The 288,358-nt window shown below is 36.8% G+C and overlaps 3 protein-coding genes and 1 long non-coding RNA gene across 17 annotated transcripts; 1 reads left to right on the forward strand and 3 right to left on the reverse strand.

Annotated features, from left to right (window-relative positions):
* The first annotated feature begins 49,096 nt into the window (after positions 1–49,096).
* Positions 49,097–186,511, forward strand: LOC149797379 (uncharacterized). 5 transcript variants are annotated; one of them, XM_089962153.1, is made up of 3 exons: positions 49,097–50,736; positions 181,277–181,686; positions 182,995–186,511. In XM_089962153.1, the coding sequence occupies exons 1-3, from the start codon at positions 50,711–50,713 to the stop codon at positions 183,531–183,533; spliced, it is 975 nt and encodes a 324-aa protein (XP_089818279.1). In that variant the 5' UTR covers positions 49,097–50,710; the 3' UTR covers positions 183,534–186,511. The 5 variants fall into 5 exon arrangements, with proteins under 5 accessions (XP_089818279.1, XP_089818282.1, XP_089818281.1 ...); XM_089962155.1 differs by lacking the exon at positions 49,097–50,736 and having other exon boundaries at positions 179,661–181,686; positions 182,995–183,091; positions 184,326–186,511; XM_089962154.1 differs by lacking the exon at positions 49,097–50,736 and adding an exon at positions 179,697–180,040.
* On the reverse strand, positions 62,229–89,765 carry LOC149797380 (uncharacterized). Its single transcript, XM_089960166.1, has 4 exons — positions 87,659–89,765; positions 82,479–82,595; positions 72,655–72,712; positions 62,229–62,398 (listed from the first exon to the last, which is right to left on the reverse strand). Exons 1-4 carry the CDS (start codon positions 88,232–88,234, stop codon positions 62,229–62,231), a joined length of 921 nt encoding a protein of 306 aa, XP_089816292.1. The 5' UTR covers positions 88,235–89,765.
* Positions 107,529–175,022, reverse strand: LOC149797381 (uncharacterized). 5 transcript variants are annotated; one of them, XR_016421807.1, is made up of 7 exons: positions 174,802–175,022; positions 135,345–136,440; positions 130,027–130,104; positions 126,687–126,833; positions 123,136–123,282; positions 119,585–119,731; positions 107,529–112,095 (listed from the first exon to the last, which is right to left on the reverse strand). It is a non-coding gene; the product is annotated as an uncharacterized LOC149797381 (long non-coding RNA). The 5 variants fall into 5 exon arrangements; XR_016421804.1 differs by lacking the exon at positions 174,802–175,022 and adding an exon at positions 157,340–157,530; XR_016421805.1 differs by lacking the exon at positions 174,802–175,022 and adding an exon at positions 152,332–152,452.
* An 11,855-nt stretch (positions 186,512–198,366) lies between the features above and the next one.
* On the reverse strand, positions 198,367–225,259 carry LOC149797382 (GTPase IMAP family member 5-like). 6 transcript variants are annotated; one of them, XM_089962159.1, is made up of 4 exons: positions 225,107–225,231; positions 219,608–219,651; positions 218,676–218,742; positions 198,367–199,835 (listed from the first exon to the last, which is right to left on the reverse strand). In XM_089962159.1, exons 2-4 carry the CDS (start codon positions 219,626–219,628, stop codon positions 199,183–199,185), a joined length of 741 nt encoding a protein of 246 aa, XP_089818285.1. In that variant the 5' UTR covers positions 219,629–219,651; positions 225,107–225,231; the 3' UTR covers positions 198,367–199,182. The 6 variants fall into 6 exon arrangements, 4 of the variants coding, with proteins under 4 accessions (XP_089818285.1, XP_089818283.1, XP_089818286.1 ...); XM_089962157.1 differs by having other exon boundaries at positions 219,497–219,651; XR_016421810.1 differs by lacking the exon at positions 219,608–219,651 and having other exon boundaries at positions 225,109–225,259.
* Positions 225,260–288,358: the final 63,099 nt, after the last annotated feature.

A 288,358-nucleotide genomic window follows, 5' to 3' on the forward strand; every position in this document is an offset into this window, starting at 1 on the left:
TAAAAAAAAAAGTATTATATAAACTTGTAAATGACCACGCTTTTATGTGATAGCGTCAATCACTGCTTGACTTCATGACCTCTGTGTCTTTGTATATTAATTTCATTTTAAAGGTCAAATTATTTTCTGACAAAGTGTCATCTCTAGTGAATACATTTATATAACAATAGCAAGTAATACAATATTCAAAACTGACAAACAATTAAGTTGAAATAATTATATATTAAATCAAATATAATTAAATCAGATATACATAGCAGATTATAATATGCGCATACAACTTAATCGTGCACACAAAATGTGATTTGAAGAACAATCACCTTTCTTAAGGTAAGGAAATAGCTCCAAATCGATGCAGCATACCCAAACACTTACAAATCTGGCTGAAAGTTTATGGACACCTCATGCGGTCTAGTTAGGAAACACTTATTATGCGACAGTTGTTGTAACATTTTCGAATCTTTTACATACATATTTGGATATCACGTACGAAAATAACAACTAAACATCAAACAACACCAAAATATCTCAACCCGTCAGGCCACTAGAAGGTAGTAAAAGTATATAGTAAATGTATAAACGATGCTTGATGGTTGTATACAAAAGGTTAATTTTATTTTCAAAATCACATCATGCATGCAAGGTTTTGCATAAGAATATTAGAAAGATGTATTTTGCATTTAATTGTTACCATTTTGGAAGTCCATATCGCTGTTAATGTATTTCAAATTATCGTTCTGATTCCTTTTACAAAGCTTAATTCTTTCTTGAGAAGAAAAGGAAACGCGCCCCCCCCCCCAAAAATAAATAAATAAATAAATAAATTAAAAAATTGACCATTTTAGTATTTCAAGGGTTGATTTTGATCCATCATATTCAATTTTCGAAATTCCATTTGTTATGTCCTAAAACGTTTTTGTGCTTTTCCTTTAAATATTCTATTAGTAGAAGTGCATCCAAGTTTTCAATGTTAACATACTTATCTTTTTTGGCATGCCCAAGGGTATTTAAGATACCAAAGAGATGAAGTCCTTGGGCTTGGGAGTGGGGTCGACCAAAGGCTACCTAGTCCACGAGTTATTAACCCTTGTCAGGAGAATAGCGAAGCCATTGCGCCCAGCAAAAATAGAAAATCACGAGTCCTAATTATGCTTAAACAAGAATTGCAATGAATACATTGTACCAATAAAAATCACATACACTATACTTATAGGTGTAAAGTGTTTGGTTCCATTGATAAACCGCTGTCAGAATGCCTTCAGAGTATAATATTCGACACTACCGTTATTGATGCAGTATACTAGCATTTCTCTGAAGATGGGTATGTCGTTATTACAGGTGACAGAAACGCAAATTTGATAGACTGCGATCGAACTGACACACGTAAGTCTAAAGAATTAAAATATTTATTGGTGAAATCAAGCGATAAATAGTGCACCAGAATGTATCAGTACAAATATTCATATGAACTTCTTCAAACAATGCTCCATTTCATAATATAACATTGTTAGTCCCAAATGTCAATGTTGTAATATAATCCAGGAAAACAATATTTTCACATTAGATCAATAACCTGTATCTTGTTCAGTTTAGATTAAAAACACTATAATTCTAAATTTACCAAAACTGCCAGCTTTAACGGCATGGCACACGGTCGACTACAATGTGATCATGGCCCTGGGTAGCCGAGTTGTCTCCTCTATCCACGTGGGTTCGAGTGTCGGGCACGGATATTGTGAGAATGAGAAAAAGCTGCTAGTAACTTCCCGTGGGTAGGCCGATCCTGCCGTGGTTTTCCCGGTTTCTTCCTCACCAATTAAACTGGCCGCCAAGTGTTACCTATATTGCGCTGCGAAATGATGTTAAACACTAGCAGTCTTTCAGTGTTCATTTCTTCATTGCTGGATTCCATGGGATTCAGCTGACATATAATAGACTTTAGCATACATAATACAGCATATTTGGATGTAATAACTGTATTGCGAGATCCGAATAATGGATGTATCATAACAGCAGGAAATGCTGACGGAACATCGAAGTTTGAACAGGGGGATATTGATACCATGTTTGTGGATAAGTTAAAACCCGTCAGAAGCCGCCATGTTAACACTCCAACCCCTCAACATACAGTGTTATATACAGACGAAAGGGACGTCCGTCCCGGCTTCACACCACTGTGAGTGGGCCATCACGCTGATATGGATGGCATTATGAAGCCATCCCTCGTTTTGCTGGTGAGAGCACATTCAGGACTAAGCTTCTACTTTTCAAGTTATGTATTTAATGAGATTGGGCAGATATATATTAGGTAGTTAACTCCATACTCTATGCAACTGCAGCAAATATAAGAACCATCACAGCTGGAGCTATGCAAGGATATGCAGATGGATGTTGTAGCTGCATTTACCCACCCAGACTGTCCCGTTTAAGCGTCACAGTGGTTAGACAAATGTCGGTCACATGGATGGCCGCCCAAATCAATATTGACAGCTATTGAACACTGTGGATATCATGTCTTACCCAAGGAGTTCACTTGTAGTCACTCATATAACATGGAATGGTGTTTATCATTTGCTATACACAAAAGGTCAATTTTACAATTATTCAACCTGACACAGAAACACGTATATATTTTACTTCAAATCATTACAAAAGACCTGAACGAAACATTCCCTGATTTGATAAATGTAATGACATCTTACACAATTAAACATGTGACCCTATTGCAGGTAGAACTTCACCACGACAGGGGGTGGAACCTAGCTCACATGCTGGATCGGCTGATGGACACTCTACACTTTCTGAAATCGTGTGTAGAGAGTCAGAATCTGCCAGCTTACTTCATTACGGGAAACAATCTGTTTGACGGGAAAATAAATGGTTGTACATCACCGCGTTTATCCCATTACTGACTGATTTGCTGTCTCAGGGAGATGGTTGTGTTCTTACTTTTTCCTCCATACATGAGCAACTACAGCCCCCGGATATATATTGTACAACCATTGTTGTCATGATTATCTCTTCATGGATGTATCTGAGAGACACATACTCCTTTCTCTAACACCAAAAGGTGTCCCAAAGATAACGAATATTACACTTGCATATATTAGCATAGCCAAGCTTAAGAAGTAGGGAATTTCAAACATAAGGAAATAAGAACTGTATTGACGTTTGCTGCATATGTCTTATACATGCACTGATAGAGTTAAGATTTCGGGGAGAGTTAAATTTGCAGGTGTACAATATGTACTTGTAAAACAACTATAGCAATTAAAACGTTTTGTTCTATAAAAACGACAGCCTATGTTTGATGTACGTAGGACATGTCATTATCGAAATATTATTCGTAATGATCACTGTGCGGAAAAGACAAATTTGGATTATATGGAGGCTGTTATCGCAAGATTTGGCAGAGAAAATCTATGTGCAAAAATGTTTATCGCTAGATGTGACGTACACCATGGAGTAAATAGATATTGTTCCTGATCCTATCAAATACGAACTCTTCCATGTACCAGAAACTGTCTTGAGCAGTGTTTGGGCTTTCGTCAACCCTGATATTCTGACGTACTACATGCTGTAAAATGCCACACAGAACTGGGGAATGAAACAAACCCTAAAGCTGGGTGCATTAGTCTAAAGGATCACTACCCAAGAATGGTTTGACCCTTATGTGGAATACCGCGAGGTATCTCTAACTGTTCTTGGACTATGCTGCATGGAGAGGGAGAAATACCTCAAAGCCTACTAATGCTTCAGCCGAGCCATGAGTGTACGTCCTTGGCTGTTGGAGGAGACTTGGTCCACATGTACGCCTTGGTACCTAACAGTACTAGTGTTCCAATTAATCACCAGATGAGCATTGTTAGAAGAAACCTACACTGCTGTCAATATATATATATATATATATATATATATGTGTGTGTGTGTGTGTGTGTGTGTGCATCAGATGATAAAATACAATACCAGATTGCATGCGCTTGAACCATTTAATAAGTGCCCATCATACAGCATACTTATCAGTTTCTTTAACGTGTAATAATTTTCATTCCTTGCTTATGCTATCATCCTTTCTTAACATGGTCCATGTAGCTGCTGTAGGTGGAGATCACCATTCCAGGTTGACTCCTCCTTATCTATCTTGAACAGTGTAACTTTCAATTATTAAAAGAACATATGTAGAAAAACTAGTTAGCTATAGAGAAATTCACACCAGGGTGAAGAATCTGTACTTTATTTTTAAGCTAGTTGCTGCCCCCAACCCCCAAACACACACTCCCTCTTTCTTTGCTTTCCACAATCTTTGAAGTTCAAAATAGGACTGACCTCTAACACGATAAAGATACTTTTTAATGTGGGAACGTGGGTTAAGAAAAGATCATATCCTTGCATAGCTCCAGCTGTGATGGTCCTTATATTTGGGAAGTTACTAGCAGCTTTTTCTCATTCTCACAATATCCGTGCCCGACACTCGAACCCACGTGGATAGAGGAGACAACTCGGCTACCCAGGGCCATGATCGCATTGTAGTCGACCGTGTGCCATGCCGTTAAAGCTGGCAGTTTTGGTAAATTTAGAATTAGTGTTTTTAATCTAAACTGAACAAGATACAGGTTATTGATCTAATGTGAAAATATTGTTTTCCTGGATTATATTACAACATTGACATTTGGGACTAACAATGTTATAATATGAAATGGAGCATTGTTTGAAGAAGCTCATATGAATATTTGTACTGATACATTCTGGTGCACTATTTATCGCTCGATTTCACCAATAAATATTTTAATTCTTTAGACTTACGTGTGTCAGTTCGACTGCAGTCTATCAAATTTGCGTTTCTGTCACCTGTAATAACGACATACCCATCTTCAGAGAAATGCTAATATACTGCATCAATAACGGTAGTGTCGAATATTATACTCTGAAGGCATTCTGACACAGCGGTTTATCAATGGAACCAAACACTTTACACCTATAAGTATAGTGTATGTGATTTTTATTGGTACAATGTATTTATTGCAATTCTTGTTTAAGCATAATTAGGACTCATGATTTTCTATATTTGCTGGGCGCAATGGCATCGCTAATCTCCTGACAAGGGGTTAATAACTTGTGGGCTAGGTAGCCTTTGGTCGACCCCACTCCCAACCCCAAGGACTTCATCTCTTTGGTATCTTAAATACCCTAGGGCATGCCAAAGAAGATAAGTATGTTACCATTGAAAACTTGGATGCACTTCTACTAGTAGAATATTTAAAGGAAAAGCACAAAAACGTTTTAGGACATAACAAATGGAATTTCGAAAATTGAATATGATGGATCGAAATCAACCCTTGAAATACTAAAATGGTCATTTTTTATTTTTATTTTATTTTATTTATTTATTTTTTATTTTTTTTTTGGAGGTGGGTGCCCGTTTCCTTTTTTTTTTCTCAAGAAAGAATTAAGCTTTGTAAAAGGAATCAGAACGATGATTTGAAATACATTAACAGCGATATGGACTTCCAAAATGGTGACAATTAAATGCAAAATACATCTTTCTAATATTCTTATGCAAAACCTTGCATGCATGATGTGATTTTGAAAATAAAATTAATCTTTTGTATACAACCATCAAGCATCGTATATACATTTACTAGGTACTTTTACTACCTTCTAGTGGCCTGACGGGTTGAGATATTTTGGTGTTGTTTGATGTTTAGTTGTTATTTTTGTACGTGATATCCAAATATGTATGTAAAAGATTCATAAATGTTACAACAACTGTCGCATAATAAGTGTTTCCTAACTAGACCGCTTGAGGTGTCCATAAACTTTCAGCCAGATTTGTAAGTGTTTGGGGAAGCTGCATCGATTTGGAGCCGTTTCCTTACCTTAAGAAAGGTATTGTTCTTCAAATCACATTTTGTGTGCACGATTAAATTGTATGCGCATATTATAATCTGCTATGTATATCTGATTTAATTATATTTGATTTAATATATAATTATTTCAACTTAATTGTTTGTCAGTTATTACTTGCTGTTGTTATGTAAAATGTATTCACTAGAGATGACACTTTTTTCAGATAATAATTTGACCTTGACAGTTCGTTTTATAAATACCAGGTGTTGATCTAAATCCTGACCTTGTTTCAATATTAGTAGCAAACACGTAAACAAGTTATATTTTTATTTTAAAATATTTGGTTGTTGTCGAGGTCATGATGGAACTATACGTATAAGATGCAAACAATTTTTTCTTCTTTTTTGTTTCTTAGATTAAAATATTTTGTTTTCGTCAGGGTCACACTGGGTGTACGTGACCTTTAACAAGTACCTAATTTCTACGAGCTTCCAGAACATGACCACGTGACCCCCTGTTTACGTTTTAGTAGACGATATAACCTCTGTTTTGGAGAGTTATTCTCAGTTGCAGCTGAGCTTTTTCTTACACTGAAAGTTGTATGTTGTGCTGTTTGGAGGCATTTCAAATTACTTGGATTTGAGTTATTTGAAATTATTTGGATTCAAAATGATTAAGTCTTTTTTCTGGAAAATACATGTGCTCATGTGAGATTCCTAATCAAAGACAGATCTTATAAGAAATTTATTTTGATTTCCAAAACCTGAGTGATCATTCGTGTTTCTCCAAGGAACTATAGATTTCAAAAGTACAGGTTACATCATACGTCACCGTCTTCCATCTTGGATTCTTCGTCGGGATAAGAACTTGAAATCAGTAGAACATTTTGTTATTAGAACTACTGAAGTCTTTACCGCTCATGTGGCCGAGTGGTTAGAGCGTCCGCCTCGGATGCGGGAGGTCGTGGGTTCGATCCCCGGCCGAGTCATACCAGATACTTAAAAAATGGTACTAACAGCTGCCTCGCTTGGCGTTCAGCATTAAGAGGTTAGTGTTAGGACTGGTCGGCCTGGTGTCAGGATAATGTGACTGGGTGGGACATCATGCTACATGTCTGCGGCATGATGCCCCAGTGCTAGACATCACTATAAACTGCCACATTGCAGACATCGTAGCGATATGACTGAAAAATTGTTAAAACTACGTTAAAAATCAAAATCACATCACATTACTGAAATCTTATTCTTGGATTATTCTTGGATTATTTTGGATTTGATTCTATAAAACCGCAAGTTCATATATTTTTCATTTTTACACAATTTTTCCAGGGAAATAAATTATTGTATTTTTTTAAGGCTTTTAGTTTTCACTCTTTCTTGTGTTATTGTTTATTAGATCCTAAACACGTGACAATATATATCGTAGCCTTAGGATCATTTGAGATTGTCAGTCAGTTTCAAGAGACTGATTCGTTGGATGGTGTGCTTTTGTTTGTTGCAAACACTAATAGTTGAGTTTATAGATGACAAGCATTACGAAATGAAGATTTTAATTTGGAATATTTAACCATGCATGTAGCGATTTCTTGAAAACTAACTGCATGCTCCTTAATATCACGTCATTAACGTCATTTGGTAAGTTGTTTTTTTTACACGCAATGCTTACGCAGATTGTAAAATAATTGTTGAAAGTTTATATTATGACGTATTCTAAGGCTAGAGTTTATTTACATCTTTAATGAGCATGATATTTTAAAATTTGAATAATACAAATTTCATAAATTTAAAGAGTAGTTCAGTATATAACAATAAAAAACGCTTTTTAAGCAACCGCCTGTTGATAGTTAAAAGAGCGTTATCTTTGTTTAGGTGGCTACAGCTAACGATTAATGGCAACAAAGACTGTTGGAAGAGTTGGAAGAGATTATATAATCTTGGCCTCCTAGGACAAGTGATTTCTTATAAAATATTGATACAACTGTTTATATTCTTGACGAGGTCTGGAAATAATATCCTCTTACATGTTCTTTTTAATAGAGGTGACATTTGTAGATGTACCTAAATTAGACAGATAAAAGCATTAAACATGATCAAACCTGGCCTACAGTTTGTTGATTTTGTTTTTTGGATTCAAATATTTTACAGAGGTATTTCAGGTCCTGTTTAGCACTTTTCAGTATCCATATTCTTGGCTGTACTGTCTAAATCATCGATTTCCTGAAACATTCGCCCCACCTCTTCATGCTAGAAATTATATAAAATGTCTTGCTGAAGATAAAATGTTGCGCTGACCCTGTTCCAGACAATCAAATGAGGAGAGAAGCCATACGTGGCAATGAACAATACATTCTGAGATCAAAAGCTATGATATGTACAAAAGTAAAGTCCTGGTCAATATTTCGTGGAAAAGGTAGAACAGTATTAAAGCAGGATACTGAAAAGGAAATTAATAATAATAATAATAATAATAATAATAATTTTCCTACAAATAAATTTGTACAGTATGGTCTTGAATTTGTCTTTATCTAATAGTATACTCATTGGCACTTAATAGTTCTTTAGATTTACGAAGAATTGTGAAATATAATCATAGAAAGAATGAATGAAGGCAAAATAAATACAGATAATCTGATATAAAATAGGTCTCTCAATAGTCGCGATGGTAACTGCTGTAAAAGATCATGTTTTGCCCAAATTTATTATATAAAATGCAGAACGTCCAAACTCCAACTGCAAAAGTAGAACTTAATCGAGATTTGTGTACGGGTAGGTAAATAAGAGATAATAAAGCGTTGCATCCTAGTAGCTCTTGAGAATGTATGAAAACTAAATTGGTATCAAATTTTATTCACTAGGTTCATTATTGCAAGATGTTTTAAAATATTGCTGGCAAACGAAACCCTATGATGGCAACATTTAGTCTATACGATTTTGCATTATATATTTTCTGTAACTAAATACATTGCTTTAGGAATTGTCGTAACTTTACAGAACTGTCACCTGGACCTCTTACACGATGCAACAAATGTCAATAAGAACTGAATAGTTAGGTAAACATATTGCCTTTTTCTAGACTAGTAACCAATGATATTTTAATAGCAAATCACAATGCAATGAAAAATAAGTCTTAATTCTTTCTGTGGAGATTACTACTTGAGGTTCACTCTTCCGACAAACACTTTGCAATCACACATACAAGAGCACACATCTACACAGAAATATACTCGTACATACAAGTATTATATATATATTCAAACAGAAAATCTTTCTCATTGGGCAAAAAATCACAGAAGATGGAAACTTAAAGGATGCAACGTTTTGCTTTGAACCATACACCTGACAATGGATAAATATGACAGTTTTTATAGGTTTTATTACAGCAATGAATGGGGGTGGGGCGCATTCGTTTTCTCGCCAAACTGAACAATCTGATAAGCAGCTATGTTCTCTTAGATGGTTTGCCCAGATAAAACCATGTATTTTAAAAATCTGTCTGCCTCTACAGTGATAGGCATACTGTTAGAAATAAGACCAAAACGGAAAGTATATATGAATGAGGAGATTAGTATTAGTAATAGCAGTAGCATTTTGTTTAATCATTTTGCTGGAATATGGACACAATTGAAATCGATCCATAACATGTGGATGGAATTTTAGACTTGTGAATAAAAAAGTAACAATCAACAACAACTCAAAACTGGATCGTGGAATGTTTAATTAAGTAATAAGTTCACACAATTGATAATATATTGAACTTTAACTTCTCTTTCTCCTGTTTAGACTGTTGTAGATGCAGGATGAAATCCGTCAAGCCTCACCCAATGATCGAAACAGGGGTAATATATATATCTTTACAAAGAGTATCATCGATCCATTTGTTGCTGATACTGCTGTCGTTTCCACTTTGGATTTTTGGTTTCATTTTGATTGTTCCTTAATGTAAAAGCACCAATATCTCGCCATTTCGTATGCCAATTACAAGTATTATCTTAAAGAATTTCAACCAGATATGGTATCACAAATATCTGCACTTGTATTACTTTGTGATCCCCAACCCACTCTTTTTCCGGGTGTTACATTCGTTCTCATCATCTGCTTATCCAGCAACATCATGCCATTTGTGAACATTTTCCATCAATCTTTAGAGATCCAGTTTAGGTTACATATCAAACAGGAATGGACTAAAGGAAGGACATAGCGTATCACAAAATACCCGTCAAAACTTGTATAAGAAGCGAAGATAAAACAGATTGTCATCTTCAGTTACTCCGTCGAAAACCCGAGGACTGTGGGTTAGTGAATTGCTATTCATATATAATTTACGTTGTTTGTTCGTTAGTTTTGTTTTACTTTATTTTTTATTAAATTCTTTTTAAATTTCATTACATGCTATTGTAATGTAACATTGTATGATGTACTTGACCTAGTCCAAAACTGAGTTACCTTCCGCATGACCGGAACAGACTAGTTTATAAAAATTATCTGTAAACCACTGATACATAGCTGAACAATTCTCTATGTTTATGGATTTAATACCGGGATTAATAGAAGTAAATATGTTTAGCTGGGTCTAGGTCAAGAGTATTGGATATTGCCTGATTTATGTGACATAGCACAGGTTCAATATTTTAATTTTAGTAAAAGGATTCCTATAATAACTAACATTTTCATTTTGTAAACTGATCATTCTAGAAGGTTATTTTCAATTAGGTAATAGTTATATTTTGTTATGTAGAAAATGCTAATTTTGACGTGAGGCCAAGTAGAGAACTATATAATTTCATTGCAGAAGGGAAAGTTCATTCGTGCTTTAAAGATCTAGCACAATCAAGTTGTATTATATGTTGTGACCAGTAATTGTTGGGCTTGACTGTTTTCTTCGAATTATTGAATTCAATTGATTTGTTTCTCTGAAAATGCACAAGTGCTTTAATGTAATTCTTGGACAGAGGCATTCACTCGAATTTATAGGGAATTCAAACTTGTAATTATATAACTGTGATTCAGCAAAAGACTTGGCACATCAACACCTTCAGGAGACCCGACTGACCAACAGCGGCACCATCAGGAAAGTCGACTACAGTTTCTTTTGGAAAAGAAAGCCCTCAGATGAACCTAGGAAGCAAAGTGGAGGCTTTGCTGTAAAGAACACGCTAGTCAGTTTCATTAAGCTTCCGTCATTAGGCACTGAGAGTATTCTTGCCCTTCGGCTGTCAGCATCCTAAGGCCGAGCCAACATCTTCAGTGTGTACGTCCCAAGCCTACTCTCCACCCACGAGGAGAAAGACAAGTTACACTAGGCTCTGGATCAAACAATATCCAGTATCCCCAACAATGAAGACCTCTGCCTACTAGGAGACTTCAATGCTAGGGTCCGAGCTGACCACGAGACCTGGTCCACCCATCTCGGCCCTCATGGAAGTGGCACGATCAACGAGAATGGTTAGCGACTGCTGAAGATGTGCTGCTCCTACAGCCTATATTTGAGCAACACCTTCTTCAAATGCAAGGAGATCCACCAGGTGTCATGGAGACACCTACGTTCCCACCACTGACACCAGCTAGACCTCGTCATTAACAGGTGTGCGGAACTAGAAAATGTCCTCCTCATCCGCAGCTTCCACAATTCTGACTGAGACACGGACCACTCACTCGTGGCCATCAAGATGCGAATAATACCCAAGAAGCTGAAACACGCCAATAAGAAGAGTCGCCTACGCATCACCACCTGCTGTGCAAGCAAGCCAGAGAAGACACTGCATTTTGTCAGCAAACAGCAGGAGGCGCTCGCCAAAGAGAAACCTGATAATATCCTTGACTCCAAGTGGTCCCACCTAAGTGACGCTGTGTACAATTCAGCCATCACTGCCTACTGGAAGAAGGAGCGCAAAATATGCAGACTGGTATAAAGTCAAATTGGAAGAGATGGAGTTTGTGACTGTGGCAAAGACGAAATTTCTCCAATTTCTCCTGGCGTATAAGGTTACACATAGCCCTAGTAAGCTACAAGCTCTCAGGACTGCTAGGAACAATGCCCAGCAGACCGCCCGCATCTTCGCCATCACCTACTGGCTGACCATCTGCACCAGTATACAGTCAGCTGCCGACATTGGGGATGCACGAAGCATGTACGACAGCCCCTTCATTCCCCCCAACGAAGTATTCACAGACCGGGGGAAACAGCTGAAGTGATGGGTTGAGCACTATCTCAAGCTGTGTGCAACCCAAAACGTCGTCACCGACACCGACGTTGAATCCATCCCAGAACTGGCAGTCAGGGAGGTACTAGACACACCGCCCACCCTGGAAAAGCTAGGAAAAACCTTCGATCGCCTCGCTTATGGGAAGGCTGCTTGGACCAACAGCATCCCGCCTGAAGTCCTCAAGAGTGGGAAATCAGCACTGCTCCACCCTCTGCACATAATCCTCTGCCTCTGCTGGGAACATGGACACATCCCCCAGGGACGCCAACATCGTCACCTTGTACAAGAACAAATGAGACCGTAGCGACTGCAACAACTGACGGGGCATCTTCCTCTTCAGCATCGTTGGAAAGGTTTTCGCCCGTGTCTCCCTGGCGCGCTTGCAGATCCTAGCCCTCCGCGTCTACCCAGAGTCATAGTGTAGCATACGAGACGGCCGGTCGACTGTAGACATGATCTTCACACAACCCCAGCTGCAGGAAAAGTGTCTGCATCGCCTTCATAGACCTGACGAATGTGTTTGACCTGGTCAGTCGGAGTGGACTCTTCATGCTCCTGAAGCAGATCGGCTGCCCCCACGACTGTTCACTGTCGTTATGTCGTTAAACGAAAACATGCACATCACAGTGTGCTTTAATGGCGCAACATTGGAAGTCTTCCCAATCAGCAGTGGAGTGAAACAAGAATGCGTCCTTTCGCCGCCTCTCTTTGCCATCTTTTCCTCCATGCTCCTGCAGTACGTCTTCAAGGACTGCAGCGAGGGATTGTACATCCATAATAGGGCTGACGGGAAGCTGTTCAACATCGCCCGTCTCCGTGCTAAGACTATAGACAGAGAGGTTCTCAGCCGTGAATTGCACTTTGCTGATATTGTAGTCTTGACATCACACACGGAAGATGGACTTCAGCAGCTGATACATCGCCTCTTCCACGCCTGTAAGGACTTTGGACTGACCATCAGTCTGAAGAAAACGAACGTCATGGCACAGAACGGAGACTCCCCTCCAAGCATCGCCATTGATGGGAACACCTGGAAGTTGTTGAAACTTTACATACCTCGGGTCACCATCTCTATCTCGCGCTCCGTCGGTGCTGAGGTGAACGGCATGATTGCCAGTGCAACAGCACTTATGGTTTTACTGAACCAGAGGGTCTGGAACAACCCCAACCTCACTGAGAAGACCAAACTGCGTGTCTACAATGCCTGCGTACTCATCACACTCATCTACAGGAGCAAGGTATAGATCACCCATGCGAGCCACGAGGGAAAACTCAACAGCTTCCACTTGAGATGCCCGTGGAGCATTCTGCACATCCAATGGCAGGAAAAAATAGTCAAAACAGAGGTTATCCAACGCGCCAACAAGAACAGTATGTTCTCCATTCGCAGATGGATGCGCCTTCGCTGGCTAGGCCATGTCAAGAGAATGGACCCAGACCGCATTTCTAATGACATGCTATACGGTGAGCTAGCAAAAGGCGCAATGCTGACAGTGGGGCCACGTCCACGTTACAAAAAGGTCTACAAGAAGGACATAATGACGGCTAACATCAACGGCAACGACTGGGAGAGCTGTACTGGCGACAGTTCCACCTGGCACTTATATGTCAGACAGGGAGTTCAGAAAGCCAAGGAAGCGAGAAATACAAACGAATTAATTATAATATGTATATACACTACAAATACAGTGTGATTCTTTCAAGCTTTAAATACACGACTCATTCAATTTCTTTACACAAACATTTACATATAGGAAAACAAAAAAGTGATTATTATATTCTCATGTAATGATTGTAAGATTCATACAGTCTCATGTAATATCATGTAATGAAAGTAACAGTCACATAATCTCATGAAATGACAGTGCGATTCAAATAATCTCATGTAATGAAAGTATGAGTGAAATAATCTCATGTAATGATTGTAAGATTCATACAACCTCATGTAATCTCATGTAATGAAAGTATGAGTCAAATAATCTCATGCAATGAAAATGAGAGTCATATAATCTCATGTATTGAAAATAAGATTCAAATAATCTCATGCAACGAAAGTAAGACAATTGTACATATGTACTCAATTGAAAAAAAACATAATCAATTGAAACAAACATTTGACTCGTGACTCACTCATTTATAAACCCCGTATGATTCACAACCACGTATGACTCATAAATACTTGTAAAAACTTGCAAATTAAACATTTCGACCTGGTTTACCTGTCAATTGTCAAACCAAACAGTTCTCCAGTATTATTGGGTTGGCACATACTTGTATAGGCCACAGACACACTTCATGGATCCACCACGCGCACAAATTTACAAATCAGCGGTTCCGTCCTTGTATGGCCTTGATGGTCACATCAGCTTCCATTCCTATGATATACAGACGGCCAGATCAACAGCCTGATATACCCGCACATATATACGGACAGACAGCTACAATGGAACTAAACTGGTTATAATAACAGGTACGGAAATAAAATTTATATACACATACTACTAAATTAAACTCTTAATAGCAACTTGTAACAATTCAAATGTTCACAACGTTTCAAATCCGCGTAGTGGTGAAGGCAACGTGTCATGCTACGAAATTAAAAACTGAATATGCTTCACATTTCAAATAAAATAAAAATGTAACACTTACCTCTATGGCTGTATAACAAAAATGGAGAACGTACACTCCTTGACAGGATCCAAGAGATGAGGATGTCAGTTAGAAAAAAAACAGCCTTAAATCTAAGGGATAATGAGTTTTAGTAATGGTAAAATACCCGTGCATACCATGCCTTTTGTGACTCTCCGCAAGCGATCTATGAAAAGATACATGATAGTTCAGCCGCTTACCTAGAAAAACAATTATCCATCCTAGGTAACGTTGTATGATGCATGACTGGTGCTTACTTGCGTGTTGCAGGAAAGTCAATCAGGTTTATATTGTACAAATATAGGAGTATCGAAAATCACGAGTTTTGATTGTGTTCGATGCAAAACGTTCAAGGATACGACTGTGCTGAGAGCAACAGCGACGAGGAATAACTGGGGGGAGGGGCACTTACAGGAAAGTGTGTGAAATGCGGCATGAAAATATTAGTTTGTGACCAGCAATGCGAGCACAGCCGGCGACAAAATCACTGTTGGTGATATTTCTGCGACACTCGGAAAATTACCAGTCACGCAATGGGCTAAGTACCCAGGGGGAAAATATCGTCCAGGATATAATTATTGTGGTTCTGAAACGTGATTTGACATTATATTCGACGAAAAATCAACCTAAACAAGGCGAATTTTCTCTAAATGCGATTGATCAAGCGTGTCATAGTTAGGATGTCGCATACAAAAACAAAGAGCTGCAACGACATATCGCGCACGTCAAGCTGATTCACATGCTAAACTCGAAACAAACGAGAATCACTAGCGAACTGGTTGATAAGACCGGTGATGAAATGTAAAATAGTGTGAGGAGCTGGTAATTAAACTCCGACAATTACATAATGGAGATATTTTGTATAGTCCAATCGGATACTGGAGAGGTACAGCAGCGACTTGCAAACTCGCCCTTGCAGCAGGTGTCAAGCGTGCTGTTTCCGCAGATTAGTTGTCACGACAGTCCATATGGCAAATTTATCTGCCACGGCCCAAAACGATTCAGCAATCATATATTGGTACTTCTGGAATCACGGTATGCATTATTTCACACTTAATCTTGTCCAGCTGTACTCTGATTAGCTATTTCAACTGTCATACTGTTTTATCGCGCAATCAATGGTCTTGCAACATTTCTTTGCAGTGGCCATTGTAAGTGTTTAGCCAGACATGCAGAGATTCTTCTGTAAACGGCGGGTGCTGTCCCTGATCTCCGCACATGATAATTTCAGTGTTTTCCGTCGAATAACCAGTCGAGAATCGTTTTAAAATATATCTAGACATACTGAACACGGTGCATATTTCGTCCCAAATAATTATTCTCGTTATATATTTTTGTCCCATTCGCTTCGGGGTCCACGCATCGGTCGCGAAGCCATCGATAAAAATTGTGATACGTGCATGACATAACTCCACGTGCTGTCATCTCTCTAGCAAGACAGTGAGTTGGAGTCAACACAATCATATCCGAGTTTTTAAAACATTATATCGCACGTGTTGTTTTACCAGAACCACTAGGACCATTAAGATAGACTGTACTATATCTCGTGATAGGATGATTCACAGACGGAGACGATGACGGTTCTGGTAAAACACCGCTGGATTTTAAACATCAGCCGAAGTGTAGCTGAGAACACGAATGATTCAATCTCGACAAATTCGGTAAGATTGTAGTCCACGGGAAGATTACCATTTATTGCTACTAAGGTCATTTCGTATATTGGATGACCGAATAGTTCAAAATACGGTTGACATTCGCCAGGTCCAAGAAATCTATCCGGGTTAAAAGCCATGCTGTCAACCGAACTCATATCGGCGGTAATATATTTTGTGTTCCTGAGACCACTATGTCTAAACTCGACAAAAGATCGTGGTATATAGTCGAGAAATGCTTTGTGTGTTGGACGCTATGAATTATGTTGTTGTGGTACATGGGCTACAACAGACATCGCAGCAAAACGGTTATTGATAAATTGTTCACTGTCGTCGTCATATTTTACCGCAATCCGTTTCATCGCACGTTGGAGAAATTCCTTCCAATAAAGTAAGCCAGACTGTAGCACAAATTGATCTAATGTTGATTCGTCTGTGGCCTATAAATCCGCTAAAGATAGATCTTTGTCATCACCGTGAAATAGCCAGACCGATATCGGGTCACGCGAGCTAATATTAAAAATCTTCTCGAAAATAACGTAGTCATAAAATCGTATTGTTCTTTGTAGCGGAAACTTCGTCACTACCTCAGTCCAGGTGTGTGAATTATGGTCTATAATTGCTCTTGGGGCGACGTGGCTAAGATAGTTGCCGGAAGTATACAAAATCTCGTTTGTACTTGTTTCTACCATAATTGGAAACTTCAATGTTGTTTCCAACACTGCTACGTCATTTATTTTACCTCCACTGATAAGAGAGTTTTCCCATTCTGCTATTTTTTATTCTCGATTCTGTTAGTCCGTTTCCACGTTTTGAGTTAATAAAATGTTTTCTGATACACTGCTGCACACCATTTAACGTGCCTGTTTTCATCGGCACGAGAACAATAATATCGGGATCATTTAAACGGTATAGTGCATAACTACTGTGGACACAGAATACGCGTCATTGTATCATGGTTCGACTTTTGCGGTAAATGTGCCTGCTTTGGAGTTTGTGTCCACTCTAACGAAGCTGTTATGTCGCCGTGTTTTCTTAACAGGGTCGAGTTTGTCACAAATAATCCAGGTTGGTCCATCTTCTCTGATATGTTCTGCAATAAACTGTATTCTGATGAGATATCGCTTGTCGTCTGAAAGATTATTAATACTCGTAGCTGCTCGTTTGTCGTTCATTGTAGAGTCTACAAAAATACCGTCGCCGTCTAATGTTGAAAAAACATGACACGCACCATCTTGCGCAAATTCACTTTTGACCATTTTGATAAGCTCGTTTAATTGCAGCTCAAATGGTGGACGTTAATTTGTCTTTGGCAAATCTGGCAAAGTCAATCCTGGTGGTGTACTGTGGATCAATAGCCGATAATCTTTTATTTCTCGTTCAAAAAACTTGTCTTTGCTCTTCTTTAATTCGACCGCCGATAATCTCTCTATTTCCCTGGCGGGTAATAATTCCCTCATTTCTTTTTGTAATTGTTTTGTGCAATTTTCGATCGTGGGAAATACGGTTTTATCCCGGTTAGACTAAAATAGTCGGGTATATACAGAACAAAATATACATTTTTGAAAGATCCGCAATTGCGACAAATGTCATTAAAGTATTGCGGGTCTGTTTTTATCATTAAACTATTATTTGGTCGGTAAAGGGATTGAAAGTTTGTCAACTAAGCCTTGGATATATTTGCTGTTTTGATCTTTTCAACTTCTCTGATGTCTTCTTTGAGTTCCGCGATCGCCCCTCAAAAGTATTCAAAAGTCGCCGCGTATGCCTACGTGGTTTCCTAAGTTCTTTGGTGCGTTTAGCTATCCTATAAACAACATCCGTTAGCGCTGCTACCTATTCCACGTTTGTTCTGATGAACTTTTAATACCCTCAGTACGTTCATTTGTTTATTTAATTAGCGGTGCAAATGTTTGTTCAAAGCCCACTGTGTGATTGCCTCGTGCAGTTTGTCTTGACTGTAATATATGTGACACATGTACGACCACCCATTACATTATGAATCAGTTCCTCGTATTGACGTGCAGTCGTTTTCCAAACTCTTCTATGGCATCACTGACAGAAAGCGGAACTTTCTCATTTTACATTTGATATGTTTATCATGATTGTTAAATTATTGTGTCCAAACCCTAACGATATCTTTCTCGTGGTTCACCAGTCAAGTCAATAGTGAGAAAACTATATGGGTCCTTAATGACCTTACCAAACCTATCACGAAATTGATCACACATGTGGTCAGCGACACACCGAGTCCAATGAATATGATATAATGCCACGAACTATCATCAATATTCTATATACTGGTCACTGATCACTTCAGGTTTTCCTTGTACCAGTCGGACCAATGACTAATGCACGAACTGAATTTGGAAACTTATCGCCGTGTTGAGTGGTTCTGACACTTTTCTGTTTGAAAACATCAGAGAATTTCCCTTTTTCGTGATACCATGTTAAATGTCAACAAAACTGTTTTATACATCACAATAATTTCTTCATATTGTGTGAAATATCGCACGAACCCACGAACTAGAGTTCAAACACATAATAACGATATAATTGGATTTTTTGTTCGAGCAAAAATGTTCACATTCATCTGACCTTTCAGTGTTACGAGTCTATGCTCTTAAAATAAGTAACAGAAAAAAGTGAAGACAACAAGCTTTATAAAATTTAACAAATAATTTATTTCCCTAGAATACAAAACAGAAAAATGAGAAAAATGAACTTACGGTATTGCGAATTAATCAAAAAATAATCAAAGAATTATAAACACAAGTCCTGTCAATGAAAAATTCTAGATGAATGACGTCTATGTTGTGGTCAGTAAAGTACTGATGTGTCAACAATCTCTTGTTGAATCAGAGAAAATATTATTTCAGTTTTGAATTCAGTATAAATTCCAGTAAATGTCTTTATCCAAGGATTTTGTCAGAGCACTTTTATATTTCCAAATAAAAGTATCACTTGAATTCAAAAATTTGAAGCAAAAAAACAATTCAGCCATAAGTGGACATAACATAATCCCATTTAACGTCTCAAGTGTTCAAAGCCCCACTGACAAACCCTTTTCATAACATCAGTTATACGAGTGACTAAGACGCAAAACAGATTCCTGGATGGGGGTCAAAATTTCATTCTTCTTGAAAAAAAAATGTAAGTTTGTTGCTTGTTGGCACATGATCAGAATCACCTAGTCCAGGTATGACCTTCACCCAACCTTATAATTCTTACTCTGAGACAGATAAAATAAATAAATAAAAGTTTCTTACTTGAATAAAAATTCGGTCAATCAGCTAATAAACATATAATCTATCGAAGCATTTTTTAATTGTTTACCTATTTGAAATAAACAAAAATTTTAAACGTCAAGCAGGTCAAGCAGAAATAAGCTCGGTTTTAGACAAGGTCAAGTCCATTAAACATTGAGCAGCAGGGAAGTTCTACAGACCAGACGTTTCAGACCAAATAAGCCTTCCTACGAGAACTTTCTCCGTAGAAGCCTCAGATTTCAAAAATAAGCCTTCCTACGAGAATTAATTTGCGTAAATTCACTCCCGACTGCAATTTTTTGTGTGCAAATTCAATGATTCTAGACAAGGAAAAAAAGGGGGGGGGGAATTTATTCCGTCGACGAAGTTTGCGAAGATTTGGCTGCGAGTTTCATGAATAAATTTGATCGAGACCGATTCGATATCTACTACGCGGATCATGAAGATTAATCGTGATAAAACCGTGCGGTATTGCCTGGGCGCGGCTGAAGAAATTTTTGAATTTGTTTATGTCCATATCGCCGTTGCACCAAGTCTGATGAATATTTCTTAGCGTGTGAGTATCGACGCCATTGAACACCGACAAAATATTACAATTGTCCCTAATTACCTTTGGAATTTGCGTATATCGCTGCGTCACATAAATCACATCGGTGTTCTTGTGTCGGCCACGCGAAAATATCCTAGCCGGATTAGTTTGCTTATCCAGTATAACATCATCGAATACAACAAGATTATTAACATCGCCATCTAAATTTTCCACTGATGGAGTTTCATTGATGTCTGTGATAAATTCAATTGTGCCTTCGTCGGTATTGTCGCTAAATTCCTTTAGTACTTGATAACATCGCTGATCATCAACGGACGGCGCAACCAAATACAATTTGTCCCATTTTAGCCATCGCATTATCAAATTTAGCAACAATTGAGTCTTTCCAGAACCAGACGGGCCAATAATTATCATCCTTATCGAATTTGGTAACACCGCGTTGTGTTTCACCTGCTCGCGTTTCTTCGTGGCTGAAAAATCAATTACATTCATGTTACTAGAATATATGGATCTATATTGTGTTAAATGTCGCACGCGCACAGCTACGATAAATCCAACCGAAATCGTCACACGCAATAACAGGAACGCAATTGCAGGAGAATGCGAAGTTTGTAAGACACGCAAGTTCAGATTTGTAAAAAAAAAAATAGAAGAACCGGAGGAGACATTGCCGCCTCCATGAAAAATCTACCTGGGCTGCCTTGGGCGAAATATCCCGGAGAAAAGCATTTGCCAGGATACAATTACTGCGGACCCGGCACAAGGCTCGATATAAGACTCAACGATAATAATCAACCAAATCTCGGCGAAGATCCAGTAAACGCCATCGATAACGCGTGTTACTATCATGATCTTGCGTATCGCAGCGGGGATTTACAACAAAGACATCTCGCTGATATTAGGCTAATTCATGCAATAGACGCGATTCCTGACAAAAGTTTCAAAGAGAAATTGGCAACCTGGTTGATAAAAGGCGCGATGAAAGGTAAATTAGTATTCGGCGCTGGTAAATAATAATGGAGCAAATATATTATTCTCCGCGAGGTTTTTGGCGAGGAAAATCAGCAATAGCCAAACTCGCTAAAGCCGCTAAAGTAAAACAATCCACCGCTGAATCGTGGTTATCGAAACAGGCAGTCTGGCAAATATATCTTCCTCCGCCTAAAAAAATACCGTACGCGAGTTTCACCGTCAGTGTCCCTAATGAAGTCCATCAGGCTGATTTAATGTTTCTTCCTTACGATACCGTCGACGGAGTCGCATATAAATATGTCTTGACAGTCGTTGATATCGCCAGCAGGTATAAAGAAGCCGAGCCGTTATCGAATAAAACAGCAACGGAGATCGCTAAGGCGTTTAGCGAAATTTATTCACGATCTCCATTAACATGGCCGAAGCTTCTCCAGGTTGATCCAGGTCGAGAATTTCTTGGCGCGGTTACTTCACTGATGAAAAAGAATAATGTTAAAATCCGTCGCGGTATTGTAGGTGTTCATCACAATCAGGCTATCGTCGAAAGATTCAATAAAACACTAGCGGAAAGATTATTCGGATACCAGTACGCGCGTGAATTTATTCAAGATAATCGATCTCATGATTGGGTATCAAGATTGCTTCATGTGATTAACGCGTTAAATAACGAAGTAACTCGAACAATAGCAATGAAGCCTGTAATTGCAATTACAAAATCGAATATACCCCTAAAGCGAGATTCCACAATTCCGCCTGTGCTAGGTAGCGTCACGGTCAGGTATTTATATAAAGAAGGCGAGGCCGAAGGAGGAAGAAAAAGAGCAACTGATCCAAACTGGAGCGTTACAACACATAAAATATCCGCCGTAACAAGATCATCGGGAAGACCGGCAATTTATTTCCTAGATTTGCTAGCGCCACAACGCGGATTTACCAAGGAAGAATTACAAATAATACCGAAAGATACTCAACTACCGCCAGCGTCATTAATATGAAACCGAATTCTACCTAACTGAGATAATTTTCTTACTCTTGACACGGCTAAATACACTAAATTTGACCAGGAAATTCTATCATCGATAATCCAAACTTGGCCATCCACGGTTAATCCCTGCGATGAATGTATCGTTGTTGCGTAGCCTAATTTCCATGGTGATCTTTCTGCGTTTATCGCGTCATTGACAAGATTAATATCAACAAGAATAATATCATTCAAGACTAAGATTTTTTCCTCTCCGCATGGTAAAGTAACACTGATATTTTGTTTCCTGGTATCAGCGGGCCTGTAACACAACGGCACCTGCAATGTTGGAAATTTCTCGCAATGCAGCTTGAATAACATCTCCTGAATAATATCACGAATAATTTTCCTACTAGCAACGATCAAATGATCGGGACGCCACAAATTTAGAAAAATATCCATCGGAGTCTCGTCGATTATTCTTCTCATCACATCGCATTGAATTTTATTCGGTTGTAATCGAATTATTTTCTTAAATTCAGTCAGTAAAATATCATCGGATCTATAATCAGCGTCGATTTCCTCATAATAGTCAACGAAATTCCTGAGCCATTCGTGAGGAGATTCACCATCAATCGGATCAGGCTGGCCATGATCTCCGCACATTACCACGGCGGTATTTTTCCCCTCCAGCCAGATCAGGAACAATTTTAATACAACTAAATTTACTGTGCAAATTTCATCAAATATTATAATTTTGTTGATATATTTGTTTCCCATGCGAGCCGAATCCCATAATCCACCGCTGTATTTGAAATAACTATGATACGTGCAAGAATCAACGTTGCGTTTCCTTATTTCTCGCGCTAATCTGTGAGTTGGAGTCAACACAATCATATCAGATTTCGCAAATAAATTTATCGCTCGCGTTGTTTTACCGCTACCACCAGGACCATTCATGTAAACGAATTTACTACGTGAAATCGGGTCAAATGCGGATGCAGCCGTCGATATTTCCTCGCATTTATCTCGATGAAATTTATCGCAATCTTCGACATCGGCGTCCTCACATTAATCTAGGATATCTTCGTTTTTTATCCTCCAAGTGCCCCAAGAACCATCAGCGATTAAATTTTCTAGCCTATACTGATATTTCTTATCGATATAAAACGAGTCCGTTGCGACCCTTACCGCGATATCAGAAAATTTATTTATCATCGACAGTAAATTTATACTCACATAAGCGAGCATCGAAGACCTCAAATGCGTATACTGCGCTGATTCTCCATCGAGATAGCTAATTACGGTACCCAACTTTACTCCGTCAATGATAATATTCTCTCTGTTGCAGAATATTCCTCGCGATACCGTATCGGCTATAATAAAATCCATCTCGGCGTCGTTGATAAATAACCTAGCGTGTCGGTGTTTATGATCAACGGATCCTCCTTGAGTAAATTTGCCAATTATTTTTCTTCCGATATCTTTCGCGTTTTCACAATCCGTTGGTAGCCAAACTTCGGTTTGTTTTCTATACGATATAATCGCCTCGCTCACCGTCAACGATACTAACATTGATGAATCCAGCATATACATCAACAACACTATAGGGACCCATCTGCGTTGAGATAAATGCCGACCGAACCAAATATAACAAATTTTATGTAAATTTTCAGCAAACTCGAATGAAGTTACATAAGCGAATCCGGTCATGACAAAATCAGGTAACGGTCCGTTAATTGCTACCCTTGTCATCTCGCTGGTGGGATGGCCGAATTTAGCAAAATAATTCGCACAATCGCCATATCCGAGGAAACTTCCAGGATAGCACGCGCTCATATCAACGGATATCATGTCTTCGAAATAATATTTGGTATTCCACAATCCGCCATGGCCGTATTCGATACAGCTAAGTTGAATATCAGCGAGGTATTCGTTCCTTGTAGGTTTCCACGAATTTCTCTCTCTGGCAGCGTGAGCAGCAACAGACGGAACAGTAAAGCAGTTCGTTAATAACTGATCGGGATTTGACGAATATTTCTCCGCGATATTTTTCATAGATTCATGTAATTTTTCATCACGGTAAATATCTCCTCGCGGCAATATAAACTGATCATACTTTTCTTCGCTCGAGAATAACCAAACTGATATCGGATCAGATGCGGCTAATATTTTGATATATCGGAACATGGCATCAGCGCCTTCCACGGGATAAAATTTAACAACCCGATCTCGCGGGAATATCATTACCGACTGCGACCACGCATGTGAATTATGATCAATAATTTCGATTGGAACTCCTCGAGATCTATACGGCGACGAATATAATATTTCTCCCGATAAAGTTTTCACGGTAATAGGAAATTTAAGTTTCTTGCTCAACACAGCAACATCGTCAATCGATGCGCCATCAACAACTGTCTTCGCCCACGCGTTAATTTTATCCAACCTCAACTGAGTCAGACCAGATCCACGACGAGCGTTTTTCATATGCTCGATAACACGCTCAGCCACGCAATTTATCATCGGTGATTCTTTCATCGCAGGTAGATTTTTCATGTCGGGATTATTATTTAGCCAATAAATTCCATAAACAACAGCACTAGAAGGATACGCCCTAGCATAATAAGGACCATCGATTCCCAATAATAATCCTGGCTTCGAATTTTTATCAAGAACGACGTTTTTCTTACCGCCACGCACGGGATCTCGTTTATCGCGAATAATCCAAGTGTCGTCAGGCATTTGTGCGATGAATTTTATTCCAAAGATAAATCGCTCCTCGGAATGCGAGTTTTTTATATGCTCGATTATCTTCTTGGCCCGTTCCAGATTCATCGTAGCATCAACAGAGTTAGTTTTCCATGTCGACCAAACATGAATCCCCCCATCATCGAGGAATTCTCTCTTGGCACGATCAACCTCAGGAATGATGTATTCTGCCTCATCAAGATCAAATGTATCCATTATTATATTTTAGACAAATATTTAAATTATAATATGCAGTGCAAATGGATACCAATCGGATCAACAAAATCATGCGACAAATCCTGCAGAGGCGATTATTGTGGCGCTCATATATATGCAATTCGACGAGGCAGTAAAGGACCACAGCGGTGCTTAGTTTGTCAAGTTGGCACTCGAGGAAAAACTCGATTGTGTTTGTCCTGTGGAGGGAAAAATTATCGGGAATTGCTCAGATATTACAAAAAGAAATCCTCGTCGGTGATAACATGCGAAGAAGATTATATTAATCGATTCAAGGCAAATTATGATTTAGACAGATAATTATTATATAATGGAAATGAAATCAACGATTCCTGCAATGAAAATCACACACGAGTATAAATCTCATCCTACGATCGAGGGTTACGAGGCATCATCGGATGGTGTTGTCAGAAATGTAAAAACAAAGAATCAAGTCGGTAGTGTTAATAATTCGGGCTATCTCGGGTTTACTGTCGGTGAGAATAAAAAACAAAGAAAATCAAGTTATTTATGCCACAGATTTATATTCGAGTGTTTCCATGGACTCATCAAGGATAATTTGGTCATTGACCATATCGACGGAAATAAACTTAATAATAAAATATCCAATCTTCGCGCGGTAACTCCGAGTGAAAATTCAAGATCCGGTAATACCGGTGGCGGACGGCGACCGGCTAAGGCGGTCAAATCGATAAATAAAGAGACAAATGAGGAAATTATATTCACGTCGATGAACGCCGCTGTAAAATATTATAGTATTAATCCAGCATCGGTGCGTCGTGCGGCAGAAAAAATAACTAGCGCAGCATTTTCCTACAAATTTGGCGAGTGGATCGAATTTTACTATATTCCGATAATATCCGAAGAAAATTAATTAAATATTACAAAATTAATATAACATGGATGAACAAACCATAAGCAATATTATCGAAGCCATCGATGATCTGAGAAAGAAAAAAATAAATTTTCCCTCGGAGTTGGACGCGAATAAAATCCGATCCGAATTCGAGACGATTGTTCAGGGGAAACTTGAATATAAATACACGCTGCCGTCAGAGTACAAATTAATAAAAAAGATCCAAATTGCCATGTATCAATCACTTGCGACAGTCAGCGATGATCGCGTCGAGGATTTTGTTAAATTATCGACGCTGGTAGAAAAAGCTAGGTTGATTTTATCTGACGAATATGAATCAAGAAAAATTACAAGCTCGCGCATCAGACAGCTGAAAAAACTTGTCGATGAGAGCAAGGCCAAGGAAATATCCTCCTGAATATTTCCACAAACAAAATAAAAACAAAAATTACTAATTTTGAAAATTTTCCTGGATTTTATTTATTTTTTTTTACTGAAATTATGCAATTTTGACGGGTATTTACCCAAACGGATTTACGAAATTATATAAATTGCATAATTTTGATGGGTATTTACCCCAGCAGATTCATGAAATTATATAAATTACTCGATTTGACGGGTATTTACCCCATAAAAAACATAAAATTACGCAAATTTCCTAATTTTTCTGATTTTTATTAATTTTTTTTTATTATTTACCAAAATAATTTATTTACTGAAATTATCCAATTTTCTTTATTTTTACGGGTATTTACCCCATCAAAAACATAAAATTATGTAAATTGCATAATTTGACGGGTATTTACCCCCAGCAGATTCACGAAATTATATAAATTACTCGATTTGACGGGTATTTACCCCATCAAAAATTTAAAAAAATTACTAATTTTGAAAATTTCCCTGGATTTTATTTATTTTTTTGGCCTGTTTTTCCATGGCGGATGGATTTACGATTTCACCAGCAAATTGATACTAACAGTTTCCCCGCGGATATCAAGCAAATTTCCTTTCTGATCCGTCAGTTTGAAATTTATCCTTGACAATAATCGATTATGACATCGCAGATAAAACGGATTCACTGGCTCTTTTATTATCAAATAACCCGGAGAGGCGCTAGGTGAAAACGAATACAAGATGAATCCCTGCTGCGCTTGATTTGACTCTGACGAATCAACATTGTAGCTGCCTTCGACAACATCCGCGTGAAGATAAATCGCGATAACTTCCGTTATATTAACGATACCTGGCGAGATATGCCGACCTTGCCCGGCGGGATCATTATCGTGTCTGAGAATCGATTCTGATTGTATTTTTTTAGTCCACGCGGCATGTAACTTCGGAAATAAATCATCGATGGTATCAGTGACGGATTTTCTCAATTTATCAACATCATAATCGGGAAATTTGAAATTTGGTAGCGTTTCCTCGGTTAATCCAAATACTCTCATGAATTTTTGTTTTTCTCCTGAATTTCTGATCAACTCGAATTTGCTAATAGGAAGAACATAATCGGCAATTGATATATCGTCGACTATCGCCTGAATAAACATTCCATGATAATATTCAACATCATTCGCGAGTTGATTTAAAATTTTCACGCGTTTGATAATTTCGCTACATGAGCCTGATTTATTTAAGATGCATTCATGAAAGGATTCCCGCAATAAATTTAATTGTAATTTATGTTCTTGATTAAATTCGTCGAGGGTTCTTCTTACCAAGATACCGTCTATGGGGGCTATTATCCTGTTAATGTGGGTAGCGTCGAAGATTTTCACACCGGGGGAAATTTTGGGAAGAGGCAACCACGAGAGAATTCTTTCGTTAATAAAAGTAAAAGCGAATATTACCAGGTTAAATTTGTGGTTATTCATGAGGTTGATGGCAGTGTGGATTAGAGACTTGTGTTTGATATCTCCATACCATCCTTCGTCGGTGGTAAAATCTTCTTTTTTTGGCTCCGGTTGCTCTGGAGGAGCTTCCTCGTGCCAACCTGGAATAATAATATCTGGTTTTTCTGGTTTTGCCAGAGGTGCGATTTCAGGCCAACCTAATATGGTCCTAATCGATGATTGGTAAATATCTACCATGTAAGGTGATTTCACTTCTATCATCGATGACAGCGTGGGATCGTGCGCAGATATCTTTATTCCCGGAGTAGCATCGCCGGTTATATTTGATATTCTACTGGTAAATTCCTTACCTAGTTGCTCAATTTCATAACTGCCTGTTGGTATGCCAACGACGATCCAATCAGGTGTTCCATCGGGTTTGTTTTTGTTGGCAAAAACAAGCGAATTGTTTGATAATAATCTGCCAAATGATTTCGATCTAACATTAGGCCAGCTGTTGTAGACACGCAATTGTGTTAACGCAATTTCTTTGACGCTAATTGGCGTTGGAAAATTGATGCTAAATTCTGGCTTGGTTGAGCTTAACGATATTAGTGTTGTTGTCGGCGGTGTCGTGTTTGTCACGATCTGGGCTAGTTCGGACATTATTAATATTCATTTGTTCAATCTCCGAGTAAATACTGATCATTGCCGAAAATTCTAGATCGGAGATAACGCCATCATTGAGACTCTCCGAAAGCAGCGATGATAATTTCGAATACGCGTCATTGACCTTGGATAGTTTGTTTTTGTACAATGATAATTTTTCATTCGCGCATGACGAGATTTTTTTCGCTACGATATTGAGAACACCAGCGATTGTCGTTGTTGACGAGATTATTATCGTTGCTACGATCGGCGCGATTGTTGTTACCGCGGATAAAATTATCCCCGCGCCGGCGACTATCGCGGATACCGTGTACACAGCAACGTCAATGATAACTAACCTACGCTGGTATTTCTTTATTTTTGTTTGATATTCGTCTAGTAGTTTTTTTATCGAATCCTGCCATGATCGCGCCTGATTATAACGGTAATCCGATGCAATCATTTATTAGTTATTTATCTAGCCAATTGATTGGGGATTCTCTATCTCGGCAACTTTAAACGGCTCGGGATCCTCTATCTCGGCAACGTTGACAGTCTTGGAGGGACTGGTTGTGCCCCAACCAGCTAAATATTCGAAAATTACAAAATAATGCACTGGTCCCATGTTGGTTCTATCCAGTGGTGTTAATTTAAAAGTTTCAGTTTTATTCTCGCTTATAGAAATAACGAAAAATCCAGGATGGTATTCATAAATTTCACGAAGAAGAGCCGTCACGTTAAATTTTATTAATGACTTCGAAATAATATACACTCGATATACAGCATGAAATGGCGCGGTAAAGTTAAAAGAATCATTATCAGGTGTCCATGTAAAATATTCTGCCCTCAGCATAAATGGTATATAGAGAATAAGATTTTTTGTATATACCTCCTCTGGTCCCTCAATAAACCCCAACATAGGAATATCCAACGGTAATATTTCTTCTTTGATTTCGTCTACGCTTGTTGTTACGGCGAGAAGTTTCGCGTTGATTTCTTGAATTTTTCCATCGTTCGCTGATGTATCAACCTTTTGACGCGCTAATTCACGTACCGCGTTAATATCTTCGTTGATTTTTTTTATTTTCTCATCTGTCGATTCACGCACCGCGTTAAACCCCTTGGTAAATTCGGGAGCAACAACATCGCTGAGTTTATTAATTTCCTCGCTGATTTTTTTGTTGAGATCGTCGATTGTTGTTTTCTGACTCATCGCGATATTTACTTCGTTAATTTCGCCATGAATACTAGTAATTTCATCGTTGATGGATTTTACTCTCTCGATGAGATCGCTGTGTGTAGTTGAGGAGGTATCGATGAACTTTTTTATATCCTCGTCGAGTTTTTTACTGAGATTTTTTGATACCTCCTCGAGTTTTTTAAGATCATTATTTAGCTTGCTAAATCTTTTTGTCACTCTGTCCTGGAAATCATCGGTTGTTGCCTTATCGGACTTTAGAAGCATCGCCGCTGATAACTCACTATTTTTTTGTTTTATATCCACGAGATCGGCCTTTGGTGGGAACTCCGCGATAATATCGGTAATATCAGCGATAGATTTTAATACCATCTCCGATTGACGAGTAAATTGACTAATATGATCGCGGTATTCGTCTCGCTTGATTATATCAGTTATTTTGACGTTGCTGGTTTGTAATCTTCCTTCGGTATTTTGAAAAACAGCAACTTCGCCAGGATCTACTTCTGACAGCGATAGGAGATTGTTAATATCACTCTTGGTTGCAAATTTTGATGTATCGATGTCGCCTGTTTCTGTTTTTTCCTTCCTAAAGAGCGATCTACCGTAAATGTCAACCATGATATTTATCTACGGTATATTCAAATACAATTTTGTTATAAGGGCCGGATGATTTTGAAATTGCGTCAAGAACATTAATTGACTCCGGGCCGCATATCGGTGGATCCGCTAATGTCTGCGTTGGAAGTGTCGAATACCAAACCGGAAGTCTCAGCGAAGACACGTATTTGATAAATTCGTTTGGTGGTGCTAATCCATATGAGTCAAAGTAAACGACTTCGCGAGGATTAATCGCGTAGGCAACCCAATGCGTGCCAGGGCCGGTATTTAAGTCTAGATTTATTATTCCTGTCTCGGTAGGGTTTGGTTTTTCTGGTAGTGGATCCCGCATAAATACGCCTCTGAAAAATTTTATTTTTTTATTCTTTGCTTCGTTGATTAGATCTAAATTTGAAAAGGCCGTGCTAATCTTAGGCCGGATCCGTACGGGGGGCGTCTTAGATAAAGGCCGTTCCCCTTTTTTTTACCGTATCTTCCTCCCATCACTTTTTGTGCTAATTTGGAACCTATACCTCCGAGCGCACCTAATCCTACTGCTTTTGCGGCTGCCGGAAGAATCCCAGCTAGCAGTCCCGGAAGAGCGGCAAATAGAGGAAAAATACCGCCTGTTTTGACCATATCTCTGATGGCGCCTATGGAAAGGCTCACATGAACGCCAGAATTTGCTGATTTGGCCTTGGAAAAACGTTCACGCTGGCCTTTAGTTAGCGATAGTTTGTTAGGTCCACCATGAATTTGATCGTTTTTCAGTGTTAATTTCATACCGCATCGCTTTGATATCGCTGATTGGAGTTTTTTTATCTGACCCGGGGTCAGAGTTACACTGACGTGTTCGTATGGCATATTAATAATCGCTTAATTTAAATTTGGAATTTGTCACATATTCTCGACAGGAGCGTCGATGATTCTCATTCTACCACTGATGCCTTCCAAGATCATTGTTCTATCGCTGAGAATCACCGCAATTGCTTTGTGATTAATTCCACCTGTGTTAATTCTAGCCTTGAAATGGATATCAACGACAGATTGCTTTACCAGATCAAGATGCTCCAGGGAAAAGTAATAGATAGGATAAAATTTATTAAAATCTAGCTGCGATATTTGCAATCCTGTATCGATATTTTGATCGCGACCCATGAAACTTAATAAGCGATGATATGCGCGAGCCGTCGAATGATTTTCAAAATCAATTGATATTTCCTCGGATGGTTCTTGTTGGCCGTTTATTCTCAACGACACATTTGTCGCTCCAATGTGATCAAATATCATATGACTGTATAATTGATGATATCTATCGGTACGCAAAAACGCGATAAAGATATGCCTAGGTGCAGAGGTACCTTGCTGCGATGCAATACGCCAGGTAAAATTACCATTAATATTGGTAGTTGTGGAATCTGTTGTTGTTGTCAGCCATGACATGACAGATTTACCGCCTTGATTCATGAATGATAATAATTTTTCTTCCTCAATTATCGATGGGGTTATCGCTGGCATCCACAAGGTAAATTTTAGTAATCTTACTATGCCGTTATTATTCGCGGCATCATTGGGACCTATCACGCCAGTAGCGTAATCGACAGCACCTTCTCGCCAGATAGCATCGTTGCTATTTTCCTTTCTAATAAACGTAACAGTGTGTTTTGCTCCGTAGATAATTTTCCTGAAATGCCTGCAAAATCCGAATATATGAGATAACGGGATAGCACAAGCGAATCTTCTGTTACCTGGTGATAGCATGGACTTTCGCGTGGTAAATCCGAGATTATAATCAGGATAAGGTTTAATGATCATATCTTCGACATCATTATTGGCAACAGCAGGATTGGCGCGATCGTTGGGTTGTCTGATGTCAAACGGCCTACTTTCGGGACGATTAGTATTATCCTTGGCAAACATCATACTAGGGCCAGCTGATCTAGTAAAATCATCCGAGTATCTAGCTAGGCCTATTATCGTTGTTGCTAAGTCAATATCATTGGTAATTGACTCAATCTCTCTTCCGTCGATCATGTAAGTGGCGCTCTTGAATAATGCCATAATACCGTTATTGACGAATCCGACTCTAAAATCTGCCCCATAATTGGTACCATCAGTTTTAACAACTTCCCCAATAACTTCGATATATGCCTCAGATGGAAGAAAATATCTTGTTGTATCGTGAACTTGAATTTCCAAGCGATTAGGTGTATTTGGTTCAACTGCATCGTACGAGAAATACTGGAAATCTCGCACGGATGTGTCTCTACCTACGGGCTCGTCCATGTCGAACACTTCATTTGACACTTGTGCGAACATTTATTATTAAGAATATCATCTAAAACGAAGACCGCTGCCTGAAATGAAGCTTGTATTTGCAACTTCATTTGCGAGATTTGTCTTAGCAACTTCCTGCGCTATATTTGTCTTAGCAACTTCCTTTGCGAGATCATTTATTTTTTTATTTGCTGCGTCGTTTATGGCTTTACTGACTTCGGGTGGCATTTCTCTGGTGCTAGGTAATTTGACGGGTTGTTTTTTGCGCATTAAATTTAATATTTTACTTTTGACAACATTGAAGCCCTTGCTGGCCAAATTACCGATACCAGAAATGGCAGTCTCGCCGATCTTTCCTATTGCTTTTAACCCGAACTGTTTGATCACGGGTCCGATTTTAGGTATTACTCGCGTAACGAGACTTCCAATGATATCGCCGAATCCATTGCCGTGGATATATTTGTACACGGGCAATCTAGAGTTTACTATGCGGACCTGTTTGGGTCTGCGCTGATGTTTGTGAACAATCATGTTATTTCAATTGTGTTGTTTTAATCGATGAGCTCATCGACAAGTTCTTTGTAAATGTGAGAATTGATGATGCCACCGCGGAATAATCGCTGACAAATATCTGAGGCTTCGTTGATTACTTCGCGAGAGTTATTTCCGGCTCGTTTTCCTCCGATTAATACCTCGAGGCGAGATACATCGTTGACAACGCTGTCAGGGCAAACGGTATATCCGCTTCCTGTTTTTGGTTCTGATTCATCTGACGATAGAACTGGCGAATCAGACGACCTTGGTGAATATATTTCTGGTGGAGTATCGCGTCTACCAAGTGGCCAAGCCTCATCTTTCGGAATACTCCGTTTTCCTGGGGGTGAAAGTTCCTGTGGTTTCCAGTTTGTCGATGTTGGTTCTGGAGGTGGGGAGCGCCAGAAGGGGCGTTCTGCAGGACTCCCCCTTGGATATATTGTAGGAGAAAGGGAGGGATGGTGAAGATCAAAAGGGGAGAAAGAAGGACTATCACTCTTAGGTGATTGTTCTGAAGGGAGGTAAAAGGAAGGGGGGGAGATCATGGGGATTAACATGTCACTCGCCACTGTAGGTGACGAAAATGTTATTAATGATTTTTTATACATACCAACATCCGATATAAATTTTATAAAATTTTCATCAGAATATTTTATTGGTTTTCCTAAACTACCAAAATAAATTATAGCCAGCCAATCAACTTCTTTGACTTTATCAGCAATATCTTTTTTCAAAAAAAATCGTTTATTTACCAGAGAATCATCCGCAGCCATCTGAATTCTTGAACCATCGTTACTGAGTAAATGCAACAAGTTCTTGTTCAAATAATTATCAGCGGATATTTTAGGATCAATTATTAATGAGCCATTGTACACAGATGGTTTATATTCGCTTGGTTGAGTTACTGGTTCCTGATCACTCTGATCTTTTTTCTTTTTTGATTTTCTCTCTTTTTTCTGAGGCGGAATTTTTTCTTTTAGTCTAGCTCCTAATTCCTGTGGTTGAATATCTTCTTCCTGTAGTTGAATTATTGGTTCCTGTGGTATTACTTTACTTTTCTCCTTCGTGTTTTAGCTTTTTCTTCCTTCTCCTGTTGTTTTCTTTCCTTCGCTTGCTGTTTTATATCTTCCGCTAATTGCTTATTATAATTATATCTATCGTCTGCTGCTTCTAAAAATCTTCTAAAAAATGGATCCCTTTCACTCGCCTGTGTTTTTTCCGCATAAACTTTATATAACATACCATACCAACTATTACGGGTTTTATATTTTCCCTTTCCTATTTCAGTCAAATATTCATTTCGAGTACTAAACATATCTTCCGCAAATTGACCAATTCGATCTATGGAATACAGTGTCGAGAGCGGTCGTGATATTATTTCCCATCCCTCATCGGTGAAATTTTCTCTTAAATTCTCGATATTAAACTTCCCTTTTTTTACTCCCGGTTTTCCTACTACGGTTTTTCCCTTACTACCTGTTTTATAAGCAATTGCAGGTTGTCGCCCTTGTGCTGCTGCTGCTATTGCTAATCGATCGGGTAATGTTCGTGATTGTTCCTCAATACCTTTCAACATGGGAAAAATTCCCTTTTTCTTAGTATCTGGATCTTTTTCGTCGCCAAATACAACTTGCTCGATTGTTCCGGTAACTGGCTTCAACCATTTCGATGATACCTCGGCAATTCCATGTTGTACATCTTCGTAACCACGAACATTTCTCTTAAATAATTGTTTTGTCGGGATAAGCTTCTTTAATGCCGCTAATTGCTCTCGCGCTAATCTGGCAGAATGAGGCTCTCCAACTGTACTAGCTTTCGGACTCATATTATTTTCCAATATATTGTTTTAATGCGAGGTAAAATTAGGATTAGCAGCCAATCTTTGCAAACTTCAATTTCCTACCCCCCCCCCCTAAAATCGTTGTCTGAAATCATTGAATTTGCACACAAAAAATTGCAGTCGGGAGTGAATTTACGCAAATTAATTTTCGTAGGAAGGCTTATTTTTGAAATCTGAGGCTTCTACGGAGAAAGTTTGCGTAGGAAGGTTTATTTTGTCTGTACAGTCTGGTCTGTAGAACTTCCCTGCTGCTAACATTGTTACATTACACAAGCATATAATGAAATATAAAAAAAATAAAATGCAAACAGTTAAATTAAATATACATAACGCCAGCTCCGTTGGTAGACGCGAATGTGTCTCACGTGCAGGGTCTAACAAAAAAGTCGCCGCCAGTGATGCTACTTCTGCATTAACAAAACTACCAGTAACACCGGGGATTGAATAGCCTGACGAAAATCATACACCTGCTTAAGATAACTTTCTGTCCGGTACACGACTTAATAAACTTGATTCTAACAACCAGCCAAAGCCTGGCGAAGCAACTATAAATTGCTTAGATTCTACATGATCTTGCCTATAACATATCAAACGATACCTGTCCACGTAAATGTGCTGATACAGATCTCATTCATGTTAGGAATCCATGTGCGGGACCAGGGATCGGAGAACGAACTTCCTGATGGATAGTCAAGGGCGGCATGAAGTATAAAAAAGTCCACTAATGGAAAATAAAATATATTAATTAAATGGTTTCTGAGCGAACATTATCCAAAAATATATATTATATTTCTTGCGGTTATTGAAAAGATGAAGCCCCTATTAACAATTAGTAAACGGGACAAAGGTTACTACTAGGGCTGCTTGAATATGGTTGTCCAAACAATCGTTCTGGCAAATTTGCCTACCTGCACCAAGAAAGATTTCCTGTGGTTGGTTTGAAGTCCGAAGCAAAGCTTATCAAGCTCATCTTTAATTAGTTCTCCATGAATGAGTAATACTACTTCAATCTGTAAAGCATGTGCTGTATAATGAAGTCACATGCAAAATTGGATTAAAAGCGGCTGATGAGATTTATCAAAAACATGTGATCGTTACTTTTAAAATGATTTGACAACAACAACAATACAGCAATTTTCGCACGTGCAATATACAGTTGTTTTTGTTCATGAGATTTGGGGACGAGCTTGGTGCATTCAGTAAATTTACCTCCGGACTGGTTCACTAGATAAGGCACAACCATTAGCGGGGTACTAACCGAGCTTACGGTGCTAGCTGATAATTATTATGAGTGTGGTAAAGTTCTTCAGCGTATTCTAGATCAAACTCAAAGGATTCTTCTCCACCAACAGAAAAAAGACGGCATACAAAGGGGGAATTCCCCTTCAACTCCGCAGATTAAGCTGTCATCAGAAGGAAAAAAATTCTGGTGCAATTGTCCTCAAAATGACGATTTTGGTTCATAGAACCAGACATTTAGACGCGATAAAAAACTGAGCGCCACCAATTTTGAACGGGTAGGTATGATCGACTCTTGGAACGCACTTAGGTTACAAAATAAACCAGAAATAGATTAAAAGAAATCAGATTTATACTTATTCTGAGGGTTGGAGAAGAATCCCCCTTTCTTATTACTACTGTTGAATGGAATAGTTGGTGTGGTGGATGCTATTTTTGTGGTGTGATGAATATTATGTTTGTCTATGTTCGTCTCCTCTTACACTCGAAGGGATTTTGAATAAAGTGTAAAACGGTATGTTGAATGGCACATAAGGTATATGAGAGTATTTTTGTGGGATTTCATCTCCTTCTCTTAGACTCTAAGCTAACACATGGGGGTTGGGGGTTGGATAGTGAGTGTGTGTAAGAAGTGTTGGATGGCATTGCGGTATTGGATGGTATAGTGGTTTGATCGATGTTATTTTTTGTGGTGTAACGGGTAGTATTGTGCAATTTCATCTTTGTTTACATTTTAAGTTGGCACGTAACGCTTGGATTGGTAAAAGAGATAAATCCTTTCAATACCTTCTTAAACTATAAATATCCGTCACTTGCCTCATTCCATTGGCATGTTCTAGTCACAAGATGTGGACTAACGTAGAGTTGTCTACCCTCATAGTATCGATGATGTTCAACCCGGACAATCACATGTATATGGAATCATCATGGGCTATCACAACGATCACAGATACAGCGATTTGGAAAGGAAGGCTCTACGTGGAGAGGCAGTGCTGTCTGAATCGAGTCTTGATCTACGGTTCGGATGCCATACGAAGTTGCAGGAAGAGAATATCTGTGCGATGTTCCCTATGTGAACCTAGTAGTGTTAACAACATCCCAAACGGCCCTTTTCAGGGCCACTCCATTGCTTCGAAAAGATTTCTACTCTATTTGCCCTGTTTTGTTTATGTCTTTATTTGTCTATGTGTATATGTATGTGTATGTATATGTATATGTCTATGTTTATTCGTCTCTACCTACAGGAGCGCGTAATTAGGTCAGCCCTTGCAACAATGTTACTAATGCAACTATTACCGTAACGTTACACCTGTCCAATGTCCCTTGCCGCTGTACAAAGCACAGGCACTTGATTCTGTGGAAAATAATGTGCACACTCACCATATAACACAAGGTACCTAACTTTCACCGGTCAAAATCTAACCCCTCGATGACTCCGATCTAATTTTCCGATACTATCTACGCATTCAGTCGCGCATAACGTACACCACTGTAAAGAAGACAATCCACACCTTTCATCCATTACTATTTAAGCAACCTTAAGCAACCTTACTGATTCTGAAGGGCCAATTTTGCGAAAGGTTTATCCGTTGCTTCGTGTATTCCACACACCGATACTACTTCCGTGGCTCAACTTCCGGTGTACTTCGGAGTGAATGCGATTTGATCGCGATTGCTTCAGTGATTGGTTCATTCAATGAATGAGCCTTTTCAAATATCGATTTCAATCGCTACATCTCGGCTTAACCAGGCAAATATGTAATCGGAATATCCACAGTATTTTCTGTTAAATCGTTTCACCGTTCCGATCGTTACATGTGCTCAAGACTATGTGACATTTTCCGGGAAAATATTTAACAACATTTCTTGACATATTGAATTTTTTCTAAGCGCTTTCTGAATAGCTATATAGGTGATCTCTGGTTGTGCGTGAAGAAAGATTATATATATATATATATATATATATATATATATATATATATATATATATATATATATATATATATATATATAATTGTATAATTATTTGATTAATAGTTAAGTAATTACCCGAATTTCAACTGACATCGATTAACGTGGTTAGTTCTTGTGTAGTTATTTGTCACTAATTTGCATACCCAAACACAACATTGAATCTTATATAGAATTTACATTGTCAAAAAAACAAAATGATTAACTCACAGGCACTTGATTCTGGGGAAACTAATGTGTACACTCACCATGTTATATGGTGAGTGTACACATTAGTTTCCCCAGAATCAAGTGCCTGTGGATTAACTTGGTTAATTCTTGTGTAATTATTATATGTCGCTAGTTTACATATCCGTACACGATATTGTATTCAAAATGTATACATGATACGACATGTAGAGCTAACATCACTTAACCAACCATGTGAGGTAGTCGATTGAATTTGGTTATGCATGCATGTACTAAATCATTTCTCGTACAATTCAGTATTTTATTGTTGTACATTAAATGATAATTTATTAAAGTTTAGTTTATGCAAACTTGATGATCTTGAGTTATTATTGTAGGTGCACATTGCCAGTGCTCCAATGTGGTCTGTCTGTTAATGACCATTGAGGGAGGAATTGGTGGTGTGGTAAAATGATGTAATGCCAAATTATAAGGCTTAGTCAGTGGCTAACACTTGGATACACTTACATGTACCCTGAAATTGAGAGGCAGACAGGGAATTATGCAAGAGACTGTTATTAGCCTCTTACTTGCTGTCTTCATGTGGCTTGTTGGAGGATTGGGAGGATGGGCAAGAGCGGAACTATTCTTGTTGGTTGGCATTGGCAACAGATTGCAAAGAGCCAACCATATTAAATCATCTTATGTAACATTATATGATCATATTCACAGACAATGAATGTTGAGTTTTACTTCTCTGGATTTTCAAAGGTACATAACACGGATTTTGAGTGTCCTCATCAAACTTTTATTGTGGTTCTGTGCTGTAACAATTTACTCGTTGTAAATGAAAGCTAGTCTATTTTGGTAAACTTCACATGTTTAAGCACTATATGTAAGATGAATAAAGCACAATTATTTGCTGTTGAAAAGGCTGTTGAGGGCCGAATTATCATTTTGGTAGGCCAAGGTGGGACATGCAAAAGTTTTGTGGTTAAGGAAATACAAAAAGAAATTGTCAGCAGCAGATAAAAATGTCAGTGTAACAGACACAACAGGCATTGCATCATTGACTGTGAAAGGATGCACAGTACATTCTGGTCAGGTATTGGTGATATGTAGATTTGACAGTGATGAACTATGTAGAAAACCTCTCACTGATGAACATTTTGATTCCTATAAACAAATATTTTGAAAGCAGCCTGTCCGATAATTGATGAAATTTCTATGCTTTCACTGAAACCTTTTGAACAAATTGAATATGTATGTAGAATGACTAAACATACAGATTTATATTTTGGAGGTATACAGGGTATTGCAAGTGGGGACTTTTTCAGCTTCCTTCTGTACCTGACCAATTGACGTCTGATTCGGGTGAATATTGTTTCAAATCCACCATTTTCACAATGATATTTGGGCATAAAATTGTCATTGATGAGGTCATAAGACAAGATGAACTAGATTTCGTAGAGGCTATCAATGATGTTTCAAAGGGAGAAATCCCTGAAGATACCAAAAACTTGATCTTGAGGCTGCAGAGAGTCATCAAGGGGTCAGATTTTGACCGGCGAGAGTTAGGTACATAGTGTTATATGGTGAGTGTACACATTAGTTCCCACAGAATCAAGTGCCTGTGGTCATCTCTCAATTTGCTTAACTTGTTTACTGTGGAAAACCGGCTTAGTGTATAATTTTAAAAGGTCTACTGAGTGCGGCCACCACCATCACAAATTAAAATAGAATAAAGGAACAGGAAAACAAGAGCAAAGAAATAATACCAAGAAGAGGAAATGATTAGCAAACCGCCAAGCCGTGAACAAAGGAAATGCACAGAACAAATAAACTCTCAAACAAAAGGAACGATAGGAACACGTAACAGAAAACATAGGAGAGACTTCTAGCGGAGGAGCAGACTGGGTTAGGACAAAAACAAAAGATAAGTCATCATTCAATGCTATACGCAGTTTAAATAGAAGAATGCAGACTAGGTCCAAACAAATGGCTCTATTCAATCCAAACACGCAAACACACAAACCACCAAACAACCCTATCAATAAATCAGTAAAAATATTGGATGTATCACAACTACAAACAGCACCAATAAAGCATGTAAAACAAGCAAGATTAACGCAAGTCGTACCAACCACAGCAAACTCGAATTCAACCAACATCACACTGGGACCCCAAATTCTGGTCTCAAACACAGACCAAACAAACCACAAACCAGCAGACATAATTAACACACACCCACCTACCAACAGAAAATACTATAAATACAAAACTACACTTCAGGGAACAATATAAATACAATGCCAATACTATCACCAATCCTCTTCAAGGAAGAGGAAAAACCAAACACAAATGAAGATACAGACACCACTATTCCAAACCTAACAAATGAATTTGACAGTAACCTACATACCTTAAACTCCACACAATTAGACCACATAACCATAACCAGCACCCCAAAATTCACCAAAAATGAAATAACCAATTCTAGAAACATGCAAACAAACCAGCAACATAAAAAATCAAGCAAAAAACAATAAATCAAAACATTAGGAAACAAACTATACACTCAAACCAAACTCCTGGACCATCTGGGATAATAACAGCAAGGGAACCAGCAACCTATGGGAACAAATCCAATGAATTAGACACTACAAAACTACCCAGCAGCATCACTAATATGGCAACCCCAAAACAACCAAAAAAACCCACAAGTAAGGTTAACTCAAAACAGGAAATAAAAGAACAACATAACCCCCAAAACAAAATTTACAGTTATCATTCCATCGAACACACCATATACATAAGCAGCAGGTGCAACATAATTACTAGTCTCAGTTCCAACAGTATTATGATAGCACTGGCCAAAATTCACACTGGACAATTCAAACTGATAAGACCAAGGCGAAACTATCTGATTGTCCAATGCAGCACAATTCAACAGGTGGAAAAATTCATCCAAATTGAAACTATAGGCCCAATAAATATCAAAGTAGAGAGACACCATAGCACTCAGAGGAAAACACGAGTCACTTCGAACTCCAAACACAGTGAAACCACAACTAATCTGGCTGAACCCACTAAAACCACTATCTTTAAAAAAAAAGTAATAGCACTAAACGGATATAACAAGGACATAAGCAATGAACTCCTACTTCATAAACTCACAGCAAATGGAACATAGACCACCAAAGTATATCGTCTTAAAAATTACAAGGGACAAGGAACAAACAAAGCAGTTATGGAGGCTACCGAGCCAATACCCTCAATAATAAAACTAGGACAGTCAGGAGTGTGCCATAAGCTGGAAAACTACATAAATCGGCCAAGATTTTGCACGAAATGCCTGTACTGGGGACACTTTGCCCTCAGATGTATATTCAAACCAAGATGTAAGTACTGCGGAGGTTAACACAAAGGAGAATGCCACACAATTAAACAAAAATGTGCTAACTGTAAAGAAAACCATTATCCTAGATCGGCAAAATGCAGATTTGCAATAAAAGAGAAACAAATAGTGGACTTAATGAACGAACAACACCTCACCTACCATTCTGCCAAAAGAATTATTTTTAAAAACAACCCCAACACACCAAAATCTACCTCTGAAACAATCAATGAGTACCAAAACTCTCCACGCAGAATCAGAAGGAAAACATTGCACCACAAAACATACCCTCGAATCAGGAAACAAAAGAACCAAAAACTACAACCCACATTGTAACAAACCATGACCACCATGATAACACTCCAGATACAAACAAAACTGTCACCCCAAACATCTCCAAACCTAACACACACCCCAACACAGAATTAATACAGGAAGCAATGAACCTAACAACAGGAACCCTAATGCAAGATCTCAGTAGCATAATGAGAACCCTCAAAACCATTTTCACCATACTAGCTGACTGGACCACAAGACTAACAGATAAAGACAACGTCAAAAATGAATAGTACAAAAAATAATAAAATCACCATCTGGCAATGGAACTGCAGATGAATCTTTAAAAACCTACCAGAACTGCAGAACAAACTGAATAATACGGCCGTAAAACCAGACGTAATCGGCCTACAGGAAACCCTCATAACACAAGAACACAAACGCCTGCCCAAACTACAAGGCTATACCCAGGGAATCTTTACAAACAGACACATGGGGCAGAAAGGGGGTGGACTAGCAATTTTTTTAATAGATACACTAATCTACTATGAAGTAATAGAAGTACCCCCTAACCTAAACGTCAATAATAGCATCGAAATAATGTCAGTAATGATAAATATAGGAACCACAAACATTCAAATAATAAATGCATACGACCCAGGGGGTACCTTCTGCCCTACCAACCTAATCTCACTAAAGGCAATCACTAATAACAAGAACAACAATCTAATGATCTGTGGCGACTTCAACGCACACAGTGAATTATGGGGAGGTAAAAAGAAAGATCAAAGAGGAAAAATGGTTGAAAAATGGATAACTGAGAACAATCTGGTCATCTTAAATGACGGGTCGAACACTAGATTAAACCCTGAGGATGGCACTCTCTCAGCCATAGACCTAACCATCACTACCCCAAAATTGGCAAATATCACAAATTGGTGGGTGGATCAGGAAGATACGTTAGGAAGAGACCATTTTCCCATCACAATCAATATTCAAACAAAAACTCAACACATTCCAAACGAAACCCCACCTAAATGGAGGTACCAACAGGCAGACTGGGACCAATTCCAATTATTACTAGCTAGAGTAAATCCAGATAACTTAGAAAGCCCAAGTATTGACATGTATTATGATAACATAACAGACACAACTATAGAAGCAGCTAACCGATGCATACCAAAGACAACTAATATCCAAAATAAAAACCCTGTACCATGGTGGACTAAACAGTGCACTATAGCACATAAAGACCAAAAAAGGGCCTTAAATAAACATAAACGCACCAAAAATTATATTACTTCCAGCAATATAAAGATAAAGAAAAAGCACTAAAACAAACTATAAAAACTGCTAAAATTAATCTATGGCAAACCTTTTGCTCTAAACTGAGTCTAAAATCAAACTCAGAACAAATATGGGACAAGATAAAAGCCATAAAAGGGAAAGCAACTACCTCAGCCCCAAAAATTAAAAATGCCATAACAAATAAAGATAAGGCAGACCTCCTAGCGAAGCATTTTTCGAACATGAGTAGCAACAATAATCACACCAAAAACGTTCAAGAACACAAAAACCTAATGGAGGGAACCCAAGCTCAAATGTTTCAAAACCAAGGAACAAAAGAATCTCACCTAAATAGCGACATCACAGTACATGAATGGAAGATAGCCCTACGATCCAAAAACGAAACATTCCCTGGTAAGGATCAGTTTGGTTACATTATCTACAAAAAACTACATATCAATATAACAATAGCCATAATCAAACTCTTTAATAGGATATGGGATAAAGGCCAACTACCCACCAAATGGAAACAGGCCATAGTAATACCAATCCCCAAGCTAGGCAAAGATCCCAACAACATAAATTCGTACCGACCCATCTCCCTTACAAACAATATTTGCAAAATAATGGAGACAATAATCGCAAATAGGTTAAAACACCACCTAGAAACCAATAACCTACTCTCCATAAATCAATGTGGCTTTCGGAACAAACAGTCCACCACTGACCAACTTTTCAGATTGGAAACAGACATCAAACTCGCTTTTAACGCACATAGGAAAACCGATCGCAACCTCATAGCGTTTTTTTTAGACCTAGAAAAAGCGTTCGACCTAGTATGGACCAATGGACTAATGGCCAAATTAAACCAATTTGGAATAACTGGACGCTTGTTCAACTGGATTGGCGATTTCCTCACAGGCCGGAAAATTACCACAAGAATAGGCAACACCCATTCGGAAGAATTTTCACTTGAAAATGGAACACCGCAAGGCAGTGTAATAAGTCCGTTACTATTTAACCTAATGGTAAACGACCTTGACCTCAATGCAGCCTCCGCAAAAATAAACTTGTCACAATTTGCAGACGATAGTGGCATATGGAGGAATGGTAATCCTGCCAATAACACAGAAGTTAAAGAAATCCAGCAGAGCCTAGACAACATAGGGAGATGGGCGGACAAATGGGGTTTTAAAATATCTCGTGAAAAAACTGTGGCAATCATATTCACCCCCAAACGAAATAACAACCTAGTCTATCCAAACTTCTATATACAAAATCAATTAATCAAATACCTAACAGTAGTAAAATTCATAGGAATGTTCTTTGACAACCACCTCACATGGAAACAGCACCTTGAACAACTCACCCAGAATTGTAACAAGGATCTCAATTTACTCAGGAACATCACAGGGATTGACTGGGGATCCAACCAGGAAACCCTCCTCACGATATATAAATGCCTAATTAGATCAAAACTGGATTACGGTTGCCAAGCATATAACTCGGCTAAGCAGCCTGTACTACAAAAATGTGACACTATCCAGAGAAAAGCCTTACTATTATGCACAGGAACACCCCCTCAACATCATTAGAAGAACTACAAACACTAACAGGAGAACTACCCTTAAAATTACGTAGGCAAGAACTGCTCCTCCGATACTCCATTCGATTAGATACCCACCCAGACAACTATCCCACCAAAATAGCTATAAATAAGTGTAAAGTTGTCTTCAAACCCAAAATCATACCCATCACACCAAGTAGCAAAGTAATCCTTGAACTAAGAGAAAAGATACCTCTACTAAAAAAGCAGGTAAGAAACAATACAGACCAGAACAAATCACCATGGTTACAAAAACCACCAAGGATTAACATTGAAGTTACCAAATTAGGCAATAAAGAAGGGCAAGAAAACTTACTAAAACCTGTACTGGTAAACGAAATCAACCAAAAATACCCGGACTATGTTAAAATATATACCGATGGATCAAAAACAAACAACCCACCAAGAACAGCAGCAGCAATAGTCATCCCTGAATTCAATATACAAACGGGATCCAGATTACCTGACTATTGCTCCATTTACACCACTGAATTCTGGGCTATATTTGAATCACTACAATGGATCAAAGACAACCAAATACCTAAAGCAGTCATTATAAGCGATTCCCTAAGCGTTATCAAATCGATCTAAAATCGCAATACACACTCTAGGGAACAATTCCTCGACAGAGCATGCCAATTAATCGACGATATCACCACAGCACATCAATTAGTCGAGCTCATGTGGATACAGTCGCACATTGGAATCTCTGGCAACGAAACAGCAGACAAAGTTGCAAAAACCAAACTAGGAGATCAAAACTCTATCAAGCTTAACTATAGCTCTACAGAAGCAATAAGCTTCGCACAAACATATATAGACCAAATATGGCAAGATTTTTGGAACTCCTCCACAAAAAGTAAAAAGCACCATGAAACCCAAAAAAACGTAGATATGAACATACAGCTACCTAAGGGCACCTATTCAGAACAGAAAACCATAAACAGGATAATAACTGGAAAAACTAAACTAGCAAGCAGTTTTGGAAGGTTTATAGGACCCAAACCAGCAACCATTAACTGCTTTAACTGTCACACCACCGAAGATCTACACCACGTATTCAATATATGCCCAAAATATCAACCCACTCGGAAAATATTTATCAAAAACCAAAAAGAGATTGGATCACCACACACATACCCAGAGTTACTTATGGACTCCAATAAAAATAAACAATCAGCATATAAAAATATAAATCAATTCATAGACTCAGTAGGACTTAGGAACAAAATATAATTACTATCCCCACAAAACCAAAAGACCCAGTAACTAGCTAAATAAATTTAGAAGCCACCACATAAAAACCCATAACATATCATTCAATTTTATAAAAGTATTAATAAATAATTCACTTACGAAGCACCTATAAAAAAAACTAAGGAAACCGCAAAATCGGATGTCCTAGATGTCCTTAACGAACCGAGTAATCAGCTAGGATTCCGGTCCTAGATGTCCTTAACGAACCGTGTAATCGGCTAGGACTCCGGTCTCTTGCTAAATAAAGTATAAATAACATTCAATCTCTAAAAACATTAATTAATAAATAACTTAAAGAGGTAATATCTAAAAACTTATAAATAACATAACGTAGGAAACACACCTAAACACCTCGACTAGTAATACCATAATAACCTTGAAAATCTCTCTTCATACATGATATCTACTAAGAACCTCCATAAACAGCATAGAACATCCCCCCTCCTTTCAAAACATTTTGAAGAAGAAAAAATATTTAAAAAATCGAAGAAAAAAAAAGAAAGAAAAAATTTATTTAAAAAAAATCGCAAGAAACACCAGGCAAATGCAACAAGAAACCAGCTATGTAAAGCAAGCAGGACCGTTCCCGAGCTCTCCTTCCCACCAATGACAGCCAACCATTCAACTGCAGGGACCTTTATGGACCCACAGATTGAGGCCAAACTATCAGGGTTCCTTGAATCCATAAAAGCCACGGGGAGGTGTTACCATCCCCTTCCCCAGGAACAACAAGCAGGCTGCGGTGCAGTCAGAAAAAAAGTGGCACATGCACAATTGTGCGCACGCCACTACAATTAAACTCAACAACAAAATCAAGTGCCTGTGGTATACATATCAACCATGTTCAATTCCCCTTGTCGCTTTACAGGCCTTATGTTAAATTCCCCCTTGTATGTTAAATTCCCCCTTTTCGCTATATCACCCCCAGCATGTTTTATTTAATGGCAATTCCCATTGACGCTATAGTGTCCTACTTAACTACTCCCGACACAAGTCTTTCAAAACCTTGTTTAGAAATAAGTATTACAGCGGACACAGTAACTTCTAAAAAATTCACAGACGTTTGACACACGTTGACAGAAAGAAAAAAAAAAGGTTTGAGCAATATCAGTTAATTTGAAAGTTGCCCAGCATCTTTATTCCTCTTCTTATTGCATTCATAATAGTGGGAAAAACTTTCGGCCTCAAGAACAGCTCATTCTAGTTTAACCCTACACCACTTTTAGCCGATTGTTCCGGTTTCACCTGAACATATTATTGGATCTATTTGGAGCAGTCCTTACTAATGTGACCCAATCCATCGCAAGTATAGGCCTGTTATATAAGGGTTGTTACCGACCCTGACAATAGGCTCCCTTCAAGAGCTCTTTGGTACACTGAACTCAGAAACCGTGTGCGTGAATTTACAATCCTTATTTTGGGCGAGCAATACTCCCGTTTCGGATATCTCAACTAGCTAGTCGCTAACCCTAAGCGATACTGAATAAAAAAATACCAACTTTTTTATTTTGCAGTTTTGCACAGTTCTATTGGCATAGATCGAGCTAGAGTGATGATGAACGTATAAATTAATATCAAAGTTGTCAGAATGGGTGGTTGAATAAGATTGGTTTGACTGATTTGTCTACTGTGTGCGGAAGACGTTTGTACAGGAAGGCGCATTAGGCGCACGGACGGACAAATGAAGACGTATTTAATAAGATACATACAGACATTATTAACTGTTGGATAGCTTGAATTCTATGCTTGAAATCTATAGTATTAGCATCGAAATGTGTGGCACCATGGCCACAAGGCAAGGGTAGAGGCACATAGCATGGATATGTAGATCGGTAAAGTTGTTAACCGTAAGCGATAGAGTCAAAAACACCAACTATTTTATTTTGCATTTTTGCACATTTTTATATCGATTTTCAGTAATGAGATCCATATAAAAAATTTTCAAAATCCGTGGTTATATACTATTGGTATGACTTATTTGCCTATACGGAAAACGTTTGAATAGGTAGGCATTAGGCGCACGAACAGACAAATGAAGACGTAGGGGGCCTACTTAAAAAGATACATACACATAGTATATACTGATGTATAGTTTGGATTTTATGCTTCACATTCATAGTATTATCATCGAGATATGTGGCACCATCCTAAAACGGCATGGGTAGACGCATGTATCAAGGATATGAAGTTCGGTAACGTTTGTATGGGAAGTCGTTAGGCGCACAGATAGAAAAATGAAGACGTCCATAATAAGATACCTACACATATTATAGACTGTTGTATAGCTTGAATTCTATGCTTCACATCTTTTGTTTTAGCATCCAAATATGTGGTACCATCAGAAAACGGCATGAGTAGATACACGTAATCTGGATATGAAAATCGGTAGATTCGCAAGCGATACTGAATAAAAAATATAAACGTTTTTATTTTGCGTTTGTAAAAAATTATATTGGCACAGATGGCTTTAGAGTGATGAAAAACTTACCAATGATATCAGATTTGTACAAATCGATGATTGTTTACGATTGGTATGACTTTTCTGCCTATACAAATAACGTTCGTGTATGACTGCATTAGGCGCACGGACAGACAAATGATGTCGTCATTACAAATATTATATACTGTTGTATAGCTTGGACTATATGCTTCACATATACGGTATTAGCATCGAAATATGCGGCACCATCGCAAAACAGCATGGGTGGAGGAATATAGCAAGGATATGAAGCTCGATATGTTTCGTATAGGAAAGCATTAGATTAACGGACAGACAAATGAAGAAGTAATAATAAATTAATAACATATCTACACATATTATATACTGCTGTATAGCTTGTATTATATACCTCACATCTATTGTATTTGCATCGAAATATATGGTACCATCGCAAAACGGCATGCGTAGAGGCACGTTGCGAGGATATGAAAATCGTTAAATTCGCATGCAATAGTTATTAAAAAATATAAAATAAAATAGTCTGCATTTTAACACACTTTTATTGGCATAGATTGATTTAGACTGATGAGAACCGTATAAATTGATATCAAATGAAGACGTGATTAATAAGATACATACACATTATATAATGTTGGATAGCTTTAATTATATGCTTTGTTGGCCTCCATCACAGCATATAGATTTGCTCGGCGGAGTTGCATCATGGGTAAATTAGGGGAATTATTAAGTCAAGGTACGTAACAACCGTTATTGAATAGGACTATAACCCTCTGATTTACTCTGGCAGTCTGATGATTTGCCCGATAGGTTGTATTCCTACCCGTCCTATGCATATTCTCAATTACCATATTTGTCTATCTTTTATTATTGGTCGAAAATTTCTCTTCTGTTTCCACAGATTCTCGGAGAACTTTGCTCTTGCAAGGTTATCAATACTCGAACGCGTGTTACTCACTGTCTTTGCTCTTTTTATTTACAGGTTTTTGTAAATTTGACTAAGTCACTTCAAATGCCTCATAGTCCATGGCGTTGGTCATTGCATCATCTAAGAGTATTAGGATGCCCAGATTGAACATACTTTCTAATTTCCTGACTCCCTACCCCACATATATATTGAGCTATCAAAACGTCTTCCCTAGCGGAAACGGGAATCGTCGGAAATGCGCAACAGGCTAGTCATCTCAAAGCATAATCACAGTCTGCAGCGTACTCCGAATTTCGTCTTAGCCTATTTCTAAACTCGCATCTATAAGCAGTTTCCTTTTCTATTGGACTGAATCTTTGTTCTAAAGCAGCTTTAAGAAAGTCATAGTTCCCTATTTTAGTTCGGTCTAAGTCACCTAGTAACCGCTGTGCTACCCCTCTTAAACACATTGCAAGTTGTTGAGCCCTTTCACTTTTATTCCAATTATTCCTATAAGCAACTTGCTCAAAATATATAATATGATCCTGCCATTTCACATTTTTGCCATAGCATTTGTCAGACTCCTTTTCTTTCCTAAATTGTTCAATACCTTCCAAATATTTATTTTGCCCAAATTCATTCATTTTTTAAAAAAATCTTTGTGACTGGAGTCACCGCCAGATAAACGATCGTACACAGAATTGTATATTGCCGAGTTTACGCCACGCCTGCTTGACCTTGAATTGAACACACGGTTTGACGCAACTCGGGATTCCTCGGCTGCTGACATCACGTGACCGCTATCGGCCGCCCAAGAGCAATTCGAAGTTGAACGCGCGGGCTTGTTTGTGCAACAACCATTTAAACAACGGGAAATGTTGCACAATAAAGTGTCGTCGCAGGCAGCATCTCGAATTATAGAGTGATTCAAGGCGTTATAATTGTTTATGTTAGCACGAAGGAAATTGGACTCCCAACTTTTCTGTTTTTGCGAAAGGAAGCGACGTTTCAATAGTGGGCCAAGAAGCAGTGTTACGGCATGGCGGATTGTGTACATTCTGTCTTTTAGCGAATTTGTCCACAAAATAACCGTGTTTATTCTCATTGAGTGTTTCCTGATGATACAGTTAGTCACTTTTAATAGTGATTCCATGTATGCATTTGTGTGCCACTGAATTTTGGATCGAAGATTAACCGGTCTGTGTGCCTACGCATGCATCAGGGTTAGTGTGTGTACATGATGTAACGTATTCAAGTGGATTTACTGACATGTATTCCATTATTATCCTGAGTCGGTGAGTACATTTCATATTTCCTAAATCTTAAATTCACTATCTGAAACAAGCAAAGCTATTTCATCATGAAGAATTGTTTTGCGCCTGTGGGGGCACTCGAACTTGACATTGTGTAGTACTAATATCAGTACCCTTACTCGTACCTCGTGGACAGGGTACTAACATGAGCATATATGTGTTAATGGAGCAAGCCGGGTGTGAATCACACCCGGCGCTCTTTTAGCCTAATAATAACACTTTAAACACATTCCTTGCATATAATCCAATAAATAGAGTAGTCCTCTTATTTAATACCGGAAGTATCGAAAATCATTGTAGAAATAGTTGTAAAATCTCGTTTACTTTTTTCAGCCGATATTTTCGTTTAGATCGTCTGCCATGTTATTTCAAATAATGATTACTTCCGTTCTCAGCCCCGTTTGTTTGTGTGCCATATTAGGACATTGACGCCTTATTTGGAAATGTAAACAAATTGTAGTAAAAATTTGGCGCCGTTTGGGTCAGAAAATCTGCGCATTAAAAGTAAATACGGTTTATCGGCAACTTTGAAATTCAACCAAGAAGCGATTATTCGCACTTGATTGATGATAATATAGCGTAGAATATCCCAAATATGTTCTGGCAAGCCTTACGTAGAAAAGGGGTCACGGCGAGAGTCTCGCGTTGGCTGTCATGGTGGACAGGATAAGGTTAGAGTAACCATGCCAATTTATTTTATCGTGTAAGGGCTTAATGAAGTCAAAATAAGCTAAACTTCTTTCACAACATGTTTATACTTATGTAGTTGATTTCTACACTGTTTGTTTTTCTGACTTCAGTGATGATTTTTTTTTGCTCCATTACATGATATGGGATCAGTTCGTAGCCTCAACCACAACAAATCAAGTTGAGGCTACGACATCGTAGCTAGACATTGTGCAGCTGAGAATCTAACTGCAGCCTTGATCTCATATCGATTTGTTTGACAGTAGATCACAGACACTTGATTCTGGGGTAAACTAATGTGTACACTCACTATATAACCCAAGGTAACTAACTCTCGCCGGTCACAATTTGACCCCTTGATGACTCCGATCTAATTTGCCAATACTATCTACGCATTCGGTCACTCATAACGTACACCACTGTGAAGAAGACATTCCACACCTTTCATCCATTATCGTATAAGCAATCGTACTGATTCTGAAAGGCCAATTTTGCAAAATGTTTATCCATTGCTTCGTGTCTTCCACACATGGGCGACCGTTCTAAAGATCTACTTCCGTTCTACTTCGGAGTGAATATGACTATTGGAATTACATCACAATTAATACTTCCAGTTCAGTACGCACTAATGTAGTTCTAGTCTATTTTTAGAACATTTTTTCCTCTCTCATTTTGGTGGTGATAGAAGAGTTTTATTTATGCATTTTTGGTAGGGATTTAAAGGTAACTGTTTATTCTTGATAATATGAGCTCAGGGTGTTGTTGTCTGTATGTATTTTGGCGACAGTGCACAGTGAGTAATAAAGCCTTGGTGATGATCCGGAAGTGAAATATGTGTTCTGTTTACATGCTGTTATGTTGACAGTCAATCATCTAAAAAAAGAGCAGGTCAACCTTTGACAAGAACTTCACCGTGAAGTCATCTGTGTAGGTATTTTAGATTAACATATGATTTGCACTGATTGTCACACAGTGAAAAGGTCAGTACTGAGAAACAAATGTATAGAACATATAGTAAAATTAATTATGTACTATGTCCTATTGGGCATTATGTCTACAAAAAAATGAATACCGAAAATAAGAAACATCGATATTAATATTAAAATGTAATTATTTTTTTCTTTCGCGCTTATTTGTAAAATAGAATTATGTACATTATCTCAACAAATCTGCTCATTTACTATATTGTATGTGTATCGTAACGGTCATGACCCTTCTACATTTGCATAAAATAAGAAACATTACAAATGCGATATTTCATGACAGGAGGGAAATTCGAAAAAAGAATCCTTGAGACATACGTCATGAAAATCTATTTAGCAACAATAAAGCATAAGACGAAAAAGTGTAATACTGTCGAATATGGAAGAAATTACAATTACTACGTGGTATGTTCTGGCTAGACATTTTTATTTAGGTTCGTACCCCCCCCCCCCCCGGCCAATGTCCAGATACTTATTTCAGGAGGAAACTGATGATAACACACCACTTAATTGGCTTATCATACCCCACCCCCAATCTAATGCCAGTATACAAATGGTATTAATTTTTGTGTTTAAAATATAGACTGGGGAATAGGTCCTCATATTTTTTGAATGAAATTTCAAGTTTTCGAACAGATTCAAAAATATTTCTTGTCCTGATATGTTAACAATTATATCTTCATTTACTTACTTTTGAACTGGGCCCTATTTTATATAAAGTATAAATATCATGATTGAAATAAAATAATATATTTGATATGGCTATTTCTATGCATGTGAATATGACTTTAATATGTTTTCAAGCCAAATCGCCTAAATTTAAATACGACACAAGTGTACATGTTTGGACCTGTATTATTCTTCATCATCATCATCATCATCTTTATTTCCTTCCATGGAAGATTACATGATATAAGAATAAATCATCTGAATACAATCAATAAATATTTAAAAAAAAAAAAAAAAAAAAAAAAAAATGTTCTATATTGGAATACAAATTCTTACGCAATATCAATCAACAAAGTGTTCGTCAACTCATAAGTTGCAAGTTTCAGTACCTTATTTACAGAAGATAGCTGCACACTGCATGACAAAGTATGCTGCATACAGGACGAATAGCTTGGAGTTTTCTTTGTCGATTACTCCTGATGGTAACCTTTTACCTAAAAGATATTGTAGTTGCAGCTCATCTTCTGCATTAAATAACGTAATGTGCAGGCTCAGGGGAAATTTATCAGTAAGGAAATCCCAGAAAGAATTTCGAAAGTTCGACATATAAGGACAACTAACACAACAATGAAGTATCAAGTCTGTATAAACATTCCCACATCTAATACACATATCAAGCTGTGTTTGTGGAACAGCAGCCCATAGTTTAGCTACATATGTAAATACCTTAGTGTGTTGTCTAGTTTTAGCCGACTGCCACACTGAGGCAGGTCATAAGTATTCGTGTATCGAAGAGAATCTATCAAAATCTGCTTGATTAGACATACGAACTCTCCAGAGGCTATTTTCAAGACCAACAATTTTTGACCTTACAATTTCTTTCCAATTATGTTTATCTGGAATTTCAGAATGATGTAAATAATCAGTTAGATACCCGAGCAAGTCAAACTTCTTTGAGGTATAATATAAATTTGAAATTAACCCGCAGCTTGACATGCATCCGCTCAGAATGAAGTGAAATAACGCAACGTTAAACACACGTTTAGTATGTACATTGTTAGGCATCAAACACAATCTGTGTAAAAACATCAATTTTCTTCTATCAATTTCGGACTGCGCTGATGTCCATCCTAGCATTCCCAGGGCAATGTCTGATCTTGTATGTATTGGAAAACCTTGTAAATGTTTGGCAAAATACCTCAGAGTTTTATCCAATAAAGCGAGGTCACTTTTTGAAATGTTACACCATAATTCACTTCCATAAAACATTGAAGGGAAAATTACCTTTTTAATTACATTTGCAGCAACCAAAGGATTTAAACCATTCGGTTTAATGCCAATACCAAACAGACCGTGAAAAGATTTTTTCCCTTTTTTGCATGCATCGAGTATTGCGTCATGCGACGTCAGCTTTGAGTTAATCCGGTGACCCAGGTGTGTTGCCGAATCGGTAACCGGCAAACATGACGGGCCAAGATACCATTTCATATTGATAAAATTCTTGTATTGGGGTCCGAAAATGATAATGTATGACTTTGTAACACTAAGCTCAAATCGCCACTTATTACTGTAGTCGTATGCTATATCTAACAGCTTTTGTAGATTGCTAGGATATATAGCCAAAAGTGAAATATCATCAGCTAGGGTTGGATTTCCCACAGCTAAGGATCCAATCTTTGCTCCAAATCCACTATTTTCTAACTGTAGCAGCAAGTCATTTATAAATATTGTGTACATCAAGGTTGACAAAACACCCCCTTGTCTCACTCCTTGGCCAATTGAGAACCAATCTGAAAATTGCCCATTTACAAGAACTTTACTCTGTAAATTTGTATACATGTTAGAAAATATCAAAAGGGATTTACCCGTAATTCCCAACGTGAATAATTTAAAAAGCAGTCCTTCGTGCCACACGGTATCAAATGCCTTTTTTGTATCAAGAAAAGCAGCAAAAACCCGTGAACCCATGTTTACATTATATTGTACTGATTGCAACAGCACAAAACTCGCTGTTGTGCAGCCTAAACCTTTTTGGTAACCATGTTGTTGTGAACTGGGTATACTAGAATTAGTATCTTTGAGCCAAGTTACCAAACGTTCATGAATAATTTTCTCAAAGGTTTTGTAGATAACAGGCAGTAAAGTAACAGGCCTGTAACTTTCGAGGGAGTTCTTTGATTTTCTGTTACCTTTGTACAGTGGTATTACTAACCCTTTTTTGCAATCTACAGGTATGTAAGATTGATCAATCATCCGAGTAAATAAAATTGTCTTACACTCGATGAGGTAGTCGCTGCCATAGATCAAATGTTCATTGCAAATTTGATCATGGCCCGATGCTTTTGATTTCTTTAGACCTTTAATGATTTCTCTTACTTCATTTAATCTGATACTGGTCTGTAAGGCCTCGATATGGCTTACTTCGTCCTGTAGACCCCGATTTAATTCTCTCTCTATAAATTCATAAAAGTTTCCGTCAAAACTATGGTTTAAATTTGGCGTGTGAATGTCCTCATAGTATCTAGCAAAGCCATTTGCGATGGAATCATCATCACGGACACAAACTCCATCAGTTGATAGTTCCTGACAAAAATTTGTATTGTTCCCTCTCTTAATGTTGATCATTTTCTAAAAGTGTCTTACATCGCATTCATGTGCTTTTTCAATTTCTTCATACACCTCCCCCATATATTTTTCCACAGCCAGTTTTTGAACGTTTCTAAAGTCTCTCTTCTTATCTTTATATTCTCTGTAAGAATTAAATTGACTACCCCTCGGTCTTCCCTCATTTATCCAAGTATACCTAGCATGTCTTTGAAGTTTATGTGCTTCTTTGAGTTCATTTGACCAATATGGTTTGGCATGATAATTGAATTTAGACTTTGGAAGCGCGATGTCGCTTGACTGCTGTATTGCATTAACAATATGCTGGTAAAAGCTATCAACATTGTCCGAAATAGTATCTATATCTAAAGTTTTCAGGCGAAGGTCCAGCTCAGATTGATAGTTTTTCAAGATATCAGCGTTTAGTTTATTCCAGGCTATGTTGTTTCTCTTCATAGACTGTCTGAAGTCTCTCCCACAGGTCACTGTACGAAGGGAAGTAAGGATAGGGAGGTGGTCAGATATCGCGTGCTCTTCGTGATCTGAAACAATGTGCACACTTCGTAATCTACCTATGCATTGATCCGACAGTACAAAATGATCAATCATCGTTCTTGCTGGGGTGAACGTATAGCGGGAACCAGTGCATATTATTAAATGTCCAGCACTCACTAGATTATTATATCGCAAGAACTCATGAAATACTCTATCTTTGTAATCTCTGAAAGTGGCTGGTTCAGCTACTGCATTGAAATCACCAGTAAAATACACGTCCCCCAGCTGTGAGTACTGATCATAGAGATTTTGAATCAACTCAATTTGCGCTTTGTAACAATCTATGCCATATAATAGGGTCGGCATATATACACAAAAAATATATACATTTTGCATATCGGGAAATTTGAATTCTATGCCAACAACTCTGTCACTATTAACTTCATCTATAAAGTTAGCATATCTCATGAGAGAAGTTTTGCAGAAGATTGCAACTCCTCCTTTACCACATTTTATTAACATACAATTAGAGGAAATATCCTCTGCCTTAGCAGTGCATTTATAATCAGAACGAATAGTATCGCAAAATGGAAGTATGTGCTGTAATAGTTTATGTTCAGTTACGCAAGCTACGTCAACATTATATCTATCCAGCATTGCACTAAAGCTAAGAGCAGAGGACATAATTCCTCTAACATTCCAGGTCAGTATATTAAGATTCATATTAACTTGCAATATAGGCATATTAATACTTATGCATCGTGAAAGCAGGACTAAAATGACAAAGATGACAAAACACATTAACTTACGACAGAACATAATGGCAAATTTATTAACAATTAACTGTCACCCTAGTCACAGAATATCGCATCCTGCACCTTCATTTGCCTCCTGATCGCGATTGCTAAACCTGTCTCGCCAAGATTGATTCCCATACCACCTTCTTACATAAACACCTTTTGGCCATGTTACATCATTTTCAACAGTGTCGCAGTCTGAATTATATACAGTCAGCTTGGCCGATAGACAATTACGTCTACTGTGGATAAACTTTATGGATAACGGATCTATATCGTATTCTTTCAAGAATTTACCAAGGCCTTCAGCAGTAGATTTGACGCCAATGCCACCCACATAAAAGCGCCTTGTTCTACGTCTAACTACACCTTCAAATACAACATTCTCATTTTTGTCATCAACATCCTCATGTCCAACAATACTCTCTGAACCTATTTCTAAACCTGATTTACCAAATGATCTAGGTCTTTCTACCTGACCCCCAATAACGGTAGGTATCTTGCTAGGAGGGGTTTTCAAGTCTATACCTTTCACATTACTGTTGCTAGTAATCGGATGCCTAGCGTTCTCTATCCTGGTCGAAGTCGAAGTTAACAGTTTATTTTGATTCTGAATGGGTGTGCGTACAACATTTGTCACATCAGGATGAACACTGGCTTTATAAATCTGTGGGATATTTCCATCGAAGGGGGCGATATGTCTTCTAACGAAAGTCTGTGAAATTATATCCGAACTTTTTGAAACCAGAGTTTGCAGAGCACTGACCCCACTCTTTTCCATAGTTGGTTGGGCCGTTACACCGGTTCGTGACTCCACTGCCGTTGTACCTGATGCAGAGTCGTCAGCCTCAACCAACACGGAAGACAAACAGTTGGACACTGCAGTTCTGTTCTGAGATTCACTTGATAGGCGGCAGTGTGTATCGCAACCAGTTTTGTTAGAGTCGATCAAGACGGAAGATGAACAGTTAGACACATGAATCTTGTTCTGAGCAGCAGCTGATGGAGAGCTATCACCACATCCATTGGGACTACATGATAGGTTACTTACAGCTGGACTGTTCGTGCGAACGACATCCGCATAAGACATGGGTTTACTCAAAGATTTCATCAGCTTAACTCTAAGTTGCTCGGTGATGGTGTGGAGAGTTTCATTTTCTTTCATCAACACGCTTTGAGTAGTTTTCAGTGACGTAATCTCATTACGGAGCAGTTCTATTGTTTGAGATTGTGCCTGTACCTTATTGTTTACATCAGCACGGAATGCATTAAGGTCATTCATATTCACCAATGTGATTTGGGTTGCCTTCAGAGATATAATCTCTTCTCTGAGCGAAACAACAGTTTGTTGTAGATGACCGCAATCACTCTTGATTTCCGCTAGCGAGAGTCTTGCTGAATTAATCACTTGTTCTGCTTGCCCTGAGCTATGTTCATCGTCATGTTCACAATGTTCAGCTTGTACATTAGGGTTTGATTTCTTCTTGCTAAAAATAGAATCGATCTCGCAAGGATCCCCTTTTATAAATATAGCTAAAGAATAACAATCCCTTGCATATTTTATTAAACTACTTACACCATTTCTGTTTTTTCTGACAACCAAATATCCAGATGGACAGCCAGGAAAACCTCGTGCTCTACTAAATAAAACTGACCTGTACCAGGTTACAATATCTTCACTGTCGTGTGAAACCTCTAGCAATTTCTCAATATACATGTCTCTGGGTAGATTATCTAGTTCCTGATCAAGTCTTCTAATATAGTCCTGATTGGGAACCTGAGATATGACATCTTGATATGTTGGGCTGTTACAACGGTGACTCGAATCTTGGGCATCTCTGTCAAAACATGTATTATCAACATTCTGTGTACTCGTGTACTGAGGTTGCGAGCATAGATCTGCCTTGTTTGCATTGTCAGGCTCATCACTCACCAAATCTGCGTCATAAAAAGCATTTAAACCACAATTCCCATGTACAGTACAATCACCTTCATTTTCTGTTTCCAGTTCAGTATATTTCTTCCTGGAGCGAGTCTCATAAACAGAATTATCCATGATTTGCACATAAGCACTGCAACGTCCATCTGAACAGTCCGCCATCTTGGTATGTGGGCATTATGTCTACAAAAAAATGAATATCGAAAATAAGAAACATCGATATTAATATTAAAATGTAATTATTTTTTTCTTTCGCGCTTATTTGTAAAATAGAATTATGTACATTATCTCAACAAATCTGCTCATTTACTATATTGTATGTGTATCGTAACGGTCATGACCCTTCTACATTTGCATAAAATAAGAAACATTACAAATGCGATATTTCATGACAGGAGGGAAATTCGAAAAAAGAATCCTTGAGACATACATCATGAAAATCTATTTAGCAACAATAAAGCATAAGACGAAAAAGTGTAATACTGTCGAATATGGAAGAAATTACAATTACTACGTGGTATGTTCTGGCTAGACATTTTTATTTAGGTTCGTACCCCCCCCCCCCCCCCCCCCCCCGGCCAATGTCCAGATACTTATTTCAGGAGGAAACTGATGATAACACACCACTTAATTGGCTTATCATACCCCACCCCCAATCTAATGCCAGTATACAAATGGTATTAATTTTTGTGTTTAAAATATAGACTGGGGAATAGGTCCTCATCTTTTTTGAATGAAATTTCAAGTTTTCGAACAGATTCAAAAATATTTCTTGCCCTGATATGTTAACAATTATATCTTCATTTACTTACTTTTGAACTGGGCCCTATTTTATATAAAGTATAAATATCATGATTGAAATAAAATAATATATTTGATATGGCTATTTCTATGCATGTGAATATGACTTTAATATGTTTTCAAGCCAAATCGCCTAAATTTAAATACGGCACAAGTGTACATGTTTGGACCTGTATTATTCTTGAATAAATACATTGTTTCCTTAATTTGGTAAAATATATAGGAGTAGACCAATGATCATTGGTATGCATATTTCTAGGGATACTGTGTCATTATATTTTTATGCCATAATAATGTATTTATTTTTTCAATGATTAATTACTAAAACAAATCACTATGTAGACAAAGACAACCTACCTGATATATTTTCATCCCATAAAGAGAGAGTTTATGAAATCCTGTAAAATAATTACAACTTTACATCACCACTCCTCCAGAAAGAAAACCTAAATTGATAGTTTTGAGTAAAATATTTAATTTTAAACTGAAAACTGCAAGAAACACACACACACACACACACACATATATATATATATATATATATATATATATATATATATATAGTGTTTTTTGTGTGTGTGTGTGTGTATGTGTGTACATAGATAACCAGTCCTTCAGTTCTGTCATAGTATATTCACATAAATACACATATCGTACATTTTAAGACGTCTCATTCTGAGTAACAGACCACACTTTTTAAAGGATTTGTCCATTATATTTAAGGCTGTCTGAGAATCTCATGATTGACAGTAACAGAAACACAAACCTTGATGACATTATTTCTCGGTTGACAAAGGATATTCCAGCTTTTAAGGATGTGTGCAATCCAGCAGTGTTGATTTTCATAATAATGAAAATATCCAAATGTGAAGAAGTCTTGTGTGAGAGTTATTGGCATACAAATAAGGAGCATACATGGTATAACTATGGATTCATCAAGTGGTAAACGTCAGTCTGTTCCATTTGAAGTGATGCATACCATGAAGCCATCAGAATGGTTTCTGCTTGACAAATCTGGAAGTGTTTGCAAGCTTGGTTGTAGGTCCAAGGAGACTTTTAATGGTAACACAATGATGATAGAAATCAGCATCAGTAAGGATGGTATTGTACAATTGTGTATAGCTGGAAAATTCATAGATCTTTCTCAGTTCTACATCAGTTCAAAACTGGTATTCAAGGCCAACTCAATAAATGCCTTGTTTTGTTGTCTCAGAATTATTTCTGTATGTCATGTGTCATGGATACCATGACAAGAATAAGGAACAGCCATTTACATTTTTCAATGATAAATATGTGAAAGAGGTATGCATAGTGCAGAAGATTACTGAACCAAAATGTGTAATCAGACATATCAATTGCTGTAAAGTAGTTCCTATAGGCAGTGTTTCTCATACATGTCAGAGATGCAGCAGAGTAATGTGTAAAAGCCGAAGTAATGAAAGAATGAGACATAAGTAATCAGAACATCCACAACATTTGTATCAGGATAAAGAAAATGAAAATCCTTTGCCTGGATTGAAACATTTTGAAGATATAAGATCAGTTTTCAGAAACATTGCACCAAATATGACTGAAAATCAGCTTACAGTCTTGTGTTCCCAAATCATGGCCTATAATGTACAAAATAGTAAAGGTATGAGATGGCCAAGGGAAGTGATCAGTATGGCAATAACTTTGTATAACAGAAATCCCTCAGCTTACAGAGATGCTACTAAAAATGGTTGGTTACATCTCCCATCTGAGCAGTTTCTATCACTATATAAAAATGCAGTATGTCAGAATCCTGGAATAATAATACCACAGATGATGGAATGGATGTTGAATGAGGCACAAAGACAAAATTTGACACAAGAGGGCTATTTTGGAGGTTTAATCTTGGATGAAATGTCAATTCAAGAAGACATACAAATTGTTCATTATAAATCTGGTAGCACATTGGTTGGTCTAACTGATTCTGGTCCAGAGATAAAGATGATGCATGCGGCCAGCATGGGTAACGTAGAAAGTAAAATGGCCAATCATGTGCTGCAATACATCTTTCATGGTATAACAGGTTTCAGATGGCCATTTGCCAGTTATCCAAATACACAGACATCACCATGTGATCTTTTTATTACAACCTGGAAATGTATTGATGCCCTTTATGAATATGGTTTTAAGGCAATATACTGCTGCATGGATGGGTCAAGCAATAACCGTGCATTTTTAAAAATGCACTTTCTGCACGAAAATCCCATACAGACAAAGATGGTTGCCAAACACTACAGAAATCCAATGAGAGAAATGATCTTCATGATGGACCCATGCCATTTACTCAAGAAGATTAGGAACAGTATTCTAAGCAGTGGTTTTGAGGATTTATATATAGAGACTTCTCACTGTAGATGGCTTCTTTATCATCTGAAAGATGTGGATAGATGCCTTTAAGTGGGACCACAGTACAAAACCTTTCCTAGTTCATCAGAAGCTTTCTGATGAGCATATTTTTCCAAATGATGCTCATAAGATGAGAAACAAACTTGCTTTTGAAGCTCTAAACCAGGACATGTTGAATTTGATGACTATGTACCAAGAAAGTCTGCCTGAGCCAGCATAGAAGGAACTAACAGCAGCACTTACTCTTCTGCAGCATACAAGTTTTTTAGTTTCATTCTTCAGTGACAGTCGACCTGTAAAAGATATAACAGATGAAAGGTTAAGAAGACTTACTTTAGCATATGACTGGTTCAAGTCCTGGGAGAAACAAGTTGCCAATTCAGACAGTGTCAATAAAAGATATAAGACTTTAATGACAATGGAAACAACAGAGGATCTTGATTTCATGTATCATGGTTTCATGTCATTAACAAAGTTGTGTGTGTCAAAAATAGGTGCAAGCATCATTGTTTCTTCCAGAATCAACAGTGACATTGTTGAAAATTTGTTCTGCCAACAGAGGTCTTTGTATCATAGTGTTGCTACTAACCCAACATATAATTCCTATCGTACAGGAATAAATTCCATAGTGCTAGGACAAGCAACAATTTCATGCAAATCAAATTCTGGTGGAATGCATGCTGAACCTTATGCAGCTGCAAGGTCAACTAAACTTTCCAAAAACTGTTGACTCTTTGCTATCATTTCTGTAACTGGATCACTGGATGAATAGACAAATGATTTACTGATGGAAGACAATGCAGTTTTCTTCAAATGATGTACATACAGACATGAAATACCATCAAGTCAGAGATCCCAGGGAATGCTAAAATTTATAAAAAATAAGAACAACAAACAAAATGCACAGGAAAAATTTAAATCCATCATGAAAATTATTAAAAGGAAAATATGTCCAACCAAAATGCTATTTTAGAGGTCATGCAAATAAACAAAAATTGGCATTTTACTTGAAAGGAGGATAGTACTCTGATTGGATTCAAGGGAAACACATGGCAGCTACTCTTAAGTTTAAAAGCCAAACACGTATGTGATACCTGGGGAACATGGAAAAACAGCTTTTCTACTACATTAGGCAAAAAATATCAATAAAGACCGAATACTTTCATTGTTATTATATTTTTGCTAATGCAAACTTAGTAAAGGAGAGCTAAGTTACAGAAGTTATTACTTAGTATAGGAAAAAAGTTACTACAGAAACATTGTAATCCTCAGAAGTCACTGTTTACAATAAGAATATTCAGGTTTTATATATAAATAGTTTTGGTGATCTACTAACTGTTGGCTTGGAAACATGTAATATGTTCCCTACTGAATTCAGTTTTGATGCTGAATATGTACAAGTGTTTGAAAATAGTGAGGATTGATTTTGGATTGTTTCAGTCATTAATTATAACATTTTGTTTATGTTAAAATAATACATAAGCCTTCAGAATTGATCATTACCTTTAAAACAACCTGAATTTAGTGCATATTTATCTCTGACTTTTGTGTGCTGCTTTAATATGCAATGTCATTTCTTTCAAGTTTTCAATGTAAATGGGTTTTTTTCCTTTTATTTTGTTTTTCATAAAGTAAGTAAATGTTTCAATATTCAGCCCACTCCATATTAATTTGTGTTTTTCAATAGTTGTTCTTTAGAATATTTGATACTAATTTAAATATTGTATAAATAATCTGGATTATACGTTAACAGTAACATTTGATACCGGACAAATATAAACATTAATACCAAAATTCACTTTATAACTTTTACTTGATAATGAATAGGTGTATTTAGTGGGTTCTGTATCACTACACTCACCCCAATATATTAAAAATAAAATATATCAACTTACCATAAGCAGTTGGATTCCATTTCAATGTCCTATCATCCTATCTGCAGTATATATCAGTGTATCCCCTAAGGGTGCAAGACTGAGAGTCAAAAATCACCTTGGTGTCAAAACTGGGGGTCAGACTGAGTTAAAAACAAACTTTGGTATCAAAACTGGGGGTCCAGTTAAAAATTTGGGGGTCTCTGAAGTGCAAATGAGGGTAAAGGGAAACACTGATATATACTGTATCCAGATTCTCGTCATAGTGTTGATCCATCGTCATACTACTGGCTAACTCAATATAGGTAGAGAGTCCTATTGAACTCCATGTTCACGATATGTAGTTTTTCATCATATTAATGGTTTAGTGAATACAGGTAGATTGTCATCTTAAATTTTTATGTTCACAATTTTTAGTCATTCATCATACTTCTGGTTAACTCAATACAGGTAGATTATCATTGTAAACTTCATGTTCTCAATGCACCAACATTTACAATACCATTGGTTTAATGAATACAGTTAGACTGTCATCATAAACTTTGATTATACACAACATGTATTCTTTTATCATAATACTTACTCGCTGAATACATGCAGATTGTCATTTTAAACCTCATATTCACAATAAGAAGTTTTACGTCATAATACTGGTTTAATCAATAGTGATAGATTGTCATCTTAATCTTCATGTTAAAACACTAATTTGGGAGGTTAATGTTGAAGCAACATTAATATTACCAAACTCTATGGTTTCGGTAAATTGACAGAATAAGACAAGTTATAGCTAATGTGGATTCAACCTGTATCAATTTAAAATTTTGCTATGAGGTGTGGTATTCAAATAAATTAGTGCGCTGGGAAAGGCTTAATTGTGCACTTGGAACAAAACAAATCCATATTTGCTTTGGTCATTATAGGGCTTACTTCAAACTTGGTAACAGTATATGTAACATTTAGATTTAAAAACTTCACACAGATACATCTATGTTGTATCACTGTACCATCTTTACTTGCTTATAAGTTAAGTCAAACTGTAAATAACAGATCCTGATCTGTTGTAGCATAATATTCCTGCAGATCATGGTTGATGTGGTTCTACTTACTATTCCTAATAAATTGCAAAGACCCATATCAGCCAGCATATCATGCAAAGGCATATCTGGGTCAGTGAAGTTAGCATTTGGACTCATAAGCAAGTATATGCAGTAATTTTCATAAATATTCCAAAACATAACAGTTACAAACAGTTGTATAATCATCTTAACTGATGTTATCGTTGTTATTGGAAGCAAATCAAGAGACGTGAGACAAGGCAATCCTTACCATTACTGATCTAGATGCTCTTACTGAAATCCAAAATCCAAATAATTAGAATATATGATGTAATAATTTAAACGTAAATTTACCTATATGGAAAACCATATTCATTGCAGCTAATGTCGTTATGTATATTGGAAACATAAATATAGAAGTATAAATTGTCATTAGTTTTCCCTTTTACAAACAAGTCCATATAAGTTCAGTGTATGTAACCGAAGTCCAAAAGCACAATGACAAAATATGACAATATGGCTATATTTATATATGTGAAGTCTGATATAGCATTGACTCTTTTTCTAATAGCTTTTGGTACAGAACTAGTGACATATAATTACACAAGAATTAACCCAATCCTTTAGTTTTCTTGACAGGGTAAATCCTATGTAAGATTGATAGCATTTAACATACAGAGAAATGTTTACAAAGCAATCTATAACATTATGTAGATAAGATCTCAGTTGAAATAATTACTTAGCTATTAATTAAATAAGTCTACAATATTTTTTTAAAAAATCTTTTTTCAAGCACAACCAGAGATCACCGATATAGCTATTCAGAAAGCGCTAAAATAAAATCAAATGTAATAAACATGTCAAGAAATGTTAACTATTTTCCCGGAAAATGTCACATAGCCTTGAGCTCTAATGTAACGATCAAACAGCGAAACGACTTGACAGAAAATACAGTGGATATTCTGATTGCATATTTGCCGGGTTAAGCCGAGATGGAACGATTGAAAGCAATGTTTGAAAAGACTCATTGAATGAAAAAACCAATCACTGAAGCAATCATGATCAAATCGCATTCACTCTGAAATAGACTGGTTGTTGTTGTTGTTGTGGGGTTTAACGCCATTTTTCAGCACACGATAGGCTATACATGGCGGCCAGTATTAATGGTGGAGGAAGAAATAGACTGGAGGTAGATCTTTAGAATGGTTGCCCATGTGTGGAAGACACGAAGCAACGGATAAACATTTTTCAAAATTGGCCTTTCAGAATCAGTATGATTGCTTAAATGGTAATGGATGAAAGGTGTGGAGTGTCTTTTTACATTGGTGTACGTTATGAGTGACTGAATGCATAGATAGTATCAGAAAATTAGATCAGAGTCATCGAGGGGTCAGATTGTGACCGGCGAGAGTTACTTACCTTGTGTTATACAGTGAGTGTACGCATTAGTTTTTTACCCCAGAATCAAGTGCCTGTGCAGTAGATGTGTATAAACACTTGGTATGTACGGGTGTCTGCACTCATTCGTTCACAATTTCCTTACTCGTGTCATAAAATTCCTCATCAGGAGAATAAATCCCCGCTCTTTCAGACTGGTCTGCTTTTAGTCAGAGTTTCCTCTGACCCTTGCCATCCCATTTTTTGATATTTGGACATTTATGTTGGGGTGTAGGGTCAGAGCGCATTCCATATCGAAATGTTGGAATTCGCCGACACCATTTGGTGTTGGCATGCGGTAGCCGCTTACTAGCCAGCCCAGCAAACTTGAACTACCTTTCATCGAGATATACCTGTATGAAATCGATAGGAATATGATTTATTTTCTCAGAAATTGCGATCATAGCTAGCAAAATGAAATTTAAAAACAATACCTACTGTAGCCAGCACCAAAATCCAAAGACATAATATTGCAATGAAAACTAACTTTTGATACAATGTATCAGTCAGCAGGTACATAAGTTTTCTGTTTCACATAAACGATCCACTTTTAGTCATTTAGAATAACGTTGTTCAATCCTGTACTTGGAATCTTGCCACTTCCTAAGGAATATTAATCCTTATTTTACCTGGCATTCTTGATATCCACCTGGTATGCTTGATATACACCTGGTAGTCTTGATATTACACATATTCTTGTTATGCATGATACTCTTGATATACACATAATATTGTTACAAGAATGTGACACCTACTTTTTGTATTAAAAAATATCTTCATACATTATACAATTTTTTTTTCCCCCTCAAACTATGCGCTACTCGTGTTACTTTACTAATGTAAAAGTATTTATTTTAGAAGATAGATTGTACAAATGCGCCAACAACTGTTTTCGAGTCCTGAACTACTGGTGTTTTGCAAAGTATATCATTCTCTTCAAGGGCTTTGAATAAATAGTAGCTGCAGGGTAGGTTTCACTTTCCTCATTATTTAATACATATGTTCGTAAATTTGATCATTCAAATTAAATGTAACTTTAGTAAAATCACTCTACAATTTAATACTCAGAGTAATTACAAGTTATTTGGCTCATATTCTCTTTCTACAAATAATTGGAAGCTTGTTTTTACCTCGCTTGAATGTGAGACCAGTCCTTTCTTACAGTTGGTAGTAGTCTTTACATGTATTTCTTCTGGTCTGCTTTCCAAACTTGCATCCAGTTATGAGAACAACGCTTGGCTGTCATTTATAAGTGTGGTACAATTCAAATGAAATGGATAATGAACAATGTTATTAATGAGTAACGTCATAAAGGCAACATAAACCTTTTTGTGGAAGCAGTGAAAGCGACCTCTCTGGTCTTTACATACAGCTGTTGAAAAAACGTGATTTTAAGCCCGAGCTATTCGATATATTAACCCTTTACCTCATACAAGTGTCTTTGAACGCCTCTACTCCATTTGGATGGAAGCGCCTTTTTATGCCTCTACAAGATTCGCATAGAAGCGCCTTTTGACACCTGCTGTAAACATCAGCCATTTTGAGCTAGTTTTCGTAGCGCCACCTTCGGGGAAAACCCCCCTATTACATACTACATTCATTTCTGCGAATGACAATTACGTCAGATCACGTGGTTGCTATTCATGCACTGGTCGATATCTGCTATTTAAAGTAACTGGGTCGTAATCTCCAGTCTCCAAAATTGCAGCCGCGGACTTCATTCAGTACGTACGAAGTTTTCACGATTAGAATAACAACCACGAAAGATTCAATAAATTTGGTAAAGCCTCTGATATTGATGTAGGCAGCAATTAGTTTTTATAAATTATCAAATTCAGATGACTTAGTGATATAGACGCACATGAAAACCTTGTAAATTTCGAGTATAGGAAATGGCAGGTACGGTTGGTCACGCGGCCTCACGGACATGACGTGAACGAGTTCTTTCAAGATTTTGAAGCACATAAAAAATTCTTCTGTGAAAAATAATTACACAGCTATAACAATTGAATTTTACTCTTAAATTTTTCCACATATAATATATGTGTACCAAAAATGTAAAATGGTTAAAATTGTTGTTAAACGTAACATACACTAAATTGCTTAACAGTTCACAGGCAGGATTTCATTCAGTACTTACGAAGTTTTCACGATTAGAATCACAACCACGAAAGATTCAATAACTTTGGTAAAGGCTCTGATATTTATGTAAGCAGCAATTAGTTTTTGTTGATTATCGAATTCAGATGACTCAGTGATGTAGACGCAGACGAAAAACGTGTAAATTTCGAGTATGGGAAGTGGCAGCTACAGTCGGTCATGCGGCCTCACTGACATGAGGATGAAAGAGTTCTATCTTGATTTTTAAGCACATAAAATATTCTTCTGTGAAAAATAATTACACAGCTATAACAATCGGACTTTACTCTTCAATTTTTCCACATATAATAGATGTCTACCTAAAACGTAAAATGGTTAAAACTGCTATTAAACGTAACACCACTACATTGCTTAACAATTCACAGGCATGCCTATGCGGATGCGGTCGGCTAGGTAACAAGGTGTTCTCTTTATAGCATACTGCACTTTGTCAGTATGCTCTGTGAGGTAATGGGTTAATAAAGGCATGTACTTTAAAGTTCAATTACAATTCAATTACCATGGGATTGTTTTCGTTTTATAATCATCCTTTGTTAGATCAAGGCCACAACCACCCATACGGAAACATAGATGCCTTTTTTAATAGAGCAGCAGAGAGGGTGAACAGACCACTTGCTGGAAGGTCCATTTATGTAAAATAAAACTTACTATGAAAAATGAAAATATAAGGTTAATAACGTCAGACCGAAGCTTCTAACCCAGTGCAGTCCAACCCGTGGCCCACAAACCTATTTTAAATGGCCTGCCAGAATTGGAGCATCTATACAGTGGTTGCTTTTCAGTTTTCTGCTGCGGCCCTCTGCTTCAAGAAAAACATTTTTCAGTGGCCCATGGTGTCAAAAAGATTGGACAGCGCTACTCTAACCAATACAGAGAGTTTCTCTTATTGGGTTAGTTTATGTTTTTACTCTGTTTTTGTCGTTCGTGTTTTTCAATTTTTTAAATTTGTTTTGTTTACCTACCCTGACACTTATTTGTGGTCGCACCTTTCTGATGCTATAATGTGTGAGTAATTAAATCATTATTACATCAGTCTCTCAAGCAAAACTTTTACCAAGATCGAGGATCATGTACATTTATTGGGAAACATCCGAGTGGAGTAGCATGTGCTTTTGAAAAGAAGTTTTTGAACTTAATCATGTCTGTATCTCCTGAACACAGAGTCTGATGAATATTTCTCAGAGTATGTGTATCGACTCCATTAAACACAACTAAAATATTAGTTATCTCTGATCACTTTAGGTATTTGTGTATATTGCTGAGGAACATATATAACATCGATGTTTTTGTTTCTTCCTCGAGAAAATATCCGAGCTGGATTTGATTGTCCAGCATCACATCATCATACACTACGAGATTATTAATGAATCCATTGAGGTCATCTACAGATTGGGCTTCAATATCAGTGATGAAATCAATAATATAATCCTCAGCCAACAATTTTGCATTTTCATTAAAATCTTTAAGCACTTTGTGGCATCACTGATCAACTACAGATAGAGCTACTAAATACAATTTATCCCATTTGAGCCATAGCATTATAAGATTAAGGAATAATTGCATTTTACCAGACCCAGATGGGCTTATTATCATTCTAATGAAATTTGGTAGCGCTGGATGATGTTTGACTGACTCTTTCTTTCATGTCACTGAGAAATCAATGATATCCTTGTTGTACAAATATGATAAATAATATGGATTTATATTGTGTTCGATGTAGAGCATCCTCCCCACAAGTGGATAAACAACAGTAATGACATAAAAAAGCGTGCACTTACAGGTTAATGTATAAAATGTGGTACAAAAAATATAATTTTATTTCGTCTCATATGAAGACAGGTGGTGATTTCGCTTCTTCTTTAGGAAAATTACCAGAGTTCCATTTGCTATGTATCCAGGAGAAAAACATCTTCCCGGATAAAAATTTTGTGGTACTGGAACTCGACTAGATATCCAATTTGATGAGCGAGATCAACCAAGACCTGGAGAGTATCAAATAAATGCAGTTGATCAAGCATGCCACGTTCATGATGTAGTGTATAAAAATAAGGATTTAAAACAACGACATATTGCAGATGTGAAGTTGGTTCACTCGTTAAATTCAAACAAAAGAAAATCTCTCCGAGAATCAGTAGTTAACTGGTTGGTAAGATCTGCATTGAAAGGTAAACTAATATTAGAGGCAAGTAATTAATCAACCATTTATTATTATAATGGAATCGATTTATTATAGCCCAAGAGGATATTAGATGGGTAGAGCAGTGATTAGTAAAGTCGGTAATGCAGCAAATGTTATGCGTTATGTTGCTTAAAATTGGTTATCACAAAAGAGAATATGGCAAATTTACCTACCACCACCTAAAAATTCAGCACGCACATTTTGATGTCAGCACTCCTAATGAAGTTCATCAAGCAGATATTTTTTACCACATAATACTATCAAAATTGGTAGACGTCAATCACAGAGATACAGATGCGTGTTAACTGTCATTGATGTTGCAAGTAGGTATAAAGAAGCAGAAACATATCAACTAAAGCAGCAACTGAAGTAGCATTTGCGTTTGAACGAAATTATCAACGAGGATCCTGACCACAAGGTGGTCTACGATGGACTCAGTTACTACAGGTTGATCCTGGTAAAGAATTTCTTGGGGCAGTATCATCGCTGATGAAAAAACATAACATCAACAAAAAAAGACAAGGACATACTGTATTTCATCATGACAAGGCAAATGTTCAACAAATTAATCGAACACTTGCTTAGCGGTTATTTGGATATCAATAAGCAAATAAAATAATTCAGAAATATATGAGATTTAGTGAATGGGTTCAGAGACTACCAAGTGTGATACCTGCGTTAAATAACGAAATTACTCATGCAGTTGCTATGAAACTTATCAATTCAATTACAAAAGCATATACCAATACGACATGACTTTTCAAAACAACCAGTACTGGGTAATGTGACTGAGGTATTTATATGAACCTGGTGAACTTGAACGTGGTAAAAAAAGGCAACTGATCCTATTTGGAGTGTTAAGACACATACAATGTTCAGCATGCTAAGATCCACGGATAGACACGCAATCTACAAATTAAATTCAGCTGCTCCTCAATGTGGATTTGTACCTGAACAATAACAAGTATTTCCTGAAGACACAATTACCACCGCTTTCACTTTTGTAAAATAGCACCTCGATGTCAATTACATTCAAGACAGTTCAGCATCACATTTTCGCATATATGACCAAAATTGCTATTAATTCTATCAACTGTAAATTGTCTTGGATTATTATTTGACTATTCTGATTTTTGTCTGTATTTCCATCAATACTGAATCTTTCGTATTCCTAAAATAATCATGATCTAGGTCCATAAATAAATTTTGCTTTAAAGTGACAATAAATAAATAAATAAATGTCTGATGATATGTCATTCCCTAACCCAGTACTGTCCAACCCGCGACCTGTGGGCTGCATGCGGCCCACGGGCAGATTTTAAATGGCCCACCAGAGCTCGAAGAGCTATATAGTCATTGCTTTTCAAAACATTTTTCAGTTTCCAAGGTGTCAAAAAGGTTGGACAGCACTGCCCTTACCTGTCGCGTTTTTCACGCCTGATGCATTTCTCTTTTTCCAGCAGTCTGGCAGGAAAAGTAGGACAGGCCTGTCAAATGTGTTCTTATAAATCTTCATCTGTAGGCTTATTATCTGCCTTTTTCAGTCATTCTTCATTTCTACTTCTAGTTCTTTGATTTTCATCTGCACTATTTTCTGACATTTCTTCAGCTTATCGTGGTACATAAGACATTCTTTAAAAAAAAAAAGGGTTATATGACATATCCGATAATTGAAAATCATATTACTAAGTTATCCATCTTTTTTCATAACCTTTCAAAAATAGCAGCAGCCAAGAAAGAATTATTTACTATCAGAAATGGATATCTAGATAAAGAATAAATCTGTCCAAAGACAACAAATCTTACTGTTATGTGGACCTTTAATCAAGGTTATTGTGGCCTACCCATTATATGACTAGTGAACCTTGCTTTGGAAGCATTCACGATGGAATTGAGTTTATACTGCAACATTTTGAAAGATATTAAAATTGCAAAGTATTAAAGGAAGCAATTTAAGAAGGTTATGTAAGGTAAAAAAAATAATCCTACATATTCTATGGCAGTCTTCTGGTTGTACGGGCAGTTGAACAAATGGACATTAAATGTTTTCTCTCTATCTCTTGACTGCTCTGGAGGCATAATAGTTAGAGCATTCAGATCAGACGGATACAGGATCGAACCCAGGCCAACTCATACCAAAAGACTTAATAAAGATGTTGTTAAGCGCTGTCTCACTAGGCACTCAGCGTTAAAAGGTTGGTGTCGGGACTAGTTGGCCTGGTGTCAGGATAATGTGACTGCGTATGACATCATGCTACATGTAAGGCATGATGCCCAAGTGTTAGGCATCACTATTCTCTGTCACACTGCCGACATCGTAGCAATATGACTGCATTTTTTTAAAGCAACATTAACAAGTGAAGTCACACATACACACACACACACATGTTTTAATGTCAAAGTGGGGTCTTTGACAGATATCTATGAAACTGGGGTCCCGTGTTTCTTATTGTCGTATCTGCTAAATACTGTAAAAAAATAACAAAAACCTGGCGTTCTGAAATTAGACACATACTTAAATTTAAAGATATTATTTGCATTTTTAAAATAATAGCTCTTGACAATTTTGACAGTAGTCCTGGAAATTGGGGACCCAGAAGTCACTAATCACGTGATATACTCTTGCACCCAAAATGGGGTCCGAAAACACTCACTTGAAACTGGGGTCATGAAGCAAATTATCTTAGAATGCAACAATATAATGCAATAAATCAATTTATAGTGTAGAATGAAATGAAAGATGATTGAATTGGTTCGTTCTTATATATGTATTACCTTAATAAGGGCAACACTAAAATGTAAGCTGATAAATCAGCCCCTCACCCTTGATGATAATGATTGGTGGTTTAGAGGCTGATATAGGCTATTTATTAAAACCTGCAACCTACACTTATCGGCATTTCTCATGGCTGTGAAGTTACTGTCAGCTGAAGAGTTCTTTTGGCGAAATGTACATGATATTTCCGGAGCTAATCTTATGTTTGGTGACTTGTAAATTCATGTGCAATAGCACAACCCTCTGTCCATTTTGAATTTTGCACTAGATATGGAATATGGTTGTTACCAATTATTGGTATGTGTCTGAAGTGTATGCAGGTTTGCACATTTTAATGACCAGGTGAAATCAGACCAACATATTGTCCATCAGTATCATTAGACTTGGGGGGAGGGTGATTTTACAGACTAGCTAAAATGTTATCCACTTTGCTGACAGTTGTAAATGTCGTTTTTTTTTCTTTTTCTCATCCATTTGTATATTTTCGTGTTAAAAAGAGGGGCTAGACCTTTTTCTTGCCGTTTTTGAATGAAGGTAGTAGCATATTGATAAAATAACTAAGTTTCAAGCCTTGTTTCGGAAAAGTTCATACCGGAACACACCTATCAGTCCGCGATAGCGGGTACCATTTCAACTGACTGTTAAATGGTATTTTAAAGCGTCATAAGTGCCAAGAATGTAATTTTTTTTATTTTAACTATTATACATGTACCTACATTATGTAATAGAATAATACAAGTACATACCTTTTTCACATATCCAATGTAACACCAATGTACATGATGTTCCAATTGTATGACACATTAGAGTGTAAAACGAAAAGAAAAGAAGAACCTTGCTCTCTCTCTGTCTCTCTCTCTCTCTCTCAGGTGGAAATTTTGTCTCCATATTTAAGCCGAAAATGTTGACAGACATCTAGAAACTATAAAAATCTCATGTTTTATTCATTATCTAATATGATTGTTTGGCATACAGCTACAGCCACAATCACTTATCCAAGCCAATTTTTTCAGAACTTGCGGTTCTTTATATTTTGTGTTAAAGTATTGAAATGATAAAGATTTTTGAAAGTTTACCCAGAAATGTATTACCTCTAGGCTACATGTCACAAACCAAACCCATACTTCTAGATTAATAGTCATAGCTACAAATGAAGGTTAAGTCACTAAGTGCCATAGTAATAAGTTTTTGTGTCTATCACAATTACATACGTTAATGTAGAGCCCCTAAAGATGCCCATGCTCACTCACACATAATACAAATATTTATCGGCATATCAGCTGGTAGAAAGTCATACTCATAATCCAAAGGTCGGCTGTTTCCGATATCAAAAGTTGGCTGCCATAATGTGTTAAAAGTGCTAGTAAACGAACCAAACAATAAAAATAAAGTTTAAAAACGCAAGCAGAGACTCACTTGACAACCAGCAGTACAAAAGTCAGCTTCCTAGTTACTAGCAGTTCTGCTCAGGACCCTGATCTATTAACAAGGTCTAAAATACTACATCTTATAGTAAATAATGCGGAATATGCAACAAGAACCAAATGTGGGGCAGAGCCTATGTGCCTTTCGTCCCGAAGAACAGGTTTTCATTACAGTTACATGGTTCAAATTATGCCCTAAAAACGCTCAAATTGTGAGGGTTCTGTCCCAATGAGTTTGCCTACTTGTCTTTATAATCCCACCCACCCCCCATTTTATATCTGGGTAAGCTTATGAACTAAATTCAGAGCATCATCTCGTATACACCATGTTGAAACAGGAAGATGCGCATGCAATACAATTCGAAAATTGAACATGGCGTTTTTGTAATACGTTAATGAATTTCACTTTGTACTCAAATATCAGTGCTACATGGGATTACAAGAGACAGCCAAATATGGCAACATTTATAGGTTTTTCAAGTATTAATCATAAGATCATATCAAATTTAGGCTTTTATTTTAAGATCTTTTCAATATCTCAACAAATTATTTTGAAGTCTGCACCAACATTCTTCAATGAATTTGCTGAAGTTTTTTAAAAAAATACCCTTTCTTACCCAGTTTCAATATATTTTCATAAAAATTATAGTTCAGTATTTTTAATTTTTTGCTTTAGCTGTTTGTTGCTAATAATGTACTCACTTTTTGTTTTCTTTTGATGTGATTGTATTTTTGCTTCTTTTCTCATTTTTTTTCTTCTTCGTTTTCTCCAGTTTGTTAGTTCCTTTGTGGCGATTAATACATATTCAAATATTAAAATAATACATAACCGGATTCATGTGTCTAACGTTATTTTGTTATTTCGTGATTTGAAGATATTTATTATTTTAACCAACTGCAAAATACATAAATTGTTCCTTTGTTTATATTTAACTTTACAACTGTAAAATCAAATAATTTCAAACCATTTGTCTAGCAAAACAAGCATGTTAAAGCAAATGTTTGTATCACAGATGTCAGACTATCCTGAGTGTCCATCATGACTGCACTCTAATCGGGGCCCTAGGTGGACAATTTGTCTAAAGGGCTCACCTTTTACAGTTTGTTTATCTCATCTCCATTCTTGTTGGTTTGTCTCCATCGTGTTCTGTGAGAAAGCTTACCAGTAGCTTCCTGTAGGTTGTGTGTTTTTACCGGGCTTTCGTCCACTACATATACTAAGTTATACTGACTGCCATGTGCTGCCTATCGTGTGCTGAAAAATGGCATTAAACCCTCAACAACAAAGCACTCTAATCCTAGTTTAGTCCTTCCATCATGAAATCTGGTTAAAGATTACACTGCCACGCCCAAGTGATCCCATTTACACTCATAAAAACTATTTTAGGCATCAGAGTCTCTATTTTAAACTGCTGGACTGTCCTACCTAGCCAAACGTCATCAATCGTCTTTTATCAACTAAATCTATTGATGACGCATATCTAGCTTTATACTATGTAGTTATAACAATAAATACCATTGCGGCTTCTATAAAAATAGAAGTATTTACGGATAGAACAATAAGAATGGAAAATTCAGTCAAGTGACCAAAACACATGAGTTTGTTCATTTATTATTCAGTAGTGAAACAAACAAACAAAAAAAAAAGAGTCCAATAAAATAAATTTGATAGTTGTAAATCGTGACTGATTAACTATTTAGCACTTAATAACATCCAAAACAGCATTAACCATCATGGATATGGGAAAGAAATGTGATCAGGATGAAAATTTGAACTTGAAGAAGTCAAAATATTTCAACTCTATATGATCGAATCTGTTCTCATCGCTCAGATATAGTGAGAAAACATTGAATGTGATCTTTTGCATGCTTTTTCACAAGCACGAGTCAAATAACACTTATGTAATCAAAGTGTACAATTTGTGTTGAAGTCAGGACTTGTGGACCGTACAAGATGTAATGAATATATACCTTCCCCAAAAGCCAAAACAGTTGCAAAATGCAACACTTTTGTTCCTATGTTCGACAAAGGGTCAGACAAGGCAAGATATGAAGATACTTCACGATGCCTATCAATAATGTACCTTTTCTCTTGTCAAGCACTAGTTCTAAACCACCCATAAGATCGCGTGAGTTGCATCATTATGGGGCTTTTGAACCTTTGTTACTGATATAGGTCAAAGTCTTCTGACGTATCCCACGACTTTACCCTCGAATCACACTCAATTGCATGATTTACACGAGTGCATGCGAGCCCGCGAAGCAACGTTACCAAGAGGTCCCCTTGCTAAATCATGTGGGATGGAAGACATTAACCTAATTCAGTAACCAAACAAACAATTAAGAAACCATACAACTGATGATTATTTTTCCAAATCCCACAACTATACGAGTGTAGCCTTGTAAGTGAAATTCTTATAAGGAGCTTCAGTACAGCCATTTAAAAGCATTGTACTTGTTTTTGGTTGCTAATGCCCCGGTTCCGTGTCTATGCTTGGAGCTGATGGTTTTCCATTTTGACTGGCACAATTTCAGACGCAGCCATTCTAATAGTTTTATCGTTGATTATCACCTAGTACAGTTTACTTATTCTTCTGAGACTGCTTTGTGCCGCCATGACAAATTCCAAATAATATATGAGTGGAATTAAAAAGATGATAATAAAAATGATAAAAACAACTTTTTTTTGCTTTTATTTTATTTTCTAATGTACAGAAAAAGCATAATCCATATACAAGCAAGCATAAGATGTAATGGTTGGCATGTATGGATATCGTAAGAAGTCTTTTAATGAATACCCTATGTGGATATCAGTTCTTCTGTAGTAGTGATAACAGTATTTTCAAAGTTGACACATTGGTTTTCCTATTGATATCATACCAACATAATTTGCATTCAGGCCTAACTAAATTTTATAAGATTTCTTCTGATGAGAAACCCCATAAGAGTTTCCGTTTAGGAGGAGTAAGGATAAGATTTTCAAGATGGCTATCGTGATGGCCATATTTGAAGCCAGATCAGCATATTTTCAATAAGGACAAATAGATATCATAATTAATCTTGACACCCACTCACCCCCAAGTCAAAATGACTTTCTGTTTATGGAGGAGTCGCGATAACAAGATAGTGGATAACAGATATGCACCATTTTCATTTAGCACCATACACAAAATGACCTGGTAATAACCAAATGTTTGCATGGCTTTGCATCAAGGAGTAATAGGGACACAAATATTTTCAAACTGGCCACTGGATCTTCAAAATTTTCTTAACAAGGCAACTAGATACTGAAATAATTCCTTTTGTGAAAATACCATGTTGATACGACTAAAGGTGGCTCATGTTGTGGCTAAATTGGATGTCAGTTCGACGCAATTTAGATTTAAGACCAAGTCAACATCGTACAGTGTCCTATATAAAGACCCCATGGTGATGTTCAGAAGTAGCAATAAAAAGAAATGGAATTGTCTTCGTTTAGTTAGGACCACCTAGACATCATACAAGCTCTTTATGTAAAAAGTTTATGTCAATTTTCGTTCCTTGAGTAACAACAAGATTTTCAAGATGACTGCCACATGGGACAGCAGACATGCATGATTTTCATTCAGGACATGAGTTTTTTATAGTGAAAACCCCGTATTGATATATTGACCATCCATTCAGGATAAGTTGAAACAAGATTGTCAAGATGGTCATGCCTCAGCAGTACCATTTTCATTTAGGACCAACTAGACTTAGGGATGACTGCATGTAATGTTTCATGACTATTACACGTTTAGGAATCTTGTTGACAAACTTGTGCTTAACAGACAGACAGAAGATAACAGACCATCTAGTTAGCTCTCTTGGTCTATGACTAGTAGAGCTAAAATCTAAATACCTGTATTATAAATACATACAAACTACTTAGTATAAATACAGATATTTCATCTTGTTGTTTATGGATTATTTTTCTTAATTTTTAATTTCCAACATAGATTTTAATAATTTCAAATATACACAGCTGCACAGTTGCAGAAACATTATCATGGTTGTGCTGGGCATCCCATCTCCCACTAACAAAATTAAAATGAACAGCAAACAAAAATTATCCCCAAAATCTGATTATATGTGTGTATATGTATTTTTATGTACAGCGTTGTCATGTTTGCCATACATATTATGTAATGGCTTACGTCTTCATCATCATGGTTACCGCCTTAGATTATGTCAAAACTGAAACTTTTGCTTCAGCTGCTTGGCACATCATTGCAGTGATCATGGTGGTGCAGTTACTTTTCAGGATGGATAAAGTTTGACAAAACAAGTTTTAGATCCATTTCCAGTGATTTTTTTTTGTTTATGAATTGATATAAAAATGTAAGTAACAAAACTCATTCAAAACGGCTATAAAATTCTCAAAAAGCTCACATATCAATAGAACCTAAAATGATGTCTCTAATTATATACAAGATTTCCACAATTTTTTTTATAGTTTTCAAAACTAACAGCTAAGTTAAAAAAAATAGGTTTTTAAATAAACGAATGTGACTTGCTCTCCCCTGCATTAGTTTTTAATAATGTGAGGAACACAGTTCCCAATTCAGTAACATAGGTATCATGTATGCAACACAAATTATGCCATTCAACTATAATGCACAGGTTAACCAAGAAAAATAGGTCATTGTGATCATGTTCTGGTGAGGTTTTATCTGATGCAAGGTACACCTTGATCTAGTTCCCTGGAGGTATCATATCCAAAACTGCAGCTACTAATCCAGGTCACAAAATCTCAGCAAAACCTTAAAGCAACAAAGTAATAATTACAAAAGTATTGATCACTGTAATCTATTCTAACTTTGGAAGGTTCAGAATCTTACAATTATAAGACTGACCAGAGTTCATGAAGACTCAAAAGCATAGATCTTGATAGGATGGGAGGAAAACAAAATTCTTAAATTTGGTTAACTGCCTGTAAATGTTGCTTCCGATACCAGGGTTACTATACCACTAAGCTATTCTGTATGTTGCATAGGTGATATAAAATCACGGACTCTGCAAAGAGACCACAAGGACCCAGACTTGGTGCAAGACAAGTAGCAAATAAAGATTTATGGACAAGGCACTTTCATATAAGTTATCTAGATGTTGTTGTTTTCTATTATGTATGGATATATGATTATGAGAAAAAAATGTATACCCCTTTATTACCATAATAATATAATATTACATTGCATTTAAGTAGTTATTAAGGAATAATGTTAAACAAAATCATTTCAATTCATACACTTGAAAATGACATATTGAAATTGCACCAGACAAGTTATAAAAAGGGAAGAAAGCAGAAAAAAAAAACAGAAAAAAATTAATGCATTTAGTATACATGATCTAAATAATCAGTCGCTTATGCTGCAAAAGCTGGTGAAAATAATCCTAACATAAAAAGTCAGTTTACTACTTTTGTTTTTGATATTAAGGTGGCATATACCAATAAAGATTTAACAATAGGCTCAAGTGGGCCTGTTGTCGCTTATCTGGCTTATGTAACCATTTCACCAATCAAGTTTATGTAGTATTATGAGAACAAATTCAATGTAAACTGTCTCCCAAACTTTCTATCATGTTGATTTTACCTAATGTATGATATCCTCAGAGGTTATTTCAAAACATAAAGGGACAATTTATGTGCACTGGGAGTCTCTTTCTCATAATGAAGTCATTTAGACCTTGATGATAATAAACCAAACAGGTCATAACTATGGCTTCACAAGTGCAATCTGATAAAAGAATCCATCAATGCTTGCATCTTATTTAAAAAAAAACTCTGCAGATCTTGACTATATAAACCCATTATTCTAGTTACGATGAAAGTTATGGTCTCCAGAATGGTAACAATCTCAGCCAATCACACACAAGAATGCCTCATAAATATGGATGGATCTCGCTTATTACTGTACAGTCCAAGCTTTTGATCTTCATCCAAGATCTGCATGATATAAGTTGAAATTTCGAGTTTGTTCAAAATCGGACCAGAAATATGGTTGCTAGAATAGCAACAAGCCTGGCTAATCAGATGCAGGATGCTTCCTCAATAATATGCATTGATCTTACTGAACTTGTTTGAGGTCTTATTGATATAATTTTATCTTCAAAGTTGGATAAAAAATAGAGCAGAAATATGGCGTCCATTGTGGCAACAAGGTTAGCCAGTCAAATGCAAATCACTTCATTAAGTTGTATCTTGCTCATTATCAACATCAAACATCTTTATGATATAAAATAATGTTGAAAGTTTGATCAACTTGGTCAGATAAGAAATAGTTTAGTAAATCAGATGCAAGATCACCTAATTAGTACATGTGGATGTTGCTCATTATCAAACTCATGTGAGTAGATATTATTGTTATAATTTTTGTTTTTCAAATAGAAATTCCTAAAATACAAGCGTAAATGTCTGATAAACAAATTCTGAAAATTTCTGTATTTTAAAAAATCTGATTAAGTATCTTAATTATAAAATTGTGATAAACGTATCAGCCATTGTTTTACACTATTATTTCCATTTTTATTTTGTATCCATCATTGATCTTAATATTGTTTTTGCTGCAATCTTCATATTTTAATTACTACTTTTTTTCCGCATGCATATGCATATTGTTCTTCATCTTTTCTATAGTATAATAATGATGATGATAATACTTATATTTAAATTGCTTGCTCTTTTAAATGTAGTCAAGGTATGGATATTTTAAATGACAATTATGAATTTTAAACAAATATTACAAAGCATTTTTTTGTTCAAACTGCATTAATTTGGAATGTTTGGCATGTAAAAAAAGTGCTAAATTCTATATTCTATATACAAAATAAAAATCCTAATGATTTTATAAGTTCATATTTATTTAAAAATAGATTGTGAAATTAGGGCTGGTAAAAGTGTAAACTAGCTGTTTTGTTGGATATGTCATCTGCCCCGCCTTTTGTAACTTTGAACTATGCATAAACATAAATTGATAAATGGAGAAAGTATTTATCTACATATATACCTGGAGAAATTTCATTAAATAATAGTGTACAAAAATAGAAACACATTACACACATTATTAAAGTCAACAGCTTTTAATGATATTTGAAGCTTATCCAGTCAACAATATCTAACAAATCTATTGGTTGATTCTAGTGACAGAAGCTACATATTTTTAATTACATTTTTAATGCAAAACATTAACATTAGTTTCACCTCTGTGCTGTGTACACATTGAAAAATAATGGCAAAACTGATCAGTATATCCCAAGGAACAATATTACCACAATCATTTATAACAGATTATGAAAATTGCAATCCATGATTTGCTCATCTGATTTTACCGATCAATCTTTAAGTATGTCTATCGCCAAACGCTTAACCATGACATCACAAAGTTCTATCCTTATCAATGAGTTTAAAAATTATCAATGTCAATATTTTTATATTATCATCACATTTTACCTGGAATTTCTGCATTCTCTTTAAGTTCATCTGAGATCTCCCCTTGCTTTGTTGGCCCATTTCCTGTTTTAATTTCTTCTTTTGCAATATCTCCATTTTCTTCTGGCACAGTAATATCTGACAAAATAATTTTCATGAGATATTAGATACAAATGACAGACTTGCATTATTTAATTCTTCTTGTTACTATTAAATTATGATTGGTATGAATTAAAATATCCCAAGGTGACCTTAAAAAAAAGGATCATTCTTGATATTGGGAGTTTTGGGGGGCCTGGGTTGAGTGCCATTTTCAGCACATGATAGACTATACATGGCGGCCAGTATAACTGGTGGAGGAGGAATCTGGGAAAACCCCTGTAAGAACTACATACCCCATGAGAAGCTAATTAAAAGCTTTCTCACTGACTCACATTGGCCAAGGTTGATACTTGATCCCATGTGGACAGAGGTGTGGTGGCAGGGATCAGTATAGGAGACCACTTTAGACCACTCAGCCCCCTGGAGGATCATTGTAATTTAAATTCTACCTGCAACACTCACCAAGAAGCTATGTTAATTTATAAACATCTGGTTTCATTTTTGTAATGTTCATAAGACTAAAAATTGTTTCCTGTTTCATGCAAACACAAAATAAAAGCTTATGTCAGTCAGTCAATAAAGGTGTGTTGTTGCTTTGGGGTTTAATGCTATTTCTCAGCATAAGATTAGGCTATACATGGCAGCCAGTATAACTTGAGACCTATCTGCCACCAAGGGCCATTATATTTGTTTCCCTCATCTCATCCACAGAGACATGGGTCATAACTGAACGGATCAGCATTGAAATGAATGGTACTTGGGCTGATGTGTTATTTCCAACTGCAATCCACCATCAATCTTCCCCATAAGGGGCCATCCATTTAGTATGTACGCAAAAATCTGACAAAAGCTTAACCCCTCCCCCTCCATGTACACATGCATACTGTTTTACATCCCCCCACCTGCATATGGTTGATGCACCACTCCCCCTAATGCTAAAGAACGGCCTATATTTAATCCATGCAGAAACGATCAAGGATTGATGATATTTAACTCATTCAGCCCCAGACCCGTTATCAGTATCACTGCTGCTATGCCCCAGCAGCGCTAAGCTGTGTCTAGCTGCGTGTGCCCCAGAGTTTTTACCTGTTTGAAAAATTTTGTAAACATCGTGCACATGCATTCACTCTTACCTTAATTTCTCTGCTTATATCCAATTAAAATCCAAGAAAGTTTCACCATTTATTGCAAATGAATTTGTCTACACAGTGATGTATTTTTTTTCCCTATTTGTCCAAGTCTTTCACGACTTATTTATACAGAATTTACAAAATTATGTGCAACGTTTATCCGCAAGAACTCGATCATCATCGCTGTCAGCATCCTCATCTTCGGACGATTCAATCTCAGAAACTTCTATGTCCGAATCGAAATCTCACAAAATATCCAACTGCCGAACATATCTTTCCTCAGCTTGCTCAGTATTTTCAAGATCAAACCCGAGAAACTCCTCATTTTTGCTCTCATCAAAAATCACTCTTACGTCCGCCATCATTTACGATTTTTCATGACCAGAACATGTGTAGTTAAACCGCTTTCAAAACAGGAGCCCTTAGCTTCTGAACAATTCAAATTTCCGCAAATGAAAGTAAAATCATTTCTGATTGGTTTAATAGTTGTTAGTTCTTGGAATAAACCCATTTCTAACCAATCAGAGACGTTGAATCTAACACACATTCATCACGCTTGGAGACGGGATCGGCCATTGAACGCAGTAAAAAAATCACAACTACAGGCGGGATTGGCCATTGAATGCAGAAACCGGATCACGCCTACAGACGGGATCAGGGCTTAAAGGGTTAAACGTGTTTAATAAAACAGTCCACAGATGTTGAAAGTCTGGCTGCGTCAAAGAAATAAGCTTCGTACCTTTAAAAAGTTTGTCTAGTGTCTGCTAAAATTCAAATGCTGACTGAACCCATTACTGAACAGGTTACGTATTAGACAAATTATTATTGAGGTTTCACCACTCCCATTTCCTATACGTACATGCAGTATCAGTAGACCCCCACCCTATACGCAAGCGTATTCATTTTGAGTTTACCCTCCCTGCCCCCTCCATGTGTATGTCCTAAATGGACAGCCCCTAAGGCCCAATTATTACACAAAGCCTCCAATACACCCACTCTTGTTATGGTCGAAATCCATGAATTTTCATATGAAACCAAACCCGACATTTACCAAAGGTGAATAACTGATGAATGATCAGTGTTTTAATCCTTTTGGTTAAAGAACTTGACATTATTATTGAACATGATATTGTATATAGTTTGACAATTGCACATTCTTAAAAATTACTTTAATATCCCCCTTTGTCCAATATACCTTCCTGAAAATCTGAAGTTGATTAAATCAGCAAATTGGGTCCAAAGTAACTAATGCTAAATTAAGCTCTCTATAGACTTTGTCCATCAAGCGATTGCATAATATGGAAAAAGTTGCATCTTAACGAGTACGATTTCTAATAATATCAATAAAATGAAAATTCCAGTTGGTCACAACATTCAGAAATTCCAGAATTTTTTCATTTTTGTTTTAGTTGGAAACATGTATAGCAACAGCAGGGGAACATAGGGTTGATCTGGAAATCAGAAAGAAATATTTTCCTCCTTTAGCAGTTTAGGCCTAATGCAAAATTGTAAAACTTCAAATTCAGACATTTGTAAATATGTTGGTAGATAAATAGGTGCTTCCAAATTGTCTAACTAGTATCCCACCTGCCAACCCTGATGAGACCGTCTCAGTAAGGCAGTTTATTTTTTTCTGTAAGTTTAACCAGTTTTCAGTAAGGTATAACAAAATATCACAAACTACTATTGTAAAGCTGGAAAACATATGTAACAGTTCGGTATTTGAAACATGCAGCGATGGTAAACATTATGTTCAGCTGAAAATTTTGTAAAGTACAAGTATACCTCATTTACCACTAGTACAGTTGCACAAACTTCAGTTCCAAACCCGATGCAGCCCCAATGGGCTGTTGCTATATCTCAACTTGACATAATTCTTGGAATTATTTTCCATTTTCCATGAAGACAGCAATCATATATCATTATCTCTCACCACTCAAATTGACATGTGATGTCCCATAAAAATAATTATGTCCCTTCCTGTTTTTATTCACAAGAACCTGAATATTCCATTTTATTCTTCTGTGCTGATTATTAACACTTAAAAAGGCTTAATTTTAGTTTCGTCTTCAACATGCATCAATTGCTGGATGCCAATTATAAAAATTTCTATAAATAGCAGTTTGATCAAGAAGACACTTTGCATGAAAAAAATATGTGCAGTTTAAAGTGTCTGAGGTACTGCAGTAAAGTTAGTCTGGTTCCCTAATTCCTCAAATTCTGACATGAAACCCTGATCCAAATCAAACACAGATGAACCAATTCTCCAGAGTTTTGAGCAACCATCATTTTTCTGTATTCTTGCTTTTATTCCACAAGTCCGTATTTGAAGGGTCATTTTTGTAAGACTTGAGGCAAAATCATAAGGGTTGGCAGGGGTCTGTTTAACATTCTTAATCTGTCACTGAAAGTCTTACCAGGTTTGGTTTCATATCCTATCTTACTTGTGTGTAAAACTATATAACAATTAAAATCTAATCCTTCAGAACATTATTAATTATTGAAGTTAACAGGAGGTACAATCGGAAATAGTATTAATTGAAATGTATTAATGCTAAACTGCTGGAATTTGATTGGTAGACACCTAATTTTGCCCCGTGAAATACTGCTTGATTATCTTGTTAAACATGAAAAGGGAGCGCTATAAGCATTTCCATGTCAGATCTGCCTCCTATTTAGCAATTACATATTACTTAATAGTGCTTTGTTGACAAACATGACAAATGTTGCCACTTTCTCTGACATTTATCATTCCAAACATATAAGGCCCAAAAAAGTTCAGTGTTTTTGGTCAGTTGACCATCCTCGTTTTTTGCTGCCGACCCTATCACTTTATTAAGAATTTTTTTTCTTTCCCAAAATTGATTTGTTCGTCTAACTGAAACAGTTTAGCCAAGTACTGTACATTATACAGGGTTCATGGTCAACCTCAAAAAATATAAAATTTAGCCATTAGCCTAAAATAATTAGTGCAATATTCAACTTTATTCAGTCGTTCAACCTTAAAGTGCTTGTAAAAATGGAGCACTTGCCACAAGGTGTATTTTTTGGTAAGTGTTTATATACCAGTTTTTTTTTGGCTTGACATGAATGGTTGTTGAACTAAATCTGATAGGCAAACTGGGCCTCATAACAAGCATTATTTCGAAGTTTGTCCTTGCAATTTGAGGAAGTTTTGCAAATGTGCGTTTATAATATGGGCTATCGAGACGACCCAAAATGGCAGACTCTCAGCATTTGTTCATCTTGATATGACGATTTAATTTGGGCAAATCTGGCTTATCGCAGTAATGAAAGCAATTTATTTTTAAAGTTATCACGTATATCAAATTATAGGAACTGGAAAAGTGTTAATTGAGATTCGTGAGTGACTTTGTTCCAAACAAGTATATTAAATATGAATCAGGTGTTTGTGTTGGATGGACAAAAACAGACTGCATACTGGTCAACCCTCATTTCAGTAGGTATTTCGCAATGCAACATAGAAGAGGTAGACAAACAAACCAAATTAAAATACAGATGCAACATAAACCTATTGATATGGGTGCATCTAACTCATCAAAGCAAGAAGCTGATCTAAGGATATGTTCCAGTTTTTTTTTACAAATAGCATTCATAGTTAAAACTGCTAACCTCGTTTATTAATGAACTCTTCAGAGATCTTAAAGATATAAGCATGTCGTCCAAGATTTAACAAAATCGGATCAGGAATAAGGCTTACAAAGTGTAATCAAGTCATTTAATCAGGTGCAAGATCACCTCATTCATATGCATGAATCTTACTCACTAATGGATTTGTTCTAGACTGATGATATAAACCCATATTCCATATCTGACTGAAATCTGATCAGAATATGGACTCCACAGAAGTAACAAGCAATAGTCGAAAGATGAACCATTCACAGTACAACAGTGTCACACTATAAACCCACTTTGCCTTAAAGCCAGAAAAACTAAAATTTTACCTACCACCAGTTTCAATTTCCACTCCGTTGGACTCTTTTCCAATTGCTTTAAGTCTTCTTGGGAGCTGGCCTTCATGAGAACTATGGGCCACCTTTGATTTCTGCAAGACTGACATAGGTAACCGGTAAAAGTCTCTATGAATGCGTATATCATGGCCCAGAAATCCAGCAAGCTGATCTTGCATACTTTCAGTAATTTCCATAACATGTGCAATGGTAACACATGTTTTCTAAGTCCTGTCCATGTTATTGCATCCGAATACTCAAGGTTACAGTTGTTACACAGTTCTCGTAATACATCTGGACCTCTGTAAGGATGTTGGGCATTACCTGGCCTTGCAAACAAGTACTCAGACTGGTCAACATTTGCTGCCTTTCTATATTTGAGAAGAGTTCTTATATTTTCAATCATGTGTGGAGTCGGAAGGGTGGCAACTCTTTTTCCAAATTTACCCCTCACTTCAGCTCTCATCAGACTATCACAAAGTCTTTGTTCTATGTTGGATAATGATGTCCTGACCTCTTCATTAAGTAGTGCGCATGATACTTTACCTGCTCTTTCAAACTCTGACACTTTCATTCTCTGCTCTTCTCCTCTTTTTCTGTTAAAAAGGTTGATTTCACATAGGGTTACTTTGGCTAACTAGCATAAACATCTGTATTGCTCTTGATTTCCTCTCTGAGGTCTGTACTAGTTTTCTTTACATGATCATAAAGTTCCTTCACACCTCCACAGAAAGGGGTGGTTAAAGGATTATTAAATTGCTTGCTTTCCCGACTTTGACGAGCTGTACATGAAACAAGATCTCCCCAATCACTTTCATACAACTGGACAAATGTATTTCCTTTTTCAACCTTTAGCTGATTTTTCTCTTTTAGCCCCTCACTTCAAATTATTTGGGCACACTTCTTCAGCAAATATCCAAGCTTCAATGCAATGCTAGGTTTTCTATGTGTGTTTGTTTTTTCACTATATTCTGCCATTTTTTTCACACTCTTCATGACTGATTCAGATTGACTAGAATCAAAACATTCTTCTAATGTTCTAAGACCTACCATTTTCTTCACCTATTTCAAAAATCGACCAATTCCCACATTTCGTTTGAAACATAATTTGCTATGTGTTCCTCAATATCCTCTTTTTCCAAAGGCATTGGCCATAGTTAATTATGAGAAGGTCATTTTTTTTTACTAATTTTTTAAATTTCATCATTTTTTATACTGTTTACCACATTAGAAGTAAAATGTTTCCGTCATATTTTTAGGAATAGGAAGCAATAATTTCCCTTCCTTCACAGCACTTCTTCTTTTCTTCTTTAAGCTCCTGGTAGATTTGGTAATGCAATACTGTTTCTGATGCTCTGCCAGTTCCTTTTTGCAATGTAAACCTTTACAAGAAGGGCAAGGAACAAGCTCAGATGCATTACGATTTCTGCCAGGCAAAGCACAATTTGATGGTCTATATTTAGGAATCAATACTCCTTCATCTTTTTTATATATATCTAAGTTATGTTTAAAGTCACCTTCATTGCACAGCACATTCCATCCTCGTCTACGCTCCTGTGAATTCTTTGGAAGTGAAAGGATGCTTACAACCTCCTGTTCATCTGAATGACATGCTTCATAATGATGTGCAATTTTCCCAATTAATTTACCACAGAAACTGCAAGCATGTTTCTTTTGTCCCATTTCTGCTTTTTGGATTCATCAGTATTTGTGGTCTGAATTACGATTCCAGGTTGGTTAGAGAATCCCATACCACTGATTATGGTAATACAGTCATCATCTGAATTGTCATTAACCAATGTCTTTTCTCTGAGCATCTACTGGATATTTCAAATTAGACTGCTCCTCACTGCTCTGATTGGAGAATCCCATACCACTGAATATGGTACTACAGTCATCATCTGAATTGTCATTAACCATCTCTTTGCTCTGAACATCAACTGGATATTTCAAGTGAGACTGCTCTTCACTGCATTGATTGGAGAATCTCATACCACTGATTATGGTACTATAGTCATCATCTAAATCATCATTAACAATCTCTTTGCACTTAACATCAACTGGATATTTCAAATGAGATTGTTCTTCATAATTGCTTTTCGGAAACTCCCACTCCTTACATGTGTACATTCCTGTAAGCAGATAAGCTAATATCAGCATCAGCATGTTGTTACAACACTGAGGAAATTTGTGTTCCACAGTTCTGACATAGCCAACTGTTGGAATATTATGCTGTATTATCGAGATTTCAGTGTGCCATATTGTGATTCTGAAATATAACTTTGTTTGGAGATTAGATTTTTTAAAACTAACTTGTCCCAGATTTTTTTGTACAACATGAATTGCAGCAAAGTAAATGTGTTTCCTGCTCAAAAGCCATCATGAACCATGAGAATTTTCATTAGCAAAACTTTAACCCACTTAACAAAGATTCTAAATGACATTCACCTTGTCCTATCAATGCATATGTGCAAACTCACCACATACCTATCAAATGTACACATGTATATAGTTCAACTGAGGGAGTCAGTAATAATTGCAAGCAATACCTCCTATACCCTTTGAAAGGTCTGAGTGTGAAGTCAACTCAAACAATCACTAGAAAGGTTTTGAAGCTATGGCAATTGAAATAACTTTAACCTAAAAACCTAATAATGTATTCACTTGCAGATCTGGATGGCAATTACTTAACAGAGTGATTAACTTTGTCTCAACTCTGTGAAACCATAAAATAACTTTCAAAAGACTTCCTGGCTAGTTATATGGAGTAAGGAGAGGAAATGATGGCAGCTGTATATTATCAATTATCAAGTTGTATTTTTATAAAGTGTTAGTCACCTTTTAGAGCTGGAAACTCTTCCCAGTTGTCAACACTGTAACTGCCTTGACCATCATCTAAAGGGAACCATGTAGGATCACCTGCATCACTATCAAATATTAAAACAAATTCAAGTTAAATATGTAAACCATTTGAGATTGGAAGCTTAAAGGAAGACCAATAATAACCTTCAGGAGCAGTGCCTTTGACTTACTAACACAGAAGGAAGAAAATATTGAATCTGATGCAACTGCTATTGTAGAAAAAATATTAAGAAGATCTTATTCAGAAATTTCAAACTGGAAAGCTTCTAACTAACTAGTTCTAGGACCTATCTCAGAATCCAAGAATCCAATCCCAATTATGCTTCTGGATTTTAAGGCTTTTTTGTTACACTGTTCTAAGCAAATTTGAGGGATGTCTTTTCTTTAGACTAGACCCCCCCCCCCCCCCCCGAATAAAAGCACGCAGCGTTAACACATGAATTTTAAAAATCATTTTACGACATTCCTCAACAAGACATAATTGTGTAAAAACAAAATTAGGACACATTTAATACCACCCCTCATAAGGTCACTGACAGTAGGACAAACCAAATACTATATGCCTTGTGGTAAACCACGTACACACAAATCTATCTGAATTTGGCTGAATTCTTAGGGCTAGTAATATACAAGACTGTTTCCCGTAAAATACATACATTTTAAGTTAGGTACTATAAAGCGTCTTTTACTATTCATATCTGTACATACAGTTGTCACTTGACCCAACTCTGTAAACTGAAATTATCAGTACAGAAAGTTCACATACAATGAAGTATTAGGTCTTGGAATAAAAGAATAAGAATAAAATCACTTTCAACAAAAACTGATATAATTAACTAACTTTAAATTGTCTTTTTATATCCTCCCCATCTACTTAACATTCACTCAATCCAAAAACATTTTACAAAGGAACTGGAAATGGGGATTTTCTAACAAACCAGGTGCTAGGGCCTTCTCTTGATCCAGGAAGCCAATTAATCTCTTGTATGGGCTTCTTCTTACACAATTCTGAGTCAGATTCACGACACAAGGACAAAAGCCTACAGGTGGCATTACTTCAGAGGCATGTAAAAATTGATAAATTTCATTGGATTAGTTGATTAAACACTGATTAAAAGGATGCACAAATGACACAAAAGAGAGCACTGTGTTTCACTTCCAATAAGCAGACTCAACCTTTCCAAATAAAATATATCGACGATAACAGAGCTTGACTGATATTATTCTAATAAAACTCTATATCAAACCTGACTTAAATTTTTTGAAGAATTTCTTTAAAAAAAAATTCCATTGGAAACAGTTATTTTTATGTATTAAAAGTCAAACACGAACCAAAAATATTAGTAAAATATATTATACAAATGTTTATGTTAGAACTTGGCCTAGATATTGTCATAAAACTCCCCAACAAATCTGGTTAAAACTGGTTCTTTTTCAAATGCTATTACAATGAAAAGGAATTCCATACAGAGGCATGGACAAGTTTAACACTCAATGGTCCCTCTTCAGTACATGGGAGGTTGCAGTGACAAACGAAATGTTGTATGAATCATTGTACAATATTCCTGAACAGACTTACTTGTGCATATGTAAACAAAATGAACCCTGGCCAAGTCATACAAAAAGACTTATTAAAAATGGTACAAAGCGCTGTCTCACTAGGTGTTCAGCGTCGGCCTGGTATCAGGATAAGGTGATTGGGTGGGACATTATGCTACATGTCTGAGGCATGATGCCCGAGTGCTAGGCATCACTATGAACTGTCCCACTGCAGTCATTGTAAAGCTACGTTAATAAGCCAAGTCACACACACACACACCCCTCTCTTTGCCATCCGTTACTGTGGCACTGCGCTCTTTTGTATATAGACTAAGAGTATGCTTTTAGGTGACATATCAGTCCCTCTATCTGCCTATCACAATACTTTAACTGATCAAGCCGTCATACTATAGATTGATCTGAAGAAGAACAAAAAACCACTATACTTTGGATACGTGGAAGCACTGATTCATTTTTCCAGGATTCAGTCGAAATAACAGGACAGTTGCTGTAATCACTATTGTGTGTATCTATTTTTAGTTGCATCGATTCACCTAGGTAAAGCTTACCGCTCCTGCAGTGGCTGACTGCGAGAGTTGATAAACAAATTATATAAGAAAGGCTCTCGAGACAAAGTTACGAAACAGCCATTGCCAGGTTAAATCCTTCCAGGGCTCTATGCAGTAAAAATATTAAAGTTTATTAAAAAATATTAATGGATTATTTACGTATCTAGGAAGGTAAAAAAAATAGCACTCTATATAAATTTTAAGTTTCAAACTGCAATCAGTTCATGCATTAGTGCCCGCATATTAAATCAAATCTCCATAGTCATTCTTCTACATATAGTAACCATTATTGAAATCATATTTCCCTAATTTGAAGTCGATGTTTCCTACTCCGTGGCAACTCACATTTGTCCTGGAACTGCAGAGAGAAAGACATAAACCTCTCATCCATCCGTTTATTCATTTACCAATGAATAGATCCAAAGACCGAAAGACCGAAGCATTGATCTATTCATCCTACCCATCACTGCATGCATTTTTTATATTTGCAGTGGAATATTTGTTGATACCTCCTAACATTCGATCTGGAAATAACAATCTCTTATATTTAAACAAAATCTGTTTGATTTTGTAATTAAAGGTGATTAGGTTTTATCAAATTTTGTCTTTTTGTGTTGGAAGACAAAATGGCGAGTCGAAAGCTTTGATAGTTTAATGCGCCTCTTCTCAAATTGTTGGAGATCATAGTTGCATCTGAAATAAAATGTGTATATTTGTCGGGGTGCGGGCGACCTCTATAGCTAAGGGCACGATATTACAGGGTCAGGGATCTTACTGTAGGAGTAAGAAGATCAAATGGGAACATATAATTACACGGAAAGCTCATTTCTCCATGCCAGATCCTCAAGAACACCAAAAGACTTCGCTAGTTTATCATGTGCCCTTGTTACTACAGATCTGTTGTTGTAGAGCCTCTTGCAACTGAAATGGTAAAATGGATCTCTTCATTCCATTCCACGTACGCATAGCTATTGAGTTGAATATAAGATGAATTTTGTCAGACGATATATATTAGATATTCACATTTGGTATGTAAATCAAAATTTGTAATATTTTATACTTGAGTCTTAAATGATAAGTTAGAGAACATTTACGCAACATCACGTATGCCAAAATTTCACTTTATTTCAATAATTAAGTTTGGACCACGCAAGTAGGATATAGCATAAGTGTTTCAGAAACTGCAGAGGTTTCGTCTATTACCGTGATATTCCTTTTCTGTTATTTAAATTGAAACTACTAACCTGCCCTTGAAATAATGAATATGGAAGGTTAACAGAACAATATTTAGTAACTTCAGTTGTTTCCATGTGTCAGTAATGTCGACATTAACTATTCTGATTTTTATCTGTAATTTCATGAATACTGAATCTTTCGTATTCTTAAAATAATCATGCTCGAGGTCCATAAATAAATTTTTCTTTAAAGTGACAATATATAAATAAATAAATCAATAAATAAATGTTTGGTGATATGTTGTTCTCTAACTTGTTGCATTTCATGCCTGGTGCATTTCTCCTTTTCCAGCACAGTCTGTTAGGAAAAGTAAGCCAGGTCTGTCAACTCTTTGTTCTTATAAATCTTCATCTGTAGGCTTATTATCTACCTTTTTGTGTCGTTCTTCATTTATGCTTCTAGTTATTCAATTTTCATCTGCAGTATTTCCTGACACTTCTTCAGCTTCTCATGGTACGTAAGGCATTTTTTAAAAATAGGGTTATATGACATATCCGATAATTGAAAATCATATTACTAAGTTATCCATCTTTTTTTTATAACCTTTCAACAATAGCAACACCCAAGAAAGAATTATTTACTATCCAAAATGGATATTTAGATAAAGAATAAATGTGTCCAAAGAAAACAAATCTTACTGTTATGTAGACCTGTAATCAAGGTTATTATTACCCACCCTTTATATGACATTAACCTTGCTTTGGAAGCATTCAAGATGGAAGTGAGTTTATCTTTTGAAAGATATTAAAATTGCGAATTTAAAAAGGTTATATAAGGTAGTTGAACAAGTTATCCTCTCTTACTGTCTAAAATGGACAGTAACTTCTCTCTCTCTCTCTCTCTCTCTCTCTCTGAGACCACCAGTGTATAATTATATTCCACATGATGAACATTTCTTCATGATGATTGACGCATAACTTTAAAATCTTTTTATGAATATACCTGATTTTTCCTTACCCCCATGTCGAAAGTAAGAATGCTTTATGTGTTCTGTTCAGCAACGTGACGAGTATGATTTACTCTTACATTCGTGCTACCCTATATAGACAGTTGCCTGATGAGATCCATGTGATGTTTAACCGCTGCCTCTAACAAACATAAAATGAACTTTATATTCTATAGCTTCTTTTTGATAATTACAATTTGAAAGACTTCATATTTTACCTGCATTATGACCCAAATATTCAACGACAGACCAGAAACATGCAGATGAGTAAAGACGCTTTCATCGCTGCTCCATTCAGATGTACTTCATCTGGTATTCACACAGATAAATCCAGTCCATAATCAAAATATTTAGTAGAACCGACCAAGATACCAAATTCCATTCATTCAAGACCAATGAAAACGTTGTTGGAATGCCCATTTCTTCACAATATGGCTCTAAATTTCAACTTTAAGTTGATCGAAACGAAATTCTTTTTAAAGTGATGACGAGCGCGCGACTAAATTCAAAGTTATGTGCGTAGTAATGAAAATTACCAAGATACTGCAATAACAAGCAATGAAAACAATTGAAACTGTAAAGATACAGTAATAGCAACTACAACTACAATAAGAATAATATCTGTCAAGATATTGCAATAATATGCAATGAAACTGTCAATTTACTACAATAATAGGTAATTTAGATTGTCAAGATAGTGTAATAAAAATTATAACTGTAAAGATACTGCAATAACATGTAATTACAGCAGTTAAGAGACTGTAATAACAAGGAAAGAAATTTTTATTCATGTCTGTACATGACATTTACAACTGTAAAGTCGATTCTTTTTTACCAAATAAGTAAACTTAATTAATCCCAATAAGCAAGATAGTCATATGCTCGTATTTCACATATACATACAAAGCTATACACGTTTTTAAAAATTAAATTGAACTTAATTCACATTTCAACAGAACATCACGCATTTAACATACAAAAAAAAAATAACGCGTGATAAATCACTCACACTTTGATGTTCGTGTTAAGATTGACAGGATTTAGTGCACTTGCGTTGTTGTTGTTGCCTCGTCAGTCTTTTAGAGTTCGACAACAAAGACTTTTAAAAGGCAAAGGCCTCGTTTAATGCTGGTAGTCCTGTAAAAAGGCATTCGTAAAATAAAGCTTATAGTCAAAAACTGAAGGCAGGACATCGCAAGTCCAGGAAAAAATGTGTGATGTAAATACATATGCCATAAAATAACAAGGTACAACGATAACTAATTCCATTGAGTCCTTCAAAACAAAGGCATATATACTCACGGAAGGTATTAGGACTGTAAGTTTGCAGCCCTGAGTTAGCATTTAAAAATTGTATGATTTATTTTAGATTCGTGAAAAAGATTATTTAACATAATTGTTTGTTTGTTTATTTGTTTGTTTTATTTTTTGGGAGGTGTTGGTATTTTAAGACCATGAAAGATAATCTAGTTCATAGTGTAACATAACACTAAATTTCACTTAGTATAAAACAAAAGGAAATTCGGCATCTTTGCACAGCAAAAATATTTTTGCTCAGGCAGCGGTAAGCGTTTTCTATTGATACAGTAAATTTTGGGTTTAGCATTAACTTTCGAAGTTTTTATGTTGAAAACATTGAATATATGTTAAACCTTAAGCAACAACAACAGTCGCCTGTTCATGCCTTTACACATATAGAATAGTTACACCTCTCTATCCTTTTTACTAGCTAAAAATTCAGATATAAGAATTTTCTCCATTTTGTACTTTGTTTCCCAGTCCATAGTCACAGTAACACAAAATCGATTTTAATGTCACATGTCAAGTTATATTGTGCCGTCATGATATTGTTATGTATGATCCGCCCACAACAGAAGAATTTGGTTAAGTTAAGCCAAGTGTGAGCCCCTATCTCTCTAAAGAAGGAAAAGATGACGATTTTAATGATGACAAAAAAGAGAGAGGGAAAATATACGATTTTGCTGCTGCTTATGATCTCAATGAAAATGATGATAACATTGCTTCCAGTTATAACATCGATGCTAATAATAATAATAACACTAATAAATAATGACAGGAACAACAGCAACACTACAACTTCAAATCATAATAATGAAGTAGAAGATAATGACGAGGAGGAGCAGGACTACGACAACGACTATGATTAATCGTTTATTCATTATATCTTCAATTTCCCCCACGCCTGATGTGAACATAACAGTTATTGTGTTTGAACGCAGGATACTTCTTTGATCTGAAGACCATCTAGCCAAAGCATGACTCCATTTCCGCTACACGGTCCTGTTGATTTATTTTCTGTATATACTATTCGGTTTTTGTTTCCTCATAATATGATTTAAATTTATGCATCCATCTATTCTCATAGAACTCTGTTCTTCGCCTCTGCAATTACTGAACTTTAAAACATTTTAAGAGGTTTCGATTAAGTTAACATAGATAAGTTGTTGTTTTTGTCGATGTTTTATTCTATCATTATTCTTTGTCTTGAGGCTGAGATAAAACATTATACAGATTACAACATAAATATGCATCATCGATTTATTCAACCAAAGTTGCTTGAAAAATAAAAAGTCTTTGTGAAATACACAATATGGCTAACAGAAACATTCGTTCTAATTTTCAACTTTACATCTGCACATGCAAGAGAGAGAGTGAGAGAGAGAACATTCGTACGCGTATTCTGCAGCAAAGATATTACTATATTTTGTCAGAAAGCGAATAGTCATTGCCAATAAGGCGAGTTTCCTGCCATAAATGATCTAATCCAGCCAAATAATATTGCTCTGATCCAGGGATATTTGCTTGACCGAGCAGTATATATCCCTGGCACGATTCCACTAGAAGTCATAATTTTGCCCTAAATTTCCAAAGACTTCTCTACAACTTTGGTTATAAATTAGAAAGCCCGACCTGTCCATTCTATACATAAATTTTTCGCTAATCAATGCAAGACCACAGATCTCAAAATTCGCCAAATATCTATCAACCGCACGTCTGCATGGTTTCTCTTCATCAACTTAACGTACCGTCAGCAGTTCACGCCGTAGAAACTATAGAACTATCCTCTAACACAGGGAACTATTTTTCCTGCACCACCTTAGGCCAGGCAATTCATGGTTTCAAGGCACATTTCGCCAGTACAACTGCGTCACATTTGCCACCATGGCGACATAAACGGTATCTGCCGAGTCCCTTGTTTATTCTTTTGTGTAATTTACCGGTCTCCTGCTGTAAATACTGCCACTGCAGTCACACAACCAATGTACACCATTAGGTTTTAATAGGGACTATATTACTCCAGGGACACCCATGCGGTTTGACCTGAATTCACTAAAAGTCAACAGTGGCATCATGGAAACTCACTAACACTTTACTCCTTGACATTTGCTCCTACTCAATGGCTAATAATTTAGGCAAAGGAATGTTTCCATTGCATCGAGTTCCAATAATCAAACAAGTAATCACACAAATCTAAGAATTCCTTAAAATGGGGAGCTATAACCGAATGCGCATACCGTATATACTTGCGTATAAGCCCGTGCGCGTATAAGCCGAACCCCAAAATGAAGTAGTAAAACTGTTATAAAGTGCATGACCCGCGTATAAGCCGACCCATAATTTCTAGACTACCAGTACATTACAAGATGCACAAAGTGAGTTCTGAATACATTTAATTCAGCAAATCACATTATTAAATAAAATGAAAGTAAGAAAGCTAATTTATATGTTGAAATAAAAACAATTCTAAAGTGTTAAGTCTTAATGGAAATTTAATTAATCCTCATTCTAAAATCATGAATTATAAAAGTTCTATCACTTTTAGAATCCTTCAAAATCTTGCTCTGTATCAGACTCGCCAAACAGTTCACGAAACTCGGCTTCTGTTACGGGCATGCTTTCATCATATACGTCGTCATTGTCATCATGGTCATCCGATAGTGTGATTCAATTGACCAAAATATGATTGGTTTCAGCGTGGACATTATTCAAGCATTGTGACAGTTTATAACTTTGAGCAGAAACCATGTCCACAACTATATCTCATTAAACAATACATCTGATTAGTAAAGTCATTGGCATTGTACAACAAAACAAACCTATCAGAGATCTCGGAAACTGTTAATTACGCGTATTTGGACGCCAATTTTTTGATCTGGGACGCAGACAATCCCTGAGGCGGGAGTCCTCCATACGCATGTTATAGGTGTGCGGCAAATTTCAAAGACTTGCCAGTCCTGCTTCAGCCATCTGCTTTGTGGGAAAATGTGATGATTAATTAGCTGTGCTGATATTTACGATGACAGAATTCAGTGACTATACATACATGTTGCCATTATAAGAGTACATCAAAAAGAACATGATGCAATAGCTGTGCGGCAAGATCAAAGGCTTTGTTTGACTCGCGGCCGGATGCAAAAATGTACTGATATTTACAGTCATTGATTTCAGAGTCAGAAAGACCCAAAGATGTACATGTGGTCATTTATAAAAGTACATCAAATAAACAACTTGAGCTTTCGTTACTGTGTTCATTTCCGAATGTATCGGAATAAGTAGTGCACGAGAATCAAGACATGTTGAGACTTAGACAAAATTCCATTCGTAATTTGGATAAGTATTTTGGGGTTAAACGGCAAACTTACGAAGATTGTAACGAGATTCAGAAGAGTGCTAAAGTTGCTAGCATTGATAGTTCGGATAGGACAGTAGCCAATTGTAAGAAAGTGTGTGATGCCTAGCTTAGTGTTTGGAATAAGTCATGACTTGGATTGACGAAATTCAGTATCACTGATGGACGAACAAGAGCTATTTAAGAGGTACACTGATTGACCATACTTTTTTTTAAAATGCAGCTCGCCTTAGCCGGGTTAGTTCTAGTGTTGTAGCAAAATGTATTCTTTAATACATCAGTAGCTAGGCCTAGTTTTGATATTAGTTACGTTGACAAACAAATTCTTACCCATTCACAAGCATATGTTTTGATAGCTGATTGACCATTAACCCTTTTCCGAGTAAGGTAGCAACTATCAATTTCCTGCATGATACCCTTTAATGATAAAACATACAAACTTGTGTTTTAAGATCAGAATCGGTGATTATTAACTGCCTCGTGTACACTATTTCGTTATAAAATTAGTTTGAATTTCTAAGTGAACCATTCGGCCTAACGGGAAATAATGACGGACTTCACTAAGTCTGGGATGTACCAGTTTATTAGATTGTCTGTTTTCTAAACCATCGGGCAACTATTTTCAGAAAAATATACAGATCATTGAAAGCAAAGCCAAGGTATTATTTTATTAAAGATTTAACTTCAGATTGAAAATTATGTAGGTCAGAAAACGTATCGGACAATGCTTTGTTGTGGAATTCGCGAGAAGCGCTTTAAGGTCTAATCTGTTTTCCGACCTGAGACGTATTTGCGAAAATAGTGGGGAAAAAAACAGCAAATAAGATGCTATTTAATAATTGCCTAAAATTACTACAAGGACGTAGACAAATAAATAAGCCAAAAAAATTGCGATAATGTCAATGGACCATTTGTAATGAAGTTACATTATAGTGAGTGATATCATTACGAAAACCTCTCCTTCTAAAACTAGATGCACATACGTTTATGTTGATTCAGTAGGAAAGAAGGGACTGCAACTTTTGATGGTGGGATTCCTATTTTTACCAAAATGGGAGTCGTGGACTCCTAGTTTTAAAATCCTAGCGAGATCTCTGCATATTATCCCCGAAGCATTTACCACAGATTAAGCATATGGTAGCTATTGTACAACGCTCAACTGCTAACAAACCACTTTGCTTTACTAATAACTAAACAACAGTAGTATATAAACTATGGCTGCCGATTACTTCTAAAACACTTGTCAAAGAAATTCCACAAATTATATTGTTTTACAATTATTCACGCTGACTCGTATATTGCCCTGTTATTTACCCTTCCTCAGCATGTGCGCAACAAACCCCTATGGAGCCTCTCGATATTGTTCCTTTAAGACTATCGTACATGTATTTCTACTCTCGATCAAAATGCTTGTCGTATATACCTTCAGTATCGTAATTCTTTTATCTTTTTACGTAGATTCTTTTCATATTTACACTGAAATAAGCTAGCGTGCATTTGTACGATACCGTAGAGTTCAATGATTACTGATTAGCTGAGGGTTAAATACTTGACTGGAGATTACTAATATGGCGGTTCTTTTGGAAAATACACGCACCACCATGGCTCAAAGAACACATATGGCTGCATTTTCTGGTGGATGGACATCTGTCAAATAGACGTCAATGCGTTAAAACATGTTTTTCATTCATTATCCTACCACTTAAGTAAGAAATAAAATATTTGTTTCACTTCACGACAGCACAAATCTTATGACCCATGTGGCATCATTAGGCATGTGATCTCATCTTCGACGATCGACAGAAACAATAAATACTAAAAATCGAGGGAAAAACGCATTAAAAAATTTCAGACTTGGACCTTGGCCCGCAGATAATCCGACCTCCCTTCTTCCAGGCCTTATTTTTTTCCTAAATTTTTCGGCTTATACGCGAGTATATACGGTACTCCAAATTTATTACGATATGATCTCCAAAGCGATGGGTTAGTCCGAAGTGTGTTATGCCGTACCAAAGTCTAATTGCAGGACAGTCAATCAATAAATTCATTTGTCCGTCAATAACAACAAGATATATATTTAAAAAATAATGTAATCGTCCTAAAGACCAGATGTAGTCGAAACCCTTATAGAGGTTACAGTTACTTAATAATACGTGATATAGATTTGATTTTGACGTAGCTTTAACAATCTTTCAGCCATATCGCTATGGTGTCTGCAGCGTGGCAGTTTATAGTGATGTCTATCATTGGGGCATTACGCCACATACATGTAGCATGATGTCACACACAGTCACAATATTGTTACACCAGGCCAACTAAGTCATAACACTAACCTCCTAATGCTGAGCGCCTAGCGAGGCAGCTGTTAGTACCATTGTCATGTCTTTGTTATGGCTCTGCCTGGGTTCTAACCCGCAACCTCCCGCATATGAGGCTGACGCTCAAACCACTAGGCCACCTGAGCGGTCGTACCGATTGTTAAGACTGGGTTAGATGTGCAAATATGTCCTTGTTGGTCATAATGTACAAATGTACATGGTCTCCGTGATTTTGTCAAATAGTGTGCGTCCTTAGTTGGTATGGAATATACAGAAAATTTGTGTAAATGTGTGCGTCCTCGCTTGCATTGCTAAATGTCATATTCCTTAGAATTGATAATACAGTTTCCTCCTTGATACAACACCATTTCCTATTAATGTACTGCCTCAAACAGTATTTGATTTTGCTCTAACATCGCCAGAACAAATGTCCTCGGTACGCGGTTCCATACACAAGTCCTCTATATCCACCAAATACAAGAATGTGTGTGTGTGCCATCTCACAACAATATATGCAGTGTGACAGTTTATAGTGCTAGCTAGCACTAGAACATCATGCCACAGACACAGGGGCTACTTTTAAAAAATTAGGAGTTTCCGTCAGTGAATTGAGGGCTCGGTGTCTAGCATGTAGCAATATAACACAATTGAAGACATGAGTCTGTACCCCTTGATAGTTCAGACCCTGCCAGTTTATCCTAATTTCGTCTGGTAATTTCCAACTTAAGTCAGTCATAATCAAGAATAGTTCCATTTTCAAAACAGCTAGACATACTTCGCTCAGTTTGTGATGTATTGTAAAAATGTAAGAATTGTTCACTGATTTTGACGCCAGGATAAGTACAGAAAAGGAATTGCCGTTCGGATAGTATTGGATTTCACCAGACTGCAGTAAATATCGTTAAAGTACACTGTAATGCGTTCTAGTTGGTGGTAGATTCAAATCATTTTGATTTGGTAAATTTAGTTCTGATTGCTGGTTACATTGTGCTGATTGCTGGTTACATTGTTGCACCATACACTGTTAATCATTTAAAAAGACCTATATGACAATTCATGTCAGTATTTACTGTAGTCACCTAAACTGTTATCAATTTGTTATTGTCTGCTTGTATTTAGCGCTGTCATACTTTTGCCATATGACTGGTAGGACTATTGCCTGATTTCTTTTCCGCTTCATGTTTTTCGCATTACAGCCCCTTGTCATTGTTACAATTATTATTATTATTATTATTATTATTATTATTAAATCTTTACTGTATTTCGTTTGCATAGCATGTGCTTTGTCTGTTTTGCTTGCTATCTTTCCTGCAAGGGAGTTTATGTCAGTACATATCATGTTGAGAATATATTGATGTATTCTTTCTATGCAATTTGTATTACTCTTCTGTTTGAGTTCTTTCTTGCGAAAGCATTTCATGTGTTTTGATGCCAACCTGAGTAAAATTATGTACCTATTCATAGAAAATGTAAACATGTTGGAAAGTTTTAAATTTCTAATTTATTTAAAGGCCCCTTTACACCAAGAGGAAGGTTACAATATTTATGATTTGTTGCTTCTTTTTACTTCTGTCTCTATATCATCTATTCTCTCATTGACATGGTGTCTTTTGCTATGTGAAAGGCGAAGGGTACCAATAAATTGTAATTACATGTTAATAATTTATATAAAGTTATATTAAAATTTGATGTACTGATATGGCATATATGTCTGCCAAGAGTAGATTTAAAACTGACCTTGGGAACTTTACCTGATGTCTGATAAAATTATTCTTGCATCCATCTATCGTTAGGAGTTAGGTGACTAACCGAAGAGGAGAGAAATGTGACATTTGAAATGAAGAAGGAAAAAAAAAACAACAGTATTAAGTTTCTTTCTTCAAGATATAGGTTCCCTACTAAAAGAAATATATACATAAGTAGTGGGGAATATGAACTAATTTATTGTTTCAGTATATTTTAAGTCAATCCAGATCAGAGTAGCAGTTCATTTTAACAATACTTTTGAATTTAAAGTACAGCAAATACATTATTATAGATATTCAAATAGAAATTAAGAACACGACTTTATAAAGTTGTTATGGTCAAAATAGAGGATCTCCTAATTATTTTGAACAGTTGAAACTGACGTAAATGACTGTCGAGATAACTTGATAATCATAGGAGATAATATAATTATGGGTCAACAACGTTATACATATACCTCAGATGAAACAGCACAAGATGAAGAGAGAAACAGATATATCTCACTGTTGAATAAATCTGAACAAGATGAGGCAATTCAGTACAGCCAACCAGGTGATCACTGATGCAGCTTAGAAAGACGAATCGACTGCAGATAAGAGAGATGGTTTCTTGAGGTTGAAGAAGATGATGATATATTTAGAGGCACAGAAGGGCAAGATGCACCATATTCAGAATAGCAGATGATACTATATGGTGGACATCCTCGTATAGTACCGAGATGATTTTATGTGCCCCCCCCCCCCCGAGTATATGATTTAATTTCTTGAATCAAGAGCATGTGAAAGTGATGAATCTGTTATAACTCAGGTGGTGATCTACAACAGCTAGCCCAGAAAGCATTTTAAAGCTTAGATGCCAGGTGCCAAGGAACTCTCGCACTGAATCAGCTGCTAAGAACTGCATACGAGATGACATAAGACACTGGCTGAATTAGTTGAAGTTGTGCAGCGATATTAAATTTCGTTTGGTGATGTAGCCATGGAAAAGCCACTAAAAAGATATCCAGAGTTCGTCGAATTCTAAAGACGTAGAATCCAGGAAACTCTCCAAAACAAGTTGCTGAATGTCTTGAGCATCTAGAAAAGAAGGGATTGAATCTGTCTGGCTCTGTGAGAACTCATTCAACCATCAGCATGGAATTAAAACTTGCTTGTGTAATACTACTGACAATTAAGTCCAAAAGCCCCACGCCCCCGTCCATAACAAAACAAAAAAATAAACAGGCTGAAAATGATGGTTATGGGCGTTAAAAGCGAAACATATGTACTACCAGCTGATAATAAATTCAACCAATAGAACCATAGAAACAGAACCCGTTGGTTATCTAGGCAAACAGACAACTGATCTTGAGGGGCCTTTTAAAAGAAAAAGCCATAGATTTGAGTTCATTGATATCAAAATAGGTGAAGTCTGTGAGAAATTCAATAAATGAGAATGATCTTTATACATTATAATGCATCTGTTGAATTCTAACTCTGTACGAGTATTATGGTTCAACATCTACACTGCTTTCATGCAAAATAGATGTATATGACAGGCTTCAGCTGAAACAACAGCGCAATAACTATATAAAACATCAGTGGTAATCATTTGTATATATATGGTTTAATAGACACGAACGCTAAGATGGGTGAAAAGACATTCAGCCATCAATTTCTTATTGGCGACAACACTAAAGAAAGTATTTGAGGTAATGTCTTTCTTCTTATATTTGTTGATAAAATTGACTGTAAAACTTTCTGAAAATATGTCTCGAAATCATTTGTTTCTTTATGTCTCATATCTGTATTCAGTTCAATGTTGGGTTTCTATCATCATCATGGTTCTTATTCAAACAAGACAACTCTGTGCATCTTTTCCATGTATACATAAATATGTGTGTGTGTGTGATTTGGATTTTTAATGTAGCTTTAACAATTTTTCAGTCATACCGCTATGATGTCTGCAGTGCGGCAGTTTACAGTGATGTCTAGCACAGGGGCATGATGTCCCACCCAGTCACATTATCCTGACACCAGGACGACCAGTCCTAACACTAACCTCTTAATGCTGAGCACCAAGCGAAGCAGCTGTTAGTACCATTTTTGTATGTCTTTGATATGACTCTGCCGGGGATCAAACCCATGACCTCCTGCATCTGAGGCGGATGCTCTACCACAGGGCCACCGGAGTGGTCATAAATAAAATAGAGCATTCTATGATCAATAACAAATATCCTCTTGTCTTTCAATGTATATGTACATAGCAGTTTTGGTACAGTTCAGTTTGTACCTTTGAAAGAATTCAACTTCTTTTTGAAGGAAGATGTATCATTTTTATCAGAATTTTTTTTCTCTGGGGCTAATCGGTAGTCCATGAAATAGGCATGAAAATGTAATTTAATCACTAAATTCACTTAAAAAATGCACCAAGTATCATAGTCATCTAATGTTTTAAAACAATTTCTTCCCATCATGCCTTGCACTGACTTGTATGTAATATTACTGCTAATTACACATCTTAATCTGTTCACATTCATCAGGAACAAATTCAAGTTCTACACCTAATATATCTTTAACCCTGCAACTTGTGATAATCGGTGAAAACTTAGAACAGCCTAACTTTATGAACTCCCTCATGAAACATTCTGTCTAATTAGTAAAAAAAGATTTACTTGTCTAATGAATTTCCAGATAAACTGAAGTACTAATTAAAATGAAGTTCAATCACTTGGCATATGATGGCATATGATGATGGATAACTGTTATTATTTTAAGCTTAGATGTACATTCCATTAGGTGTCATTATCCTCCAGTCAAAGTACATGAGTGGGTCATGATCTTAGATTAAAGGTTTGTAATTGGTTATCTTGGATTCATCACCTCTAAATTTGTAATCTAATTAAATTGAATCAAACAGTTTTGACAATAGGTAGCTTATCAGATCCAATTGTTTACATAATACTATTACTAATATTACTAATGCTTTATTTATAGAGGGTGACTCAATTAGATGAAAATAATTTTCGACTTTCTAGGTCCTCCAAAAACGTATAACAATATACATCATACAAAAAGTTAATAGTAATTACTTTTCAGTTCAACATGTCTCGAGTACAATAAATTCAAATAAAATATCTCTTCTTAAATACTAATATTTTCTGCAGCTTTTACAGCCTCTGAAAGCTTTTCCCATTATACTATACCAGAATATTGAAAACATTTTTTTAAAACCGTTAAATTCTTGACTTTGATGGATGAAGATTTTATGTGATGTTGATCTCAACTGGTATTAAGTGTTGAATAACAGTTTAATAAATCCAGTAGGTATTCTGGAGTAGCTCCATTTAGACATTATGCACAAGATATAGATATGTCTTAAATAAATCAATCCTTTCATATAGTGTAAGCCATTTCAGTACACTGTACTGTAAATATGGCTTTTAGTTAAAAGATATTTCATTTCATAACTGTAGTTCGAGATTACAAGTTCTGTAATACAGAAGGTAAAGGATTAGAATGAAAGCCAATGGTTTATGTTTTTCTCCTTTTGACGATACAAACATTGTAAATATATGGCAGATGAAATTGAGTAATAATGACAACAATTTCAAATTGTTAAAGTGATAGTGACGATTCTCTTAGCTACAACATCAGCATTTAGGCATAGTAAATAGAACACAAAGATGAACAATGAATGAATTGATAAAATATGAGAATAAACAAAATTTAAAAGGATAAACTTAAAATGTGTATGGCATTGTGTATAAGTTGCAAAAATGAGGAGAAAAAGGTGAAGAAATGAAGAAAGTTAGAAAAGAGGCAGATTTAAAGTGAACATTATTTCCTTTTAGAGTGGGTTAAATCACTGACTGTAATGTTCAGATAGGTATGTAGATACACAAAACATTATTTTGCATCAAGTTTTCCTGACTTTTTATTTAAAAAAAAACTATATGCATGAGTTTTATGTACACGTCATGACATACTATGTTTCAACAAATCAATAAAAAAGAGCACACATTAAAATTAAGATTTGTTTAATCACCATAATATTTCATCCACAACCATATATGTGAACCTTATGGAGAGGTGAGCTAAAAATGTAAAAGGTTAGGATGTATAATATAAATTTCTGTTCAAGGTACACAATAGACAACTGATGACTGACAACGCACAACACATGCAGAACAAAGCCAAGAGCTTACTTTAAAGGAAGCAACAGGATAATGTGAATTCAATTGATTTTGTGGTTTAGTGAAAATTTAAATTTTCATGGATACCTAATTTTGTGAATAGGGTAAATTACATTTACATGGATACTGAATTTTATGTCAATTATACACATTACAGTGTCATTCAACCTCCCCTCCGAGTCTTGACCTTTGAGTCCTCTCTGTCAACTATATTGGAATACACTAAATACAAACTGCTCAAAATTCATTTGCATATGTAAACAGGATCAATATATCGCAAATATAGTAAACAGTATTTGGTTGGACTAATATTTCTTAGTGAAGCTGGACAGCATAAGTAGCATATTAAACCTTCAACACCCACAACCAAGTTTATTTTCCCCCTCTCCCATCATATAAGAGAAAAATATTATTTCTGTAAAAGCAAAACTCGAGGAATTTTGTTATCATTCAACAGAGAATTTTAATGAGAATCTTTATACTCAAATGAAACCTATGGATCAAACTCAAAGCACTTGAAACTCGCCAGAGTTTATCAAGAATCAGAATTTAGCTGACCTGTGCTTTCAAACTTTGTAATATGGTAATTAGCTTGCTATTATAAGATCAAATAAAATAAAAATGTTGTCTGTGGCATTTTTTGGGGTAATGTATGTACTTTAATGTTGTAATGCTCCATTATTTTACAAAATGTTTATAATGGAGTCTCCTGCAGGTGTAAATTCTGATTTCTGCCCATACTGAATTGCAAGTTCACATGCCACAGTTTTACTCCAGTGTGAAAAAATAGGAAAGTCAAACACTCCGTATTTTCCTATATAAGAAAATGGCAAAATTCAGTGTTATATTTTCCATAAGAAAAACAAGAATTCCTCAGGGACTGACATTCTACTGGCCAAAAAGAATTTCCAGGAATTCAAGATAAGAACATTTCATATTAATTTTAACTGCTGAGTATTGAAACCATCTCTAATATTCTTCAGAAATAACAATATTTTCAAATTAGCTTTTGTGTTGGACATACTATTTGTCATATTTGCACCATTTTCATTTAGGATCAACAAGACATGATAAGAAGTCTTCTGGTGGAAATCTCAAGCTGACATGACTTTCTGTTCTTTTTGGAGTAATAATAACAATATTTTCAAGATGGCTGTCATGATGGCCATATTGGATATCAGACAAATTCCATTTACGACAAGCAGAGATCATAAGAAGTCTTTTGGTGAAAGCACAATAATCAATATGACTAGCCATCTAGAAGTAGCAACAATAATGTCAAGATGACCATTATGATGGCCATATTGGAAGTCATATCAGCCAACTTGACATGGTATGAAGTCGTTCATTGAAAACCCAATGGTAATTTGACTATTCATTCAGGATTAGTGATAATAAAACTTTCAACACGGTAACTGCTTCAGCCATATGGGATGTCTAAGCAGCATCATTTTCATTTAGAACCAACTAGATATTACAAAAAGTCATTTAGTAAAACAAACATGCTAATACGACCATCCATTCAGCAATAAGAGTTCAAGATGGCCACTGCAGTGGCCATATTGGATATGCAAGTGACACCATTTTGGTCAGAAGGAGTAGGAATAATAAGATTTTCAAGATGGCTGCTGTGTTGGTCATATTGGACTCCAGATTGGCACCATTTTCATTTAGGCCCAACTAGGCATCATAAGAAGTTTTATAGTGAAAACCTGTGCATCCATTCAGTAGGAGTAGCAATAAGATTTTTACGATAGCCAATGTGGTAGCCATATTGGATGTCCAAATGGCACAATTTTCATTTTGGACCAACTGGTATGTGGGATGAAGGTGTGTGTAAAGTTTCACGGCAGTCCTGAAGTAGTTCTGTACAGTAGGTGTAGCAAAAACATGCTTGTGCTAATGGATGGACTGATGACATACCACCCCATAAGCATATGGAGAAAATGTGGCAATCCATATTGTATATGGAGATCTGCGCTATAGGCAAGTACAAAAATACAAGCTATAACCTTCACTGGAACCCAAGGTCAATTATGTTGTGTTTCCCAACTCCTTCACAAAGTACAGACATAACTGTTTTCATATCGGTACCATATTTACATGTATCAAAAACTGCAGGACTAGTCGTATGCACAAAGAAACTGTAACTGAAAGACAAAATGAGCAATAATTCAACAACAATGCAGGAAAGCAGGAATTAGTTGAAATGTGCATCTTTAAATTTTCCTTCATGGAGATGAGCTGAAAACTTGGACAGTACTTACATTCACAATAATGCACTACATCAAGCCACACCACAATAATTCAAGCAACTATTGCAGGAGTAAAGTAATTTTTTGACATGTGAATTTTCAGATGATGACCATATGTGTATCAAGTTTCACAGTGATACATTAGAAACAGACTATTGGATTTACAAGATTATATGATAAACTGTATTTAATTAATAAAAATGGGTATAACTGAAGAGCAAAATTATTTGTTGATATGCACATGTTCAGTTGATGACTACAACATTTACCAAGTTTCATAGCAATCCACTGAAAAATGTAAGATAACTGTGTTTAGAAGACTTCATTACACAGAATTCAGCTTTCATGTAAGAAACGAGAACTCTTATAAAAATTGTGGAAGAAAGTAATTTGTTTATATGATCATCACAGAGTGATGCCTATATTATTTACAACTTTCATGGCAATTCATTGAAAAAAAGGACTAGTTGAATCAATATGAGTGTATGCCAGATGGATGGATGGATGGATGGATTGACATGAGGGTTTCAAGATTTAAGGTACACCAACTTTCTGTAGTTGTTGCTTGATTTTTTCTTGTTGAAGCCTCTTCATGTTCATTAGTTTTTAATTTCTGACTTTGTTGTAAGGTGCTTTGATTTTGCTTTTTTAGTATCCATTGTTCCACTGCTGTTTTACCAGAAAGATAGAGACCAGAGACTAATACTGCATCCCAATGCATTGCACTTGACAATTATATTCTGGTTTGATTTCGAGTACTGCATGAACAGCACTTAACCTAGCTCTGTTGTTTGTGTCATTGATGTCTGAATTTTCAATTTCAGCCTTTTTACACATGCAATCTATGCAGTCCCATCCAGTAACATGGTTTGATGGAGACTCAGTATTTTGAAAGAAGAATTCATTTGTTGATAAAATACCTGCACCATTGCCTTCTTGCGATTGCCAGGTATCAAACATGATACTGTACAAGGTGTGTCCCTTTTCCCTGCTGTAAAGTAACAAGTTTATGTCACAAAACACTTTCCTCTCAACTGGTGAAAGATAATCCAAATCCTTCATCTGAGAATTTGTAATCCATTGATTTCTCTTGCACCAGTGATTAAGCTTCAATCTACTGGGTTCTCCACCTTGGCGAGCATTGAAAAGAATGAGTCTGGAACTAACTGCATTGCACAGTTCTACCAAGTCATGTTTTCCAATGGAATCAAATTTGCCTCCAAGTGTGTATTTTCGAAGCTTTTCCACTGGTTCATCCTCTGGTAGTCTATCTGGTAAATGAAGCCTTTCATGCCTACTTTGGATAATCATGTATATTGCATCACCAAAAACTGTTCGTCTATTCAACTTTAAAACTGAGACAAATTAGTCCAACTCAGATGCTTTTACTTCTCTCTATTTACCCTGCAATGATTCTCCTTTCAAGATTCTACACTTGTTGTCAGCAAGAAGTAGATATTCTCCTTCAAGCAATACTTGATGCTGGAATCTTCTTTGTTATTTTGTAGATAACTCTTTTAAGAGAGCTAAAATTGTCATGATTGAAATTTTTTTAATTCTAGCAATCATTTTTCTCAAAAGATTTGAATTCTGCATAAAGTCTTCCCATTGTTTTGATGTCTGAGCAATTACTTCTTCTCACTTCCATTGTTTTTTCTGCTTTTGTTGTTTTTCTCCAACAAATGTGCTTCTATCAGCTTTATAGTAAAACCTCCTTGACATACAGATTCTGTTTTATCTATCCTCAAAGATTTCATCAGCTTTTAAAGGTTTGTATAGATCTACTGTATCACCTTCAGTAGCTAGGTTTGCCATTGGAACGGGTTTTGAAAATGCACATCTGTCCAAGTGACATTTACCTCTATGATTGAAGAAGAATTTCTTTGCAATTTGGGAAACAAACTTTCCCCTCACATTATTTATGAGACTGAAATGATGGGGTTTCCTTTGTGCACTGCAGCTCAGTCTTTTCAAAGGTACACTCTTTTCTAAATGTGCTCATAGTTGCTCTTTGCTGACCAGGATTTTCTATTATAGGTTTCACTTCCTTACAATCTTAATGAACCTGTTTTGAATAGAGCTCAGCCTACTGTCCACAGACTTTGTATGGCCTCTTTGGTTTACAGTAAACAGTGCAAACTGAAAATGAACATGTGATCTCATTAATATAATGTAAGCTCAAATACAAAGTCCAATTTCTTCATATAATCTCTAGAAATGTAACAAGCTCAGCTAAAAGAAACTAAAGACAATGTAACTTGCCCCAAAAAATCTCTGAGCTTCAGTCATATTTTTGCTGAGAGAAGCGCAAAGTTTGAGCAAAATTTATTCATATATATATATGACAAGCTGAAGCAACCAGTCTAAATGCCATCTTTTTTTATCTTTTCTAGTTTCTAATGGACAACAGCTTTTTGGGGAGTTCAATAAATTATTACGTATCAAAATACTTAAAGTTGTTATATGGAACTGTGTATTATGTGTATAATATAGTTTGTTGTCTATAAAACAGCTCACCAGTTAATATGTACTTTTGAGAGAGTGACGTATGTAAGGTGAAGAAGTTCGCATTTAAAACATGAGAGTTGTTGTTGTGGGGTTTAACGCCATTTTTCAGCACACGATAGGCTATACATGGCGGCCAGTATTAATGGTGGAGGAAGAACCTGGCAAAACCCCGGGAAGAACCACCGACCCACGAGAAGCTACTGGCATGCTTTCTTACATATCCACATTTGCCGAATCCTGGACTCAAACCAACGCAGACAGAGGTGAGATGGCAGTGATCCGTAACGGAGAGCGCTTTAGACCACTCGGCCACTCGGGGCCCCCCACAATGGAGAGAATGTTGGCACACCTGTATGCTACATTAATGTAATGTGGATGATATTTCTTTGGATATTGTACTTTTGGAAATTTTACATGATTTAATCACACTGCTAACTAAAATGACTGCTCCCTTGTGTTAAAAAAATCAGACTGAATTAGTCTAAAGTACACTATACATAGCAGCTATTAAAATAGGGAAAATGAATTTTGCCAGACTAGACAATACCAGCTTCTGAAAATGCAATGAATGAATTACCAAATATATAAAATGTAAAAAAAAGTTAATGGCTCTTTTTTTATACAATTTAGCTCTGAAGTTCAGGAAATGAAAATGACCAAGTAGAGCTAGCACTTTTTTGAAAGGTGCACATCTGAAGTAAGGCCAAGCTGTATACTCTATAACCCATAGTACACCCATCAATCATACACCAAAATAAAGGAAATTAAAGGTTCTTTGAATTATACCTAAGATATACAAGGTCTTTTTAAATAGCCAGTATAACCAGTGAGGAAAGCCAGAGATTCTTTTTCTTTATCATCAGAACCCTATGCAAAATATGAAACTGTAGAGCGCCACCAAATCAAGGTGTACTTAATTATCTGTTCCTTACTATATTTCATAAATTATATTCATTGCCATAATGACAGTAAGTCTTGAACACCCTTAATGTTTTTTAAAAGTATTTTTGTATGACCTATAAAAGTTGGGACATGAAGATCAAGCAATTTTTGTCATGTACTATAAGTTTTGGTACACCTAAAACTTGTTTTTGTCTAATGATTGATTGGCATATTTTATCTATCATAACCTCATGTAACATAAACATGATTTTGTGATGTATGGTAATCTTCACAATTTTGTCTTTACATTGTTTTGTGTCTACAAGTTTACCTGGGTAAAGTATTATCAGAATATCTGTAGGGGTTAAAAGTGACAGCCTGGAAACTAGCAACTGGCTTACATTATTCTGTGTTGTGACCTTGACCTTGAACAGAAGAGTGGTATGACTGAATACACAAGATAATGTCAAGACACTTTTTATATAACAAGCTAAAATTTCATTCAGATATCTTCACTGGTTCAACAGTTGTACCTACACATCAATACATGAAGACAGATCATTGGTTGATATTCTCCCTTGCAGTAACCTTAACCTTGAGGCAGGGGTCATGGCAATGATGGTTGTTGTTGTTGTTGTTGTAGGTTTTAACGCCATTTTTCGGCACACAATAGGCTATACATGGCGGCCAGTATTAATGGTGGAGGAAGAACCCGTAAAAATCCCAGAAAGAACCACCGACCCACGAGAAGCGACTGGCAAGCATTCTCACATACCCACATTGGCTGAATCGGAGACTCAAACCCACGCAGACAGAGGTGAGATGGCAGTGATCCATAATGGTGAGCGCTTTAGACCACTCTGCCGCTCGGGGGCCCCCATGGCAATGGTATGTAACACAGTCTAGTCATAATGTATAACAGGTTAAAGGTTTTATTACAGTATGTGAAGTAGTTCAAAGTTATAGTGTGGACAAGGATAGAAGTTGCATTTGATCTTTACCTTGAGGCAGAGGTCATGTCTAAGGTATGTGACATACCATCTATACATGATACATAACTGGCAAATGTTTCATTAAAATATCTGCAGTGGCTACAAAGTTATATTCGAGACATATGTTCTCTATCGCAGATTTACATTTCCAGTGCAGTGAACTTGCCCTTGAGGCAGGTGGCATGGCTATGGTACATGACACATCACCTAGTTATGATATATAATTGGCTGGTTTCATTAAAATATCTTCAGTGGTAGAAAAGCAGACCTGCCAATACTAAATAGACCTCAGTAAGGCAGCCAATATTTTCTGCAAATCAGACCAAGTTTTAGTAAGGTGCAACATGTACAGTTATTGTCAATGTGGAAAACATGCATTTGAAAAGCTGAGAAGTGTGGTCCATTGGAGGGAAAGCAATATTACGACACTTCAGCCTAAATGACGTTCAGTTCAGTTTCAGAAACAACATCTACAAACCACATGGCAGTCAGTGACTTATTGATGGATCAACTTGATATAATATTTGTGTTTTTATTTTGCATTCTTGTAGTAGCAGTAATCATCTTTCCATCTATGAGCAATGCTCATATTGACACAGCATGATCTCCAATAATCACAGTTTCTGCATTTCCTGCCCTTTTTCCATGCTTGACAGAGCATCTGAATATTGTTTTCTATACTTTTGTCCAAAGTATTTGGACTTGTTAAGAGGATGATGGTCCCCTTCAATTTCAGCATGTGTTCACTCAATGGACATCATACAAAACATGCTATAAATTATATGCAAAAGGTTTTCTGGTTATGGGCATTTGGTTAATTCAAGTGTTAAGATACACCATGTGGAGTTAATCCATGACCAACTCCAGTGTGATCTAGACCAAACCTAGACAATCCAATATTTAGATTTGACTGCAACAATAGTATTTTCAAAGTTTTAACTAATGCTCCATAAGTCCATAACTTAGGAGTATTTTCAGTAAACCTTAAGATAAAATCATGAGTTGGCAGTTGTGCAAATGTTGAATTCTGGATAAAGATACAAGTTACAGAGTTAACATTTTCCCTTGATCTTGACCTACAGGCAGGGCCTGACTGTGGTACATGACACACAGCGTCTGACTGGTCATGATATATACATGAGCAAAGTTTCATGAAGATTTCTCCAACAGTTAGAAAGTTATGGGCCAGGCTTGTAAATATTAACAGATGGATAATCAATGCCTTGAAGACAGGTGTATTCAAGTGATTTTGATTTTCTATGAACCAATAAAGCACAATCAATGCATATTAAGAAATAGGAAATAAGTTTTGATAAATGTTTAAAATATTATTGATATCTTTTGGCGTTTCTGCAGTACAGTCTAGAGAAAGCTTTTCTCTGCTGCAAGCAAAATACAACAAAACCTATTTAAATCTTGTTCAAACAAGCTTCAGTTTTCAATCTAAAAGTACCTGTCCATCTACAAATGTTCTTTTGAAAAGTGCCTGACATGCCCCAAAATCTGTTGTAAAGTGTATCGTCTTCCTCAAAAGAAACCATGTTAATCAAAAGGAATAAGAAATTCACAAAAATTTGTTAAATTCTCTTTTCCTGCTGTTTTTACACATCTTACCTAGCATTCATTTCACAAAGCTGGAATGCCATTTAAATAGACACTGGTCCCTGGACAAATATCTTAATAAAAGTTTGCTTCTTAACTCCTTGAAATTTTCATGTCAGCAAGCATGAAAACTGAACTGTGTGAAAGAAGCCCAAACATTTTGTTAATTCTATACGTGTTTCTAAATGAGATACATATGGTGGTAACAATTTGTGTCTTTATCAGTGTTTGTTTCAATTTGTCTGTCTGTGTATAAAGCCACTAAAAAGAAAAGCATTAGATAAAGTTTATTGGAAAACATCATGATCAGTCTCAAAATTGTTAAATATCTGTACATGTATATAGAAGTACAAATACAATACAGTTCTGAATGGTTGGTAGACATGACAATTCAATATGTATATATATACTGGATGGTTGGGGGACATGGCAATTCAGTATATATACACTGGATGGTTGGGGGACATGGCAATTCAGTATATACACTGGATGGTTGGGGGACATGGCAATTCAGTATATATATACTGGATGGTTGGGGGACATGGCAATTCAGTATATATACTGGATGGTTGGGGGACATGGTAATTCAGAATATATACTGGATGGTTGGGGGACATGGCAATTCAGCATATATACTGGATGGTTGGGGGACATGGCAATTCAGTATATATACTGGATGGTTGGGGTACATGGCAATTCAGTATATATACTGGATGGTTGGGGTACATGACAATTCATTATATATACTGGATGGTTGGGGGACATGGCAATTCATTATATATACTGGATGGTTGGGGGACATGGTAATTCAGAATATATACTGGATGGTTGGGGGACATGGTAATTCAGAATATATACACTAAATGATTGGGATACATGGCAATTCAGTATATATACTGGATGGTTGGGGGACATGGTAATTCAGAATATATACACTAAATGATTGGGATACATGGCAATTCAATGTATATACTGGATGCTTCAGGGACATGAAATATGTGTATGTGTGTAAAAATGTACATGCATCTTTCTGTGTCTATGCTTATCTGTTATTGTTTAGACAGCTCATTTGAGCTTTTATCTAAGGACTTTAAGAGGACTTTAAAATATGGCAGGACTGCCAAAGGTTTTCACGGATTACTTTATCTTACAGAAAAAGGGTCATGCGCCATTTTGAACATCATGCAGCTCATTTCTAGTTGGGCCACATCCTGAATAAATTATTTATTCTTTAATAAGTGTAATTAGCAAGGCACCACTGCTAAGTGACTTTCTTCCATCTAGCAACTGTTGTTTCATTTGATCCTCACAATTTTATCTCATTTCATTACTTTTGGATACCTTTCATTTAGACACTGATATATTTTATACAATATTAACATTCTGTATTCCCTCACAAATTCATGGAGTTACAAAATTCAAGTAGTGTTTGAAGTAACTCCTCTGATTCAAGGATTTTTCATGGTTGTGTATAATGCACTAACTAGATAGGGGACATATGACAGCTTAACAATTTACGGTCTATACTGAATGATTTGGGGACAGTAATTCAGTAAGTACAGCACCCCCTCACTACTGGGCCATTTATTATTAAACATTTACTGCTATACTGTGGATATAGTCATAGATCTCATTTTTATATGCAAAATGTATCTCATTTAAGGTTGTCTAACTATAAGGTGGTACTCCATGGCTCCCATCAACAGCTTAAGAGAGAATACAGTATTCATGGCTCCCATTAACAGCTTTAGAGAGAATACAGTATTCCATTGCTCCCATCAACAGCTTTAGAGAGAATACCCTATGTATGTATGTATGTATGTATGTATGTATGTATATGGTTTAGAGCCCGTCAGCACAATACTTGAAACATGGTCCTAAAGGAATAACAAAGAATTGCAAAAAATAAATAAAATAAAATGATTTAGACAAAACTGTCCACAAACATGTAAACAAGATAAAAGGTAAAAAGTAGTGTTACTGTTTTGTAAAAGGTATATAAAATAAAAAGTAATGGGGAAAAAAAGGATAAAAGCCTTGCAGTATAGGATCAAAATCTGTTATATAAACCTCATTCACCCTAATCTCCAATTTTCTCTTGTGGTAGATCACCATAAAATTTCTTCATCTTAGTTCACATAAAAATCTTCTGCCTTGCAGGTTGGAAGTTGATACACTTGACAAAAATGTATTCCAATGCCAGTAGACAGAAAGGGTTTGTACCCTGGTCCAGGTTCACCCATTGAGAACCTACGACCCTGCCATTTGATCATATTCCTTAATAAAAATTGTGCGCACTGTAAGGTCTCACTGGACAGTTTATCTGGTGAATTTTCATTCGATGATGACCAATTACAGAAAAATGAGAATAATTTTACACTGAAGATACAAATTTAAACAAACTAATGATTTTAAAAGAATCAGTATGTGCCTTATGCATGACTAAAGTTCACTAGTACTATAACAAATCAGCATACTTTCATCACCCCTTAGCCATCTAGATTTTTAGATATTTACCTCTGTAGCAGACACACATAAATACGTAAGCCAAGTCGACAGCTCATTTGCAGCCCAAGTTACGCATTTGATCTCCAGTGCAAATCTAACATGATAGGCAGTCACCAACAAGCCAACCTATTTCCAAGCCTAACTCAATGTAAATCTGAACCACATTATAGATTTAGTTTGTGTGTGAATTTATAAATGCTCGGCTTGTGATAATTAGGTTCGTGACTTCTACCTTAAAAATTAGGGGAGTGTCAAAATACAAAACTATCCAGTGAGACCTTAAAAATTCAAATAACAGTCTGATTAAGGGAAAATCTTATTATTTTCAAAACTTTGGCCAATTCTAAATAAAACGCAACCTTAAGAAGTTTAAAATTCAAAATTGTTTGTTTCCTATGATTTATTGAATTTATCGATGACCAAAATCTATCTAACAGAGCAACAGCTATGAGACAGCTTCATACTTCTTTTATTACTTTCCCATCTAAAACATACAATTTCTTTATAATATGTCAGTTTCATCATTTTTCATAGCTAATACACCCTGTCTTGTTAGTGCCTGGTGATATCAGAGATATCTGAGAGCACAAATAATACCTTCATGCAATCTGAAATAGTAGTGAATAAAAGATGTAAAAGAAGCCAAGCTGAATTTCTTGTACATGCTAAGTACTTGAAAGAATAATAACGATGCACTGCATATATAAACTGACCAGAACTCTCTCACTGATTTCATGAAGAAGGTCAAATCTATTCTAGAATAGAGAAATCCAAGGTAGACTTAAGGGAGGCAACTCATCAGGTAACATCAAATGTATGGACCAATCTTTGTAAACTGAACCACATCAGTTGGGAAACTTAAACAATGAAATTCTATACCCATATTTATCCCATCTGTTGATAAAACAATATGCATGGATAATGTATTTTAAGAACACTAAGAAGGACACCTCTAAATCATTTTCATACTGGCCGGCACATAATGTTGTTGAAGTTGCTGCTATTTAGAAGTGTGTTTTGCTAGTGATTGTCACCTGAATAAAATTGAATCTAAAGCAAATAGAAAATCGTGCAAAGTAAAAAAGGGGAGGAGAAAAAACACAATGTAAAAACGGGACATCCATTTAACATCTCACCAAAAACTTCAATGAAACTGGTGCAGATATATTTGTTCCTGTGAAAGTTCCACAACAATTGGCATGTCTGACTCCCAATTAATTGTTGATGTTGCCCTGCTGTTAGCAATATCACTTTGGCAGGTGTACTTCCATACACCTTGAGGCCTACAAGAAAATAAAACCCTGAACTTCTTATATATAGGTCATTATAACTTAAATTTCTGTAAATAAGATGAAATATATGTATTGAAACATTACATCAAGAGTAGATATGGATGTAAGAGCATTAAATTAAGGCAATCATCATGAAATTAGGAAAAAATGCTAAGTTTGTACTGAAAATGTTGATAAACTGAATAAGTAAGTGAAATACTTCAATTAAACCACCTTGCATGAAACTTGTAAGGCTTTTGTTGTTTATTAGGAGAATGGATCAGGAGCAATACCTGGTAGCATTAAAACTGTTGAGTTAAGTCCCTTCTTCTACTATGATTAAGTGAAATCAAATCTATATGAAGTGTATGTTTGGAATATCTAACTATGTCAGATTCAAGATATGGAGGTAATAAGGATATGATTTATGGCACAGTGAATCACATTTGACAAGACTGAAAAAATGACACTGGTTCTTAAGGTCACACTGGACAGTTTATCTGGTGAATTTTCATTTGACGATAACCAATTACAGAAAAATGAGAATAATTTTACACTGAAGATACAAATTTAAACAAACTAATGATTTTTGATGAAAGCATACATGTGAGATTTTGACTGCAGTAATCAGGTTAATTCCTGATGCAACTGGTAGTTTTTATACTGAACCAACACTGCCACCAACCCCTAAATTTTACATTCATTTTAGACAAGTAATAGCTATTTTGAATATTTTTCTGTGACAAGGCAGCTATAAGAATCAGTATGTGCCTTATGCATGACTAAAGTTCACTAGTACTATAACAAATTAGCATACTTTCATCACCCCTCAACCATCTAGATTTTTAGATATTTACCTCTGTAGCAGACACACATAAATACATAAGCCAAGTCGACAGGTCATTTGCAGCCCAAGTTACGCATTTGATCTCCAATGCAAATCTAACTGTGACAGGCAGTCACCAACAAGCCAACCTATTTCCAAGCCTAACTCAAAGTAAATCTGAACCACATTATAGATTTAGCTTTTGTGTGAATTTATAAATGCTAGGCTCGTGATAATTAGGTTCATGCCTTCTACCTTAAAAATTAGGGGAGTGTCAAAATACAAAACTATCCAGTGAGACCTTAAAACACTGATATATTTTATACAATATTAACATTCTGTATTCCCTCACAAATTCATGGAGTTACAAAATTTGAGTAGTGTTTGAAGTAACTCCTCTGATTCAAGGATTTTTCAAGGTTGTGTATAATGCACTAACTAGATAGGGGACATATGACAACTTAACAATTTACGGTCTATACTGAATGATTTGGGGACAGTAATTCAGTAAGTACAGCACCCCCTCACTACTGGGCCATTTATTATTAAACATTTACTGCTATACTGTGGATATAGTCATAGATCTCATTTTTATATGCAAAATGTATCTCATTTAAGGTTGTCTAACTATAAGGTGGTACTCCATGGCTCCCATCAACAGCTTAAGAGAGAATACAGTATTCATGGCTCCCATTAACAGCTTTAGAGAGAATACAGTATTCCATGGCTCCCATCAACAGCTTTAGAGAGAATACCCTATGTATGTATGTATGTATGTATGTATATGGTTTAGAGCCCGTCAGCACAATACTTGAAACATGGTCCTAAAGGAATAACAAAGAATTGCAAAAAATAAATAAAATAAAATGATTTAGACAAAACTGTCCACAAACATGTAAACAAGATAAAAGGTAAAAAGTAGTGTTACTGTTTTATAAAAGGTATATAAAATAAAAAGTAATGGGAAAAAAAGGATAAAAGCCTTGCAGTATAGGATCAAAATCTGTTATATAAACCTCATTCACCCTAATCTCCAATTTTCTCTTGTGGTAGATCACCATAAAATTTCTTCATCTTAGTTCACATAAAAATCTTCTGCCTTGCAGGTTGGAAGTTGATACACTTGACAAAAATGTATTCCAATGCCAGTAGACAGAAAGGGTTTGTACCCTGGTCCAGGTTCACCCATTGAGAACCTACGACCCTGCCATTTGATCATATTCCTTAATAAAAATTGTGCGCACTGTAAGGTCTCACTGGACAGTTTATCTGGTGAATTTTCATTCGATGATGACCAATTACAGAAAAATGAGAATAATTTTACACTGAAGATACAAATTTAAACAAACTAATGATTTTAAAAGAATCAGTATGTGCCTTATGCATGACTAAAGTTCACTAGTACTATAACAAATCAGCATACTTTCATCACCCCTTAGCCATCTAGATTTTTAGATATTTACCTCTGTAGCAGACACACATAAATACGTAAGCCAAGTCGACAGCTCATTTGCAGCCCAAGTTACGCATTTGATCTCCAGTGCAAATCTAACATGATAGGCAGTCACCAACAAGCCAACCTATTTCCAAGCCTAACTCAATGTAAATCTGAACCACATTATAGATTTAGTTTATGTGTGAATTTATAAATGCTCGGCTTGTGATGATTAGGTTCGTGACTTCTACCTTAAAAATTAGGGGAGTGTCAAAATACAAAACTATCCAGTGAGACCTTAAGAATTCAAATAACAGTCTGATTAAGGGAAAATCTTATTATTTTCAAAACTTTGGCCAATTCTAAATAAAACGCAACCTTAAGAAGTTTAAAATTCAAAATTGTTTGTTTCCTATGATTTATTGAATTTATCGATGACCAAAAGCTATCAAACAGAGCAACAGCTATGAGACAGCTTCATACTTCTTTTATTACTTTCCCATCTAAAACATACAATTTCTTTATAATATGTCAGTTTCATCATTTTTCATAGCTAATACACCCTGTCTTGTTAGTGCCTGGTGATATCAGAGATATCTGAGAGCACAAATAATACCTTCATGCAATCTGAAATAGTAGTGAATAAAAGATGTAAAAGAAGCCAAGCTGAATTTCTTGTACATGCTAAGTACTTGAAAGAATAATAACGATGCACTGCATATATAAACTGACCAGAACTCTCTCACTGATTTCATGAAGAAGGTCAAATCTATTCTAGAATAGAGAAATCCAAGGTAGACTTAAGGGAGGCAACTCATCAGGTAACATCAAATGTATGGACCAATCTTTGTAAACTGAACCACATCAGTTGGGAAACTTAAACAATGAAATTCTATACCCATATTTATCCCATCTGTTGATAAAACAATATGCATGGATAATGTATTTTAAGAACACTAAGAAGGACACCTCTAAATCATTTTCATACTGGCCGGCACATAATGTTGTTGAAGTTGCTGCTATTTAGAAGTGTGTTTTGCTAGTGATTGTCACCTGAATAAAATTGAATCTAAAGCAAATAGAAAATCGTGCAAAGTAAAAAAGGGGAGGAGAAAAAACACAATGTAAAAACAGGACATCCATTTAACATCTCACCAAAAACTTCAATGAAACTGGTGCAGATATATTTGTTCCTGTGAAAGCTCCACAACAATTGGCATGTCTGACTCCCAATTAATTGTTGATGTTGCCCTGCTGTTAGCAATATCACTTTGGCAGGTGTACTTCCATACACCTTGAGGCCTACAAGAAAATAAAACCCTGAACTTCTTATATATAGGTCATTATAACTTAAATTTCTGTAAATAAGATGAAATATATGTATTGAAACATTACATCAAGAGTAGATATGGATGTAAGAGCATTAAATTAAGGCAATCATCATGAAATTAGGAAAAAATGCTAAGTTTGTACTGAAAATGTTGATAAACTGAATAAGTAAGTGAAATACTTCAATTAAACCACCTTGCATGAAACTTGTAAGGCTTTTGTTGTTTATTAGGAGAATGGATCAGGAGCAATACCTGGTAGCATTAAAACTGTTGAGTTAAGTCCCTTCTTCTACTGTGATTAAGTGAAATCAAATCTATATGAAGTGTATGTTTGGAATACCTAACTATGTCAGATTCAAGATATGGAGGTAATAAGGATATGATTTATGGCACAGTGAATCACATTTGACAAGACTGAAAAAATGACACTGGTTCTTAAGGTCACACTGGACAGTTTATCTGGTGAATTTTCATTTGACGATAACCAATTACAGAAAAATGAGAATAATTTTACACTGAAGATACAAATTTAAACAAACTAATGATTTTTGATGAAAGCATACATGTGAGATTTTGACTGCAGTAATCAGGTTAATTCCTGATGCAACTGGTAGTTTTTATACTGAACCAACACTGCCACCAACCCCTAAATTTTACATTCATTTTAGACAAGTAATAGCTATTTTGAATATTTTTCTGTGACAAGGCAGCTATAAGAATCAGTATGTGCCTTATGCATGACTAAAGTTCACTAGTACTATAACAAATTAGCATACTTTCATCACCCCTCAACCATCTAGATTTTTAGATATTTACCTCTGTAGCAGACACACATAAATACGTAAGCCAAGTCGACAGGTCATTTGCAGCCCAAGTTACGCATTTGATCTCCAATGCAAATCTAACTGTGACAGGCAGTCACCAACAAGCCAACCTATTTCCAAGCCTAACTCAAAGTAAATCTGAACCACACTATAGATTTAGCTTTTGTGTGAATTTATAAATGCTAGGCTCGTGATAATTAGGTTCATGCCTTCTACCTTAAAAATTAGGGGAGTGTCAAAATACAAAACTATCCAGTGAGACCTTAAAACACTGATATATTTTATACAATATTAACATTCTGTATTCCCTCACAAATTCATGGAGTTACAAAATTTGAGTAGTGTTTGAAGTAACTCCTCTGATTCAAGGATTTTTCATGGTTGTGTATAATGCACTAACTAGATAGGGGACATATGACAACTTAACAATTTACGGTCTATACTGAATGATTTGGGGACAGTAATTCAGTAAGTACAGCACCCCCTCACTACTGGGCCATTTATTATTAAACATTTACTGCTATACTGTGGATATAGTCATAGATCTCATTTTTATATGCAAAATGTATCTCATTTAAGGTTGTCTAACTATAAGGTGGTACTCCATGGCTCCCATCAACAGCTTAAGAGAGAATACAGTATTCATGGCTCCCATTAACAGCTTTAGAGAGAATACAGTATTCCATGGCTCCCATCAACAGCTTTAGAGAGAATACCCTATGTATGTATGTATGTATGTATGTATATGGTTTAGAGCCCGTCAGCACAATACTTGAAACATGGTCCTAAAGGAATAACAAAGAATTGCAAAAAATAAATAAAATAAAATGATTTAGACAAAACTGTCCACAAACATGTAAACAAGATAAAAGGTAAAAAGTAGTGTTACTGTTTTATAAAAGGTATATAAAATAAAAAGTAATGGGAAAAAAAGGATAAAAGCCTTGCAGTATAGGATCAAAATCTGTTATATAAACCTCATTCACCCTAATCTCCAATTTTCTCTTGTGGTAGATCACCATAAAATTTCTTCATCTTAGTTCACATAAAAATCTTCTGCCTTGCAGGTTGGAAGTTGATACACTTGACAAAAATGTATTCCAATGCCAGTAGACAGAAAGGGTTTGTACCCTGGTCCAGGTTCACCCATTGAGAACCTACGACCCTGCCATTTGATCATATTCCTTAATAAAAATTGTGCGCACTGTAAGGTCTCACTGGACAGTTTATCTGGTGAATTTTCATTCGATGATGACCAATTACAGAAAAATGAGAATAATTTTACACTGAAGATACAAATTTAAACAAACTAATGATTTTAAAAGAATCAGTATGTGCCTTATGCATGACTAAAGTTCACTAGTACTATAACAAATCAGCATACTTTCATCACCCCTTAGCCATCTAGATTTTTAGATATTTACCTCTGTAGCAGACACACATAAATACGTAAGCCAAGTCGACAGCTCATTTGCAGCCCAAGTTACGCATTTGATCTCCAGTGCAAATCTAACATGATAGGCAGTCACCAACAAGCCAACCTATTTCCAAGCCTAACTCAATGTAAATCTGAACCACATTATAGATTTAGTTTATGTGTGAATTTATAAATGCTCGGCTTGTGATGATTAGGTTCGTGACTTCTACCTTAAAAATTAGGGGAGTGTCAAAATACAAAACTATCCAGTGAGACCTTAAGAATTCAAATAACAGTCTGATTAAGGGAAAATCTTATTATTTTCAAAACTTTGGCCAATTCTAAATAAAACGCAACCTTAAGAAGTTTAAAATTCAAAATTGTTTGTTTCCTATGATTTATTGAATTTATCGATGACCAAAAGCTATCAAACAGAGCAACAGCTATGAGACAGCTTCATACTACTTTTATTACTTTCCCATCTAAAACATACAATTTCTTTATAATATGTCAGTTTCATCATTTTTCATAGCTAATACACCCTGTCTTGTTAGTGCCTGGTGATATCAGAGATATCTGAGAGCACAAATAATACCTTCATGCAATCTGAAATAGTAGTGAATAAAAGATGTAAAAGAAGCCAAGCTGAATTTCTTGTACATGCTAAGTACTTGAAAGAATAATAACGATGCACTGCATATATAAACTGACCAGAACTCTCTCACTGATTTCATGAAGAAGGTCAAATCTATTCTAGAATAGAGAAATCCAAGGTAGACTTAAGGGAGGCAACTCATCAGGTAACATCAAATGTATGGACCAATCTTTGTAAACTGAACCACATCAGTTGGGAAACTTAAACAATGAAATTCTATACCCATATTTATCCCATCTGTTGATAAAACAATATGCATGGATAATGTATTTTAAGAACACTAAGAAGGACACCTCTAAATCATTTTCATACTGGCCGGCACATAATGTTGTTGAAGTTGCTGCTATTTAGAAGTGTGTTTTGCTAGTGATTGTCACCTGAATAAAATTGAATCTAAAGCAAATAGAAAATCGTGCAAAGTAAAAAAGGGGAGGAGAAAAAACACAATGTAAAAACAGGACATCCATTTAACATCTCACCAAAAACTTCAATGAAACTGGTGCAGATATATTTGTTCCTGTGAAAGCTCCACAACAATTGGCATGTCTGACTCCCAATTAATTGTTGATGTTGCCCTGCTGTTAGCAATATCACTTTGGCAGGTGTACTTCCATACACCTTGAGGCCTACAAGAAAATAAAACCCTGAACTTCTTATATATAGGTCATTATAACTTAAATTTCTGTAAATAAGATGAAATATATGTATTGAAACATTACATCAAGAGTAGATATGGATGTAAGAGCATTAAATTAAGGCAATCATCATGAAATTAGGAAAAAATGCTAAGTTTGTACTGAAAATGTTGATAAACTGAATAAGTAAGTGAAATACTTCAATTAAACCACCTTGCATGAAACTTGTAAGGCTTTTGTTGTTTATTAGGAGAATGGATCAGGAGCAATACCTGGTAGCATTAAAACTGTTGAGTTAAGTCCCTTCTTCTACTATGATTAAGTGAAATCAAATCTATATGAAGTGTATGTTTGGAATACCTAACTATGTCAGATTCAAGATATGGAGGTAATAAGGATATGATTTATGGCACAGTGAATCACATTTGACAAGACTGAAAAAATGACACTGGTTCTTAAGGTCACACTGGACAGTTTATCTGGTGAATTTTCATTTGACGATAACCAATTACAGAAAAATGAGAATAATTTTACACTGAAGATACAAATTTAAACAAACTAATGATTTTTGATGAAAGCATACATGTGAGATTTTGACTGCAGTAATCAGGTTAATTCCTGATGCAACTGGTAGTTTTTATACTGAACCAACACTGCCACCAACCCCTAAATTTTACATTCATTTTAGACAAGTAATAGCTATTTTGAATATTTTTCTGTGACAAGGCAGCTATAAGAATCAGTATGTGCCTTATGCATGACTAAAGTTCACTAGTACTATAACAAATTAGCATACTTTCATCACCCCTCAACCATCTAGATTTTTAGATATTTACCTCTGTAGCAGACACACATAAATACGTAAGCCAAGTCGACAGGTCATTTGCAGCCCAAGTTACGCATTTGATCTCCAATGCAAATCTAACTGTGACAGGCAGTCACCAACAAGCCAACCTATTTCCAAGCCTAACTCAAAGTAAATCTGAACCACATTATAGATTTAGCTTTTGTGTGAATTTATAAATGCTAGGCTCGTGATAATTAGGTTCATGCCTTCTACCTTAAAAATTAGGGGAGTGTCAAAATACAAAACTATCCAGTGAGACCTTAAAACACTGATATATTTTATACAATATTAACATTCTGTATTCCCTCACAAATTCATGGAGTTACAAAATTTGAGTAGTGTTTGAAGTAACTCCTCTGATTCAAGGATTTTTCAAGGTTGTGTATAATGCACTAACTAGATAGGGGACATATGACAACTTAACAATTTACGGTCTATACTGAATGATTTGGGGACAGTAATTCAGTAAGTACAGCACCCCCTCACTACTGGGCCATTTATTATTAAACATTTACTGCTATACTGTGGATATAGTCATAGATCTCATTTTTATATGCAAAATGTATCTCATTTAAGGTTGTCTAACTAAAAGGTGGTACTCCATGGCTCCCATCAACAACTTAAGAGAGAATATGGTATTCCATGGCTCCCATTAACAGCTTTAGAGAGAATACAGATTTCCATGGCTCCCATTAACAGCTTTAGAGAGAATACGGTATTCCATGGCTCCCATTAACAGCTTTAGAGAGAATACGGTATTCCATGGCTCCCATCAACAGCTTTAGAGAGAATACCCTATATATGTATGTATGTATGTATAAAGTTTAGAGCCCGTCAGCACAATACTTGAAACATGGTGCTAAAGGAATAACAAAGAATTGCAAAAAATAAATAAAATAAAATGATTTAGACAAAACTGTCCAAAAACATGTAAACAAGATAAAAGGTAAAAAGTAGTGTTACTGCTTTGTAAAAGGTATATAAAATAAAAAGTAGTGGGAAAAAAGGATAAAAGCCTTGCAGTATAGGATCAAAATCTGTTATATAAACCATTCCCCCTAATCTCCAATTTTCTCTTGTGGTAGATCACCATAAAATTTCTTCATCTTAGTTCACATAAAAATCTTCTGCCTTGCAGGTTGGAAGTTGATACACTTGACAAAAATGTATTCCAATGCCAGTAGACAGAAAGGGTTTGTACTCTGGTCCAGGTTCACCCATTGAGAACCTATGACCCTGCCATTTGATCATATTCCTTAATAAAAGTTGTGCACGCTGTAAGCAAAGTTCTTATGTGGTGTGCACTGTATATGGTAGGGTGTACATAAACCTATACAAGGCATTCTATAATACTGGAAGTAGCAGATATAGATTTTAAAGTAACATGAGGGGTTTGGTCATCCCTCAACAGGGGTACAGGGTAACTGGTTGTTCTGACATATTTAGGTGGATACATTTCTCTGCTAATGGTGCTTAGGGAATGTCCTACACTAACATAAGGCAACAATGAAAAGGTACTCATCCACTTAGTCAACTCTGGGAACAATCAAATTTGAATAAACGATGCCCCCCCCCCCCCAACCATATACACTTTTTCAAAGGCCATCATGTGAGTTCTATCAAGGATGGCTTGCTTCAGATTAGATTATATAAAGCTAAATTATGAATAAATAACACACACTGTACTCTGGTCATTTATACCTTCTGGACACAATGCTCAATATCACAACTGACTTTAATATCGGGTAAACAAAAAAAAAGTTGGCAATAACTACTATGAAATAATGAATGACGAGTTAAAACAGTGACAACAAATTTCTTTACAAGTCTGAATGGTATCTAGCTGTATTTCAAGTTGGGCTGTGATCCAAAGATAATAATTAAAAGAGTTACTGTTGAGAAACAAAGGTGGGTGGGTCAGACACTCAGTGGCTACCTCTTCACCAAATAATAATGCAGAGAGCTGAAGATCAAACCCATTCCAAGTCTCATCATCAATATCAAACTGCATACCTACATAATCTGAATGAAACCCAATGATGTTAACATTAGATCTTGTGAAAGTGGGTGGGTTAGACAATAAGGGGCTTTAAAAATGTTCAGTTTGGATGTATAACTGGAAAATCTAACATGGCCATCAGTTTTAAGCTACCTACTAAATGAATTAAAGATCCAGCCATAATTATGGAACTTAATGCACAGAAATGAAACTGGAACAGAAGGAAAGGCGCCATTAATTATTCCCTGCTGTCTAAAAGATTAACACACTGACCCTTGATAAAAAAAGTTAAAAATTATTAAAAAATTTAACTTCAAAAGAGGTTTGTTAAAAATTACCTTTAATGCGAGATCTTACATGACTGGAGAAACCCCCTTTCGTTTTGAATCTGCACTCACATTGGGCACAATGAAAATCTGAAAAGAAAAAGACAAAGAAAAATCTATGCCATGAAACATGATGTATGTGGATATCATATAACATTTTTTTCCCCTCTGCAGGCATAAAATGAATTTTTATTTTAATGATGATGACCAAAAGAAATTGCCATATGACCAAAATGAAAATGACACCAACCAGGGCTGCTGAGGTGCCATTTTTTTTCTAACCCTGCAGATCTGTAGTCTGAAAGAAAACTATTTCAGTAGGCAGTCGATATTTATTGGTTAAGTCAGACCAATTTTCAATAAAGTATAACAAAACATCATGTACTGTTATAGCCAACTTGGAAAACATGCATTTGAGAAGTTCAGAAGCATGATGTGAGTTAGCCAAGGCAACAGTTTGTAAAGTAAACTTATGCCTTTCTTGATCAATACTTTACTATGTAAGACTTAATCTTCTCAGTGTGCACGATATATATAGTCCTGTATTCTAGTTATTTTAGTTTCATAATGTCTAATAGTGTCTGAAAACAAGTTTAAAAGACAGCAAGTTGTCTGTCACATTGATCCAGTTATGGAGTGCAAACCTATTTACCCTGACAGATGTCAATCAGTACAAAAGTGACCTGTCCAACAATTTAGCCAGATGTCCCTTATTTGTCATCCTGACACTGACAGCTGGAATGTCTAACATACAGTCTGAAGCACTTTGCAAAGTATGTATTTTGTTGTTTTTAGCATAGCTGATCCTCTAATCAGCTGACCCATCCCCACCCAAACCATATTTTTCACAAACTGGCATATTTTCATTTCTATTAGGCCCATTCCCCCATTGTGTACTCAGAGATGTAGAATATACTCAATGCATCCTCCTGATGTCATAAGAGGTGACTGACTCAGGCAGGAGCTGCAGTGACTAGTACAAGGTTAGTGTGCCAAATTGGCAACCAAACAGGTTCAGGTTTAGCTACCATGGCGTCCTTTGGTTAGGCATTTTACTCCAATTGCTTTGGTAGTAACTAACCTGTGTTTCTGTGCTGTAAAATACCAAAGTCAACCAAATCATTTATATTAGGACCATCTCATCTGTTATTCAGAGTGATCATATATCACTGAGGCATTATTTTATTTTACTTGTCAACAGTTGATCATAGCATCACACACAAAAGCTTGATCTTGCTCACTATACAGATGCTTAAATTTAGTGCCATAGCGCCTTCTCAAGCACTTCAGTGATATTGCTAAAAAGTCTAATAATTGAAAAGAACTGGGGTATAACTTGACCGCACTCATCATACAGATGCTGAATATTATGCCAAAGAGCATTCTCAAGCACTTCAGTGATAGAGCTGTGGAACCTAATAAATGAATAGAATGCAGACAAACTACATCTTCAAGGAAATTGACAGCATATAAAAAAGATACCATGAACTGAAGCTCACATGTTTGTGAAATATTTCCCAGCAACTACAGTGAAATTACAGCAGTAAATAGCTCTGGAAGTGTGATAAATGTTTACCTCAAGATTCACCCACACAAATTCTTGTAGCAACAGGTTTAAAAGTGAAAATACAGTCAAAACAATGTATTTAATCTTAAAACATATACCTGCTTGATTGGTCGTATTAGCTAGGTCACTGACTGATCATATTAGCTAGGTTTCAGATTGGGGGAAGAGTGGTTCCACACTCAACAAGAGTCCACACAGAGACTGACACTCTACTGACCAAAAAGAATTTAAAGGAATCTATGACAAATCTGTGTTTCTTTTCCATTTAATGTGCTAAAACCATCTCTAATACTCTTGAGCAATGAGCTTCAAATTTGCTGCCACAGTGGACATATTGGAAGTAATATCAGCACCATTTTCATTAGGACCAGTTGGATATCATAAGAAGCCTATTAGTGAAAACCCCATGTTGATATACCCATCCATTCTAGATTAGCGATAATTAGATTTCAATATGGCCACCAAGGCAGCCATATTTGAGGTCAAATCTGCGCCATTTTCATGTTGGACCAACTAGACATCTTAAGAAGTCTTTTGGTGAAAACCCCATGTCAGTATGACTTTCCGTTCAGGTGAAGCAGCAATAACAAGATTCTGAAAATCAGTGATGTGATGGTCATACTGGCTGTCATATTTGCATCGTTTCCTGTTAAGACATTAGACATTATACAAAGCCTTATAATGAAATCCCATACTGATTATGACAATTGATCAAAAGGTAACATATTTTCAAGATAATTACTGTGGTTGCCAAATGGAACATCCCAGCAGCACCATTTTCATTTAGGACCATCTAGACATTGGGGTGGATGTGTGTGTAATGTTTCATGGTAATCTTCCAAGTAGTTTACGAGAATTAGTGAAAACTTGTGTCAACAGACAGACAGACAGATGAAAAGACCATCACATAATATCTACTCTATGACCAGTACAGCTAAAAACAAGAATCCCTATAAGCACTGAAACAGCAAGAAATATTGCACAAAAAACAGAGTTTGTTTGACTCCAAAATCCCGAGTAGAGGCCTTTAAGGAAAAACGTGTCAGTACTAAGAATGTATGCATCAGGGAAAACTCTGGGGTCATGGTTTTGCATCTCTTATCAGAGACCATAAGGATATTGCTACACTACTGGTAACTGAGCCAAGGAGTTTAACTCCAACACATAGATCTTTTTATATAGATATAATTGATCCTAAATTGTCCTAAAAAGAATATATGTTTCTACAGAGTAGACTGTGGTGGAGATTTCAACCAGAGAGGTAATATATTGACAACCTGATGGGACTCTGAAACCTGTAATCTCCAGTATATTAGACTCAAACTTTTTCACTAAGTAAAATATTTAACAAATTGTCATTCTCCTTTTAGAATAGAGTGTGGTGCAGGTTTCAACCAGAGAAGTCAGCTTTGACTCCCTAGAAGGGGTTCTGAGATTTGGAATCTTCACTACAAATTTAGACAATATAAACACATTTGGATTAATTGTTTTATTTAAATGTCTATTTAATAATTTGAATTTTAGTTGTATTTTTTTTTTTCAACAGAATCTTCACTACAAATTTAGAAAATATAAACACAAATGGATTAATTTTTTATTTAAAAGACTATTTAATAGTTTAAATTTTAATTTTCCTTTTTCTTTTTTCAACAGAATATAGTGGAGATCTCAACCAGATTGTCCTTACTTTGGAAACTTGGGACTTCCACTATAACTTCAGAACAAACTTAGAAAAAGAACCTGATTTGGAATTACGTGCTATAGCACAATCAGTTAAAACTTAAATTATAAATGAACACAACAAGTATGTGCTATGGTACATTCAATTTAAACTTAAAATAACAGAAAATTCTCCCAACACACAGTGTATGGAGGAATTCATCTATCTCCAATTGATAATAAAAATGTTGTGCTATGGCACAACCAAAACACTTAAAGCAAATGAATGACCCCCACCACCATGTGTGGGAAACCCCTGTATTGAAATCAAGCAAACAATACCTAAACCCCATACCCCTATATGCTATGGCATATATTCCTATAATAGACACACTACATGCATACACACAAACAATAATACATCTCAGACAATTATTATTTTTGTGTCTATAGTAGATAGGAAGAAAACTAGGACTAGATAAGCCATCTGGTCATTTAGCATACAAAACATTATACATACATACATAAATACATACATACATATTTTTATAAAAAAAAATTTAAAAAATTAATATAAAAAAATAAACCAAAAAAATAATTAAAATAAAATTAATATTACAAATAACACAATACAGACAGAAAGACTGGTAAAGTCACTTCAAATAATCAAAATAACTTTAAATGGGGAAGGAAATTAACCCAGGGCCGTAACTAGCCTTTGGGTCAATAATGCAACCTCAATCTGAAGTAACTGATGGAAATCAGGCCCACTGTCAGCCCGGACAAAGGGAAGAAAGTACACCTTTTAACTTCATGGGATAATAAAACTCACATATTTGATGGATAAAAAATGGAAAAACCCTATAAAAAAAGTCTATAACGCATTATTGTTTTCTGACAATTACACTTAACAGTCCTCAGAATAGGACTGGGGGAAACCCACACCAAATACACTTTTAGAAAAACAGGGTGTCATTTCTATGCTCTAACCAGCCATACATGCTGAGGTGGGGCTAAGGAATGTCAACAGAGCCAAGGAACTGTTGTTTGCATCATACTGTAGTCCAAAAGAAATTCATTAATATTTTCCTTTCATTTGTCCTCAGGATTTGCTAACCAGTGAAGTGTTACTTGTATTCAACAGAAAGCAGCATTAAAGACTAAACAGAAAATAAAATGTTTATTAAGTTCAGATTCTTGACTTGTGCATAGGATGTCAATGAAAACAGGTATGATTTGGCTTATTCTGGAAAGGTCACTTGCACTAAAAAATCCAGTCATTTAATTCAAATGCAACTATTTCCCAAAAAATACAACATAACTTATTATGATTTGTTTTACATGCAGCATGTGAATAAGTGCGCAACATAAGCAAGATGGTGTTGGTGCATTCAAATGTAGAACTAATGCACTGGATTTTTACAAATTTTTTTTAAAAATTAAGCAAATATATAATACCTAAAATGGCTTGAATCCATATTGAGCCATGCATTTAAATAATACCTGGCATGACTCTTTTTCAGCTGCACATAAGTTTTCACATCAAAATAATTTAAAAATGTGTCAGTGTGTCTAAGCTTCCACTCTGCATTGTTGCAGTTGCTGTCCATTCTATTTAACTTGATCAAAATGTACCCGTTAGAACAAAATCTCTCTTATCACTCATTCAAAAGGTACATATATTTCTCATAAAATTGTGTGTATACATTATTGTCATCATTTAGGTCCTGTTATTGATGCAAAACGTAATTGACAGAAATAACCAAACTTTACTTGCTTGACAGCCAACTAATAACTGAGAAATACCAACTCTACTCAATTCAATTCACAGAAGGTGATACTTACTTGAACTTAAACACTGAAATTGAAGGGTTGTAACAGATTCCTTATTGTATGATATACCAGTCTTCTCTAATTAACTGATCATGACTTTTTACTTCAGCATTTCTTGCCATAATTATAATACAAAATATATTGAAAGCAAAATCTCCTGTCTTCGTAAAGTTGACATTTACTTGGATCCCAAACTGCTAACATCACACCCTTATGATATTTGAAGAGCACCATACAACAACACTTAAAGATAGAAAGTAAAGTTATGTACCTCAGGTGAACAAGCATTATTTTCCTCTTGTTTGTTGGAGGCTGGCTTTAAGTTGAAGAAATAGAAGGGGAAAAAAATCGTAGCCAGCAAAAATAAAAAGTTAAAACTAAAAACTAGATATAATTTATTACACTTCTATAATAAAATACATTATAACAAGAACCGAGTGTTCTTTAGATAACTATTTTCCATGCTGATATTGTTTGTAACTGGTAATGATATATTTCCAGAAGGAACCTGTGGATTCAATACATGCAGAACAGTATGTGAACCACACTTTGTTGAAACCATAAAGAATATTTTAAGGGCATCTATCTAATCATAAATTGGACAAACTGGGAAAAGAGTGTTCATAGATAAATTGCTAAAATTGGGAATTCAGCATTTATAAGCATTTTTCATTGGAACATTTTTAGCCTCCTACAAGTCCCCCGCAACTCCAGACTATTGCATCCTCTCCCCCACAAACACAGAACTTTTATTTACATTTTATCATTGCTTGCATCTTAAAACCATATGTCAATAATTAGAGTCATTGTGAGGTTCTGTGTGACTCCCTGTTAGTTGTTGGGGTGGGATGCTCCCAATATTTATTTGAATTACTGAGGAATTCCCACCCTGGCTTGTTTTTGTAGGAAGTGAAATTAGTGTTAGAGAGAGGTAAAGCTCTAGGGCCCCCAGTCAGCAATACTGACAATTAAATTATTAAGAACACAAGGGTGAAATCCAAAAGAATAACCATTTGATAATACAAATTAAACGATATTAAGTTCTCAACCAATCTGCTTCCTCTCGACCATGTGACAACCTATTTCATCACATGATTTTAGTGTGAGATGGCTTTCCCCTGTACTTGGTTGCTACTCATCTCAGTTTACTACGCCACTTGCTTTCCTCCTTCCAGCGTTCTCCGATTCTTCCTGTCTTCCTCCCCTTTTTCCTTCCTTTCTCCTCCTCCTTTTCTTTCTCTCTTTCCTTCAACGAGGCTTGTTCCCCGCCTAATTCTATTCTCTACTTCTCCTTCCGGTGTTCTCCGCCTATTTCTATCCTGTCTCTCTGAGACTCGGGACTTCACTACTCTGTCCCCAAAAGCTTCCTGTGAAAACACAAGGACGTTAGCATATGTGTTAGCCATCTCGCTCACACTAAATCAACAATCACTCAATCATCAGATCAAGGTTATCTACATCTTTGGTCATGCATTCGTGCACATTGAAAAACACAGACGTTCTTATAAAAACAAACATTGCAATAAGAGTGGTATCCTACTTATCATACAGAAATCACTAAATTGCATCACATCAATATATATATATATATATATATATATATATATATATATATATATATATATATATATATTCTTAACCTCATTATTCTCAACAATATCACAATAATTCGATGCATTTCTGTACATTACACTCACACAAGTGTACACAAATATTCAAATATCCATATTATTTAAATTTACACACTGCAACCAGTTTACAAGCTACCATTTAATTCACAATGGCAAAATCTAGAATATCACATGAATAAATATAGTTTACTACGAAGTAACTAAATAGCGAAATACAATATTAATTCTGCCGAGCGAGCAATCTACATAATCATAGCTCATTTCTCAAGTACACATGTAAATTAAACAAGAAAAAGGTAATTCTACATGCTAACGATTCTAGTAAGTAAATATACATACTACACTTAATTACAATTACAATGCTGTAACATTCTGCAACAATCGAGCAAATAACTCGCTGACCTTTACGAAGCTTTCTGTCCTTAGAATGTACTAAGAGTTTTCCTGCCAAATCACGAGTGGCTCCCTCAGAGTGAGTATATTCTGCTTTACCAGTACGACGGCTTACGAATCACTAACTCGTTATCAGTTCAAGTGACTGTTAAGTTCTAGTTCGAATTGATGGCCCCGCCCTTCCTCAGTTCTGATTGGATATCAATTCCACCCCCAGTCGGTCCAACTTAACAAATGAGCCTCAGGCCATCTGTCAAGCGGAGAGATTTACAATAGCATCGAGGGTCCTTTGTTCTTACAACAAAACTTTCAAAATCCATATGCTAGTGTTAACACCTAACGAAGGCTTCTTGTACAAACAAAATCGCCGTAACAGTGCAGGGTCGAAATATTCATTGCGCTAACCCATTCCTTTGTTCCTGACTTACGTAATCGTGGGCAGGCAAACATGACAGTCATCAAAAAAAAAAAACAGTACATGTAGACAGATATGTAAATGAGGGGAAAAAAAATCAAGGGAATCCAGATACAGTTAGAAGAGCAAAGACAAACATACACATGTATAAAATAGATAAATGGACAGGTAGATAATGGTTTTGAAAATGGATAGATTTTTAAGAGAGAGAGAGAGAGAGATCTGTTTAGGTAAAAAAACAATATTAAACAGCCAAGAACAAAACCATTTGAACTTAATTTTAATGTTTGAATATAACATGACATTTTTCTGTATCTACAGTTTCATTTAAAGAGCCATTGATTCAGCTTTAAGTATGCATCCAGCAACAAAACAAGTTAAAACTGAGTCTCTAATTGAATAGTCCAATACACTAGAAAGTTCTGTCTTGAAAGATCACCCCTTATGCCAAAAAATAATGGTCTTTCAATACAGGCGGTCTCTCATGACAGGTCAACACTATATAACCAATAAATCTGTTAAAGAGAACATGGTCTCTCAAGACAGGTGGTCTTTCATAGCAGTGGTCTCTCAAGACAGGTTTTGCTTTATTAATGAATTCATTCTTTTTTTTTTTTCTGGGGAGTGTTGTATCAACTCGCATGTCTGCTTCCACTTCCATGTCATCTGATTTTCACCTAGAATCAGTGACATGCATCTAAACAATCTTTGACATGCCAACTTTGCAGAGATTTGTTTCTATCCATTTCATTATTTGCCAAACTGCAAGTATTGATTAGTATCATATAATAATCACATAAACAATACCGGTAGATTACAAATACTGCTTGTGGACTCTAAGACTTCCAAGTGGCTAATCATCTGAGATGAGTGCAAACACACCTGTGAAAGAAATCTCAAGAGTTATGATGCTAACAATAATCACCTCGTCAGCTTTAAACTAGTGACAGGCATCAAAACAATCTTTGACATGCTGACTGGTTAGAGTTAGTAATCTCAGCACTTGAAACTCACAAACTGCCCCTGGCTAGGTTAGGACTTTAAAGTAGGAAAATCTGTATACTTACAAATATCAATACTGAAATATAACTGACAAGTTAAAATATCAATGTGTATTTCCTATTGTCAAAACTTGCCTTAAATAGTAAATATCACATTATCATGTCTGCTCCAGACCTTAACATTGACTACAATATGGAAATGACAGACTCTGGCAGTACATCATGTGAAATAAAGGATCGATAGATGAAAGAAACTGGGGCAGTTATAATATTAAAGAATGCAGTACATATTGAAAAAAAGATGTTGATATATGTACTGATACTGTGGAGAGATTGCAGAGTGTAAAACCAGTGTTACAAAGCATTACTAATTGACCACGACCTCTCTCTTTCTAAACATTTTTACTTTATAATCCACCGAAGATTCGACTAGGTTGTGGGAAACAAATGAATTTAACTCCTCCATTTAGATGATATGGATGTCAACTTTCGAAATTACAAAGCCCCTTTTTGATACCTTTTCACAATTAGAGTGTATCATCAGCATCTTTTACTATAGTTGAGACAGGGTCTGCATTCACTATTCCGGTTGAGTTCTCTTTGTTGTCTGCACTTATGCTCTAACTTCTGTATATTTAATGCCTGTTATTAACATTTATGTCATTTTCATTGTAAGTTCATTTTCCAAAATATGAAAAAAGGTCTTGGTGACTTGTTTTTTATGAGTCAAAGCACATTTCTGCATTCTTTAAAAAGTGCCTACTGATACTGTAGTGCCCTTAGTCTAATCACTGAAGTAGCAGTTATTATTATCATTATTATTGTCACATATTAATGATTAGACAGTACTGTCCAACTCAAACTCAGAGAAAGCAGTGATCACTTTCATCATTTATATCTGCGTCAATACAAATTTAAATATGATGTAAACAACAAGGGGCATCTTTTATGTGCCAAACAATCGCAGGTGCTTACATGTAAATACACAGTTAATAGAACTTCAGTTTCTTTGAAGCGATCACATCAGATAATGATTAGCTGTTAATTAGACAAATTGGTTTCATGCCTGTTTACCCAAGTCTAATCGTTAGCTATTCTACAGATCAGACATGACTAACAAAATATATAAAATGGGGAGTATTACTGTGGAAACCGAGGGGCATCGTGGGGATGCATTACACTGAGAAAAGGTGTGTCCTCAGATAATTTCACATGTATTTGATGCAGAAGCGTGCATCCCTGAAAGCCTTCAATGTGTTCCCTGGACAGGCACATAATTCTAAGAACTGTTCAGTGGCTTACTTACTTGAAAAGGTGTTTTTCAGACAGTAAAATGTTACTCCTTATCATCAGACTGAGGTTCTGGATATGAACATGTTTTGCAAAGACCAACTGGTATAATCTAGTTTACAGGTCAACCTTGTATGTAATGTGCAGTCCACCCAATCTCGTTAATTTTGGCTTTTTCCTACTCCTATATTGTAAGACCATGACGCTGATATTTATGTTTTGGGCATCAGGGTCTTACTGTCTAACTAACAATACTGTGTAGTGTGTTTAGACGTTGACTAACATTGTAATGAAAGTCAAATATTCAGGAACATCTCATACAACTGGCAACTAAAATAACAGCTCTTTTCTACAAAGTAAAGCCACAATGTTTAAGTCAGAATTTACTTACTCTGATGTCTTTTCTCTAATAAATTCAAATTCTTACAAAAGAAATGGACATGTTTACAAGTTTTGTTGGCCAATATTTCAGTTGACTGGAAAGAGATGAAAGCCAAGAATGCCGAAATTGGGTTGAGTTGAAACATTATTCTTTAATGAAACAAATTAAAATATATTATGCCTAACTGAACAGTTAAACTGTAAGCAACGCTTTGGGTTCTTCAAGAAACATATTCCCCACATGAACCTATTCTTTAATGAAACAAATTAAAATATATTATGCCTAATGGAACAGTTAAACTGTAAGCAACACTTTGGTTTCTTCAAGAAACATATTCCCCACATGAACCTACTTCGGCAGGCCTCAACTAACATCACATTTTAGCAAAATTCAAATGTAACTGAACCTAAAAAAGTATCCATTTGCTCATGTCGGATTTTATTCCACCAGGATAAAAACAGCACAGTAAATATATTCATTACATATCAGTTTGTGAAAGAGTGTTGATATGGGCTGCCAAGTGTGTGAGATATTCCTGAAACTTTAGCTACTTGTTCTGAAGTTAACCGACATCGGAACACGCAATACATGCCCGTTATTTGGGTAGTGTATATGTGTGTGTGTGATTTGGATTTTTAACGTAGTTTTTAAAAAAATCACTCATATCACTACGATGTTTGCAGTGAGTTTATAGTGATGTCTAGCACTGGGGCATCATGCAGCAGGCATGTAGCATGATGTCCCACCCAGTCACATCATCCTGACACCAGGCCAACCAATCGTAACACTAACCTCTTAATGCTGAGTGAGTGCCAAGCAAGGCAGCTGTTAGTACCATTTTTGTAAGTCTTTGGTATGACTATGTCAGGGATCAAACCCACAACCCTCTGTATCCGAGGGGGATGGTCTAACCACTAAGTCACTGAGCGGTATTTTTGGGTAGTAAGACACTATATCAAAACAAGCATGTGCTATGTCTTACACTGTAGAACTAGCTTTATTCTTGCAATGCCATATTAATGTTGAAATCATACAACCTGATACTAACAGAGGTAGTATTTTGCGTCGTACGACTATTATACTCGAATACAGTATACACTTATCTGACAATAAAACAAATATTAATTCATTTAACTTGTGGGTCATTTCATAAAATTGGAAGTAACCGATACCGATATGAAAGTAACAGGTGGGTGTTTCCCCAGCAGTAGCTGGTTGCTGAAGTATAAAATGTAGGCTTGTAAATTACCCGGCTACCAGCCCTTAAGTTAGGATGCTTTTGTAATGGATTTCGCAGTTCAGTTTAATAATTATATTAAAAAGAATGGTGATTTTCACAAATACCTTAGTTTAAAGCATGTTTAAACTCTTACGCTAAGACTACAGAGCGTCTGCTGCGTGTCTGAATGACACCAAAATGGCATTGAATCCATTACTTTTCACAATCAAAAGTTATTCCAAACTTAAAAGAATAAAGGTAGAATATACATGTTATTTTCAGGGTACATACCCTTCTTTCGCCAAAGCTAAAATCTGCGCCCAAAGGAGCACAACATCTGCATTACTGCATGCCACCATTTTCCATTGTATCGGTGCTAACCTAGTACGCATGCGTGCAGTATTTGACATTTCAAGACGAATGGTTTTTTTACTCTGGCCAAGTTTTGTTCACATTCGAAAAATATAATTTCAACACTTTTTCTACGATGGAGGTTTTTCTATTGTCACTCTGGATTTAAATATCGGTCGCCTTTCTGTACTATGATACAAAATTTTGACCATATTATATATAGGTTGTATAATAGAAAATGTTAAAAAATTAAATATACCCCAATGGTCACTATTTCCAAAAGAAGCAAATATATACGGCTTTTCAAAGATTCTATTTATTTTTCAAATGTGACTAACTAGACTAAATATTTTATACCCTTTACCTCATACAAGCGTCTTTGGACGCCTCTATTCCATTCGTATGGAAGCGCCTTTTGACGCCTGCTGTAAACATCAGCCATTCTGAGCTAGTTTTCGTAGTGCCACCTTCGGGGAAAACCCCACTATTAGATACTATATTCATTTCTGCGAATAACAATTATGTCAGATCACGTGGTCGCTATTCATGCACTGATTGATATCTGCTATTTAAAGTAACTGGGTCGAAATCTCCAGTCTCCAAAATTAAAACATAAACAAAGTTGTTTTTTCTATTTATTTGCCCGTAAATGTGGTTTGACCATTAGGGTACCAAAAATTTCAAGGTTGGGGGACATAGTCCTCTAATGATCGCACTTTTGTCCCCGTATGGTATCGTTCGGACTAATATATATAAATGGACCATTACCAGATTTTGACTTAATTGGATTTGCTTGTATCGAGTCATTTAAAATGTCTAAAAATCTCTGCGATTAATTATACTTGGTTTGGAAAACATTTTTCAGAAAGAAAGTGGGCACCAATAGTACTTTTACGGTATATGCTCGATTGTGCGATGTTAACACTGTTGATTGTAAGTGAAGCAATTATATCATATCTGAAACAAACCGATGTTTGGTTACCACAACAAAAGAAATATTCCAGTGATGAAAACCCCGATATAACTGATTATGAGAATACAATAGCAAAAGATCTCGGTAGAAAAATAATCTGCAAGTTCACCCAAGGAGGAGCATATGATCACAGACAACATTGTACAAGATTGATTATGGATGATGCTGTGTTAGATTTTATAATCGCTGATACAACGAACAGAAATACTTTTATAAGTTGAGAAATTGCTTTCTTGTCAAATAGAACTAAATTAGGTACAATTGTAAGTTATATGGATGGTGTGTCACCTCAGTATACTCATTTAAGATCATTGATGCTTGCGTACGTTTCAATAAATCTATTATCGATGATAAATAAAGTTTCTACACTTGCTGTCAGAGTCGCTACAGATTCATTTTATATCAATAAAAAATATTCAGGATTACTAGAACAACTACATATTGGTACTTGTACATCATGTGGTTCATGGAGAATAAAAAAGGAAAATATACTCGATTATTCCGAATCAGCTGATGTTGATATTAAAGATATTTATTGAAAAAAACATAAAAAACTACAATTGTCATCTGCACCTTTGGTATACGATCCAATAAGTAGAAATAAAATGGTTTATCTAAACGGACCGGGAGGTTCCGGTAAAACCACTCAAGCGATTGAACTGTTTCAGAAATCAGATATGATCGTGCTGACACCCACACCTAGACTCGCGCGAGAGATGAAACAACGAGGAGTACAATCATGTACTTATGATAGCTTCTTCCAATGGAAGAGTGATGCTTGGACTTCTTCGAGGATGGGAGAAAAATACATTCCGAGGATTATATGGGATGAAATATGCACGGTGCAGTTAGAAACATTAAAAACATTTCTTGATTGTCTGTTAACAAGAAATACTACTGTGATAATGTGCGGCGATCACGGTCAACCACCACCATTTGTTGGACCATCTCCACATAATTGGTTAAAAAATTTTGTTGACTATTACGAAGAAATAGATGAAAATCATAGAGCAATTGATGAAGAATTAAAACAGTTTAAAAAATTAATCAGACTACAGCCGAATAAAATTCAGTGTGAAGTAATGCGTGGAATAATTTCAGAAACAGCCATGAACAACTTTCTGCAGACGTGGAAACCGAATGATCTGATAGTTGCAAGTAGAAAAATAGTTCGTGATACACTTCAGCGGAAATCGTTTCAGTTACATAAAGAAAAATTTCCATCATTGCTGGTTCTGTTAAGTTATCGACCATCTGATACACGGCGGCAGAATATTGACATTGATATACCGGGACAGACCGAGAAACAGAATTTAGTATTAAATGATATTATCACAATTGATATAAACTCTGTTGAAGACACATTATCGTTGAACAAATCTCCGTGGACACTAGGATAGGCACTGATGATTCACTCATCTCAAGGATTAACTATTTCTGATACAGTTGTTTGGATTATAGATGATCATATCGAGTGGTCAAACTTAGTTTATCTCGCAGTGTCTCGAGTCAGAAGAATATCTCAGTTGCGGAGAATTGTCTTGGACGAGTCAGTGACTAGTGATGATATTGACAATGATATAATAAGGAAAAAATAAGCTGATTATAAACAATCTGATTTAAAAAAATCGATTTTGATCTCGACGTTGAATTTATCAATGCGCTGAAACAACAGCAGAATAATCATTGTACAAGTTGTAACTGTGTGATGTTATGGAGATATTCAAATAATAATCCAAGACAATTTACTGTGGATAGAAAAGATAACAGTCGCGGTCATACACAAGAAAATACCATGTTGACCTGTATTGAGTGTAATCGACGTAGGGGTGCTAGTTAAGTGATCGTGGTGGTAATTGCGTATCCTCAGGAATCACCTGTAATTGCTCATGTGTAAATCAACGTTGAGGAGCAGTTGAATCTAATCTGTAGATTGCGGGTCTACCTGAGGATTTTGTCACGGTGGATATCTTATGTGTGGTAACACTCCAAATAGGATCAGTCACTCTTTTCTTACCACCGTCGAGTTCACTGGGTTCATATAAATACCTTACAGTGGTGTTACTTAATACTGGTTGCGCTAAAAAATCACATTGTTGTATTGGTATATTTTTTTTGTAATTGCATTAATAGGTTTCATGATGGTCGTTCGAGTTATCTCACTATTTAATGCGGTTATCACACTTGGTAATCTTGCAACCCATTTACGAGATCTCTTGTCTTGAATAAATTCCTTCGCATATTGATATCCAAATAACGCTCAGCAAGTGTTCAATTAAATCGTTCAACAATTGCCTGATGACGATGAATTGTGGTATGTCCCTCGTTTGATGGTGACATTATGTTGCTTCATCAGTGATGATACTGGACCAAAAAATTCCTTGCCAGGATCAACCTGTAGCAGCTGTGGCCATTGCAAGGGTCCTCGTTGATAAATTTGTTTAAACGCAGAAGCTACTTCAGCAGCTGTCTTTGTCAATAATGGTTCTGCTTCTTTATATCTACTTGCAACATCAACGATAGTTAGCGCGTATTTGTGCGTTTTTCTGTGTACAGTATCGTGTGGTAAAAATAAGATATCTGCTTGATGAACTTCATTAGGGACGCTTGCATTGAAATATGCATACTAAATTTGTTTCGGCGGTGGTAGGTAAATTTGCCATATTGCCTGTTTAGATAACCACACTTTAGCAGCAACATGTGTGACTTTTGCTGCCTCGGCTAGTTTACTAATTGCTGCGTTACCTTTCCAGTATCCTCTTGGGGAATAATAAATCGTTTCCATTTATAATTAATTACCAGCACCTAACGCTAATTTACCTTTCATCGCGGATCTTATTAACCAATTAGCTAGTGATTCTCTTATATTTTAATTTTTTATAGAATTAAACGCATGAATTAATTTCACATCTGCGATATGTTTGTCTTGTAGATTTTCACTTTTATACATTGCATCATGAACATGACATGCTTTATCAACAGCGTTTATTGGAACCCACCTGGTTTTGGTTGATCCTGATTGTCAAGTCTGATATCAAGTCGAGTACCAGGACCACAATAATTATATCCTGGTAGATGTTTTTCTCCTTGGTATTTAGCCTATGAAGTTCCTGGGAAATTTGACATTAATTTAGCAATATCACCACCATCTTTTATAGGTAAAAAAGAACTTTTTTTATCTGTTACATACTGCACATCTTCCACCATATGGTATTCTCGCATTTTTTTTTGTAACCGTGGATAGATCATTAGTTGGGGTTTTACTTCTACAGCATAAACAATATAGATTCATGTATTTATATTATATGGATGCAACTGATTTCTCAGCAACTCGAAAACGAGAACCTGTCAAACACCATCCTGTGTTTCCGAAGTCGATTAGGATGATAATAAAAGGACCGGATCTGGATCACGCAAGATGCAATTGTTACTTAATCTTATAATGAGATGGCTAAAATGGGATAAGTTGTATTTGGTAGCACCATCAGTTGAAGATTAGAGATGCTACGATGTGCTTAAAGATTTTAATGAAAACGCGCGATTACTGGACGACGATGTCATTAAATTTATAGCCGATATTGATGAAGCACCATCTGTAGATGATCTAGATGGATTTATTAATAATTTAGTTGTATACGATGATCTGATGCTAGACAAACAATCAAATCCAGCTAGAATATTTTCTCGAGGAAGACATAAAAACACTGATGTGATATATGTTACTCAGCGATATGTACAGATTCCAAAAGTAATCGGGATAACTGTAATGTTTTAGTTGTGTTTAATGGCGTAGACACATACGTTGCGCAATATTCATCAAGCTTGGTGTAGCGGAGATATGGTTATAATTAAATTTAGAAATTTCTTTTCACGAGCGCAAGCTACTCCGCATGGATTTATAACAATAAATTTATATGATCCTAGATCCCGATATCGTGTAGGTCTTGATAAGATATTTGGATGAATAGCAGCAGGGAGGGCGCGACCTCAATTAAGACGTACTTGCGTAAACAACGTGCATAATAGACTAGAAAAAATCACCAACGACAATAAAGTAATATTAATTAGAAATTCCATAGAGACTCTCTCAGTAAAGTGTCGACGCTTTTTAAATTGCGTTGACGCTTTTCTTTTTGTCAATCATTTGTAGGAAGGCTTATTTTGGACGTTTGGACGTTTTTCGACCATTGGTCTGTTCGCCCTCCCTGCTGCTAATGTTGCAATTTTAAGCAAAGGCTTTGTTGACGAGCTTGAGGAAATGTCACGCCCCGATGTCTCACTTGTAAAGATAAGCCTAGTAACATCAACGGGTGAAACCTCTCCTTTCTTTGGTGAGGATACCGTATATATCCATATAGGGGAACATAAATTTAAGCATAAGGCACTGATAGCTGATATTAAATCAGAAGCAGTTTTAATTTTACTGAGCAAACAAATTATCATTGTAAAGGGTAATAAAATCCCATACTTTAGATACAGCTAAGGATGCTCAGTACACTAGCTGCATGCTAGCGGTCACTGAGAAGGTTATCGTCCCGCCAGACAGCAAAGTGTTGGTACCGGGGATACCGATGGGAATTATAGCTAATACAAATGTGGGTCTGGTATCACCAGCTTCAAATTTCACAGAGACATGTGGTCTCCTTGTCGCTAAGGCCCCGATGAACGCTTCTCGTGGATATGTGCATTGTGCGTAGTGAATTTAAGCGACAAACTGCGTATTAGCTACAAAAAATACAGTTAACGCTACTTTAGACTTTTAGAGGAGTATATGGTCGAATCACATGAGAACGTTAATGCCGTTACGGCTAAGGAAGGCAGTAAATCCACGCCCACCGAACTCCCTGAGGATTTGATAAATCTCTATGACGAGAGTAGCAGGAATTTAAATGGCGTGGAGAAGGCTTCATTGAAGTATTTGCTTACTGAGTATCGAAGTATATCCTCGAAGTCACCAGATCACATGGGCCGAACACGTTTAGTAGAACGTTCGATTAACACCGGTAATAACCTACCGATACGTCTACGACCGAGTCGTATACCCTTGGCAAAAGTTAAGGATGCTGAACAAGATATTCAAAATAAATGGCTGAGCAAGGGATCATCGAACCTTCCTCTTGCCCCTGGTCGGCCCCGGTCGTACTTGCTAAGAAAAAGGACCAGTCCCTTCGCTTCTTTGTTGACTGCAGGTAGCTAAATGACATTGCAATAAAAGATTCGCACCCACTTCCTCGTATCGATGATACCTTGGATGCACGTTCAGGCTGAAAGTGGTTTTTCACTCTTTGATTTGAAAAGAGGGTATTGGCAGGTTGGTGTGGCAAATGAAGACCGCCCAAAGACCGCATTTTCCATCCCTGGTGGAGGTTTATGGCAATCTACTGTCATGGCCTTCGGACTGACCAACTCACTCTCACTCGCGACTTTTGTCAAATTGATGGAAAAGGCCTTGTCGTGGCAAATATGCCTCGTATATCTCGACGATATTATTATCTTCTCAAAGAATTTCAAGGGGCAATTAGAGAATATGAGCAAGGTATTTAAAAGGATTTGCAACCCAAACGTAAACCTCAATCCTCAGATATGCAAATTTTTCAAGAAAAGGTATCACTTAGGTATAGTGAATGAAAACGCGGTTCATACGGATCCCGCAAAAATATCGGCAGTGGAAGACTGGCCTATACCCAAAACCCTAAAAGATGTTAGAGCACTTCTGGGACTCTGTTCCTACCATAGACGTTTTGTTTATCATTTTGCTGATATTGCCAGGCCGTTGCACAAATTAACCGAGTCTGGTCAAACTTTTGACTGGTCAGAAAAGTGCCAAGTCGCATTAGAGACCCTAAAACAATGGTTGACAAGCGTTCCCATCATTTCTTACCCTAAATAGGAAGGTCTATTTATTGTAGACACTGACGCTAGCAATGAAGGTATGGGTGCTATTTTGAAACAAAAACAAAATGGCATCAAAAGCGTGATTAGTTACTTTAGTAAAGCTTTCATTTGAACAGAATGAATGAAGGTATTGTGTAACCAGACGAGAACTACTAGCAATATCTTATTCGATCACATTTTCCATCACTACTTGTATGGACGATTTTTCAAGGTCTGCCGTGACCATAGTGTTTTAAAATGTCTCCTCAATTTGAAAAATCCTCAAGGGCAAGTAGTCCGATGGATTGAAGTCTTATCTTCGTATGATTTTACCGTTGAACATCGCCCGGGACGTGTTCACGGTAATGGCGAGTTGTTTTCGAAGACTATGCTTCGAGAACGGTTGTAATTTCTGTACAAGGGCAGAAGAGAGGTATCTGGATCTGGCAGATGTCAGACCCATGATGATGAAAAGGACCGAAGTATCCTGGACCGAAATTGCGAACAAGCATATAAGGCACGGAACCGGTAATTCAACAGTCGAGCTACACTAACGAGGCGCAGCTGGCGAGAAACCGCGAGTTCTTGAAACAGTTGCGTTGGTGTAGGCGTTGAAGGTTGCCTTTGGAAAGACACAATTCTATCGGTTGACGGTAGATTGCATTTGCATGGTACTTACTTAGCAACAGAAATCGAACTTAATTATGGCAGTATATCACATTTACTCACCAAAGTGAATATAACTAATTCAGTACAAGCTTGTACTCGGTCAGGTAAGTTATATGACCCGATAAATACAGAAAGTGAAAAGGTAGAAGGCGAGAATGAGGGATTCTTTTCAAAAGGAAAAGATGAGAGAGTTGCAGAGGCAGGACGCAGTGCTTTGCCATGTTAGGGAATGGAAGTTAGAGGAGCAGAAACCTTGGACACAAATTTTACACCTACGTGTTGCGATCAAATATTATTGGGATCGTTATAAGTCGTTGTCTTTGCAGGATGGAATTGTTTGTCGGAAATGTGAATCAGATGCTGGTAAGCATATATTATGGCAAATAGTGCTACCACATTCGCTAAAATCTTTTGTACTCGAACATTTACACAATTCAGTAGCAGGTGGTCACCTTGGGGTTAAGAAAACCATCTTAAAAGTTCGTGATAGATAATTGTCGTATCAGCAACACAGTGATGTGGTACACTGGTGTAAAGTGTGTGGCAAATGTGCTACAAGGAAGTGTCCCCTAAATATGTCAAGGGCACCAATGCAACAATACAATGTTGGCGCTCCTTTTGAACCACTTGCGTTTGATACACTTGGACCTTTACCGACATATATGAAAGGTAACCGCTATCTCTTGGTGGTAGCAGATTACTTCCCACAATGGACTGAAACAATCCCCATTAGAAATTAAGAGCCGTTACGATTGCCCGAAAGCTCATTTAGCGGGTCATATCAATCTTCGGAGTTCCGATGCAAGTCCACTCCAATCAAGGAGCGAAGTTTGAGTCTCATGTTTTTAAAGAGGTCTGTAATATCCTAGATATTGAAAAAACAAGGTCCACCCCACCCCCACCCCCTACGACCTCGAGCTGATGACATGGTCGAACGTGCTAATCGAACTATTCAGAATATTTTGACCGCATATGTTTCAGAACAGCAAAAGGACTGGGATGAACATATATATCGACTTATGGTGTCTTACAGATCAGCTGTTCATGATAGTACGGGAGCTTTTCCCTATGAAATAAGTGTCCGCACGTCAGGTGTCATTACCCGTAGATTTAGTGCTTGGCCGTATTGAGGCCGAAAAGAAAACGGAAACTTTCAAAGTGATTATGCATACAAACTTCACCAGAAAATTGAACATATCAAATTATCGAGCGATCGAATGAAACGATAGTATGACTTCCGAGCCAGGTAACCAAATTTTAATAAAGGTGATGCTGTATGGCTGTATAATCCTCATCAACATAAAAGTAACTGTAACAAGTTACAATGTGAGTGGGATGGTCCATATGCCATTTGCCACACGCTATACACCAGCGTACGTCCAAAACTACAACAACATTGTAATTCCTGTTAAGATGAGGCTTGCCGAGGTAGGGGAAACGTAAGAGAAAAAACTTCACAGAGCTCATTCACATCAAAGTCAAGTATGGCAAAAGGATGACGGATCATCCTCTCCCAAAAGGCACAAGACCCCTTAGCATCAAATTGCAGTCCTAGAAAAATCGCACCAGATCACTACAAAAGAGCTAGCATCACCACACAAACAGCTCGAGGTGAAAAGGAGATGGGTTTTTCAACCTAACCAATGCAATATGCTAGAAACAACCTCTGTCAGGTTACACTATCCAGAACCAGCTTCTGATACAATTATTCCTCCATTTCAGGAGGAGGATGCCATTTCCATACTGGCTTAAGTGGCTTATGACTTCGGGAGTGTTCATACCTACCCCAACCCATGTTCTCAGGGTTCAGCAGATGAAGCTGGCCCAGGATAACAGAATCATACTGAATGTTGGTGGCCAGAAGTTTGAGATATCTGTCTAAACTTTATAGAAGGATCCATAATCTGTTTCGGCATACATGCTTATATTAGACTCTTCTCTGAAACCATATAATACCGACAGTGTATATACGTACTTCATAGCCGAAACCCAGGCCGTTTCAGACACTTAAATTATCTCAGAAATGTAGGAGGAGACACCACCAACACTTTCCCACACGACGTCAGATTCTTAAGAGAACTACAGAGATAAGCAGAATTTTACAATCTACAGTATTTCAGCCTATTTCTTGAGAGGAGACTTGCGTCCCAACCATCCTAAAAGAGGAATAGATTTATTTGTTTAATGAACATGTTTGGATTAATTATACTGAATTTCAACATAATTATCTATTCTGAGTTACGACAGATCATTACACAAGTATGTCTTAGCTATTTTACCAATTAATGAAGCGACGGAAAGTTTGTAATAGTTTTTTTCTTTCTTTTCTTGATACAGTTGACTCTTTTGATCGTTGCCTAAGTAAATCAGTTTTTAAGTGAGTGACAGTGTTATTGCATGTACATTTTCATCTTTGTGTCCACTTTGTCATTCGTCAGTATGATGTATTTTGTTCACATATTGTTGAAGTGTACATTAAAATATTTTTAATTTTTCATGAAATATTCTTGGCTTTCGGTAGTAACTTCTGTCAAAGTCGTTTTTGCAGTTTTTGTAATTTTTACCGTATGTACCTGCTTATGTGAGTACTCAAAAGTTAATCACATTTCAAATATAACAAAAACAGTTTTTAAAAAATGGTTTTGCCTTGATCCCAATGCTAATTTATGCTTAAATGTTAAATACATTTGGGGTATGAGCCGCAATATTGTGTTCCTTAACCTTTGTGCTATTCTTGTGAGCTTTGCGGACTAGATGCCTTGGGTGGGGAGGGGGAGTGTAATGAGTATTACCTCTATTATGAATTTACAATGTAATTACTATGCATCATTTCCTAGATGAGAGGTGTGCTTTATGTATGGTAATTTGTATAATGTACTTATCTAGGACACGTCTTTCAGCGTTTAGCAAGTGAATTTTGTTACATGCATTGTGTATTGGAAAACGATGACTCCCGATGTTTTGACACAATGTGATAAACAGATTCGGTATGTATTGTAACCTTGTATGAACATTTTTTGCATATTTTACGAGTTCGTCAGAGCAGTATAATTAAATTACCTTGTATCATATATAATTTTACCAGGACCTGATCAATTTATTCCATAATTCCAATGTTTTGCTGTATACTCGCTCCCAAAATACGTACTAATCCGCCATTTGCACTCGTTTTTCATCAAGCACTATGGAATCGATTGGCTATTGGCCACATGGCCTTTTTCTATAAATAGCACCACGTGCATGTAATGTAGAGCTTCACTGTTATATTGTCCAAATTTCGGGGCAGACGAAAGTAAAGCATCGGGTGACGTTGTACCAATTTCATCTATTCTATAACGTCTCAAGCCATGTTGGATAAACATAGTTAAGTTGCAATGGTTATCTCTAATGAAATTTTATATGTTTGCTTGACATTACGGGGAATTCCATAATTTATTTTTTATTCATGAGGTGACGTCTGCTACTGTATTGGTTAATATGATTTCACCTGTGAATTATCACCGCGATTATCCTATGTAAGTGAAGGCGAGAGATCATTACGATATATATGATCCTGGGAAACATACAAATTGTTCCCTCAGGAACTGATATATAAGTATATTAACGCTACTAAAACGTCACTCCTCACCCTCGTTAGAAGGCGTCACGTTTTACCTTCACCTTACGATACTCACCACCTTCAACACCTAAAGGTTAATACTTCACCTTTATTCACCAAGCCGATTTCAGCAACTCTTTCTTGTACTTCCATAACGTGAATTCTATGTGATATAAATCGTTGCAAATGTATTCTTAAATCCACTTAGAGAGAGGTGGAGAAGGTGTAGTTATATTTGAAGCTCCATTGCACCTTCCCCCACAGGAGTCGATCACCTTTGTCTCCCGTGATTCTCTGGGTTTCATAATCCTGGTATTAAATCTTAAATGCTTATGTATATGTAACTGTATTGACATTCAGTAATTGCATCATCACCTGTTCTGGTACTTGAGGTAATTTACAAATAAATGCTTTCGATGTGTATTCTATACGGTCTTGTTTTATTCTTTCTAATCAAACGCAAGACAGGAGAACCCAAATATATTGTAGCTAGGATACAGCGTGACACTGTAATAATTACACTGGTCAACAGTGAAATCATTACTGACTTGAAAAGGCCCTAATCTGTAGTATTTTGGTGTGCCGAACACGAATATAACCGTGAAAAATTTGTATTGGCTCTCGTTTTGAAGATATTCATATACCTCATTTTCTATGTTTCACTGTGTAAATTTCTCCAGTAGGACTGCAGCAACATCCGGAATAATGATGTAACATTGCATAATACCATCATGCTCACAGCATCCACAGTTGATTGCATCATTTTCTGATGTAATGCAATACTAATGCCATGCGGCTGCTGAAGTAAGTTGACGTCAGCAGTGTACTATACATGTGTAGGCCTATTATACTAATGCCAGGCGGCTGCTGAAGCTGACGTAAGCAGTGTACTATATAAAGCCCAATCAGATAGGTTCAGCATTTAAAATATTTTAGACGTTGTGCGAGACAGTTCAAGCTACTGTTACATAAAACTTATTATTTTATCCATTTACGTACAATAAAGAACAGTAATGCCTCGAAAGTGTGTTAATACCGCGGACAATTTTTGCTATATTTGTGGGGAAGTGACATTTGCCAACCAGAAGAAAAGTATCAATTCTCAAGTGAAGAAGGCATATCATCTTTACTTCGGATGCAAGGTTGGTGACCAAGACAAGCCTTGGGCTCCGCATATATGCTGTGCTACATGTACAACACAGCTTTCACAGTGGTTGAATTGCAAAAGGTCATCAATGCCGTTTGCAGTCCCAATGGTGTGGAGAGAGCCAAGCAACCACCTAAATGACTGTTACTTCTGCTTGGTTCCTCCTCTTTCCGGCGGAATAACGAAGCGAAAGAAGTCGAGAATAGTCTACCCAAACATTCCGTCTGCATTGAGACCAGTTCCACATGGTGAGGGACTTCCTATTCCAGAACCTCCAGCAGAATATTCTCTTGATTCATCTGACGAAGACAAAGGTGAGTCGACCTGTTCTTCTCCTGGTCCATCAGCATGCAGTGATCCAGATTTTCACTGTGGTGCATCATCAACCCCACACAGAATAACACAGGAAGAACTAAATGACCTGATTCGTGATTTGGACTTATCAAAGAACAAGGCAGAATTGCTAGGATCAAGACTCCAACAATGGAATCTTCTAGAAGAAGATGTCACAATTACTGCATATCGAAAGCGCCACCAGCAATTGGAGCCTTTCTTCAGAAAGGAAAGTAATCTGATATTCTGTTCCGATATTGAGGGCCTCATGAATGCTTTAAAAATCACTCATGACCCACAAGAATGGAGACTATTTGTGGACTCTTCGAAACTGAGTCTCAAGGCTGTGCTTTTGCACAATGGAAACATTCTTCCATCTATTCCAGTAGCGTATGCTGTCCACATGAAAGAGACATACGATAACTTAAGGCAGCTACTGAATTCCATTGAGTATAACAAGTACAGCTGGCACCTCTGTGGTGATTTGAAGGTAGTTGCCCTTTTAATGGGACTGCAGCAAGGATATACAAAATACATGTGTTTCTTATGCGAGTGGGATAGCCGAGCAAGGGAAATGCACTACATGAGGAAGGAATGGACTCACAGGCAGAATGTAGCCATTGGAGAGAAGAATATCCAACACCCAGCTCTGGTTGAGGCTCAGAAAATCTTGCTACCACCCCTTCACATCAAACTAGGTTTGATGAAGAACTTCGTGAAAGCCATTGACCGGACTTTGCCAGCATTCCGATACCTGCATGAAAAATTCCCTCGACTCAGCGAAGCAAAGATTAAAGAGGGAGTTTTTGTGGGTCCTCAGATTCGAGAGCTTTTCAAAGATGACCGGTTCAACAACTTGCTGGAAGGTGACGCGAAACAAGCATGGAATGCTTTTCGCCTAGTTTCTACAAACTTCCTCGGAAATGTTAGGGCAGAAAACTATAAGGAACTAGTAGAAGACATGTTGATGAAGTATAAGAAACTTGGCTGCAATATGTCTCTAAAGATTCACTTCCTTCATTCCCATTTGGATTTCTTTCCTAGCAACTGTGGTATTGTTAGTGATGAACACGGCGAACGTTTTCATCAAGATATCGCAACAATGGAACAAAGATACCAGGGAAAATGGTCCACTACAATGCTGGCTGACTACTGCTGGACACTCCTCAGAGATGCTCCCGAACAGCTGTACAAGAGACAGGCGAAGAAATCTAAGATGTAGTCAATGACTTGATTTTTTATAGGTAGGCTATTACAGTTGACCTTTTACTATTGGAATGCATTTCGTTATGTAAACATTAATTTCTTGCAGATTACAAAAAAAACTAGAGCCAATTTTGCAATTTGACTGTCATATTCGTGTTCAGCACATAAAAATTGATAAGAATTGACTAATTTTATTTCAGTAACATGACTTTTGTAAAAATTTGTTGTCCAGTGTAATCATCTGGTACCACATACCCCCCCCCCCCAACTCTGCCATATTGTACAAGGTTATGGGGGGGGGGGGAGGGAGAGACAGATTTATAAAGTCTTTCTCGTACTTTAGATATAGACGCTATAATAATTATCGGGTATCACATACCCTACAAAACTTTGTTTTATTGTACAAGGTGGAGGGTAGAGAGGAGGGACAAACACGGCTAACAAGTGTGTGTGTGATTTAGGATTTTTTTCCTTAGCTTGAACAATTTTTGGTCGTATCGCTACTATGTCTACAGTGTGGCAGTTTTGAGTGATGTCTAGCACTGGGGCATCATGCCGTAGACATGTAGAATGAAGTCCCACCCAGTCACATTTTTATGACACCAGGCCGACCTGTCCTATCACAAACCTCTTAATGCTGAGCAGCTAGCGAGGTAGCTGTTAGTACCATTTTTATGTCTTTGGTATGACTCGACCGGGGTCGAACCCGCGACCTCTCGCATCTGAGGTGGACGCTCCAACCACTACTAGGCCACCGGAGTGGTCCCAGCTAATAAGTAATTGTCCACCACTACACATAGATGATATGATGATTATCTGATACCACGATTTTAGAAAAGCAAAAACAATGACTCCTAACTGGACAGACACACACACACATATATCCATCCATCCGTCCATACATACATACATACATACATGCTTGCGATCTTAGTATAGTCTCCCTTACTGCATACTGAAGTGGCGTTCCATTAATGAACAACAAACAGTAACAAAAAATGTTATCCTATAATTTAACAAAGCCCATAATTTATACTCAAAATGATTAATTTCCCCATCTATTACAGGCATTTATGTTACATTACTGTACAATTATCTCCATTTTCTGTTCATTACTGTACATTACTATTTTTATGGAGACCTCTTAATCCACTCTACTCCACCTCATTTTTAAGATGTTTGTTTGTGAGTGTGAGTGTTTGGATTTTTAACGTTTCTTTAACCTTTTGGTATAGTACATCCAAAACATATAATTTAAGAAATATCTGATGCAAATAATAAAAGGAATCATTATTGGCAACAATGTAATCTTACTTAAAAACAGTCCATCAGCAATGGAAGGAAATTCAGCCGATGGCTACTTGCGATGTATGCTTATGTAGTGTTTTAAAAAGTGGCAAAGCGAATGATTAATGATAGTCACGCCGTATATAGATTTAAGTCTGCGTGTACACACATTCAAATGACTGGTTAACTAAAATGAATTATCTCTCATCCTGTATCATAGTTATGTTGGCACTGAAGAGCCCTGGCAGGCTCTGTCTGTACCCTAAGCCCCACCAAAACCCATAAATAGTGCAAAAATCCAACACACCCACACACCCAATTTTCTAACTATGGAAAACCAACAAATCGCAGATAAGTATATACACAACGACAATACGCAATACCCTATATACACGATAAAACTGCAGACATGCAAACACTAAACAAATAAAACAAAATGTAACAAGGAACTTCAATCCGATATGAATAACCCAACAACAACATATTGAATAATGTACCTGTATACAAAATATCCCACTAAAACCTTGCCGGGGCACAAGAACGCAGAGCTGCACTGGGATTTTTATTATCATCGCACGGCTTATATTGGTCAATGACGGGTAAAACAGGTGGTAATCGAGTCTTGGTCATCCTAAACGTGTTCTTGATAAGGAAGCGTGTAAAAGGTCATGTCCACATAACACTAATGGCATAGTGCGATATGTTCACTAGCATGCTTGAGTGAACGTGTGCATCAACGTTCCGACCCATTTCGTTGCATTGTAGGGATGTGTGTTTGGCTAGTTATCAGAAAGGGGTGATGAAATCCAATGCAATCAACCAAAACCAACTACAATCCACTACAGCCGGTCATAAAAGTACCGTAATCGACCAGAACTGACCTTGAAAATACTAACCATTGCTGTTGTATATGCTTAATTTGCATTGTGTGCTTGTCCTTTGTCAGTAATGGGGGGGGTGGGGGTGGGGGTGGGAGTCGTGAATACCTTACAGGACCTTGGTTTTTCTCTTGTAAAATCTATGGTCTACCTGATTCTACAAGAAGAACTAAACAGACAAAGAAGATTTTACGAGATCTTCCAATTGATATAGCTGCGGCTCAACCTCCACCTGTTGGTGAGGAAATACTTGAAAGTATTGGAAAACTTCGTGCTGAAGTCACCGGCGTGAAAAAAGAACTTGAATTTGAACCCGAACCAGTAAGAGAAAACATAAAATTAATTGAAAAATTTAAGGAAGGGTTTGCCGAAGATATTAGAAATACTGAAAGAGAAAAATTACCCGAAAAAATATTATATTGTATAATTAATAAATCTGATATTTTAAACCCCCCCCCTCCCATGAAAGGACAAATAATGATCTTATTAAATGGATATATCGCATATGTGCAAACAAAAGACAGGTTAGAAGTAATGATTTAGAATATAGAAATCTTTATGAAGAAGTAAAAGTACTTTATGGAGAGAAAATAAAACAGCAAGAACAAGAAAAACTCTCCCAGTATCAACTTACTCCACCTCTGCAACATATAGAACAACAACAATCTTCTTCACCGCTGTCAAAAATTAAAAAGCTATTTAGAACAACACCATCTAAGAAATCAGAAGAAGGAGCAAGGGGAAGTGGTCTGGGAAATAATTTTGTTTGTCCTGATAATATTATTAATGATGTATCACGGTTAGAAGTTCTCATAGGAGGGAAACGTGCCGGAAATAATTCACCAGAAATAATTAATGAAGCAGCTGATATTTGCCGGCGATTATTTCAAGGTGGTATTATGGATATCGGAGTTTATCGAGAACTTAACGATGAACTTGTTGATGATTATAGTGACTAGTTGTTAGATAAATAGCAAATAAAATAAGATGATCATACATAATAATCATCGTAAACCCGTGCAGGTCAGAGCGGTAAACTCACGATTACCAGTCTACAGAGCTACTTACAGAAATGGACTTGGTGATGTTGTACAGGGATTATTTACAAGGATAGCTCCAAAAGTAGCACCTATTGCAAAACAATTATCGATGAAGGCTATTGATATTGTTCGTGATAAAGCTCCTGGAGCAATTGTCAATGTTGCTGGTAAGGCGTTCTCGGCGATCAAAGATAGACTAGCACGATTAATGCGACGAAAACGACAACCATCAGTGAAACTGGCAAGTACTGAAGTGATGTCCGCTGACGTAAGTAAAATAATAAATCAGGCTTCAAATCAAAAACTAGCGGAATTATCAGAAGAAGCAGAAAGAAATATAACATCAAATTTAATAGCAGGAAGCGGTCTTCGTCGACGATGATTTAGATCATCATTTGGAAAAATGGTCATTATAATAAAAATGTTCAAGCGCGAATCCGACGTAGCATTTGATATGGAGGCACCTGTCCTTAAGTATGAATCGGTACGTGATTATCAATTTTATTCCTATGACGCAAGACAACCAAATCAGCGGGGGAGAATCGAATTACAGGTTCATGATACAAGTAGATATTTCTTGCCCGCTGAGGCGTTTACTGAAGTAGAAGGTAGACTTGTAACGAATGTTGTAGCTAATACGCCATATGGTGACAATTTGCGTGTTGGTTTTGTCAACAACGGGATTATGGCACTGTTTGATAGCGCCACATACATGATTGATGGAAAAAATATTGAATCAATTCAGAAGGATATTGATGTTGCTACAACAATAATTGGTCTAGCGAGATATTCTGATGATTACACAAGATCAGCCGGTCCAACAATGATGTTTGCCAAGGATATTACTGACCACGCTGATCATATCAGGTATGCTAAATTACGAACACCAGTACTGCATCTGATCCACAGTCAGTTGATGATGGTCCTGAATACGCAGCCAGGCCAGCTGCTGCTTTTGATATTATACGAGGTCATAACGCGAGATACAATTTGGGATTTGCAACACGCCAAGCGGCGTTGTCAGGAAATAATAGAAATTTCTCATGTGCAATTCCATTATCTCACATCTTTGGATTTTGCAGAAATGTTAGAAAGGTCATCTTTGGAGCTAAATACACAGTTGTGCTCGTAAGAAAAGGTGATGATAATGATGCAATCTGGCGAGGTAATGGTGTTGCTGATGGTAAAGTAAATATATCAAAGCTTTCATTGTGGATGCCAGTAATGACTCCATCTATTACTGAAGAACAAAAATTAATATCTTTTATGGATCAAGGCGGTAAATCATTGCTATCATAGTTAACAGTAACCACAGATGCTACTCAAAGTTCTGTTAATGGTTTATTTACATGGCATATAGCATCACAACAAGGCGTTTCTGCACCACGGCATACTTTTATTGCGCTGCAAGATAATGCTCGGACAAATAATCAAGAACGTTCACATATGATATTTGACAAACTTGGAGTTAATGAAGTTTCCTTGCGGATAAATGGACATCAAGAACCAACTGAAGATATATTGTTAAATTTTGATCAAAATCACGTAGCGCGTGTGTATCATCGTTTAATGTCATTCATGGGACGTGATCAAAATATAGATACTGGTTTGCAAATATCACAGATAGATTTTACAACATTATATCCGATTTATTATTTTTCACTGGAACATCTTGATCTATCCAAACAATCTGTCGTTGATATACACTTTCGAGCTCGTGTTAATACCCTGCCAGAAATCGCAGCTGGTCCACCAGTTGTTTATGGTCCTTACAGAGCAATCGCTGTAATACTTAGTGACAAAGCGACGTTGCTTGAAGGTGGCAGTGGTAGAATGAGAGTCGTTGATGCACCAGTGGAAAATCTTTGATCGTGTTATTTAGAAAAATTTATACAAAAATGTCGTATGGTCATGTTAATGTCACTCTGACTCCTGGTCAGGTCAAAAAACTTGAATCAAAAACCACCAGCAAATGCGGAACTAAAATATCACTAAAACGAGATCAGATTGGTGGTGGCCCAAACAAATTATCGTTGACAAATAATCAGATTAAACATTTCAATAAAGCCCTAGAATCAAAAACCGGAGTTCAATTACATCTTTCTCCGAGCGCCATCAAGGACATGGTTAAAATAGGTGGCATATTTCTACTTCTTGCGGCTATTCCAGCTTTAATAGCTGCTGCTGCTCCAGCCGTGGCAAAAGCAGCCGCATTAGGTGCTGTTGGAACAGCTGCTGGAATGGCTCTAAAGAAAGCAACAGGAAAGGGGTACAAAAAAAGGGACGCGGACTAAGATTACCGGGATCTCGCTGGGGAAGAGGTCTGAGGCTTCCACGTTAGACGTTCCAGCATCAAATTTTGATTTGATAAAAGCTGCTAAAAATTAAAAATAAAAGCCTTTAGAAGTGTTTTTATGCGAGATCAATTACCAAAACAACCGAACAAACTCGAAACACGTATTATTAATCTCGACTCAAATTCAGGACCCGGTACTCATTGGGTATCATACGCGGTTGATCCACGTGGAATCGTTTATTTTGATTCATACGGATTAGCTCCACCTGTTGAATGTATCAAGTATGTTGCACCACTTCACGCGCAAGTTTGGTATTCAACGCTACCCACACAAACAATGACAGATCCGCCAATATGCGGCCGTGAAGTAATTAATGTACTTAACGCTATATCAAAATCATCCAAACCGCCACATAAAGTCGTGCATGATTATACAAGCAACCGATTAGTTTTAAACAGATCTTGGATCTTAGATCTTATATAATGGTTGATATTTACGGAAGATCTTCACGCGTTAAGAAAAAAGAATCCGTCGTTGATCTGTCGAAGTACGCAACTAAAGATGATCTCGCTGATATCATGAATCTTGCTGGAGTTGACCCATATGAGGTTGTTATTTTTCAGGATCAATATGGTAAACTAAAAACGAGCAACATCAGATGGGATGATATAATTCGACGAGTACTCGGTGCGGTCACGGATAATATCCCCGTGTTTACTGACAGCGGTAAAATCAGGGATTCAAGTATGTCGCTTACAACCATCAGAAATGAAATTACAAAAAGTGTTGCTAATCGCGTGAAAAATACCGGTGACACAATGACGGGTGAACTTAGCATGAACGGAAACAAGATAGTAGTGTTAAGAGATCCAACATCCGACGAAGACGCAGCAACAAAAAAATACGTTGATGTCAACTACAACACCGTAGATGGTAAATTATCCACGTTGCGGGCCGAGTATGACTTTCGTGTGAGCGCTTTTGGAAGATTTCGAAGAAATTTTCAAAAAACCGATGAATCTATAGATAAATTCTTCGGCACTCCGCACCCCGTTGACATAAAACTTTCTGATATCAAGACGAACATCGACACGATCAAACAAACACAGCAGGATATCGTAGCGGGGATTCCTGATATCGTTAACAAAACCAGTTTGATTAAAATTCCAGCCGGAATAACTCCCGGGCATATTACAAACATCGTATACACAGTATCATCGGGATTCGCAACATGGTCGCAGCAAAATGAAACTATCAGATATACCGCAACAGCCACTGGCGTGTATAGGCTGTCTGTGTTTAGTGCTGCAAAATTTGAAATATTTACAACGTATCCATGGCGTCATTCAACTGATAAGTTTTCCGGGGTTGTACCTGTTATATTAAATAGCGGAACCGAAGAAATATTTATTCTGGAAGCAGCTGATAAAAATTAACCGCAACATCTTACTGGTGGTGTTTGGAATTTGTAGCTGAAACACCTCAATTATTTACTGCATAAAAATATATGGACGGTGCACAATACAGGTTCAATCAAGCGCGTGAATGGCAGGCAGCATTAAAAGATCGAGTCGAACAGTATACAGTAAAATTAAAGAAATATCGACGACGATTAGTTATCGTTGATGTGATTGTTTATTCAGTATCCGCTGTTGTTGCTGGAACAGGTGTTATATTATCAGCGGTGACAATGATGGCACCAGTAGCTGTAACTATTTGTATTTCAGCGGCAACAACGATTGCAGGTGTGCTCAATATCATCGCAAAAAAAATATGTACTTGCACGAACGAAAAATTATCCGATTACATAATAAAATTACACACAGCGACGGTAGCATACTCGAAATTATCCTCGTTGTTATCAGCGAGTCTCAGTGATGGAATTATATCTGATTTCGAGTTTTCAATGATGACTAAAATATACGACGAAGGTATCGGTATTAAAGACATAAGTACTAATAATGACAGAATTACTCCAGCAGATCGTGACTAATACAACTTCGCCAAAGATAACGATGATCTCGGTAAGTTCAGCTAATCCTGAATTTAGTATTAACTTTCCTGCTGCAATTCCAGTTAAGGAAATAGCACTAGCTCAATTACGGGTATATTACAGCTGGCCAAATGTCAGATCAAAATCATTTAATGGTACACCAGCAAATAATTTACTTATATTTTCTAAAAAGTACAAACCAGATGGTACTCCTGACTGGATTGTTGATGGAATACCCACTGGTAGTTATGAGATTGAAGATATCAATAAGGAATTTCAACGTAGAATAAAATCAATAACCGGAAAAGAAGCGAAAATATCAATTAACATTCATGAACCGACGCTATCTTCGACGATTGAAATACATTCTCCTGATTACGTCGTTGATATTTATCAATCCACGATAAGATCCGTACTAGGTTGGCCTGAAATATCACCACAGATAACACCGATACCACCAGAACCAACTCGGGATGATTTTACATCATCGAAAAGTTTTCATCATAATATTAAAATGAATTATACAAGTTTCTGGTGGAACATAGAAAAACGGGTATGGGATAAACGGGATCGATTTCATATCGATAAAACTGGTGAGTATTACTGGCTCTTACACAACGCTGATGACGGTAATAACCTGTATAATTCATTTTACTACATAAATATCAATAATATCATTAGTATCATAAATTCAGTTCACGAAGAACAACTAGATAATTTACGTACTCTTTTTAATGAATATTTGTCCGATTTGACATCTACGCGTGAAGAAATTATTAAACGAGTAGAAATTTTAAATCATATACCTGATACTATCGAATATTTTCATAATAGAATCATAAACGTAGTTTTTGAATCATCGGGCAGTTATAGAAGGTTTTTCGCAACCAAGTACAAAATATCCGAAGCTGACATTGTAACGTTTAAGTTCCCTGATTATAATCCAGATAGATTAAGAAAATCTGTCAATGATGTTATTGATGAATATTTTCCTAAAATACTCGATGCATGGAGAAAAATAACCCCACTAGCAACTGTTCTCAGACATAATAATGATCCACACAGCGGCGGCAGACACGTATCTCCGGGAATCGTTAATATAACCAGCACCATCATGGTCAATCTGGTTTGTGACGTAGTCGATGGCAGCTATCAAATAGATCTCGGAAAATCAAATCAGGCTCAACAGGGATATATTTTATATACATTTACACCACAAGTATCCCCTGGAAGTTTAGTCGTGCAAGAACCAACTAATCCTGTGTATCTGCGGTGTCACAATAATATGTTAACACGAATAAATTTTAAGCTCACAGACCACCTTAATCGCTTAATTGACCTACGTGGAGAAGAGCTTGTAATAAATCTGTATGTAAAGATCCAGTAAATATTATATAATGTACCAGCACGTGATGGTTTTTATACATGACAAAGAAGTACTTGAAAACGCCATCAGAACAGCGTTTTCACAAAACACAGAGCAATTTAACGTTAATTTAGTTATTGATGAACACAGAAACGAGGATTTCTTATTAAATCAAGAACAGTTAGATGAACTCCGTCGAGAACATATTATCGAGATCATTTGTAACACAGATCGGATTCTAAATTATACACACTCCTGTATTAAACTCGATCAACTTAAAAAAAATATTTCAGAATAAATAAATAAATGTAAGGGTTAATTAATCACTGATGGGATAAATTACACAAATTAATCAATTTTGTATAATCTGAAATAATTTATTATTATTCTGAAATATTTTGTTCTTTTATGAATCAATCTGATGGGGTGGTTGGTACTTAAAATTACACAAATCAATCAATTTGTTAATTCTGATGGGGTAATTGGTACTGAAAATTATACAAATCAATCAGTTTGCTAATTCTGATGGGGTAATTGGTACTGAAAATTATACAAATTAATCAGTTTTCCAAAAAATACTACAAAAAAAATATTGTATTATTATTCTGAAATATTTTTATTATTATTCTGAAATATTTTATTTTTTTGTGAATCAATTTGATGGGGTAGTTGCTACTCAAAAGTATACAAATTAATCAGTTTTCCAAAAAATATTTTATTATTATTCTGAAATATTTTATTTTTTTATGTAAATTAATTCTGATGTGATATACAGTGAGGGACATTATACTACTACTCAGGGTTGCTTTGGTCGTTACCCGCTGACATAATTTTTCTTAAGTATCTTATGCGGGTACTGATTGTTTTTTTTTTGTTTGTTTCGTATTCGCTGGATAATCCCGACCTGATCTTTTCTACTGCAACAGAAAGAGGAATATATTCATTTACTTGATCATCGTTCACCATAGCCAGCGACTGAAACATAGCTGCCTGAATCCGCTTTATGAACTAATATTGAGATGATAGAACATACTTATTTTCATTTTTAACTTCTTCTAACATTTCAAAATCAGATATTTTTTCAGGATTTAGTTAATCAGATATATTAATTCCGTTTTCTTCTAGTTTTTTAATAGCAGAAATAATGTCTTTGATATTTTCATGGTTCATTATATAATATATAAATCTTTAAAATAAAAAAAAAATTATCCCTAGAACCCCTATCGAGTCTTTAGCGAGTTCGTCGGGATATTTCAAGGACGGCACAGGTACACGAAAAATGGGTATGTACAATGAATGAAGGACATTACAAACATATAATGAATGAAGGACAGTACAAACATATACGCTCAGCAAAAACCCACCCACAATAATCAAGCCCGTGGGTGATACGAAAAAATGTATCAACCACCAGTTGATATGTGGTTAAGTTTTTGCTGAGCGGGGGGATTTGGCGGAGCCCCCAATTATTATAAAAATCGCAATTATGTGCAAACCACCGACATGTTGTCAGCCATGGGATTCAATCCTGGACCGCGAGCGTCACAGTCCAATACGATACCGATTGAGCTATCAAATTTTATTACAAACATATGTTTCGGAAGTTAATATATAGCTAATAATCATTGAAAAGGAACTAATTTTGAATATATTTACTCAAAATACAATTCTGAATTCAAGAAATACGTTTATGTAATATATTCTCACCAAACAAAGCTAAATTAAGGAATTTCCTATTTACTATACCATGCCATGTATGATAGAACATCCGGTCTAGATCATCTAATTGCTAGATTTTTTCATCCTCTCTATGACTGGTCAAAGGGGGTTTACTCGATAAATAAATAATCACACATACATACACAATCTCGCATTATATTTCTGCACTGAACATGCAACTGATTTTTAATTCAAAACACTATCGTGGACCTATTTCTGTAATCGAGTCAGTACATTGTACATTGGATCTAAAATTAACCCGCCACACGATACAGACTGTACGCTGGATTCTGCACTCAGAAGGCTGGAATATACATGTCAGTTTTCTGTAGGTTAGATGAAATATACATGTATTCTATGTGTTGCGCTGTTCTAAATGTTTCACGAATAAGGCAGAAAAATACACGAGCTGTATATTTTTGTAAGTTAGAAATCATAAATCCTTTCTGTAATGCATACTGTTCAACTTGCTCCACCAGGCATCACAGACCTTGGATGTTGTATATGATTATGACCATAAATTACCTCCCTTTCGTGAGTCAAAAAATAAGTAGTATAATAATGACAATTTGTGACCCCCCAAAAATAAATATAATTCGAGGTGGTGATGATAGTTAAGAGTACTGAAAGGTTAAGAGTACTGAAAGGTGATTTTCTGCTTATATTTTTTTGAGAAAGCGGTTTTATATATATTTTCTGCTACTTTTTGTACTGAACATGGATTAATATTAAAGTATTTCGCAGCAGAACATATCGAACGAAATATAATTACTTCTTCAGTTTCTGTGTTTGTAGAATTTACCGCCCTCTTTCCGATTGTTTTACATCTTCCAGTATTACCACATGCAGAGTTTACGCTTTGTGTGACAACACGAAGGTTGGATAAGGAGTTGTTCTGAGGATCCCCGTCAACATGGTCAATAACAAGATCATCTTTGATCACTCCGAAGAAACACTCATACGTGAATCGATGACACAGATATCTTTTCTTCCCAACTGTAAATCTAAGATAGCCAGTATTAGAAAGAACGCCAACCGGTCTCTTCAACCTGCAGTGTCTGATCATGCCATTACAATCTGATTCATAGTTTGTTATTGTGGGATGTGGGACAAATATATTTTGCTCCATATATGCAGTAATATTATTTGTTTAAATCATTGTTTGTCTGAAATCTTGATATATAATCCTCCACGGATTTTATAGCGTTTTCACTATTATTTCACTATTATTATTTTTTTTGTCATAATATCTTTTAAGTTCTCTGAACCATTTTCCACCGCACTTTCCACATAATCCTGTTTTTCCTCACACTCCAATACCACATCGCAGACACGGGATTAGTCCTAGACTTCCTCGCCGTATATTTTGTAAGCGCATCCAACAAAATTCACCTCTACAGGATTTGTTGCATCGATTTAATGAACTGATCATGAGCCAAGCACAATGATTCATCATGGATATATAATATTCTTTATTTAAATATTTGTTTTAATTATATGAACGAATTCGACAAATTATCCCAAACTAGGTCTTCTAAATATAATTTTAATCTGGACAGATTATCTCCTGACTTACCAGTACGAGATTTGGTTGATCCGAAAAATAAAAGTTTGATCTCTAAAATTCATGACGCCAAGAAAGAATTTTGCATAGATGGTGCATCTCATGTATGGTCAACGTTCAAGATTATTCGCAATACTGTCAAGGACGCTGCAATGAATGACAAACAAGCGGCAACTATCATTAACTACATCAGTGAGTACGAGGGAAATCAAAAATATTTCTTCAGAGTAAAATTTATTGTATTAACAGAAACAGGTAGTTGCATTATCCGTGATAAATATGATCCTGTCCTTGGTAATAATAAAATTGCCATATTAAGCAAAAATTCCAGACCGGGTTTATTGACGGGTATTGACAAATCGTATTATGAGCGAGCGTACCCTGTAACAGCAGTTATTTATGAAATCTACGAGATACATGATAAACCCAACGTTGATAAACTCACACCCATGAAATTTTCAAAAATAAATGGTGTAGCCGAACGAGTAATAGAACACTTTACAAACGCGATGCGTGGAAATGGATTAACTGATTTAAGACGTGAAAAAAATAAACTCGTGGGCTGATTCAGTTAAGGATACCGGTGCTACAATAAAAGATGTTGCTGAACTAGGAAAAATATTAAAATTTCCAATAAAAGTATCAACAATAACGGAATAAATATTATACGAATCGAAATATAAATCGAAAGGAGCTCCAATAAATATTATTGATCATAATGCGCACGCATGGACCAGCGCAGTAACAACATTTCCACGTGATCGAACTGTTAAATTTTACCCCTCAGATATGGGGGGAGGTATGTTTGATTTTATTAACGAAATAAGTAAAAACGATCCTATATCGGTATGGTTATTTAAAAGTAATGAGGAAGGTAGATTTGATCAGTTTTTTAGACCAAACGGTGAAATATATCGAACAGAATTTCTCCATGACGAGATGAAAAATCTCGCGGAGAAGTTTTTAGAGTACAAACACGCGGAAAATACTGAAAAATTACTAACTAAATGTTTTACCGTTCCATCTGTTGCGGCTCATTTTGCTAGAGAAAAAAATTCATGGAAACCAACACGATTTGATTTACTCGAGGACGTACGCGCAAGTTGCGTCGAATACGGACACGGCGGGTTATGGAATACCAGGTATAATTACAATGATGTTATTTCGGTTGATATGGTTGCATGTTATCCGGGAAGTTTTCTAGGATACGGAGATTGTTCTGTGTACTTTAAAAGATTTGGTCACCCTGCAAACGAGATGACGCGAGTAGCAATTAATATACCATTACCTGATTTTCATCTGACTGGATTCGCTTGTATTGAATCATTCGAGTTTAACGAAAATCTTCATAAGATTTGTTATGTTTGGTTTGATAAACATTTTTGTGAAAAATGTTGGGCGCCTATAGTTTTATTACGATATATGCTAGATTGTGCGGTACTGACATTGTTGGTTGTCAGTGAGGCAATTATATCATATCACGCGCAGACCGAAGTTTGGTTGTCCATGCCAGATTTTATCAGTCTCGATGAAGTTGTTAAGGAATTTAAGGAAAAATGTCCTGGTGTTTCCGAAGATGATATTATCAAAGAAGCTCCTAAAATTCTCGCGATTAAACTCAAAACCGCAAAAGATCTCGGTAGAAGAATTATAGGTAAATTTACTCAAGGTGGTGCATATTGCCATAAAAGACATCACGCACGATTAATTTTAGATGATGCCGAATACGATTTTATAATCGCTGATACAATAGCGAGAAATATACTTGTAAATTTTGAGAAAGTGTTTATTTATCCGACGGAACAAAATTGGGTACGATCGTTAGTTACATAAATGATGTCTCCCCACAGTATACTCATCTAAGATCTTCCATGTTGGCGTATGTTTCTATAAATTTATTATCGATGATTAATAAATTTCCTGAGACCGCGGTCACATTGGCAACAGATTCGTTTTATAAATCGAGTAAATATTTAGAGTCTGTTATGGAATTTATAGGTAGTGGTGAACGATGGAGTTCGTGGAGAATAAAAAAGGAAATATTGCACAATTATACAGAATCAGCAGATGTTTCGATGAGAAATTTTTATCGCAAGTGTGATAAAATATCAGAAATGTCGAAAGCGCCATCGTTGAGTGATCCAATAACTAGATATAAGACAGTATATCTCAATGGACCTGGTGGATGCGGCAAGACGACTCGAGCAATTAATGTTTTTAGAAATTCAGATATGATCGTGCTGACACCCACACATAGACTTGCACGAGAGATGAAACAACGGCAAGTACAAACGTGCACGTATCATAGTTTCTTTCGGTGGCGCGGGGATACATGGACTCCTGAACGAATGGGAGAAAAATATATACCTAAAATAATTATTTGGGACGAGATATGTACGGTGTCATTGAATACATTAAAAACGTTTCTTGATTGGTTGTTGACGAAAAATACCGCTATAATAATGTGTGGCGATCATGGTCAGCCGCCGCCTTTTGTTGGACTATCTCCACATAATTGGTTAAAAAATTTCGTTGATTATTACGAAGAAATAGATGAAGATCATAGAGCTCTTGATGCAAATTTAAAGGAGTTTAAAAAATTAATCAGATTACAATCAAACAAAATTCAGTGTGAAATAATACGCGGAGTGATCTCAGAGACCTCAATGAGTGATTTTTTAAATTTATGGAGACCCAACGATTTGATAATAGCAAGCAGAAAAATAATCAGAGACGCTTTACAACAGCAGTTATTTCAGCTGCATAAAGAAAAATACTCAGAATTGCCCGTTCCGTTATGTTATAGACCATCAGATACACGAAAAGAAAATATTAATGTTGATATTCCAGGACAGACTGAGAATCAAAATCTTGTATTAAATGATATTGTCGCTGTTGATATCAGCGTGGTCGAAGATGCATTACGCGCTGACAAATCTCCATGGGTGTTGGGATACGCTATGACGATCCACTCGTCTCAGGGATTAACTATTTCTGATACACGAGTTTGGATTGTGGACGATCGTATTGAGTGGTCAAATTTAGTTTATTTAGCGTTATCAAGGGTTAGAAAAATATCTGTTACGGAGAATTATAATTCCTGAAATCGTTAATAAAACCAGCATCATCATCGATGATAATACAATAAGAAAAATATTAATCGGATACAAACAATCTGAGAAAAAAAATAAACGCGACTTTGATCTTGATGTTGAATTTATTATTGAGTTAAAACAGCAGCAGAATAATCATTGCGCAAGTTGCAATTGTATAATGCTGTGGAGGTATTCGAATAATGATTCAAGGCAATTTACTGTAGACAGAAAAGATAATAATCGCGGTCATACACGAGAAAATGTGATGTTGACCTGCCTCGAGTGTAATCGACGTAGAGGCGCTAGTTAAGTGATCGCGGTGGTAGTTGTGTATCCTCGGGGATTATTTGTAGTTGTTCACGTACAAATCCACGTTGAGGAGCAGTTAAATCTAATCTGTAGATTGCAGGTCTACCTGAGGATCTTGTCACGGTGGATATTTTGTGTGTGATACCACTCCAAATAGGATCAGTCGCTCTTTTTTAACCATCTTCAAGTTCACCCGGTTCATATAAATATCTAACTGTAACATTACCCAGTATTTTTTGTTTTTCAATATCTTTGCGTTGTGTTGGTATATTTTTTTTTGTAATTGCATTAATGGGTTTCATGTTGGTTGTTCGTGTAATCTCATTATTTAATGCAGCTGTCACGCTTGGTTATCTTGTAACCCATTAGCGAGATCTTTTATCTTGAATAAATTCCTTAGCGTATTGATACCCAAATAACCGCTCAACAAGTGTTCGATTAAATCGCTCAACAATTGCCTGATCACGATGAATTGCAGTATGCCCTCGTCGTATTTTGGTATTATGTTGTTTCATCAATGATGATACTAGACCAAGAAATTCCTTACCAGGATCAACTTGTAATAATTGTGGCCATCGTAATGGTCCTCGTTGATAAATTCGTTCAAATGCATCGGCTACTTCAGATGATGTTTTAGTTGATAGTGGTTCTGCATCTTTATATCTACTTGCAACATCATCAACAGTTAACGCGTACTTGTATGTTTTTCTGCGTACAGTATCATGTGGTAAAAACAGAATATCAGCTTGATGAACTTCATTAGGAACATTAACATAGAAATACGCGTACTGAATTTGTTTCGGTGGTAGTAGATAAATTTGCCATATTGCTTGTTTGGATAACCATGCTTTAGCAGTAGAATGTTTAACCGCTGCTGCATCAGCAAGTTTACTAATTGCTGCTTTACCTTTCTAGTATCCTCTTGGACTATAATAAATGGATTCCATTATATATTACCAGCCCCAAGCACTAATTTACCTTTCATCGCGGATCTTACTAACCAATTAGCTAATTTTTCTTTTATATTTTTATTTTTTATAGAATCTAGCGCGTGAATTAATTTCACATCTGCAATGTGCCTGTCTTGTAGATTTTTAGTCTTATACGCAACATCATCAGCATAACATGCTTTATCAATAGCGTTTACTGGTTCCTCGCCTGGTTTTGATTGATCTTGATTATCGAGCCTGATATCGAGTCGAGTACCAGGAATGCAATAATTATATCCTGGTAGATGTTTTTGTCCTGGATATTTAGCCCACGGAATTCCCGGTAACTTTGTTAATTTTGCTGCAATATCACCTCCGTGTTGCTTTTTTTTTTTAGTTGACTTTGGTTTTGGTTTTTCACCTGACTGCACTGACTTGTCAGTGGAGATAAATTTAGATTTATTTGTGCCACACTACGTACACTTACCAGTAACTGCTGATTTATTATTTTTTGTGGTAATAGTTGTTAGTGTTTCCGTCGGTGTACGCATCCTACACTTTACACAATATAAATCCAAAGATATTTTATACAGCATGGATATAATTGATTTCTCAGCGACAAGAAAACGAGAACCCGTTAAGCGTCATCCTGCGCTACCGAATTCCATCAGAATGATAATAATAGGACCATCTGGATCGGGTAAGACGCAATTATTACTTAATTTGGTAATGAGATGGTTGAAATGGGATAAATTTTATTTGGTAGCACCATCCTTTGATGATCAGAGGTGTTATGAAGTATTAAAAGACTTTAACGAAAATGCAAGATTAATAAATGACTTTGAAAATATTATTGATTTTATAACAGATATCGAAGAAGCACCGTCCGTAGATGACGTTGATCGGTTTATTAATAATTTAGTTGTGTATGATGATGTAATGTTAGACAAACAATCCAATCCAGGCAGGATATTTTCTCGTGGCAGACATAAAAATACAGATGTGATCTATGTTACTCAACGATACACACAAATTCCGAAAGTGATCAGAGACAATCGCAATATTTTAGTTGTGTTTAATGGCGTAGACACACATACGATGAGAAATATTCATCAAACTTGGTGCAGCGGTGACATGGATATAACTAAATTCAGAAATTTCTTTTCACGAGCGCAATCTACTCCGCATGGATTTATAACAATAAATTTGCACGATCCTAGAACAAGATATCGTGTAGGTCTTGATAAAATATTTGGATAAATTAATAAATTTAATTAAACATATCATTAATATATGCACAATTGTACGTGGTTAATTCAAGGAACAACAGATAAATGCAACAAAAGGTGCCGTGGAGAATATTGCAGGAAACATAATTATATTTTATCAAAAAATCCTCATGCTGGTTCACGACGCTGTATTGGATGTAACAACGGCGTTAGAGGATAATATCAGATTTGTAAAAATTGCGGTGGAGATCGATACAGAAGTTTAATGATATATTACAGAAAAAGAAAGAACATAAATCCAAAAATAGAAAAACCACCATCAGAACTTGAATATTACCTGAAGAACAAAACAAATGATGATAAACGTATTCAAGATTACTCTGATGAAGATTCAGAATGATTGTACTCTGATGTTATTCAGAATAACATAGCAGCAGAGAGGGTGTGGACCGCATCCATTGTTTGTCTGGGTCAATCAATGACGCGGTAATGTTAATGACCTGTATGAAGGGTCACTATTTTTTTTGTCTAAAAAACGTACGTGACGAATTAAGTGATCTGTTCGCCCTTTCTGCTGCTGATGGTAACTTGAATGTCGGTTCAAGGCCTGAGCTTGTCTAAATGTTTGATATTTTCTAGAAGAGAATTTGTTTACGAATTCGAAATTTGAAAGTAGTGGAATTGTGATTAATCTGTATGGGTTATGCTATGGCATACGGTTACTAGAGGGCAAAATGGGGAAGATGTAACTGCTCGGAATTTCGGTATCATCAGCAGCATTAAAACATACGTCACACGTATCTGCTATGATTATTAACTGGTATCTCTTACCCACACAATACATCTTATTGTACATGGATGGGTCGGGGTGGGGAAATGGACATGCACCAAGTCATTCTCAAACGTGACCCGTATCCGCTATGATTATTATCTGGTAAACTTACTGATACAACTCTGCCTTATTGTGTACAAAGGGGTGAGAGATAAGAGGAACAAGTACAGCGACCAAGTCATTCTCTGATGTCACACGTATAAAGATTATATAGTATCAGATACCCACGCAATTCTGCCTTATTATATAATGTACACGTAGATACCATGATGATCATGTGGTACCACTTACATCCGCACAACTCTGCCATATTGTACAGTGGGTGGGGGAGAGACAAGCACAACGGCCAAATCATTCTCTAACACTACACCTAAATCATATGAATCTGTTATCTAGTACAACTTACCCCACACGGTGGGTGGGGAAGGGGGTAAGGACTAAACACATCTAACACTACACGTGTATGCTATTGTAATGAACATTACCTCCATTATAAATTTACATTGCAATTACTGTGCACGATTTCCTAGATGACAGGTGTGCTTTATGTATGGTAATATGGATAATGTACTTATCTAGGACACGTCTTTCAGCGTTTTTTTTTTGTTTTTGACACGATGTGATAAACATATTCGGTATGTATTGTAACTTTGTATGAATATTGTGTGCATATTTTACGTGTTAGTCATAACAGTATAATGAAATTACCTTCTATCATGTAAAATTCCACCAGTACATGGTCAATGTATTCCATAATTCCAATGTTTTGCTGTGCAATCGCTGCCAAAATACGTACTAATCCGCCATTTGCCTCTTTTGGTCAATAGCAGTCTCAATGTGCAATGACGATTACTAGTTCGGTGCATCAGTGGTTAAAAGAAAGAGAAATATAGATGCCAGCATTTCATATTTTATTATTAATTACAGCAAATGTATATGTTGATAGTTAATCAGAGTGTTAATCAAGAGTGCTCGCATAATACGTGCCATTTATCACGTTACGCATCGGGTAAGGGACAATTAAATTATTATGTTACACAGAGAATGTGAATATGTGAAAGTCTGTAAACAGTGCAAGAGGGGCGATGCAGCTTGCTAATTCAAAAGTATGTTAAGCGACTTAAGACTATTTTACCAAAATGCAAAAAGGATGTCCTACCTTACCGGCAGACATCTCTCAAGCAAACTCGCAAGATAATTTTGAAAACATATTAAAAATTTAAAAAATCTACGTTTAGATGTTGGACGTTATAAAAATCTACGTTTTCCTGTTACACGTTATAAAAATATCCAATATAATTTGAGCAAGAATTAACGAAATTATTTATTCTTCATTCTGTCGAAACTATTACCGTTAAAATAAAGATATGTGAAAAACATAATCTCAAACGTATAATTATTTAATATTACATTTATAAAACTTGTTTTATAATATCCAGTTTGTTCATTCCAGGGATCATGTTTGTCGCCATGATTGTTACTCCTTCAGCACTTTTTAAATTCCAGAACCTAAAATAGTAATTGCATTTGATGTGCATCTACATTGCAAACCTATTATAGCGCATGGACTTTCAGGGCAGGGGTAAATCATGCTCCTAATAGATATTTCGCAAAGATTTTGTGACCGTAACATGAGGAAATGGAAAGGCTCAGTTGTCGGTCATTGTGATATTTTTACGGTTTTATTTTTCCTCATGACTGTTGATCTGCCAACTTTTTTCAAAACCAAGCAGCTCAATTTTATTTTCAACAACAACATCAACAATAATAGTAATGATGATGACGATCAGACAATACGACCCATGAAGAACAAACAAAAGACTGCACATTTCAGGTAAGATTCAAACGAGAGATAATATCCTATTACAACTTTGTTGTTTGTGTTAGTTCAACAACCTCGTGAAAGTTTAGTCGGCATTAAATTACTTATTGACTAAGGAAGACGAAAAGGCTTAGTGAAATTGTAACGAACTGATGTGAAGGATGAATCATGGTGGGTGTGGATGGGTGGGATATAATTGAAAGAAATCTATTATGTTTTGCAAGGAAGTACATCTGAACAATAGACAGCATATTAATAATGTATCCAACTGAATATCTGAAACATGACATGTTAAGAAGTCTGCCTCATCATTTTAAAAGATAGGTCACAGTGACATTCTCTTCATGTTCTATTTTTTTATCCAGTATTTTTTGCAGTTGATCATACGTAAATGTGACTATTAGCTGCCAATGATCTCAACCATGTTTGTTTGTTAAATGGGTAGAAAGTTGAACGATGGGGTCATTTCAATGAATATTCATTTAAATTTGGTGCATATGTTTAAAATAAAAAATAATCTCTGTTCAGATATCATTACCAACTATATTTAATCGATTAATATTTGAAATAACAGTCAGGATTAGATTGGCTTCACGTCGGTTGTCCTACAAGAGGTCCATTATAAGAGCATTTCTGTGTGTATGCCTATTGTGGATGTGTTTCACGTAAGAAGAAACACGGAACAGCGCTAGTATAATTCATAATAATTTGCTATAATCAGTTCTATGATTCGAAGTGAGGAACAAAGGGAAAAAAACCCAGAATGGCTGATAACGGAACGGCAAGGCGGATATATGCCATAAACACTATATGCCTGACACTAGAAAACTTGCATGAAAATATCTATGAAAAGTCTTACTTTTCAAATTGTTTAGGCAAAATAATGAAAACAATAACGACAGTTGTGCGGCCATATTGATTTTCATAATGTATATACGTATTTGTCTCGCTTTCTTAAACTGGTTTTAAGTCGCAACAAATCTTTCTTTAAAGATTCAGTAATGATAATACATGCTGTTCTAGACGGTTACAATGAAAATTATGTAAATCAAGTGTGGTAAAGTCGTATGAATAATGCGAACAAGATTCATCTACCATTTGAGGACTATTTTAGCAAAATACTGAACTGAAGCACTTGCTCAATTCAATTGTTATTCCTCCATAAAATGTCCGTAAGTATGATTTACAAGCCATGACGTATATCAATCCATACTTTTTTCTCCAAATATCATAAACAGTGTCCATGTATCTAAATATCACTACCTCAGAGTCATCATTTATAAATATTTAGGTTTATAATCTATGACCTTCGTTTCCCGTAATATATTTCTTTGTTTATTAAACATGATTCCATAACAACATTTTCCTTGTGGGACACAGGTAGATGACCACTCCCCAAATCCTTTCATTGATAAGCGATCATGCCAATGGAATATCGGCTAGGATTATGTAAATCGTTCTTAGCAACACATGTTGATAATTGTATTATATAAAGTATTTAATCACTTTCTTCTAAAACATTTTGTAGCATCACCATTGAACTTAACTTGTTTTGCAAATCACCTTGTAATTTTAGAATCTTAACTGCTCAATGTCTATTAGCACTTCATCTAGGAATCTTATACTGATGGATGCGGAAGATGAGAGGTTTGTTTAAGGTAGGTATTTAGTCTTGAAAATGGGGAACATAAGAAGCGAGTTTTCGTTGACAGGTGATTATATACTACCGAAACAGACACTGTTGAATAGATAATTTGGGATATTACCTTACTTGACCTTTTATGAACATAACTAGATATAAAGGATTGACCGACTGCCCTTGAATACAGGAAATTAATTTCATGAGGTTTTCTCGTATTATGCACAGTTTTTGTGATGACCAAAAAAGCGCCAATCAAAGAGCAACTGGGAGGTCACTATGGGCAGACATGTTGCATTCACGATTTGGGAGTGGGTAGGAGCTCCGTATTTCTCACCCATGCCACAGAACAACCTGTCTGTTTTGCTGACCTTACTTTTTCTATCTCAGTCTGCTGATCTCAGACCTCTCGTCTCAGTCATGGTGTCCACACGCTGGGAACTTCTTTTAAAAATAAACCAATGCTGTCTTCTGCTGTGCCAGAAGGAGGTGTTATAAAATCTAACAACAGCAATAGATATATATCAAAAAGTATTACCCTCATAAAGCAACTTAAGGTCTCTCCAGCTTAGATAACACTATGCAAACATTTTGACACACACACACACACACACACACACACACACACACACAGATATTTGATACTCCAGACAGACAGGTAATACACATCACTGGCCACACAAAACCGCCAAACTCTCGAGTGCTACTGCAATGTTGGCAACAAACAAAAATGTGTTATGTCAAACTGGTTGCTTCCTTGTCATACACCCACAATCCACCATAGCTGATCAAATATAATAATGAGATTGCAAATGTAAACTCATGTACTTACCGACCAGAGTGGCTCATTCATCCGTCCAAATGCCATTCCGCAAAAAAGATCTACATGTAGCTTATCATTGTACTGGTGAGAGCAACACTTGCCTGCCATAGAAGGTTTTCCAAATTAGAAGTGGTGATAATTAAAACTTAACCGTATAAAAGATATTAATTATTTATTGTTAGTTTCATATTACACCTATCAATTAAATTTGATAATAATGTAATAATATGAAATGGGGCATAGCCTCGTGGGGAGACAAATAATATAACCCCTTGACTGGGATTTCCTTGTTTCAGTCCAAACCCCAACATCGCTTCTGTTAGTATCAAATATAGACCATGTCTACCACACTTGTTATCATTGCTTAATGGAACCAAATGTTTCTGTCTTGGAAACAAACAAACAAACAAGAAAAGATATGAGAAACCCGTGTGTGTGTGTGTGTGTGTGTATGTGTGTGTGTATGTTTTCTTGTCAATACGTTACATATGCCCAATTACGTTGTTATTCGAAATGCAAAAGTCGATCTGTATAATAATCTTAAAAACGTCAGTATGGCGGTGGAGTGCAAACAGGTGTGAAAATCGCTGTTAGAAACAATCGGGTTTGATGTGATTCATGTACAGTTTGTTAATTTTGAATGCATATGGTTATTGTCTAAAACCAGACTGTAGGGAACTAGACACTTTTGAATCAATATTGATTAAGTTTGTTATCTTTTGTGTACTTTATTTATTTCATACTCCGCTCTGTTCGTGGAATTTGACCTAGATCGTACGCGACCATTGCATACAAGCAGCACGGATTCCTCGGACCGCTTTTCCGACATTAAGTGTAATAGAACTCTGTGGCAGTGTTTGCCACAAGTGCCTTATCAAATATGGATTCTCCAAACGACGTATCTACAATGGAGAAATCCACCCTTACTGCGGAAGGAAATGCGTAGTGTACAGGTGTAACCTACAATCTTGATTTGACTAAGGCTATCGTGGACGCATTGAACACCACAAACTTCTTGAGTTAGTCTATCGTAGACGCATTGAACACCATATACTTCTTGAGTTATGTTATTCCTCTAACGTGGAGACCTGAAACCAGTGATTTTAGGTGTCGGGAGTGATGCGGTTTCATCAGCTATTGAGGTAGCCATAACACATCACCTAAAACCCCTACATTCAAGTTAGCTTAGAAGGACCAAGAGATTGACAGATTGAAATAGACGATATGTAAGCAGGCTAAATAAAGATCTTGAGACCAGTAGTCGTGCAATAGACAATCTTGAAAAGTATTACTGAGTTTGATAAGCATTGTTCATATAACTACTTACGCCTGCGTAAGTACATTTATAAGTTGTGTGAGGAGGTTGGGTCTACCTTTTACCTTTCCCTATTATGACAGTGAACATAGCCCGGAAGGGCCAATTGAATTGCCCCGAAGTGGTCACATGGGTTTCACTGACCAATCATTAGTCAGGGCTTGCAACTGCGCACAGTTACTGAATGGTAATTAGCGTCACTTTCAATTGAACAGCAGAGGAGCAGAGACGTAATCCTAGATTCTGAAAATATTTGGTGTGGAATTTTAAATTTTAACTTCCACCGCTTTAACTCACACCGCCGCCCCAACACAAACTTGCTTTGAAGCTTTTAGGGGTATTCTTAAAGTGAGTAAAAATTTGTTTTATTCATTTCTTTACAATACTATTATCAATATGCCTCTTGCTCTAATTACGGGCCATTCTGTTTGTAAATGGCTATCACACTATCTTACCTCTGACACTGATGATCGTCTTGCCTTAGATTTTAAGTTGAGAAACGTCGCTTCCGTTAAGTTGCACGGTGTTGGAGGAAGAACAGTTGAGAAATGGATGACGTTTGATATGTCGTCTCTTTGGGGTTTTTTTGTCCCGATGTTGCGGTGTTAGCAAGGATTGCAGGGATAAATTCCGAGCAGAGGGCCTGCACTTGTCAAACAAAGGGCAATGGTATTTATATAAATATACTACGGGTGCTATCAGGGCTGCTTGCAAAAATAAATAAAAAGTTTTAAAAAATAATTATTTTCCGTATTTGATTTACTTCCTTAAAATACCATTGCATGGGCATTCCTGTCACCACATTAATTTACTCTGTGTTAACACGTTAGCTTGGTAAGATGATAATCAATATCGTTACACCCTTGACTGTTCAGTTCTACATGCATGTCGGTCCGTATGACTCTTGCATTTTACCAGTTTAGTTGTTGTATTACACTTGAATATTCTTTTATTCAGTTTTGGGCTCCACTTTCACTCTACGTTCTATTATTACAAGTTATCAAGAGGATACCTCTGCTTGACTCTACCTACTATTACAAGTTATCAGGTGGATACTTACACTTGACTACCTATTATAAGTTATCAAGTGCATACTTACACTTGACTACCTATTATTACAAGTTATCAAGTGCATACTTACACTTGACTACCTATTATTACAAGTCATCAAGTACATACTTACGCTTAACTCTATCTATTATTACAAGTTATCAGGTGCATACTTATACTTGACTCTACCTATTATTACAAGTTATCAAGTGCATACTTACTCTGGACCGCATACTATTACACGTGATCAGGTGGATACTTCCACTTGACTCTATTATTACAGGTTATCAAGTGGATACTTCCATTTGTTACAATTTATCTAGGAGATACTTCCAATCGACTGTACCACGGAACTTGACAAGTTATCAGGTGCATCATATATTCTGTGTCTTATCAAGTTGGTAGTGTTAACAGCAGTTAATTACAGTGTTTTTTTTAATCATGATTTATGCCATTTGTACACCATGTAACAATTTCATTCCTATTCAAGAAATACGGAAATACTGCTCGCTGTTTCTATTTAATTCTTTGTAGAATGGCTCCACAGAGAAAAACCTCCAAGGGGGTGCACAGGGTGGTGGACTCGACGAATTCCGCACGCAAAAGTGCGCCTTCGCGACAGAAAGTTTCAAAGGGGGTACAACGGGTGGCGAAAGACAGGACCAGGAATGTCAGACAGAGAGGAGATTCTTCAGCTCCAGCTCCTGGCCCTGCTTCATCCCTTGATGCCGAGGTTATAAGAATCATTACTAGAGATGTGACTGACAACATCAAAGCGCATCTTGATGATCGCTTGGCCAACATTTTTATTAACGTGAGACCAATACATCAACCTGCTGATAATCCAGCACCTGCGGTATCGGGGTTGCAGCAGCAAAATCATGAAGTAGTGGATCAGGCAGTAGAGATGGCAACATCAGCATTGGTGGGAGATACTCTGATAGGTAATGCTAATGTGTGGACCCCTATGAATGTTTCCAGTCAGTCGGCACGGCCATGTCTAAACCAATCCAACTTTGTTAGTGCATCCACTCAAATCACCTCTGCTATCCCTATAAAGGTCAAACAACTCATTTCAGAAGGCCATTACGTTGATTTAGCCACGCTTCTACCTGATAGGAGAAAGGAGACCTTTAAGATGCAGATTGACATCAATCAGTCTTCTCCCGAAATTAAACTTGTCCCTAGTCAGAAGAAAACCCCTCTTTACCTTACTCAGTGGCCCTTTGCTTGGAATAGGTTCGTTGAAATTCTCGCAGAAAGTAAAACAGTATAAATTGCAGGTTTTTCGCAACATATGGAAACAGTTATGACTCTTTCCAACAAAAAAGCCAACTGGCGTTACTATGACGAGCAGTTCCATCAACTGGTCAGTCGCGATGAAGCCGAATGGCGCACAACACACTTAGAGTTGTACCTCCAGTCGGTTATGGACGTGCAAGGGATTGCACACTCTCAACATCAAAATTCCCCAGGAGTAATATTTCCAAAAGGGGTCTGCTTCTCCTATCACAAAGGTAACAACTGCAAAGCTGGGTTGGCCTGCTCATTCCAACACAGATGTTTCAATTGTCTTGGGAACCACCCTTTTATAACATGCAGACAGAACGTAACGCCGCCTTTCAAGGTCATGCCACGTTACTCCCATAAAGATTACGCTTCATAACCTTCAATCAATAATTGGTACCCTCAGTTTTGCTTGTGGCGTGGTACTCCAGGGACGAGCGTTCCTACATCGACTCATTAGTATCACAATGGGAGTTTCACATCCCCAACACCATATTAGACTCAACAAAGCAGTAAAATCGGATTTGATTATGTGGAGTCGGTTTCTTCAGCATATCAATGGTCGCTCTCTCTTCTTACCAGACCGCTGGTTAAATTCGGACACACTGAATCTCTTCACGGACGTGGCTTGTACTGAGGGCTACGGGGCCGTTCTGGGCGCTAGATGGTTTCATGGGGTTTGGAATGAGGAGTGGAAAGAGAAAAACATAACTATACTTGAACTTTACCCTGTTGTAATTGCTCTTCAAATATGGAGACCTTTGCTTGCCAACAATTGTATTTATATCTATACGGATAACATGACCTTAGTTCATATCATCAATAAGCAGTCGTGCAGTTAATCCGACATTATGTATTTCATTCGGCGCCTGGTCCTCACCTGCCTCCACTACAATATTTTGTTCCGCGCACGTCACGTCCCGGGTCTTCAAAACGATTTAGTAGATGCTCTTTCTCGCCAACAGGTGCGCAGATTCTTCCAGCTCTTCTTTTGTGCAGAGGAAATCCCGGTACAGGTCCCGGAACTATCGTCATTTGCAGCCTGGGAGTGATACTGTCCATGTTGGTGAAATGTGCTCTTTCTCCATCTTCGGTAGAATCTTACAGGCGCGGTTGGAAACATTACATCGCTTTTTCAACCACGTTAAACCTTAATAGCACTTTCCCGGTTTCAATTACCAATTTGACTGATTGTATCTCGTATCTTTTTGAAAAACAATATGCACCATTAACCATATTTACCTATGTCTTGGCTATTGGCTATGCGCACAAACAAAGAAATTTCCCTGACCCAACCAATTCCTTTCTTATCCATAAACTACTGCAAGCGCTTCATAAACATTTACCGCACACAGATGCCAGATTTCCAATTGATAAAGGCATGCTAAATAAACTCGTACTTGTCCTGCCGACATTTACACACAATGCTTTTCGGGCGGCTTTATTTATGTCTGTTTCTTCTTGCGTTTCATGCTTTTCTGCGGGTGAGGGAACTGACCGTTAGGCGGCCTGGTTGCAGCAATCTGCTTCGTTTTTCTCAGGTTCGGATCAATGATGATGATTAGTTGTACAGTTTACGCATTACAAACACTCCAATGGTACCGTTTTTCGCTTAAGTGTCGTACCCCAAAAATTTCAAAACCAGTGCCCTGTCCACGCGCTAAGCCGTTATTTACAACTGCGGGGTTGTCAGGAGGGACCACTTTTTCTTACCTGGAAGGGGGGGGGGGGGTGCCCATAACTAGGCAAGATTTCAACCAAGCGCTGCGCACATCACTCCTCAAATGCGGTTTTAACCCTCAGTTGTTCAGAGCTCATAGTTAGGGTAGGGGCAGCCACAGAGGGAGCTAAGCAGGGTCTCTCAGACAGTCTTATTCAGAACTTGGGAAGGTGGAGGTTCGATGCCTTTATGAAGTATAAACGCCTGAACGATAGAGTTTCCCATCTGTGATTTAGTGCTGCCTTCCGTTGGAATACACGTCATCATATCACCTCTAATTCATCTTCCAGTCTCGTGGGTGCACAGGTCGATTAAAGTCTTGCACATCATACGGACACTGCTCTTCATGATTTGTATATATATATATATATATATATATATATATATATATATATATATATATATATATGTGTATGTGTGTGTGTGTATGTATGTGTGTGTATGTATATATATATATTGTTGTAATTTTCATGTTTTCATTTTATATGTTAATTCACATGTATGAAATTACGTTGTTGTACAAGTCGTCATAGCACATCCTACTGCCGTGTCTGCCTTCGTATTCTTCTTCTTCAGGTCTCATGGGTTCACAGACCCGTACAGCCGTTCACATCATACGGGCGCCGCTCTTCATATGGGTTCATTGAAGAGCATTCCACTTCACATGGGTTCATTGGAGGTGTGACCCTCGTTCGGAACATTCAAACATTCTTCCAATGGCGTTGGACGCTATGTGATACTCCTTTTTCGCGACATGAACTGAATAATTCCGCATTATCTGGATACCTGTGCACATGATATATATGTTACATTATGTGTACAATGTTTTCATAATTTTTTATTTTTATTTTTATAATTTTTTTAAATTTGGATGTATGGACTTCCGTTGTGTTACATGTTTTCAAATCACTTTTTACTATCTTGTTCCGCTTTTCAATTCTTCGTCTAGGTCTCGTGGGTGCACAGAAAAAGACAGCAATACCCATTATACGGGCAGTGTTCTTCATATGGGTTCATTGAAGAGCATTTCGCACATGTAATGCACCCCCTTTTTGAGGTGAACAATTCGGCATTATCTGTATGATATACATATTCCATTATGCTTACAATGTTTTATTTTAATTTGCATGTATGAACTTCCGTTGTTGTACACGTTATCAATCATACGGGCACTGCTCTTTATATGGGTTCATTGTGGAGCATTTCGCACGTGTAATACACCCCTTTTTTGCGGGTGCACAATTTGGTATTATCTGTATATCTGTAAACATGATATATATGTTCCAATATGTTTACGATGTTTTGCTTGTATTTTTTATTATTTTTTATTTTTATTTTTTATTTGCATGTATGGACTACATATCACTTCATACTACCTGGTTCTGCTTTTCAATTCTTCGTCTGGGTCTCGTGGGTGCACAGACCGAGACAGCCATTCACCTCATGCGGGCACTGCTCTTCATATGAGTTCACTGAAGAGCATTTATCACATGTAATACATCCTTTATCGCGGGTGCACAATTCGGCATTATCTGCATACTGGTACATGGCATATATGTTCATTTATGTTTACAATGTTGTTACTTTATATCGTGATTTAGACGTATTGCCTAGGTATTCTGGGATAAATAATTATTATTTTTTCTTTATTATGCTTGCTTTTCATTCCATGGTTGCTTCGCTTTCTTGCTGCAGGTCCCCGCCCCCTTGTTTCATTTTGGGGCTACACAGAGAGCGCTAGATTTGGCGAGCGCTCTCTGTGTGGTGGCGGTCTGAGCCCCAAATTTCAAGCACTTGAGCTTCATTATGTATGTAAACCATCATAGCAGTAACTTTCATGTTTATTTCTATAGATAATCTATACTCGTCACTAAAAGTGGCCTGCAACAACAATCATGGTGTATGTTATTATTTCTTCCCTGAGGCCGAACTCGAAACACGCTCGCTTTGCAGTATCATTCCTGATTCCGTTATCCGTGTCCACAGTCTGGCTTTCCCTCGGACTGGAAACAAACACCTCACCATAAAACTACTTACGCCTGCTTAAGTACATTTATGGGTGGTATGAGGATGTTGGGTCTACCTTTTACCTTTCTCTCTTATGACAGTGAACATAGGCCGGAAGGGCCAACTGAATTGCCCCGAAGTGGTCACATGGGTTTCACTGGCCAATCATTAGTCAGGGCTTGCAACTGCGCACAGTTACTGAATGGTAATTAGCGTCACTATCAATTGAACAGCAGAGGAGCAGAGACGTAATTTTAGATTCTGATAATATTTGGTGTGGAATATTAAGTTTTAACTCCCACAGCTGCCCCTACACAACTTCCCATATATATGTATGTGTATTTATTCGAGTACAGGCATTCAATTTTTATGATGTTGCATATATATGTGTAGATATGTATGTAGGTATATGTGTGTATATATATTATATGTATGTGCATATGTGTGCATAAGTATGTACATAAAGAGATGCGGAGAATTTTATGGATCACACTTCATGAACAAGAACGAATTTTGTTACTGTCCATTAATATAATCTTCTGACTCAATAGTCAATCGTTCTTTCACATTCTGTATTTCATTATTATTTCATTATTGATATTTTATGTGTTTTTTATTTATATTGTGTGGCGGTCTGAGCCCCAAATTTCAAGCACTTGAGCTTCATTATGTATGTAAACCACCATAGCAGTAACTTTCATGTTTATTTCTATAGATAATCTATACTCGTCACTAAAAGTGGCCTGCAACAACAATCATGGTGTATGTTATTATTTCTTCCCTGGGGCCGAACTCGAAACACGCTCGCTTTGCAGTATCATTCCTGATTCCGTTATCCGTGTCCACAATCTGGCTTTCCCTCGGGCTGTAAACAAACACCTAACCATAAAGCGTGTATTACATCTGTGTCTCTTGCTATAACTGTTTGAGTAACGCCCTATTTTCAACTGACAAAAGTGTCACCAACTCAGTTACTAGTATATGTACATTTAAGACTAACAAGTATATGTGTATATGTAGTCTATCTATATGCATTTAATCATATACGTGTATGGGCTTGAATGCAAGTGTGTATGGGCAAACGTGTATTCATGTATGTGTCTTGCTACTTTTAGATTATTGTTACAATCATGTGATGTCCAGTCTTTAGGTGTTTACATTTGAGTTGATCTGTATTGAATTTATTTAATATACAGCATTAAGATTGTTTAAAGTATTTGTTCCAACTTTAAACTCATTACATCACTTCCCCAGTTGTATGCAAATCGTATGCCAGTTGTATGCCAAATTAACCTGCAAATTATCTCACTCTCGAAAAACTTGTAAGCATGATCTCGTCTATTGTTTTTTTTAAAAATAATTTGCACACTATTACTCTTTTCTCTGTCTCCAACTATGCACACTGTCAGTAACACAGTGTTGTACAATCCGACTCTTATCTATGATTTTAACATATCTTGTCTTCATAGGAGAACATATTTCATATAATAAAATCTTTAATAATAATGAATAACACAGTCATGCAGTATATAATCTCCATCGGGGTATTCAAAGATCGTGTGATGTTTTGCGGTAAAGCCGTGCAAATCAACATCACAAGTACGTCTCAAAGCATGGTTAACAAGCAGCCAAATTCAACTGTTACATTGCCATTTATCAAGAGTATTCCATCATTTTAATGATTGCACTTCTACTAACTGTTCATGGGGAATTGAAACAATCCTGGAGTAGCAGGGACGGTGAAGAGACCACTTGCTGGTAAGTGTATTTATGAAAAATAAAACTTCATACGAAAAAAAAAGAGAAAAATATAACGTCAATAACGCCAAAACGAAGCCTGGCACCAAAACAGTTTCTCTGATTGGGTTAGCTCATTTTGTTACCCTGTCTTTGTCGTTAGTGTTTTTAAAAACATTATGTTTTGTTTACCTTTCGGACACTCATATGTGATTGCAGCCTCCTGCTGCTGTGTGGGAGAGAGTAATGAAATCATTCAGTCTCTCAACCAAATATTTTATCAAGACCGATAGAATATCGCAAATTTATCGTGATAAATCCATTTGGAGTAGATTGTGCTTTTGAAAATAATTTCTAAATCTAATCTTGTCCATATCTCTTGAACACCAAGTCTGATAAATATTTCGCAGAGTATGTATATCAACTGTATTAAACACAACTGAAACATTATAGTTATTTCTGATTACTATTTGTATTTATATATCGCTTGGTAATATATAACATCGGTGATTTTGTGTCTTCATCGAGATAATATCAAAGGTGGATTTGATTGTTTGTCCAGCATTACATCATCATATACTACGAGATTATTAATAAATCCATCGAGTTCATCTACACATGTGGCTTCATCAATATCGGTGATAAAATCAATAACAAATAATAATAATTGCCGTCCTCGTCCAACAATTTTGCATTTTCATTAACATCTTGAGTGCATCGTAACATATCTGATCATCAACTAAGGGAGCTACTAAATACAACTTATCCAATTTCAGCCATCTCATTATCAGATTAAGTAATAATTGCGTCTTACCAGACCCAGATGGACCTATGATAATTGCTCTGATAGAATTCGGTAGCCCTGGATGATGTTTTACTGGCTCTTGCTTTCGTGTCGCTGAGAAATCAATGACATCCATGTTATACAAATATAATAAATAATTTGGATCTATACTGCGTTGATGCAAAGCATCCACCCTCACAAGTGGATTAACAACAATAATAACAAAAAAAAAAAAGCGTGCACTTAAAGGCAAGTGTGTGAAATGTGGTAAAAAAAATTAATCTGCGGACACAAAGTATCTGGTGGTGATATCGCTGTTTCACTGGAAAAATTACCAGGAGCTCCATGGGTTAAATACCCAGGAGAAAAAATCTTCATGGATATAATTATTGTGGTCCTGGAACCCGACTTGACGAGCGAGATCAGCCAAGACATGGAGAGTATCCAATAAACGCGATTGATCAAGCATGCCACGTTCATGATGTAGCGTTAAAAAATAAGAATTTACAACAACGACATACTTCAGATGTTAAGTTGATTCATTGTTAAATTCCCTAAAAAAATAAATCTTGCAGAGAATAATTATTTAATTCGTTGGTAAAATCTGCGACAAAATATACTCTAATACTAGGGGCTGGTAATTAATCAACCGATTATTAAAATAATGTAATCGATTTATAATATCCCAATAGAATATTGGAAAGGTAGAGCAGCGATGTAGCAAATGTCACACGTTCTGTTGCTGCAAATTGGTTATCACGAAAGGCAATGTTGCAAACTCATCTACCACTACCTAAACTAACTCATTACGCAAATAATATTACCAGATCGGCGTTTTCGAAGAAAAATAAACAAAAAGTAAAATTTCAGTATCTCCCGATTGTGTTAGATAAAAATAAATGAATGGAGATAACTCTGTCTCCGGTAGAGTAATTAAGTAGCTACCCCGCTTATTACTCCGTAATATTATTTATTTTTGTCATCATTCAGTACTTAACATTTATGTGTCTATTTAGCTGTTAGTTTAGTAACATAATGTTGTAATAGTTGAAGTTAGTAGAAGGGTATTTACACCTTTTAATTTTATCCTCAAATAACTTCGTCATCAACAAAGTCAAGACAGAAAAACAGTAAATCACACACGCATCGTTACGTGTAAAATACGGCTAAGTTATTTTTAGATCTCTAGGTAAATAACTGTATACAAACCTACATGTATCTTAACCTTGACAAAGTCAAGGCAGAAATATATGTGCGAATATTTTATACAATGTGTTCTGGAAAGTGGAAATAAATCCACGCTGCAGTTTATTTACTCAGTATAATAATAATCATTAGTAGGAATCCAGCATAGGAACTTCATAATAATTTCTGAAACATCTATCAGCAAGGATGGTACGTCGGTATAGTGCAAGCGTGGCTGATTCTCATTCTCGAGGTCTGTCGTTCCAATCCCGAGACTGACAAATTGTTGACGGTGAAATATTAAACAATCTGGACAAGAAAATTTAATATCTAAAGGTACAAGGAAAGAGTGAACCGATCTCTTATTTCCAGATGTCCCAACACGAACAAATAAAATCTACTATGACATTGAAATTTTAGATTCTACACCTGTGAAAAAGCTTTCTTACAAGACGAACCCTTTCAAGCAGGAGTGCTTAAATAAAGAAATTCAATATTTGCTGGAAAGTTATTTTATTTAGCCAAGTTATTGTGACTGAATAAATCTTGTATTCTTATGCCGGATCCAGATAATACTGTCCGTATATCTGATACGAAAAAGTGTAAATTTTCACCAAAACAGATTCATTTCCTTGTTTTGCCCAATAACTCGATACAATATGACATTTGTTTTGAAATTTGCCTTTTTTTTCTGGCGTTAAGACTGGTAAGTGCACGGTACACGAAAGATCACTTTGCGTCATTGTATTGCTAAATAACACGTGGGCGTTATAACAACAATCGCGTCATCCCTGAAGGATTTTTACGCTGCACAGCCAACAAAAGGTCGGTAATATCTAGCTGGTCACTGATTGGTCTGACATGATCTAGATGGCCCCTTCGCTCGAAATCGATTTGCCTCAAGTTTTTGTTCCACCACAGTTTCAACCGTGGCGTGGTAACGCCGAGCTGGCGCACTTAATGTAGCACCAGTAGTTTGTACTCCTTGTCGTCTGTGGTCCGATTTTGTCGAACACACCTTCGCAAAGACGCGCTGCCATGGCGCCAGCTGTATAAAGCGAAAATGGTTATGGTGGCTGGTTTCTTTTGCGTCAACGTTGAGACCTTTACACTTAATGGCGGGTGTTTCACCAGATAAAAAAAATACTTAGCACAGGGCTGTTTATAAAGCTTTTGTGTAAGGCACTAATTAGCTAGCTGCCTCTGTCAGTTTGTGCCCAAGAGACTCCATTTACATGACAGAAAGCGATTCCCTTAGCCCATTGCCGTGCCATCCATGGAAGTTAATGAAACAAAAACCGCCTTTGGTAATAACTCCAATGTCAGTATTTGCGTCAAGCGAGAACCACCACCAAAGTTCTAAGTCTCACGCCTTCTTTTGTTTCGCCAGCCTTGGAACACTTGAGTAGGTTTTGTTTGTCAACGTAATTTTGTTAGAAGCATCACGTGGACGGTTAGGCATATCTACGCTACAAAAATGACTTCAGGGTCATTCTAAGGGTTGAAGAGGACATAAAGGCTCACCTCCATCTCATAGAGTCCCTTAAACGTTAAAACTACAATTTTGCCAGCCTCTACATTGGCTAGTTTGGCGACGAGTGAAGAGATATCAACACCCAAGGCTTGGAGGTCCCTGAATTTCTCTGAATAGAGAGCCTAGTTGTTATCAAAGTCGGCCTTTGATCAGTATTTCGAAAGATCTTATGTTTTACCAGCTTACTATTTCTCAGAACGGCGAAACATGTCTAGAGGCATTTGCGTCGACAGCTGCTTGCATAGTAAAATCGTATATATTAACTTTGTTCAATGTGTAAAACTCAAACTTAATACTAGCTATCGTATTGGCTTCTTGAGATCTAACGTTTATGTCATACATTTCGCATGTGAACAGGTAATTGGTGGTAAAAACGACACATACGTTTTCTTCAATGTGCAACGCTGTTGACCTCAAATAAAACTATTATGCGAGGTAGCGTCGGAATTGATGCACATTCTACTAGTTCTACGTTTGGTTCTGCAATCGAGGGTGACAAAGTTTAAATCCTCAACTTTGCTACAAATAGTAATCTAATCAATATTCGGCAAATATTTCTAACAAATTATATACTTCCGGTTACGTGATAAGAAAAATCATATCCTTGTGAATTTTGAGCATAGCGATTTTGATTCTTGGGGTGGAATAAGGCCAAATTTGTTTCTGGGATGTATCGTCTTTCCACTTAGCACGTATTTTTAATTTTACTTTTTGCGGCTGCATGTTGGAATTCATCTGGGTCTGCCTAAGACACGCTTTTGGTGGTATCAATATTGAGGGTGGCTGTATGCGGTCGCCAGTCTTACAAATCCTTCGATCGGATTCGAGCAGAGCTACATCTACATCACGGTTTGTACGTATGTCAACATCATGCAGATTACTGACAGTAGCATCTATATAATCTTTGGCAATCACGTACTTGGGCTCGGTTCAGATCGCTAACGATTCGTACAAGCCTAACAGATTCAGACCGGTCAGATGACGTGCTGCCATCGTGCAGTATACAATCAGCGTTAAATATCACAAAATCAGACTATCTTAGTTTCGTTGGCGGCTTGTTGTAGACTGAGTGTTATGATGTTTTGCTCGTTGAGAAACACAACCAATTCGCCATGATTTAATTCAGCTGTGCATAGGATAAAATATTCCTTCAATGTTGCGATGTTGGCATTTGTCATATTGATGTTAAAGTCAGAGAGCTACCCTTAGTACTACCGATGGGGTAGCATCCGTCTCAAAATATAAATTCCGAACATGTCCGCACCCATAGCTGCAATATGCTGATTGATAGCTTTGTATTAATAAGGGAAAGCGCTGTTTCCAGCACAGCTTGAGGCGTTGAATTATGCTAGATAGACTTTAGCATGGTAATAAACAAGTAGCTGCATATTGGCCAGTAGATTCTTTTTTTTGACACGAATGATGGAGTAGGTCTGAGATACTAAATTCATTCAGGTGGAGGTACCAAACCGTAAGAGTAGAAATACAAATTTTGTGTGCAGTCCAGTGCATCCTATGGTTTCCAGACAGACCTATCGAGGTTAATGATACTGAATTCTTGACCGCTGCGACCTGACAGTTGTGTCACTTCATCGCGTATGTGAACGCCAGAAAGGTGCTGCCAACCGGTTGCAGTCAGGATGGTTTGGGCAAAGGCAAAGTTAGCGGTTTTCTCATTCGAATAGAACTCAGGTCACAATTATTACTTTCTGGTTTGTACCCGCAAATGCAGTTCCAGTCTATTTTTATATCATTCTTTCGCTCTCCTTTTAGTGACGATTAGCCATTTTTGATACTGGTTTAAAGGAAACTCTTTATTCTTCAGAATTTGATCATAATGGTATGATTTTCTGTATATATTTTGTCAATAATGATACATTGAATCGGACCCAGAATTGAAATCTGTGACCCATATTAGGATTTGGAGACACTTGAAGTATCAGTACTGATAACGAAATATAGGGATCACATTGATAATTTTAACTAACCGCTGATAGGCCGAGAAGCAAGCTGTATGTTGTCAAGCTTTTCACTTTCAGAGGTAAGTAGTTACCATCTCATAATACCTAAATGGGCATTATTAAGTTTTTAAATACAGTGGCGATTTTTTTTTTACGTTTGTGTTCTTCAGACATCGTGTGCCGTTGGGTACCTGATGGATCTTGGTAATGTCCATTCTCCTCATGAAATATTTGGGTCATCCACAAGAATAGACGTAGGCCTTTCCTGTTTAGAATATCTTCTGCTGAATTCTTGAAAAAGTTATTTGACTACACCAGAAAAAGAGAAACATGCCCTTATCACCAACGACCAGATAAGCATAGTTCATTTCTAATCCGTCTTCCGCCCATGAGGACCTTGCAATGTAGTGTCAATCTATTATCAGAGCATTTGTTATTCTGTTGTTTTGGTAGCGATCCTGATTAGATTTATGTATTCCTGGTATGCATTTAAATAAAATTGTTTATTATTTTGAATATAAGCATTATGCAGTCTTGTAGCATCACTCTTTGAACATGATTTTTAACGTAGATCAAACCATTTTTCAGTCATATCGCTACGATATCTGCAGTGAGACAGTTTATAGTGATGTCCTGCAATGAGGCATCAGGCCGCAGTCATGTGGCATCAAGTTCCACCCAGTCACATTATCCTGACACCAGGCTGATCAGTCCCAACACTAACCTATTAATTCTGACTGCCAAGCGAGGCAATTGCTAGTACCATTTTTTAAAATATCGTTTGTGTAACTCTGCCGGAATGAAACCCACGACCTCCCGCATCCGAGGCAGACACTCTAACCATTTAGAACACAGGAGTGGTACGTTAAGCTACTTAATACAAATTAGGTCATTAAGGAAATAGTTTATATAGAAAACTAGCATATAATATATGTAAAGGTTTGAAAAATAAAAACTTGAATCGAGTATGCTCTCACAAAATAACTGTCTCTTTAGTCCAAGTTGCATATATCATCTTAAACATCCATCACGTAAATTATAGCTTGAATTGCTTTGCTGTGGTCATTCATACAGTATGCAACTGAGTGTTATCATAAAACGTAGAACATGTAAGGATAGTGGGGTTATTTTTGAAAGAAGAGTCTAAAATTGGAGAGTCCAACAAATTAGAAGGAAACGTAGGAAAAACTAGTCCAGTGGAATGATTGATTATGCTGGCATTACTTGTGTGTATTTCGGCTATAATTAATTGAGTAATCAGGCGTTGACGCGGAACTGGAAGTAAAGTTTGTAACCCATGTTACTTTGTTTACCGTTTCGCCAATAATAACAATGCTGAATATTATATGTCAAGAACTGCAATGTGAGTTCATATATGACGTGATTAGGAATTGGGAAAATGGAAAGTCCCGCATATACAAATAATGCAGGGACGATATTGGAGGAATGTGACCAGAGTCCTTTAGGTGCATTAGCTTTAAACTTTAAAATTGTAAATTTGGAAAGGCATGTTTGCTATTAGAGCAACAGTTATGACATCAGATTTTGACATTTTACTTACGCTGATACATTTATGAACCTTGAAGCAAGCCTATTTCACAGAAGCCATAGACCAAAAGCAAAGAACACTAAAACTAGACAACTAAAATATTTGGAAATATAGAAATAAGCCTCAATGAAATCCAGGTTTCCCTACTCGAGGAATAAAATAGCAATATTATCCTTTCTGATACCAAAGACATAGAAAAAATATCAAAATTTATGAAAACATAAATTTAAAAGGAACTTAAAGTATTGTGATTTAATTCCGAAATAGTCCTAAACGTTATATCAAATGTCCAAACGTATGGTACTCCGAATAAATTCCAGTAGTGCCGAATTAATGCCAATCTTGAATGTGATGATTTACCGATGACCTGGAATGGTGTTGATGTGGCAACAGTCTTGCTGTATGACAACGCAATCATCCAAAATGTCTTTAAATGAATTTACAATAATCTCATAATAGTGACTTACTTCAAAATTATTACAGAACACTTTGCAATTCCAGCGAATAATTTAAATAAATAAATCTTCTTAAATTAAAAACTGAGCACAACCGAAAGACTGATTACACTTCGGATGTTAATTAGAAATAAATAATTCCAATATAAACACCCCTATATAAAAACCTAGATCACAATAAGAGGACGAAGACGAGGGTGATCTTAATGAAAATATACATATAACTAAATCCTAATTAATTTGTCGAATTTTCTAAGGTCAGAATCAAGGCTGTATATAAACTCAAAATTAAGTATACATATTCCCATCCTAAAATATGGTCAAAGGTCTATCAAACAATAAAAATTAAATATACATAATACAATCAGGCTTATAGCTTTAACTATTAAATGAAATTTCAAATCAGATATCTTGTAGACTGCATGCCATGCCAGTTAATTCTCATATTAATTGCTGTGTATGCCTTCAGGACACACGGTAATAATTATATGGAAGAACTGTGAAAAAGTTTAGAAATCGGTGAACAAATAATATAGTATATACGGGTTTGGTGGTCCATAATTGGTTAATGATGAAAAGTAAAATTTTAGTAAAAATATCTTTTGAGAGCTTAACCTATCTGTTACAAAAAAAATACAGACAAAATTCTATTGATGCAATTTTAGTATTTTTACAAACTTTGCTTAGGAGCACTCAGTAATTAAAGTGGCACCTGATTCTTTTGGTGCAGAATCAATAACTTATGTTTCATGCACATGTAGATGAAAAAAAAATGCCGCGGCTCATATGGTGTTCTCCACACAGAAGCTTGCACCAAGGGTAGTTGTCATGGAGAAATATAGGTCTGATCATCAGCATCCAGAAATGTTAAGTTATTGATTTTTGAATATGATGGTGTTTCCATACGTTTACTTTGGGAATTGACTTAGAACCGTGAGTCCTTCAATGTCATTATTGTTCTGAACCATAATTCTTACACTTATAAAATTAGTGAGAGAGAGAGAGAGAGAGAGAGTGGAGACAAACCGCGTCAAAAACAAAACACAACGAAAAAGAACAAAACAAAAAAGCAGAAACAAGCAAACAACCCCGCAAAAAATAAAGAAAGAATTTCATTTAAAATCATTTGTTCAACAAAATTAAACGATGAATGCACTTTTGTATAAATATCAAAGAAACATAGTTCTAGCTGGGGAATGGGGAGTTATTCCCCTTGCATTTCAAGACGGAGAGTGTTAACTATTTTTTAAATAGTATCGAAAAGTATCATTCGTATAAATATGTCCATAGAACAAATTGTAAATACAGTGAATGACATACTGCAAGCCATCCAATAAATAATTAGTTAAGAAACAAATCTTAAAATGTACGACAAAGAGCAGGGAAAATTCATAAAGTATGCAAATAGATAAAAAAAAAAAAGAAAAAAAAAAGGCAAAGTCAAAGTACACATCTATTTGAAAATCTGTCGTTTATAACTCACTGCCAATTTTAAATGTTGATATTGAATTAGCACACCGTGGTGAAAACATACAGCGACACAAGAGTATTCTTGTATGATTTATATATTTATGTCTGCAATTGACAAATAAAAAAGTTGTTTTTGAAGTGGTTATTCCCTGTAATCACAATTGATTTAATATCTATCTGCACAAACATTTCCTTAAATATAGTATTCAAAAGTATTTTCAAAACAACCACTTAAAAACAAAATAAGCACTTTAAAAAAATCACGTCAGTGTATCTTTTACAAATACACGAAGAATTACGTTATGAGAACTTAATAAAAATGCAATAATGTTTTGCTAAACGTTTAGAAGGACAATTAGATCAACCCGCAGAGGCCTTTCCTTCTCTTTTTTTAAATAGTTAATAGGTAACCCGTTAATGTGAATGTCCTTGTATTTGTTATGATTTAAGCAATAATTATAGATATTATATTTTATCTTACTTTTCGTTAGTACCAAAGCGTTGTAAAACTGTATTAACAATGAAAATCCCCGTAACAAGAAAATTATAATTTAAAATTGGTAATTCAGATTAACAGTTCACGAAAAGTTAAATGAACAAACAACTTAATTAGAAAGATTTTTCATTTCCTTTTTTAGAGAGACATCAAGACATCCACAATTTCAATAAGAAATTTAAGATTTGTCAATACAGCGTTCCTGTTGGAAAATTTAATGTAACTTCAGAAGTTTCCTCTTCTCATAGGTAAAAAAATATACGAAAACAAATGCAACTCCAAAATGCTACAGTAGATACATACCATTAAGTGTTAGTAGAGAATTTACTTCCCAAAAATGATCGTAAATTAGTAATTACACAAAGAAATAGTACAACTATTATTTGCACGCAGAATATAAAAAGGGTTTATCAGAAAGTTCTAGAACAAATTCAGTACCTGCTAATCAAAACAACACAACGTCATGAACATTCTCCCGTGTATAACTGAAAACATCGCAATCATTCTTATGCTGATGGTGTCACATGCTCTGTGGCAAATGACAAAGGAACCATTTTCGAAAAGACAATAATTATACAAATTTCGGCAAACTTTGGAAAGTCCATTACGTAAAATAAAGCTGACTTGGATGCTGCTTCTGGACCAAAAGCACGTGCTTTATCTGATAAAGTAGATGCCTGAAATATTTTAATGATGTTAATATTTTAACTATGTTTAGGGGACCGTTAAAGATGCTGTTTAGCAAAGATTTGTGGCTAATATATGTGCAGAAAGACAGAATTGTTACTGTCCGACAAGTAGCGGACAGTATTGATATTTTACACTAGGATATTCGCGAATCTTGCCCTGATCTATTGATGGTGTTTTCAATTTGTACTGTCATAACTTCTGTCCCTCCCACATACACATACAAGTTTGTAATTCCGATCTTACAAAAAATGGCATTGAACCTAAATCGCCCACCATACAGACTAGATTTAGCTCCTTGCAACTTCTGGATATTTCCAAAATTGAAGAAACGAATACTGCCACATGAGAGGCTATTCTACATATTCTGGATATGGGTCACTAAATGGGAGAAGGCTACTAAAAATAGTAAACATTTGTGCAACATTTTCTCTATACAGATTGTTACAGAACTTTTTGATCAGCCGTCGTTCAACAGAAGTAAACGCTACAATGTTAAATAAACATTAAGTATGCTTGAAACATATATAAAGTTGTATTCCAAAATATGCCAGGTCGCTCAAATTGTGGAATTCGGACCGTTTGATGTATCAACCCGTACACTTAGTGCTAGTACGTGCATATAAACTGCATTATACTGTTTCATATAAACAACAGTGCATAAGTGGCAGGTTGCGTATGTGAATACATCTTACTGTGTTTCCTTTGCATGTATAACTCTTTTATGAAATAAAGAGAACAAATGTCATGTGTATTTAAGCACTTTAATAGCACAATCATGTGACTGGGGATTTTTCGAACATTTTAAAGATAGTCGTCGTGACAGCCATATTGGATGTTCGACTGGCACCGTTTTTATTTAGCATGAACTAGGTATCATACTTAGTCTTTTGGTGAAACCCTATATTGTTATGGCCATCTACTTGGAAGGACTAGACACGACAATATTTCCAAGATAGGACTTTCTTTCTTGGAACAGGAGTTATAACAAGAATTTCAAGGTAACTGTTGTTGTGGTGATTCTAGGCAGGTACCACGTTCACTTAAGATCGAATGGATAACTCAAAACGTATTTCAGTAAAACTCCTGAGGCGGAGTGGCGACAGCAAAATGTTCAGGATGTGGAGGCTATACTGGATGTCAGTCAGATCGAGGCTCTTTTCATTTAGGATGAGCTGTACATCATAGGAAGTCTTTAGCAAAAATCCGTTGGTGAGTAGCGATGAAAAGATGTTGAAGATGGCTACTGTGGCGGCTCATATTGGATGTCAGAGAAGCACCATTTTCATTTAGGACCAGCTAGACCACGGGGCAAACGTGTGTGTGTGTGTGTGTGTATGAACCAAGAATACAATCGTCCATGTAATTTAAGAGAAATAGCAATAAAAATGTATCGCACTGGACGGACTGACGACGGACCGTCACAAAAGCTCGTCTGATCTATGATCAGTAGAGCTAAAAATGCAAGTATAGCGAATTCCAAAGCCTTATGCGTCATTAGAAATCAAGTCTTAAATCAGATAATTCGTTAAGAAAGCAAGTGATGAACAGTGAGTTCGTCGAACAGCTTACGATTTGACTGCAAATATAACCACTAGTACAATGCCGGCTAGTACTACTACCGTTGACAAACTTTGAAAATTCCATGATCTCGTTTTCTCTTTGCTTTCAATCATGGAGATCAAGTTATTAACATGTAACTTCCGGATATTACTGTTATTGGTTAAATTATCAAAGAGGCAAACTCCCAAATTTCGTCCTCTGACAAAGCTCCTCAACCGCGCACCACAAGACCCTAGAAAGTTATCAACGTTCATATTTCGTCCCACCTTGTCCAAGTGAGTGACTACGACTATTGTCCGGCCACTGAATCGTCTTCCAAATACTTCTTCGAAACTCTGGATTGACTCGTCGCAGTCCCTGTCCGAAACACGGTTCGCTCTAACAACAAACAGAACGGAAAATGTACCTCTTCTGGATGAAAATTCGTCCTTTTTCTGTTTAATAGCCTCAATCACCCTCCTCCTAGAGCGTCCAAGACCAGGCGTGTCTATTACCGAAATTAATTTACCAGGAAAGTCTTCAGTTATGGCTACATTACATACTGGATCGCCTGTTTTATCGTTGAAGTTAATTTTGCTAAGACCGTCGTAGTTGAGAATTACATTTCCGGTGGAAGTTTTTCCAACTTTGTCATTTCCAAATAATAAAATGGTTACGTCTGAAATGAAAGTAATTTATCGGAATTAAAGGTAAATTAAAAGGTAAAGGATAGAGAAACTCTTGAGTATGTATATTTATAACGAATAATGTGGATCCATATATGTTAATGCAAAATTCACTTATTTCACATATCATGTGCCTGTATCTAGCTTTAAAGCTAAATGAAGAAAGACCTAGACCAAAACTATCTACTAACTCCCTTAAGTAGACTCTGTTTACTAAATTGCCATTTTAATAGAAATGAAGGCTCTTATGCACTGCTTATGGCCAACAGTTTTAGAGCCAGACGGACATTTTTCTTTTAATCTTCAACATAAATGCTGTACAAGTAAAGGTACCGAAAACATTCCACTGGGAAAGACTTGCTGGGATAATCAAGAATTGTGAGATTACAAGACATTGCAAAATTAGGTCCAAGATTTTTTAAGAAGCAGGTTATCAGATTATCTAGAATCAATGCAAACTCTGAAAAAGATTCAGATGTATACTTATGCAGCAACTGTCAACTAACTTTTTTTAATGATATTGGAAAAAGGATATATATGAAAAAAGAAAACAAATGAAATAGCTTCTGGACGAGTTGAGGCACGGAAAATATGGTTCGTTGGAGACAAATTTGGTGGTATCATGAAGATATCTACAATTACAAGACACTGGAAAAGTCGTTCCACCATTTCTGTACAGGTTATAAGATTATGTCAGATCTATAAAAACATTAAAATGAGATTAAGCCGTAGAATTATACAGCAGCTGTCAACCAACATTTGAGACGATATTAGAAACAAAAAGAAAAAGGGAATAAATGAAATAAAAGCAAATAAAAACAAGGACAGCTTATTCATAAGGTAAAATAATTTAAAGTAAACACAAAACATATTGCTTTGTTTTTACACATTGCTTGCGTTAGAAATATGGACATAAACAAACAGCAAATATTAATCAGTGCGGTGTGACAGATTATGAAGAAAAGAAAAGTGGCATGTTAGAGAGATATTCCAATAACACTTTTATAGCTGACATCTTCGTTTTCCGCAACTTATCCTGAAGGAGCATTATTGATTTTCACAAGGCGAATGTTTTCATGTACTAAAGCTTTCATTCTGCCCCCCCCCCCCCGAAAAACACAAAAATATAGACATGCAAAGAAAGGAACACAAAGTTCCTTTTAATATTTTTTGTCTTCACAGTTATCGTGGTATAAAATCCATGTACATCAGTAATTAGGAATTAATTGTAAAATCCAGTGCACCAATCTCAAAGCATACATTTATTTTAGGCGACATCATATAATTCGGTAGACTATTACGACATCTTTATGCATTGAATATGCACGAGTAATTATTGTTCCAGTAGGATATTTTCTGTGAGAATTTTACAAATAATGTTAAAGGCATGAAAATTGGTAAAACAAAATGAATCAAAAGTATATATTTTGTGTTTGCCCATTTACTGTCGCCCAACGGTGAAACGATCTAAGTGCTTGTTTTAGACTTAGCATAATGGTTCATTTGTTAGATATGAACAGAGGTATTTTGTATATCAGACGCTCAGAGGTAATAAAAATATATGTCACCCTATGGTATCATATAACGTGAAAATTCACTAAGTCTACATATTGGGGTTCCGCTTTCGGAATCCATCAGGTACTTGTTATATATGTATGCATGAATGTATGTATGTATGTATGTATGTATAAATAATTTCATCGGGAGCAAAGGCATACATAAAGTTATAATGACATATTATTCACGATTTTGTGACCCGTGTGTTAGATGTACTTTGCTCAACCCACCCCTCCACCCCTGTCCAAGGATTAAACTTACTATTGAAGAAACCGACTTTGGTGGCCCAGTAGTTTGAGCATCCGCCTTAGATCTACATACATACATACATACATACATACATACATACATACATACATACATACATAGACCAGCAATCTACAGGCTGGATTTAACTGCTCCTCAACGCGGATTCACACGTGAACAACTACAAGTAATTCCCGAGGATACACAATTACCGCCCAAATCACTTAACTAGCGCCTCTACGCCGATTACACTGAAGACAGGTCAGCATCACATTTTCTCGTGTATGACCGCGACTGTTATCTTTTCTATCTACGGTGAATTGTCTTCGATTTTTATTAGTGTAACACCACAACATTATACAATTACAATTCGCACAGTGATTATTCTGTTGTTGTTTCAGTGTGATGATAAATTCAGCATCGAGGTCAAAATTGGCTTCGTGTATAATTTTAAATGTAGACCATACGTGAGATGTTCCATCATTACGAAATTCTTTTTTGGCATTCCTGATAATATCAAACAGATCAGTCAGGGATCGTCTCCGCGAGTCAGGGGTTAGTCTGTCAAGATCAAATTTAGAAGTTTTTCAGGGCTTGATTGCAGATAATCTTTCAAGCTCCTCTATATTACATTCAAGACAAACATTTAAATAAGAAATATATATATATATATATATATATATATATATATATATATATATATATATATATATATATATATATATATATATATATATATAATGAATCAGTGCAAGTGGCTTCAAGTTGGATCTGTAACTGTTTGTAACAAATCATGCAGTTAAGAATTCTGCGGGGTACATTCCCAAAGCATCCGAAGGGGGAGTTTAGGACCAATACCGTGTCTGCGATGTGGTGCTGGGGTCAGCGGTAAAACAGTTATGTGCAAGTGCCGGGGGAAAAAGATACCGTGAACTTAAGAGATATTATAACAAAAAAAATAATAATGTTGTGTTAAAATGTGAGCGCGATTATATAACAAAGTTTTCAGACAAATTATAAATTAGACAAATATATATATATATATATATATATATATATATATATATATATATAATGAATCAAGAATTTGTCCCACATCCTATCATTAAAAATTACGAAGCGAATCGTGAGGGAATAGTCAGAAATTGCAGGTTGAAAAAACCAGTTGGTGTTGTTGATAATGCTGGTTATCTTAGATTTACTGTTGCTGGGAATAAAGGCTATTATAATCACAGGTTCGTGTTCGAGTGTTTCTTGGGGAAGATCGAAGACGGTCTTGTAATTGATCACATTGATGGACAAAAACTTAATAATAAATTATCTAATCTACAATCTATCACGCAGAATGAGAATTCTGCACGAGGAGGTACCGGTAAATTACACTGGACAACAAATTTTTACAAAAGTCATGTTACTGAAATAAAATTAGTCAATTCTTATCAATTTTTATGTGCTGAACACGAATATGACAGTCAAATTGCAAAATTGGCTCTAGTTTTTTTGTAATCTGCAAGAAATTAATGTTTACATAATGAAATGCATTCCAATAGTAAAAGGTCAACTGTAATAGCCTACCTATAAAAAATCAAGTCATTGACTACATCTTAGATTTCTTCGCCTGTCTCTTGTACAGCTGTTCGGGAGCATCTCTGAGGAGTGTCCAGCAGTAGTCAGCCAGCATTGTAGTGGACCATTTTCCCTGGTATCTTTGTTCCATTGTTGCGATATCTTGATGAAAACGTTCGCCGTGTTCATCACTAACAATACCACAGTTGCTAGGAAAGAAATCCAAATGGGAATGAAGGAAGTGAATCTTTAGAGACATATTGCAGCCAAGTTTCTTATACTTCATCAACATGTCTTCTACTAGTTCCTTATAGTTTTCTGCCCTAACATTTCCGAGGAAGTTTGTAGAAACTAGGCGAAAAGCATTCCATGCTTGTTTCGCGTCACCTTCCAGCAAGTTGTTGAACCGGTCATCTTTGAAAAGCTCTCGAATCTGAGGACCCACAAAAACTCCCTCTTTAATCTTTGCTTCACTGAGTCGAGGGAATTTTTCATGCAGGTATCGTAATGCTGGCAAAGTCCGGTCAATGGCTTTCACGAAGTTCTTCATCAAACCTAGTTTGATGTGAAGGGGTGGTAGCAAGATTTTCTGAGCCTCAACCAGAGCTGGGTGTTGGATATTCTTCTCTCCAATGGCTACATTCTGCCTGTGAGTCCATTCCTTCCTCATGTAGTGCATTTCCCTTGCTCGGCTATCCCACTCGCATAAGAAACACATGTATTTTGTATATCCTTGCTGCAGTCCCATTAAAAGGGCAACTACCTTCAAATCACCACAGAGGTGCCAGCTGTACTTGTTATACTCAATGGAATTCAGTAGCTGCCTTAAGTTATCGTATGTCTCTTTCATGTTGACAGCATACACTACTGGAATAGATGGAAGAATGTTTCCATTGTGCAAAAGCACAGCCTTGAGACTCAGTTTCGAAGAGTCCACAAATAGTCTCCATTCTTGTGGGTCATGAGTGATTTTTAAAGCATTCATGAGGCCCTCAATATCGGAACAGAATATCAGATTACTTTCCTTTCTGAAGAAAGGCTCCAATTGCTGGTGGCGCTTTCGATATGCAGTAATTGTGACATCTTCTTCTAGAAGATTCCATTGTTGGAGTCTTGATCCTAGCAATTCTGCCTTGTTCTTTGATAAGTCCAAATCACGAATCAGGTCATTTAGTTCTTCCTGTGTTATTCTGTGTGGGGTTGATGATGCACCACAGTGAAAATCTGGATCACTGCATGCTGATGGACCAGGAGAAGAACAGGTCGACTCACCTTTGTCTTCGTCAGATGAATCAAGAGAATATTCTGCTGGAGGTTCTGGAATAGGAAGTCCCTCACCATGTGGAACTGGTCTCAATGCAGACGGAATGTTTGGGTAGACTATTCTCGACTTCTTTCGCTTCGTTATTCCACCGGAAAGAGGAGGAACCAAGCAGAAGTAACAGTCATTTAGGTGGTTGCTTGGCTCTCTCCACACCATTGGGACTGCAAACGGCATTGATGACCTTTTGCAATTCAACCACTGTGAAAGCTGTGTTGTACATGTAGCACAGCATATATGCGGAGCCCAAGGCTTGTCTTGGTCACCAACCTTGCATCCGAAGTAAAGATGATATGCCTTCTTCACTTGAGAATTGATACTTTTCTTCTGGTTGGCAAATGTCACTTCCCCACAAATATAGCAAAAATTGTCCGCGGTATTAACACACTTTCGAGGCATTACTGTTCTTTATTGTACGTAAATGGATAAAATAATAAGTTTTATGTAACAGTAGCTTGAACTGTCTCGCACAACGTCTAAAATATTTTAAATGCTGAACCTATCTGATTGGGCTTTATATAGTACACTGCTTACGTCAGCTTCAGCAGCCGCCTGGCTTTAGTATAATAGGCCTACACATGTATAGTACACTGCTGACGTCAACTTACTTCAGCAGCCGCATGGCATTAGTATTGCATTGCATCAGAAAATGATGCAATCAACTGTGGATGATGTGAGCATGATGGTATTATGCAATGTTACATCATTATTCCGGATGTTGCTGCAGTCCTACTGGAGAAATTTACACAGTGAAACATAGAAAATGAGGTATATGAATATCTTCAAAACGAGAGCCAATACAAATTTTTCACGGTTATATTCGTGTTCGGCACACCAAAATACTACAGATTAGGGCCTTTTCAAGTCAGTAATGATTTCACTGTTGACCAGTGTTATAGAGCGTTACAAGGAAAGCTGTCAGATCTTTCAATATAAGTACCCGTGAAAAGAAAATATTTCAGTCAATGACCGCGGCTGGCAAGTATTTTGGTATTCACCCGCGTTCGGTCCAACGTGTTGGAGAAAATATAATCAAATCATCGTTTTCATACAAATTTGAAGCTGGATCATATTTTCTTATGCAGATAACTCTACAGCGACTGTGTAAAAGTCAATGATACAATTATCTCCCCCTTGACTTCAAGGTGACTTTGTCAGGGAGATTGCGCAAAACTTCCTGAGATGTCATTACAGGTAAATTTATCCAGCGTGGCAGAGCGGTATACAGTTTTTTTTTTTTACAGCCAATTGCGTCACAGTCTATAACACTTCTGCGTTTGTCAGTACAGGTAAGTGTTATTTTCACAGTGATATGAATTCTGTGTTAAAATTTAGATCCAACTGGATTTCAGAATTTAAATTCAGCAGTAATCTTTCAGAACATGTTATCTGTCTGTCAGTAGTTACCTATATCATAATTTTTAAATCCTGTATTATCAGATGAGACCGTGGTACAGTGGTAAAGCGTTTGACTCTCGTCCCGACTTTATCAAATGCCAGCGGTTCGAGTCTCGTCACGGACATATTGTCGACGGTGCCCATTTGGGGTTTTATAATAAAATGGGTGCTTCAGCAGGGGTCTTGTGTACATATCTCCTCCACGTCGAATCGTGGTGGTGTGTTTTTCACCCCTGGGATTTTGATCGGAGGGGTATGTACATAGACAGTTTCACTTTCGAGCCCCCAAAAATAAACAGTAACCTTGAATGCAAAAAGATCTACGTCACATGGGTCCAATGCGGTCATTGTCACGAGGATGCCGAGAAGCCATTATAAAGGCTTTGTAAGACTGAGATAAAATCTTCAAGATGAAATCACCTTGGCAAAGTCAAGGAAGTAAAAAAAAGACAAAAGTCTCAAGTCTGAAAGGACCTCGCGGCCAGTGAAAGACCCATGACTGATAACCGCTCATCATGGTTGCTGTTTATTTTTTTTCTTTTAAATATATAATATTTATATATATATATATGAATTACGAAAATATCAATGATGTGATTGTTGCTATTAAAAAATTAGAAGAGCACAGATTTAATATATCCGATGAACTAAATCCTGAAACAATCAGGTCTGATTTTGAATCACTACATGAGGATGAATGCGCAGGGCGTTATGTTTTGCCTGCACAGTACAGATTTATAAAGAGTATCCAGACGAATTTATATAAATCGCTGGTTACAGTAGAAGAAGCACAAATGAATGAATTTGTTTCGTTGTCTTGTGCAATTGAAAAAATTAGGTTGGAATTAGCCCAAGAATATAAAACAAGGAAGATGATAAATACTCGTGTAAGAAAGCTAAAAAATTGTATGTCCCTTGACGAGGAAGTAAATACCTTGATGAAATCACCTTGATGAAATCAAGGAAGTAAATACCTAGAATGAAATCAAGTACTTGGAAATGAAATTGAAAGTAAAAAACAAATTTATCACTTTTTTTTTACTTTCTTGATTTCATCAAGGTGACAAAGTCAAGGCGACTTGTATCAGTCCGATAATATTTCTCTTAGTCGATCGGATTTAATGCAAGAATGCGCATAATTGAGAATTTGATCTCAGTCACATACAACTGAAATAATATGCTCGCGTCTGAGACTATCTAACTGTTGCTGTGTTAGTAAGAAATATTCGTCTCCGTATTCGTCAATAATGAATTTAACATTAATTTCTTCTTGGGTAAATGCGACCTTAACTGCTTACTCGAGTGCTTGTTTGTCATACACGAAAACATTTATGTGGTGGTACATATTCATAAATCTATAGATTTAAAGATCTAAGATCTAAATACGCGTATATATTCTAAAATTTGAGGTATACTGCAATGCGCGATCACAATATGATTTTTTTTTAATACTTCCAGTTGCGTATCAGTTAATATAAATTCATCAGTGCCGTATTCGTCAACAATTATTTTTTCCGCTTTTCCGGTTTCGACTGCTTCATCAAGAAGTTCTTTGTTATGTATGAAACATTTTATGCGGTGGTACATTATATAATACTCGCTTGATTAATTTGTCAGTAAAAAATAAATTTTCCTGCAGATTTTTTTACTTTACTAAATTCGCATGATTTTTACTAGTAAACACCCTATCAAAATTAACAAATCGGTCGATTTCTATGATGTTTACTAGTAATTACCCTATCAAAATTTGCAAATCGGACAGTGTGCACGATTTTTACTAGTAAACACCCTATCAAAATTGAGAAATTGGTCGATGTGCATGATTTTTACTAGTAAACACCCTATCAAAATTAACAAATCGGACAGTGTGCAAAAATATATATAAATAAAATATTCATGCGCCTTCTAAGACTGAAAGTCTAAAGACTGAAAATCTTATGATTTCACAAGTAAATTAACATGTAGTGTTTCACCTCGAAAATCAAGAAGGTGACCACTCTGGTCTGTTAGTTTAAAATTTATTCTGGTCAGCCACGGATTTTGACATCGCAGATAGACTGGATTGATCGGCTCTTGCACAATCAGAAATCCAGGTGGTACATCTTTCGGAGTAAACGAATAAAGAACAAATCCTTGCTGGACTTGATTTGATACTGTCGTGTTTGTGCTGTAGCTGCCATCAATGACATCACACACAAGATTGACCGTGACCACTTCGGTTATGTTTACGATGCCTGGAGATACGTCGGCCTTCTCCAGTTGGGCTATTGTTATGTCTGCGGATAGTTGGCTCCGGTAGTGTTTTTCTGTACTATGCAAGTATGTCATCAAAGAACTCATTGATTAGATCGTTAACAGATTTTTTTAGTTCGGTTGCATTATACCCGGGAAATTTAAAATTCGGCAGCTTGGCTTCTGTCAGTGAATATGCAGCTAGAAATTTTTGCTTATTGTTACTCTTGTCATCAATTATTTCCTGAACTGCTCGCTGATTGAGATATTCCGTATCGGATACAAGCTGATTTAACTTTTCAACGTGTTTGATAATTTCTTCGCGTGAACTTTGTAAATCAAAGAGATGTTCTTGAAAATGCTGCCGTAACCTCTGTAGCTGTATTTGATGTAATTGATTAACTTCTTCAAAACATCTGGTAATATAATCTAGTTTAAAACCAAAGGTGAAGTGATCCGGCGGGACAGTGGAAGGGAATCTATAATGCAAAGCCCAACCGATATCGTTTTTGTCGACAAATGTGAACTTCTTACCCATCGTTATGGTAGTTTTTATGTTAATTAAATGTTGTTTGTAATCTGGAGTAATTTCATGGTATGATTGTTTGTCAGTGATATAGTCAGACTTTTTTGGCTCTGGTGGTGGTATTAGTGGTATCGGTGGCGGAGTTTGAGGCCATCCTAACACTGTTCTGATTGAACTATTATATATATCTACAGCGTAGTCAGGGGTGCTTATTTCGATGGCAGAAGACAGCGTTGGATCGTGAACAGTTACTGTTATCTTAGATTCTTTTCCTGTGATATTTTTTATTTGACGTTGCAATTCTTCATTGATTTCTTCGATTTGATAAGACCCGGTTGGTAACCCAATGACATTCCAGTCTGGTGTACCATCGGGTTTATTTTTATGTGCAAACACAAACAAATTATTTGGTGGATTACCAGCAAATGATTTTGATCTGATATTGGGCCAACTGTGATATACTCGTAATTGTGCTAACACGATCTCGTTTACTGGAATCGCAGTTGGAAAATTAACACTGAATTCTGGTTCAATCGAAATTATTGTTATCATTGAAGTTCGTTTTGGGCTTGTATTTTCGACTATATCAAGCAGAGCTTGATGAAGCAATTCCGACATTATTATTTATCTTTTGTCACTTCAAATGACTAGTGCAGTCTTCATACATCTTTGCCATTTGCGCGAATTCGAAATCTGATATTACTGTATCGTCGAGACTTAATGATATCAGCGAAGACAATTTCGAGTAGGCGCTCGTGGCCGCATTGTTTAACTTTTCATATTCGTGCAATTTTGTTAGCGCGCATGAGAATACTTTTTTCGCGATAATATTAGCAACGCCTGCAATTGTTGTTGATGTTGAAACTGTAATTGTGACTGCAATTGCAGTTGTCACTGGTGTTAGCGCTGATGATAATACTCCCGTAGATGCAGCTATCGCAGATACTGAATACACTATTGTGTCTAGGATAATTACACGTCGCTTGTATCTTTTTTACTTTATTGTGCATTCGTTAATGGTATTTTTTAACTCTGATTGCCATTCGCGTACTTGATTGTACCTATATTGCTGAGCATCTGACATCATTTATTATTTTATGCAGTAACCAATTGAGGTGTTTCAGCTACAAATTCCAAACACCACCAGTAAGATGTTGCGGTTAATTTCTTGTCGGCGGATTCCAGTATAAATGTTTCTTCGGTTCCCTTGCTTAATATGATAGTCACAACCCCGGAAAACTTGTCAGTGGAATGTCTTCAGGGATACGTTGTGAAAATTTCAAATTTTGCAGCACTGAACACAGACAGCCTGTACACTCCAGTGACTGTTGCTGTATACTTAATAGTATTATTTTGTTTAGACCATGTTGCAAATCCAGATGACACTGTGTATACTATGTTGGTAATAAGCCTGGCAGTTACTCCAGATGGGATTTTAATCAAACTGGTTTTGTTAACGATCTCAGGAATGCCATTTACAATATCTTGTTGTGTTTGTTTGACCGTGTCAATGTTGGTCTTGATATCAGAAAGTTTCATATCGATGACGGGAGGAGTTCCAAATAACTTATCCATGGTCTCATCGGTTTTTCTGAAGTTTCTACGGAGATTTGTAAACGTGTTTACATGAACATCATACTCGGCCCACAACGTGGATAATTTACCGTCAACGGTGTCAACATAATTTTTCGTTGCGGCATCTTCCGGGGATGTTGGATCTCTTAACACAGTTATTTTGTTACCGTTCATGCTGAGTTCACCTGTCATTGTATCACCGGTCTTTTTTTACGCGTTCCCCTGCAGCTTTCTGCGTATCATCTCTTAACGCCGCAATTGATATTAGCGAATCTTTGATTTTTCTGCTGTCACTGAACACAGGGATGTTACCTGGAGTAGCTCCAATAACCCTACGAATTATTTCATGCCATTTGATATTGCTGGTTTTTAGTTTTCCGTGTTGGTCCTGAAAAATAACAACCTCATCTGAGTCTATCCCAGTCAGGCTTAAAAGATTATCGATTTCATCTTTGGTCGCATATTTTGATAAATCTATATCGGTGCGCTTCACTTTTCTGTTTAGAAGAGATCTTCCGTAGATATCAACCATTATTCTTTAACGATTGTTTAAATTGACCTGCGGTATACTCATGCACGACTTTGTGAGGTGGTTTGGTTGACACTGATATCGCATTGAGGACATTTAAAACTTCATGACCACATATCGGAGGATCGGTCAGTGTTTGTGTTCGTAGCGTTGAGTACCAAACTTTTGTCCCTGTCTTTGACAGGGGGATGTCTTTTGTATATTTTAGAAATTTAACTGGCGGTGCTAACCCATACGAATCGAAATAGATAATTCCACGTGGATGTATCGCATAAGCAACCCAGTGAGTTCCCGGACCGTTACTGTTATAGAGATTAATAATTCCGGTTTCTGGATTATTCGGTTGTGCTGATAACTGATCTCTCATAAAAACGCCTCTGAAATTTTTTATTCGCAATTGTTTAACAGCATCGAGTAAATCAAAATTCAACATTGGAGTGATGTCTAAAACCGTTTTGGGTACCATGATGGTGGAGTTCCTGGAAGTCTTAACCCGTGTCCTTTTTTATTCCTTTGGATCCACCAGTTGCTTTCTTCAGTGCCATTCCAGCAGCGGTTCCAACAGCTCCTAACGCGGCGGCCTTAGCCACGGCTTGGGCAGCAGCAGCTATTAGTGTTGTTATTGCGGCAAGAAGAGGAAATATACCACTGGTTTTAATCATGTCTTTGACGGCTTTTGGAGCGAAATCAAGTCGAGCTCCAGTTTTTGCTTGTTTTGCTTTATTGAAATGATTAAGTTGTGTTTTAACTTGTTTGGGCCACCATTAGAGATTTGATCTTATTTTAGTGTTATCGTTGCCCCACATGTGCTCGCATTTTTGATTGTAATTTTTTCATCTGACCAGGAGTCAGAGTGATATTAACGTGACTGTATGACATTTTATTTAATACGAGATTGATCTAATTGTCTACATGTTTTCCTCTGGTGCATCAATGATTCTCATTCGGCCGCCAGCACATTGTTCTATCAGAAAGTATAACAGCAATTGCTCTGTAATCAGCTATAGCTCCTCTATTCACATTAGCCCGAAAGTGCACATCAACGACAGACTGTCTAGTTAAATCAAGATGCTCTAGTGAGAATTAATAGATTGGATAATAATTTATAAAATCCAATTGTGATATTTGCAGACCAGTATCAATATTTAGATCACGCCCTAGATATTTCGTCAAGCGTTGATATACACGTGCAACATGATCATTATCAAAATTTAACAGTATGTTCTCAGATGGTTCTTGATGCCCGTTTATTCTTAAAGAAATTTCTGAGACACCGAGTTTGTCAAATATCATGTGACTCCGTGTTTGTGTTCTTCGTGTAACATCTTGAAGAGCAATAAAAATATGTCGCGGTGCAGAAACTCCCTGCTGTGATGCTATATGCCATGTAAATAAACCATTATCATTACTCTGAGTACTATCAGTGGTTGTTGTAAACCACGATAACAACAATTTACCACCTTGATCCATACAATAAAGCAGTCGCTGTTCTTCTGTGATTGCCGGAGTCATTACCGGCATCCACAGTGATAGTTTTTTTATTTCTACCTTACCAGCGTCACCTAGGGGTATAAAGCATCATTATTGTCATTTTTTCTAACAAGCACGACCGTATGTTTTGCTCCAAAAATTACCTGTCTGACATCTCTGCAAAATCCAAAGATATGCGACAGCGGAATGGCACAAGAAAAATCTCTATGATCCCCGCTCAACATTAATCTACGTGTAGTGAAACCCAAATTAAATTGTGTATTAGCGCTAATAATCATGTCTTCCACGTCAATATCAGCAGGATTAGGAGCAGCACAGTTTTTTGGTCATCTAATAATAAAATGATCACTGTTAGGATAATCAGAAGTGTCCTTGGCAAACATCATTGATGGACCAGCTGATCGTGTATAATCATCAGAATATCTTGCCAGACCAATTATTGTTGTAGCGACATCGACATCATTCTGAATCGTTTCGATATTTTTCCCATCAATCATATATATGGCGCTACTAAACAAGGCCATAATTCCGTTATTGACAAAACCAATTTTAACCTCAGGTCCGTATACTGTATTATCTGTTTTTATAATTTCACCTTCTACTTCAATAAATGCTTCAGCGGGTAAAAAATATCTACTTGTATCCTGACCCTGTAATTCAATTCATCCTTGTTGATTTGGGTATCGTGCGTCATAAGAATAATACTGAAAATCACGCACTGATTCATTTTTAAGAACCGGTTCGTCTATGTCGAATGCTGGGTCGGATTCCCATTTAAACATTTTATTATAAAAGTTATCGTCTAAAATGAAGACCACTTCCCGCCACCAGACTTGTGTTTATTTGTTCAGGATTTATCAGCGCTGCTAGTTTTTGATTTGCGGCTTCATTTATTACTTTACTAACATTTGCAGGCATGTCTGCGGTGGCTGGTAATTTTACCGGCAAACCTCTTTGAGGTTTGCGTATCAATCGTGCTAGTCTGTCCTTGATTGCCAAGAATGCTTTACTGGCAGCACTACCAACAGCACCAGTAGCTTTATCTTTAATAACATCAATGGCTTTTATCGATAATTGTTTTGCGATCGGTATTGCTTTAGGAGCCATCCTCGCAAATAAATCCCGAACAACATCACCCAATCCATTTCCATAAGTCACCCTGTATACGGTTACTCGTGAGTTTACAACTCTGACCATGACCGGTCTATGTTGAGAATTATGTACGATCATTTTATTTAATTAGTTATTTATCTAATCGCTGTCAACAAGTTCATCAATAAGTTCTCGGTAGATGCTAGTGTCCATGAAACCACCTTGAAATATTCGCTGACAGATATCAGCCGCTTCATTAATTATTTCTGGCGAGTTATTTCCAGCTCGTTTCCCTCCGATGAGAACTTCTAACCGTGATACATCATGGATGATATTATCAGGACAAGTAATTCCCAAACCACAGATTTTTGTTTGACCTTCCTTTCCTTAGATTTTTGTAGAACCTCTTTTTCGAATTCTTTGTATTCAGGATCCTGTAAGTCAACCGGAGATCCCTTGGAAGCAAAATACAACGTAGACATCCACCTCCCAGGATTAAGGCTTTCCATGAGTTTAGGATTTTTTCCATGAATTTTCCTATTATTATAACCACGTGTAACAAGATGCATTAAATTACCTCGATCTTCAATAAATTTAAGGGTGTCATCGGTATAAAATGACGCAGGTGAGTCTAGCATCTGATCAAGCAGTTTTTCTGTCCGTTGTTTTCTTTCTATCTGTTGCTGTGGCGGAGGAAGTTGATAGGAAGGCTCCTGTGGTGAAGGAGGTTGTTTTTTTTTTTATCTGTTGCTGTGGCGGAGGAAGCTCCTGCTGCGGTGGCGAGTAGGCAGGTGGAGGATCTTGTGGATATCTGCTCTATCGAGCACTTTTATTTCCTTTACAAGTCTTGCATATTTTAGATCGTTAGTTTTGACTGTTTTTTAGTTGTAGTATATATGATATACCCATTTGACAAAATTTACATCAGTCACGGAGGTATGTTGTGGATCTAAAAATTTGTCTTTGTTATATACACTTGCTAATATCACTTAGGTAATTTTGCTCCTGGTGTTTGCTTAAGGACTTTAATAAAAGCCAGATCAAATTTTGCAGTCAGTTCAACAGTTTTTTTTGCTGGTCGGGGCGCAGCAGCTTCGGCGACTTCAGTGCCTTCTTCGGCAGAAGGTGAATACTGAGCTGTAGCGATTTCCATCGGAAGATCTCGTAAAATACCTTTTGTTTGTTTGGTTCTTTTTGCAATCTTTTCAGCTTGTACAACAGCTTCTTTTAGCGTTGGAAGAATACCAACCCCCTTGTCGTCTCCTAGTAGAGCTCTTTTTGTGATCTCCGTAGATAACTCAGTAGCTGTCGTAACAGGTTTAAATAATTGTTCTGCGCCTGTTGCAAATTCAACTTGTGATTCTTGCCGCGCTTGAAGTTTTTGTTTGACAGAATCTCTCACGGGAAGAAAACTTTTTATTGCTTCTAGTCGCTCTCGAGCTAATCTAGCGGAATGTGCTTCTCCAATGTTGGCCATTATTGTTAACTTAAATTTTTAATTTATGACAACAGACGCGCAAATATTTTTTTTCATACCTCGATAAAGACTTTAGTTTTCGAAAAGGGACGCAGCAAGCAGCAGGGAGGGCAACGACAACAAAGGGCAGCAACGACGGTGACATTTGCGTTTACATAAAGTGTCATTTCGCCATTTGGAACCTTTACGATTCGCCCTCCATAAAGGGCTTATTTCGGCATTTGGAACCTTCTAAAATTTGTAGGATTTGCCCTCCCTGCTGCTCCCATTGCTAGATAGGCAACAGTATAAACTGCGGACAATGTAGCGATATGACTGAAAAATTGTTAAAGCTACATTAAAAATCCTAATGAAACACACACACTATTGAAGGTACTTCAATAAAGTGACTCCATCATTATACACAATGCTATGTCGTGGAAAGGGAACGTTTGTCTGAATTTTAAAATGAATTGGTATTTTTTGTTAAAAATTCGATTTTTTTCCCCAGTGCAGTGTGGTAACGGTATCCCTCCCCCTGCCCAAAGTTTGCATCAACACGGTGAAAAATCAATGTGATAAAATAAGTATAAACTTTCGGATGCGTCAGTGTGTGATATTGAAGTTCCAAGCAAAAGTCAAAAATTCTTATCCCCAGGAAGGAAATTTTCCACCTAACACTGATGCTTATTTAACGAAGGCTATGTTTCTCATATTTCTGAATGAAAAAGAGGGTAGAAGTCAAAACGCGTATTTAGAATACTTGTTTGACTTCAAACATCAAAACAGCGATTGAGAAATTCATGTTAGAATGTAAGAAGTTGGGCTTTTGCTTGTACTTTAAATTATGTTCAAATACATTCTGGTGTTCAGCCAAGTAACAGCAATACACAGCGTCCGAAATGTGTACGGCAATCAGTTTGCACAATAATACAAATCTGAATAGAGAAAAATCCAGTTCTTGTAAAAAAAAAAATAATGAAGACAGAGATAAATTAATGATATAGTACTTGATTCAGCTTTGATCAAGGATTGATTTAACTTTCATAAATAATTATGAGAAGTGAATTTGAAATAAATGACAATTGCAGCAGCAACTTTTTCTACTCGAAGTCGTAGTGTAGCTATGTCGATCAGTGTGAAACATCCTGTTTGAAGGACACTTTACTTCAACAACCGTGATTGGTAGTGCGTAGAACTTTTGCAGTTAATGTTTAATATCTTAATATAATTTTTAGATGTCTGCTCCAGAGTTAAAATTTGCTATTTATTATGGATTTTGATGTGCTGAAGTCAAATATGACAATTAAAACAACTTATTAGCTACATTTTCCAGGATACTTAAGTTTTTTACATTTTACGTCTATGTATATTGTATAGATAGTAATCATAAATTGTAAACCTAGGTCTTTTCATGTGCTTATGGTTTCTTTACAAGATAATATTTCACCTGTCCTGTTGATTTAACACTTTAAATGTATTATGAAACAAAAGGCAAAAACCTATTTTATATATATATATATATATATATATATATAAGAACAATACAGTGTCTACTCGGCGTCTCTTGGCTTGTCTCTTGTATTTATTAAATGGAACATCTCTTGTCATCGTCCAGCAATAGTCTACAAGCATTGATGGGCTCCATTTGACCTGATAGCGTTTCTCCATTGTTGCAATGTCTTGGTGGAATCGCTCGTAGGAGGCACCATACAGAAGTAACAATTGCTGATATGATGTATTGGCTCTCTCCAAATCATTGGCACTACAAAAGGCATAGATTTCCTTTTCCCTTTCAGTCACTGGCGAAGATTTGTTGCACATGAGTTACAGTACGTGTGGAGCCCACCTCTTGTCCTGATGTCCAATTTTGCAGCCAAAATAAATGTGATAGGCTTTCTTAACCATAGTGGTTATACTGTGATTTTCTAATGCAAAAGTCAGTTCACCACAAACATAGCAGAAGTTATATGCTTTGTTCACACAAGAACTTTGCATCTCTGCTCAATCTGGCTAAACAGAAATGTGTCCATTTTCAAAATCAAACACTGACAAAATAGAAGCACGACACTGTGTGATTTCTAGAGCTGATATAGGGCAATTTGTTCAACAGAGTGATGTAAGTTTAGTTACGTTGCATCATCCATGACTTCTAGGATTAACATGATTTAACTGATAACACGTATGACGCAATACCAGCTTCAGATTGCATCATTCATTATTTTGCCTAAAAAGCAAGTACTGTCCAAACCCACTCTTAAATTTATTCATAAATCCAGTCAAAGATGTATTTTAGTCATTTCTGGGTTAAACTGAGCTATCCCTTCTCTTTACCACTTACTTATCCACTGCCATTCCCAAGTCAAGGGTCGTATATACTAAACCCATTATCATATCTTTAAAACTAGATCCAATCTACAATTTTAAGCATCGTGTTCAATCTCCTTGACCCAGAATTGGTAACGGTTGACTACATTTATTTCGGAAGCATTTTGGTTGTAGACCAGTGAATTATCGTGAAAGAATTTCCAAGTGATGATGGAGATATGAGACATATTCCTACATGTGTGTGAATGCTTGCAGATGAAGGTCAAAATAGTGCCTGTGTCAGGATGAAGGTCACATGTGAGGCAAGATAAGCATTTTCTGTATTGACGTTCTACCGTGACAATCTCCATTCATAGTAATCAGGAATGTGAGAACCTCTGGCCATAAGAATATTGGAGGGGTATTAATTCTAGGTTGTACAATACTGGAATAATGAAGACAAAATATAACTTCTTTAGATTTTTTATTACTAAAGTGCAGGTGGCCTTATTACTGGGGTAAACATAAGGATGGGTTTTACTGTATGTAGTATTCAGTATTCATGTACTTTAAATGTTCCTAAATTATTTATCGTTCAAGTACAAAATCATATATCTGTATCAAAAGTGGTTGTTGTTGTAGGGTTTAACACCATTTTCAGCACAAGATAGGCTATACATGGCGGCCAGTGTAAATGGTGGAGGAAGAACCCTGGAAACCCCAAGAAATAACTACCGACCCACAAGAAGCTACTGGCAAGCTTTTTCACGTACCGACATTGGCCGAGCCCGGGACTTGAAACCACGCAGACAGAGGTGAGATCCATAAGGGTGAGCACTTTAGACCACTCGGCCACTGAGGGCTCCTACATAAGATGTTAACATGTGTATTTGTGGCAAGAATGAGATGTATCAATTGAACAAAATACACCAGGCTTTTTTACTACTGGAGCAATGAGCACTGAGGAAAAAGACGAACAGTCCAATTATTTTTAATAAAAATAATTTGGAATGCGTGGGTATAATTATCTTCATTTATAAAAAATAAATTGTTGATCTTAGTTAAAATCTTTAATTTTTAAAACAAAGTTCATAGGATCTTAAAATCTGAGACAGATTCTTAGGCCTGTATGGCTGAGGTTTTCAACTGTTTTAACATCATTAGATGTAATGTGCAAAACCTACTTTAAAACTCGGAATATCATAACACATACAGTGGACCGTCACCATCACAGGCTTTTGTATATAATGCCGCTGCTATTTGGGGTCTCGGTAGGAACCTACCATGACCAGAAGTCTTTTCTTGTAATTAAGGTGCACCGGCAAATGTCATATATAATCCCGACCCTAGGAATTCATACAGAGATTGGCTTGCTATTATAAAATCGCAACATTATGAGAAGCAATACATTTCTAGCATTTTGTTTTCAATATCACCATTTCCTTTACTATTGCAGTCATCTGAAGATTCCTGCACACAACACAGCAATATCAAACGGGTACATAAATGCCCGATATTAAAATAATTAATTTCATACATTGAAAGCCCTTGTCTTTTTCCATTTCTTTTATAGCTGGCTTCTCTTCTTTGCTACGAAATGTATTCTGAAAGAGAAAATAATTATAATGTAAATATAAATTACACGTTCGAGAGTTGCAATTCGTTCCAGGAATGAATCTAATCAAATTCTCACGTAACGACACAAATAGGAATACTCCAGATCATAACCCATATGATTGTGTGCTCATGCCCCAAATAGGACAGAACCGGGTTGAAGTTGAAATGCTAGTAGTCATAGGACATTCAAAGAAAGAAAATTTACCATGAGGATGCTACATTATGGGTACCATGGGAATTTAATATGATTTGACGGAAAGTAGAAAACGGATTTTAACGTGGGGATGGCGACGATGGGAATTTAACATGGGCGTTTGGTGCACTATATGGGCTTTGGCAATTTAATATGGGAATTAGTAATCTAAGATTGTGCTATTATGGCGGACCATAGGAATTTTATCATTAGGATGGCACTCTGAGATCTAATGGAGAATCTAACGTAAGAATGATAATGAAAGGCACAACTGGAACTTTAACATTAGCGATTTTCTGCTATCGGTTTCTAAGTACAATTAAACATAATAATGACACCAAGGTCTCTTGATAAGGCCTGTTTGAAATCTCGAGTCATGCTCTTTCGCTTAAAGTTCAATTGCTATGATGTACCAATCCCTACAGTATCGTTCCGAGCAACTGAAAGTAAACCATGGTCACATGGCAGTAAAATATGAAGAAACTGAATTGTGTTAAAAAAATTAGACATTGGAGAATGAGACTAACATGTTGGAGAATGAGACTAACATGCACTGCACGCGAGGAACTGTGCCACATACACGAGCAATGACAGGTAGCTATTGATAAGTTCCGGAATCGGGAAGGCAACAAAGCCAATACTTCATTCCATAAAAGTACCTTCCATATCAGTAAACTCATCAAATAGTTGATTGTTGTCCCAAACCCAATAAGAAAATATATAGGTACATTAAATATAAGAAATATATATTGTGTCTTAGTATGCATTGTGTGCAAAGAATGATAGCTACCTAAAATAACGGAACTTTACACTAATTCGTATTCTAAATTTCTGTTCATGTCAAGATGCCAATAAGGTAACAAAAGTGAGTTTACATCTTCGGCTAATTATAATTGTTAAAGGAAATGACAAGAAATACAGAAACACAATTTATTAAACTAAATTGCTATCACTGAAATTCCGTTCTCAGTCGAGTGGGAAAAGCAACGAGGATTATGTGTCAATAGCGTTCAACCTACCGACAGTCGCACAGTCCATGTCCAAAGGTAAATCTGAGTTAGTTTCGTTCTCCGACTTTGATTTTAGCAAATCCCAAAGAGTGCCATTAGAGATGTAGGGATGAGTGGGAGGAGAAAATCTCAGCTCCCTCCCTGCGAAACTTGAACGGTCAATTCATTATATTCATCTAATCCTACAAATGCAAAAATCTGCTCTACCTTTGTGAATGCATGTAGTCGCGGCTATGTCGAATACATTTTCAAAACACAGTATTCGAGAAATGTAAATTATTAACAAGGGCATACAAACAAGGCTTGTATCTTTTGCAGATATTCCTTTTGTGTGCGAAATGACGTGTGTGTGTGTGTGTGCTCGTATTCTTAAGTTATATCTCCGAAACTGTTAATATCAATATCAATAACCCAACAGGTCATGCTGTAGTTAGCCATTGAATCATATAATACAAATTATCTAGACCTATATAAATACCAGCGGGAGTAAGAATAAGCCTATGGGTCTACACGGTTGTTAGGGAACTGCGATATATTCTGGGGATGCACTATATTTGCGGCTGATGTCTTTCGTAATTACCTATACTATTTCTTGTAGGCCAGCTTTGTTTCCTTTTAAATGTATTATACCCTTCGTTAATATATTTTTCTTTAATTACGATAGGATGGTCTAAGTAATAGAAAAGAGCGAAAACCGACAGGTTTTGAAGAAAGAAAAAAATCAACAATAATTTATTTCTCTAGAATACGGAGTAAAAATTGTAAAAGGAACTTATGGTATTGCGAATTAAATCGCAAATAATTCTCAACTTTGTAAGTGTCAATCAATACAATTTTGAATAAACTTTAGTGGTATTCCAAAGTAAATCCAACGCTGTAAGTGTTTATGTGCCTGCGATAATGTGTCGTAATGTTGTGCCAACAGTCGTTTGTTGAATTACAATAGTACAATCATAAAATGTATCCTTATTTGAATTTCAATATAAAACCAATTCACTATTTCGAAAAAATGTTTTTTGTTGAGCATTTTGTATTTCCAGAGCAAAATAACTTAATTAAATAATTTGAATAAATAGATTCCAGGCTAAATGAACTACTGAACACAACAATAATAGAACTGTTTCCTGCTCAGATCTTACAACACGAATGTTTAATTTCTTGATAAACAAGAGTATATATTCCCGTATTTCACCTCAGGTCACAATTAGCATTTTCTAACTATTACCTAATGGAAAATTTCATTCTGGAAGGTTGCAAATCCTTACAAAATAAAATCTTAGTTGTAATTTGGTCTGTTACTAAACTCATAATAGAAAATGTGGTGAACAACAGGTAGATCCTGCATTTCTTGTGGAATTTCCAATGTTCTGGACTCAGATTGAGATAAACACGTTTAGAAAACCAAAATTAATGATTGTTTATGGTCTAATGCACTATTTTATTCATATCTGCCATATTCTACAAACTTCTCATCTTTCAAAAGCTCAAAGTATTCATGTTCCATTAAACAGATCTTTATGTATCATGCTTTACCCAGCTCCACTTCATTTTCATTGCGCACCAATATTTCGCCGCACGATGGTTTGGACATGAATTTATATAATGACATAATAGTTAGTGCCAGTTTCAAACTGTTAAACAATCTGTGATATTCTTTCTAATTAAGTGAAAAGTGCCTGTTATCTTGTTTGTCATGCATAGGTAACTCTTGCTCGCACTATAGTCCCTATATGTCCTGTTCATTTAAATCTTCTAGTTTGTAAACAAGTGAATTACCTAAAATAATTTTCATGATTTTAAACACTTCCTTTCGACACCTTAAAAAGGGACACCTCTATCAAAACTGCTTCGTCTTTCAAAATTTTGAGAATTTTGCCTATTTTAATTTCATATGTATTAGTTGTCAAGTAACCATATAGACTGATACAGATTTTTATGTTTCTTCTTTGTTTGTTTCGAATGGAATCGTATATATTTATCTATAATAAGTATTATTGCGACAGTGTATTATCGTTGGTAAAACAACCAATTTCCTGTTTCATATTGAGTGAAATGCTTTCACATTCGCTCCTTTAAAGTTCATATGAACTTTTCCACTATCGATGAATCGTTTGAACCCCCAATAACAGAGAGCGAGACACAACAGTAGCTTAGGCGGTTGCAGGTTTAACAAGTTTATTATTTTATTGAAGTTTTTCATTTGCTTATATTTCCTAAACCTATTAAAGGTGTTTCCTCATACGCAGAAAGAATTATTATGAAGCAAATATGATTCTTTATGTAACAATGTGACACTCGGGCTCGCTCGTTTGACCTTGGGGTTAGGTACAGAATCATAGAACATATGCGTTATGGCCTTGGCACAATTAGTTGTGTTTGCTTATATTTAGAAACCCCTTGTTGAATTTCCTTCATACTTATCATGAATTATTTATCAGCTCAACGAATTCATTCTGATACATGCTCACTCGAACTTTAGGGTCAAAAGTTCTGACGTTTTGCAGCATAGCTTTCAACACGAGCAAGAGACATGGGTAATGGCTTTCTTGCTTTCTAAGAAAGATATACAGTATTCAGCATTTTCCTTTCCCAGCAAAGCCTTATAGTTGATGTTGTAAACTATTTTTCCATTTGTCAAACTTTAACTTTTCTGGATCTCTCTCCGTAAAGATTTTACTAACACTGTTTTGTCTGCTATTTCTGTATTTGTTTCACTGTTCAAACAATACTTATGCTTTCAAAATTATTTTGCATCAGTTGTTGTCTTTTGCATATGTTTGCTATTTATCTCAATGTTAACATCATTTCTGGTAATCCGTAAATGTGATTTTTTTGTTTCAAAAGCGTTAGAGGGATAGCTTTATTCAGTGCTGGAAAGCAAGAAATTAAACGTTTCATTCCTTTCAAAGTTATTACTTAACATAGCTTCTTTTGACCACATTTTTATGTCATGCAAATTTGTAATCAGGTATGCGTTATGTCCTAATACTGAGAATATTACTGAAATCACATTATATGCTGAATTCAGTACATTGTCGAATTGTGCTATTATTTATGTTCTTTGGAAAATTTAATAATTGTTTAGTGTTCGCTTCCCTTGGATGCTAGAAATGTTTGAATTTTGTATTATATTACTGCTGCATTTATACACGTTGTTTATTATTATTATTATTATTATTATTATTATTTAACAGTTGAGGAGCAGACGGATCGGAAATAAGACGTTGCGCTCGCTTCGAATCAGGAAAAATAAATTAATTAACTTTAAGAAATAACGAAAGCATTAGGTTGAAACTGGAAAAGAAATGATATTCAGACAGACCGCTTCAGTGGCCTAGTAAGTGGTTCAAGCGTCCGTCTCGGATAAGCGAGGTCGAGGTTTCGAACCCCAGCCGAGTCACACCAAGGACTTAGAAAAATGGTACTACCAGCTGCCTCGCTTGGCTTTCAGCATTAAGAGGTTAGTCTCAGGACTGGTCGACCTGGTGTCAGGAAAATGTGATTGATGCTACATGTCTGGGGCATGATGCCCTAGTGCAAGACCTCACTATAAACTGCAATAATTCAGATATCGTATCGATATGACTGTAGTTAAAATATGGAAATTGTTAAAGCTAAGTTAAAACTCCAACAGACCACACACACACACTCAGATAGACCGATATCATGACTGCAATGCATCATCTGGGTCTAATTTACAGGCAATTATAAAAGCACCTTTACACAAAAGATATACACGAAACAAAGGCCTTCACCATCTTATATTTCCTGAAATAAATGAACTAGCCCATACAAAGTTAATCATGGTAAGGATTTATGCTATCTTTTGTGCATTTATTTCCTGTCAGTATCCAAGGATATTGATGCATGTAAAACCTGCCAGAAAGGTTAACTGGTATGAAGTAATCACCTGTCTTAGGAAGCAACTTTCGGTGTATCCCATACATTAAATTAGTATTAAAAAACCCACAGTTAAAAAACTTTCACAAGAAAGATGCTTTTGTAACCATTTGCACACATCTGTGTTTGAAAAATGTTTACACGCAAAACACAAGAGGTCATAGGTGCCTTTTTAAAAAAAACGAGAAAGGCAGCGAGAAAAAGAAATAACTTGAATGTGTTTGCATGTAGCTGTAATGATAATTACACATCCCACACACCTCTGCCTAATGTTACAAGGGATTGGGGGGGGGGGTGAGTGACAAACACATCTATCAAGTTTTTCTCTAAGACCACAGGAATATGCTATGATAATTTTCCGGTACCACATGCCCCACACATCTCTGCCGTATTGTTCAAAGGGGTGGGGAGAGAGGAGGGACAAAGACAGCGACCAAGTAATTGCCTAACTCTACACCTAGATGGTAAGATGGTCATCTGATACCATGATTTTAAATCGTACTTAGAGAAATAAAAGCAATCACTTCTAACTGGATACATACATACATACATACATGTCATTATGGAATAGTCTCCCTTACTGCATATTCAAGTGGTGTTCCATAAATGAATAGCAACAGCGCCATCACATATATTACTGTCAACTGATGAACAACAACAAATAAACAATACAAAAACTTATACTTCTATTATTTAACAAAACTCATCATCAATATTGTATGTGCAAAATTATTAATTTCTTGCTCCATTACTTGAATTTCTTTTACATTACTGTACTTACATCTCTATTACTATTCATTATTGTTTATTACTGTCCATTCCTGTGTTTAGGGAGACCCCTTAATCCACACAACTCCAACTTAGTTGTTGTTGTTGTGTTGTGGTTTAACGCCATTTGTCAGCACACGATAGACTATACATGGCGGCCAGTATTAATGGTGGAGGAAGAACCCGGGAAAACCCCGGAAAGAACCACCGACCCATGAGAAGCTACTGGCAAGCTTTCTCACATACTCACATTGGCTGAATCCGAGACTCGAACCCACGCAGAGAGCGGTGAGATGGCAGTGATCCGTAACGGAGAGCGCTTTATACCACTAGGGGCCCCAACTCCAACTTCAGTGATATCGCGTTTTTAAGATGTTTTTATAGTATGTCTACAATATATAATTTAAGAAATTTAGGAAATATCTGCTGAAAAGGTGTGTGCATATTAAAAGGAATGGTTATTGACAACAACTAAATCTTACCTTAAAAACAGCCCATCAGCAATGGAAGGTAGTTCAGTCCGTGGCTACTTGCGATGTGTCCATGTGTCTTTTATTTAAAAATGGGCGAGGCGATTTATTGCTGAAGTCACGCCGCATACAGACTTAAGTCTGCGTGCACACATTCATCTGATTGGTTAACTAAAATTAGTTGTCTCTCATCATATATCATAGTAGGTCATACGCCTGGGCAAAAGGACGTAGATTGCATCAGGATTCGTGTTATCATCGCACGTTTTAAAACATAAAGTTTGTTTAGTATAGAGAAATATTCTACAAAATCTAGCTTTGAAAAAGGCATTAACATAAGCAGTATGTGTTGACGAAAAAATAATTAATACATTTAGCACACTGAAACTAGTCTATATAGACGAGCAGCAGAGAAAGTGAATCCCACAAAGTATTTCGCTTAACAGAGCCTTCTATCGAGAACATTTTAGATAGAAAGATTATTTTTCACAAAATAAACCCTTCTAGTCAGAAAAACATGACAAAATAGGCTTTCTCTGCTGACTTGAAGTGTTATCTCATGAAAATATCTACCTATACAACTATTTCTGTCCGCACAGGGGTATCTTGCGAAAACACTCGGTGGCGTCGTCACTTTCTCTGCTGCTGAAACACTAGTGTTTCTGTGAAATTCCCTGGCAGAGTTTGCTTGTCGTCGCCGTTTCTGCTGCTGTGAATTAAAAATTTAAGTTAACAATAATGGCCAACATTGGAGAAGCACATTCTGCTAGACTAGCTCGAGAGCGACTAGCCGCAATTGAAAAATTTCTTCCTGTACGAGATTCTGTGAGACAAAAACAAGCGCGGCAGCAAGCACAAGTTGAATTTGCAACAGGTGCAGAAGAATTATTTAAACCCGTTACAACAGCTACTGAGAAAGCTGCGGTGGTCACTGAAAGAGTTTTACTGGGAGATCCAGGTGATATAACAAAACCAGGTATTCTTCCAGTGTTAAAACAAACCGCTGAGCAAACTGAAAAGATTGCTAGAAGAACTAAACAAACAAAAAGGATTTTACGAGATCTTCCAACTGATATATCTGCAGCTCAACCCAGCAAAGAAATACTTGAAGGTATTGAACAAATTCGTACTGAGGTCGCGTTCAAACCAATAAAGGAAAATATTGGACTGATTGCAAAATTTAGGGAGGATTTTATCGAAGAAATTAAAAGTACTACAAGAAAAGAATTGCCCAGAAAAATATTAATTAATATGTTTAATAAATCTAGTATCTTAAAACCCAAGTTTAAAAACGCATCCGACGACAATCTTATTAAGTGGATATATCGAATAAAAGAAAACAATAAACAGGCCAGAGATGATGATGATGACTACAGAAGTATTGATGAGGAAGTAAAGAGACTTTATAGAGAGGTACTGAGACAAGCAGAACAACGACGACTAGAACTCCAGCAGGAGCTCCTTATCAACTTCCTCCTCCTCTGCAACAGATAGAACAAGAACAACAACAGTCTCCTTCGCCACCTGAGCAAACTTCTTCACCGCAGCAAAAGTTGATGTCGGAACTTAAAAAGTCTGAGGAGCCACTTAAAAAAGCAAAGGGAGAAAGATCACCCTTAAGACTATTTAAGAAAACAACAGAAGGAGCAACTGGCAGTGGTTTGGGAATTACTTGTCCTGATAATATCATCAATGATGCATCACGGTTAGAAGTTCTCATCGGAGGAAGGCGTGCCGGAAATAACTCACCAGAAATAATTAATGAAGCAGCTGATATCTGTCAGCGATTATTTCGCGGCGGCATCATGGATACTCACATCTACCGAGAACTTATTGATGAACTTGTTGACAGCGACTAGTTAAATAAATAACTAATTAAATAAAATGATCGTACACAATTCTCATCGTAGACCAGTCATGGTCAGGGTTGTAAATTCACGAGTACCCGTATACAGGATGACTTATGGAAATGGACTCGGCGATGTTGTTCGGGGTTTATTTGCGCGGATGGCACCTAAAGCAATACCGATCGCAAAACAATTATCGATGAAAGCCATTGATGTTATCAAAGATAAAGCTACCGGCGCTGTTGGTAGCGCTGCCAGCAAAGCATTCCTGGCAATCAAGGACAGACTAGCACGATTAATACGCAAAACCCAAGGGGGTCCACCTCAAAGAGGTTCGCCGGTAAAATTACCAGCCACCGCAGATATGCCTGCAAATGTTAGTAAAGTAATAAATGAAGCGGCAAATCAAAAACTAACAGCCTTGATAAATCAAGGGATAAATCCTGAACAAATAAACACAAGTTTGGTGGCGGGAAGTGGTCTTCGTTTTAGACGATAACTTCTATAATAAAATGTTTAAACGGGAATCCGACACAGCATTCGACATAGACGAACCGGTCCTTAAAAATGAATCAGTGCGTGATTATCAGTATTATTCTTATGACGCACGAGAACCAAATAAACGAGGACGAATTGAACTTCAGGTTCAAGATACAAGTAGATATTTCCTGCCCGCTGAGGCGTATATTGAAGTAGAAGGAGAAATTATAAAAACCGATGACACAGAATACAACGCAGGGGTTAAAGTCGGTTTTGTCAATAACGGAATTATGGCCTTGTTTGATAGTGCTATCTACATGATTGATGGAAAAAATATCGAATCGATTCAGAAGGATGTCGATGTTGCTACAACAATAATTGGTCTAGCAAGATATTCTGATGATTATACAAGATCATCTGGTCCATCAATGATGTTTGCCAAGGACACTTCTAATTATCCTAACAGTGATCAGTACAATATTAGACGACCAAGAAACTTTGGCAACACCGCTGACGCTGATGTGGCGCCGGTGGTTCATGGTGCTAATGAAGAATTTAATTTAGGTTTCGCTGCACGTAGAAAAATGTTGAAAGGTAATCGTAGAAATTTTTCATGTGCCATTCCGCTGTCGCACATCTTTGGATTTTGCAGAGATGTCAGAAAGGTAATTTTTGGAGCAAAGCATACGGTCGTGCTTGTTAGAAAAGCCAACGACAATGATGCTATATGGCGACCTCTAGGTGACGCTGGTAAGGTAAACATAACAAAACTATCACTGTGGATGCCGGTAATGACTCCTGCAATTACTGAAGAACAGCGACTGCTTTCTTTTATGGATCAAGGTGGTAAGGTGTTGTTATCGTGGCTTACAACAACCACAGATAGTGCTCAAAGTACCAATAACGGTTTATTCACATGGCATATAGCATCACAGCAGGGGGTTGCCGCGCCGCGGCATATTTTCATTGCTCTTCAGGATGTTGCACGGGTGGGCAATGAAACACGTTCGCATATGATATTTGATCAACTTGGTATCACTGACGTTTCTCTGAGAATAAACGGACATCAAGAACCGTCTGAGAACATATTGTTAGATTTTGTTAATAATCATGTTACGCGTGCATATTAACGATTGACAAAATATCTAGCGCGTGATCTAAATATCGATACTGGTTTGCAAATATCACAATTCCGCGATTTTTACTAATAAAGTGAAATGCACGAGTCATGTTATATTTTAAAATAATTTATTGAAATATTTTTTATGTTGACGGTGACATTACTGCTATCATCATCGTTATCAGTGACATCACTGCTATCATCATCGTCGTCAAAAGCTGCTGCACTTGGTGCTGCTGGAGCTGCTGGTGGATTAGCAGCAAAAAGGTTATAACAGGAAAAGGAATTTAAAAAGAGGGGAGAGATCTAATTGTATCCATGGTATGGTATATTATATATATATATATATATATATATATATATATATATATATATATATATATTAACAATCACACATTTTATTTTACTGTGCCTGATGGTAAAAAGGTTCCTTGGTTAGGAAGAACTATATAAAATATTGATTCAAAAGTTAATGCATTTATTGATAAAGATTATATTGAACAATTTTCTGAGCAAATTAAAACTGAAAATTAACGGATATTCAGTATTCTACAAAATTTATTTTCCAGTATCTCACACTATTACAATAATGATATAAAGGAACAGATTATTAAATCTGTACAACATCTCAACCAAACTGCATCTGATCTTGATTATATCAATACAATTTCTATTGCAACCGTGATTTCTCCCTGTTTATACGGCGGCGAAGATCTTGTTTATATAAAAGAAAACCTTCAAAAAATAGCACATAGGCAATTATTTCTCAATCATTTCAAAATAACAAAAGAACAATTACCAACTTTAATAATACCAGAATTTAACACCGGCGAACTAAAAAAATCAGTTAACGATGTCATCAACGAAAACTTTTCACATATTGTTGAAGCATTGAGAAAAATAACCCCACCAGGAATTATTCTTAAGCATAACAATGGTCCGTACGGTGGCGTTAGGCATATCTCACCAGGAATTGTGACGACAGTTTTCAAACATATCTTGAAAAATCAAATCAGATTCAACAAAGATATATTTTATATACATTTACACCAGAAGTTCCCCTGGATATTGATCGTGCAAGAAACGATCAATCCGGTTTTTCTGTATTGTCATAATCTGATATTATCAAGAATACAACTTACTGACCAAAGCGGACACCTTCTTGATTTAAGAAATGAAATTCTGAGTATAAATTTATATGTAATATCATAACAATTTTTAATCATAAAGATATTTTTGTAGAGTCGAAGCAGGTGTTTTACAAATTAATTTTTTAATCAAGAGATATTATATAATGTACCAACATGTGAGAGATTTTAAGCACGACAATTTGTGTATGTGTAATTTGGACTTTTTTAACGTAGCTTTAACAATTTTTCAGCCATATCGCTACGATGTCTGCAGTGTGGCAGTTTATAGTGGTGTCTAGCGCTGGGGCATCATGCCGCAGACATGTAGCACGATGTCCCACCCAGTCACATTATCCTGACACCAGGCCGACCAGTCCTAACACTAACCTCTTAATGCTGAGCGCCAAGCGAGGCAGCTGTTAGTACCATTTTTATAAGTCTCTGGCATGACTCGGCCGGGGATCGAACCCACGACCTACCGCATCCGAGGCGGACGCTCTAACCACTAGGCCACCGGAGCGGTTTAAACACGACAAAGAGTTATTTGAAAATGTAATTAGAACAATATTGACACTGTCCCAAGTCAGGGCAGATCAATTTAATGTTGATATAATTACTGATGAATAAGGCAATGCAATTTTTTTGTTGACGAAGGAACAATTAAATGAACAGCAGCGAGAATATATTATTATGATTACGTGTGATAGAGATCAGATTATGAATTATACAGACTCTTGTATTGGATTTAGTCAGGTAAAAAAAATACTATCTAATTCTTCCGAATGATGGGTATATTACCATAATTTAACAATTAAATTAAAGGTACTAAAATAAGAAAAATCTCATCAAAAGAATTACAGATAAATTTTCATTTAGCTATTTACAGCGTATATGTATATACAATCTTAATGAATATGTATCTTATACAATCTTACGTATATGTTCATATAATTTTAAGGTTAGCACAATACCTATAGTAGCATATTTACAACATTTTACTAAGCTATTTACAGCGTATATACAATCCTAATTCTAAGCACAGTAGACAGTACAACATATAATCTTAATTCTATAATTTAATTATATGGACGGCACAATACATATAATTTTAATTCTAAGGACGGCACGATACATCTACTGGAGCCTGCTCTACGTTCAACAGATTTTTGCATACACACATGCACACACACATCCACATAGTCAACCCCGGGAGAGGGCAGAAGAGCACCCACCAAGTGATGACATGGTGGGAGAGTGTATGTTTTCTTTTGAAGTTCGAGTTTGGGGTGGACCCCCACTTTTTTAAATAAAATAATTGCAAAATATCGCCACCGTCGACAGTTGTCAGTAACGGGACTGGAACTCCAAACCTCGAGTTTGACATTCCAACGCCTTAGCATTGTACCATGGACTCATCTTACAGATACATGTTTTAGAAATTATTATGAAGTTACATCCACTGGATTTTTCCAGATCATTATAATGCAGCGTGGATTTATTTTCATTTTCAGGACACATGCAGTACCAGATTTACCATTAGGTGTGCTTTAGCACAGGGCCCCGTTGGCCAGGGGGCCCCATCTTCCTGGCAAAAACAAAATTTACGATGAATATATATATATATATATATATATATATATATATATATATATATATATATATATATATATACATTTCTTTATTTAAGTGCGGTGCGGCCATCGCCAATCTGAGTTTCCAACAAGGAGACAAGCAATTATGGACCATTTTATTGAGCAGTTGCATCGGTTACCTTCTTTCTAATCCATCCATGAAATTCGCCTTGAACGGCAACAACGGAAATCTTGCGTCCAGTGTCAGTCACTACTCCAACAACAACAACCACATTTTGGCCGGAGACACTCATCTGACTTCCAGTAACCCCACGGACAGCCACAGAACTCTGGAATTATGAACAACCAGAACCAATGTTACTTAACCTTACCCAGTGACAGTTCCATGCACGTGTTTCCCAACAACACTTTGTGCTGTTACACGGCCAAATTACCTCAGGCCATCAAATTAGATCACGATGCCCATTGGGAAATGGCTTTCGTAGAAATCATTCACCCGGCACAAATAAAAAACGTCACAGAAAAGCAAAACACTTTCCAGGTGGAAATACTGAATGCCCAGTTGGAAGAAGAAATAAATGAAATTGGGTTTTATGGGGACACAAGACCAGCAAGCAATATATCTTTCAGTATCTACACATTGAAAATTCCTTCAGGTTATTATTTTAGGGGTGAACATTTGGTGGACACTATTGCGGACAGGTTCGACTTAGCCTTTGGCAAAGCCCTGAACAGAGCCAAAAGAAGTTTGAAGATTGAGTACCATAAAGTGGCTCATCGCCTCGTGATAAAATTTCAGAATACGGACTCATTGTCCCCCAGGTTTAATGGTAGTTTGTTTGAAATTTTGGGTGGACATCCACAAATGGTAGCAAGCAATTTGAGCCCCAAGATCGACAGTAATATGGAGTTTTACAGGGCTTTTTTAAACCCGTAGAAGTGAACGAAGGATTGAATTTGATCTTTGTGTACTCCGATGTGGTGGAGTATAACGTGGTGGGACACACCTCCGTCCGTTACTGCGTGTCATTCATTTCAAAGTGGATAGTACCACGACCAATGACCGGGAAGGTGCAAACACCTATCACGTACACCGTGAATTTGTACATCCACACTATTTGTCAGTCAGTAAGTCGTATTTTGACACTGTCAACATTGCTATAAAAGTTGATCTGGAACAAAATATTTCATTCGCCAGAGGGAAAGTCACGGTGAAACTCTATTTTCGAAAACGATTCTCTAACGAATTGTAAGTCATGTATCCAGTGTACCGAGACATTGCTCGACAGCGAGGACATGGTTTAGGGGATATGTTAAAATCAGCCTTTCGTTCAGTGACTATGGTGTTGAAATCGATGGTGACACGAGGATTGCATGCCTTGAAAGATGCGGCATTGATACACGGTAAAGAATTTCTCCAAAATGTCATCATCGACAAACAAAACCCAAAAGAAGCATTCTTGAGAGCAGGCAAAAATGTCATGCTGCAAACGGGTAAAGACATTTTGGGCCGACGAGAAACTCGTATAAACACCCTGAATTCTACCGAGTCAGGCATTCCTGCTTCCCTGACGAATCAGCAAAGACAAGGCAGAAAGAGACGACGAAGAAAACACCTTTTTTACAAGACTTCATACTTCCAAAGCTAGCACCGAGAGTCTTGCGCCTGTTCCAAGTCGAAACTGGATTTGTTTGCCATGCCGCCTACCATGATGACGATGCAAGAATCCCAATGGGTCGAATTTCATCCCATCTCCTTTTTGACAGCCTCAGCTTCCATCGAGTTTGAAATCGAAGGACATCCCGAAGATTGCATAGATCTGAACAGTAGTTACTTGTATTTGAAAGTCAAAGTGAACGATATGGATGGTAGCGATCTAGATGCTGATGACGCGGTAGCTCCTGTCAACAATTTCATGCATTCCTTGTTCAGTAAAGTAGACATGCACTTGAATAACAAACTGGTCAGCAGCAGTATGGATACTTACCCTTATCGAGCGTACCTGAAAAATCTCTTGACGTACTGAAAAGAAGTTAAAAATACTCATCTGGATGCTTGCGTGGTATGGAAACCTGACACAGCAAACAAGCTCAATGAGGTGGCAGATAAAGATTGCACCAATAAGGGATTTGACCCACGTCAAAATAAACTTGCTGGAAGCCGAAGTGTAGAACTGGTGGATCGCTTGCATTTGGACAAGTGGTTACAAGAAAAGTATTTGCTGAAAGGCGTAGATATTCGCCTGAGACTGAATCTCAGCAGTACCACTTTCCATTTGATGGCTGGTGCAGCCGATTACAAAACCTACATGGAGGAAGCCAGACTCTACGTGCAACGTGTGGACGTGTTACCAAAAGTGGGAAACAACATCAGTCACACTTTGAGTAGAACGACCGCTAAGTATCCGATACGACGCGTGGAAGTGAAAACTTTCACCATTGCCACTGGACTCCGATCCAGGATCGAAGATCATCTGTTCCAAGGACAGTTACCCAAGCGATTAATCATTTGTATCGTGAGCAATTCAGCCTTCAACGGAGTCCACAATCAAAATCATTTCCAGTTTAAGCACTACGACGTGTCCAAGATCGAAGTCAGTCGAGATGGCAAGACCTTGTGTACCAGACCTTTCGAACCTGACTTTAGTGCCAAGATGAATTACTTGAGGTCGTACTTATCCCTGTACGAAGCTACGGGACAGATAGGGAGCAACACCAGTTGTGGTATTACGTACGAGGATTATGCAGGAGGCTACGCTTTGTGGGCTTGTCATTTCACTCTAGACCAAGGGAGCGACGAGGGACATTTCCTCCCTATAAAATCAGGCCAGATTCGAGTTGAACTTCAGTTTGCTAAACCTCTACCTGAGACGGTGAACGTCCTCCTGTATTCAGAATTCGATAATACCATGGAAATCAACAGTTTGAGAGAAGTCATTCTAGACTATTAGAAGTCATGGAAGACTGTTATCCCTCTTTACATAGTGGAGAACCTTTGACATGGAATGTGAGGATACCATGAAAGTAGAACCCCAAGACAAAGACGAAAAGATCATAGTGATAAGGTCGAGATGGACAGAACAAGACCAGCATTTAGTCTCCAATTTTGCCAAATACTTAGCCGAAAAAATTACGGAATTGATCAAGGAAGATTGCTATGGATGTCAAAACGATCATCCCAATCAAATTCAATATGATAAATGTGTGATGCTGAGTCAAGAAGAAAAATTGGACGAGTATCTTTTAGAAGCTTGGAGTGACATCTCGGATGAAGCCGCGTTGCATCAGTGGTATAAAGACTTGCGTGAACATTTTTGCCCTCCATTAACGACTCTAGAGATCTATCAGATCGATGCTCTCTTGGCTCAGAATGCAGAGACAAAACGAAGAAACGGTCACTTGTCAGACAAATTCCAAAAAAGAAAAACTCCGGATTGAACTGATCACTTATTATCACCTGTGAAGAAAAAACAAAAAAAAAATAAAGAAAACAATACAAACATGGATACCTGGGAACTTTATTACCTTTTGAACCAGAGTTCGTATACTGCTTCTTGGAATCCTGTCGTATGTGCTAAAGATGAACTACCTCATCGCAAACCTCAAGACCATCAAGCTTATGTGATCAACACGGGCGACAGTCATCTCCCAGGAACCCATTGGGTAGCCGTCTACTTTCTACAAGAAGGATGTGTGGAATATTTTGATTCGTATGGATTGCCTCCTTTGGAAGACGATATCATTGACTTTATGAGAAGAAATGCTCAGAAAACACGATTCAATAATGTGAAATTACAAGACACAGATTCATTGGTGTGTGGACAATATTGTGTGTATTTTCTGCGTCAACGCAGTCTTTGGTTATTCTTTAGAACATTTAGAGACTTATTTTGATCGTCATTCTTCTAGAAACGATGAGAAATTAGATAGATGTTTTTGTGACCATTATGGTTATATTTTGTCTCTAGCTAGGAAACATAGTGTACATCAATGGCCCAATGACTTCCAACAGTGGAAATCTCATTTTAATTCACAACGTTGTCCACCTTGTCCAAAATAGATGGTTATTGAAAAAATGTTTGTTGTTGAATTGAATTGTTAATTTTAAAAAAATTGTTTGAATAAAAAATGTTGTGCTTTGAAAAAATGCGTTTGTCATTTGTTTGCTATGGGTATCAAGAACCATGCTCTTTGACTTCCCTCTATCTCACAAATCAAACTAATGTAGCGTTCCGACTCGAAACCGTGTAGGGATGTTTTCGATCCGTTCGCGCTTTCACCTTAAAAGCGGGTTAGTCACCAGTCTGACCATACATTGTCGACTCATCCTTCTACGAAGATGTGCTCAAAATTATTTTATATATAACATGAATGTAATTGATTTTTCTGCAACACGAAAGCAAGAACCGGTCAAGCATCATGCTGCGTTGCCAAATTATGTTCGTATGATCATAATTGTACCATCTGGATTGGGTAAGACAGAATTGCTTCTTAACCTGATAATGAAATGGCTCAAGTGGGATAAGTTGTATTTGGTAGCGCCATCAGTTGATGACCAGCGGTGTTACGAAGTGTTAAAGATTTTAATGAAAACGCAAGATCGTTAAATGAAGACGGCGACAACGTCATTGAATTTAAAACCGACATCAGTGATGCACCATCTGTAAAAGATCTTGATGGGTTTATTAACAATTTAGTAGTGTACGATGATGTCATGCTGGATAGGCAAACAAACCCCGCTCGGACATTTTCCAGGGGCAGACACAAAAACACTGATGTGATTTATGTTACTCAACGGTATACACAAATTCCTAAAGTGAGATAATTGTAATATCCTTGCTGTGTTCAACGGAGTTGATACTCACACGTTACGAAATATTCATCAGACCTGGTGTAGCGGTGATATGGATATAAATAAGTTTAGAAATTTATTTAGTCAGGCTCACTTAACTCCACGCGGATTTATCACGATAAATTTACATGATCCTCGAATACGATACCGAGTTGGTCTTGATAAAATTTTTGGGTAATAGCAGCAGGGACGGCGACGACAACGAATTGGTTCATTTTTGTAATCGAAGCGCCATTAATGGGTTTTCAACCAGAAACCACATTTGGACTAACCCAGGAGGACCTCCCAAAGAGGCTTATCTCTCCGAGAGTTCCTCTTGAAATGTAGTTGACGTTATTTCTGGTTGAAACCCCTCCTTGTGGACACCTTATTTCGGCATTTGGAACCTTCTAAAGTTTGTATGGTTCGTCCTCCCTGCTGCTCCTTATGTTAGTTTGGTTTGGTTGCTTTAAGACACGTCTTAACAAAGTAATTATTATATCATGCGGAGGATATTTGGTCTACGTGGCTTTCGAAAACAAACGCAGAGTCATCTAAACCGGGCAGATATGGACGGGTATCGAACTCGCCACCAATTGATCAAGAGCGCAGTGCTCGATCACTGGAGTTATACCGACTTCCTCTTCGTTTTGTTTCTTAGGAAAACGTTGTGTAATGTACATATAAATACAACAGAATAAACAGAACAGACTAGTAAGAATGGGTACTCTCGTTGCTCTTTTACAAAATAATATATCGCCGCGAGAGTAAAGCACGCAATGCCTACGTGCAAACCAACATAATGCGGGGTAAATAGATTTTATTAATACACTCGATATGATTTATGTTTAGGTTATCAACACGTTATCATCTTCTCTGTCAAGTTAGGCGATACCAGAATGTTACGAGGTACAAACCAATTAAGATAAAGATGATAAAACGATAAAACAATAATTTAGTGTGTGTGTGTGTGTGTGTGTGTGCGCGCGCGCGCGCGCATGTGTAATTTGGATTTTTAACGTTTCTTTAAATAATGTTCAGTCATATCGATACGATGTCTGCAGTGTGACAGTTTATGCTAATATCTGGCACTGGATCATCATGCCCCGGACATGTAGCATCATGTCCCACTGTCACGGAATGGTGTAAATGTTATTCATTAAATACATGTACTCGGGTATCGTTTTTTTCGCTGTACAACGATACCCGAGGGTGATTATGTATATGGTCTATTGTATTTCGAAAACGTGAGTACGATTCGTCCTATGCCACACGTGCAAGGTACTTTCGATACGGCAAAACGAAAAGTCTAAACGTATAAATACTTTACTGTATGTAAAGGGTCTTTACAATACTAATGGTTTTGTCAGCAAGCGGCCTGCTTAAAGGATTCGCACAACTCCAGCTGTAGGGGTAGGTAATTTTTTGGTCTTAAGTGATAACTAGTGTATTACTATATTTACCTTTGCATGTTTGTTATATAGTTTTCTTTATACAGCATAATGCGTGCATTTTTTTTATTCTTGTTGCGACGTAGTACAGGATTTATATTGGTAATGTAAAGCTACATTTTTTAAAGAATTGTTTACTATAGTCTTATAGAGCAGAGTTAGGTTTACTATTGAACCTGTCATTTTGTAATTGCCATAATAATATAATCTTTATAACTTACCATGTATGACGTCCTTACGTTATTATGTCTGTATCAAGTTTAGTACACTGTATCGGGTATATCTTCAGCTGTCTGAAGGTAGGAATATCCGTGGTGTCCGGTGTTGTCTGAAGGTAGGAATATCCGGGGTGTCCGGTGTTGTCTGAGGGTAGAAATATCCGGGGTGTCCGGTGTTGTCTGAGTGTAGAAACGTCCGTTTGTCCGGAGTGTTTAAGGTGCCGGAGTGTCTAATGTCTAGTGTCCGGAGTGTCTAATGTCAAGGGTGACTAAGGTGACCCAGCAGTAGAGCCGTCAAAGGACCAGGGTGTCCGGAGGGTCTAATATTTGGAGTGTCCGGAGGGTCTAATGTTCCGAGTGATCATAGTATTCCGAGGGTCCGGAGTCTGTAGCAGTTGTGAAATTGATTCGTAGGAGCTGTGGAGCGGATATGGTGCACGGGAACGGAGTGTATCTCCATACGTGTATTTTATTAGCTGTAGGCTAATTTTGGGTTAGTAAGACCCAGTGTATCATTCAGGACTGGAAAGATTGATGGTATATCCATTCTTGTGTTTAGCAACATAATTTCGCTACCTGGGCGAGTACATTTTTACTATGAGTAAAAAGCTTATATCGTTTACTATTTGAGTGAACTATATTCATCTTTCCATTATTGAACCATTTGTGAATCATTTATCCTGTGGTTTTTTTTTTGTTACTGAACTAATTTATTCGTATTTTTTTTTTCCATCTTTGAATCTGTGCGTTTTATGTTAAATAAATCCAATATTTGGATTATAAAATACGCACACATCTTCATAATCTACTGCTCATATAAATCACCACATTAAACCATATGTATCTGTGTCGTCCAAACGTGTTCTGTTGTCAATCCGAAATATCCCACCCGGTTATCTTGTTAAAAATGGTGTCAGAAGTGGGATCATTTCGGATATAACAGAGCACTGAAATTGTTTTATTATATTTGTATGCTTTTTGTGTGTTTCAGACGCGCTTGACAAAGCACCGAGGTTAGGTAGATACCTAATATTACTTTAATTTTTGTATTTATTTAATATTTGTGTTGCATTTCGAGAAAGAAAATACGGTTTGTGGCAATTACGTGTTTTGTTTAAAACTGCACTTTAAGGTTGGTCACCACCAAACTTTTGAAATGTCTTCTATGAAAGAACTGGTAGAACTGGGGAAACAGTTTGGTTATGAAGGGGGGTCACTTAGAAATTTCGTTCGTGAAGAACAAGCCCGGGAGAGGGACCAAAGATTAAAGGAGAGGGAATTAGAAAGGGAAAAATTTGAAAGCGAATAACAAATAGAAAGGGAAAAATTTGAAATGGAACAACAAATAGAAAGGGAAAAAAGGGAAACCAAGAAGGAAATGATAGAATTAGAGAAGGGTAAGATTGAACTAGAGAAACAGGCTGAGAGGGAAAGGATAGAATGGGAAAGGGAAGCAGAGAGGGAGAAGTTGGAAAGGGAAAAACAGGTAAGGTTAGAAACTTTGGAGATGGAAGATAGAAATCGGCAGTGGGAATATCTAAGAAATTCTGAGCTATTGCAAGCTAAAAAAGAGGGGGAACATAATGTTAAACTGAGAGGTCCAAAATTGCCCCAATTTGAAGACGATAAAGATAATATGGATAGTTATCTAAATAGGTTTGAGAGGTATGCTACGGTACAAAAATGGAAGAAAGACGATTGGCCGCTCCATCTTAGCGCGTTATTGAAAGGTAAAGCGTTAGACGTGTATTCGCGTTTATCCACGGCCGATTCGCTCAGTTACCTCGTGTTGAAAGGGGCACTTCTCAAGAAATATGAACTAACCGAGCAAGGGTTTAGCAAGAAGTTTAAGTATAGCAAAGCCGAGAGAGGCGAAACATTCACCCAGTTCGTCAGTAGGACTTGAAATTATTTGCAGCGATGGGTGGAATGTGGTAAAGTCGTCAAGACATTTGAGGGTCTTATCGATTTCTTGCTTCGTGACCAATTGTTAACAACTTGTGGCAAGGAGTTATATTTATTCTTGAAGGAAAGGTCCTTCACAAATATACATGAAATGGCCACACAGGCGGATTTGTTCGCCGAAGCTCGGGGAGGTTCACAGAATGTCATCACGCGAGATGTCAAAGGTGAGAATCAGGTCGAAGACAGAAAACCCAGGGAACCTGATAAATCTGGTAGGACTAACCAGGGGAAGCGGAGTGACACGCAATGTTTCATTTGCAAGGAAGTGGGTCATATATCCCACTAGTTGTCCTAAGCGGAAGGGACCAGTCCAGAAAGTCGCGGTAGCCATTAGAGGCAGAAGATCTGTAAATGGAAAACTCAATGTTTCCCAGCAAGTTAAGCGGGAAGCGGTGCGTGAACCGGTGGTGCGTTCAGAGACCAGTCGCGATGTGATCCAATCAATCGGCACGTGTATTTTTCCAGAGGCACGGGTGCCGACCGCAAACGGCACTGTCAACGGACAACAAGTCACCGTTCTACGAGACACGGGATGCACTACTGTAGTCGTGAAACGGAGCCTAGTCCGCGATGATCAATTGCTTGGGTTTAAATCACCTTGCATGTTACTTGACCAGACAATCGACCACGTTCCAGTTGCAAGGATAATGATAGAAACGCCTTTTTTGACCGGGACTGTGGAAGCTTTATGCATAGCCAACCCGATCTATGAACTTACGATTGACAATGTACCGGGTTCTAGACTCCCAACCATAGCAGATTTCCGATTCCCTATCATCCAAGCAGTGCAAACTAGGGCTCAGGTAAAGGAGGAAAATAAACCTTTGCGTAAGTTAAAAGTACCGGAAGCCATTACTGATATATCCCGCGAAGAATTTCAAAATGAGCAAAAACGTGACGCGTCTTTACGTGCAACCTCCGAGAAAGCATTAACGGGTACCGTGAGAAAGTGTAAGAACGGGGGTTCCTCTAAATTCCTTACTCGAAAGGGTTTAATGTACAGGGAATACTCTACATCGGATAGGAAGATCTTGCAACTAGTGATTCCCCAGAAATTCAGGTCACATGTACTAAAGGTCGCGCACGAGTCGAGTATGGCAGGTCATTTAGGCGTAAAGAAAACAACGGATAGAGTAAGAGAATTTTATTGGCCTGGCGTCAATAGCGACGTAGCGCGGTTTTGTCGCTCGTGCGACGTTTGCCAGAAGACGATCTCTAAGGGCAGGGTAACTAGAGTACCGTTAGGTCAGATGCCCTTGATAGATACTCCGTTCAAAAGAGTAGCCATCAACATTGTAGGACCAATATTTCCACATATACATCGATAAAACCGATACATCTTGACACTGGTAGATTACGCTACCAGATATCCTGAAGCCATAGCTTTGCCATCAATTGAAACCGAACGTGTAGCCGAAGCGCTCGTAGACATGTTCAACAGGGTCGGAGTGCCCGAAGAGGTTCTTACGGATTGTGGAGCGCAATTCACCTCAGATCTCATGGCAGAAATTAGTAGGTTGTTGTCCCTTAAACAGTTACGCACAACACCTTACCATCCTATGTGCAATGGATTGGTCGAGAAATTCAACGGGACATTGAAGCGAATGTTGCGGAGGATGTGTGCGGAAAGACCGAAGGATTGGGATAGATATCTGAACGCCCTTCTGTTCGCATATCGTGAGGTTCCTCAGGAAAGCTTGGGTTTCTCCCCGTTTGAACTATTGTACGGTAGGACAGTTCGTGGTCCTATGCGCATATTTCGCGAACTGTGGTCAGACGAAGTCGCGGACGAAGAAGTTAAGACCACATACCATTACGTAGTTGATTTGCGCGAAAGATTAGAAAGTACTTGTCGAATGGCGCAAGACGAACTCGCGAAATCTAGTCGTAGGTACGCCAAGTACTACAACCGAGGAACTCGAAGTAAAAAGTTTGACGTAGGCGATCAAGTGTTGCTGCTTCTCCCAACGAATAACAACAAGCTGCTAGTCCAATGGAAAGGGCCATATGAAGTCAGACAGGTGAAAGGCGAAATGGATTATATCATTGATGTGGAGGGGAAGTCCAAGACATTTCATGCCAATATGCTTAAACTCTACGTAGCGAGACCTGGACAAACGATTGATAAAGGGATTTTGAATGTAGTATGCGTAGCGGTGATAGAGGATAGGTCTGGTGACGAAGCGGAATTCGTCTCCAGCACAGAAATGCCCTTTGAATACCCCATGGACGTAGGTAAAGAAAGTATTGACCAGATAAATGTATGCCCTGATTTCTCGGAGGGTCAACGTACACAGATTATGGAGGTTTTGTCCAAATACCCAGATGTGTTCACGGACAGACCAGGCCGTACGGGTCTAATTCGACACGAGATCAAATTGAATACCACTGAACCTATCAGGATTAAAGGATATCCGATACCCTTTAATGCACGGGAGACAATCAGCGAAGAAGTGATGAAAATGTTAGACCAGGGAATGATCGAACCTTCAAATTCCCCATACTTTTCCCCCGTGGTGTTAGTTAGAAAGAAAGACGGGACCAACCGGTTTTTCATCGACTTTCGGCAATTAAACAAGATCACCATATTTGACGCAGAACCAATGCCAGATATGGAAAGTGTATTTTCAAAATTGGCTGGTCATAAATACATTTCCAAATTAGATCTAAGCAAGGGATATTGGCAGATACCCATCGCCGATAATGCCCGCGAGTTAACGGCATTCGCGACTCCCAAAGGACTTTTTTAATTTAAAGTTATGCCTTTCGGTTTAGTCAATGCCGGTGCGTCGTGCGTTCGTCTCATGCGCAAACTGTTAAACGGAACGGAAAACGTCGACAGCTTTGTAGATGATATCTTTGTTTACACGCATACATGGGATGAACATGTTAAGGTATTACGGGATCTGTTCGATAGACTTCACATTGCAAATCTTTCAGTTAGGCCTACTAAGTGTAGCATAGGGTATTCCAGTCTGGAATGTTTGGGACATCTGGTAAGTGGACTAGGCCGGTTGCAACCTCATCCAGATAAAACAGGAGCAATCAGGGATGCCCCAAGACCAGAAACAAAAAAACAAGTAAGATCTTTCCTAGGTCTAATCGGGTTTTACAGAAAATTAGTCCCCAACTTTTCGGCTATTGCCAGCCCATTAACGGATTTGACTAGGAAGGGGCAACCGAATAAAGTTTCATGGGGTGTATGCCAGGAAAAAGCGTTTAACCCTCTAAAACACAAACTGATAAGTGCACCAATTTTAAAGTTGCCGGAAATAGATAAACCTTTTATACTGAGGGCTGATGCGTCCGATACGGGTCTTGGGGCTGTTTTGCTACAGGAGCAAGGGGGGGGGGGGGGGATGAAATTGCCCATTGCTTATGCAAGTAGGAAATTATTCACTAGAGAGAAAAAGTACTCCGTGATTGAAAAGGAGTGCCTAGGTTTAGTATGGGAAATAGGAAAATTCCATACGTATCTTTCTGGGAGGGAGTTTACCTTGCAAACGGACCATCAGCCGCTTTTATACTTGAATAAAGCAAAGGTCACCAATGCAAGATTAATGCGTTGGGCGTTGTCTTTGCAACCATACAGTTTCCGAATCGAGGCAATTCGAGGGTCAGAAAATGTGGGAGCTGATTTTTTAAGTAGGGTGTAATTAGCAGATCATTTCGTTCAGTCTGCAAATTGGAAGTTTTAATAATGGTTCATTGTTCACATTCCGTGATTGTTCTAAAAGATACAACTTTTTTTTTAGGGGGAAGGTATTGTCACGGAATGGTGCAAATGTTATTCATTAAATACATGTACTCAGGTTTCGTTTTTTTCGCTGTACAACGATACCCGAGGGTGATTATGTATATGGTCTATTGTATTTCGAAATCGTGAGTACGATTCGTCCTATGCCACACGTGCAAGGTGCTTTCGATACGGCAAAACGAAAAGTCTAAACGTATAAATACTTTACTGTATGTAAAGGGTCTTTACAATACTAATGGTTTTGTCAGCAAGCGGCCTGCTTAAAGGATTCGCACAACTCCAACTGTAGGGGTAGGTAATTTTTTGGTCTTAAGTGATAACTAGTGTATTACCATATTTACCTTCGCATGTTTGTTATATAGTTTTCTTTATACAGCATAATGCGTGCATTTTTTTATTCTTGTTGCGACGTAGTACAGGATTTATATTGGTAATGTAAAGCTACATTTTTTTAAAAGAATTGTTCACTATAGTCTTATAGAGCAGGGTTAGGTTTACTATTGAACCTGTCATTTTGTAATTGCCATAATAATATAATCTTTATAACTTACCATGTATGACGTCCTTACGTTATTATGTCTGTATCAAGTTTAGTACACTGTATCGGGTATATTTTCAGCTGTCTGAGGGTAGGAATATCCGGGGTGCCCGGTGTTGTCTGAAGGTAGGAATATCCGGGGTGTCCGGTGTTGTCTGAGGGTAGGAATATCCGGGGTGTCCGGTGTTGTCTGAGTGTAGAAACGTCCGTTTGTCCGGAGCGTTTAAGGTGCCGGAGTGTCTAATGTCTAGTGTCCTGAGTGTCTAATGTCAAGGGTGACTAAGGTGACCCAGCAGTAGAGCCGTCAAAGGACCAGGGTGTCCGGAGGGTCTAATATTTGGAGTGTCCGGAGGGTCTAATGTTCCGAGTGATCATAGTATTCCGAGGGTCCGGAGTCTGTAGCAGTTGTGAAATTGATTCGTAGGAGCTGTGGAGCGGATATGGTGCACGGGAACGGAGTGTATCACCATACATGTATTTTATTAGCTGTAGGCTAATTTTGGGTTAGTAAGACCCAGTGTATCATTCAGGACTGGAAAGATAGATGGTATATCCGTTCTTGTGTTTAGCAACATAATTTCGCTACCTGAGCGAATACATTTTTACTATGAGTAAAAAGCTTATATCGTTTACTGTTTGAGTGAACTATATTCATCTTTCCATTATTGAATCATTTGTGAATCATTTATCCTGTGGTTTTTGTGTTACTGAACTAATTTATTCGTATTTTTTTTTCCATCTTTGAATCTGTGCGTTTTATGTTAAATAAATCCAATATTTGGATTATAAAATACGCACACGTCTTTATAATATGCTGCTCATATAAATCACCACATTAAACCATATATATCTGTGTCGTCCAAACGTGTTCTGTTGTCAATCCGAAATATCCCACCCGGTTATCTTGTTACACCCACCCAGTCACATTATCCTGACACCAGGCTGACCAGTCCTAACACTAACGTCTTAATGCTGAGCGTCATGCGAGGCAGCTGTTAGTACCATTTTTGTAAGTCTTTGGTATTACTTAGCCGGGGATCGAACCCACGAGCTCCCGCATCCAAGGCGGACTCTCTAACCACTAGACCACCGGTCAGACACGTGATCTACTGGAAGGACAATAAGTGGGCAGAAAACATACAGCAAAAGCTGGCTAAAATTTCAAATTTGTTGTCATTCACATATCATTCTGCTATGGTATTCATACGTCAATTCACATAAATAAATCATTTTTGTTTTCCAAACTTAGGTATATGTATGAAAAATAAGTAGCAAATGAATCAGTTCGCATTATTGTTTTCATTTCTTTTCCTTATATAATTGCTACATAAGTTGCCTTGTCAAGAGTTCACTTACCATTGTCACTGTATTTATGGCATTTCAATATAATGAGAATTACGACTCACTGGTCTTAAACTAAGTAACACAAGAGAGCGAAAGCCAACAAACTTTGTAAAATTCAAAATCCTTTAAATAGGAGCACACATATAATGCCGGTTACCACCGTTAATGCTCTTGACCATATTTTCGATGACCAAGTATTCTTTTCACCAACGATCACCTCTTTCTCTCCACTAACAACCATGGTGTTCTCTTCACTAACAATCGTGCAGATTAAATCGTTCACCTGGGAAGTCCGGATGCCACCATGGAACAAGGTATCAAAGAAGCAAACTTCTAAATTACGCTCTTCGATGAAGCCTCGCAGCTGCGCAACACAATACGCTACAAAGTATTTCCTCACACCTAGTCCGAGTGACCACCACAATTGTCCGGCCACTGAATTCACTGAATTGTCTCCCGAATACTTCTTCGAAAATGTTGATTGACTAGCAACAGTCCCTGTCTGAAACACTGTTCGCTCTGACAACAAGCAGTACGGATAATTGAGCGCTTGTCGACTGACATTGCTCTGACAACAATCAGTACGGAGAAACGAGCGCTTGTCGACGGACATTGCTCCTGTTTCTCTCTAATAGCTTTATTGATCTTCTTCCAGAGAGACTAAGACGAGGTATTACAACGATTAATTTTCCATGAAAGTCTTCATTTGTAGAAGAAATGCCTACTGGATCATTGTTGTCATTAATGTAGCGTAAGCCGTCTTAATTGAGAATTATATTTCCGATTGAAGTTTTTCCAACTTTATCATTTCGAAATTAAAAAATATTTAGTTCTGAAATAAAATGAAATGATTGCAGTTAAAGGTAAAACACTGAGAAAATCTCCAATATGTGTATTGTTCATGAATTTAGTGGACCAATATGTGTAAAAGCAAATACGCTTTTAGAGTATAATGTCTTCCCACTGAATACTGTCTTACCTCCTTTGATTTGGACTCAGTCTATTGCATTGAGTGTTGTTAAAGCCGAATAAACTGGTCGTCTGTTACTGTTGATGTATATTGATAGATTTGTCGTTTTAATATAAATGACACATATACAATTGGCCTAGAAAAAGATGATCCATCGTATGCCTCACTGTATGCTAGACAAATTCCACTCTAAGGTCAGAAATTAGAATTCTGAGGGTAGAATTGTTTCGCACATTCCTGAACGAAACATTAGGGCAGAAGTTACATAGCATTTGGAGAATGCAGATTGAACTTTGAAAAAATATAACACCCATGGAGAGATTCAAGTCTTTGTGGTAGAGTGTAAAATGTTGGGGTTTTGCCTTGACCTTAAATGATGTTTAAATACAGTAGCAGAGACAGCTAAGGTAATGATAAGACAATCCTAAGTGTGTACTACAGATAGTTTACACTATAATACAAATTTTTACAGGCCCACAAAATAAAGTCCACTCTGTCATATTTTTAAAAAAATTTAAGACAGACATAAAATAATGGTGTATTTATTGATTCAGCATAGATGTACAATTAATGTTTCGTTCATATATAATAATGAAAACAGGAATATGAAATAAACGGCGATTACAACAGCGGATTTATCCATTCATATTTAAAGGACACCTTAATTAAAAATCTGTAATTTGTAGTACGCAAATGTGTTGCAGGTCAAGTTTATTATTTTCATTTTTGTCAAAAAATACTCAAGTGATGATGGAAATCTGGGAGGTTTTCCTGCATTGTATGTGATGTGCTTGCAATGGATGGTCTAAACAGTCCCCCGAATTAGGATAAAGGTCAGGTGTGAGATTGGATAGGGATGTTCTTCTTTGGTATTCCGCCTTGAAAATCTCTATCCATGCTGGTCAAGAATGGGAGAATCTCTGGTCGTTATACTAAATTAACAAAGTGATCTTAATTCGGGTATATGCAAATCTGGAATAAAGAAAAACAAACATAAATAGGTTCTTTCGACTTCAGATCACTTTAGTGTAAGTGTTGCTATTGCCGGGTTCGTCATGAGTAGGGGTTTTACCGTGTATATTATTCAGTTTTATGTTTCTGTATTATTCGACTTTGAGATGGATACCTTTTATTTAGTATTAAGAATTGAGAAATGTCAAATTGTTATAAACATTATGGGCCATTGCGACGACTCAAGGAAAGTAGACTATCTTTAATAAAGTTAGTGATGAAGAACTGTTTTAAGGTTTTCATTGGTCTAAGTTTCGAAAGTTTCATATGTAACCGCACCTTAAAAAACGCATACAATTTTGCTTGCTCTTACAAAATTGCAAAATGATCAAAAACCTGTTTTATTGCCTTTTGTTTTCAATACCATCAGTTTCTTCACTGATAGTGATTTCAGGAATCCTGCACACACAAAATCTTACAACAAAGTCGAAACTGCATAGAAATACTCTGCAATGGAAAAACATTCCGCTGTTGTTTGTCTGATGAAATGATTGCATGCATCTCTGAAACTTAAGTTCCTTGTCTGGTATAACTGCTTAAATTGGCTTTGTGATTTCAGTGTTCACAATTAGTAATAATGCGGTAACTTCATCGAGAATTTCCGTAATAAATTGGTATTTTAAAAATATCTACTGAAAAGACTGCACTAGACTAATTTGGGAGACATTCTAAGCGCACAACATGATAATAATCAACACTAAAGCAATACCTACAAGAGTGATGGTTGTATTTCAAGAATGTTGATTAGGTTCATGCATCATACATGTAGATAAGTGAAGAAATATAGTGGCTTTAAGCATTTTATCATGCTTTGTGTTGTGTGTGTTTCTACTATACGGATGCGCATCCATAATATCTTCACCAATAAGCAACATGTAATAAGGAGTAGCGTTAGGTATGCCTGATTTAATTTATATTTATTTTAATTTTATTGTGTGTTTGTCAGCTTGAATTTTGTTAATATTCTGTTACATGCTATTATAACATAACCTTGTTTACGTGATTTGGAATTTTTTCTCCAGAAAACAGTTTGACCGTGACAGTTTATCTCGTTATCACTTAAAGGTGACCTAGTTCCCGACCTTAATTCAAAATTAGTAACAGCCACGTGAACAAGTCCTTTTCAATTTATTTTTATTGTGGGAATAATAAAGTTGAGATTGGGGCTATATTGTATAGGTGACCATAGGCTTTTAAATAATTTTAGTAAAGTATACAACATTTTTTCTCGGAGTAAAATAATTGGTTCTTATCAAGGACATACAGGGGCTACGTGATTTTTTTAATATGTAAACATGATCACGTAACCATTATCGGGGCATCTGTTTGCGTAAAATTCAAGTTTGAAACCATCGTTTAAGAGAAATAATCTCAAATGGGCTTCTAAACACTGAGACATAAAGGAGTTTCTTTTGTTGTGTCATTTTGGGAATTGCATTTTAATGTTTATTCAGATTATTTGGATTCAAAAGGATTAATTCGTTTCTCTGGAAATATTCTGACTGCTCATACAGATTTCTTGAACAAAGACATTTCTTAAAACATTTATTCGGATTTCCAAAACCGGAGTGATATTTCATGTGTTTCTACAAGGAACTGTAGACAATCACACTGTACAGGATACAGCATACGTCACCGCCTTCCATCTTGGTTTCTTCGTCGGGATTCGAACTTGAAATCATTATTTAAATATCAGGACTTCTAAAAATATTCGTGGATTATATTTGGATTATTTATGGATTGATTTTTGAAAACGTAAGTTTTTATTTTTTCGTTTTTACCGTATTTTTCCAGGGAAATAAATTAGTTTTTAAATTTGCGAAGCTTGTTGTTTTCACGCTTTCTTGTGTTGCTGTTTATTCGAGCCTAAACACGTAACAGTAGCAAATTACACATCCCCGAATTTCACTATTTTCTGTTATAAAAATAATAATTTAGATGCATAGAAATTTCATAAAATGTCGATACTGTTTTCTTGAATGTTATATCAATAATTGTTTGTGGCATCTACGAGATTCGTATCCTAGTAGAAAACTATACTATACTTTAAAGGTAAGTAAACAGCACAATTTTGTTCGTTTTTACAAAATGTGAAGAACGTTTGAATGTTGGATGCAAAACCTGATCGTAGGATCCGGGGTTCAAAACTTTATCCATGAAAATGCATGTGAAATTTTTGTCATGATTTAAAAAAATTATAATCAAATCTACTGCCATTACTGGAACAACAACTTGATACCACAGGTTTCTTACAAACTGCTCAAGCAGTATTAATTATTTTACAGAAACGCACTAATAATTTCAAAACATTATAGAAACTAGATTTGAATCAAAGCGTTCTCGTAAATATACTGTGATAAACGTTAGTCAGGTGTCATAAAATAAATCTTTTTTTCTCATTTAGCTTTTAAAAAAATAACATATACATGCAATTTTAGTTGCAAACCTGTTCGCAGGATATGGGTTACAATAAATTACCCACGAAAAAGAAATCAAATATTTCTGATTATTCAAAAACTAATCGACTCGACTGATATTATTAGAAATTCTTTGGATGATCAGTGTCCAGTTTGATAAACGTTAAATCTACCGCTCTGCTATCTGATTGGATGCAGTTCAAAGAGATTGATCCAAACCAATTGATCGTTACACTTACCTAAGAAGATATTTAGGAATGATAAGAGCAGCATCGGTAGTCAACGTTTGTCTTTCAAGTCAAGGTAAGTGGACATCACGAAAGTAATATTATTGATAACCTAACATGTCAAGGAACAAGTAATCGATCAATTTCGCTTCCTGTAGGTAGTAACCTTTCATTCGAAAGATGGCAATTGTTCGAAACATTGTTTTGGTTAGCTGCTTGTGCCAATGTCAATGCCAATGCAAATGGTGCAAATTGTCAAGGTGGAACAATGTGAATGGACAACCCTTGGCTAGCGAAAAATTGTGCAAAATGCATTTAAAAAAATTTGTTTTGACTCAGTTTGTCAACGTTCCAAACCATTTTTAATACTAATGCGTTTGAAAATGACTAGGAACAAATAATTCATGAATACAAAAGACAAGGATTTGATAATTTTAACCCCAAGAGGAAAAGAAGATTTATATTTAAAAACAAAAGTTATCATAACTCGTAAGACTCTAGCTGCTAGCATGTAGCAGCAGAGAGGGTGAATCCCACAAGGTATTTCGCTTAACAGAACCTTCTATCGAGAACATTTTAGATAGAGATATTATTTTCACAAAAAAAACCCTCTATTCAGAAAACATGACAAAATGGGCTTTCTCTGCTGACTTGAAGGGTTATATCGTGAAAATATCTACCTATACAACTATTTCTGCTAATACAAGGGTCTATCTTGCGAAAACACTCTGGGATGTTTAGCCCTCTCTGCTGCTCTGGAAAATATCCTGGCAGGGTTTGTCTGTCGTCGCCGTTTCTGCTGCTGTAAATTAAAAATTTAAGTTAACAATAATGGCCAACATTGGAGAAGCACATTCCGCTAGACTAGCTCGAGAGCGACTAAAAGCAATAAAAAAATTTCTTCCTGTACGAGATAGTGTAAGACAAAAACTTCAAGAACGGCAGCAAGCACAAGTTGAATTTGCCACAGGTGCAGAAGAATCATTTAAACCCGTCACAACAGCTACTGAAAAAGCTGCGATGGTCACCGAAAGAGCTTTACTGGGAGAACGTAAGGATGATATCAAGGAGGGATAGGAACGAAGAAAGGGTATTCTTCCAGTGTTACAAAAATCCGCTAAGCGAGCCAAACAAACAAAAAACTTTTACGAGATCTTCCAACTGATATAGCTGCAGCTCAACCTCCACCCGTCGGCGAAGAAATACTTGAAGGTATTGGACAAATTCGTACTGAACTCGCGTCTAAACCAATAAAGGAAAATATTGGACTGATTGCAAAATTTAGGGAGGGTTTTGCTGAAGATATTAAAAATACTACAAGAGAAGAATTACCCAAAAAATGTTAATTAGTATGTTTAATAAATCTAGTATCTTAAAACCCGGTTTCGAAAAAATAAACGATGATAATTTTATTAAATGGATATATCGAATATATAAAAACAAAAAACAGGCCAGAGACGATGATTTAGAATACAGAGGTCTCCTTGATGAAGTAAAAAGAGTTTATGACGAATATGTAAAACAACTAGACCCCCCCCCCAGCAGAAACCTTCTACACCTTTGCAACAACCACGGCGGAGGATAATAGACCCTGACCTAGTCCCTTTAGGTGAATATGAGGTTGCATGTGAACAAAGTCCACGTCGTCAAAACTCCGAGTCAACTAGGTCACCGATAATTGCTTTAACAACATCTCCTGAAAGTTTACCGCAAGATGTTTTAACTCCGAGAATTGTATGACCAAAAACTGGAAAAGGTTTAAATATTTGTCCTGATAATATCATCAATGATGTATCACGGTTAGAAGTTCTCATCGGAGGAAAGCGAGCTGGAATTAACTCGCCAGAAATAATTAATGAAGCGGCTGATATCTGTCAGCGATTATTTCGCGGCGGTATCATGGATGCTCACATTTATCGAGAACTTATTGATGAACTCGCGGACAGTGATTAGAGAAATAACTGATTAAATAAAATGATTGTACACAATTCTCATCGTAGAGCAGTTATGGTCAGGGTTGTAAATTCACGAGTACCCGTATACAGGATGACTTATGGAAATGGACTCGGCGATGTTGTCAGGGCTTTATTCACGAGGATGGCACCTAAAGCAATACCGATCGCAAAACAATTATCGATGAAAGCCATTGATGTTATCAAAGATAAAGCTACCGGCGCTGTTGGTAGCGCTGCCGGTAAAGCATTTTTGGCAATTAAGGATAGACTAGCACGATTAATACGCAGAAACCCTCAACCGGTAAAATTACCAGCCACCGCAGACATGCCTGCAAATGTTAGTAAAGTAATAAATGAAGCCGCAAATCAAAAACTAGCAGCGCTGATAAATCCTGAACAAATAAACACAAGTTTGGTGGCGGGAAGTGGTCTTCGTTTTAGACGATAACTTCTATAATAAAATGTTTAAACGGGAATCTGACCCAGCATTCGACATGGACGAACCTGTCCTTAAAAATGAATCAGTGCGTGATTATCAGTATTATTCTTATGACGCACGAGAGCCAAATAAACGAGGACGAATTGAATTGCAAGTTCAAGATACAAGTAGATATTTCCTACCCGCTGAAGCATTTATTGAAGTAGAAGGTGAAATTATAAAAACAGATGATACAGAATACCTCCCGGGGGTTAAAATTGGTTTTGTCAATAACGGAATTATGGCCTTGTTTGATAGTGCTATCTACATGATTGATGGAAAAAATATTGAATCGATTCAGAAGGATGTCGATGTTGCTACAACAATAATTGGTCTAGCAAGATATTCTGATGATTATACAAGATCAGCTGGTCCATCAATGATGTTTTCCAAGGACGCTTCTAATTATCCTAACAGTGATCAGTTCATTATTAGACAACCAAAAAACCGTGCTGCCCCTAATCCTGCTGATATCGATGTGGAAGACATGATTATTAGCGCTAATACAGAATTTAATTTAGGTTTCGCTGCACGTAGACAAATGTTGAAAGGTAATCGTAGAAATTTTTCATGTGCCATTCCGCTGTCGCACATCTTTGGATTTTGCTGAGATGTCAGAAAGGTAATTTTTGGAGCAAAACATACGGTCGTGCTTGTTAGAAAACCCAACGACAATGATGCTATATGGCGACCGCTAGGTGACGCTGGTAAGGTAAACATAACAAAACTATCACTGTGGATGCCGGTAATGACTCCTGCAATTACTGAAGAACAGCGACTGCTTTCTTTTATGGATCAAGGTGGTAAAGTGTTGTTATCGTGGCTTACAACAACCACAGATAGTATTCAAAATACCAATAACGGTTTATTCACATGGCATACAGCATCACAGCAGGGAGTTTCCTCTCCGCGACATATTTTTATTGCTCTTCAGGATGTTGCACGGGTGGGTAATGAAACACGTTCGCATATGATATTTGATCAACTTGGTATCACTGACGTTTCTCTGAGAATAAACGGACATCAAGAACCGTCTGAGAACATACTGTTAGATTTTGGTAATAATCATGTTGCACGTGCATATCAACGATTGACGAAATATCTAGCGCGTGATCTAAATATCGATACTGGTTTGCAAATATCACAATTGGGTTATATATCTCATTATCCAATCTATTACTTCTCGTTAGAGCATCTTGATTTAACCAGACAGTCTGTCGTTGATATACACTTTCGGGCTACCGTGAATAGAGACGTAGGAGCTATAGCTAATTACAGAGCAATCGCGGTCATACTTTCCGATAAAGCAATGTTGCTTGAAGGTGCTGGCGGCCGAATGAGATTCGTTGATGCACCAGTGGAAAATATGTAACAATTAGATCAATCACAAAGTTATAAGAAATGTCATACAGTCATGTTAATGTCACTCTGACTCCTGGTCAGGTTAAGAAATTACAATCGAAAAACGCGAGCACATGCGGGAGAAAAATAACACTAAAGCACGAGCAGCTAATGGGTGGTCCAAACAAATTGTCATTGACTAAAACACAACTTAATCATTTCAATAAAGCAAAGAAAGCAGCGACTGGAGCTCAACTTGATTTCTCTCCAGCCGCGGTCAAAGATATGGTTAAAACCGGTGGTATATTTCCTCTTCTCGCAGCAATACCAGCGTTGATAGCTGCTGCTGCCCCAGCTGTTGCTAAAGCCGCTGCGTTAGGAGCTGTTGGAACCGCTGCTGGAATGGCACTAAAGAAAGCCACAGGAAAAGGATACAAAAAAGGGGAGATCCACTCGCGGATCAGGACTAAGACTTCCAGGAACTCCACCATCATGGTACCCAAAAAGGTTTTAAAAAATGCTAGCATTTTTACACCGATGTCAAATTTTGATTTGCTCGATGCTGTTAAACAATTAAATGTAAAAAATTTCAGAGGCGTCTTTATGCGAGATCAATTACTACAACAACCGAGTAATCCAGAAACCGGAATTATTAATCTTGATAACAGCAACGGTCCAGGAACTCACTGGGTTGCTTACGCGATCGATCCACGTGGAATTATCTATTTTGATTCATATGGGTTAGCACCACTAGTTGAATTTCTCCGATATACAAAAAACATCCCCGCGACAAAGGTTTGGTACTCAACTCTACCAACACAAACACTGACCGATCCTCCGATATGCGGCCGTGAAGTATTATATGTTCTTGATGCGATCTCGAAATCAAAGATTTCACCTCACAAAATCGTGCACGAGTATACCATGGGTCGATTTAAACAGTTTCCTATCAAATAATGGTTGATATTTACGGAAGATCTCTTCTCAACAGAAAAGTAAAACGCGCCGACGTAGATTTATCAAAATATGGGACCAAAGATGAAATCGATAATCTTTTAACCTTAACCTGGATAGACCCAGATGAGGTTGTTATTTTTCAGGACCGGCACGGAAAACTAAAAACCAGCGATATCAAATGGCATGAAATAATTCGTAGGGTTATTGGAGCTACTCCGGGTAACATCCCTGTGTTCACCGACAGCGGAAAAATCAGAGATTCGCTGATATCAATCGCGGCGTTGCGAGATGATACGCAGAAAGCTGCAGGGGAACGTGTAGCGAAGACCGGTGATACAATGACAGGTGAACTCAATCTCGGCAACAACAAAATAACCGCGTTGAAAGATCCAACATAGCCGGAAGATGCCGCAACAAAAAATTATGTTGACACAGGCACTAACGCCGTTGACGGTAAACTAACCACGTTGCGGGCGGAGTATGATGTTCATGTAAACTCGGTCACAAGACTTCGAAGAAACTTTCAAAAAACCGATGATGCCACGGATAAGTTCTTTGGAACTCCTCCCGTCATCGACATGAAACTTTCTGATATCAAGACGAACATTGACACGATCAAACAAACACAGCAAAACATCGTAGCGGCGATTCCTGAAATCGTTAGCAAAACTAGTTTGATTAAAATTCCACCTGGAGTTACTTCTGGGCATTTTACCAACATAGTGTACACGGTATCATCTGGATTTGCAACATGGTCTCGACAAAATAATACGTTCAAATACATCGCAGCAGCCACTGGCGTGTATAGGTTTTCTGTGTTCAGTGCCGCTAAATTTGAAATTTTTACAACAACATATCCCTTGCGTCATTCCACTGACAAGTATTCCGGGGTTGTGTCTGTTGTCTTAGATAAATGAACCGAAGAGGATTTTATGTTGGTAGCAGCTGATGAGACATTAAACTCAACATCTTACTGGTGGTATTTGGAATTTGTAGCTGAAACGCCTCAATTGGTTACTGCATAAAATAATAAAATGGCAACAACAGCGCAACAATACAGATATGGTCAAGTACGCAAATGGCATTCAGAGTTAAAAGATACTATTGACAAATGCACAACAAAGATTAAAAAAATACAAACGGCGTGTAACAGTGTTAGACACAATAGTGTATTCGGTATCCGCGGTAGTTGCATCCACGGGAGTATTATTGTCCCCGTTAACACCAGTGACAACTGCAATCGCAATCACAATTACAATTTCAACATCAACGACAATTGCAGGAGTTGCTAATATAATTGCGAAAAAAATATCCTACTGTGCGCTAATAAAATCACACGAGTATGAAAAGTTAAACAGCGCGGCCACGAGCACCTACTCGAAATTGTCGTCGTTGATATCATCCAGTCTTGACGATACAATGATATCGGATTTTGAATTCGCACAGATGGCAGGGGTGTACAACGATTACACAAAGAATTTCGATTTGAAACGACGGCAGATGAATAATGACGGAATTACTTCAACAGATAGTCGCAAATACAAGCCCGGCGCGAACATCTTTGTTAACAGTAACCTCAACTAAACCAGAATTCAGTATTAATTTTCTAACTGCGATTCCAGTAAGCGAAATCGCGTTAGCACAATTACGAGTATATCACAGTTGGCCCAATATCAGATCAGCGTCGTTTGGTAAATTACGAGCAAATAATTCGTTTGTGTTTGCATATAAAAATAAACCCGATGACACACCGGACTGGAACGTCATTGTGTTACCAACCGGGTCTTATCAAATCGAAGAAATCAATGAGGAATTACAACGTCGAATAAAAAATATTGCAACAAAGGAATCCAAAATAACAATAACTGTTAATGAGCCAACGCTGTCGGCGGCCATCGAAATAAACACCCCAGACTACGCCGTTGATATATACAACAGCTCAATCAGAACAGTATTAGGATGGCCTGAAGTTGCTCCACCGGTACAACCAATACCACCAACACCTAAAACATCTGATCATGTCACTGACGCGCAGTCATATCATGAAATTACCATGCCATATAAACAACATCTGGATGATTTAAAAAATACATCGGGGGGTACTTGTTGGTTTGAATTTCCCAGTAAGGACCGTATGTGGTGGGCTTTTTCTCGTGACCTAGAAGGAGGAAAAAATGTGGGCTTTTTCTCGTGACCTAGAAGGAGGAAAAAATGTAGTTACGGCTACTACCGTCGGTACTCTTAATTATAATTTTAAAATCATTAATCAAGAACATAAAACACAACTAACGCAGCTACGGCAGCTCTTCCAAGAACATCTTTTTGATTTACAAAGTTCACGCAGTAAAATTAATACGCGGATTGAAATATTAAAATAGCTTGTCGCCGACATGGAATATATTAACCAGCGAATCGTTCAGGCAATAATCTTTCATCACACTGATACCGACGACCGTCCTTTTAAGCGAAATTTTCTAGCTGCATATTCACTGACAGAAGCCACGCTGCCGGATTTTAAATTTCCTGGGTATAATGTTCCCGAGATGAAAAAATCCGTCACTGACCTCATCAATCAGTCCTTCGACGACATACTTGCACAACACAGAAAAACACTACCGGAGCCAACTATCCTCAGACAAAACAATAACTCCAAAGGGCAAGGCCGGCATGTATCCCCGGGCATCGTAAATATAACTGAAGTGGTCGCGGTCAGTCTTGTGTGTGATGTCATTTATGGTAGTTACAGCACAGACACGGCAATATCAAATCAAGCCCAGCAAGGATTTATTCTTTATTCATTTACTCCGAAAGAACCACCTGGATTTTTGATTGTGCAAGAGCCGATCAATCCGGTCTATATACGATGTCATAATCCATGGCTGACCAGAATAAATTTCACGCTGACAGACCAGCGTGGGAATCCTCTTGATTTGCGGAATGAAACACTACATATTAGTCTCATGGTAAAATCGTAAAAATCTTCGATTTTCAATTAATAATATTATATTATAATAATGTCCTTGAAGAAACAATGTGATTATGATTTCATTGATGATAGCAGTGATATCACTAACGTCACTGACGACAACAGTAATGATGATAGCAGTGCCATCACCGTCAACATAAAAAATATTTCAATAAATTATTTTAAACAATAAAAAAATATAGCATTTACACGCACGTGAAATGTTTTATATACAACAAACAAGTACTTGAAGAATATATCAAAAAGTATTCAGCGGAGGGTTAATATGCGGTGTTAAAATAGTTATTGATGAATATGGCAACGATAATTTTTTACTGACAGAATCGCAGTTGGAACAATTACGAGAGAATCATATCACGATAATCATGTGTCTTCCAGACCAAATCATGAATTATGCTCACTCGTGCATTTCACGAGATCGTCTCAATAAGATATTGCAGTAGAAAATATTTTATTATATTTTCTGCAACACTGCACTGAAATTCACAAGTAATTATTTTTTTTTGTGCAAGTGAAAGCGTAAAAGGATTTTCCAGTAAAAATATTTTATTTTATATATATTTTGTACACACTGACAAATTCACTAAAATTTATAGGGTAATTACTAGTAAAAATCACAGAAATCGTCCGATTTGCTAATTTCATAGGGGTGTTTACTAGTAAAAATCACAGAAATTAGGAAAAAAATATTGAAATCTGTCGAAGACTTCACAATTAATCAAGCAAGTATTATATAATGTATCATCGCGGGAAATGTTTCATACATGATAAAGAACTTCTTGATAAAGCTGTCAACGGAGGAAAAGTTACCCCGGAAAAAATAATGGTTGATATATACGGTCATGACGATTTTATACCGACTGATGCGCAACTACAAATATTGATAACTGATCATGTTGTGATTGCGCATTGCAGTGTACATCAAATCCTCGAATATATACGCGTATTTAGATCTTAGATTGGATTGATAAATCTATAGATTAGATTTATATAAATCTTAAATATGTACCACCACACCGACCTTTTCGTGTATGACAAACAAGCGCTCGAGCAAGCAGTTAGGGCTGCATTTGCACAAGAAGAAATTAACGTTAAATTGCTTATTGATGAATACGGAGACGAAGATTTCTTACTAACACAGCAACAGTTAGATAGTCTCAGACGCAAGCATATTACCGCAATAGTATGTGACAGAGATCAAATTCTCAATTATGCACATTCCTACATTGAACCCCACCGACTAAGGAAACTACTATCGCCTTGAGTTTATCACCTTGATAAAATTCTTGACTTTGTCAAGGGGAAGTAAAAAAAAGTGATATATTTTTTTTTTTTTTCGATTTCACTTCCAAGTATAATCAAAGTGATTTCATCAAGGTGAGATATTTACTTCCTCGATTTCATTGGTGACTTCGTCGTTGAGTTTGTCAGCGGATGTACAATGTTTCAATTTTCTAATCCGAGTATTTATTATCTTTTTCATTTCATACTCGGCGGCGAGTGCCAGCCTAATCTTTTCAATTGCACGAGACAATGAAAAAAATTCATTTATTTGTGCTTCTTCTACTGTAGCCAGCGATTTATACAAATTACACGACCCCCATGTGAGCCCCTAACCTGTCAAATAACAGTCTAGAGAGCCCAGAGGGTGTGTTTGCGAGCGACGAGACATTCCCCATGTGAACCCCTAGCTTACCTGATGATATGCTAGCAAGGTTCATATAGGGACAACACAACATATAGTATTTACATTGTAAAGCTTCTAAATTGCCACCGCATTTTAGCAAGCTTACAGTAGGATATAGTAGGACGGCACAGTACATATAGAAGCATATTTGCAGCATTGTATATATAACTTAAATCTAACTTATCCTCTGACGGTACAGACATATAGTATTTTACAGTAGTAACTAAGGACGGTACAATAATATTTATAGTAGGACAGCACAGACAGATAGTATTTACAGTACTTATCCTAACGGAGTCATTTTCTACACTCAACAGCGGGTATACCATCCCCTCAAAATCAACCCTTGGATGACGCAAAAAGCATCCGCCATGAGCGGATATGACGAAATGGTATTGATTGCTGTTGAACTTCGAAGACTCCGTCTTCTAATAGGATCGTATCGTATATAAACCAACTAATACTTGAAAGTTCAAAAATAGCTCAGCGTGACTTGTTTAAAATGTTTTTTCTTAAATATGATCGCATGGAAAATACAGATGAACCATAACCCCGAACAAGTGTAATAAAATAAGATTTTATCCGCATAAAAAAGATAAATAGACAATTATGCCTTTGTCAAGGATAAAATCATTCTTGACTTTGTTAAGGATAAGGGGAAGTTATTTACTTCCTTGTACACAGAAAACCGTCTGCTCGTTGTGTTACCTCTGTGGTATGTAAACAATTTACCTCTATAGTGGAAACAGACAGTTAACAAATTCTAAATTTAAATTTAAGTTCTGAATTGAAAAATACGTGAACGCGGAAGTGTTATAAATAATAATTGTATACCGCTAAGTCGCGCTGGATAAATTTACTGGATAAATTTACCCACAATGACATCTCAAGGAGTATTGCACAAAGAGAGGGAACTAATTACATGAGATATGCCTAATTAGTGATAATTAAAAATAATCTTCTGCTTATTATATTTTTTTGACAGAGCTGATTTATATATTTTTTTCTGCGACTTTTCGTACCGAGGGTACGCAAATATCACAATACTTGGCAGCTGAATTCATAGATGGGAATATTATTTCTTCATTCATATCTAAATTTATGGATACAACTCTCTTGACGCTCTTATTACCACGGCCAGTATTACCAGCCCTACAATTTTAGCTTTGCGTCACAGCCCTTAGATTGGATAAATTATTATTAAGTCTTTGTCCATCAATGTGATCAATTACAAAACCGTCTTTGATCTCTCCATGAAAACACTCGAACGCGAACCTATGATTATAATAATGTTTCTTTCCAACAGCAAACACTAAATAACCAGAATTATTAACAGCACCAACTGGTTTTTTCAACCTGTTATTTCTGACTATTCCCTCGCGAGATGCTTCGTAATTTTTAATGGTTGGATGTGAGACAAATTCTTAGCTTATTTATATAATAATATATTTGTCTAATTTATAATTTGTCTGAAAACTTATTTAAATAATCGCTCTCGGATATATCGTTATTTTTTTTTTGTTGAAATATCGTTTGAGTTCACGGTATAGTTTTTCTCCGCAACTTGCACATAACTGTGTTTTACCCCTGACTCCGATGCCACATCGCAGGCACGGTATTGGCCCTAAACTTCCACGTCGTACGCTTTGGGAATGTGTCCCGCAGAATTCACCTCTGCATGACTTATTACAGCGAGTTGATGATTTTGTACCAAGCCACTTGCAATGATTCATATATATAATATTTTCTTATTTAAATATTTGTCTTAAATATAATATGAAGGAGTTTGAAAGATTATCTACCATTGGCACTGGAAGATTCGATCTTGACAGATTAACCCCTGACTCGCCACGACGTTCCCTGACTGATCTGTTTAATATTATCAGGAATGCCAAAAAAGAATTCCGCGACGACGGCGCATCTCACGTATGGTCGTCATTTAAAATTATATCCAACATTGACAGAGCCAATCTTGACTCTGTCATCGACGCTACAATGAATGATACACGGGCGAAAACGATTATCAATTATCTCTTTGATGGATATCAAGGCAGTCGGAAATATTTTTTCAGAATAAAATTTATTGTGCAAGCAGATTCCGATACGTGGATTATCCGTGATAAACTCGACCCTGTCCTTGCTAGCGGAAAGACTGTTCTGTTAAGTAGTGGTTGTAAACCAGGAGCGCTGACCGGGATTGATAAACCATATTACGCTCGAGCATATCCTGTGACCGCGGTCATTTATGGAATCTATCCGATAAAAAAAAACAAAAATTGATCAACTCACCCCGATGAGGACGTCATCGACGACTTCGTCGTTGACGCTGAATTGTGTAGCCGAGCGAGTAATGGAACATTTTAAAAATGCGATGCGGGGAAACGGTCTGACTGCGTTAAGACAGCCTAAAATAACATCATGGGCTGAGCGGGTCAAACACACAGGAGCATCAATAAACGATGTCGCCAAGCTAGAAAGCGCATTAAGATTTCCCATAACCGTAACAACGATAACAAAGGAAGTGTTATACAAATCGAAATATAATCGATACGGGGCTCCAATAAATATCATTGATCATAACGCTCATGCTTGGACTAACGCAGTTACGATATTTCCGCGGGATCGTGTTGTGAAATATTATCGCGGGAACATATTCGATGCTATCAAACAGATAAGGAAAACCGACCCTGTGTCGATATGGTTGTTTAAAAGTTCCGAAGATGGCGAGTATGATCAATTTGTAAAACCCAACAGTGAATTATACCGGACGGAGTCGTTGTAACAACAAATGAAAAAACTCGCAGAGAAATATGCGAAAGAAAACACCGAGCAGAGAGAAAGAAGTTCATGGAGACCAACCCGAAGTGAGTTTCTTTCGGATATACAATTGAGTTGTGTCGAGTATGGACATGGCGGACTGTGGAATACCCAGTATGACTACCGGGATATGATTTCTGTGGATATGATTGCGTGCTACCCGGGAAGCTTTCTCGGGATGGGTTAGTGTCGCGAATATTTTAAGCGATTTGGACATCCCACTAACTCGATGACACGAGTTGCTATAAACGGTCCTTTACCCGACTTTGACTTGACAGGATTTGCTCGTGTGACTTCGTTTGAATTTGCTGAAAAGCTTCATCCGTGCTGTTATGTTTGGTTTGGCAGACACTTTAATGAAAAGCGTTGGGCACCAATAGTGTTATTGCGATATATGCTTGACAGCCGAATACTGGTATCGTTGACTGTCAGTGAAGCAATCATATCATATCGACCGCAGACTTCAGTTTGGTTATCAACACCGGAACGTATCAGTGTAGATGATGTTATTAGCGAGTATGCACGAGAGAGTCCAAATACCCCGATGGATGTCATTGTCGGTGAAGCTCCTAAAGTTTTCGAGATCAAAATCCGCAACAATGAAAAAACAGCAAAGGATCTCGGACGAAGAATAATCGGTAAATTTACTCAAGGTGGTGCATATGATCATAAACTACATCACTCGCGGCTGATTATCGATGATGCTGAATTGGATTTTATAATTGCTGACGCCGTTGCGAGAAATATATTTTGTAATCGGGAGGACGCGCGCTTGTCCGACGGGGAAAAGTTGGGCACAATTGTAAGTTATATCGACGGAGAATCGCCTCAATACACACATTTAAGATCTTCGATGCTGGCTTGTGTTTCTATAAATTTGCTATCAATGATAAATCGATTTCCTGACACTGCAGTTAGAGTTGCAACGGATTCATTTTATAACAATAAAAGATACTCAGAATCACTGGCTCGTTTTACAAGCACTGATGAATCATGGAGTTCGTGGAAAATAAAAGCGGAGATGTTACATGGATATTGTGAATCCGCTGATGTTACAATTAAGGATGATTATTGTAAATCAGAATTATCAGAAATGTCGAACGCACCATCTGTGTATGATCCAATCACTAGACATAAAACCGTTTATTTGAACGGACCGGGCGGGTCTGGTAAGACAACTCGAGCGATCGAATTATTTGGAAAATCTTCGATTTTCAAATCGGATATGATTGTGCTAACACCTACACACAGACTCGCCAGGGACATGAAACAACGAGGAGTTAATTCTTGTACTTGGCACAGCTTTTTTAAATACAGTGGTGGTGTATGGACTCCAGATCGAATGGGAACAAAATATATTCCCGGGAAAATAATTTGGGATGAGATAAGTACGGTACCGTTAGATACATTAAAAACGTTTCTTGATTGGCTGCTAACAGCGAATACTGCAGTGATAATGTGCGGCGATCACAGTCAGCCACCTCCGTTTGTCGGCGTATCTCCACATGATTGGTTAAAAGATTTTGTTGATTATTACGAAGAAGTGTTTGATGATCATAGAGCACTTGATGCAACGCTGAAGGAATTTAAAACATTAATCAGATTACAACCGAATCAAATTCAATGCGAAATTATGCGCGAGATGATTCCTGAAACTTCAATGAGCGACTTTTGGAAAACATGGAAACCAGACGATTTGATAGTGGCAAGTGGAAAGATAGTCAGAGACACACTTCAACAGCAGTTATTTCAATTACAACAAGAAAAGTTTCCAATGTTGCCAGTGCCGTTATGTTATAGACCAGCTGATACGCGGTTACATAATATAGATGTTGATATTCCTGAGAAAACAGAGAAACAGAATTTAGTATTGAATGATATTGTGCTAGTTGATATTATTTCTGTCAAAGACTCACTAAAAATGAAAATCCCGGTGGACGCTAGGATACGCAATGACGATTCATTCATCTCAAGGACTGACTATCAGTGATACAACTGTCTGGATCGTTGATGATCGAATCGAATGGTCAAACTTAGTTTACTTAGCTGTGTCCAGAGTTAGAAGAATATCTCATCTGCGAAGAATTATCTTGGAAGAGTTAATAACTGATAGCGATGAAAACAACAGCGACATAATAAAAAGAAAACTAGCCGGTTACAAATAGTGACAAAAAAAATAATCACGATTTCGACCTCGACGATGACTTCGTCATTGCGTTGAAACAACAGCAGAATAATCACTGTGCGAGCTGTAATTGTATAATGCTATGGGAGTATTCGAGTAATAATCCAAGACAATTCACCGTAGATAGAAAAGATAACAGACACGGTCATACACGTGATAATGTGATGCTGACCTGTCTTGAATGTAATCGACGTCAGGGCGCTAGTTAAGTGATCGGGGTGGTAATTGTGTATCCTCGGGAATTACCTGTAGTTGCTCACGTGTGAATCCACGTTGAGGAGCAGTCGAATCCAGCCTGTAGATTGCTGGTCTACCAGTGGATCTTGTTATGTTAGATATCTTATGTGTAGTAACACTCCAGATAGGATCAGTTACTCTTCGTTTACCACCTTCAAGTTCACCTGGTTCATAAAAATATCTCACAGTGACATCACCTAATATTGGCTGCGCTGAAGAATCACGTCGTTGTACGGGTATATGTTTTTTTTTTGATCGCGATGGCAGGTTTCATGTTGGTTGTTCGAGTAATTTCATTATTTAGCGCAGCTATCACGCTTGGTAATCTTGCAACCCATTCACGAGGTCTCGTATCCTGAATAAATTCCTTCGCGTATTGATATCCAAATAACCGCTCAGCAAGTGTTCGATTAAATCGCTCAACAATTGCCTGATCACGATGAATTTCAGTATGTCTTCGTCTGATGGTAACGTTATGTTGCTTCATCAGCGATGATACTGCACCTTGAAATTCTTTGCCAGGATCAACTTGTAACAACTGCGGCCATCGTAGAGGTCCTCGTTGATAAATTCGTTCAAACGCAGAAGCAACCTCAGATGCTGTTTTAGTCGCTAACGGCTCCGCATCTTTATATCTACTTGCAACATCAGCTACAGTTAACGCGTACCTATATGTGTTTTGACGTCTTCGGATTTTAATAGTATCATGTGGCAGAAATAATATATCGGCTTGGTGAACTTCATTTGGTACACTAATATCGAAATGTGCAAAGTGAATTTGTTTGGGACGCGGTAGATACATTTGCCATATTGCTTGTTTGGATAACCAATTTTTAGCAGTAGCTCGCGTAACGTTTGCTGCTTCAGCGAGTTTACTAATTGCTGCGATACCTCTCCAATATCCTTTTGGGGAATAATAAATCGACTCCATTATAATTAATTACCAGCGCCTAGCGCTAATTTACCTTTCATCGCGGATTTTATTAACCAGCTAGCTAACCTTTCTTTGAAAGATTTATCAGTGATGGCATTTAACGCGTGAATTAATTTCGCATCCGCGACATGGCGCTGTTGCAAATCCTTACTTCGGTAAGCTACATCATGCGCATGACATGCGCTATCGATAGCATTTATCGGACACTCACCTGGTTTTGGTTGATCTAAGGCATCAAGTCTGATATCAAGTCGGGTTCCAGGACCACAGTAATTATATCCTGGAAGATGTTTTTCTCCTGGGTATTTAGCCCACGGAGTTCCGGGTAATTTTCCTAACTTAGCTGCGATATCACCGCCTCGCTTTCTTTTTTACCCGACGGAATAAATTTAAACTTTTTTGTGCCGCATCGTTCACACTTGCCTGTAAGCGCTTGTCGATTATTTTTTGTTGTAATCGTTGTTATGTCTGCAGTTGGGGTACGTGTTCTACATTTCACACAATATAAATCCATATTATTTTATAATATATCTAATGGAGATCGCTGATTTTTCTGCTACAAAACGACAAGAGCCAATCAAACATAACTCATTGCTACCAAATTCAATTCGAATGATAATTATGGGTCCATCTGGGAGTGGTAAGACGCAGTTGTTACTTAATTTAATAATGAAGTGGATGAAGTGGGAGAAGTTGTATTTGATAGCTCCGTCTGTTGACGATCAGCGGTGCTATGACGTAATAAAGGATTTTAACGAAAGTGTAAAAGTTATAAGTGAGGACGATAAAGACGTCGTTGAATTTATCATTGATATCAATGAAGCGCCGAGGATTGATGGCATTGATGAAGTGTAAATAATTTAGTCGTGTACGATGATGTGATGTTAGACAAACAGACAAACCCTGCCAGGATATTCTCACGCGGCAGACATAAAAACACTGATGTGATTTATGTAACTCAACGATATACACAAATACCAAAAGTGATCAGAGATAACTGCAATATTCTTGCGGTGTTTAACGGAGTGGATATTCATACACTGAGAAATATTCATCAAACATGGTGCAGCGGCGATATGGATATAAATAAATTCAGAAATTTCTTTAGTCGTGCTCAGGCAACACCACACGGATTTGTAACTATAAATTTACATGGTCCTCGAACACGGTATCGAGTCGGGTTAGATACAATTTTTAACTAGACAGCAGCAGAAACGGCGACGACAGACAAACCGTGCCAGGATATTTTCCAGAGCAGCAGAGAGGGCTAAACATCCCCGAGTGTTTTCGCAAGACAGACCCTTGTATTAGCAGAAATAGTTGTATAGGTAGATATTTTCACGATATAACCCTTCAAGTCAGCAGAGAAAGCCCATTTTGTCATGTTTTCTGAATAGAGGGTTTATTTAGTGAAAATATTATCTCTATCTAAAATGTTCTCGATAGAAGGTTCTGTTAAGCGAAATACCTTGTGGGATTCACCCTCTCTGCTGCTCATGTATATATTAAATCTTCTTTTACATGCTAGTACCATTATTAAGACAAGGAGAACAATTTCCTTAGTCGTAAAATAATCATGGTAGGGTTTCGAAAATTAACAAACTTTCAGTCGAATTATTATCTGTACATTATAAATAATTAGTTTGTTTTATAATGACCATTGATTATTTCCTCAGAATGACATATTGAAAAAAATTTCTCATCTTTTGATATGGAAACAATGCATACGTCAATATATTGTTAAACTTTTGACCAACGTCCCTCCCAGTCTGTGTCACCTTCATTTCATCGAACATTTGTACCAGGCTGAAAACAAAGTCAAACTAGAAACTATGATGCGCGAATCTAAATTCAGACTTTTTCATGATTAAATTTAGTTTAGTTACACAAGAAAAATGGTTCTACTAAATTCTGTACCAAACTATGCATAGGTTCAACACGTGAAAACATTAATATGAAATGACAATCTTCATTATCCGAATTTACTCTCTCTCTCTCTCTCTGTCTCTCTCTGTCTCTCTCTCTCTCTCTCTCTCTTTTGCACACATAATGTGACTCGGTGGGACATCAAACTACGTGTCTGCGGCATGATGCCCCAGTGCTGAACATCACTTTAAACAGCCACACTGTGGAGATCGTAGCAATATGACTGGAAAATTGTCAAAGCTACGTTAAAAATCTAAATCACACACACACATACTCTCTCTCTCTCTCTCTCTTGCACACACCTTTAATGTTTACCTTCAGTATAATAAATCTGAGACAATTCTAAATATGAAAATATTCGTATTATAGATGATTCGTGGAATCAATAATGTTTCTTATTAAAACGAATATTTTTTCACTTTCGCATACGGAATCTATAATGCTTTGCAACGTATGGACGTTTTACAAGATCTCCAATCTGCGCAAATAACTTGTGAATTTGTGAAATGAAAACAGGTCGTAGGGCGGAAATACAAACTAATTTTCTTGAAAAATTTTCAATGTAACTATAATCAAAGAAGAAACTATTTTAAAAAATCGCTGATTGTGCAAATAAATAAGCATTAGATAGTTATGTAATTGTTTAACAAAAGACAGGAAATGCATTAAAGACAGTCGTTGAATTCGAAGTTGACTTGTTAATTATGCAGTGTACAGTTATTAAAAACGAGACATTTTAAAAGATTTTACAGTCTGAAATGACCGCTCCGGTAGCCTAGTGGTTAGAGCGTCCGCCTCGGATGCTGGAGGTCGTTGGTTCGATCCCCGGCCGAGTCATACCAAAGATTTACACAACTGGTACTAACAGCTGCCTCGCTTGTCACTCAGCATTATGAGGTTAGTGAGAGGACTGGTCGGCCTGGTTTCAGGATACTGTGACTGGGTGGGACAGCATGCTATGTCTGCGTCATGATGCCCCAGTGCTAGATATCACTATAAACTGCCACACTGCAGACATCGTAGCGATATGACTGAAAAGTTGTTAAAGCTACGTTAAAAATCCAAATCACACACACAGTCTGAAATCTTTTATTTCGTTACCAGTGTGAAACATGCTAGAGAGTTGTTATTATTTGTCCACCTGGATTATTAGATTATATCTAAAACCCCAAAGTTTTGGTACCCCGATTCCCCTCCACGCCCCCCCCCCCTTCCCCGCCTGCACACTCATAGGTTTACGTTCAGTATGATTCGGTTGCGAATGGTTCAAGGATAAAGAATATCAAGATTTAAAATTTCATGCGACTCAGAGAATAACACTTCTTGATATCCTACTATTATTCTTAATTTTACCAGTGTTTGCTTATGTAGAAATACGGTTTAAATACTACGTTGCAATTTATGCACGTATGACAAAATTTCTAATCGGCACACATAACTTGTGAAATGGCTACTGGTCTAGGGGGACATACATACTAAGAACAGTTTTATCATTTTAAAACCGTGATAGAATCAAAGAAGAAAAAATACATTATGAAAATCGTTGACACTGAAAATAGGCTAATGCGTACACACTAGACGGTTTTATAAATATGCACATGAAATACCTTTTTCAAAACGAAATCTTGTACATCTTGTTTTCTTTGCAATAAAACTCGGCTTAGTATGTATCATTATATGCAGAATTCAATTCTGATGGTGATAATATCTGAAGAGTGAATGATTATTCAGTCTTTTTTAACATACTCTTGTTATACTGATGCACAAATTGGGCTTAACTCATTTTATCTCTTTCCTGAATATGTGGCAAGACAGGGTGACACTACATACTTGACAAATGTCTTTTCTTCAGTTGGCAGTTACAACAAGGAACCAAATTACGAATTTAGATCATATCTCTTTTTTCACCCACTTATTTATTTCTTCCTCGATCTCTCTTCACACACACACACACACACACACACACACACACACACACACGCAAAACCACATCCAATATTTTGGGTCAATAAATTGGAAGACATACGACTTAAAGAAATACACAGTAATTCTAAGAATAATGTATTTATAGTGCATGTGTGCAATCGAAAATATCCAATAAATTAAGAAGTAGTTTTACCTTGAATAAGAGGTGAATGTATCTGCCAAATGTGAATTAGGCCTGGTCTCATTAGTAATATGTATTGAGTTCATGGTGTATTCTTTGACCTAATTAAACATATACTGAAATGTATATATACTTACCAAGGTTTGAAGTGGCCCACCGGGAACTGCGAATAGTTATTATCTAGAGCCATTTTGTGACCCATTACCAAAGGAAAATAAAACAAAACATTCCTTTTTGATCATTATTAAATATATTACCTTTCTAATGAAAGAACAAGCACTGGTTGACTACAATGTTTTATTTACGGGTTGGGTAAAAAAGTTTTGTTTCAGTTACTTTCACTGATGAAACTGAAGATAATTCTGAACAACAACAACAACAAAAAATATTATCGAAGTTTGAGTTACTTTTGGACATTGTGTACGTCATCTAATGAAATCTGGAAATCTGAAGAGACTGCATTTGACACATCAGTCATATATTTCTGGTGAAACATCTGGTAACATTTACCGTGTTCAGATTTGCTCTGAGAGAGAACAAGTTCTAGCAAGGCGAGGCTCTCTTTTAGTTATTAAACCCTTAACTATTTTATAATCAGAGAATATGTCCCTTGGTAGGGGAATATAAATATTCTGTAATGTTTATTTTATCGTGCACTCTTTGGTTTGTAAATTGATTTAATGTTGTTCTTTTTTTTTTCTTTTCTTCTTCCTTTTACATTAATGAACGTCAATATTTACTTTCATTCTGATAGCCTGTTTTGGTACCAGGCTATATTATTATCTGCAGACCAGGCAGTTCCTTATTTAGCAGCATAAGGCATAAGAAAATGTTGACAAACACCTGATTTTTAAAGGGTTAAGCGTTCTCTAACGTTTTAAAAATATATAAACGTAACATTATATGGGAAATAAATAATGGTCCGATCACTTGAAGCCGGTGGCTGTGGGATCCTGATCTAATTACTAGCGCGTCATTATGTTTTTCAAAAGTGACAGTCTGATTGTTATTACGTTGACTGTAGGCATGAGTTAGGTTACTTGATGTACACGATACATACTTCATCATAAAGTGCGAGCCTACTACTGATAATAAATTTAGTATTTAAAATATTATTAACTAAATAACCTTTACAAATTATAATTATGAATGATAATATAGTCAATAATGCTATACATAACACGTAGGGTATAGTATTTCTTACAATCTCTATTTACGATATACTATTGGGTTCGGTTTGGTCTGGTGCTTTACGCACAACACATTTAGGCGCTTGTAGTAAAGTGCATTGCCCAAGGACACAACACAGTAGGGAGTGCATGTGACTACCAGGCTTATCTGACGGCAGGATTCGATCCCGTACCCTTTCAGTCGTGAGTCAGGTGCGGTAACCACTCAGCCACCTCGGCACCAAAGATGATGATAAAACATGTTTAAATTACCATAGTACAGTAAATGTATACACGTTCAGCAGAGAACTGCATAGAAAACATGTTACTGAAATATTGAAATGTATAAATTTCCCCCGCATCTTCAGTCGACCTTCTTTTATGAAAATCCTCGTAATAAAACTGGAATGCTAGTTAGGAATAGACTTGTGTGGGGAACGTGATAGGTCACGTGATACCAGTGTATAAAAAGGCCGAAGGCTAGCTAATTGGAATTCTGAAGTGTATCGTCCTCAAAGGAAAAGAACAAAGAAGCAGTAAATCAAGAAGATAATCGTGAGGTAATTATTTTAATAAATATGTTAGAGATGAAGGGCATAAAGAAGACTCTCTACGACTCTAGCAATATTAACGACGATAACGATAATCGTGATATTTATGTTATTTGCATCGGCAAGAGCCGGGTTTCGAGAAGATTTATCGGCGAGATATCAATCTCTGAGTAAAATCAGAGTACGAACAGCAATGGTGGAAGGTCCGCTACCAAATGTTGTAAATGTTCCTTTAAGCACACTCCCATGCACGTCAGATAATAATTGGTGCCCGCGGTTGGATTGGAAGAATGTAATTATACAATTAATTGTTGAGCATGTCGTATGAACAAGATTAAGAATGGCTTGTAACACCACCTGATTCAAAGCGCAGACCAGGTGTTGAGGATGGAGATGTGGCTGCAAAGTTTTCGTTGATTGACGAATTTGTCAATGAAACTTTCGGGATGATTGACAGCGATTAAAACAAGAGAAGCGAAACCCACTCACCCCAAAAGTCTAGAGCCAGTGAAGTATATATTCAGACTGTGAGTGGGCAAGCAGAGAAACTCGAAGCTAGCCCGAGTAAGCACATTGATGAGAAATTAGAGACAGCCCTATGCGCTGTTCATGACAGTACTGCCCAATTAATAACTAGATCAGGAAATGTGGCGGTGCAGGCACAAAATAAAGCGGCTTGCGGCTTTGCACAGGCGCAAGGATCACATACGTCAGGTAAAGCACCGTACGCTCACGCACAACCGCAAGGGACGCATGCGTCTGGTGTGCTTGCGACGTCCCATATCATCTTGGCGCCAGACAACGGGCGTACAAAACATGTTAAGAATTTTGCAAGATAGTTAAATGGAAGGCACATATCTTGTTGTGGGAAAACCAGATTGTAACAGTTGTTCCCGTGTTTCCGACCCCAACATGTTGCGAAAACAGCCTTTGGGCCCATCGAAAGCACATGTAACTTGCTCCAATGTCCTGCTTACAGGCAGCAAGTAGTTTACAGGCCAATAGTCCTGAGCCATATTTGCGAGTGAATGTGTCTACCAGACATAAGTCGCCAAGTCAGACAAATCAGACGAAATCATGTCATATTAAAACTGCAACATTTGAGGGAACTGGTTCCTAGATTGTAGGTCCCATTTAGAGGTATGTGCTCACTTTAATGGTTGGAATACGTGTATAAAGGTATATATCTCGCCGTTTATCCTCGCAGAAAGCGCAAGGTGTATTCGTAAACGTGAAAGATAGTACTGGTGAGAGTGTAGCTCGTCTTTTAAGGGACCTTGAACAATTTTAAATGCCCTATCAAATGGAATTTGAAGAGGCGCAGCTGAAAGAGAGGGAACAAAGAGTTGGAGAAACACTTCCGAACAAATTATCAGGAAACTTGTTTACTTAGCATATCCAATAGCTGCAGGTGATTTAACTGAAGTTCAGGCCAAAGAAACCTTTATTGACGCACTGGTAAATTTAGCTGGCGCGATCAAAGCATTTAAATGATTTTTTTACACCATGCATAAAAATGGAAGCCATTGATCGCGAAGCAAAAACAGCGCAAGAGTGATCTTTGTTATTATCGTCAGTTAGAAGCCGTTGGAAAAAAAAAAACCGGAAGGAAATACTAGTATCAGTTGCGATGGAGCATGATCTGGTTCCACTGAAATACATGAACAGAGAGCTCCACGATAAAATAAATATGCTGAAAGGTCATCTGTGCGCGATAAAGTCCCAAGTACTAGTTAGATTATATTCTTATGAGAATTCTAACTCTCATTTCCTGACTCACGTCAAATATTTTAAATGTTGCCACAAGGAAAGAAACAAGAAAGACTGCACAAAATAAAAGAGACATAAAAGAGATGGTAACAAAACTGCGAAGTACAAAGTTACAAAGGGCTCTGCACGGAAATTACATAGGCGCCACACGCCGCTACATGCATCGGAACCGACGCTGTATAAAGGCAACCGGCATCACTAGGTTGGAATCAAATCTCTAGTTGCTGAGGGAGGAATGTTTCTTAGGTCTCGATACAAAGCTATTGCCTGACACTGGAGCGACCTTCACACTGGTATCTGAGAAATTAGTTTGGCAAATCCCAATCCAAAAGCGGCGTCAACTTACCAAGCGAAGCAGGATATCATCTTTGTAGTATGTACCATGCTCACGCTTTTGAGACAAACACGTTTCACTTTTGGCTTAATTGGTAAAGTTTGACACAGCGAAGCAATGATACCAAAGACTGATGTTGCGGGATCATAGGTTCTGACTTCATGAAGAACAACTGTGCGTTAATAGACGCTGCCGACAACATATTTAAGTGCTGCAAAAAGTCGCTGACCGTCTCATTTGAAGGAGCGTTGGGTGTTAAAGAATAGCTTTGGCAGCACCTGTAAATCTGCCGCACAGAAGTGAGATTGTCGCACTTGGAATCTGCTGTGTTCCTGAAGGAACTAACACCTCCCCCACTTTGAGAGCCTGATTAAACAATCTGCAACGTTTTTGAGGAAAGACCATCATATCAAATCCCCACTGATATAAAGCGTATACATGAGTGTAGTTGGACATGGATGCTGAACGAACGAATGGAAGATGCTCACTCTCTGGCAAGGGTATATTGACAGCCATTTGCCATGGGAAAAGGTCAAAGCAGGAGACACAGTGTATGTGTTCTTTCCTCAACGGAAGATTGGTTTCCCTACAAAGCTTCAACTCACTGGAGTGGACCGTCCAAGGCTTTAGACAATGTGAGTGAAGTCGCGTACAAGGTCAGCTGTGGGAGAAACAGACGTCCACACATTGTGCATTGTGACCGTATGCAGATTTGCTGAACTAAGCTACTAACCGGAGAATCGAATCTGCCACACATCGCAGAGGATGCCGAGTTGCATGAGGTTGCACAGGAAGTCGGAATTACAGACTTGCATTAACCATTTGCCGATACGATGGCGGATGAAATTAAAAGGAATGGAATTTTAATTTGTTGAGTCATTCACTGCGCAACCTCGCCGTGAATAACATGTTCCATATCGGATGGATGATTATGTTCGCGTTTGTGCTTGTAACGCTTTGTAATTAAGTCGTTCTACCATGTGTCGAATCATTGTGAATCAATGCATGGATCGTCTTATGACGTTTTAATTTATTGATGATTTATGATTTCGTAGTTAATTTACTCCCATTTTTAAAGGTGTTTTCATTATGTTTTGTTTCGATTTAAATGCTGAATGCATTTTTCAGAGGTATGCATAATTATACGATTTTCCCTTGCATCTTAAGTCGGCTGTTTTCATAGGTATTCCCGTACTGAGAACTGGATGGTCCACTTTCGAACAGACTTGTCGGGTAACGTGATAGGCGAGCTGATTCGTTCTAATGCGTATCGTTTTCAGAGGAAGAAGACAAGAGAAGCATTAAATCAAACATATAATCTTGAGATAATTATCGCAATACATAGATTATATGCGAAATGACTGATGAAGGCTTTCCACGACTATGTCCATATTAATGACGATAAAGGGAATCGTTGTTTTAATCTTCTTGTATCGGCAAGCGACAGAGCTAGAGAAAATTTATCAGGCGCCCATACCAATCTCTGAGTAAGAAGAGAGTACGAAGAGTAAGGGGGAAGGTTTGCAACCAAAGTTATTATTATTTATTTAGGCACGTCCCCTTACACGTCACAACATAAACGTTGCTTGTATCTGTGGGTGGTGTGTCAAATCAGGTGAGTTATCTGTCGGTCTATATATGCATACCATTCAGATGTTGAACTCCATTAAAGTCCCCCTTGGAGCAATTTAGTGACTCACAGTGTTAATGTTCCATGATGTGCTAACTAAAATGTAATATTAAATTCCAATTCGGTGTAACACTGACCGAAACGTTTTGTTAAATTTGCACAGGGTGCTATACTCTCACAAGCGTAATGTTCCTTAAGATCCAACAGTGACCCAAACGTAGTGATAATTTTCCATATTCTCCGTACCTTCCAAAATGTAATGTTAGATTCCTACAGATGCCATGCCGCCCTAAACGTAGTGTTAAATTCCCGTAGACCACGTGACGTACACTATAACTACCCACACACTAATTAATTTAGTGCATTCGTTCATTAGTTCAAGCTCTCAGTGAAACAATTGCAGGTGCCTTGACTCTTTTAACTCAGGTTAGTGAATTTTTTCTTTTTCTGCTCTTTGTACACATCATATTCGTAAATTATATCGTTTATTTTGTATTAAGCAAATTTATGTTTTATTTCTTATATGTTAATCTTTTTCCTTAAAAACAATTACCCACTCGAAGATGGTATATGTTGGCACAATAAAAAAAGACCAATATTGATCGGTGTAATTTTCTGACTTTAATATAATCAGTGTCTTACTGTGTAGGCCTGCCGAGTCCAGTACTTGTTATGGCTGATTTCTCATCTTTTCTGCGAGAACGGTATGCTGATAGAAAAAAGAACAACAAAGGAAAACTAATATACAGGTTAGATACTTAGAATCGGTTCCAAAGGGGGAATCTTAACCATGCCTCGAGTAACAGACATATCGCCATGTATCAGCGCCCTAAACCATACTGTTGTGTGCTTGTCACCAAACTAGTACAAGATGGGTGTGTGTGACCCAGGTCATATATTAAAATTACTATGGAATTGTGAACCAATGTAATAGCAGTAATATTTCAAGGAGATTCGGGTGGGTTCAAATCCCATTGGAGCTGACCTAGATAATCACGGTAGTACCACTACAGCAGATAAGTAAGATATTAGATTAGTAATTGAAAATTTTTCTTGTATAAATGAGACCAAATTGTGCAATGCAAATTTTCACAAAATTAGACTTACTGAGCTAGCTTTAGCTCACCGGTAGTCTGTGTAAAAGTTTACGTTTGCTTTCTTTTGGGATGGTACTGACCAATGTGCGTGTTTTTGCAGCGAGTGATTGAGTGAGCGATCGATCACAGTGGATAGGGTGCATAAAGGGGAGCTAACATTGATTTCCAGCTAAACTTACCAAAGCTTCTCACAACACCTCGGGTGATTATGCTTTTATAAATGAAGAAAGCTTTTTTTTCACACGAGTGAAAGCGGGTAATATCTATTATTCGAAAGACTTATAACGCTTCCACAACTCCAATTTGGTTAGACATCATTCTTTTAATTATGCTAAAATTGTACAATGCTGGCGTGCAAGTTGTGTATTATATCTGTCTCTTTCCTCCTAGTTTTGTATATTAAGTATTCGCTCTGTATTGTTTGAAGTATAGTCCGTTCCTCTCCGTTAATATATATCGCACGACCAACTTCTCAGGATGGAACCAACTCTATAGTTCAGTAAATTCCTCAACAGATTTGTAGTTATAGTACATAACCAAATATGAAATAAATAAGTAAATAAATGAAACTATTGTTGGAGAGTATATAAATAGGGAACTCTATCTTGGTTGTGTAAAAAAAGTACATTATGCTGAAGGCCTATTTTGCGTTACATTTTGGGACAATAGGTTTATATGTTTGGCCAATCTTGCCCGTACATAAAAAGACTGTTCTTGTTTTAAATCTGTGATTGTATTTATATTAAAAATGTTGGTGACCAAACCAAGACAAAATCTGTGGCAGCCTTCTGTGTGGGCCTGAGACTATGTAACCTATGGAAGTCTTCTGCCTTTGCAATGGACTTAGAAACCTATGGAAGTATATTCTCTGGATATGTGGTCAAGGAGCTTATGGAAGCCTTCTGTCTGGGCATGGAACCTATGGAAGCCTTCTGTCTGGACATCGGACCATGGAACCTATGGAAGCCATATGTCTGGGCATGGGACCAAGGAACCCATTCAAACCTTTTTTTCTGGACATGGGACTATGGGGTTTGTGTTACATGCAACTGATCTTTATCGTTATGCGATATGTTATCATTAGAAATGTACAAGATACATACATATCTTACTCTTTATGCTTTATTTACCAGTGATGGCTACAATACATCATATGTACTAGTTCTATAGCGCAAGAGGTGGACCCTGGTTGTGTGTCGTATCTTTGAAATAGTTAAAACATTCAACGTGAAGACCGTTTGGTACATCCTCAATGTCTGTCCAGTAGCAAACTGCAGAGTTACATAAGCTGCATGCTGTTTAAATTACCAATAGGTTCTCAGTAGTTTTAGTCATTCTCTAAATTTGCTTTAATGCAGCAGTCAGTAATCGCTGACATATAAAAGTAGCTTCAATAATTGCAATGACTTTAAATTCATAAAAGAAGCATCATATGAAACCTTACGGATATATAATAAAAGTAACGGCTTCCATTTTCCAAAAAGATTAGCTGAAAGCCATTTCAGATACAACTTACAAAATTTCGACTAGAAACACGATCCCATTCATGGTGGTTTTTAACATCATAATTAAGGTAGCATATCTGTTATGTATATTTGATGGAAATTAATTGTTTGTTTGTTAGTTTTAATTTTTTATTTTATTCCCTTACGTGCTATTGTAATGTAATATTGTTTATTAGACTTGATTTCTTTTTAGAATTAGGTTCATTTCTGATTGATTTGACTTTTTTTTTAAATTTTCATTGGTAAACACTTAAAAATAGAAACACTGTATCTAGTTTCTGACCTTTATTTAGAACCAATACAATTTTAGTAGAAAACTTTTTTATATTTTGTTTAATTCTTTCTCAGAGTAAGAATTATTAAGTTCAGTCAAGGCCATACCTGGATTACATGATACATACCCTGACCTTTACTCAAGGTCATGTGATATGCTCAAAACCCCAAAGTGCAGACATTACGTTGAATGTGAATAAGAGTGGTTGGTATAATCGAAGCTATATCATATAACAAAATTCCATTTTTAGAAGGTTGACCCCTAACCGGGCATCTGTTTTGCGTCTTATTTAGACTTATTACTAATGCTTTGAGAAAGAATAGTCAGTCGTGCCTTAACACTCGAGAAGTCAAGTTCTTTTATGTTGTGGCCGATTTCTAGCTAATTTTTTTATATTTTCTTCATATTATTGAATTTCAAATGATTGTTTTCCCTTGAAATACTAGTGCTCTAAATTAATTCTTGGACATGGAAATTTATCGACATTTATACAGAATTCGAAAACTGGAATAATATTTTCTGTGATTCAACAATAGACTGTTGACACTGCAGCACATCGCAGGTTACAACAGACTTCGTCGTCTTCCATTTCGGATTTCATCGGGATTCGAACTCAGTTTCATTCAGAATTTGTATTCCTAAGATTCCTATTTTTTAATTCTATCATTATTTTTGGATTTGATTCGTAAAACCGTATTTTTTTAAAACTCATTTTCACTTGATATTTTAGGGAAATAAATTATTTTAAAATTTTACAAAGCTTGTTGTCGTCACTGTTTTCTGTTCCTTTTTTAAGAGCCTAGACTCGTAACATAATATTACACTAAAATACTAGACTATTATATAATTATCTTATTATAGACGCTATTTTTCATGTTTTGCTCAAACACGGGTATTATGTTTATTCAGTTCTTTGTGTGTCATTAGTAAAGTGTGTGGCTTACAAGAGTTGTGGTTTTCGTTGACTCATGGAATGGTTTTTAGCTGGGTAGAGAAAATCAGCACGCAAAATGATTAATCCAGTGTGAAGACAAACCGAGTCATTTTCGTGGTACGCAATGCAGTCTGCAAAAGGAACATGGAACAGCTTGAAACACTTTAAAACAGCTTTACTCAAGGTCATGTGATATGCTCAAAACCTCAAAGTGCAGACATTACGTTGAATGTGAATAAGAGTGGTTGGTATAATTGAAGCTGGCGATACTATTCGCAAATTAAATAATTATCTTTAACCGTTGCAAAGAGACATGACTGTAATTAGATCTTGTGCTATTTTTAGTGATCAGTTTCGGAAACAACCATACCGCTCGACAATACAACGTTTCAAATGAACACATCTAAATATGCTTACAAAAGTGTAACAGAGCTCTAGGAAAGGCTTTTAGATATACGTTAAGTATAAACTTAGAGAGTAACGTTCACTAAAGACATATAGACACATGTAGACAAACAGGCAGATACACATATGTCAAAGCGATAATACTGTTTATGGAAAACGTATATTTTCCTTTTGAGATGAAGCTTTCAAATGTAAAATTTGCAAAGTAAACCAAATACACCTCAAGCTTGAATAAACCATATTAATTTTCATATATAATGACATTTTATCTATACATTACGTATGACTGTTTTTTTTTTTTTTTTAATTTTAATTTGTCATCCACGAGATAGAAGAAAAGGTATATGTTGTTTTATATATCAATGTTGTAACCATTCGTCCGTGATTTACAAATTACTACGTCCTTGCTAAAGTCTAATCGTCTATACCTCTGTCCAGGAACAAACGTAATCCGTCCAACATCCTCATTTTTGCTATTCATTAAACATTTTATGCTGCCTCAATCCGAGAAAAGAAATCAAGAGTACATTGATCTTATATTTCTTGTAATAACTGTAATTCATTAACATCAAATCAATAGTAAAACGCCTTATGAATACTTCTGCATAATTCGCTCTCTTTTTATTGTTTGACTGATCGATGTAAAACTTTGAACATTCATAAATTCATACGAGTTCAATAATCAAACAATTTATCTACGTTTTCGTAAGTTATGGCTAACATTTGAACAAATATTTGCATTCGAAATGCGTGTAACAGCAATTGGTCATATTAATGTCGTTTCAACAGTTAAACATTTTTGTTTACATTTCATCAAATTATCAATAGAACTATTTATTAAAACGATTGAAAATCATTTCAATAAATAGTGTGCTGTTTAAAGTAATAACTTATGATCGGCGTATAAATTGTAACCATTCTCCTGTTTAGATCATTATATACTGATTTTGCCCTTCATCGACGTAGAAACATCAATAACTTGTGAATATGCAAGCAATTACAGTTGTATTGCTTCCAAACTAACTGTAACATTATATTTGACAAGATCCTGGATAAATTGCTAGATTATACACGAATGTGACCTATTTTACTGAATTACAGCTAGTGATTGAATTTGCACACACAAGTGATGCAAGTAGTTAACATATTAACACAGTAAGGGAAGAACGATATAGATACATTGATGAAATAGATATTGATTGTTAATTTAACTTGTAAAATGGAGATACAGATAAAGTTATCCTGCAGACAATTTTCATATTAATGATAGTAAACAAAAATAAATAAAGCTGTTATGTATACCCCTTGTTTAGGTGGCGCTTTTGTTTGGTTATCGTTACACAGGAGTTGATAAGCCAAAGTGTTATTGTCCTGATCAAGTAAATAATAAAATGATAGTTAATGGATCGAATAATAGAAAGTTGACAATAAATATAGAATATAATAGGGTGAGACGTCGTATGTGAAAGATAACAATTTAATAAATTACATATTAAACAAAATAAAATTGAACATGTCATTTGAGTGATACACCTTCCCTTAGAAATAGGGTTACAAAATTATTGGAAAATTCAATTAGTCGTTCTGCCATACCGATAAAACAAATTTCATCATGAAATAATAATTTGCTATGCATTCATGCATAACCTGGTTACTTCCGGTCCTATCAAAGTAAATGTTGGTGAATGTCTATCTATCAAGACTCTTCGGGTCATGAACCGTGACGTGGGTTTCACACCCATTCGACATGAAAATCTAGCTATTTTGTTAACCTTACTTTCCTTATCTCAGTCTAATCATCTCAGAACAGTCGTTTCAGTCAAGGTGTCAACGCACTCAGAACTACTTTTAAAAAAAGAAACCCTTGTTGTCTCCTGCTGTGCTGGACATAGTTGTTCTAAAATCAAACAACAACAACAACGACAAATATATAACAAAAACATAGTACCTTAAGGTCAATCCATCTTTGAGAAAACTTCATACAAAAACATTTCGAGTGAGACAAAGACACACATGCATACGATGCCGAATGTTTGATATTATGCTAGCTTGGTCCACACAGTATAGTAAATTTTATCTAATATGCAGGCATAGCGCAGTACATTTTCAGGTCAGTGTCATTAAATGTAGCTAAAGCTACCTAATTTTTAAAAAATCGTGTGAAACAATATACTGTTTTCTACATTTAATGACGCTCACCTGAAAATAGACTGCTACAGACATGATACAATTCTCAATGCTGTGCGAAATTAACTATGAAAGAAAACACTGATCTACGCACACCGACTATAGACCTACACACTTCATAGCACCCCAGCTGTGTTAACAACTACGGAAAACTTAGCAATATCGAGAAATGTGTTATGTCAAACATGCTTTATTCTAGTTTTGTTAAGTATATCCATTGTGCCCCAGTTGAATCAAACATATACTTATAATATTTATGACAAATAATGCACTTACAGGCCAGAAGTAATCATTTATTCGTCAACACATTAAACCATAAGCAAATTTCATGTAGCACTTGCCATATTTCCAAGACAGAAAAATAAATTTTCAAGGAATCCGTGAACTTGAACGTTTCGTATATGGTTATCCGCTAAGGTCCGTATTTGGAAGGTCTTTTATACACGGGGGTAATTTTACAATCAATATTAAGGACAACACAAGTATGTCACAAACAGTTTCACCTCCTTCAAAGCAACATGAGTTATATACGATAGTGACAGAGATTACTAATTACCCGTGAATAACCAAAGCATGGACACTCATGCTACATATAACTTTTCGTTATATATATATATATATATATATATATATATATATATATATATATATATATATATATATATAATACTACAACAGGGGTGTGGGCCCAGTATCGTTCCATTATTTACAATATAATTTTCTAAATTGGAACTAATGAAACTGAAACATTTTCTTGTAATAAAATATTAGCTATTTACTGTTAATTTCATATAACATCCAAATATTAAATGTGATAATACCTCCATACTATGCAACGTTTGATGTTGTTATTTTTTTGGCTCACGCATGAAAACTTTAATTCGGATGACATGGTCACACCACAGTCCTCATAAACATATTTGTATTAATGCACCGCATGTAAACATTTGCGCGTGAACTATATTGTAAAAGGGAGAAGATTTTTCTTTTCTTTAAAGGAAATTGTTAAGTGAGAAAAAGAATCTACGTTTGGTTTTGGACACAGACATGTAAATCCTAGTCGCGGGGTTACATTATATATTTCCCCCTATCGGCAAGCCTCGTGGGGTGACAAATAATGTAACCCATTGACTAGGATTTTCTTGTCTCGGTCCAAACCCCAACATAGATTATATATGTCTGCTTTCTTTTCCCACTGGGTGGTGCATATATGGAGCTATTTGTCCTCGTTAAAATAAATACATAAATACGCAGCCTAATATATCTGAGGCATTTTTTACTTCTGTGATCGAAGAATAATCGCCACTTTTGTTAACTCAGATATCGTCTTATCGTAATTCAACAGAAACTAAAGCCAATATGGGTCAGTTTGCAATTGCCATCTGGTACATGCAATCCTATTACCATACGATTAATGTATCTTCTGTACGTTAGCCGCATTCCAAAATGGAGCCATGACATATATAGACATCATATTAAATACTACTACTCCCTGTGGGCTATAAATCACTCAGTGAATTATGTCGGTCGGCATGAGCCGATTTCTCTATTAAAAGAATTTACATCTTAATTACACAAATGAATTAATGAAATTCGCGTCTTGTCTTACCCACACTACTTGCTAACTAGCAATTCATTGACATAGACATAGTAAAGTAAGCTCTTAGCATTCATGACACCTATCATTTAAGACAAATAAATTCACATATTCACACAATTTGTATCAGAATGCATGACATCCTTAGAATAAGCGATTACGTGATTCCTATTTGCATCGAAATTAGGGAATTCGAATAAATTCATATCAGTGAAATATTGTATGACATTCTAAGAATACACGAAACATATAACATTGAAGACAAATACATGCAAACCATTATCTGTAGAATTCACAGATTATTCATGTATGAATCTAAACGGAATAAAATCAACAAATAAAATTGCAAGCTTATATCAATGAACATACTGTTGGCGATTGGGACAAACCTTTCCATGACTCGCGTTCTTTTGTATGAAGCTGAATCTCGTTCTCGGTGTCCATCAACTTCCACGCACAAAGATACTTGCTTTTTTTCCTCAGAGTCAGACTTTCCTTCCAGAGAAAACTTGGACTGACTAATTTCACGAGAGAAAGTACTTAAAGCCTCTAATTTCGTCCGGGAAACAACCCATCCCTTCGTTTAGCTTTGCCAATCAGTATTAACTGTATCCAACCGCCAAAACATTAACATGCCCCTCAAAGCAGACATAATTCTCTACAGTCCGTCATAATTATTAAATGCTCTGGAAAAACTCATTTTATGACACTTGCTGCAAATGGACCAAATTTGTCACACAATTATTTTAAATTTTGACATTTTCCGTTATTTAATTCCAAAGTACCATCACCTATCTGACCGTTATCCCAGCGGATTCTAATTAAAGCTCAATCAAACTCAAAACCAGGAATGTTAAACCATAGCATGCTAGAGATTTATTGCGCGCCTAGCCCATAAGTAAATGTTAATTGTTACTTGTCACGCTGACCGAGACCAAATGTGCTGCTGGAGCATCTAAATATTTTGACACAGTTACACAAGCAGTCTCGCAAATAATGAGTGAAATGTAAAATAGCAATGAATTCCATTAGTCTTTCGAGAGGATGATTTATTTATGTATGTAGTTATTGTTGTTTAATTTGCTTCCCTGTGGCAATATCTAGTAGTGTAACAGAACTTTCTTGTAATATATTACCTCTTTATGTTGACCATATCTGAGATCATCGAATAATTCAAGTTCGTACACCCGAAATCCAGCTGGTTTTCAGTTATACGTTTTTGTTTCTTCTTTCACCACTTCTTTCCGAATGACATAGTTTGAGGAGACACTTATATTATACAACCAAATGACCAGGATAAATCTACAGCTTATCCCTTGAGTCAGATATGTAGGGTTCAGTTTTGTTTCCTGTTTGAATATATTGTATTCAGCTATTAAGTCGGTATACTGAATTTAAGAAAGCACTTAAACTTGAGAGAAGATGAGATGAAAAGCAGGATGTCTTCTCATGGAGCAAGAAACTTGTGCACCCATTCCTATGCTGAATTTCTGCTTATCTCAAGACGCATCTAAGATAACTGAAGTGAGTTTGCTTCTTCCTGCATGAATAATTATTAAAAGAAATCATAACAAATACAGAAACACAAAAATCCTACGATTAGATTACTGCCTTTTTAACAAAGTTATCAGCCGAGCAGAACCAGCAGCCAGGATGATGAGTTAGTAACGTCCAGTCAACCGACATTCCAGGGCAAAAAGAAAATCAGATTTGTTTACGTTGTACTTGTTTTCAGACGTTGATTTTGTCCCAGACAGGATGTATTTCCAAAACCATATAGACCATTCGGTGTATTGTCCAAGATTATATATTTTAAATTCCTTATAATAAAGACAGTTTACATCCTATCGATTACAAGAAATACCATTTTCTTGTTTTCTTTGCTACGATTGTACGATGTATCTTTGGACTATTATCTAGTATTTGCCACACTATAAAGGCTAGTAAAAGATAATAAACACCCTTCCAAAATTCAAATCTTGTTCTACCGTGTGGCTTAGGAAGCTATAACGCAGATTAGGTTCAACGGATAGGATATTTTTTCTTACACTGTCTAGCTTGTAGATGACGTGTACTTTCTGTTCGACGATCCCCTTTTTAAAACTAACTATTGTAATATTTTCCCCACAAATTTAGATTTTGTTTTCATAGATTTAGAGAAAAATTAGGTGCCGTTAACGAAATTTCTATGCGGCAGACACATCGTATACTTCACATACAACATTTGAAGCGACATTTTCTAACATGCTTTTTATTTTCTCAAAGTTAAATGCTTTTTACAAGAAATATATTGCGTTGATTTAAAATAAAAATACACTATTTTATGACTTTTGTCATATATTAAATTTATTGTTAACGTAGAACACACTACGTTGCGAAACAAAATAGCAGAAACTGCGACGATTGACTGAAAAAGTATTTTCTAAACTTTAGCTTAACAAATAAATGTTATTGAGACGAAAATAATCTTTTACATAACTAATGTATAAAACATTATAAATGTGACCTTAGTGAAGCTTATACCACATTACGATACATTTTTATAAAAGTTTCCTATTCCTTTTTGTATTTATGCAATGCTAGTTGCTAAATGTACAGTTCTATTCCACATGCTTGCGGGTCTAGTGAATTTTCTCATATCGACCATGCCATCAATGCAAGCGACTTGATCATAATTTTAGGGCGTTTATTGCATTGTCATTGCTTTTCATTTACATCATATCAGCATATGACTCGTTAAAGATTCAGAGAGAAGGAAAATGGAAGGCTGGCTAAGACATCCTCTTTTTTATTTTGTTTCATTTTCTACAGAATCCTGTGCCATGGAAACCAATAGGTAAGTTTTGCTAGATATCACCTTGACATACGTACATTTTGTGTTTCAGCATTTCATTACTCAGGACATTGTACATGTTTTTCCTCATCTTTCTTTACCTAAACGCAAAATGACCTCCTTGTTAACTTGTGCTGAACGTAAAGTTCTCTGTGTATTGGTGTGGTGAACTTCGCTCAAGTCAAGTGATTTTCAATTCACCATAAGCCTAACTTCTCTTTAGACCTGCATGTAAAGCAGACACAGTTTAAGCTTAAACTATCCCGTACTTACAATATAGGAACCATTTAAAACTTTTATGATTGAATATAAGCTACGTTACATTACTTAAATGCTCATATAACTCATTATTTTTATAAAAGATATTGTTGACATATGCAATGACCAAAACGTATAGCATTTAGCCTTTTGATATAAAAACAATAAAGTTCATAACTAAGCATTCAATGTTTTCCATTTAAACTTATATTACTCCCGTGCCAACATGGAGGGAGTAAAACTGGAAGATCATTTCCGCAAGGTATTAATGCATGTGGGCATGGACAAAATGCTTCTGGCCCAGAGAATCATAAAGTGCATACTGCCAAATCTGAGCGCTGCCCGCGGTTGTGCTTAACATATTTCTAGACAGAGAGAGAACATAGCCACCCCACCCACCCCCCAACATACTGGTGGTCATGGCAATTAAATCCAGTGCACCAAGAGGACAACTCCAATTCTTCAAATGGGCATTTTAGATGCAGGGAAGTAAGATTAAAGTGATGTGGGGGGGGGGGGGGGCAATAAAATGAATCACTTAGGAGATATTAGTTGACGTCACGTATCATAATTCCCACTAGAAATACCATCCCTATTGTTTAGAAGGAAAATGACGTAAAGGTTAAAAGTTATATTCCTACAATATCGAATGGCAAGATTTTGGGGATATCCAATCATTTCAACAGGGGTTGCTATAGTCTCCTTGACCTTAGAAGATGCAAAAAAATCCCCAAGTTTTTTCACATAAGGGGATTTCTCTGAAAGACTTGCTCTAGAAACTGTATACACCAAAGACCATGCACCAGATGAAAGAAGACGTGGTATGTCCCGCACGAGTGTACAAACCCTAAACCAGGTCCACGGGATGCAATTTAATATGCAGCTATGGCAGATAACGCTGGACATTTTTTTTTAAAAATGTTCTAAACATCTCTCTGGAGGATCAGGATTAAACCAATGTTTAAACAAATACCCCTGGAAGTGAATCTAAGGGTGCAGAGGACGCTGATAACATGGAATGGGAAGATTGCGATAATAAAGAAAAAACTCCTTTTCAGAGATTTAAAAGAAGGAATAACAAAAAAGAACAAATAGACAAGCTCCACCCCACCCCACCCCACTCCACCCCGCAGTTACGGTGATTGAAAGGCCGACGACCATATACTATATATTGGAAGAACCAAACTTTGAAGAATATCAACAAATAAGTGGTGCACATACACAACAATTAACATATAACAGTCGGTCAGAACAGGTTTATTCTTTATCGACGTCACTCTATGTCATATGTTATAGCAACATAAGCTCTTGGCAAGAAAAAATATACATCAGCAACAATATAGCGAGAAATAAACTTCCAAATTTAAAAAAAATAATCAAAATCGATACAGCATGCTGACGACTGTACCAGTTATTTTCCGAAGCATACTTGTTAAAACATTTAGAAAAAAGAATTTACGGATGTTTGAAAAGCCTCTGGATAAGATAATCAGATTGATAGAGCCGCAGAGAAAGAGGAGATATGTGGAAATGTTATCTTTAGATATAGATAATCAAATCTAATACAGGCTGATAGCTTAGGTACAATTTCTGACGGAGGTGAATCGTTATTTCATATAATTATTCCTTAATATCAAAAGTTGTAGCTACAGTACGAGGAATTCATTTTGCGCTTTCTGCACCAAGTGATCATAAAAAATAGATTTTAAAAAACAACAACAATATAATGGCAGTCATTGACTCAGTCTTCTTCCATGGAAGGTTAAATAACCTCGGTTGGAAGTGTTACAGATAACACTTTTTTTAAGGAAGAATAAATAAGGGTCATAAAAGTAATAATGTTTCTATTTTGCTTCACGTCTTGATTTTATTTTCAAAGTTTCCCCAACACATGTTTGTGAGTCTTGGATGTCATTCTGCAGTGCATCTTCAAGATACGAAATAATATCCCCTGAAACAACCTCTAGATATCAAAGGGCGAGAGGAAATGAGGTAACAAGATGATCTTTAGCCATTATTTTAAATAGTTGTTAATTTCTAGGAATATGCTCGTTGGGAACAAAGGTATTTGTGAGTACCAAAGATTTGCAGCAGATAATAACGATGAGATTATTTAAACAGATGACGAAATACAGAAAGTACATTCATCTGTAGGGAATGTTGAATAAGCACATACATATCATTAATTTCAAGAGAATACGTGTATGCCA

This window comes from Sinohyriopsis cumingii, chromosome 6 (assembly GCF_028554795.1).
Source record: "Sinohyriopsis cumingii isolate HCF-2022 chromosome 6, ASM2855479v2, whole genome shotgun sequence".
Taxonomy (NCBI): Eukaryota; Metazoa; Mollusca; class Bivalvia; order Unionida; family Unionidae; genus Sinohyriopsis; species Sinohyriopsis cumingii.

Bases quoted from the DNA above. Each gene is read 5' to 3' on its own strand.
- LOC149797382 (XM_089962157.1), bottom strand. From the start codon at position 219,628: ATGAGTTTACTGATATGGAAGGTACTTTTATGGAATGAAGTATTGGCT. The intron at 218,743-219,496 runs GTTAGTCTCATT...TTTCTCTTTCAG, and splicing joins GTTCCTCGCGTGCAGTGCAT to AATACATTTCGTAGCAAAGA. The intron at 199,836-218,675 runs GTATGAAATTAA...CTTTCATTTCAG, and splicing joins AAAAGACAAGGGCTTTCAAT to ACGTAACCATTTTATTATTT.
- LOC149797379 (XM_089962152.1), top strand. From the start codon at position 181,191: ATGCCATTTGTACACCATGTAACAATTTCATTCCTATTCAAGAAATAC. The intron at 181,687-182,994 runs GTAATGCTAATG...TCTCGCCAACAG, and splicing joins GGTGGGAGATACTCTGATAG to GTGCGCAGATTCTTCCAGCT.
- LOC149797380 (XM_089960166.1), bottom strand. From the start codon at position 88,234: ATGAAAGTGTCAGAGTTTGAAAGAGCAGGTAAAGTATCATGCGCACTA. The intron at 82,596-87,658 runs GTAGGTAAAATT...TTATTTTGTCAG, and splicing joins AGTGGAAATTGAAACTGGTG to ATATTACTGTGCCAGAAGAA. The intron at 62,399-72,654 runs GTAGGCCACAAT...TATCTTTTACAG, and splicing joins GTTCACTAGTCATATAATGG to GTCGACTGTCACTGAAGAAT.